We start from the raw sequence: 288,358 nt of genomic DNA, 5'->3' as shown, positions 1-288,358 counted from the left end.
AGGTTTCAAATAAAGTGCTTAACAAAGTTACCAACAATCTCAACATTCTTCTCCACTGACAAATGCAAGCATTCCTGTTTCAATAGATTACTCTCCTTGTTTCAGTACTTTGTATCTAACAGTAGCCAATGCTGAGGTATTTAAAGCATGAACAAGAAAATACAAAAAAAGTTTATCCCATGCAAACAATTACAATTACCAAATCAACAAAAAGTCCCAGGTCTGCACAGTCTGCGAGCAGAAGATTAAAACTCATGTGTTCAAGGCTGAGCAATATTGTACAATCACCTAAACAAATTGTAAAAAAATGTCTGCTTCAGGAATAAATTTTAATCACCTTCTGGAGAAGTATCCAAAATATGTTTACCTGCTGTCCTCACACAGTGGATGCAGGAATCATTTGACCATCCAACTTAAGATGCTCTACTGTAACTTCATTTTGATATGAAAAAGAAATTTACATTGAGAACAACAGTTCACTGGAAGAACCTCCCCAAGAACATGACAGAGTCCCCATCACTGGAGGTTTTCAAGATGCAATCTGACAGGTTATGCGATAATCTCATCTAAGATCCCTGTCCTAGGGTGACATTATGATGCTTGTATCCCCAGTCATCTGTTCTGTTTATGCTGGATATTATGTTCTGTGCCTTCAAGACAGGCTCTGAAAAGCAAAGTTTTGTTTTGTTATCAGCCTGCTCCCCCACAGTCTGCTGGACAAAGATGGCAGTACATAGTGCTGCCTTTGCTTTTTGCTTTTGCCTTTGCTTTTCCTCTTTGCTCTTGCTTCTGCTTGATTTTGCTTTTTGCTTGTTAGTTTAGCTGGGCAGTTCGAATTTTCCCTGGACTGTTTTTTCTTTCCCTTTTCTTGGAATCATTTGAACCTGCTCTGGACTGGGACCTGGGAAACACTGAGAGTTTTGCACTTTGTGCCCTGCAGCAGCCATTCCCAGTGCTGGAGTGACTGATAACAGAGCAACTACTCCCAGGAGAGACTTTCTGAATTTGTCATCTCTTCAGAGCGGTAAAAGAGTTTTGTCATCTGATGTTGTTCATTTTTTGTGCTGGGGAGTGCTTTGCCTGTTAAATAAACAGATCTTTTTCCACTTCTCTCCAAGGAAATTCTTCCCAAACCAAGTAGGGGGGAGGGGCCTTGGGGGTTTGCTTTCTGGGAGCTCCTTCTGGAGGTTTTCTCCCAAAATTGCCCTAAACTAGGACACTCCCCTTTTCTTGAAGTGTTGGAATACATACTCTTTCAAGGTCCCTTCCATTTGGTGCCATTCTATGTTTCTGTAGTTGTACCTGTGGTGTGTTGACCTTAGTCAGCTCTCCAGCACTTTTACAGTCACTCTTCTGAACAGGAAAGAGGCTGAAAATAAGGCAAAAAAGCTCATTAAGCATCAAAACAAAGACAGGGAGTTCTGCTATCAAGTACTGTCATGGACAAAACAGACTTGACTAGGGGAAGATTTAACATAAGGCTAATTTAATTGGATTTGGATATTGAGAAACAGAGATAATGTTAAAGCAGCCCTGAGCTCCACTGAGAAAAGAGTCTGATTCCATCTTACTACTCTTCATGCAGTTAACAAATTATAAGATATCCCCTGAGCCTGTGCTTACCCTCTCTTTGTAGATCAACGGTGCAGATACCTTCACCATGTTTGGGCCTTTTTTCTGGACTTTTTATATTTTTATATTTGAAGTTAGGCAAGGTGAATCCACTTATTTGACAGTTACAGAATATCATGTAATTCCAGAAAATCCATAGAGCTGTTGTTAGTGCTGTGTTCCTCTAGAGAAAAACATGGTGCCACAATCCCTCCTCTTTTTCTATCTTCAACTCACCTTCTGGGACCAGAAGGGAAAGAACTGTCAGAAAGCACCTAACTATTGTTTCTTTCATTTTGACTTCAGAGTTCAAGAGTCACCAAATGTTGTTTTATTATCATGAGATGAAATTTCATGTCAAAACTAACCTTAGTTATACATGTCTTTGACAAAGTAAAAAAAAGTCAGTACCAAAATTGCTTTTTCCCTTTCTATCTGAATTCCATTAAAAAAATTCTACACCAGGTTTATTTATTTCCAGGGATGTAATTCTGGACTATGTAATTCTGGACTATGTGAGTCTCTGAATCAATGAAAGCATAAGCCTGAAGTTAAAAAGCTGTAAGCTATTTATTCTTCTGTAAAGGTTCTGAGAGGGATACACTATTTTGACATATTGTGATTCACTCCAAAAGCTGAAGTATATTCATATAAATTGTTATTAATTGTCATTAATTATTCATTTCATGACTGTGCTATGAAGTGAAAATAAGTACCATCCAGCTACAAGAAATCCATCTCCAAATTTCAGTTATATTTCAAGCATTAATCTCTTTCCCCTGGGCTATAATTGTAGGACTTGAATAGCATTTTGATGGAAATCATCTGACTTCTTTCTCTTCCTCAGCTGACCAACAGCTTACTAGGGACACAGCCCATAAAGTCTTCTTAGTTTGCACATAATATCTCTAGCAGAGAATCAGCTTTTTACAGTTCTGTCTTCAGTTGAAAAATACCACTATTTAGTAGATCAGAAACTCAAGTTCAGACCCTAAAAAAAAATTTAAAAAATTTTAGGGATGAAAAGGAAGTACTAATGATTAATAGTTGCTTATTCTCTAAAACAAACAGTAAGGGTAGAAGGAAATTTGAGGTTTTCATCAATTTATTCTATCTTTAGTCACTACTGTCAATCAATAACTAGGTATAGTGGAGCTAGTATTTCTGTGTGCTCCAAGTATAACATGGTGACTGAAAATTGCTATATATTACAGGTCTCTCTCTTCCCTACCAGTAAGCACTGAGTTCTAATTCAACACAATTTCAGTATTATTCAGCCCCATACACAACAGGAATTGATGATCTGCTCTTTCACCTGTTCCTGTTCTTTGTGACAAATTGATCTGATAAACCAGAAAATTAAACTGTGTCTGGAGAAGCCAGACTGAACTCCACCAAAAATAGAAGAAATGGGATACATACTTATTTGGATCAGGCAAGCGTTTTGATGAAACTTTAACTATAAATCATAATGACTAATCAAATACAACAGTGTTAAGAATGATACACAGCACACTTTTAAGCTTTATGTCAGTCAGCCAACCTTTAAACACAGATGTGAAAAAAAAGTCAGCAAAAATTCAAATAGACATAAAAGCAGGAGTTATAAACTTGAAAAGAGTATGATTATCCTTTTAATTGTGTAACCTACTCCAAAATCTTCCATTGAATTAATGAGGCCACACTGTCATCTTAATCATACAATGAAGAAGAAAATAATAACCATAACAAAGCAGAAACTAGAAATCTTAACATTGACTTATGTGCTGAATTTCACACCTGAAATAACACACAGCAAAAAATGTGAGCAGTTTGAGAATATAGTATGTACTGCAAATAGTTTTATTTACTTATATACTTTGCAAATACTTAAACATAGGAGCAAAAAATGGATAAAATGTGTTAGATGTTGCAAAACCTCAATATAGAATTATTTATGCATTGTCAAAGCATAATTTTCTGAGCTAAATTAGGCTACTAATATCCCACAGAATTTATAATATTCCTGAAAAGAGTGGAAAATGCAGCACTTAGCTGGTTATTGAGAAGGAAAATATTTCCTGTTTCAAAAAATAACAGTTTGTCTTGAAGAATATTACTGTGTTTCTCTTCTGTTTCATATAGTAATAGAACTAAATAAATTAGTGACTCCTTTTAAAATGACTTCATTCTACTAAATGACATGAAGTAAATGTTTCACTCTACAATATTCTTCACTTAGGAAATTCCACTGACCTCAGAATTCAGCTCTGGATATATGCTAGAATGGCAACTTTTATTAATTTTTTCCTGATGGGCTTGCCCAAATAAAAATGGCACCCATCTTTTATATCAGGCTACAGAACACAAAAATCAGCACCTCAGAGCTGAGTTTTGACTACCTTACTTTCTAGTGTGAACAAGCAGTGTAATGAGTTTGCATTAAATGTGGACTTCATTAATTTAGGAAGAAAAAGTAAAGTTTTCACATCACTGAAGCTCTGAGTTACACTGCAGTAATTTCATTCTTAAACCATGTTTAGGAATCTGCATCACAGATGTAGCACTGGAAGTTTGGCTATATTATGATTCTCCTTACTGCTCATATGTCTTTAACTCTTAGACAGATATTATTCTCTTGGTATCAGAGACTTGAGAAACAAAACAAAGGGATAAGCCTTTAAAGGGTTCTAAAGAAAAAGGAAATGTCTGCATAATTGTGTTATGTTGCTTTAGGCCTTTATCCAAATCCCACTGAATGCAATGGATAGATTCCTAAATATTTCTAGAGGGTAAAGAACCTTATTTTCTGCCTGCATCTGGTGGTATAAAAACTGTGAGATAGGGTGAAGCAGAGTGGGTAGAGCTTTCCTGCTCTTCAAGCAGAAAGCAAGGAAACAGGATCTTCAGAATTATGCAACATCAAGTGTAATGAAACAAAAAGACAAGCACCCCACAAACCAACACATACCAAAAAAAAACCCAAAAAAAAAACCCCAAAAACCCAAACAAAACAAAACAAAACCAAAAACAGTTACAAAATGCAGCAATGCAGTTTTCATTGTCCCTAGGATAAGACAAGGGTATAGGTGTAAAGTAATCATCACTCAGAACATATAGTCATCCACAAAATTATCACAAATGAGGTTATTACATTGTTTTGAATCTTTCCTTCCAAGTAATCTGAAGAGACTAGAGAAAGCACAGAAATTCGGTACAAAAATTTCCTGAACTGGCATGTTGAAAACAATCAACCTCACCATCTCATTCCCCTTCATCACCTCTCAAGAAAAGCAGAGATTTACATGCAATTTGCAAAGAAGGTTTCTCCTCATTCTACTTATCTTTAAATCAAAATGCAAGGGGAAAAAAACCCAAACTGTAGTTTTTCCCTTTGTTCACAGCAAGAGAAACATTTTTCTCTAATCACCCACTGGTTGAATTTCTCAGAACATACTTGTTCATGGTTTTAAATAGCAAATAAGTAAAATGTATAGTCAATAGGAGAACTATAATTTGCTAGCATTATAATTTGGCAACATAAGTTTTATGTCAATCAGTCACCCTCTGCTACTTTGTACAAACATGTATTTTTTGGAAAGGCTTCAATACATCCTGGCACCTGAAGCTGAGAGAAGTATCCAAGTCACTCTACCACAGAGATGAAAGTGAACATTCATCTGTAACATAACAAATAGAAATAGATGAGCAAAGAAAACAAGACACACAACCAAGTGTTTTCCCTTATCTAGTATACACAAGCATTACATTCTGGTAACATTATATTCAATAGAAAAAGAAGGGAGTCTTTGTATTAAAATAAATCTGCAGGTTCAGAACTCAGATAACACCTGGATGAGGCAAGGTTCTGTATTTTTGTCCATAGAGTGCAGAAAGGCAAAGAAGATGATATAGGACTCTCTTAATTTCTGTTCTGAAAATATTAGTTTTACTTTTAATTTAATATGAAAATATAGTTCCTGGTAGTGTATTACAACATGTGCCATATTCATTGTTTATTGCAACTGGTATTGCAAAGGCCATTCAAATGGAATGGCTGTACTGGTTTTTCTATACACATTATTTTTGGTTTGGACGAGGTCAGAAATCAACAAGAGCAGTTGTGTGACTCACAAGATAGACAAAGTTAGCAAAAATTACAAAATTGTCATTTCAATTGGAATAAATGTGAATTTTTCTACTAAATGAAAAGGTTACAGATATTACAATAACAATGAGTCTTCAGATACTGTAGACAAAATATGGTTGCACCTTGTGCTTCCCTCACACAAGATTGGCTAAGTACGTGCCCTGAGACTCATGATGATCCTGTGTTAAAGCACATTAAAACTACAATTCTGTTCTACATTCTGTGATGACAGACACTCCAAACACAGTAATTTACAAAACTGCAAATCTTTACTCAGGTCTTCAAGCAAGTATCAGTAAGGCTCATAATAAACAGAACTTTAAATATAATTTGGGCAGGAAGGTCTCAGAAGGTAGCCAACAACATCTCAGGAAAACAGGAATGACAGAAGAATCTATGGGGATGTAAGCAGTTTTGTGTCATTATGGAACAGAGAACATAAAGGCCTTGTAGATGCTTATAAAGGCAACACTGACCAAAGCATTACACATCTCGATGAAAGTGCTGAGAAAAATGCATATTCATGAGACAATCTGCATACACTGCTTCCATTCCAACCTCATTGCAAACACCATGCTCTTTGCACAGAAACAGTAACTGCCTTGTTCCGAGGCAGGAAGCACTCACTTGTCAAATTAATGTGTTAAATCTTCAGTTTCCATATTTATAAGGATATTCCAGAATCAAGTTGGAGTGCCCGGCTGAAAAAACAGAAAATAAGACCTACAAATACAAAATATGTAAATACCCAGGATCCTCTTTGAAACTGAATGCTTTAAAAGTAGCTTGAATGAATTTCTATATATGCTGTAGGAAATAAAATTCAACAGTATAGGTTAAGCAAAAAGAAGATTTTTCATCCTTCTTGACCAAAAAGCCATGGAGTCTTGGAATCGGTTTAATCAGAATGAAGAGATAAATTTCTGGCTTAATCAGTAAATTTCTTGTACAATAAAAACATCAGTGTCCACTGCAGAATTCTATTCTGAAAAAAAAAAAAAAATCCAAAATAAGGATCCCCAAATACTTACATGGAATAATTTTAAGAAGTTCAGCACGGTGAAGTGCTGGAACCTTACTTAGGTCACAACAACCCCATGCGGAGCTACAGGCTTGACTGGAGTGGTGAACAACTGGAGAGAAATAAGGCAAAAGTTTCATTTATTCTCAGTACCTCTTGGTGAAGAGTCATTGTTGCTGCTGAATTGCTAGTAAAGTCCAGGGTAAAGAAGAAAAAAAGGCATTTACATGGTATCCACAGATATTTAATTCAGCCACACAGTGAGGTTTCAGCTTTCTCCCTCCCAAGGGGCTGCAGCTGACCCTGGTCTCGGGGCAGTACAAAGGACCAATCAGGGAATAGGGAGGGAGTGGCTCAGGGCCATAGGAACAGACATAGGAACAAGGAAAGGAGCCAACGGGGTCTAACAGCTTTTTGAGGGATGTTTCTTGTGTCTCCCCAACCCAGGGGGTGCCCCCAGGGTCTCAACAAGTCATGGATTGTTGAGGTGAGATTCACTCGATTCATAGGTTCCCTAGGTTTATCAGTCTATTCTATTGGATGTAATGAAAATGAATATGGAAAAATGGAAATGTAAAACTGGAAACTCAGCAGACTGTGTAAAGACTTGAAAACTGAAATGCTGAGACCTATTGAAGATGGAAAATCCATGATCTGCAAGATGACAGTTTAAAGATTTTAGGATGGGTTTGAAATTTTAATCAAAAGCACAGATACTGAGATGCTTTTAAGTTACTTGCATTAGTATAATGTAATAAAACTAAATTTTAATCAGTCATAAAAGGACACCTAAGTGTAGTTTTAGGTAGAGTCTGTCTCAACTGCATGCTACTCTGAATCCTGTCCCTTTTAGAGGCAATAGATAGTTTACAGACTTTTAAAATCATAAATCTATGCCTGAAATACACTACTTTGAATTAAAAAATCTGGAAGGTACATTTCATTTCCATCAGCATGATTTTTAGGCAGCTTTTCCTAGTCTAGGAACTGAGCGTTAACTGAGAGCAGTCCTTTGGCCTATGTCTGGTTGATATGATGCAGCAATTTAAGATCTGGAATACCACACTTAATCCTGTGTAGTCACATGCTTGCAGACAAATAAAAACTCTCAGAAGAGTAGCTTGAAGTCTACAACCTATGTGACAGTCAATCTTCACTTTCACTGAAGGCTCTGATGGGGGACTTTACCTAAAAGATCTTAGAATCATAGAATTGTTTAGGTAGGTAAAGACCTTCAAGATTATCAAGTCCAACCATTAACCCAGCATTGCAAAGCCCACCACTAAACCACGCACACCCCTAAGCACATCATCTACATGTCTTTTAAAAATCTCCGGGCATGGGGATTCAACCACTTTCCTGGGCAACCTGCTCCAAGGCTTGACAACAGCTTTAGTGAAGAAATTTTTCCTAACCTCCCCCAGAGCAACTTGAGTTCATTTCCTCACACTCTTATTTCTTGTTGCTTGGGAGAAACGACCAATGTTCACCTTGTTACAGCCTTCTTTCAGGTAGTTGTAGAGATTGATGAGGTTCCTTCTGAGCTTTCTCTTCTCCAGACTAAACAACGCCAGTTCAGCCACCTCTCAAAGACTTGTGCTCCAGACCCTTCACAGCTCCTTTCTGTTCTATCAGAAGCACAAGGACTCGGGCCAAAAGCAGGTCTGAAAACAAGGTTACAGAGTATATCTAAAGGTCCACCCTGGAGGCAGAGTTTAGGACAGGTGCACCTCCACCATACCTGAACTGAGATCCAAGCATCAGTCAGGATCCCGGGTGGGGCTGCTTAGGGCCATTATGACTTGGCACAACATCAGGGTGAAAAATTAGCATGTCATCAGAAGTTTTAGATTTTTTACAAAGAAAAAACTAGAATTAACATGATTTCTTAATTGCAGTGGTTTGGGGGCAAAAATGCATTTGTCATATTACACACAATTGGAAAAAATATTTACTTATTTAGATTCTTTTCAGTATAAACACAAATCTGTATTTACTTTCTTTTTAACTCTGAAATTATTTTCCTGGAATTACGTAAGGGGAGATAGAAAAAGATTGAATCCAATGTATAAGATTTTTTAATTATTATTATCTGGCATGTTTAATTACCTAACATAAATATTGTAATTTATTAACACTTTTAATAATGTGACCTTCAACTATTCATCAGGGAAAACATTATAGACAAAGACATTTGTTCTAAAATTACTCTAACTAGTGAAACATTTTCTGTTTAGGATGTACATACACTTTATTTCCAAAAGAAGCATATAAGGTTTTAATTTGATAAAGTTTTATGCACAACAAGTTATTCTTGTATTATGACTAACAAAAAAAAAAATCTATTTGACATTTATAATCCTCTTGCATTGTGAAAGGGAGAAATAAGGCAGCAGACTGAATTTCATATTCATACATGGTGATAAACAACAGTGCTTTGCACTTATATCCTATTTTTCATTTTTAAGATGCCAAAACTCTTTATAAAAACTCTCAAACTTATATTCTTATTTTATAGCTAGCATCCAAGGATATCTGAGGAAGACAGACAGAATTACACAAAGTCACACTGATGTTGACAAGAAATGTATTCAACTTTGTGAGAAGAAGAGCAGAAAATATTTGTTGTGTACACCTCCACCCTGTCCTAGTTGGAATGCAACCTTTCAGTATAAAATCAACAGAAAATTGCTAGGTTTTTCCAGTAGCAGGTGTTTCAAGCCCACAGAGGTGCAGATATTGACTAGAGCATAGTTTCAAATAATAGTATTGGATGTAGCATAGCAACCCAAAGTTCATGTTTAGTTTACTAAAGGAAATGTTGAAACAGGCAATTTTTACATCTTCTTTTGAATGGTCAGTTAATAAGAAACATTAAATAAAATCAAGTTCAGTTCAGATTAGTATCTTGGATTCTAAGATTACTATGCTACCAGAAACGTCAACAGACAGCACCACTGAGTAAGTTACAGTATTAAATAATTCACCTATCTATAACATTTTTCCAAGGTCAAACAGTGCTATCAATTCAAACTAGTCTAAACACCAGGTGAACCTGTGTTTACAGATAAAATGGTACATTATACATGCTTTGAGATGGTTACTCTTAAAATTGCACCCTGAAAAAGTCATAGTCTCACTAAAAGAGATAAATATCTGTATATGTATGTTATATGGCTGGACTATAACCAGAAAATTCATCCTACCCATGTCAATAAGTCAAACAGAGTGACTCAGTAAAAAAATTATAGTGATGACACATACTACTCAAAAGAGAGGACAGATAGGTTATTAGGCAGTGTGTTCATTCTACTTCCCCAGATTGTCTTTTAGTGCTTTGATTTTATATAAAAATTTAAAACTGAAATATTGTCCTTGGCTATTTTGATTTAATTTATTGTAAGAAGTAGAAGCCTTATTTACTTGCAAAAGTGGCAATGTTCCTCTAGTGGACCTACTCACTATGCCTAGATAAAGGGGATTGGATTATCATTTGCAAAGTCTATCAGATTTGTTTTCAGATTTAGAGTGTTATAAACAGTGGATATCATTCATTGTAGTATCATTATTTTGACAGATAACTCCTATTCCATTTGTATTAAGAAATAAGTTTTCTCTGACCTTTTTAAAGTGACTAGCATTGAGGTCCTTGTGTATTGTGTACTATTCCTAAAAATCTCATGCAAAGGCTAAAGAACACAGTTCAAACTTACTGTGTTACTTTCACTTTGGATAAGCATCCAGATAAACCTGTGATTTATCCAGGCCTATCTGCATGAGAAGTCAGTCAGAGAATCTTAAAAAAAAGTGTGTTCTTGGCGATATCCAGTATATCCAATTTTCAATGCACTTAATTAAAAAAAATCACAAATTGCTATGGTATAAGCTCACAGACATGAGATCTCAGAGCAACTCACTGACTTGAATTAACCCTATCATCCTTCTTTTGTGTCATGAAAATATTTTATTTCTATTTTGCAGAAAAAAATTAAGCATTTTGCCTATGTAAAAACAAGCATATAATGTAAAAGCTAGATATGTTTACTCACTTCTGAATTTTCATTAACAGTTAGAAAAAAGGCCTACTACAATGTGTCTGTCTGAAATTAGTCTTATATTTTTCTTTGACTAATTTGTAGACTTGTTTTAACCTTTGGTTTTGTTTTTCTAAATAATTTTTTCAAAAACTGAAAATATTGTGGTTATTGTAAATACACCTTGAGTAACAAATGGTGGGGAAAGACGCCGAATACAATAAACTTTTCTCTTGTAGCTTTCCTGCTAGAATCACCATCTCTATTTTTTCACGTTTATCAAAATCACCTTTAATTCTGCGGTATGAGTAGGTGTGGAATTGCCAGGTTGATGTCTGTAAACCATGATTCTGTCCTGCAGAAGGCAAAGAGATTTTTTCACTCTCTTCAGCATTGGAGCTTCAATCTTTATCTTTGGAGCCAATATGCTTTAGGCACCTAGACCTGTGACAGTTTGAGCCATCAATACCTTCCAGCTCTTGGCTCATGAGGCTGCAGCTGGCATGGCAGTGTCAGCTCTCTGCTGAGTCTGATCAGTGTTTTGGTCCAAAATGCTGGACTTACTAACAAGTGCTGATATTAAGGCAAAATTTCTCTTTTGCTGATTCTTTAGAAGGGCAGAATCTTCAACAGAAATATTTGTAAGGAATTGTCAGAGAAAGAATTTCACTGTAGAAGCATTAAGGTGTAGAAAAACCACTTGTTATTGAGCAAATTTACAGACGTTAGACAAGCTTTCTTTGATATTCCAGTTTATTTTAGGGAGAGTTTTATATTATTTTTCTTTCTCCCACATTTATCCAAATCTCACCAAGAATTTTGACCATTCCTAAATTTCATTAATAGAAAAAAAGTCAGGTAATAAATAATTAATAGAAGAAAAATATTCCCTGAATTCATGAGCTAAATTTTCTTCTCTTCTCTTTGCAAATTAAATTCAAGTCTTTACAGAGATTCTTGAATCTCTGAAAAAGGCTGTATTTTTGCCTTGCAAATATGACAGCAATTACATTAAGCCCCATAAATTTTCATAAATTTTTCATAATCCATTGCTCTTGACCATTATCATAATAAAAAAGAAAGAAGAAAAAAAATCTAAGGATATTTCTTAAGATTTAACATCAGGCTTAGGTAAATTTGCATACATCTAGGTTCTAAGTCTTTGCTGATTATGCAGACATTTTCTGTAGATTTTTCCTGGCCCTAAAATATATTGTACACATCACATCTCTGGAGAATTTAAAGCTAGATTAATGTTTTAATAGATTTATCTAAAATAGGTCAAAATGTAATAAGATCTAAACCAAGTGGTCCTTTGGCTATACCTGTAATGTTCTGGATAATCTCCTGCAGAGATCAGTAAAAGTAATCCTGTTAAAAAAAAAAAAAAAAAAAAAAAAAAAAAAAAAAAAGCCAGCAACTTTTGAAGCAGATACTCATTCACAGATATTCTCAGAGCCATGGGATTCTTACTGCTCATGAGCTGATAAGCACAACAGAGCTGATTACCAATGTAAGTGGGATACCCTCGCAGAGCACAGAACACTTTTGCTAATTCTGACACTAAAGCAATGGTCAACCATCAGATATCAAACCTGGTCTTATTTACAATAGAAATAGATATTGAGGAAAATACTAGAAAGTGATGTAGCATACTTTTTGACTTATTTTTATGGGTTTGTTTCCTTTTCCCCATGTATAATTGTAAATAATATTCTTTTTAAATATTGCTGTTTTGGCACTAGAAATTTCTACCAATCATTAATAAAAGCAAGAAACAAACCAAAACAAAAGCTGAAAAGGTGAGTTTGAGCTCTAATTCTCTCTTAATTTTTCAACTTATTTTGTAGACCTGGTGTAGTGAGTCTTGTTGGGATAGAGTTAACTTCCTTTGCCCTGATGATGCTGGTTTGGATTTTTGACTAAAGCAGTGTTCATAACACATCAGTGATTTGACTATTGCTGAGCAATAGTTGAACAATTGACAATTCCCTACTCTGTCCTTGCAGTGAGTAGGCTGAGGGTGGCCAAGATTTTGGGAATGGACACAATATGGGCAGCTGATGAGAATTGACCGAAGGAATATTCCACACCATATGGAATCACACTTAAAAATAAAAACCTTGGGGAAGTTATTTTTGTGAGGAGTACTAGTCATTGCTCAGAGACTGGATGGACTCTGGTCTATTTGAGGGAGGTGGCAAATGGCATAATCTTTTTTTTTTTTCCTCTTCCTTCCTTCCTCTTTCCTTTGCTTATTAAAATATCTTTATCTCAACCCATATGTTTTCCCACTTTTGTTCCTCCTATTCTCTTCCTCACTCTTCTCAGGATAAGGAGTGAGCAGGCAGCTGTGTGCTGCCTAGCTGCTGACCAGGGTAAATCCACCACAATTTACATTAGAGGGTTTTTAATTGTCTTTACATCAAAGAATCCATTTCTTACTATTGTAGTTCCTCCACATCCTGTGCATTGGTCTGTGCTCAGTATTCTTCCCTTTCTTGCTTAATCATCATTTTTATCCCTAGTGTATGCTGAAATTTGATACTAAATTCAACACATCCAGCAAATCTGAGTTCTGCAAAAACTGTCAGAAAGCAGAGAATACAAGGGTGAATCTAATTTTATAATTCTATTGCCATAGTCTAGCAATAGCTTGCAAACTTTGTCCATTTGTGATTTTCTGAGTGAAGTACTATTGCTGTAGAGTCAGTAACTTAATAGAAGAGGCATCAAAAGTCGTGACAAAATACCTCAGAAAAAAATGCTGTACACAATTTATATGATAACTAACCTTAAGGACAGTTTAGGGTTTCACTTTTAGACTAATTTTATCTTTCATTTAAAAGAGTACCAGAGAGTGCTGGATTGTCTCAAAACTTCCTGGTAAAAGTCACTTATTTCAGATGAGTGAAGGAAAACACGTGCACAAACACAGATAGAAAACAACTGGGTGAAAGCTGTAAGAGATTCAGCATAATTATTATAAATATACTAATTCACATTTCCCAAGCAGCTAGATTTCCTGCCAGTAACTAAATTAAAAATGTTTATAAAACACTCTGAGACATGTATATTTTTAAAAAATTAGGATGACATAGAATTTAGAATTGCAAAGACAAGCACGTTATTCCCCAGAGCCTTTCAAGATATGGTAACTTCCAGATTAACTTCTGTGCATTCAGACATTTTCATCCTCTACACCTACGTGAGTCTGGATGGATCCTTAGAATATGTGTTCATTTGCTTAAGTCCTAGGAAAAGCTTAACTTGCTAGGCTAGCACAAAACATTCACACCACACATCAGGCATGAACAGGGGATTGTTTTCTAGAAAGCTACAAAGATGTGCTTTTAAAACCTTTTAATACCTTTACTTCACTCTCTTGTGATGAGAGCAGCCCTTTGGAAAATGGTATTTGGGAATACTGATTCTCTGCACTAAAGCAGGACATGACAAAAGAGGTTGATCTATTAAGAATGCTAAGTTGCAGGATAATGAACAACGCAGGATAATTTCCCTACTATGTTAAAAAATAATTTTCTTTCATGTTAGGCTTTCTGACAAAAGATGTGTAACTTTGTGAATTTCCTGTTGATTACTCTAAGAAAATACAGAAATTTGTTTCTCTCAATAACTGAAATCTGGGAGGAAACACTTAGTTTAAGTTGAAAAAATTCATATGGTTATATATTTTACATGTTAATATTTTTCTACTTAAATTTTTTAGTCTCATGCAGCTAGAAACCCCCTTGCTTTTAACACTTTGGTTCAAGTAGTTTAACAAATCTTTAAAATGCTATTATTTTTCTATACTTTCTTTCTACTGCTTAGAATTAATAAAAAAGTTCAAACTATTTTTTTTAAAGAGCAATTATAATATTGAAGCACAGTATTTTAGTTAAAGAAAATATCTTATCCAACATGACATTAGAGTTGTTTTCAAGCAGAAAAAGCTATGCCATGCCTTCTACTTGAGAATCCCTGGTATGAGAAATTTCCATTACTTTGCTCTAAACCAATTTCTTAGTTTACTCGCATGAATGCTCATTACCAAATGTTCTACTTAGCAACTTCATGATAGACTCAATTATTTAAATGTAAAACTATGATTTTTACACTGACAGTTGTCTCAGGTCTATATTCTTAACAGCCTTCATGCATTTCCTGCAAGGTGATAAAATGCCAAATACAATACCTATACATAAATGGAAAGCACAAAAAACATCCAATATGAAGATAGAAGAACAAAGTTTATTTACCAGAAAGAATATTTCACAATTTTGTCAGAAACTGCATGATGCTGGTCCTCTCCTACCCACCATAAAGTTTTAAAGAACCATAACTGTTTTATTCAGCTTCTGGAAAACTTTAAAGTAACTTCCCAAATCATGAAATTTGTTTTTTTTAAAGAATCTACTCTCCCTGTATGTTTCCATATTTGAAATGGCTAATGGGAATCTTCTATTATTAGAAGTCTACTTTATTACTTATGCAGCACTATAAATGTACATGGCATTCACAGACTAATAAAACAGAGAAGGAGCTTACAGCTTAAGGGGAGAAGTTTTTTGACTTTACATCTTGTCCTAGCAACATCAGCTCAGTAGGTAGTCACAGGGAGGATAGTTCTTCCAGTTTCTGTGGGGAAAATTATCTTTTGCCATTTAACTACAGGTAAAGGCTCTTCCTCCATTGTTGTTGGATGAACTCTGCAGGCTGCCAATTTGTGGGCGGCATCAGCGTGCACAGTCCATTTATTCTCTTTATCCAACTGCAAAAAGGAAAGGGAAAGGGTAACCGTCAATGTCTTATTGTCATAATGAAGTATATATCACCTAAGGTTTTTATGTCCTCGGATTTCTCCCCATCTACATTTGTCTAGGAAAAAAAATCCCTATAATCTTGCTCCAATTCACTTAATTGTTGATTGTTCAGAACTTCTTGAATTCTTTAAAGAATGGAATGCTATTTTCATCTTCCCAATACAAGGCCCAAGCATAAAAATATCTTTTCAATCTCAGACAATAAATTATTCATGATCCCCCAGGCAATGCGCTCCATATCATGAAATAAATAACTGTATTTGATAACGTCATTATCAAAGAAAGCAGTTTTCTTGATGTGAACAGAGCCTTAGAAATAGACTTAACAGTGCTCTTTTCACATTACCAAGAGGGGACCCATATCTACAATCCTGTCTTGAGAAAATATTTCTGGGGGGAATTTTCAAAAGGAGAAAGAAAGAGTTGAAGATTGGAAGACCCATCATGATTCATGTTTCCTCCACAAGAAGTACTGCAGCCATTTCCATCAGGACCAAAAAAGGGATATTTTTTAGCACATAAAACTTTCATGGTTTAATGCACAAGAAGAGTTTGTTTTGGTGCAAATTTGATGGAACCAAGGCTGAAGATATGTGTGTAGGCACCCCATAGAGTGCATAATTAAGAATGTAAACCCAAGACCCTTTAGCTCTTAGAATTTTAGGGTCTGGAAACAGGTTCACACTTGACTGGCCACAGAGATGAGATGTGGAGGTACTGTTCTAGAGATGTTATAAAGTGCAGCAGGTGAGAAACTGAACCTTAGCTCACTGTATCAGCCACTAAGCCACTAATCAACATTTCAGTTATAATATTAACATTAAGGTGAAATTTTTATTCCTTTTCATTGTCTTTTAAAATGAAATCAGAACTGTTTCCTTTTAAAAAGAATTTTATTTTCTTTTTTGAAGTACAAAAGAAAGAGACTGGTGGGAAGGACATCCTTCACTTTTTACCAATCAAAGGGAATGAATCTTAGTTGAAAAAAAGAAGCATTTCTGAAGAATGGGGTATATTAATAACCTGATTAAATTCAGGTAATTTAGCATGTCTCTCTAGCCATAAATATATGTACACTTCAGTTTAACAGGTACTTAGACACTTACATCTAGAAAAAAATTACTGCTTTCCAAATAGGAATATATGTACAGATGAAAGATGAAAACTGGGTAGACAGAGTGACAACCAAGCTTAAAAATATTAAATTAATTCAAAGCTGTTTAAAATTTTTAAAAAGAGGGTTTACCTGACTTTTCATTTACACTTGATATACATTCAGTCCAAGAATAAGAAAAAGTAAAAAAATTACAATGTGATCATGGTCACACGGTCATTCTTTGTTTCTAAGATCTCATTATACTAGAGGATTTCCTTCCTGCATCCTGCTCAAAAAGACGGAAAACACTAGCAAAAGACTGGATCTTTAAATGCATATTCCATCATTTTACAGTTTGTCCATACAGAGTGCCTGCAGGATGCATTGAACTATTATGTTGATGTAATTTGTTTGCAATAACATTGTTAGTCTCAGCAGGTTCATCCCAACTCAAAACTTTTGAGTAACATCAAAAAGGCAACTAGTACAGATGTACAGCTGGGATATAAGTACAAATTTTGTACCTTTCCATAAATATGTGATTGAGTATTTAAAAAAATTAAATTTCATTGCAGTTGATTTTATTTATTCTGAATACTTGCACAGTAACTTTAATGCCTTCAGTTTGGAAATAAACTAACCCACACCTCTAAGCACAAGAAACTGATTCCTAGAGTACCAGAGTACTTGCAAACTCATTTAAGATCAAAAATGCCTGTTAATATTTATGATATCTTATAAGAAAAGTATTGCCTTTAAGGTAGACAAACTAATATCAACAAAAATTAATCACAAAGACTTTCATTATAAGGCGGAATTTGGAATTTAGAGGTTTAAATGAAAGTACTACAATCCTGACCAAAAAAACCCAAATGTGCTCTTGTCTGACTCAGAGGTACTGACTGTGCAGTGACTTCCCTGTTATTCTATAGTGTTAATGCATTTATCCAAAGACCACTAAAGGTAAAATGCATAAACAGCTGTTTGAAGAAAGTCCTGGACAAAGTACTGTTTCATTTAGACGAATGCCTAAACCACTGAGCTAGAGTGATACTTCCCTTGTGTTCACTTTTAATACATTATTCTTCAGCTTTGCATTGAGCATTCTCACAGTTTCAGTGAGAAAGGTTAAGATATGTCCTTGCCTAGAATAACTTTTCAGTTTAGTTAAAAGAAATTGTGGATTTAATAATACCAAAGCGGGAAATTAAGCCAGTTCTGTTCTCTCTGGTTGAATAACTTGATTGCATGAAAGATGGGGAGCTGTTGTGCCTTGAATTTTTTTATGGATCTAATCAATGCCATTAAACTACTTTCTCTTTAACTTTTTAATTGTGACTAGTAACAAAAAAGATCCAACAATCTCTGTGATTGCTTTTATTATCCTTAGCTAGTAACTATTTGTGCAGAGAAGTATCCTCCCAAAACAGAGGTATAATTACAAAAATAATGCCTGGAAAACAGAGAGGAGAGGAAAACCATGGAAGGCACTTGTTGCTGATAAGAAAACAGGTTGTTATGCAGCAAGTGCTTTGGCAAACCATGAAGACCACATGGGGTGTGTCAAAATATACCCAGCAGAAGAATTCTGTCTGCAAGCAGCCTGTACACAGGCAATTATATTACAGACATTGGCACCAAGGGACAAAATCAACCTCTGAGGAGTGAATCAAATAGAGCTCAAGACATGTTGAGAAATTGCTCCAAGGAATGGGCAAGCAGCCAATAAAGCATAAGGCAGCATGGTCAGAAATGAGTTGTGTCATGGCCTAACATATGTGATAAAGAAAAATCAGAAGAAGAAATTCCTTCCCTGTCTCAAAATCTTACACAAAGGATAAAGTTATGTCCTATCCACATCTTTCTCTAAGTGCCTAAGTATTTAGAATATACGTATCATAGAAATCATTCATCTCTCCATTGGAGTAACCCTGAGAGCACAGTGCTCCATAAATTCAGTTAATGCTTGTAGTAAGAATGTAGCTGGTTTAGATATATTGTCATACAAAATGTATGGAGAAACTGACCAAGTGGTAAACATCCTCTATTTGTTTATAGTAGCTGTTTAAATTTAATAGATGTGTTTCCTTGTTTTAGAACTTCAAGATATTTGATACTAGTTAATTCTTCAACAAATTTTGTAGTTTCAAATAGACAATATAAAAAGAAAAGGTTAAAAATTATGTACAAAGCCTACAGAATTCTTCACAGATTGTGTAAATACAGGCACTCTTTCAGTGACAGCTCTTTAATGAGAGTATGCAATGAAGACTAATTTCTTATCTGTTTGTTTTGTTGTTTTTCTTTTTCCCACATCTATATTAAAAAATCTCAGTCTGGAGAGATGAATGTTTTTATTTTATATCAAATATAACTTCAAATGTACCTTTTTTTGGTTTCACCCCTCAATTGCTTTACTGACTAATGGAAGAAGTATACTAGGCTTAGTAGGAATAATGATGCAACTGTTTAGTAAGGAGGGAAAATTCTGAAATGGAACAGCAAAAATAAAAAAACTTATGTTTACTATGTGTGGAGTTTTTGCTTAAATAGAATAGAAAGAAAAAACTCTCTTGTTATCCAAGTTGCAATAAAAAGGAGGACACTATTATTTAGTCTATGAGACAAAGGGCCAGTATCCAATTCAAAGTTCTCTGAAACAACTTTGATGCTACATGCTGCATACCTCTCTGAGTTTAAGGCTGCTTGTACTGATTCAACTGTCATTTTGTCATAAAGCAGAATTAAGAACAACATAACAGAAAACTTGTTTGCTTTTAGAATAACATTGTCAGGCAGTAAAGTTAAGGGAGGAAAAACAACAGAAGGGAACCACCCCTTCAGTATGGAAAAAGTGAAAACTTCCTTTAAAATTTCAAGGCAACCAATATCAAGAGCCAAAAGAGACAGTTTGTGCAAAGGCCAGATTTGCATGGATTCTGGCAGAAACAGCAATATTTCCACCTAATACCATGTGTGCCCTAGAAAGGGAATCATTGCTTGCAACAGTGGCTGTGTTCTGCATGCAAGCCATAGCACTCCTTTGTACAAGGTCAGTTCCTCCTACTTATTATTCTCAAAACAGCAGTCCAGCTCATTGATACAGTGAAGGAGCAATGTCAGATGATTGGCAAGTGTCTCACCAGCAGGAAGTTAGCTGATAAGCTTCTTAGGCAGTGAGCACTGGTAAGCAGGAAGCACTGGAGCCAGCTCAAGGAAGTTACCCTTAAAATTGCTTTCCTCAGACCTCAGCTTCAGCTGCCTAATTAGAAGTCGTTGAAAGGAAGAGTCTCTGGTGTGCATTTTTCTATAGACAAGACTCAGGAAACATGTTGCTTTGGTGGCAGTAAACAGGGAGATAAATGTTTAAAAGATACCATAAAAAACCATCAGTCAGTTCACAAGTGCAAGAGTGGAAAAAACAGACTAATACAAGTGTTCCCTGAAAGGTTTTGAAGCAGCCTGGGACAGGTCCCCCTGGAAAAGCAGCAGGCACACAGGCAAGCTATGCAAATGAGTATTGGGAATTTGAACATTTCCTATTTGTGGAACCCGATCAGGCCCAGTGAAGAGAATGCTGCATAATGAGGACTATCATGTTTCTCAACATGATCTGCCGTATAGGAAGAACACTGACAGACCTTTTATTTATAGTGGTTTAATCATATAGACAGGCATTCTCATTCTTTAAGGAAAAGACAAAGAATATTAATTTTGGAGCATTAGATTGAGATAATGATAGGATGTCTGTGTGAACAGAGAAGGGCTTAGAAATGTAAATGCACGGGCTGCTAAGGTTATTAAAATAACATTTGCCTGAGTCTTCTCTCTTCCTGAAGTAGTGACTCTCTACCCTGAATAGTGACTAGGACTGTATTGTCATAAAATGTTGAGATCTCTAAATTCAATATATTTTAAAAGCTCTCTCTGAATGAGTATGTGTGTGTGTGTGTGTGTGTGTGTGTATAGATATCAATATATATATATATAAAAATATATGACAGATTCTGATTATGATATAATATTCTATATGATTCAAAGAGGATTTTGTTACTTAGGGTTCCTCTTCCTTCACATTTACTTCCTGCCATGATACACTCCTTTCCCCATCAAGAAATCCCAAAGAGCAGTTCCTTGGGCACAAAAGTATCACCTGTCTGGGGCTGGTTTTAGAGCTGCCTGCTAATTCTGACAGATACAGCTTTGTTGTTAACACTGATGAAACATCATCACACGCCTAGTTAAACATCCAAAGCACACACCATTAAGTAGCTTGCTCCACTGTGCAAGCAGAAGGGTTCTAGCACCCACAGATGATACCAGACAGTCTCAATTGTGCATTTTTATCTCAAACCTAATTATCAGGGCAGTCAGATAAGTTCATCATAGATGCTACTGCCAGCACGTCTGTCATGTTATGGTCACTACCATTTCAGCTGCTCTTCAGTCCTTAGAAGAAACATGCAGCTGCCCCTCCCCAGCAGCTGCCAAGTCACCTTTTCATAAAAGCAAGGTGACAAGGGAGAGCACAACAGCCACCAGGACCATCTCCATTAACTCCATAGCACTGATATCCATGATCTTTGGGAAACCAGTTTTCAAACTCTTCAGGATCCTTCCTGCAATGGTGGGCATGGAAATAGGCACTTGACATATTTAGTGAGTGCTTGATGAGAATGCAGTTGCTCCCTGAGTGTTTGTGATAGATCAGCAGAGTTGGCAGCTTGCAGTTTAAGTATTAGTGCTCCCATATGCACCTCCCTTTTTACTCCCCTGCTGATGGCACAGACGCATTCTAAAGCCTTTCAAGGTTACTTAGCTTCAACACATAGGCACAGCAGGAGGAACTAAAGAGTGGAAATCATCTCTGAATTCCCACCCTGTTGGGGTGGATATCTAGAAGCTATAGACATATATATGTATCTAGAGACATGCAAATAAATAAATAAATAATGCAACTGAAAATATGGATCAGAAATGGAGTTTCACAAGACAGTCCTATACTGTAATTTGCGGAATATAAGTCACAGGCACAATAGAAAGTTAAAGCTTAGAGGCATTATGGACTGTCATGTCAAATCATACTTAGAGAGCTTTAATATGTGGATTACAGATACATTAAGCCATACTCTCCCCTGACTATTATGTCAATGGGACTTTGCATATTTAAATAATACTACAGTGTATAATCCTACTACTATGCCATGCATGCACAATAGGTCTGGGTATACCTGATATGAGTAGGAAAAGTCCAGGTTCTTTGCCAAAACGTTAGTTATTTTTAGTGTATAACCAGAGGGATAGATATGATTGTTTTATAAACTCTCTTTATAAAAAAAATTAGCAATCACAAGTCTTCATTTATGATAAAAAACTGGTGTGTTTTTCCATAAAATAAAAAAACACATTTTCCCCACCCTATTCTCCTTTATTTTCAGATCACTACTTCAGTGCATTCGAGCTGAACTGAAGATCTGAAAACAACTATGCTATCTTAACTACTTCTCTTTTCCTCTCTGCCCTCCAAATGGGTCCTTGCTGTTCCCAATTACTGAATTGTCCTTTCATCTTCTCAAGGGAGATTCAATCTTTTCACATCTCTACCTACCCATGCTCCCTTTTTCAAACTGAATTTCATCACCTCTCTTCCACCACAAATTTTAGCTCTCCACAAATTTAGATAGCACTTGTGCTTAACTTCCTTCACCTCAACTTACTGATTTGTTTCTTTCAATGTATAAAGAATAAGACATATACTGGGGGACTGCACATAAAAAAATCAGAAAGGATTTTTCATGAAAAACTTTATTCCTGTAAAACTGATCAAAGATAGTTATGGTTATTTTTGCATTAACAGTTTCTTTTAGGCAATAGGAACATATCTATTGAGTGAAACAGGTAATGCTGAAAACTGAAGTCCACAATATACACAGTTAGTTGGAGTTTTACTTCAGATTGTCTCCAGTCTTGCACCTTTTTCTGGCTTCCACATAGAAGTTAGAATTATTTTGATTAAGTCTATCCCAACCTAATCCGGTTTATGTACACTTAACTCCACATTGCAAACCAAAGTGGTTACAGTTGGAAAATGTGCTGTGAAGGTCTCCCTCACCTGAGTTAAATGGTAATTTAAATGCACACATATTAAACATGGTAATTTATTACCAAAATACCACAGCTAACTTCAGGCAATAACTGAAATATCAGAAGATTTCAAGTGTAGTTTTCAGAAATCCTTATCTTTTCCCAGCTGACAGCAACAGAGCTTTCCAGAGAAGAAATCACCACAGAGCCCAGTAGAGCATACTAAAATTTGGAATGATTTGATTCAAAGAACTTAAAATTTTTGAAGTATTAGAGGTTTATAAGAACAACATGAATATCTGGAGCACATGTGTGGAATAAAGCAAGACAAGCTTTAACCTTGAAACAATCCCTAACTTCTGGAAAATAGATGGGACTTGGAGAACTTATAAAAGGATTGGCTACTACACGTTCCTTGGATTTCTGTATCAAAAATATATACCCAGATGCTTCTGAAATAAAGAGAGGTCATGAATCTAATCTCATAGGAAAATTATAATCTACATGTGTCATTTATTTCTCTTTCCAGGTAGAAGATTATTCTTAGCCTGAATGTCAACCACAGCTATGCATCAAAACCTACCTTCAGAACAAAAAATTCCACCATCCCTTTTGTTTCCATCTGTCTCTATTCTGGTGTTTTGGCTTCATACCTTCCTTTGGCTTTTATATTCTTACAGTCTCCACAATCCTCTATTTCCTTCTACAACCCCATATTAGTATAAGCACCTGTTGAGGCCTCTATTTTTCTGTCATTTATCTCCCTTAGTCTCCTTCCCCACCTCATTCTAGATTTCCTTTTTGCCCTTTCCTAATCCTGAGACACTGTCAATCTATGACTAGTCTGTGGTTTATGCTATAACATTTTGTAAAGGAGAGACACACATCCAGAATGCTCACTTATTTTTGAAGCCATGAGACAACATCTACTCATGTAATTTTAGTGGTTTGCCTTTTTAGAGTCATACTTTTTTTCAACTAATTTTTAAAAAGACTCAACCTTTCTATTTAAAAGGACACAAGAACACTGCCTGTGATAGCAGTGCTCAAGTTCAGTGATTGTCTTTTTACAGCAAAAGACAGGGGATAGTTTCCATGCTGTATTGGAGGGGAACACAAATTTGAATTCTCTTTTCCTTCCACAAAAAAAACATCATCTTGTCTGTTCTTTCCTGCCCAGAAAATCAGTTAGCTCACTTCTGATGGAGGAAATTGAACAAAATGTTTATAAATTCAATGACAGCAAAGTTTAGGCTCAGGTTTTGAACATCATAGCAAAAAGGACATAGATGCAGAGTATCCGAAGAAACATAGTGTGCAAAACCAACCCACAAAGTAGTGAAGAATGGACCTTCACCTGATGTCAAAGCCCTTAAGGAGCTGCTGCAGAGGCTGAAATAAGGAGATTACAATGGAGAAACAAAATTATTTTTGGTACTGCATTGCCACTATATTCTCACTATAAACTGCTTGCCATCTTGAATGAGTATGTACAAATTGTCAACAAATCCTAAAGACTTTTTGACTAAGGAATTGTTTTAAATAGCAGTCCATGTCAAACTGATCTATTAATATATACCTCAGGTGACTGAATATGCTTTTGTGTACAGTATTACGCTTCACAATCTGCATTCTTGGCTCAGTAAAGTATAACCTCTTGTGTCCTGTTGTTTTGTTTAGTTGTATAAAGTTCTTTCTAATTATTAACCTGAGTTCTTTATTATTTTCTCTTTGCACCAAATGATTTAACGCAGCTTTCCTACCCTTCCAACCCCCTCTGACTGATGTAGAAATACAGTCTGAAGGAAAGCTGAGAGCTTAAGCTTTAATGTCTGAAAGCCTGTTTATTTTTTGATATTTGATTAGTCATTCGGTTACGTAAGGAACTTTGATGAATATTTTCTCTGTATTCTCTAACTGGGTAAATAATTTCAACATGGTAGTGTGGGTTGGTTTTTTGTTTTGTGCTTAGGGTTTTTTCATATATATATAAATATGGAGAAGAGAAGTATCCTAATAAATCAGCTTTTAAGATAGTTATGCTGTAAACTCCTTTTCCCCTCCTATGGAGATAAAGACTGGAAGAGTTTAAAGTACTCTGTCCAAAACTTGCACCCCCATGTATAATTTGAAGCCACTGAAAGGTACACGTGCCGAAGCTGTTGGGTCTTTTTTTTAACTTTGTCTTTGGTTTTGGCTATTTTCATAAATATTGTAATCTTTATAACCCTTTGAATTACAGTGCAGCAATGAAATGTTCAGACCTCAGGAGAAAACAGCTCCTGGGGAAAAAGCCAAACCTCTGTACTGTTATGTGATACCAGAGTATAATGAGTATGTAAAGTATCAAATTAAAAAAATGTTAGCAGTTTATTATAGCTGAGCAATCACTGAATGAGAAACAGGTTTCCCTTTCATTGAGCATTAAGGACATGACCTGAGGCTGATAAGCACACTGCTGCCTCAGATTCAACATTTGATTTAGGGCTGGAGTAGTTGCCAGCCAAAAATCATCCAAGGATTTGTTTGTTTGTTTAATCAATAATTTTCCAAGCTGCTTAAAGAAATATTGTAATTAATTAAGAAATTAACTAGGTTTAAGTTCTGCATTTACATTTATCATACTCAGTTTTTCTCCAAGCCACTGAAATACAAATCATCCTTTGAAGACAACTAGACCCTACACAACAATTCCTTATGGTTGTGTATATTTCACCACAGTTCTGCACACTTCTGGTGCCCATTTGTCTTCTCTGACACCTCCCCCTCAGTGGCTGCAATATTTGTTGTTGATGGAGAAATTACCACCGAATTAAGGGAAATGGATGTATTGCCCTTTAAATCTTCTGAGCTACCCAAGGCATCCTTGAGGTGTTTGCCAAGTTCTTTCCATGTCTCCCAGCTATTCCATTACTGTGATCACACGAGTTCAACTTTTTGCAAACATGTGTCCAGCACCAGGACATATTCCTGTGTGAAGGTCTCCGCCTAGTCCCATGCCTGCTGCAGGACCACAGTGGGTACAGCTGTCATCAGTGGTCACAGAAGCTTCCACACAGCCAAGTGTGCAGTGTAGAAAATATCAGGCTCCAGCATGGTGTGGATGAATGGAGGCAGAGATCTCTGAAGTTTGCTCTTGGGGAAAGAGGTTTATTGGGGGTGCAGAAGGTCCTGCCTTGTGCTCCCAGGCACAGCACGTGGCTGGGCCAGAGAGGGTGGGGAAGGGGAGAGACAAAGGATGCACTAGGAGAGGGGAAGCCCCAGGAGGGGAGGAGGTTCCAAGAGGGGAGGAAGTTCCAAGAGACCGCGTGGCCCCTCGAAGCCTCCTTATAAAGGGGCTTCAAGGTGTGTTGGAATAAGGCATGGCCAATGGGGTTACGGACACTTGATGTCCCAAGGGAGGGATAGAGGTGTGGGGTGAGCCATACATCTTTTGGGGGGTGGGATGGAACAGTCCATTTCACCCCAGGACCCATCCAAAGTCAGGGGTGTCATCCGGCCAGTTGGGAGAACTGTTCTCATCCTAGCTGTATTATTTATGAACAATATTATTTATTTATCATCCGCTACAGTGCAGGATAGAATTTTAACAACAAGGATAACTGGGATGAGAGACACGTGCCCAAGTCCAGCCTGATGGGATGTTGAGGTATGTGGAAGGTGTACTCCTGTATATAACCCTCAGAAGCAGTCACAGCTCCCCTAGCCTCAAACAGGACTCTTGGCATTAAACCCTGCAGTGCTGTTTGGTAGAACCTGAGGCACTCGGCCGCTCTGTGCAAACTCTTCTGCTCAGAAACAGTTCAGGATGTTCTTGGATCAGAGACAGGATCAGGCCAGGTGAAGGGAACAAGGGCCAAACAGAACCCTTGGTAGCTGGACAGAACCATGGGGACAGGGTCTGGACCTGCAGGGCAATTGAAGGCAGGGCTGAGAGGCAGCAGGGCTGAAGCTGGGCTGAAATGCAGCTGGCACCAGCTCCCAGGATGGGAACACAGGATGGGAGCACAGGATGGGAGCACAGGATGGGAGCACAGGATGCTACCGTGTGCCCGGAAGCCTGACCTCAAGATCGACAGTGAGAAGGGGCTGCACTCCACTGTCCCTGGCTGCGACAGCCAAGGCTCAAAACAGCAGGTCCACAGGACCCACAGCTGTTCCTGGGCAGCACGGATTCCTCTCCACCCTGCCTCCACAGGGTTTTTCTGCCATTCACATATTTCAGAGAAAGATTGTACACCATACAGCAAAGGCAATATTTTATACACAAATTTTTCAGCTGGTGAAGAATAACAAAGCATAAATAGAACTATAACAAAATCAAACAATCAAGCAGACGTTTTCCTTCCACACAGGTAATTTAAAGATTTTGTGAAAATTCAATTTGAATTCAGAATGACCAGGACAAAGCAGTCATATCATATTTTTCCTTCAATTAATTCATTCTTAATGCTAGGAATTTATGTTGTTTGTAATATAGTTTCTTTTTCTTCTTCTTGTCGCTAATGGAAATGTACTACACAATGAAGTAGAAGAGAACTAATATGAGATGCATCATTTGGAAAGGTAAATTTCTGAGAGAGACATTAGAAAGCTGGAAATACAGATTCTGAATAAAATTATCATCTCAGTCTTAATTACATTTATTGACACAATAGTAATATTCTTTCCATTTCTTAGGTTTCATCCCTGACTGCTGTGACCACAATGAGCCCACTGTACAGTCTGTTTGACTGCATTATATTGCATTTTACATGTAAGTAATCCCTGTTCTATTGCAATGTTGTTCTTAATGTACTTTAATAGAGAAGTAGAAATGCTAATACAGAGTAATGCAGCATGTGGGGGTAGTCTGTTGTCTTTTTTCTTGTGATTTTTGAACAATTCAGCCTTGCCATTTCCACATATTTTTTCTCTTTTTCTTCTATTCAAAAAATTCTGCTTTTTTGGTTTTATCTTACTTATTCTCCTGTTCAGTGCAGCTGTAGATGTATTGATTTATAAAGTAGAAGCATCCACAGACCAAGACAGAACATGTATCCTAGTGGTTGGGGTTATAAAAACCCATGAGGAAATGGTGTCTGCACTAAAAAAAAAAAAAAAGTGCCTAACCATTTTCTTGTTTTCCTCAAGAAACATTAAGTTTTTCCAACAAGAAAAGAAATTGTATTTGGGAATAAGACATCTTGGTAGCTCTTCTCTCTACACCTTTTCAGAGGAATTTGGCCTAAGTTAAAGCCTAAATTAAGGGAGTACAAATTCTTTTAACTTTATTTGCAATAACCATTCAACCATGTTGTAGGGGTTTTGTTTTTTTAAGTCAGAACTAAATGTGTTTTGGAAGAACACCAGTATTCTCCCTTCCCTGTCTCCAGCCAAATTTCCTCCCCAACTCCCTTTTCAGTCTGTTTGAACCTGGACTTTCATTACCCTGTATGTGGGATGTTGTACCCTGTCTTTGCAGCACACATGGGATAAGAGTGATATTTTGACTCATCCAAGTTCACACACTGTATCCTCAGACTGTGCTGGACCCTTTTGGTACTTTATATAAATGTACCACTAGTATACTGCAGGAAAAAGCACTGCTGTGGCCTCTCTTTTTCTTCTTTCCCATCTGTGTCAGCCACAGTGCAGCCCACTTGTTTCTCAGAAACTGCAGATAGTGTTTTGTTATGCTTGGGTCACTTTCAGAACAGTATTTTTCTTTCTTTGATGCTAGTCAGTAACTTTCTTATAATCAATGCATGTCATTCACATTGGCAGGTTATTTTCATTCATCTTTACCAGGAATTCATTAGTCACTGGAGTTCTCCATAAAACATCCTGATTAATAGCCTCTCTGTTTTCTGGTTGAGTAGAAAATTTCTGTTGTATTTGGGGAATTTCTCAGTCATTTAAGCACAGGACCTTAGAAATCACAGAGCTGAAGCCTTCTCCTTATCCTAGCTGCACACAGGCAAAATAAAAATTCTTATTGTTCTATCTGATAGACTGCATAAATGCATTTATTTTGACCTTTCTTTTTCTTCATATTCTTTTTTTCTGGATGCTTTATTACTTTTACTACTGCAACTTATCACAATCTTCTCTAAACCATGGTGTTGGACTCTGTTCTTGTCAAGGATCCACTAAAGCCAGGAAGAGCTAAAAAAAATATCTTCCTATGTCTTCTATACAACAGTGATCTTAATTCATTCAAGAATGAGATTTTCCTGTTTTGCAACAGGATCACATTAGTGGCTTCTATTCCTTTTGAGGTCTATGTTAAGCTTTTTATCTTTTTCATCCAACTGCACAGCTAATACCTTTTTCAAATGTATGTATCTTATTTCTCCTTTCTAAGTTCAATGCTTTGCACCTGTCTAAAATCAATCACACAAAATTCAAGGAATATCTCTTCTCAAATCCTCATTTTTGACCTCTGAAATGTGTTTGCCACCCTTCCCAGACTTAATTCTGCTATAAAGTTTGTATATATTACATGGATTATTCAAAGGCTCTTATATCAGAATAATGCATTGACTTTCAAGAAAGTAATTTAATCAGGTTTATACGATTAACTGGGTCTTCAATGATCTTTAGCCAAAAACTGCTGCTGCTGTGCAATGGTGTATTCACATAAGTTGTTTTCTCAATTGTCATTTCTACAGACTTCTCAAGTGCAAAGCCAATTATTGTTATGTTTGGGATTTTTAGCAGACTTTTTCAATTCAGTGTGGTGTATTGTGGAAGCAGACACCCCTGCTGTTCTATGTTCCCAGTGAAATGGAATGGGAAATACAATCTTATCAATGAGGGTTACATCTGTTGTTGCCCTTTCACCTGTTTCCAATCTTACTCCAGCAGCTGTTTCTCTCCAGACCCTCCTGTATTCCACCAATTATGTATTTGCTGATGTCTTCTGCAACCACCTTCCCAAGTGCTTTTCATATTTCAGTACATTAAACCACATCTTTGGTTTCTTGGTTATCTCACCAGTATCTTGATTCATCATACTTCCTATGGTGAATCAACCTTTGCACACATTATCGCTTTGCATCTGGCATTCATACCTTCAGTCTTCCAAAGCTTTGATTTTTTTCAGTTCAATGCAAATTTCAATCATACCAAGGATTTCTAATTGGATTTGGGATGCTTTCTGCAGATTAGTTTTCCTCTCTTCCACTTCCATCTTCATATTTGGCATAGTCATATCTAGCAGAAGGACTGACAGCATATAAATGCCAATTGTGTACTTCTACAGCCTATTGCAGCTTTTCACTCTGCCCAGGATACAGAAAGTCAAGTGCTGGAATTGCTCAAATAAGTCATTAATGTATATGTGCCAAAAAGATAAAGAACCAAGGTAGTGCAGCAGGGAATAGCTCCAGTTTACTACTTGATTTCCAGAAAGGGAAACAGAATGACTTCTGAAAAGAGATTGCATTGAATGAGTGAACAAATTAGAAATTGGAAAGATGATAAGGGAAAGATTTAGAAAGTCTAACAATGCTTTGAAATCCTCTTAGTGCTTCTGTCACTGCCATAACCAGCCTGCTGCTCTGCTACTTTGTTAAATCAGCCCTTCTAAATGCAGTATTTGTCAGTGACACTACTTGCAATTTGGTGCCAGTTCAATACTTAGTAGAATAGGCAAGGATAACAGAAAAGACATTTGCAGCAGGATCTTTTCTTTTCATACCAGCTGATGAAGTCCAAGGTCATCCATGGTGTATCAGTACATTGGTTAATTGTCAATAAAATGAGGCTAATGGTACAGTTCTTTACAAAGATACTATTTATCATGTTCAACATCCACATACTTTAATTCTACACCATGTAGCAGAGCTAAAATGAAGGGTCTCCCCAGTTATTTAACCTCTATTTCAGTTTCTATTTGCTTTCAGCTTTGTCATCCATTTCAATATCTATAGGCAAGGTACACCTACTTTGATTTAATATAATAGACCAACATAAGTGAAAAAGACAGTTTTCCGTAAAGCAAACAAATAGATTTTTGCACATTCTTGATTTAGAGAGTAATATAGGAGTAACCAATTTTTAAATTGACTTTCTGCCTATATTAAGGCTTCATTATGAGTTTATTGAGTAGAATCTGATTCTTAGTATTGAAGACCCACAAAACAGTAATTGCATTCATTTAAGGAAACATGTCCATAAATGTTTGATTATGAGCACATACCTATATTCTATTCAAGTCAATGTGACTTAAGTGTATGTTTAAAATTTTGCTAATTTACCAAGGACTTTCTTAACTCAAATGGGACCTAATAGAACTTACTAATGAGAAAATAAATCCTTAGTCAAGTTTTGTGCTTTGAAACATGTTTATACACAATATGATCATATGTAGTAAGTTCTTATAGAGTTACTGCATTACTTTATGATTTTGAACTTGGATACTGATTATCTACAATGCTGAAATCTGTACAGTGGTCAAATACTTTCTATAATCATCTGGAAAGGGGATTATATCTGTTTATGGATTTTTTACACAATTCAATTTATATATGAGCCTGTGCAACTGATATTGAGGAATATATGTGGTCCAGGTAGCTCTGCTGGCAAGATGCAGATTGAGCTCTGGGCAGGAGCCCAAGATAAGAGGCTGTGAACTGCCAACATTTGGTACACAAAACAGGATAAAGGTGAGTGACATCACTCAGTGGAATGGACACTGAGAGACAGGAGCCAGCAATTGCCAACATTTTGTTTAACAAAGGTGAAGACCCTTGGATGAGCTGGATGGACACAGAGAGGAAGAGGGAGACCTGCCTGCAGATGGACATGAGGCTGTAAAAGCCCAGGGGTTCCTTGGTTGGGATCCTCCTTGGGGGCACCAGCTTGGGCTGTTCCTGTGTTATTGTGCTGTGAATAAATGGCTTTATGGAATGAGACATCTGAGACTGCTGTGGGAAACCCAGGGCTGAGCTGGCAAGGAAACCTGGTCTGGATGTGGATGGGTGTGTGGGGAGCCAAGAAGGACACATCGATCATGGGAGCCGCATGCTGCGAAGGGGCTTTGACCCAGCAGTGTCAGTCTCTGGCCTTGGGATGTGACTGCCAGGGAGTCCTGTGGAGGGTCATACTGGGATGTTTCCTTAACACTGAATGATTTGAAAGAGCTGGTGCCGTGTTTGAAAGTAACACTGGTCAAATGGATGCGACAAAAGTACATAAAGAGTTTTGACCACCTTAGATTAAAAGTCAGTGACAATAGCAACAGCTTCTGTCACACACAGATGATCCCAATGTGCTTTATATTTTATGCATAGGAACAAGAACAATCCACCCACTAGTGGAACACAATTATCTCTGTGGGAGAAGTGTGGCATTCCATGATAGCAACCACATGCTCTGCCAAGGTAATTTGATGCAATTGCAACTTTAAACACATCCAGCAAGCATAAAAATATACTATATAATGTATAAAGAAATCTCTATAGAAACAAATGAATATATTAGGAAGATACATAAATATGTCAAGAAGGAGATGAGGGAAAAGGGTGTTTTAAAAATCTAGTCTACATTTAATTTTTCTTTTTAATTTTTTTCATAGAAACAAAATTAAAAAGTACAAAGAAAATCCATCCAGGTTTTGCATAACTATAGGTAAGCATAACTTCTAAAGCTTTCATTTTCACTTCTCTGCTCACGTTTGTGTTACTGTGATTTTACTCAATTAGTAAAAGAGCATCAACAGCTGCCAATAATTAGCATGTGTTCTTTCTTTTCCTCCTCCCTCCATAGTGATACAACAAAATAGTTAGTAGCTAAGGGACTGTATCTGATTGTATGAAATTATGAATTTTTTTCAGTATTAAAAGCATCAAGTCCTGCATATTTATCAATGGCATGGAAGTAAAAAAGAGTATCTTGAGTAGATCTCATTAAAATTGTCTTCGTCCTGTTTACTGCCATAGCCTTTGTCCCCAAAGGACTCTTGTGATATCAATCTATGTGACACATGACATAGATGGAGTAAAATTCTGATGTGTAGGCTGCAGAATTTGCATGTCATTCACACTTAGTCTTTCTTTTTGACCAAACGTATAGTTTGAAGGTGAGAAAAATTTTTTTGGTGACAAGACATGATTCTTTTCAATATTGATATATCAGACCACCAGTTGCCCAAAAAAAACCCTGGGGAATCTGTCTCATACCCTGTGATTCAATGATATAGTACTTTAGTTCCATTGATTTCAACCCTATTGTGTTGTTCTGTTGGAAATGACCCATTTATGGTTACACATATAAAAAGAAAATACAATTTTAAAATACTCTTTCTTAAAATTTCCTTCTCTGAAGTCCGTAAGTTATATGCACAGTTAAGTACTGCCTATACATATATTGTACGTGCCCACAAATATATGTTAAAAGAACTTATTAGGTTGAGTGCTCAATTGCTCAAAAATGTTGGAATTGAGATTCCTATTGCAATGTTAATTTTATCCCTCATACATATGCATTATGTTATAATCTTTAATTACACCATTACACAACATATTTTCCACAGGACCTCAGCCTCTCTATAGGCCCTGAATGTATGATACTCACTTAGTGATCAATATGATGATCAATATTTTCTTCTACTCTCATTATTCAGTGTGTGACCCAAGGCTTTACTTACTTCATACAACTCAAACCTTATTTCTGAATAGGAGCTATGATTAATCTCTTAGTGGCTTCTCTAAGAAGTTCATGAGGAGGGTATCCCAGTGCTTCATTAATGTGGAAGCACTTACTACAGCTAATTTCATGGGTAATATGGTGATATTACCCCCATTTTGAGTACAGGGAACTGAGGTGCAGAAGTCAAATCTGTGCACTAGCTGGTGATGAAATTCAGAATACAAAGCCTTACTGTCCTTCAGCCTTCAAAACTCGACTATTACAAGATTCCAATCCTTGGACATGTGTGGTTAAATTGTCCAAAATTACATGGAAGGTGTCATAAAGACAAGACTAGATATCAGCTGCTACAACGGTATTTAAGCACTAATGCTTTAATACCATTATATTTTTCCTCCTGGTAAGTAATTCACTGTATATATTTATTAGGGATTTTGACCTTTGCATCTTTGTAAGTGGACTTTTACAATTCCAAACATCTTTCAAGATAGAAAAATAATTTATTTTTCATATTATGAATAAACCTTGAGATTATCTCATCTGGTCAGACAATGGTGCTTGTAATGCCAAGGTTGTGGGTTTCATCAATGTATGGGCCATTCACTTAAGAGTTAGAGTTGATTATCCTTGTGGATCACTGTACCTATATATACACTATACCCTTCCAGCTCAGAGGATTCTGTGATTCTGTGGATCACTTTACCTGAAAATTACTGCCATATATCAAACATTCCAGAAGAGAATTTCATTTGTTCATCCAAAGATGAACAAATACACCTAAAAGACAGTGGTAGTTTAGGTTTTGGGTTCTTCTGTTGTTTTGATTTTTTAATCTTCTGAACAATTCAGCCTGCAAAAGCAATCTAAAATAACAAGCACATCATGATTGCAAGGCCAGAATATAAAAATCTATTCTCTACACATTACTCAAAAAGCTTGCAAAAGCCTTCAGCTGTATCTTCCAAGTTTTAGGTTCATTTCTATAAGTTCTCAGAAGTACTTTAGTAACTCAGTCTCTGTCTTTTTCTTAGATATCTAATATAAATTGGATTTCAAATCATAAACAGGTAGTAGTCATATTTTGGTAGATGAAAGACTGTTCTTAATACATTACACTGTTTTTCCAGTTTGGTGCACTGAGACATGGGCCTTTCTAGGTAGAAATCAACTTGGGTTTAATACAATTAGAAAATTTGCCAAACTACTTGTATTTTTAATAAATAATAATAATAATAATAATAATAATAATAATAATAATAATAATAATATCATTATGGAAGTATAAAGCTTTGGTCCACAGAGCTTCTGCATGGCTACAAGAGAAATCTTTTGGAGAAAATCTGTGGGGGCAGACTGTTAGAGTTACTTCTGAGACAAGGAGGAGTTCTAAATAACATCAGGCACATAAATGTACATCCATGAATTCATATATAGGTATGGTTACAAAAAATAGCATGGTTATAAAGGTTAAATAAACATGCATTTTTAATTTATAAAGGACTTAAAAATTTCTCAAGAGCACAGTTATATCAAATAAAAGAATCTTCTTTCTATTTTCTGTTGAGAACTAGTTGAAGGTCAGCTATTAATAGTTTTCACAAAACAGATTGTTTTAATTAAATCTGTTGTGCTGAAAGAGTCTGTTGTTTATTTGACACTTAGATTTATTTTCCTCTGTTATATAAGCAGAAATAACTCAATGACAGTAGTTATACAACTTAGTATCAGCTCTTAGTGTCAGCTTCAGGTTGATGAGATAGCTGACACTTATTCCTAAACAAAATGAGTTTTAAAAAATCTCGGAAAGTATTATTTGGGCAACTTACTCTGTAGAGGACTCCCTGTAGTATATGGCTCATTTCTGTGTATGCTGTGGCTGCTTTCATGGTTTTTGCCAAAAGCCAAATTAAAAACAAAAAAAAAAAAATCTAAAAACACAGAAAAGAGCACTTCTCTGTCAGAATAATATATAATGCAGAGGTGTGTGATGTTACTGGCAATAGCATCCAGCTGCATCCACTTTTATCATTAACCCTCCACACATTCATTTCCCTGAAAGAAGCATCACCACCACTAAGCCTGTTTCCCAGAAGAGCATCTCATAGAGTTTGGCACTCTTTATGTTTATTTTGCATAACTTCTTCCTTCCACCCTGTATTTCAGTTACTTAAACATCACAGCCTCAGCATGCTGCTGCAACAGAACAGCTTGACTGAGTTTCCAATCGTTGTGCCACAACTAAGTGTAATTCCAGTCCATATATTTGAACAGTGTTCCAGAATTTAGAGACCATCAGCTAGAATTCACATTCTGATGTGCAACTCATCACTCTGCAGATGAGGGAAAAGTAGGTTTTGAAGATTATTGCTTTTATAATAACGGCACTAGTGTTTTCTACATCTTGGATTTTGCATCAGGTTTTTAGCAAAGTCTCCATGTTAATAACATCAGTAGTTTGCAAATAAGCATATTTCTCCCATCAGCACTATTTGTCATCTTAAAATTTGTTCATCAGAAAGTACCCTTCAATGACTGAGACAGAAGTCATTTAACACTGAGGTAACAGAAACTAATATTCTTTCCCTTGGATAAGGAGGTAAAGATTCCCTGATGAATGAGCAAGTGCCTGTGGATGCCATCCAAAAAGTACTGAAGAAGAATCTGCACCTAGTAAATGGTTAAAGCCTGCTCCCAAAATGCTTGTGATATGCCTGTGCTTAACAGTTTGAGAGTAGCTTAGAAAAAAATTATGTACATAAAGGTGTGATGCTCATAAAAATAATCTATTTTAGGCAGAATTAATAAGGCTTAAAAATATTATCTTTGCATAGTCTTTCCAGTTTCAGTTTCCCATGCTTCCACAAGGTTTTTTTGTGTTGATCAAATGGCTTAGTGTAAGAAGCTCAGAGCATTTAGACCTACCTACATTGACTTCAGTGGAAGAGAGTTTCACATGCTTCTAGATTCTGGGCCTTCATCTCCTTACGTTACAAAAAGGAATTATAGCACAGAAGTGCCTGAACCACCTGTCAGCCAGTCACGTGGGCAAGAATGTGCCAGAAAGTGCTAGAAAGAGATACTAGCATGTGTCTGAGGGTGGTGCAGCAATTGTGATGTTGTAGGACCTGCCAGTCAACAAAAACAACCTCAGAAACGCCACTGTGCCAATACAGCTGTAACACTTTCCATTCTTTTGGCTAGTTCCAAGGTCTCTGTACTAGTTTCATCTTACAAGAGGGTTCAAAAGCAGCACAACTTGAAGCTTGCATTCATTAGCAGAAACATTCTATGACAGTATCCTGGAGGATTTGCCTTAATAAAAATATATTAACTTCTACATACCTAGTTAAATGTTCCTCTTTTCACAAGCAAAAAAAACAGATAATAATAAAAAAATCTTGACTTTCAGGTGTATTCTGATGTTCATGCCACCATCTGCTTGTAAAACTGTGTTATAGCTGGAAATATTTTGACAATGCTATAAAAGCTGATTTTCTGGCACTGCATTAGTTTGTTCCTGGAAGAACTGTCTTCCATGTTATGTTACTTAATATATCTCAGAAGAAAGATTTTCAAAACCCTTGTTCCATGGGCACAACTTAACCACTTGAGCATTCAGTTATTTTAAACTAGAAAGATATTTTTTAAGAACTTGCATATAATTCCACACATTCCTCTATTAAAAAAAAAAAAAAAAAAAAAAAAAAAAAAAGGAAGGGAACATGCAAAATTTTTGTTTTTCCACAGACAATTTCCTATTCACAATAACAATTCTAAGATAACTCAGAAATGCATTGATAATATCACCATGTAACCTCTTTCAGATGAAAAGTACAGTACACTTCTTCTCTACTATAAACCCAAGTTGCACAGTGCACATATTAAACATAAATAAATCAGCAAAACCCACTTCACTACACATATAATTCTCTTCCTATGGGAGAAGATGAGGGGAAGCATAGACCACATTTGAATTCATCATCACATTTCTTATTGGAAAAGCTCAAGATGAATGTGACATAAAAACCTGAATACATTACTGCAATAACTGTAGCTGTGTTCTGGTGGGAGCAGAATATTTAATTGCAATCAGGCACCAAGGAAGAGACAGATCAAGAAAATTCATAGTTGAATTGAGTTTTTAAATAAACCAAATTATTTTGGCTTATAGATCAGGCCATATCTAGAAAGTACATAGTTAAATCTTTTAGATATTTTATGCCCACTTTTTCCATGACTTAGGAGCATCTTCCACCAGTACCCACAATGGTTGAAATAGACATATGTTGCATCATACCTTATCTGTACCTATATCTGTCTAATACATGTGCTCTAAGGTAGCTTTCTTCAGAAGTATCTGCAGCATAGTTCATGTCAGTTCATGTAAAAAACAGTGAGATTTCTGATTTTAATAATTATGTCCATAAAACATTCAACTATGAGGCACTAAAGCTAACCTTGAATCCTGAATATTTGTTTGCCTGTGAGTGGTGCGTAATGGAAAAAGATGGTTATGAATAAAGTCACTTAAGCAGTAACAGAACTCTCTGTTTTAAATCAAGCTTCTATCACAGTATTCAGCAGGTTGTATACTCTTTCAGACAGAAAGCTGATAATGGAAATTAGTATTAATAACATGGCCTTGCTTATTTCTGAGAAATCATTTTAAAATCTTGGTTTCTAATCACAGGATGGACCAATGAAAAGGGAACCTTTAAATAATTTATTTTTAATTTTCTGGGTATTTTAGCCAGAATTCTATCAAGTAGTACTTGTCCTGAACACCTCCAGCTGATGTTTTGGAAATGCCTGAATTTATGCACACGATTGCATTCATGTTAATTCCTGATTGGCTGTGGTAGAGTTAATTTTCTTTGCAGTGGGCTGGGATGGGGCTGTGTTTCTGATTTGTGTTGAACACAGGGTTGATAATACAGACATGTTGTTGTTGAGCAGGGCTTACAAAGCCAAGCCCTTTTCTGCTTTTCATACTGCCATGCTGGCAAGGAAGTTAAGGGTGAACAATTGCCTGGGAAGAGACATAGTCGGGAGACGTGACCCAGACTGACCAAAGGGATATTCCAGACCATAAGACATCATGCTCAATATATAAAGTGGGGGGAAGAAGGAAGAAACAGAGACTTCTCTAGTGATTACATTTGTCTTCCCAAGTAACTTTTACCTGTTATGGGGCCCTGCTCTCCTGGAGATAGTTGAACACCTGCCTGCCCATGGGAAGTGGTGAACTAATTCTTTGTCTTGCTTTGCTTTGTCTGTGTGTGGCTTTTGCTTTGACTATTAAATTGTCTGTGTCACAACCCACAACTTTTCTAGATTTTACCTTTTCAGTTCTCTCCCTGATCCTGCTGGTGGGGAAGAGAACAAGTGTCTGTGTGTTTTGTTGCCAGCTGGGGTTAAATCACAACAGCACTCTTTCCTAAAACAAGTGCTCAGCAAATCCTTCTAAAAATGCAGTTTTAAATCTTAAGAAATTTCAGACATGCTTTTCTTTTGAGCATCACCATAGGTCTTTTCTTTAGGAGCTCCTATTCTTTTTTAAAATAATGAAAAATTAATATTAATATCTCTAGTTTCAGTAAAATTTTCCCAAAAGCAAACAAGGTCTACAAGACAAATTCTAAAATGCCTAATCCCAGCAGTCATCTGTTTCACTTCCATTCAAGTGAAGCTGTGCTTCAATACTCCACACAATTTGTATGGACTTTACTGTCACTACTAAAATGTTCTATTATGCATTGTGGCTCCCTGATGTGTCTAATTGTGTTACATTGTCAGCTTTATGAAATCTACTGTAAAAAGCACTTTATTCTTCTGTCTTTCCTGTGATGTTGTGCATTTATTTCTTGTATTAAGTGTTTGCTAGTTTTCTATTAAATGTTTTCTACTTTAATTAGATGTTTGAAAGTCTTCTGGCTTTAAGCTTTGTAGGCTATAATCAAGCTGCAATGCTTGATTTTGATTTTTTTTCCTGAAAAATATCAAGAATGTGCTTGAGTAATTTGAGGAGACTGTGTATAACTAAACTGTAGAAATGCTATATGATAATAGATTCCAAATGGAAATGCTCAATGCTCAAATGGTCATGAATTTAAAATGTTTTGTCCATATTTCTCTCTTTTTTGAAAATAATTATTCTCAAAGTTAATCTAAAGTAAATATGTAACAGTCTACTTTACAAACAGTGATTTGATAACTATATTTATGAATATAAATTTCCAAAGCTTAGATGGGTTTGTATTTATGCTTGTCTCTTTTTTTCAATTTCTCCACATTTAACAAACCTCCTTACATCCTAAGTTTAGGCATACTGTTTTTCTATTCTTTCAATGACTCAATCCTCTGATAATACTGAGATTTTTTTTCAGACTTTCCTAGACGTATTCTTTATACATCTTGAAGTATTTTTTAACTGCAACACAGAAAGTCAGAAAAAACCCTGACTATTCTCTATTTCTTTTCCTTTATAATAACCTTCATACCAACATGGACAAAATGCCATTTTAAATCAGAAAATAGCCATGGATTTAAAAAAAATATGAGAAGATAGTACACATTAAAATCAACATAAGACCATTGCTGCATTTGAAAAAGGTATTTTATTTTAAAGTTAATGTTTTATATAAAAGAACAAGCTAAGATAGTTTAAAGATATATGGAAGAAATATGTATAAGAAAACAGGAAGGAGAAGAAGACAATGGTGTTTAAAATATGAAATGCACTTTGGTACCAGCACACAGATTAACTGTGACAGGGACATCTAAATGCATCATGAAGAGCTGCATGTAAAGAGCTATACAGAGAGAATCACTAACAATGCATGAGGACATCTTCTGTTGATCCAACAAAAGCTATGAAGAATGCTTTAATGTATAGTCTTCTGTAATGTCTCAGAATTGTCGATGCATTAATTTTTTCTAGCTTTCATAATAGTATATGTTGCTGGTTTTTAAGCTTAAACTCCTTTTTGTCAGACTATAGTTTATAAAGGAACCTCAAATGTCTTGAAAAGTTTGTTATGTTTGGGTTTGTAAAGGAAAACAGTATGTGTATAGATTCTGAGTTTAAAATCAAAACAGAAAAGAAAGATCATCTTCAAATTAATACTATTTTGAACTTATTTTAATCTTTGAATGTCCAGAGATGGTAACATTTAAACTATTATTTTATCCGTTTACTAACTTACACTTTGGCACTCTCAATCTTTTGAAGAACTTTCTCACAAAACACAGTATCTGTGGAAATCTGACTCACTTCTAAGAATAAACAACCTTCTCAAATTATAGAAAGCAATTTAGGTTACACTGAAACTCTTAAAAATGGAAGCCAGTTTCAATCTAAAATTGTCAATTTAGATGCATAGTCAAATCCAGACAAAGGCAGCTACATATTGTCTCTGGTATGACTTTTCTTTCAGAATGAAACTATTAATTTTAAAGGCTTTGATACCTTTTAGTGGGATATTCTACATTTTTAAAATTTTCTGTAATGTTCTGGAAGTCCAAACATAAATTTAGTTTCTTCTACCACTCTCCTCAACTGGCTGCATCTTTATACCCTGTAGGTTTGTTTTTCAAAATTCCTTTGAGAGGCAAGCAGTGTTTCCACAGCATTTCGGAGAAGAATAGAAGCCTTTGTGACTCCCTACAAAAGATCACAGGGGAGCTGCTGTACACACAGATTTAAATCATCCAGAAGAAAGGGCAGATAGGCACACAGAATCTTTAATCAGTTAACATAAATCATCCATCTATTAGTTCTCACTCCAAAAAAAGGAGTGGAGGTGTAGAACCACTCCTCTGACTTCTGGGCAGTGACACAATGTGGGCTGTATGCCTTCCTTCCTCCTGGAGTTCACTGCAGGCAGAAGTCAGGAGAACATGCCCTAGCAACAGATTTGCAACAGGATTATAACTTCAGGCACCTACAAAAGAGATGTAGGGTAGCTGAAAGACTTGTCTTTTGCACATTCATGGCCTTTGATCTGAGAGACTCTGCCTGTGTTTGAATTTGAGTTGAGGAGACTATTACAACCCTAAACACAGTAGCACAAGAATGTTGTTTACTGAATTCCATGTTAATAACTGGTTATCCTAAAATATCTCTAAAATACATTTAGCAGTCTTGAAGTATCAAGCAGGAATCTTCCCTTTCTCAAACAAAACTCTTGCTAAATTCCAGAATATTCTGTCAGAATTGTCTCACAAAGATTTATTTCTTGTGTAAATCCTCTAAGACTTTTGGGCAGATGGATGCAGTTTGACAAAGAAGTATCAGTTTATCTTCAAAAAACATTTGAAAATAACTACATGCACATCAACATTTTTCAAAAAGCATCATTAGAGGTATCATTTAAATGTTTGCAAAAATACTACAGACACAAACCAGTTTTATGGAAAAGCTAATTCTATCTTTGACAATTTAATTTGAATCTAAATATTTTTTATTGCCTACCATACTCATTGTGCCAGTGATTCCTAAATACTTTGCCATATGTGATTTAAAATTATGCCTATAATTGATTTTCTCTTTTCTCCTTTTGTCAAAAAATAAAAATCAACAAAAATTAATGATATTTTTCAATCCTTGTAGAGAAATAAGAGAGAGAGGAGCCTACAGATGTTACTGACAGTTACTATGGTTACAAAATATGTTTTTTTTAATCTAGTTCATTGTACATTTTCTAGTGTAAGACAACAAGAGATTATTTTACTATATCTACAGTGTCCAAAGCTTGATAAAATAAGAAAGACAGTACATAATTAATAGCTTATGTTACACTCAGGACAGTAAAAAAATCAATTATATTCAAATGATTTCATGACATAGTCCAAATATTTAATATTCAGTATGATTATCCATCAAAAAATTTATGTCAGACTAAAATAAAATATCAGTATAGATAGCAGATGAAGTTCTAAAGATTAAGCACATGAAGAGAGGAGAGGAAACCAAACAAAGCAAAACCAATGCAGGAAGCAACAATCATACAAATCATCTCCAGCCAATAAACTTTCAGCTTCTTTATCAAACTCAGTCTGAGAAGCTGAGGAATTAGCTTCAGGAATAGCTTTGTGTCATCATCATTTACCAAATAAATATCTTTGCTTGAGAAAACACACTGCAAAATAACCAAATGAGATTCAAAAACTCAGAAATAAAAAATACATATGTAATCCATACTATATTAAGAAAAACAAAACTCCATTTAAAAAAATTACTTTTGGCCGGTTCCAGTAAAAATGTTACCAACTTAAACTGTTAAGAATGTTCTGCACTGATCTCTGCTGACCTTTATTATTATATTTTGCAGCTGCTTTCAGAAATATTTTTGTATCAAAATATTTTTATTCAGCTCTCAGCAGTAGATTAAACACTATGTCAAAAAAAAGTCACAAGAAGTTTATATAGTATTGCCTGTAATCAATCTAATTCCTTCATATGGACTTCAGATTCTCACTGAAATCTCAAGTGTCTGCTTGCAGCATTGTTTGTCACAATCTTTGTGCTTCACTGAAATGTCATTGTCACATTACAGACTCATCATTTCCATTTCTCTCTGCTGAGCATCTATCAGTATCCACATTTCTCTCTTCCTCCAATACTTCTACTTGCCTTTCAACTTTCATTAGCCTCATTAGAAACACATCCATATTTTTGCTTTCATCTTTTCTTTTATGGAGCTGAAAGATGACAAAATAGTTTTCAAAGGGAGCTGGGTCAGAAGAATAAGACATTTCTGATGAGATTTTTCTACCATGCAAAACACAGCCAAAAAGAAAACAAGAAGAGATAAACTAGACCTATGTAACATTAACTTTCCTTTCATAAAGAATTTTCTAAAAAAACCACAACTTTTTATGATCCCAAGTGAAGAGTTTGGGAAATATTTTGAAAATATGTATTTACAGTAACTCCATGGCTCCAGTGATAATTGCATTGATTAAAACATTTCTGGTTCAGAGACTGTATATTCCTATGTATCCCAATTAGCCAATTGGATAGTACTTAATTTCAGAGGGGTCTTGAAAAAATCTCACGAAAACGGAGTAATTTCTATTCCTATCAATAATGTAAACAATTTTGTTTCTTGTCAAAATGTGTTTGCAAAACTTGTCAATTTCTATCTCTCACTGTAGTGGAAATGAAAGAAGAAAAGAAATCCTGTGAAGACTGAGTACATGAAGAAAAAAATGTCTTTTTTCATGAGTTTTATATAAACATGTTTTGTCAACTATTTCGCCAATTACAGCAGAGCTGTAAATCTACCAGCATGTGCTAGCTTTGCGAATCTCTTAATTTTGCTCACAGCATCCAAGTGTGGAGCCAGAGATAATTCTTTCTTTCAATCACTTCTTATATCAAATAGTGTCTTTTCTATTTACAAAGTTAAAGAAATAATCTGCTTTTCTTCATAGAAATTAAAATATCGACTTTGTATACAATAAAATAAATATTTTAGAACTTTTTTTAAATGGAAAATCAATTGATTCAATCAAGAGCCTATAGAAAATATTTCCAAAGTCAAATGCACATAGCTGAGGTATATAAGAGTTTGTAAATAAGGTTTGTAAATCAGAAATGCTAACTACAAGACCTGTCCAAGAGTAGTTAAGGTATCTATAGCTCTAGGCCAAAGGTTGAGAAGCAAGTTTATGGACTTCAAATGTGGACTTTTGAATTTATGTACATTCCATTTTAGACACCCTTTTTTTCTTTCTCTATCTGCCCCCAAATAGAAAATAGCTCAGCACTCCTTTAGCTGCAGTGGAGTGAAGATTCTTCTTGATTTTAAAACACTGATAAGTACCTTAACATACAAAGCCTTAGTCAAAATACTGCAATTATTATATTATAGTAACTTCAGACACCTGCCAGTTCAGAGATTGTATTCAGTATTCAATATGCAAAGAAAAAAAAAATCTATACGGGATGTAATAAGTAACACATATAGGTTACATGTTTTATATGCAAAGGTAATTGCCTCAAAGAAAATTAATCCAATTCTTCAAGTCTCTTAGAGACATTTGAGTTTTAATTATAGTATGGATATTTATGGTATTGCCCCTAATTCTCCACCTAATGCAAGATTAAGTTATTGATTATTGACACAAAAAATTCTATACATTTGTGTCTTCAGTCATTTTTATGATGGCTGTTATCAAATATAGCCCAGCTATTACACAGTACACAGAAAAAAAAAAAAATGACATCACTTGAACAGATTTTCAAGTTAGTTAGATGGGAGAAAAAGTAAGTATAGTAAGAAAAAAAAGTATTGTAACTATATATAAATGGGCTGCATAAGAATGAAAGAACAGTCTTCCTGAGGTCATAACAATGGTCCATCTAATCTGTCTTGTGGCCAGGAAAGATGCCTATAGGAAACGATAAGAAAATGGGGCAATAATTAGGCAATACTTCTCTCCCATAAATTGTCAAAAATGACAGTAGCCCAACGTTTAGGAAGTTCCTAGGCAAAAGGTTGCATCTGCTTTGCAAATCTAATTGCTCCTGCAGAATTTTCCCAAGCTTTCTTTACTAACTCATATTCTGGAAAGCCAAACATCCTACGAAAATGAAATCTATGTTTTTAATTTAAGTTGTATGAAAACCTTTCACTTAATTGTGATTTTCCTGAACTCATGTGTCTGTATCATTCCTAACTTCAGTCAACTATTCTGCAATCTGAACACTTAAGGCTATCTTTTGCTGCCATTTTTTGACATATTTTCTGGGAAGAAGAAATCAGAAATGTGGAAGCATTCAAAAGAGAGATGTACTGTTGAATTAACTGGTGTTATAATTTGATTTTCTATTTCACTATTTACCCTCTTTTTGCAATTTCCAATTTTATTTTTGTTCTGCATTTCACAATCAGATACATAAAAAAATCTGCTTAAAAAAGCTTCATTTCTGAGACTTTATACCTGATTTAGTATCTGCTCTTATTTCTAAACTCAGAGTTTACTTTTCCCTTCATGTGCATTATTTGGCATTTTTGAATCTTGAATCTCACCTACCTTCTTATTGAGTACTCTGTGCTGTGAAATCTTACTGCAGATTCAGTCAATTTGTTTTTTTTCAAGCTTAAGAGGTATACAAAAGCATCAAATTTTAGGATCTTGCTATTCACCCCAATCCTGAGTTCCACAAGAATATTTAAGCAACTTCAAAAACCAAAATCTGTGGGATATCTACATTACCTTTCCTATTTTAGCAAGGAACCACTTAAGTATAAAGTATACCTTTTAATTTCTTTTACCTATTATTGATCATTAAATTGAATCCTAGTCATTGATAGTTTTCTTTCTGAGCCACAGTGAAGGATCTAGTTGATAGCTTCTTGAAATACATCGGGGGTTTCAAGCAGGTAACATATACATGTTTGTTAACATTTAAAGAGAAACCATACATCTACTCTATTTGTGAATCACAGACTTATTCAAATGTCCTATGTTTACTCATAGTCAAATCCTTTAGAGTATTTGTCTGAGGATGATGTTATTTAACATATTTCCTTCAACATTTGCCTGAAATAGCAGTCAGACATAAAAATCTTTAATTTCCCAGATTCTTTTGTTATCCTTTTGAAAATAGTCATTACATTAATTCATTCATCAGACACTAAAGCAAATTTAAGCAGTAAGCTATCAATAAGCAATCTCATATTTGATTTTCTTTGAAGCTCTAGGCCTAAAGTAATTTCATCCTGACAATACATAGGCATTCATTTATTATAAAACATCTTTGGGACAGTTCCTTAGAATTGACACCCATAAAGAAAAAACTTCTTTAATGGCCATCACTGTTAATACCAATGCAGAGAATTATTTTATCTTTTATGCAGGACCTTCTCATCTGCTGATATTCCTTTTACATTCAATATTATGTTAGTTATATGAATTTTTTGGCATGGTTTCTGCTTCTGACATATTAAAAAAATATTATTCATTTTTATGCTGTTAGCAAATAGCTCCACAAGATTTTTTTTGGCCTGTTTTATTGTCTACTTGAGTTTATGTTGCCAAAGTCTAGACTGCCTTCTTTCATCTTTCAGATACAGTTTCTGCTTTTCAATTCTAATGACTTCTTCAGCCTTCTTGAAATGAAACCATTGGCAGTGAGGAATGCAAGAGTCATAGGACCAGGAACCAAACAGACAAGAGGAGCTTGAACCTAGCTGAGCAGAAAGGGTAGAAAGTGAGCTTGTGATCTCTTATTCGAGAGGTCCTCTGCTTTTCTCTTATGATGATCTAATGTAAAATGCATACACTCTGGCAGAAGCAGAAGCAGAATCTAGGACCTCAGTCTGTCCTCACTCAGGGGAGGGCTTCTATTTTCTATATGGCTGTATGACTTAGCAAGGTGGCCATCACCTCTGTATTTCACAAATGTCTGGGACAATTATTGATTTCTGGCAGAGAGACTTAAGTGTCTCTGACAGAGACTGAGACTTCACTCAAAACTCACATTTCTCGTTTTGTCTAGGATAATATTCTTCATAGAAGTTTATATCCTGCTGTGTTTTGGATTTGTGACTAAAACAGTGTTGATAACACAGGACTGTTTTAGCTATTGTTGAGCAGGGCTTACACAGTCTCAAGACTTTTTCTGCTTCTCACTCCACCCCACCATCAAGGATTCTGGAGGTACACAAGGAGCTGGGAGGGGACACAGCTGGGACAGCTGATCCCAAAATCAAAATGGATATTTAATACTATATGACATGCTCATCAATATAAGCTGATGAACAAAGGTGGGGGGGTGGGGAAGAAGGGGGAGAAATGGGGGGATGAATGAGAAAAAGGGCATGTTTGGAGTGATGGCATTTGTCTTCCCAAGTCACTATTAGGCTCCCTGCTTGATGATGGAGCTCTGCTTTCCAGGAGATGTCTGAACACCTGTCTTGGGAAGCAGTGATTTAACTCCTTGGTTTGTTTTGCTTCTGTAGGCAGCTTTTGCTTTACTTAATAAACTGCCTTTTCCCTCAACCCACAAGTTTTACGATTGTCGCCCTTCCAATCTCTCCCCATCCCACCATGGAGAGAGTGCAGACTGAGCAGAATTAAACTTCAACATTCAACACAAGTTCTGTAAGCACAGGGCAAGCCCCAGTTTTAACCCAAATATAAAATTAGAGACAGGGACATCTCTAGATCAAAAGGCCGTTGTTTACTTTCCCATGGCAGCAGTGTCAGTGAAATGAAATTGCCTTAGTTCACCTTCCATTCCTCACTCTGATTTTTAGCCTTGCATCCTTTTGATTAATATCTTTTTATTTTCACCACTTTAAAAAATAAACTATGCAAAAGTCTTTCCTGACTTTTAAATCTGCCACTCTCCAGAGAGCTAAATGCTAGAATTAATATATAGTCAATCGTGCAGTAAACATTTGTGTTCCTGTATTGGTGTTTCAGTTTGAATCAAGAGTAATGTTTAAACAAATCTCCAATTGTTCTCACTAATCACACTTTGTATCACAGCATGCAGCAGTCTCAGCACACAGAAACCAAGTTCCTTTTACACTGAAAATAAACTGAGGCTTTCAATGGACTCCAGGTACAAATGAACCTTCTAATATTCATGCATCAGACTGGTCCGAGTTGGAAATTTTGTAAAATGTGTATTGAATAAGCATCATGTCTTCAGACTAAGTGTTTTGCTCTCCTTATCCTTGCCTTGTGGTACAGACTTTTTAGTCATGTAGATGGAATTGGAATTGGTACTAACATACCCCTTTGTAGCAAACTTTCCCTTCTGACAAATCAAGTCAAAAAGCTTAACCATGATAGACTCAGAAACATTGAAAAGATTAAGTAAAGTTTCATTACATAATTCTTCTTCTTAAAATGTATGTAAAAAATAAAGCTGTTGTGATATAATACACTGATTAGTCTATACAGGCATTGAATGATTATACCAACATTTTGTCTATGCTTGTTATGGCTCAATGTTGTATAACTCTGTATCCCCCTGGGCATCCAAATAAAAAAGAAAAATATAAAATCCCTAAATTCAAAATAACATGCTTGTACATTGTTCTGATATATGTACTCTTATGCCAAAGAAAGCAGTTTAATTTGTTTTCAATTACATTTTAGAATGTATATAAAATGAATTGACAGTAATATATAATATGTTCTAACACTTGAAACATCAATCAAACATATATCTCAGTATTTAAATTGTATAAAAAGCATGCAAATAATCTGGTCTTCTTTTTGTTATGGTTTTCAGTTATCTTTTACTGTTTGTAATTCTTTGACTTTTTAATAAACAGAACTTTATTGCTGCTTGCCATCAAAGTAGCTGAGATTTTCTAAGCTGTCCTTGTCAGAATCATGCAAGTTATGCAACCAAAAAAGCACATTTATCTATGCTGAGAATACCAGACTAAACATTTTTACATTTTATAAGGAATTGTTATTTTACAATAAAAGCTACTTGCCTAAAATTTTTTCAGAACATAAATAGTTCTAATATTTATCTTTCAAACCATGCAGTTTTCTAAACAGTTTTGTTCTTCTCCAATTACTACACATTCTGTCAAAAATCTGTGCTGTTTGTTAGCCTGGTACAACATCTGCACAGTTATCAGAACTCAGAAACACACAGGCTTCCCAAATATCATTTTATGACATAAAATAATACTTCCTGAAAATATTTCACACAGCCTACCAAGAAATTCAACTTACCTTCATAAAGTCTCCTTCATGGGAAAATCCTAAGCACAATACAAATAAAACCAAACAAGTAAGTATTTAAAAGGATAAATAAAACACCGAATTAAATCTGCCTTACAGCTGGATAGTGATTTTCATAGAATCAAAAACTATAGAATCATAGAATGGCTCGGTCTGGGACCAGCCCTAAAGATCATCTAGTTGCAACCCCCCTTCCAGGGGGAGGAACACTTTTCAATAGACCATCCAATCTGGCCTCCAGGCATTGGACATCCACAGCATTTCTGTGCAACCTGTTACAGTGCTTCACCACCCTTACAGTAAAGAATTTCTTCCTAATGCCTAATCTAATCTATCCTTTTTTTCAATCTGAAGCCATTCCCCATTGTCCTTTCACTACATGCTGTTGTAAGTAATCTCTCTCCATCTTTCTTGTAGGCTCCCTTCAAGTACTGGAAGGCCACAGTTAGATCACCCAGAAACCTTCTCTTTTCCAGGTGGAACAATCCCATTTGTCTCAGCCTTTCCTCACAGGACAGCTGTTCCACCTCTCTGATCATCTTGGTGTCCATCATCTGGACTCACTCTAACAGGTCCGTGTCCTTCCTGTTCTGCAGACCCCAGAGCTGGATGCAGTGTTCTGGGGGAATGTCACCAGAGGGGAGCAGAGGGGCACAATCCCTTCCTGGCCCTGCTGTCCACACTGCTTTTGCCCCAGGACGCATTTGGCTTTCTGAGCTGTGAGTGCACATGACTGGGTCATGTTCAGCTTCTCATCCAGCAGCACCCCCAAATCCTTCTCAGCAGGGCTGCTCTTGTTCTATTCATCCCCAGCCTTTATTAATACCCAGCCCAGGTGTAGCACCTTGCACTTGGTCTGGTCACATTTAATGAAATTCTCATGCACCCACCTCTTGAGCTTCTCCAGGTCCCTCTGGATAGCATCCCATCCTTCAGGTGTGTCAACAGCACTACTCCTCTTGGTGTCCTCCACAAATTTTCTGAGTGTGTACTCCATCTCTTCATCTATGTCATTAATGAAGATGTTAAATAACACTGGTCCTGGAGGCACAGCAGCCACTGATGTCTCTTGGACTCCAAGCCATTGACCCTCTGTATGGGACTGGATGAGATACATCCCTGAGTCCTGAGGATATTGGTGATGTAGTTACCAAGTCACTCCCTGTGATGTTTGAAAAGACATGGCAGACAGGAGACATTCCTGTTCACTTATAAAAGGAAAACATTGCATTATCTTTAAAAGAGTTAGAAATGAGGACCCTGGGAGCTATCAACCTGTCAGCTTCACCTCTGTGCCTGGGAAGATCATGGAACAGAATCTCCTAGAAGCTTTGCTAAGGCACATGGAGGAGAAGGAGGTGATTCAAGATAACCAGCACAGCTTCACCAAGGGTAAGTATTTCCTGATCAACCCAGTGCTCTTCTATGATGTGTGACCACCTCAGTGGACAAGGGAAGGGTTACAATTGTCATTTATCTGGTCTTCTGAAAAGGCTTTGACAGGATCCCTTCTAACATCCTTCTCTCTAAATTGGGTGGGTGGACTGCTAGACAGGTGCACTTAGATAACATTCATCTCAAACAGGAAAGAAAAATGAAAGCAATTTATCAATTACGATTTAAAATTTCTTATTTCTTGCTTTAGACTTGATCATAAAAAACCCCAGCTTTAATTTAATCCTGATTTTTTTTTTAACAGCTGGGACAGTAAAAACATGTTTAAAATTGTGCCATCAAGACTTCTAATAGAAGTTCAATATCAACAAGGTCATAGTCATTACCTGAAGAAGTTAAAAGAGCTGCCCCTTGCTGATATGAGCATGGATTATACCCAAGATATCTGTGTTAAAGAACCAATCAACAGCAACTCAGTTTTATCTTTCCTAAGTTCAAGAAATTTTGTTGACATGTGTGTTTGAACAGCACAAAAAATTCAACAAGTCATGAAGCAACATCCCAGGACTGTAAAGACTGGAACAAATGTTCCAGCGGCCTATCAGTACATGTATGACACACCAGGCCATGACAGTGAATGGAACCAGAACAAGCCAATACAAAGCAAAAGAGAATCCTGAGGAGATGGTGAGAGTTAGAGAGGAAGAACAGAAACTCCACAATTAAAAAAATTAATACAGATTAGTTGAAAATAATTCTTTAAAGCAACAACCTGACTTTTCCAGAAGGAAAATCTAAACCAGACCAAGAGAAGAAAGTAAAATTAAAATATTAAAACAAAAAGGGTTTTCTGTCAAAAAAAAAAATCTTACCTCAAAAGGAAATATGCGTTACATTGTCAATTCAGAAAAATATCAAGCTGATGAACATCTTGAACATTTAGATATAAATTTTAATTATTTAACAAATGGTTAAATAATTAAAATGCAGATATTCTACACAGATCTTCTTTTACATTGTAACAATCTGTGTTCATTTAAAGGCTTGAAGAATGAGGAAACCAGCTCTTCTGGATTTGTGTTAAATACTTGAATGTTGAAATTCTATGGCCTTCAGTATGGAGGTGACACTAGGCAATAATGGTTTCCCATCATTGGCTTTGAACTTGATGAATTAAAACTAAGATAGATGCACTGTGTAAAAAAATTACAAGAAATTCATAAACAATAAAGTTATTTTCTTCATGAAAATTTTCTAATTTCTACTGTAGCATACAGTTTTGTAAGCATCTGGCTTCCAGCAAATCAAATATTACAGTCCAGTCTTAGAACTAATAAGGAACTTAGAATTAACAGGATTTAGAACTTGTTCAGACCTTTCAAGTAGTGAGGATCTGGACTTCCTAAAAATCATTATCTTTCAGAAATGGTAGAAGAGTACCAGCAGATCTTCTCAGGATTGGTGTTTATAGAACTTTTATCTAAGGTTGCTGTGTGTAAGTATTATTCAGCTGTGTGATACCTTGCTTTATCCTGAGAGCCAGATCTGATGCTGACAGCGTCACCTTGTCTAGGACTACTATGGATATTGCCTCACCTTAAACACTTTACATAACATGAACTTCTTAGATTCATATAAACTTTACATGGCATTTTCTGGTGATATTCTTAAACCTTTTTCTTGCAGTGGTACCCTACATGAAAACCATTAAATACCTGAAGATAAATGGTCAAAGTTTTGGCTGCATCCAAAGAAAAGCTATGAAACTAGTGAAGGATTTAGAGCACACATTTTATGAGGAATGGCTGAGGGCCTTGCAGTTGTTTAACTTGCAGAAAAAAAGGCTGAGGGGAGATATTGCTCTCTACAACTACCTAAAAGGAGGACATTGTGGTCCTCTCTCTGAAGCAAAAAGTGATAAGACAAAAAGAAATTCCCTCAAGTTGTGCCAAGGGAGGATTAAATAGGATACAAGAAAAAAAATTGTTCCCTGAAAGGGCTATCCCCCGAAGGGTTATTAGTGGAACAGGTTTCTCAGGGAAGAGATTCAGTTACTGTCTGTAAGGAGTTAAAATGCAGGTTATGCAGCACTGTCATAAAGCACATACACACACAAAAGTAGTTAATGTTCTGAGGCTTATAATTAAAATATCAACATATTAAAGCAGAGTGAATATTAGTTTCCTGGGTACTGGCTCTAAAATAGGACAGAATTTTACATGACTGATACAGCAATATCAAAGCTGAATAATTCTTAGATAGTGATGACAGTCAAATATTAAAAAATAAAATTTTGAAAGAAGAGTGTTATCTTCTCCTATTTGCATTCTGATTAGAAATCTAATGTGTTCATTAGTCACAGATGTCTCTAATATTAGGAAATTCCAACATTAAAAATACATATTTTGGAGTCAATCCATCACTTCAATGCAACAATAGCAGTGAAAAAAAAATGTATCTTTTATATACAACTACTGCTGGAACATGGTTATTTTTTGTTTGGGTTTGTTTTTTTTTTTTTAAAGGAAAAGGGAGACCCATAGCCCTGAATTTGTTTGCCCACTGATTTCTTTTTGGACAAATATTCATGTGTATATGCTCTAAATAGTTTAACACATTTCCCCTCAATTAGAATGTTTTTATCTGCTATTTGATGATTCCCAAATTAAAAATTTAAACAAGCTAACATAGAAAATCCTTTCATGGTAAACAAGCACCATTGCTGCTGGCAAGCTGAGGCGCTTGAAGCATCCCCCTTGAAGCTGTGTATGCCTTGAAGGTGTCCATCTGGTTGCTCAATCTCTTCTTAAGGAAAGAATTCATGTCTTCTCCCTAGGGGAGCCCTGTTTGGTTGTTAACAGTTTTAGAATAATTTACTCATTAAGTCAGAGGGTAACCTGGTCAGGATCCCTTGCAGGCAATAACTGTTTGGTTAAAATTAAGGGAAATGTTTAGTTAATATCTTGGTAAATTGGGGTTGGATATCTGAACAGGAAACTGAATATTTCATTGCAAGGCCAGAAAATTCAAGATAGTTTTGATAAAAGACTCATTAGCCTCTAATAAGCTGTCAGTGATACTGCTGCATAATATTTTCAGTGTTTAAATTTGCACATGATGCAGAACAGAGCAGTTACCAATTCAGAAATTTGTCATATGATGATAGATTTAAGTAATCATCACACCATACTACTAAGAATAATATCCCAAGTGGATGTCAAATGCAAGTGGGATAGCAGAATATGGTAAAAAATAAAGAAAAAATAAAAAAATTAGATCCAGGGAGAATAGATGGGGAACAATTAGAGTTACTTCATGTTCTTTCCTCTAGTTGCAGTTCTCAAACCAGTCCCAGCAGGACTGACATTCCCTGAACAAGCTAATTTCTTGTCACTTTGGCACATTTGCCACAAAAGCCAAGGATGGAAGGAGTATGAATACAGAACTATCACGTTGCTAAAATGTCCCTTTGTACTAGCATGTAGGAAAGGATAGATGAGGGAAGGTTGTTGGCTATTGCTCATTCTCTACCTATGCTACTTCTATAATTTAAAAAGTGAGCTCTCATCTGCAAAGCTGTCCATCTGTTGCAGCATAGAATCATAAATTCAAAATGAAACATTAAAACACAAGAGGAAGGCAAGCACTGAGCCCCAAGGCAAAACAGCAGCAGTGCAATTCTTATGGACATGTCGGGTACAACATTTATTTGCCCTCAAAATGAGCCAGAACAAATCTTTATTCCAAAGGCTAATGCATGACTTGTGGGAGAAGAGAAATAAGACATGGAAAAACCACTAGCTGCCATTAAACACAGGCACTGAAGCCTCTGCATTTCTGTTTCACAAGGATTGAATTCAGAAGTGAAAAACAGATGTCCCCAAGATCTCTCTTATTTTTCTTCTGTGGCTTAGACCTGAAATAGTACTTATTTATCCTTTTTACAGGAGTGGAAAAAAAGAATGATTTGGTTAATTTCTGCAGCATACTAGTTAAATGTACACTATTTATAATTAAATAATAAAACAATTTTTGAAAAAGCAAAATAACTGTTCATAGGCATAGTAAGATTTATTACTTCACCTGTAGTTAGCAATATAAAATAAAAGTAATCTGTCCAAATCTCTGATCTGACATTGTGGAGCTCACTGCACTCTGACGTTTCTTTTCATAATACATTTACTGCATATTTGCAATGTTTTTTAAAATCCTTAATAGGAGATTATACTAAAAAATACAAAAGACAAAAGCAAACAAGCAAACAAAATAACCTTGCTAAAATCTGAAATGAAAGATAACCAAAGAACCTACTCTATATGTCTTTTTTCTCAATTACTGTTGCCTGTGGATTATGTAGTTGAACAGACAGTAGTTATTTTGAAAAGCAGAAAAGATGTTGTATGACAGTAATTTGAAATAAACAAATAGCAACTAAATTTGATACAATGAGATGTAATGCTTTTGAGAAAAAAATCATACAGATATTTTATAAAGAAAGGAAGTTTAATACAGTTGGGAATTTGAAAGCACCGAAATTCACAGGGAGGTTATTTATTCCCCAAATCTTGATAATGTTACGCAAGAAACTTTGCATCACTTCCCTAAATTCCTCCCGTGTCAAACTACAACATCAAATGAAGGTTATAGATAAATTTTATTTATTTCTGCAAAAGAGAAAGCCATGTAATAGAAGCATGGTTGGTTTTAAGCAGAACATCTAAAGAAGTGCTGTAAAGGCACCATCCCACTCAACTCCTTATAGATGAACCCCTGAAGCAAATAGACTTGTATGCAGTGAAGACTCTTTCAGATCCCAAAGGTAGTACTGATTTCACTTCCCTGAATGGAACTGTTTGGCATGAGTGTCTGAACTGCCAGCCAAAATCTTTACCTCAACCAAAAATAAAAAAACAACCAAAAATAAATAAAAGATAAAAAAGAATAAGATGACAGGATTCTGTAAGAACACTAGTCAGAAAAAGAAGACCAAATGCAAAGTTCTATACCTGGGTCAGGGCATGAGTATGTTAGAAGAAAGAATTCACTGAGACCAGTCCTGCAGAGAAGGACTTGGATGCTCTAGGGGATGAAAAGCTGGACATGAGCCAACAATATGTACTCACAGCCCAGCAGGTTGGCCTTTTCAGCCACCATCTGGGCTACATTCTGGCCAGAAGGTTGAGAGAGGTTCTGCCCTTGTTAGACCCCCCCTGGAGTGCTGCATCCAGCTCTGGGGTCTTCAGCACAAGAAAGACAAGGACCTGTTGGCTTGGGTCCAGAGGAGGGCAACAAAGATGATCAGATAGCTGGAGCATATCTCCTATGAAGTCAGGCTGAGTCAGCTGGGGTTGTTGTACTCTAGAGAAGAGAAGGCTTTGGGGAGATCTCACTGCAGCCTTTAGCCTTAAAGGGAGTTTATAAAAATGATGAAGCGTACAAGGGTAATAGTTTTAAACTAAAAGAGGAGAAATTTAAATTAGATGGTAGGGAGAAATTCATTACTGTGAGGGTAGTGAGCCACTAGAACAGGCTGCCCAGAGAAGATGTGAATGCCCCATATGTGGGAGCATTCAAAGCCAGTTTGGATCAGACCCTGGGTAACCTCATCTAGTGAGCTGCTTCCCTTGCCAGAGGGGTTGGTATTATGTGATCTTTAAGGTGCCTTCCAACCCAAACCATTCCATGATTCTATAAAAAACATTAAAAGCAACCTTCAAAGTATATATGCTCTATTCTCAAAATCAAATCAAAAGAAGAAACCATTTTTCTTTCTATTGACCATGAGGAGAGTGCGGGATTAATAAAAGTTCTAACTCATAAGTTTCTTCTTAAAAGTCTACCCCTCACGCTCATATGTCAGCTTAATCCTTTCTGCAGTTCTTGTTCCTTTCCAGCCCTGTTCACTCACATTAATAAAGAGAAGTAAAGATGTCCAATATACTGAGCAGTGAAAAAGTGACAAATAGAGAACAGAATAAGCTAGATTATTTTTTAACACGTCATAAATAATAACTGAAGCAGAATAGAGACTATAATGTCTGTTTCTCTGCATTTTGGATTATAAATTGTGTTGGATGTATCTAACAAGATCTACAGCACCTTAGGACACATACATGTCTTGCTAGCTCTAGACAGAAAATAAATTTGGACTATCTGCTCATTTATGTGGACTATTTTTATATCTATATGTCCTAATGGATCCAAGCCATATGAGGACTTCTACAGCACTCTAGGAACCTAGGTTTTAAAATCTGGCCTAAGTGGCATTTCAACATCTAATCCAAATCTGAGGCTAAATAGGGAAAAAATTTCTTCTGCCCAAAGTTCTGGGTAAGCAGTCAAGTCATCAAAACCTCTTCCAAGTTCCAAATACTTGTGCAACTATTTCTGTAATGAATTTTTGTTCTGCAACATGATTTTTTTGTAAAAGGGCAATGAACACTGTTCTTTGATCAAAGATACTTTGCAAAGCCCAGTCTATTCACTCTAGGCTTCAGGAAATCAACTTTCCCACCTCTAAGAAGTAGTTCTCTCTCATATCTTCCCTTAGGTGGTTTTATTTTGTCCTAATTTTGTACTGTAGCAAAAGTACAAAAAGGAAAAACAATTTATGAGTGGCAATTACTTAGACAGCAACATCTATATTTTCTTTTACCCTCTGGATTTTCTTATTCTTATAAGTTATATAGCAGACAGACAAGCAATAGAATTAAAATGAATAAATCTTTGGTTGATCTTCAGAAAAAAAATATAATGATTGTATCATTATGAAAATCGTGCTTCCTTTCAAAATGTCACACATAATTGTGCATAGCCAGACTCAAATGAACCAGTAAATGGATTGGCGTTAATAATGATATTGGATATGCATGCAGTTTCAAGTATTAACTAATAAAAATGATTGATAGATTTTAGATAATTGCATTTAAGAATATGAAAGAACTTTTAACAAAATGTGACTTGTAGCTTTTTAGAGAAGTTAATTAAATACTTGTTAAACATAATAATTTATTATATCACTGTTGTTTTATGAATAAAATAAAAAGGATAATCTGCATTTTTTTATAGTGATGGAGTGTCAGAGGCCTGTAAACATAATTTGCAAATCCTTATGATTGTTCTTGTCTTCAGTCCATGCTATCAATATGATTTTTAAAATTTTTTCTGGATTTGTATTCATTTAGCTACAGTGGCAGTTTTGCCCTTACCTCTTATCAAAGGCTTGTTAGTTAAAATCTAAAATAAAATAAAATAAAGTAAGGAAAAAAGTAAAAAAACCACAACAATCAGAAAGTGCTTTCAAGACTCCTGATCCTGAAGATTTACCTGAGATTTTCAGAAGATGATGTTGCTTTGCATCTTGCAACAAACAAAATCATTGGTTTTAACTTGATTTGTTATGAGTTATTAAGTGTTCATCTTAGCAATGTCAGGTACTGAGACAATTATTACATTAAGTAATGTTTGATTTTTCAGGGGCTATGGCATATTGCTAATAACACTGCTTTAGTAAAAGCGGGGAGGAAGTGGTCTTTATGGTTAATAGTTCACAATTCAGCTGAATATACAGAGATACACCCCAGTATCTCTTTGGAAACCACATTGGTCTATTGATATATATCTATAAAAAGATGCAGCAAGAGAGCCTTTTCCACAAGAAACTAGAAAAAAATAAGTGTTGCTTATTAGCTTTGGTTTGTTAGAGATTTAAAATACCACAACAGTGATCAATAGGAGGTAACGCTTGGGAATTTTCCCCATCAGAACCTGATATTGGTTGTCACAAATGAAAACTCTCTGGATTTCAGTTCAGTTATATGATTTACCTAAAACGTGGGGAATTCTTGACATGCTGTAACTTCCTAACATGAACTGTAACTAATATTGTACCTGGAGAAGCAGGATGTGGCCCAGCAATCAATTATCCCTACCTATCCTTGAATTTGCAATGTAGCAAGCAAAAAAATTAGCAAAAACCACACTTGTCAAGAAGCAGAATGAGGTATTCAGAAGTTAAGAAGTGCTGGAATCTTCATTCATCTATCTTCACACTGTACTTTTTGGTGCAGTTCATAATTATGTGATGAGATAATATTTTCACACAAGTTCATTCATCATTTCAAATAGAGAATGGAATGTGTTCTATAAATGAGAAATTGAGCAAAAAACTTTCACTAAGCTGTCTTTGGTTCCTTATCTTTGGTACTAGAGACTTACACAAGTGATAGGAGACCAAGACTTGGTTTCCACTCTTCTTAAACAGGCATTTGAAGACCTGACAGCCACCTCTAAGATCAGAGTCAGAACCAGCAAGCTGTGGAATATTTGGAAAGATTGAAAAAAGCTTTCAGAGTGTCTTCTTGACACAGGTCAATTCTGATAAGCAAGAAGAGAGAAGGGGCAAGAATTTCTGAGAACATCTTAACTATTTGCATAAAGACTGGTTCTCTCCCTTTGTATTTCAAAGAGCACTGAGTGATTTTAAGTGAGGAACACGAACTCCAAGCACTGAGCTGAAAATAACCTTGCTTTAAATATCCTACAAAACATAAAGCATTCAACAAGGAATATTTAAGTACTTAATGGTGTTTCTATTTGAGGAATGCAAGGATATTTGTTAATATCTTATTCCTCACATTCTTTAAATATTTTCTAATTAAAGAATAAGAGGAAAATATAAATATTTTCAGTTCTCAAGGATGATAGATGTGGTCCTTGCAACTCAGTTAATAAGATAGTTGGTAAGATATTATGTAATGAGGCACTTAGGTTTCAGTCTGCCCAGTGAAAGTTTGAATTTTGTATAGGAAAAAATAAAACTATCAAGCAATCAAATCTCTCCAGAAAAATATCAATGACAGAATTTAGGCAACAAAGCAATCTCTGCTGAGGATATTTAGCAGTGGAGCAAACTTCCAGAGGCAGCAAAGTAGTCCGTATATTTGACTATCTTCAAGAAATTTTTTTCTTTTTGCCTTTTTTGGGCATATCAGCACATGGAGAATAAGGCAATAGAACAGGAGAGATGGTGTCTACAGTTATTTTCCTACATGCTCTTCTAAGGGGAAAAAAAAATCTTTCTCTTCTCCTGAGCAAAATTCTCATCCTTTAAATTAATAAACCAAATATAACTCCAATAGATCACATATATATCATCACCATAGTTATTCTGTTCTGGAAATAGTTATAATGAAATCACATTAAATACAACCAAAACAAAAACAAGTAAAAGAGCAAGAGCCATAAATACGTATATATTTATAAAGTTGAAATATTTTAATTGTATTTTTCTTCAGAGTTAGCACTAAAGAGCATCCATACACATTTGTGGATGTTTGACAATAGCTATGCTCTTATTAGCAACAGGACACATGCATTACTGTTCAGAATACAGTAATCCTGCTGACCAATAGCTCAAATGCATACAACAGTTTTCCTCATCTTACCAAATGGGAAAAAAAGAATTGTTCAAAGATTTCCATTTCTTACCTGTCTTAGCAATGGATGAAATTTCATCCTTTTTCCAATAAAAAATTAGACAAATAGATCTTGCAATATTTTTGGATGACCATCAAATTTAGATTATTCTGGGAAGGAAATGTAAAGAAGAAATTCACAATTCTTAGGAGATACAGATATTTCTTCTTTGGTATTCTGTCTGTTCTACACTGTATGTCACCTAAGTTAAATACCTAAATGTGGCTTACAAACTTTTCAAAAGCCCCATTATCACCTACTGGCTTTTTTTTTTTCTTAGGGAAAGACTTAGCTCTTTAGTTAATGCTGTAATTTACATTTTGTCAAGCACATGACTAATATTACTGCTTTTATTATTAGATATACCCTTAATTTATAATAACTGATTACAGAATATATATTGCACAAATTATGGATATTTTAACAGAGTATTTATATTTCATCAGCCAACAACAAACACTTGCCATTGAAGTTAGGATGAGTATTTCAAATGTGCAAACTCAGAAGACTCAAAGCACTTCAAGAAGTTTAAGCATTAGATCTGTTCTTTCTTTTTTAATTGTATGAGTTGTGAACTCATGAGAGAGGGAGACATTTATACAGCACTTAAAATAGTCAGACTTTTAATTATTATACATATGCATAATCTAAATTGATCTGATCAGCTACCTTTGTAAAAATTTTCAAAGGTCAGTGAGAATTGCACCTGTTTGATAATATTACTTCTTTACTGACAATTTATCTACACAATTTACATTGTTGATTTTTTTCTATTTACAGTATATGACCACAGATTCTTTTTTGTCATGTGCTGGACAAAACATAAACAAAAAGAGTCAAATCTTTATTTTATGATAGCTTATATCTCAAGTAAGAACAATATTCTTTAGCAGAAATAGCTGTAAAGATTCTGTGAAGAGGTTATACCATATGGACAGAAGGGAAATTTGTTACTCTTGAAACAAAAAACAATGACAAGAAAACAGATTTATCATTTTGAAGTAAGATCAAGGACAGCTCCGTGGAGAATTTTTCAGTTAGCAATGTATAATGAAAAGGATTTGCATTTTGCAAGAACATAAAATATCTCTACAAATGTAAAGTGCAGATCTCTATAAAAGTTACCAAAAAAATGAAGGTTAAAAATATACTTTAAAACATTTGAGGCTTGAAACCACAAAAGGTATCTCACATTAGTATTTGCCAGCCTTTAGAAATTAGTCATTATGTAGTCCTGTAATCACCTTACCTGGAGATGTCATTCATCAGTGTTGACATGACCATATTTAAAATAGTCTTACCAATTTAAAATAGACATACTAATACTCAGGTTTTGCTTTTTTTTTTTTTTATTTTCTCACTTACCTTGATAAAGCATAAGAATAAAATGTTACCATGACTCTTGAAAGTTCAATTTCCACCTTGTATAATGTGTTTGGCTCAGAAATGACATATACTTGGCACTATTCTTCTTCATCACTGTTAATCATATTTTCTTTCAGCTTATCTTCAAAGATTTCATCTGTCTTATACATTCAGTACTTCTGGCTTCAAAGTAGTTTTTGATTTCCTTATCTATTTTTAAAGTCTTCATTGTTGGTTATTTATTTTTTTATAACATTGTTAAACAGGATTTTAAAAGGTATCTCCCAAAAGATATCTAATCTATAGAATATAGAGCTCACCTTCAAAGCATATTAGGTCACCCTGTATTTTTAGTTACAGAACATAAAAATGTAAAAGTAAAATGGCTAAATTATATTTTAATTAGTATTGCTGCTCTAAAGTCAAGAAAGTCCATCATTATTACCAGAGATACAGGTAGCAAAGCACTGAGGGAATCAGAAGCATAATTTTTTAGAGGATGAATATTTTGAAATACTGTACAACATCCAGTAGAGTTCACAACAATTTAGATCTCACCCAGGATTCTGTGGAACATAAATGCCTTTAATTTTATGATATGATGTATGATAGTCAGAAGTACACAGAAATTCTGAAATGTCAATGTATACAGCAATTTGTAAACATGAAACACAGCCAGGAAGTCTGATTTGTTTCTGGAGAAAATACCCAGGGTTAAAAGACTGAAAAGGGAGAGCTGCCATCTTCTGTCTGAATTGGAACTCTGAAGAAGGAATATTTGTAAGTATGACTTCATCAAATTTCAGATTTAAAGATGACTAGTCCTTATGAAATTTGAAAAAAATATATACAGGGACAGAGGTATGTTTTCTTCACATTAGAAAAATAACAAGTGTAACCAAAAGATACACATATACATATAATCAAAGCTGTATTTCAACAAGATATTCCAAACAATGATTTGGCATGAGTGTATCAGAAAGAAATGTTCCTCATTTTATTCCTATTCCAAATATGCTTTTATGCTTGCCACAGCTGCCCCAGGATGTCCTACTTTTCAGGAAAATACAGCTGATTTAGGAATAATGTACATCCTTTGTATTAATTATAGGGTTCAAAGAAAATAGATTAAATGAAGACTTCAACAGAATTGAAGTTCACCCAGACAAGGAGAAATCTATGCTTGTTACAAGTGTTTTGAACTGATTAAAAGAAGGATCATTATTTCCATCATAGAATCATAGAATGACTTCAGATAGGAGGAACCTTAAAGATCATCTAGTTCCAAGCCCCTGGCATGGCACGGCACGGCATGGCATGGCACAACATGGCATGGCATGGCATGGCATGGCATGGCACAGCACGGCACGGCATGGCATGGCATGGCATGGCATGGCATGGCACAGCACGGCACGGCATGGCATGGCATGGCATGGCATGGCATGGCATGGGGCACCTTCTTCTAGACCAGGTTGCTCAGAGCACCGTCCAACCTGCTCTTGACCAATGTTGTGGAAGATTTTAATGCTTATTCATTAACAAGTTATTACATAGTAATACACAATTAACTAGAATGCAGTAGGCATTCTAAATTTGAGGTGCAAACATCTTGCTAATATCCACCACGAAAACCAAAATTTTTGTGTGCAGTAGGTACAGATTGTACTTACTCTATCCTCCTCATCAGTCAGTGAAGAAACTGACACTTACAGGAAACAATTCAGACCATTTAATATATGAATCCACCAAAATATTTCAAAGATTTCATGAATCTCAAGTGATTACAGAGATTGCAAAAAAGGGTGACATTTTCCAACAAGACCTAACCCAGAAGGGACATTTTCAGCTATGAGGTTTTCATTTCCCAAGAACTACTTCAAACCAGCTATACTCCCTCCTTCCAAAGCAATGTCAGAATGTGATGTGAGTGCTGCAGCAAACATCACAGACTGTAAATGACATTAAGACATGCAATAGGTAGTTTATGAAGCATAAGTGAAGCTCTTTCTTAATTATTTTGGAGGAAAAAAAAAATTTTCTTGTCTTAGGAAGGAGGGAGAGACTGTGTTCATCCACTCATTTGTACAACATGGCACACTGGCCTTCCAAGACAATAGCAGTACTTCAATACTGCTGACACACTGGTAGATCTTGTCAGGACAAGGCACAAGGCAAAATTCAGCGGTAAGATTCTTAAAAGTGTTGAAAAACTTCTTAAAATAACCAAAATTACATCCTGTATAAGAAGTTAAAGTTTGTTCCGCAATCAAACAAGCTGCTTTGTGGCACTTCACCCATACACTATCCTTTCATATTGGAAAGGTAACCAGCATTGTGATGTGTGGTATTACAATCTAATACTTTGTCAACCCAGTCATAAAAAAAATAAAAATTCTTATGGTAGTCATATTTAAAATGTATGACATCCCAAAATGTAAGGAAAATACAAGGAGTCAGTTTAGGTCAGGCCAAAAATTAATCTTGCCCAGAATCTTGTCAATGAGATATATCTGTTATTTGTTGAATGCATGTTTAGTGCCTAGGGAAGAATGTAAGAAAGGGGATGATGTACAAGATCCCAGAACATACACTTATCATTTTCCCAGTTAACTTATTTCCTTGTGGAAAAGACCTGCTTTGTCTTGTATTTACACTTGAATTTTTTCTTGAACAAAATTCCTGAGGAAAATCATAGAAAGGACAAAACCTGCTATATTTCAGTTCATTAACAAAGATGTGTGAATTGAAATCTGAATTCTAGACTACATTTTTCTTCTTTTAAAAGAAAATACAAAGAAACAAAAAAACCAACAAAAAACCAAACAAAAACACATACACACACACAAAAAAAAGCCAAATACCATGAACATATAACAGTCTGCTTCACATTATTTACTATTTCTGAAAAGCAAAGACTACACAGTCCATTTTGCATTGCCTACATCTACCAGTGAAAGGAATGGAATGGAAAAGGTAAATCAAGGACAATAATGGCAGAATGTGATTTAAAGAAGTACTATGCTTTGTTCACTGTGATTTGTAGGATCTTAGTAATTATTCTGACAAATTGTAGGTACCTACAAAAATGCCCGTAAATCCCCAAGGTTTCATCTATTTCACAAAGAAATGTTGTGTAGCCAACAGCTCCTAGTGTTCCAATTGTAAATTTTAGCTAAAACCTGTTAGACAGGAATCTGGCAGGGCAAGTAATATTGTTTGACTTGTGTCAGTGTTCTCACTTATTTCTATTTTTCATACTTTTAATTAAAAAAATTATCATGGGTTTAATCACATCTCGCAGCCTTTGCATACAAAGGGTGATGAAATTATGGTCACAGATCCTAATTTTGTGTGAGTTTGTAGGCATAGAAGCAAAGTATGAATTATCAGGCAATCAGGATTTAAGATTAAATCTGAAGGAAGGAAACAGAGTCAAAAAAACCCTTCAACACCTGAGCATACAAAGGGCAATATTTTGCTACTAAAAGGCAGAGATGTTGAATCTTCTCACTATGGCATTCTACAATGCTGGTTGCCTTGGAGAAAAGTACATACCCCTAAACAGATAGGTTCACTTATTGATGCCATATCAAATATGGTAACGATACCCATAACATTGCTTTCATAATCCAAGAAGAAATAATCCAGTTCAGGGGGGTGATGTTTTACATGGAAAAAATATTCTTTCCGATGATTTTACTTGTGAGAAGTGCTCAGGTATGCTTAATGCTGTTGCTAAAATTCTTACAGGTAAAATTTCCAAGAATGTTCTAAAATAGTAATATTATTGTAAGGCTGAAGAAATTAAGATATCCACTACTCTTTTGTCATAATCACAGTGCTGATGTCTATTCTCTGACAGAAAAAGGATTATGATTTTATTAATATCAGGCAAAAAAAAGACTAGTTTTCAAAATATATATTTTATTCCCACAACATTTTCCAATTATAGAATGGGAGGGATCAGAATTATAGTGCAATCTGCCCAACTGTGCACTGTTTATACAGCAATCATATTTCTGTTTTCTATTGCATATGGCTGCATTATGCATCTTTACCCACAGGTCTGCAGGTATGTTCAGAATTTGGTAACTGACACTGGCCTTAGATGGATAATCCAGAATTTAAAAGACAATTTAATTTATATTCTGCTATGTTCCATTCAGATGAGTCATTATATCAGGTGAAGTCTACTGACTATCATGAAAAATCCAGACGCACACTGCCCAGACAAATAGAGATGTCATGATGAAAATTGAGTAATTAATGAAGTACCATTTGCATTAATAGCTCAATTTATATAGCATACCAGGCTGAGTTTATCGTGTTACTTCACTAATTCTCTTCTCTGATCTCATTTGGCAAAGTCCTTTTTTTTAATTTTGACATTTTTTTCTGTCATCAACTCTTTGTGCAGCAAAAAGAAAAATATCTGAATGTAGGTGATGGGCCCAAAGAAACTTTCTTTATAAAATAACTCTTTCCAATTACATGTATTGTTGATATTTTTCACCATCTTTATATTCTTTACAAGATATTCTATATTAAAATAATTCCAGAAGTGATTATGCTGATTTCCGCAGAGTCACACCTGGGATGAATTTGGCCCTTTGTGTTTTCCTCAATACTCAGTTGTCACTTTAACTCTGAGACACTTGTTGGATTAAAAGGGTCTTTTCTTGATCTCAAAGCTCATTTAATCCTGTATGTGACTTTTTTTTTTAGTTATGTGAAATGTAATCACATTCTATTGACTAATCATGTTCTCTGTGATGCATATTCGTTATGCTGTAAATCTATTAATTCCATGGTAATTTTGCATGTTATTGTAATTCCCTTAACCATTACTTCTTTCTTTGTAACAAATAAAAAAGTAAATGGTGCATATATGGATAATAATCAAATAGTTCAGCTTTGTTCTTCTCTAATCTGTATTTGACCAAAAATATCATCTTGAACTTCTTTGAAAATAACCAAGGAATTATTTCCCCAAAAGCCTATTCAAATGGACAACAATGACCAGGATTATAAAACAAGTTATATTGAACTAAAATTCAGAAACTTGTATTACAGTATTTCCATTTATGCTGAAAATTAGCAGGTTTCACTACAATTGTATCTTTTTGGGCAAATCCTTTCAAACCCAGCCATACAGGATGAAATTCTATGTCTATGAAGCAATGCTTCCTTGACCCTTTTTTTATTGTTTTATGTTGACTTTGAACACTTGCCAGCCATGCCTTTCCTGCTCTCTGAGATCTTTTTTTCCATCTCTGTCTCATAAGTTTCTGAAAGAAAAAGCGGAACCAATAAAAACATAGCTAAGCAGGGAAACAAACAGAAGATTACAGAGGACGAGGAGGAAGGGATCAGACAAATGTTCAGTAATAATCCTTCTTCTACCTGATCACGTGTATCATCAAAAAATATCTTGATATATCCTCCACAGTAAGGTGTTCTCACTGGATATTCAGGTCTTCATTGTATTCTTTCAAATACTGTTTTCCGACACATAAGATTTCTCACTTTCATATATTTTTCATAAGAAATTGTACTAGCCAAAAGTACCAAACTACATACGTTATGTTAGATCAAATCTACATTCTTTGAAGAATTAATTGTTATTTTGGAGGGCATAATCTGTGTCCCTCTACACAATACAAAAGAAAAAGAAAATGAAGGCCTAAAGTAATTTCTAATTGGTTATTTATAATGGACCATGTTTTTATTATTTTGCAAAGAATGACAGGATATTTATAACTTCTTTATCTGGAAGACATGAATCTCTCCTATATATTACTTTTCTTTCAGGGCAAAGTCTACCATGTTGCTCTGTAATATTTTAGACCTTTGCAGGGAAAGGGAATTTTCTAGTTTGACCTTTCCATGAATCAGTATGAACTTCTCAGGAAATTATAAGTAGCAAGGAAATATTACAGTAAGAAATCAGGAACCCCTTCTGTCCTGGAAAGCGGGGAAGAACAAAATATTTGCTCTACACCAGGAAGAATGTCCTACTCTTCACCTCATTAAGAGTTATATTCTAATCGTTAGAGAATACTGATTCTGAAATGTTAGGCAAAGGTCTTTAGTTATACATACTCTTCCTTTTGTATTTTTCATTATAGTTATTATTTATGCTTAGCAATAATTTAAATAAATCAAGACTATTATTTAGAATTAAACAGGTCATGAAAATCATCTTTATGTGATTAAATGTCTCCTAATAGTGGATTCAGTTGTCAAAAGGTCAAGGGAAGTAATTATTGCTATCGATTTAGCACGTGTAGTCCACATCTGGCTTTATCTTTTATCTTTATGCAATGTGCTACAGTTCCCTATGCATGTCAGCAAAAGTTGACAAAGCTGAATTTCTCTAGATTTAAATAGAAAAGGCTTAGGGAAGATCTAATTGCTCTCTTTAACTACATAATGGTGAGCAGCAGAGAACACCCTTCACAGGGAAGCTTCATGAAGAAGAAGAGACCATGATCCTAATTTGAAGCAAAAGCATCCTCACTAAATACAAGAAAAACAAATTTTATTTTAAGAATGCTTAAGCACAGGAATGAAATCAAGTTGCTGTGGGATATTTTTTAATGGCCATCTAGAGATCCTGAGCAGGCCCTGAGCTACTTCATATAATTACAAAACCAGCACCACTCTGAGGAGGAAGTTGGACTACAGGATGTACAAAGGTCCCTTCCAACCTAAAATATTCTATGCATCCATGAAGTATGAGGATCAACATACTGAACACCCAAAATGGACATTTTGCTAGCATTCTCATCAAAATGTATTCTTCCTTCAGCTGTATTACCTAAACATTTAGTTGCACTGTTCTCTAATTTTTTTACAATGCACTTCAGTACTGCAAAACTTTTTCAGATATAGATTGAAGCTTCTCTCCAGCTTCATCAGTTAATTTTGAAAATAGCATGATGATCTACACAGAAGGAATTGTCTCTTATTATTTCTTTATTAATTAAGTTCTCAGTAATGCAGTTTATGCACAGTCCCATAGCTGAGCCTGTGCTTCCTGGATCTCCATGCTCACAAGAGATATTTGGGTACTATTAGTTATTAATTTACATTTGCATTACACCTACAGCTTGAGGCTCAGTGATGCAAGATTCTGTCTGAACACACACCCTTGAGATCACCTGTCCCATCCTTAACAAGTTAAAAGTCACAGAAGAGAAGACGGGAAAAACTTATGAAAAGTAAAACTTTACAAACAGAAAAATGTATCTGAGAGTGCTGTTAAAAGACACAAGACGTCACATTTTGCAGGTCACATTTTGGATCCAAATAGATATTTATTGAGGATGTATCAGTGATTTAATCACAGGACCATGTCTTCCTTCCTTCTGCCCTTCTACATAGCTCTACCTATCCTGCACTCACAGTAACAGGCATGACTGCTCGCTTTGGTTATTTCTGAAATAAATTCCATCTACTGGAAAACGATGACAAATATCTTGTCTTTGTTTATTAATCAAGAATGTGGCAGAATGGTTTCTCCCTGCACAAGATACTTACCTATTTACATCTCTTCATTGGGATATTGGGAAAATAATACTTTTAGGAGGCAGTTATTCACAACTAATTTAAATATCTACATTAGAATAAGATAAATTGAATCCTTCTTTACATGCACTACAGAAACAGTTTCGTTAGAGTATCTAGCACAGAAATAGACTTTACAGGTGGATCTCATGTTCACAATTAGTGGATTACAAAGCTGGTTACAGATCTACCAGCCTAACATTCATAGGAAGTGGCTGGAAGGGATCTTTGCAGATCCTCTAGTCCAACATCCTCCTCAAAGTGGTGCTAGTTTTGTAATTATGGTAATTAGAAAAGGTCTGTCTATTGTCTCTTGCTTCTGGGACCCAAAACCTTCTCTTTACTGTTCCAGGTAGACTGCTCAGCCATTATTGATGTTGTCTGTTTGAAATGCTACCTCCTTTAAGATAAAATATCTCACCATACTCAAAAAATTTAACCATAAACTTTATTTAATATTAAGTCCATGGCATGGTGCATCATATATATATATATATATATAACTCTTTATGGTATTGATAAGCTTCAGACAATACAAATCATTTCCACTGTGACTTAAATCAAAATAATCATTTTCAATCACTTAACAATTCATTTTTATGCATCTATCATGCATTTTTACTGAGTTGATTATATTTTTTATCTACTCAACATCATTTAAGTTACTATCACTATATGAGTGACATATAGCTGCTCTTGTCCTATGTTATAAATGTTAGATGCAATTATTTCCATGTCATCCTCCTACAGTAACACAGGTTGTATGGATTTTGTTAGCCCAATGAATGGAAATCTTTTTTTTGTCTGTATTATCAAATAATCATCACTTCAGTGACACAGCTACACCAAGTAGGTTTTCTCATCTTTAGATCTTCAATCCAATTTAATTTTCAATCCAAAATAATATTATCAAGTTCAAAATAACAAAAAGCACTACAAGAAGAAGTGTATCAGACTTAGCTAATATTTGTAGGTGTTGCTGGAGATAAAAACTGGCTGGTTGTCTTATAAAAAACTTTGTGTTCTCCTCATTTATAATGTTGATAATAATGTTCAGAACAATTTTAGGAATCTATGTCCAAAACCTTGATTCAAAACATTCCACAATAAAGCAGGGACTCAACAGTAGTGTGCAGCCCACCAGTGGTCAAATATCTGTCAGTTATTCACCCTTTGATCATCATTAAGCCATCTAAATAAATAGATTCCAGGTTCATCAAAAAAAGAAAAGAAGGAGTTTAATACTGTTCTAGACACAGCGCCATGTGTGAAGAAGCAGTTAGTTCAGATAGCAATACAAGTACCCATGCACAGATTAGGCATTTTCCTACCTCTCTTACCTCCCCAGCCCAATTCAGTGAGCATTCTTAAGATTGGTTTATTCATAGGAATTCCTGCATAATAAGAATAAGAGGATACAACCTTGTGTTACAATGGGACAGTGACAAAAGATGCATGCGAAATGTAGACAAAACATATTAATTTTTCACTCTCTTTCCAGAAGAAAAAACAGTTGAGACATTCAGGGGTTTTGGGTTTTTTTAAGAGGTAATGTTTTTTCCATTGGAAAGAAATTCTGAATGGAAAGTCTGTTTTCAGTTTTCCTTTGTAGGTCATTCATAGTGAGCGACATGGTTGTGCCAGCAGAAGATAGCATTTTATGGGAATTAGAACAGAGTCTGAGTAGGAAATTCATCAGCTTTCACCCTATTCCCTAGCCCACATATCCCAACAGAATAGTTATAATTGTTGCCACCTAAAAACCTATTACCTGAAACTTCTGAAAACTTTTAAATTCCAAACTAATTGATAAGAAAAACTTTCACAAGATCATCTAATCTTGGAACAGCAATGGCTATCTGCCACTTAAAGCAGAATTTGACAAGAACATGCCATTACCAGAAAAACTCTTGAGACTGTTGAATGTTAGAGTAACAGATAAGTTTAATTACTTAGGTAACGTGAAATAGAGGAGGGAAAAAGAACTTCATTGTCTGAAAGACAAGTTCATAATGCACAGAATACAAAGTCAAGTTTAAAAGGATGACCTCTTCCATCTGCATTTCACTGACAGAGTGGGATGGCTTGATAATGGAGAAAAATAAAGCTCGGGTCAAATAATATTTTGCTTCACACTAGGCGAGTCTCATGTCCAGAGAAAGAAAAGAGTTATATAAAGTAGAATTATAAAATTAGCAGATGAAAGATATATGAATCTGTCATTATTCTAAGAAAGGAGGAATTCAAATGAAACAAGTATTTACCTCATGGGATAAAAAAGAACAAAGTAAATCACTGCCAACTGTTAAAAGGATTGCTGAAGAGTTGCTGCAGTATGACCCTGACCAAATTAGTCAGTCATGAAAGCATCCCCAGAGAAAAAAAATCTTATGAAAGGTAAATCTCATATGAAAAAGAGGAAATTATACAGAATGCAGGGAGCTGAGTGTTGTAGAAGTTATAGGTTCGTCACAGATACGGTATTATAAAAGCATCATTCTTGCATTTTAATAGAGTATTTCTGATGTTCAAAGTCATGACAAAAACCAGAACCACTGAAAGTGCTGTTGTTATGTTTCACAGCAGGACCTTGGGTGTCAGTAATGCCCAGGACTAACGGTGTCATCTAAGCCTGCCCTGAGAGTGCATTTGGCTGGTAGCCATTGAAATATCCTAACACATACACCTCTCACCCCATCTATTTTTCAGACAAAATAAATTTAGGTATTCAGAAAAAAAGAGGTTGTGTTTTTGAAACACTGCAGTTGCACAAAGTTTCAATTTTGGATTGTTGGGGGACCAGGACCCTGCAATGATAAAACACTAGTGCTACGAAGGTCAATTTACAGGCATTGAAACAATAGATCTCTCTGAAATCACTTGATCTCTGATGGAGTAGTTAAAAGCTGGGTTAAAGCTCCTGAAAAGGGAGATGAAAACAGAAAGGTTTAAAAGGTAACAAATCATTAAATTTCTGCAAGCCATGCTTACCCTAAGAAAAGAAGACAGAGGAAACTGCTGGCAACAGCTGGTCTTGAATCACTTAATGGTCATAGTGTTTTGCAGTTAATTCAGGTAGATGAGGCTCAGGCAGAATAGACAAACTGTAGAGATTTAATACAGAGATTTGAGAAGTGCTGCTCATTACATAAAAATGAAACACATCAGCAATGCATTTATAAGCAGAGAGCACAAAAAACCTGAAAACATAGACGTGCTCATGTGTGAAGAGCTAATGTAGCAATCCAGGGATAAACTGAATCCTTGATAATATTAGATCATTATTGGAATCTGGAACAGAACAGCCTAAAGAAGAAATTAATGTAAGACTCAGATTTAACTCTTGATCAGTTATCAGAATTTTGTCTAGCAAAGAGAGCTACAAAGAGCAGATAAAGCCATGGTCTGCAGACAGTCCTCTGAGAATTGCAGACATGACAGAGAATCCAGAATACTGCAAGAAAGAGCACCTGAGGCAGAAATGCATTCAGAGGTCAAAGTATGAATCTACTGAAGCCAAAACACAATGTTCCACATGCTGGGGTAAACAGCTGGAGTCAGCTGAAACAACTGAGCCCCAGGATATGGCAAAACCAGAACTAATACACTTACTCTTCTCTGACAGTAGTTATCCTTATTTCTCACAGGAAACACTGTCCCCACTCCTACATTGTCCTCAGCCTGCATGCAGGGCATATCTAAGATTAAATCACACATTCCTACTTAGCTGTAATTAGCAACTGGGTCATGGAGATTTTAAATTTTGCATTACGCTACATTATATGTTAACCACTCAGCTGCTGTTAAGTTCAGCTAGAAACAAAGAAAAGAGGATAATGTCTTTAAGTAACCCTGATATAAGCTATTTAAACTAGATGTAAATATAATCTAAATGTGCCAAAGGTTAAACAGTTACAGTTTACACACTGACAGATCCAGTTTTAACTGCCTAGCTCTGAGAGGTAATGCTTGACCCCCATACTGGCCCTGTTCAGCTAAATTGCTACAGCTGCAGATGACTAGACTAAACTAGTACTCACAATCTGAGGAAAAGTCTGTCTTTAAGATGTTGTTCCAGACATCCTCACTTGTTTCTGAGACCTGTACTTTTTGGTTAAGCTAAGGTCTGTGAAGAAAGGTGGAATGTGTGCGCACACCAAGAGATGAGACAGCCACAGATTGAGTGTATCATTCTCACAGATATCAGCATCTGACAGTTAAGGGCTACTTTGATCTGCAAAAGAGCTTGACAGGCACCAGATAAATTGTGAAAGAACAGGCAACACACGCACTGAGAAAAATTCCTTTAGATAGTCCAGGAGGACTGCGTCCATTCCTCATTTCAAAAGAAGAACACTTTTCTTAAGAAGTAATTTGGTGAAGGGTATCTTTGATGGTTGAAAAGGCCATATCTTCAGAGCATACATTTTCTTCTTTTTTCCACAACTGAGTTCTCTAAGTAGGTTTTAAAAGACATCATCAGAAAGTATCTTTGAAATAAAATAGGTACCTAAGTAAACTTAAACTTAGAAGTTTTAAAGACTTTCAAGAATGTATGCTTTCTTGAAGCTAGAGATCTGTCAAAATTTATATGGCATGATGAAGAATATCATGTAGCAAATGAGGCATTCTCAAATGAGAAATTAAACCAGATTAGGTATAAAGGCCTTCTTGAAACACACATAGCATTATAATCATCCTTAAGCTGAATAAGCCCACATATTCAATGTGTTTGTCTCTGATATTAGTGGTATACTTTGATATAATTTTTTTGTTATTTGCCATGATCCTCAATTCAGTTTTCAAGCCTACTCTTTCACAGTAATATTTTGAGAAAGAAGCAGCATTTAAAAAAAATATGACTGCTTAACCTTGATGCTCACCAACTTCAACAGAAGAGGAAGCCATTATCAGACTAGACCATAAAAGAAAAGTAAATATATCATCATGGTTATACATACCAAATATACAATGTATGAGGAAACTACATTCTCTATGCAAAAGAGACATTCTGCTCTATAATTTCAAACTGAATACTTTTTATCTTTCATTTTGGAGAGCTTTTATCATATTCACACTTTCCTACTTTGCTAGGGAATAATGAATTACTTCAAAAGGTTATATTTTAGTTGAAAAGGCTTTCATCTGAATTTTAATTAAAAAAAAAAAAAGCAAGAAAGAAAAAATTGAGGAACAGGGAAAATATAAAGCAAAGTTACAACACAACATCTCCTTCTCTCTCCATGTAAATACTTGTTTTCTAGCGTGGTGTAAATGGCAAAAGAATACAAAATCATTTTTGGTACCTGTGAAAACTATAGAAATATGGTTAACACCACATAAGAGAAAAAGAATCATGAGCAGTTAGATTTGTCGGCTAGCACAAAGAAGCAAAATAACACCTACTAGCTGTCTCAGTAGAGCAGATAGAACATGTCAAATGCTAAGAAGCAGTCTTCTCCACAATGCATTTTTAGACAGTTGAATCCAAAATGCTAAAACCAGCTTATAGTTTCTTCTAGTTTTGTTTCAATTATAGAAAGACCATTTTTTACACTGCCTCAGTCTCTCCTATAAATTATTCATAGAAACACTTACATGTGAGTAACTTTGTGTGAACTATTCTCTTAGTAAGTCTCTCTACATATGTACATAATTATTAGTGAGAACAAGCTACTGAACTGTGTGTAGAACACAGCAAACATTATCCTCTGGTCACAGACAGAAACAGAGTGCAATACTGAGAGCTAGAAGAGCTAGAATAGCTTGTCATTTGAGAAGAATAATGCCCCAAATCCATACACAATATAATGAAAATCCTCTTAATATTACTAAGCACAGTATATCTGCTTACATATTTACATATGTATTTGAAGCACTATGTATACAAAGCCCCTGAACACCTTTCAGATCCTAAGCAGCATAATACTGATCACAAGAGTGATTATTTACAGAACACCAGAGCTGGCAGTCAGCAATAGCTTACAGTGAATCATTATCGCCAATTCAAGATCTCAAAAGACATTGGTTAAAAGTGAAGTTAAAAATTAACAATGGTCTGAAATATTATTTTAAAGTGGATAGGCTATTCAGTCTCTTCAAAACAATTGAGTCTTAAAAACCAATTTTTTTTCAAATGAAATTTTCCCAATGAACAAGCTTGCCTACCATCTTAAATGTTTGCTGATTTATGGATTCCTGCAGTATAAGGATTTTGCTTGTGTAAAATAGAAGACCAAAAGCTGACTAATGCTCTGCAGAACTTTTGAATGAATCTAACAGTATGCCATGGTATAAAACAAACCAAGTGGAATTTTTGACTGGCTGAATTACATGCAGACAACCAGAAGAAAAACATAACAGGCACAAATCTGAATGAAGGACATGCAGTCAATGAATAAAATTGTGCTTCTTGATGAAGAAGTTAAAATACCATTACAATAAAGATGATACTCTAGGTCATAACAAATAGAACCAAATTGCATGCAGCTCTGCAAGTTTTCACATCACATCTTCCACTGAGTTAAAGAAACAACAATCTTGGGGTCAGAAGAATGTAACCAGGACATGATGTGGTCTACTGAGTTCAAGTAGAAAAATATTGCAGAGCAGTTGCTGTAAATTGTAACTGGTAATAAAAGCAGTAGATCTGTCTGGACTAGAGAAGAAATTACATATAAAAGACTGCTAAAATGTCTGGAGAACACAGGAGTACATTTTTCAAAGTAAAGAATGAATGAAATATAGGCACTATATCCTGCAAGGATCTTCTGGAATGTGTTTTGAATGACAAACCATTGCACTCTTTGGCATTTACTCATTTAATAAGAAATAACTAACAATTAATGAACATAAACAACTTAGGTTGTTTGTGAATTGTATCTCTCCACTGACTTCATAGTACCAAAAACTTCATCATAACACCAACTTGCCGCATCATTTAGTGGTGTTACTAGACTGTGGCCTTCTAGATAAATAACATTTGGACTAAAATTCTCCTTTTCTACTGATGACCTGTACAAGCTTACAAAAATGAGAACTTTATTAGCACTTTGGCTTCAAGCAAAGTAACTCTGTCATGAACTTCACCCCACAAGTGCCAAATTAAAAATAAGAGATTCTTTGCACTGTTTCCTCAAAATAAAACAAAAGTGTTAATTCATTAGCCTTGGACCCAAACTTATGTCATTATCTGCCAGACAACTCTATACAATAGCATAATTTTATAATCGTTGCTGTAATTAGTGATGTTTTCTTTTGTCTACTGCAGTATTCAATTAACACACGATGTACAGGAAACATTCCACTGTCATTTGCAAGGCATGTAATTTTTATACTTGATTAAAATTTTGGGTAATATGGGAATAAATCAATTTCTTTCCAGTTTCTATGTTAAGGATTGTTTTTAGTGGAGAAAAAATGTTTATTTGTTTAAATAAACACTTTATTTTGCATTTCCATAAGAAAAATATTATGGAATAAAACAATTAATATACCAAGAGAGACAAAAATGCGAGAAATAAACTCAGTGACAGCATCATACTGATAGGAAGATAGTTTGAGATATTGATAAAAATGTTGAGTCTGCATCTAAAGATAAATATTTATATTTATGATAAATGTATATCTGATTCACCCAGGGATACATTTCTCCCCAGGGAAAAACCCTCCTAAGGGTTTCACACCTTCAGTTAACAGACTTTAGGCTTTAATTCAATCTACATAATTCAAAATAGCAATACACACTGAGTAATTCCATTTCCATGTCCTGAGATAATAAACATTTTCTTCTACTCAAGGTGGATCAGAATTGCTGAAGCTGTTTATAACAACATAGAGGTTGATTGTATTAGTTATTTGTCTGGTGACTTTCTAGTTATGGCTGAAGTAAAAAAAAGCTAGAAGATGATGTGGTTTTAAGTCAAGAAATGTAGCTATTCCAAAATATCTCTCATTTCACAAAATGCTTTGAGAGATATTAGAACATACAATGCACAAATAAATAAATAAATCGGTGTTTGCTGCTTTATATGAACAATTCAGTAGAAGTAACATTCATTAAAGTTTGCAATTCTCAACAGTTTTGAGATTCAAAAGAGCTCAAGTGATATATTATAGAAAACAATACATTACATACCTGCAGGTCGTATTATAATATAATGCATTATATCTGTTATATATATATATATATATATATATATATATATATGTTTTAAAACTGCATAATGCTATTGTAGTATTACATATCTGAATTATTCTTCTGCTACAGTAATGATGTGACTTTTTATTGTGATCGTTATATATATGTGCATTTATACAACCACTTATATAAGTTCCTCCTGGAGCAAGTATATAACACTAAAAAGAATATTCAAAACGGAAAAGGGTTATCTATTCTTGTTAGGAAGAACTAGCCTGCTGCAGGTAATTTTTTGTAACACTGATATGTTAGAGGCATTTTACTGCTTTAGAGGAAGAAAGCATATCTTACTATTTGACCAATGACACAGCCAACCCTATTACATATCCTGTAGGACTTTCAGAAACATCTATTATAATTTTTGTTATCATCTGTCCCAAAGGCAAAAGCACCTGTGAAGGAAGTTGTGGTTTTTGGGGGTCACTCGCTGCTGTCCCCCATCCCTCCCCGGCCCCCCGGGACCCTCTGGCTAGCTGTCCCCTCCGGGGCCGGGGTTTTCCGCGGTCCCGCTGCCCTGGGCTCACCAGGCAGCGGCTGGGTTAGCACGGTCCGAGCTGCGGCGCTGCCTCAGTCGCCGCAAGGGTTCGAGATAAAGAGACCAAGAGAGACCAATGGTATGCTTGTCCAGAGAGATTGTATTGCCTGAACCATAGCAGGGACCAAAGGCTATTGCCCAGATACAGTTTTATACAGCAAAATTAAGAGATAAGGATTAAACAATAGAGACAGTGTCCAGCTAAGGCACATCAGAACCACCCCAGGGGCCAGGTCCAATGGGAACTGCTCAGGGGTGGGGAGAAGGGGGTCTACAGAGGAATGCTGAAGCGGGACTTTCCCGAAACAGTGGAGCATACATAAATATATCTTTTCCCTCAGTCTCTCATGTGGAGTTGCGTTATTTGTATGTTTTATTATCCCTGTATTATGTATTGGTTTATTCCTTTGCACCCCCGTGTGCAACTTGGTTTATCCCCAGTTTTCCCACCTTGTCCTCCCTTCCCGCCTTTCCAGTATCTATCCATCACCCTGAAAGAGGCATTTTACCCCCCCCGGGTGCCTTGTCTGTCACTCGGTGCCCCTTCCCATCCATCCAGAAGCTTCTACTCAGGGCACCGGGTGATTGGGCGAGGACCTGGGGCTCCCCCCATATCCTTCCCCCATTGGACCCCACCATATCCCCCCATCCCGGAGCCACCCCCTATCCCTATCCCCATTGGTCGTTAGATACCCCTCCCTTAGAGTTTATAAGCCAGTGCAAGCACCTTGTGCTTGTTCCTGTTGGCTGGCACCGTTCTAGGATATTTGGCCCCGTTGGGCTACAATAAACTCGGACTTAGCCCCCAGCAGGATCCGCTCTTCATTTACCACCGCGAGGCTTGCCAGCGCTGCCCGGGACCCATGAAGGCACTCTCCAAACCCTAGCTGGGAGCGGCGGAGGGTGCCTCCATCGCCCACCCTCGCCCCACAGGAGCTAGCCGGGGCTGAGAGAAAAGGGATTTGGGGCGGGAGCGCAGCAGCACTCTCATTCCCAAGGCCTTTCTAAAACAATGGGTCATACATGAATGTATCTTTTTCCTCAGTTTACCATTCCCAAGGCCTTTCTAAAACCTTCCTCCACACTACCATGACATCATGATAGCAACAGGAAGTCTTATGGCTTTTACCAAATTTAAAATAAAGTTAAACTCTGGAAATCAGTGAAAGAATCATTGCTCTAGCTGTTGAAAGGTAATGGGATTAGAATAATGATCATATATTTCTGTTTGGTAATTACTTTACTTCCCTGAGAAAACTGTTGTGCAAAGGTAATTGCACTGAAGGTTTTCAAAGTCATGCTTTTATTTCCACAGCTACTCTGTTTTACACAGTGCAGTTCTGATAATATCAATTAAATTTATTACAAAGAGATAAAGATATACTTTATAGAATATTGAATATATTTCAACATCTGACCTATGATCTGATCTTAGAAGGAAGATCTATGCACTGGGATCTTTCAATGGAAATGTTGAAAGAATGCATGCAATGTTCATTGGGACTATACTGTGTGGGTTCCACTTGTCCAAATAAGCCGTGGGTTTTGACTTGGGGACCCTACTGAGCCTTGTTTATGAGTCTGGTGCATAAGCAGCAGCACCCTCAGATGAGTGAGTGCCTGTAGACCCTGGACTTGCAGCTTCAAGAGTTACAATCTCACGGGCTTGACCAAGCTGGAGAAGTTTCCCTTCTACTGCCTTCCACCATAACACCAAGCAATGAAATTCCAAGTTAACCTATACAACTGAGGCTTTGAAAACCTGTCTGGAAAAACTTACACTCTAGCCTTAGGATGCCCAGTTTTTGACTTGTGAGTCAAACGGACCATTGGTCAGGCTCGGGCTAAGGTGCAGTCTATGTGTACTTTGGGACATGACAGTTCTGAATTCCCAGGCCTGGATGTTCTCTTGAGCTGTTCCCAGTACTCTGATGGCTTTAAAGCCCTACAGATCCTCACTTTCAATATACTACCCTTCACTGGCCTAAGAACCTCAAGTTCTCATTTTCACAGGACATGAAAAATGAGTGGAGAAATGGGACCTGTGGCAATATCTGACCAGCTGTATAATGTGGACCCTAAGTTACCCATTGTCTTGCATCCCAGTGCACTCCAGTTACTGGGGTCAGATTCCCAGTAGTGTCTTTGACTGGTAGTCAACTCAGTTGATCAAATGCAACTGAGGCTACAAGACATCCGTCACTTGTAAAACACCCATTGATCTGTTTGCTATTACCCAAAACCAACAGCTTAGAAGCCCTAGGAGCAAAGAGTATTTATGTATTGCTGATATTCACCTTTGGATATTCTCCTTATTTGTGTCAAATTCAGATTGCCTCCCTCTGTATGTACAAATTCAGGAACAGTATTTTCTTTCAAATATATTGAGGAGAACATTTAAACAATAGTAAAAAGAAGAGATACTGTTCTCCTAGGAATAGCTTCTGTCCTTTCTGTGGCTTGTTCCCTGTTAGATAAAATTGCTTTCTCAGTTGATGCTGGATGTAAATGTAGATAAACAAACAAACAAAAAATACTCAGTTTGGACTGTTCACTAATCTGCTGATGTTGCAGTTATATAAGAGTTTCAAAGTTTGTATCAAAGTCAACAAGAATATCTTGTACTATCAAAAAGTTGTTTTGGAATAGAAAGAAAAAGGATAAAATTATTTTTACTTTTTCTCTCAGTGCATATGATCCCTTGCTTAAGTATATTGTTAACAGGACATAGTAAACATCTTTGCAAATTCCAGTAACTTTGTGAATTTCAACCCATTATTTTCCAATGAATATTTTTATTTTAAATATTTTTTACTACTTTTGTTTTTTTTTTCAACTTTAAATGTACATTTCATCCCCTCAATGAATTTCAAATGACCAGGTATGTAACATGGATTGTATATTTTAATTACAGTTAGTAATACAGAGAAATATAGGTATCTTGACTGAACAGTGATATGATAAATTACTAGCTGTTGGAATAAATATGATTACTTGGATTTTCCTATTACATTAAGCATGCTGCAGTTTAGGTATTTATACCTATTTCCTTTTCTAGCTGATGAGAGGGAAACAGTCATTTAGCATACAGTACAACAGACCTGGTTTAGACATCTAACTCAAGAGAGCTCTTTGAACTTCTCCTTAGAAGCACTTATTTCTCCTGGATGATTCACTGTATATTGCACATTTCTGCATGCAATCAGTTGAATTTCACTGCCAGGCATTCCTCAAGCAGTGTCTCCAAAGCAAAGCAGCCATTAACTGTGAGGCAGACATCCCCAGAATATTCACCCTTTTCCCAAGTAGTACAGTAGCAAGCAATTTGCCCATAATTTCTCAGCATCAGGCTAATGGTTAGGCAAAACTAGATATGATTAGGGTGAACTAGGATGAACTATGACTGTTCACTGAGAATTTTAGAACTTTGTAATAACTCAGTTTTGTTTATTTATATATATATATATATATATTTACATGGCACAACTGGCAAACATTTGAACCTGTCAGACAAGAACCCATCAGGTTGGGATTTTTCATCATGCATTTCTATTTCTGCCTCCATACATCTTGAAACCAGTTCTGTATGACAGGGAGGGGATCTTTTTACACTAACTCTACATAAAAGTCTTTAGGGAAGGAGGAGAGTGTAAGTCTGTCTCCTTCCAGCTCAAAAACATGCCCTCTGTACCCAGAGAATTCCCAGTTTATAAATGTCAGTTAGACAATCCCACAAAATTAGGCAATTGTAGCACCTTTTTCATTGCTACCAGGGAGAATCTTGTCTCATTCTTTGAAGATGAGCTCTAAGTAAGCAACTTACCTTCTAGGCAGGGACAGTGTCAGGGATCACAAGTGGCTGGAGGTATCCTCCAATGAGCTCTCAGTCAGCCAGCAAGCTTCAGAGGTGGTCAGGTTGTTAGAGATACACTTGTCATCACTGATGCCTATGCTTATATCAAGGTAGGTCCTCAGGCAGCCTAGAGGTTTCCTGGATTCAGTGCTGAGCTGCTCAGCTCACTCTAGACCCTATGAAGGAAGAATGCATATATCTAACTCTAAACTCTGAATCCCACTTTGTCCCAAGACAAAGTTAACGCTGAAATTTATCATATCCTCATTTTTGATATGGCTCATTGTTGCAGAGGATAGATAGATATGATTGTTATCTTAGCTAGCCGAATGTCACTTCTGCCCTTGGATGAATCCTGGAGTGAAATGGACTGTTCCATCCCACCCCCCAAAAGATTGTGGCTCATCCCGCACCTCTGTATCTGCCCCTAAAACATCAATGTCTGTAACCCCATTGGCCCATGCCTTGTCCCAGCCCACCTGGGAGCCCCTGAAAAGGGGGCTCCGAGGGGCCATGCAGCCTCTTGGCCCTCTCCTCCTCTCTTGGACTTCCTCCCCATCTGGGGCTTCCCCTCTCCTAAACCCTCCGTTTCTCTCTCCCCTCCCCCATCCTCCTAAGCCCGACCGCGTGCTACGCCTGAGAGCACGAGGCTCGGGCATTCCTGAATCCTCCAATAAATCTCTCTCCCCAAGAGCAAGCTTCAGAGATCTCTGCCTCCCTACGCCCCCACCGTGCAGGAGAATAATCTTCTCACAGCTCATTCTTTTTCTTTCTGTGGCTCAATACTCTGTTAATTATTCTCTCCAATAGCCTCAACAGAAATTAATCATTCACAACAGCAACTGAGCCAAGTAAACACTTAGTTTCACCATATGAGAATATCTGGATGATTTGGGAATCCAGTCAGAAGATGCCTTTATTCCTGTTTAGTAAGGTCTTCTTAAAATTTTAATAATACAACAAATGCCCCATTGAAGGCTTTGTAAGGAGGGAGATGGAATATGGGGTTTTAGAATTGCCAAATGTTATCAACTATTTTTAGTGCACTGACATAAGTCAGATAGCTGGGCCAAAAGACAGCAGTTAGAAGTAGATAAGGAGGATAGACTTTTTCTTTAAATTTTTGGTAAAAGATGTGAAAGGCTACAGAAGTAAATAAATAATGAAACTGTATAGTATAGTTAAAATGCAGAAAGTACTGCTCTTAAGGAAACTGCTACAAGTAGAGAAAGAGGTATTCTAGAGTATATTTGCACTAACTGAATAAAACTGCTTTTTTACCTCAAAAGAAACTCTGAAAAGAAAAGGGTGGCTATTTGAGTTGAGGTAACAATGTGATTTTGGTGACCTCAGAAATTAAAGATCAGGAGCTAGATCCTAAATTCCAGAAGGATCTCAATAGAGCATCACAGATATATCCGTACTGTATAGCAAGTAAAAATAATGGTAGCAACAATTTTAATGAAATTTCTCTGTTATCATCCTGAACTTGAACACTTCCAGGGATTGGACATCAACAAATTCTCTGAGAGACCTGTTCCAGTATCTTACCACCTTAATCATCAAATAGTTCTTTCTTACATCTGCTTTGAATCTGCTCTCTTTCAGTTGAAACTTATTGACCACAGTCCTGTCACTACAGGTCCTGGTAAAAAGGTCTCTCTTAAGCTTTATTGTAAGGCCTTTTAACTACTGGAAGGTGCTGGAAAGTCTCCTTGGAACCTGCTCTTCTCCAGACTGAACAACCCCAAATCTCTCAGCATATCTTCATAGAAGAGGTGCTCAAGCCCACTATCCTTTTCATGCTCCCTCTCTTGACTGGTTGCAGCAGATCCATATCTTTCCTGTGCTGAGGACCCCTGAGCTGGAAGCAGTGCTCCAGCTAGGGTCTCATGAGCCTGGAGTTAAAAGGGAAGAATCACTTACTGGTCAGTCCTGATGCAGGCTAAGATATGTTTGGCTTTCCGGGCTGTATGGCCAGCTCATGGACAACTTCTCATCTACCAGTATCCCCACGCCCTTTTTTTTAGGGATGCTTCCCATACATGCACCTCCCACTATTTACAGGTACTAGGGATTGCCCCAGCACTGTTGTGGGACCTTGCACTCGACCTTGTCAACTTTCATGAGCTTGTCATGGGCCCACTTGTCAAACTGCAAAAAATCCTCTGGATGCCATCCTTGTACCTACAGAACTCACATTTAGATCTAATCTTTTTTATAGGTATTAAAAAAAATAATATGGTCAATATTAAAACATTTAATGTGCTTACAGAAAGAAAAAGAAGCCTGTCTAGATGCTCTTCGTTGCTAAATCTGTGTCTTCACGTGAACTTAAAAAAAAGAATTTTTGCTTTACTAATAGCAGTTGCTATACCCCCCACTTCCCCAAAAATCAACCAGTCATTTAATCCAGTAACTTCTACCAAATATTTAATAAGATGTAAAGAATACTTCCTAATGAGAACAGATGAAAACCAGATAAAAACATTTAAAACTGACTTTTGCAGAACATGAGATTTAGGATTGAATATATTGAAAGACAGGGAAGTGAAACACCAAGCACCTTGTGCTTTGTACATTTCACGTAGATGAATTTTATTGATAGCTCAACCCAGAAATCAAGTTTCATCTACCTAAAACACATCCACGTCCCTATGATCTTAGACACAAACAAAATAATATGAATACAACATGAAAAGAAATATTTCATTTTGATTTTCAAAGAAGAAAAAAAATAGCAAATCAAAATATTTTCAGCAAATTTTTCTTTTTTCTTTTATTTCAGCAGAAATTCTTGAGCTACGTGTTTTATATGTGACATATTTATGACATTTTGAAGCAAATGTGTGTGTTAATAAAACAGTAATGGATCATCAGAGTAGAAAGCTTTTATACTATACCTAGTATACAATGTTCTTGGCCAAAACATACAATTACATTCCAGTTTTAAAATTTATCTGCTATTTTAATTTTATATATTTAAGTTACTTTGATTTTCATAAAAAGAAGGAAATTGAAGGTGTTTGTAACTCTAATACTTTGCAAATGTGCTAAAGGGTATAAAATGACACAATATATGTTGCTTTCAGTATTTCCTACCCATACAAATTGGCCATGCAGTATTTTGACCTATCCAGATGCTCCCCAATTCTGAAATAATTCTAAGCAGACTTGCATAAGAATGGAAAAGAGTCAATGTAAATCATTTTTATTCCCAGTCTCACAATTTTTCTTTCTTATAATGTCCCATGCAGACTGAGGTCACACATATTAAGAAATTACTGCAACATCATAGCAGGTTATATTAGCTAATTTCTATCTTAATTCATAACTCATCATCTTGTGGGTTTTATTAGGGTAAACCTATAGATTTCTGATTAAGGAGAGGCTAGTGAAATCATAGAATCCTTAACTTTCTTCTGCCTTACAATAGAGTCCAGAAGTAACCAGTGATATTTATTCACATGGTGTGCAAAGCAATCTGGAGAGACAGAGAGTCCTCTGTCATCTTTGATAGGTTATGTTCTCCAAATTGAATATCAAACAGCCTGTTGGCATCATCAATCATGAAAAAGGTATCTTTTCTCCTCTATTTGGAGACTTAATTTCTTTGGAATAAGAAAAAAAAGTCCTCCTAGTATCCTTCCCTACAAATTCCGTCTTTTAGCTCATAAGTCTATATAGACTAAGCAGAGGGGATTTTGCTACTTTGGGATAAAGGTGAATTATTTGGCCTTGAAACATTACTTGGATTTTTGCTTTTTTTTCCCTTCCTTTTTCTTGTTTGTCTGCAGAGAGAATAGTATCACTTTGTGAAGACACTACAAAAGAAATAATTTCAGGAGTCATCTTGTCATTTACAAGAAGGATTCACAGATGTTTTAGCTGCAGGTCAGAGTGTCTTTTTTGAAACGACTAATCTACTAAACACAAAAGTAGCTCTCTCTATAAGCATCTCTTCAACATCAGCAGCAGTTAATCTGAAAACTTTTCTGCTTTTAAAATAATTTCCCAGATACTCAGTTTTAAAGGATAGTGACATATATGGTAACAATTGCTTTTACATTAGTGCAATTTTCCTTGAAGGCATCAGACATTGAAAGTGATTCATAGTATTTAGTACCATTGTTTCTTAAAACATTCCCATCAACAACCAGAGACCCTCAAATCCTGACTCTTATATTTTTATATTTGTTTTGGTTTTTTTAAAGGAACAGATGCAGTATTAAATTTATCAGTTTAAACAAATTGTCTTATGTTTTATGTTTGACAACATGACCATTTATATGTGCTTGCAGGAAAAAACTGTCAAAATTAAGATGCTTTTTCATATATAGAAGAGGTCTTAAATTAGGCAGAAAGGGGAATACTTTAGTAATGAAGTCATCTCCTGTCAGTTCTAATTAATCCTGGTCTATAGGCAGGTTTGTACAGAGCTGTTGTGAAATTAAGGGTTTCCTGGACAAGCCAGACTTTCTAGGAGGTAAGAACTGATACATGCCTCCCAAATATGAATGACCACTCTCTCTGCTTTGGCAGGGTTTATTTTATCTTCCTCTTACTGTTCATGTAAAGCTTCTGGTACAAATCCAGAAGTTTTACTAGGTTTTGCTTTCTGACACTGCATGCAATCTGTACTGCAGTTTCACCACAGTGCCTGGAATTATGAAATTTGTGAGCCACAGCTTTAAAAGAGAAAGCATAAATACTTGTTTTGTAAATTTATCTCCATCTCCAAATTTGAAGAGTGATAAAGACAGCAATCCTTATCTTTCCCCTAGGGAACAAGTGTACAGTCCCCTGCTCCAGCAATACTAATCATGACAGAAAAGCAGACAGAGTCATCCTAGTTTTTATCAAGCCCCAGCTTTATTGTTTCAATTCCTCCCAGTGCAAATAGCCAGAAAAGGATTATTTACACTCACACTCCTCACAAAACAGCAGGTTTGCTCACTGGGGTAAGAATCCACAAATGTATTTAGGTGCCTTGTACTCTTTGCACTACACATCACTGTCATTAGATCAAACAGAAACAAGGACAATTTATAAAAACAAGATGAAGATTTATGGTATATGGATAAAAAGACAGATCTTTTCATTTTTACCATGGCATCAAAGTGCACTTTTTTCAGTTCTCAAAATGTTTATTACACAGGTAAAAGAAAAGTGAGTCTGTCTGGATCTCTCCCAAATTTTTGTGTTAGAGCAGGAGAGGACTTACATTATCTACTCATACAGGAGTTTACAGACTCTTTCACTTGATCCCTGTGCTGAAAGACACCTTTATTCCCAGTCAATCTAGGACTCAAGCCAGGTCATAGGAATTACCTGTGTAGACAAATAACCCTACAAAAAGATCAAGCTGGGAAAGACTGAAGGAGGGGATGGGAAAAATTTCCACAAGAATTACTACTGAAGAAAATGAAGTTGCGGCTTAACAAAATCTCAAAACTTCTTCCAATTCCGTCCACAAAGTAAAAAACTGGTGTATAATTTTATATCTGCAAGACGAACTTGAAGAACACTAGACTGAAGCTATTCTTTTGTTGTCTACTTTTGCTGGGAATATGGCCAGAGAACTTGTATTGATATTAAAACAAATTCTAGTTTTTCAAGTGAGATGAAAAAAACCCTTCCTTAGAAAATACAGATGTGATATGAAAATACAAAAAGTACTGATGTAATTTCCAATTTTCCTAAGGGTTCCTATGATACGGGCTCTATATATCATGTCTATCTCTCAGCTAGAGCTGTCAGCATTTGGTCATTTTACTTGTGAGACTTTTGCCTCACTGTTAAAACAGCAAATCAAATTAAGAGACTGCCTTTCATCAACTTTGACTCCTTTATTATGCAGGCCCATATCCATTGATTTGAAGATTTTATTTTACACAGAGAATGAAAGTAAAACTGCAATATCTCGGTTTAAGCCTAAGTAAATGTGCTCTTTTGTTCTCTTTCCCTTATGACTATTTTATCTAATTTTTTGTTCCTTTCCCTTAGAAATGATACTTTCATGTCATTCTTAAAAGACTCCTACAACTCTTAGGCAGATAATTTAAAAATGCACTAGATTTTTTCCAAAATTCTTACTTTTTTTCCATGTTATATACTTCACATACATCTTACTGGGGGTCAACCTCTTTCTGCTTTGGTACACAAATAATTGCATTATCACTTTCTTATCAGGCAAATGAACAGCTAACAGTTTAAAGTTTAGGGTCAAGTGAAATCTATCTGTGGCTTTATGGGTAATTAGGCTAGGTTACAAGAGTCAAGTGAGTATTCATTAGTTACAGGATGAATACTCAGCATGTAGTAGTAATTTGCATTTCCCCATGCTTCCAAACCTAATTCATGACTAGTATTGACATAGCAATCACATTTCAAGCATTATTTCCTTCCAGACAAAGGAATAATTGATTTGTAATAACCCTTAAAGTATACCATCAAAATTTTCTAATTTTCCTTTAGAAATCTGATAAAATTAATGCTACTTTCTGCCTGTTATTGCTGACCTTTCTCTACAGTTTTTAAAGTGGACTTACATGAAATAGGGAAAGTTAAAATAATTGACATAATTTTATTAGCAACTTCATTCCATTTGGTACAGAGCCTGATTGACATATTAATGTCAGCAACATTTATATCTCACCAATGAGTTATAAGAATTTTAAAAGCCTGAAAAGGATTGCCCAGGACATTACATAATAAATGACTGGAGCTTAGATACATATGTTCTATCAAAAAATTCATTACATTTACTCTACCATCAGACATTCCTCATCACTTTTACCCATTATAGTTTTTACCAAATGCTTACGCAGATTTCAATAGTACAGCACCTGTGTTATATAGAAAAAATTCATTCCTATACATACTTATTTATTGAAAGAATTAAACAAGGAACAACCAAACAGTATGGGATGGCTACATAAAACTAATTTGTGATGATTGCGCATATGAAAGAATCTTCCCTTCTCAGGAGCTAAAAGTAGATTCATCAGCATCTGTAGTAGTTGCTGACTTTTGCATTGTGTTCCAGTCATTTCTATGGGCTCTCTAACTCTTTACATATACCAAGCAAAGTTAGTAAAGAGTTTTTAGTGCTGAATAGACAGGTAGAGGCTCTTTCTGTTCTTCTTACCAATCCATAAAATACAATCAAAAAGTCAATAAAGCCGGACATCTCTCCATTGCTTTGGGGGAGAACAAAATAGACCAGGTATGTTTGCTTCTTATTTTTAATAATGGAAATTTCCAATTTAGATATTATAACACTAAGTAGATAGCAAACTATTTCTAAATTCAAATGAACAGAGAGTCACTATACAGATGCAGTTTGAAAATTTTAAGTCACTGAAATCAATGATGGGCCAGTCATTTAATTTCATGAGACCATAATTTTGTCAATTACATTTTGCCATCAGTTTAACAGCAAAGGATTAATGAAAATCCATTAAATATGTAGGTCAAATTTCTTCAGAGATTTTTAAGTTGTCACATCTCTATTTAAGACACAGGTGCATATCTGTATATATTTTATTCCAAGATCCTTATATTTATCTTTTCAGAATTTTATTGCCAAGAGCATTAATTCCAGCACAAATATTTCTGAGAAAAGGTGTTGGGTTTTTTTTAATCTGGATGAAGATAATGGCCAGAAGTGTTCACTCAGCAACTTTGTTTCCATCTCCAAAAAGATCCATATGTCAGAAGCTATTTGACATACAAAGACAAAAGAGGACTGAGAAGGAAAGTTATTTTTTAAATTTTGCATATAAATTCCATTAACTGAGCACCTTGCATGAGCAATTGTGAGCAAAGGAGAGGGAAGGGCATCTTGAACTACAAAAAAAGGAGGCTCTTTCACTAAGAAAAATAGGTTTTTGCAAAATACATGGTTCACACACTCTGGAGAAAGATTTTAACTATATATCCCACTGGAATGTGGAATATAATTCATGTTGGTTTTGGAAACATACCCAGTTATGGACTGATTGTGTGTCCATTTGGCCTGTATCTAGACAAAAAAGTTAAAAACAAAGCACCTTGGCAATAGATTTAAGAAATTTCAGCAATTTGGCATCCACCAGCTGCTTGCAAAATACTCAAGGAAGCCATAATAGCTATTGTATTTTTTTGCTTTTCCATCAATGGGAAAGAACCCAGATCCTTTGCAAAACTGACTGAATGTAAATTTTCTCATGTAGAGGTAGTGAGGAAATTAAGCTACCTTATAGGTTAATTCCTTGGCCTCTTTATCAACTTAAAGATTTTTCATTGTCTCGTAAGATAATTTATCATTCCAATGTTTTTATTGTACTTTGCTTCTGAAAAACAGCTAATACACTGTACAACTTGCTGGTCAGTTGTGCAGCTCATTTGCATACTGAACATGCATATCAGTTCATGTAAACACCCATCACTATAGGATCTAAATACCCTAAAAGTAATTATTTATTCTCTGAAATTATCAAGCCAATCTATAGAAGTAATGCTCCTGTTATACTGACATACAGGACACAAATAGAAATTTCACAGAAAACCCACTCTGTGCTGGAGACAGAAGACATTTTGATGAACTTGGGTTTTTTTTGCCCTCAACTTTATTTTATTTCTGTTCCCCAAACACAGCTTGGAACAGGATGAGAAGTGTAGACACTTTTTGGTATCTGAACCAAGCTCCTCAAGAGTCCTTATTAAGAGGATGACTTCTTCTAAATAATCCACTTTCCATGTAGGAGCCTAACAAACAGTGTAGAAACCCTGTAGGAGAGGAAACTACTCAGCAGCTCCTCAGGCTTCCTACTGGGGTTAATAACTCAAGACAGCATGTGCAGCTGTTGTGAGAAAACTACACAGAGTGGATAGATAGTGAGGCATGAGAAATCTGGTATTGCCAAAGAAAGTGAAAGGCCTAGAGTGTGTTATTCCACTTATGGCCAACTAGAGCATTTTAAGGGGAGAAAACAGAGATTCAACACTAATTAAAATTTATTTATTTTAAGAAATGTTTGATCTTTCACAAACTTTTCTTTTATATCATATCTGATTTTGAAAAGCTTTTCCTTAAATTCTATTTTAATTTTACACTGGTGAAATATATAGGAACTTCTTTTGGTTTACATCAGTGTAGCTGATATCAGCATCAGACCCACTGTCTCCATTGTAAGCAAGTCATGAATGGCCATTCTTCATGGTGATATAAAATGATACAGAGGTCTCTTGGCACAATCATTACTTTTTCCATTTTCTTTAGACAAACAAACCCATAAAACAGAACTGACAGATGTTATAACCCAAGAAAATGAAAGAGAAAAACCCACAATACAGAAGAACTAAAGAAATTCTAAATAAAGTAAGACTATGACAACCATCTGGAATACACCTACTTGTATTTCAGGATTTGGAAAGCATAAAAGATACATTTTAAAAGTTACTAAAGTTGCTGTCCTTGCTAGATCACGGTGCAAGAAACAGCCAAAAGATCCCAAAACACTTGTTTGGGATGTGCAATACAAGTTTCTTTATATTTGTTATGCAACAGGTCTGTATAAATCTGTTCATTTTATTGTGGCTTACATTTAATTCTGATTTCTTTAAAAAAAAAAAAAAAAGTCTGATTTTGATTTTTGAAGTAACTTAGTATGTGTTTTACTTACATTCAACATCCAAAATTAAAATGTATACCTTTCCTCATACTGTATTGAGAAAATATTGTGATATAAATTAACAATTAATAGCTAATTAAAATTAATAATTTCAAGTAACCAAAGTTCTCAGACACTGAAAGCTTCATTCTCAGTTGAAACTATGATCTAAAATTCAACCTCAGTCACATCAGACTGTAGCTGGAAACTTCTGAAGTACCAGCTCTCAGGCTGAAGCCACCCTCAACATAGTGGGGAAAAAAAAAAAGGCACTTCTTTGAAAATATTTCTTTTCACATATAAATGCACAGGCTGGAGATTTAGCAGATTCTCTGATTTGAGAGTGGCTCCAAATGTAGCAATTTCAAGGATCTCAATAGATACCACGGCTCAGGCTGCAGTTGAAAGTGTTGGTTTCAACATTGCTGGAGGTTTTAGGAATATAGAAATCAATAATGGATTGCACTGAATAAAACACAAACAGGACATAAAAATCTTCACACTGACAAAGAGGTTTTTCCTACTTTTTCCCTATCCCGGGGCATATGGAGCTAAGGCAGACAAATGTAATGCCTATTACCACCAGTGAATTAGTGTTTCATAACAGCATCAAACCTCATCAGTAAAGCTGAAAGCTGGTTTTCAGTAGTTTAAACTTGGTTTTGCTCCAAGCTGTGCAGTTCTATAATATTCTGACTTTGGATTTCCTCAGACTCCAACATTGAATCTGATATATTTGAAGGGAAATATGCACATACGTAAACACATCCATTTCTATTTGCCTGTGTTTGTGGACATCTGTCTTTACCAGTCGTTCTGTCTACTTAGCTGTTTATTTGAGTAGTGACAGTAATTGGAAACCAGCATCATAAAACTATGACTGCAAACACAGAATTAACCAAGCAAGCTGTCTTGGTCCTTGTACAACTGCTCACTGAAGCATAAAGCAGACATAAAACCCTTACAAGTAAAATGCATTCAGAGTTATGGTAAGGTTCAATTAATGGTTTTTAAGTGGCTTAGGACACTGAATAAAATGAAGCTAAGCACAGGAGAAATGGTGCATATGTGTTTATATGTGTTTAAAATCGGTCTCTATAGCTTTTAGCTTTATATGTTCTGGATGCGTTGCACTAGTTGAGTAACACAAAGGAGCCATAAAACTGGCTTAACCAGCCAGTTAAAATACATTAACGGGTACTTTGTATCCTTGTTGTGGATGCCTTGGGTCATCAGATTAATTCAAAGCAGTTGGAGAAAAGGAGGGAAAGCAACCTTTGAAGTAGGTGAGATCCCTTAGAGCTTGATCCCCAGCCAATTGACATCAGTAGTAAGATTCCCATTTGTCTAAACTGCTGATCATAATTAGTCTAATTTAATGAATTGCATCAGCCATTTTCCCTGCACTCTAGTCTTGACCTGAAAAAGTGTTTGTTAGCCCTTTTTTATAAATAACAGCCAGGGACTTCAGTGTGGCTTAAAAGGCACAGCATTAGCTACAGTGAGCTTTTAAAGTGAATACAAAACTATGGTTGTGCTGTAGATAACATTTCTGCAATAAAAGTCTGAGTCATATTTGTGGTTGCTTTCAATGCCTGAATAATTCTCTACTACTGATGAAGCACCATGAATGATTTGGGTGTTGTGGTAGTTTCAATGATGAATGCCTAATCTCTTCACTCTAGTTGATGTTCTTTCTTACTCCCTCTCAGTCTCGTGGCTGCAACAACGTCCTTTGAACAGGCCTGCTAAAAGCTTAGTGAAGCTAACACTGCTCTTCTCTCCTTTTCCTCTTACCAATCACTAGAATCCAGAAAGCTTCTTCAGAATAGCATAAATATTGTAAGAGATAAGAAAGCAGAAATTATGAGATGCTTCTGGTCAAGTTTTCATAAACTTCAAAAATCCCACTGGTGGTTTCTGCTGGCGATTTTTATTGATAATACCCAGTCTCTAAAACCTTATGTCTAACACATTTCTCTCACGCACATCACCTCAGCCTTTTCACTTTCTCCCTGCTGCTTCGATATCACATATGTCTGCACTGAAATTGAAGCTGCCAAGGATGGTTTTCTAAAGCATTTGTTAACATGGTTATACCAGTTCTTACCTTTAAAATCTCATTAAAAAGCTAAACACATTCTTTGTAATATTGTTAATTTGAAAGGGTTTTTTTTAATATAAAATTAAAGATACAAGGCATTGTTGATGTCAATAAATACTACAGAAAAGCTAGATAACTGACTGGCCATGTTTGCTTTTTAAAAGAGTGGGGTTTTGGTTTCATTCTGGACATTTGCTCATCTGTCAATCAAAAATCTTGTTATACATGAATCTGATGTCAGATCAATATCTGACAAGACTTTTGACTGTCAGGACAAATTGTTAGACGCGGATGTAATGCCACATCCATGTATAACAAGGCCCATGTAGTACAGCTGCCAGTGATAGAATCCTGTCATTCATACATTATCAAAACAGTTAGAGCGCTTCCCTGAGATCTCATGTGTTAAGTAACTACATCAGAGCCTGAATTTCATCTGTAAAATATGAGAAAACTCAATAAAATTACAGTTTCAATTAAAGAAGACAAGAATCCATAACTGTTTGTGCTTTTTGATTCACAATTATAAAAATCTTGTGGGGGTTTCTTCTCGCCAATGGTCTCTTCAGTATAGTAACGATCATATTTTACTTTCCCCCTATCAAAGACATAAAAATGTGTGGAATTCATGTTAGTGTGCTTAATGAATGAAACATTCTACAAATTACACTGACAACCGATAGAATAGGAGGGTTGGTAGCAAGAACTGAAAGAAGGAGAAAAGCAATGCATGTACCTTACATCTCAATTCAAAGTAAGATCACCAAGAAAGCATATACGAAACATGTTTAAAGTTCATCAGCTGTACAAAATCATTGTTATGCCATATTTATTTGGAATACTAGTTTACTTTCTAGATTTGCCCTAACGGCACCAATTTGGTGGACCAATTTCTACAAAGAGCAGAATTCTGAGACATTATCTGGTAGTAATGTTCATAGCATATTAGGGTGGTGCAAAAGAGTTCAGAATCCTCAAAGTCTGCACAGAAATTGAAGTGTTTTAACTGAAAAGCAAGGGAAAATGCTGGAGGAAACACAACATTTCAGAAAGGCATTCACTGCGAAAAGAGAAGCTGAGTTATACAGAAGCAGGTACACATAAATTTGTAGAATAAAAGTAGTGAGGGAGTCTGACAGAATGATTAATTTGCCTAAATATAGGTTATTTCATATTATCTTAGTTAATCTAATGTACCTGAGGTCTAAATGTGGAGCTGAGAGCTACAATGCATGAGAATCCCATACCTTTCTGATGTAATAGCTGGAAATTAGGAGGAGTACCCTATATATCTAGGATGGCTTTCGATTATTCGAGTGAGTCAGGTGAATCCCACCCAGGCTCTGCTTTCATTTCTCTACCTGAGACATGTCTACTCTACCTATTACCATGACAACTTACCAAAGACTAATCCTTTCTCTGAGCACAGACCATAAAGGTTTAATACAGACTAAGCTGCTGGCATCTATATACTACTATTAATATTCAAAACCTAGAGTGACACTGTCTTCAAGGTAGATGCCTTTCTAATATGTGTGCATCATGTGTTCATCCCACAAACACACAACCATTTTCTATCCTTAGGTATTGTAGCTGTAAATTTCTAAGATTTAAATTAGGTATCCTTAAGTCTATAACCAAGGCAGGACTAGTTATTTCATGTTACACATATTTTGAAAACCCTATATAGAGCTAATTCTTGTGCTGGCGTGTGACTTTTTGGAAAAGGGGAAATCTTTACAAGCTCCAGCAATGCTGCAAACTGAGATTTGGAAGAGAAATTAAGTACAGCCCAAGCTGTATTGTGAAGCATCTTTAAGTGAATAAAAATTACTTTTATTGCTAGAAATAAAAGAATTCTTTAAATATAATATCTCTTATCTTATAAAGGGCAATTTGACCTTGCATTTCCCCATATTTTATGTCTTTGTACTTGGTTCAACACCAGATCTCATTTGTGCTTCACTGCATTTAGAAGACAACTGACTACACACTGTTTCTTGGTGCCAAGAGTTTTAATTAAAACTCAATTGGAATACAGTCTCTTTTTGGTAAACAGGATCAGTTTTTCTGGATGATCCTTGAAAAACCACTGATACAGTCAAACTTATGAACCTCCTCACTGTACAAACAAATATATCTATGGAATACCTAGACCAAAACTAACTAGATTAGAAGGGATAACTTGATCCATGGACATTTGATGATTGAACACTATGATAGGACTGGAGTGACAGTAGAGAATGAAAATGCTGTGATTCCATGAAGATGAAACACCGAGACATGTCAAGCCCTTCCTTTGTGGCATTCACCGTCAAGCCCAGATGCATTTGTTCTTGGATCTTGGATCTCTTTCTTTAAAAAAGAGCAGGGAGTTAACCTGGTGAACACAGCTTCACTTGTGAGACCTGAATTTCTTTGCAGGATTGCTTTGCAGTAGTAGCACGCTCTCAACTTTGCTTTATTCATATTTCTGAATACTATACAGTTTAACACATTCATTTTATTATTCTACTAAATTGTGGATGATACATTGACAAACCTGTTTTCAGTTACCATAGCTTGTACTTCTTCTGTTTGCTGACAGTATATTCTATTTTAGTAGTTGATTATAAATTGCCTTAAGTCATCTGAACTGCATGATCCAAAGATGTTAATATTTCTTTCCTTCCCTGATGGCAAAGAACTACTTTCCTTTCACAGTCTTTTTTAAAAAATTATAATTAGTCTACAGTCTTGCCTCTACACTCATTCATCATCCTCTTCTATTAGTCTTATCACTCTGTAGGGCTTGAGAGAATTGGCTAGTAAAATCATCAGTAGCTCAATTTTGAAATAAGGTTATCAAAACAGATAGGCTTAAAAGTCCAACTCCTTGGACAAGGTGTAATTGTAAAGAATGGGGCAAAGTAGTAATGAGAGGAAAACCTCCCACCTTTGGGACTCCTGCTGTACTTCTGCTACTTTTCCATACTTCTACAGGCAATTTTCTGTAGCTCAACAAGTAGAAGGCAAAACCAATGATAAAGAATTTCAGTTAATCATTTAATTAATGCTATGCTTGTCCTCTCTTGGTTATTATACTAAATATTCATATTACAATATTTTGAAATAAACATTGTTGTCTGGCATTAGGAATGGTATTCTCCAGTTTTAGTGCTCTTGCTGAAACCACATTTTCACTCTCTCACTCCCCTCTCCCCACTTATGGGTGGCAGGAGAATTGAAGGTACAAAAGGCAGAGATCACAGGTGGACATAAGAACAATTTACTGGAAAGAAGAAAATAAACAGTAATAGCAACAATATCAAAAATAGAATTGTACAAAAAAGAGTGATTCACATCATGCAAAAATTCTCACTGAAGAGCCCATTACCCAACTATGGCCATGCCATGCCAAACCACTTCCTCTGGCCGGGACCACAGCCATGCTCACTCAACTTCTCTTTTCCCTGAAAGAGAGTCCCTTTTCCCCATCCCCAGCAATGACATTGGATGGTATACAATAACCTTTGGGCTGCAGCCTTGCTCCATTTCAACTACTGCAAAAATCAACCCTTTCCTGGCCAGAACCAAAACATTTGTTTTATGGTCCTAAGTGGTGATACATGAAACTGATGACATTTAAGAGCCTCCTCCACAAATAAATTGTCACTGTCCATTTTGTTTTTCTCCTTAAAAGTTACTCTGTTGCCATGATCTGCAGCTTTTAATGTTAGGAAAGTAAATGGCAATAGGAATGGAGAGGTTAGAAACTTTTTCTCTCTCATCTGGTAGTTAAGAAAATACAAGAAGCTGCTTTTTGTGAATTATGGGTGCATTTAAGCAACAGAGGCTCTATTAATGAATATGATGAAAATTATAGAAACACAGATGTTTTCCAACAAGCTATTACTGAGTTAAGCTACAGCGTTGCACAGTTTTAGGAAGCCAACATTCATATCACAAAATAACCTCAGATCTTCTAAACTTTAGCAACTAAATCTAACAGGAAATCCTACTTTTAGTTGTGTGATTATGAGCAAATAAGAATCTGAACCATTCTTGAAGTCTGAAGGGATACCTATGGTTGCAAAAAATGAACATGTCAGCTTATCCAGCATGGTCAGAGCCTATATCTTCCAAAGAGCCACAAAAGATTCAGGAAATGGATTTTATTCTTTACATTTTAAGGTCACATTTTTAGGTATCTGTAACCATATTCAGAAAAAGGGACTGGAATTACTAAAAATATGCAGAATTTAAATGGTTAAATCTAAGGTAGATTTTCCTTAGAAATAGCAAAGAGAATTGTCATTGCTGAAGTGTGAATCTTCTGACCAAATGCAGACAAACTAAGATAAATGCACCTTGAAATTAATTCTCTCCACTGACTACAGAGATTCTAAGAAGACTGGCCAAGGTGAGGGGAGCACCACAATGCACTGAAAACTAAAAGCTTCATCTCCACAGGATCATAAGTAATGTTAGAATTAGGTACTTAGCTTGTAGTGCATGCTAAGAGAAAGACAGATCTCACAGTTATGCTGATCAGGACAACTGCCAGGAACAATCAGTTACAAACAAGTCATGTTTGAACACCTGCCCTTTTGAGGGATTCAAAAACCTCATTTTAACAACCTTTATGGTTGTTATACCTTTATGGGTTATACCTTCCTTCAAGATATAGACTTAAGGATTTTTTCCAGACTCTAACAAACATTCCTACATTTGCAATAGTTCATATTCAGCAGATTCATTCAGAGATTTCCCATACACACAATTAGAAATCTTTAATGGAGTGGAAATACAATCCTGAGGAGGTTTAGAACTCATGTTTCTTGCTCAGTGGTGACTGCCCCAGATATTTGTCTGATATGCAGAATTTAGGCAGAAGTAAGAAGTTGCTCCACTGCCAGCTTTGCTTTGAGAAACTGGACAATTGTAATTTCTTTGTATGCAATTCTTGTTTGTCCAGAAGACCCACTGCTAGAAATTTAGCAAGTTTAGGTATCTTCTTTAACAAAAAGAATGTATAACAGTAGACCTCAAAAGGAAGCTAAACCTGTTTCATTTAACAATGCACCTCTGTATGCATGGAAGTGACAGGTTAGTTCACATGGGTCATACCTATATTGGCCAACTAAATAAGGCCAGAACTGTTCTCTCACACTGGGTCCAACAAACATAGGAATACTAGATAATGTCCTTACTCTCCTGAAAGAGGATGCTTGACTCCAGCCTTACTTCTGTGGAAGGTACCCAGCCACTCTTAACTCCTAAACAAGCCTGTGAGTTGTATGGGAGAGTTTTAAAAATTAATAGTTAAATATTACTAAGTAATTTAAACAAATATTTTGTGCTCAAATGCTATTATCAACACAACCCAAGGGAAATCTTTGTTGTAAAATGAAGAAACATGGATTTCTGTGTAATTCAGTTGTTCCTAAAAGCAGTTTTATGAGCTGTTCTTTTGCATTTAAAAGTGGATTGTTTGAATCACTTTCCTGGATACCAAGCTGTTTCTTCTATAATTTGAAAAAAATCTTCAGGTTTTACCAGTAAACCTAGGTTTCTAAAATCATTTGACTCAGCCTCAAAAGGCATATTAAGGCACACTTATCAGTCAGAATGAGACTGAAGAATAGCCAAGAAGGACTTTTTAAAATATCTTTATGAGCTTGAGATGTACTGGAAGTCAATTGGTCTTAGATTGCTAAGTCATTCAATTTGGCAACAGAACAGATAAAAGTGGATTTTATCCCCACAGCTCTTTGAGGGAGAGAATGTAGAAAAAGGAAGGAGAAATCAGTGGGTGTAGATGAAGATGAATGAAGCTGTGAGATTAGAAGGTTTAGTATTATGCTAGAGTCTATCTGTGAAGTGTAGAGAGCCTTAATTAGCAAATCATCTGCAGCAGCCCATAAAGCACAGTTTTATAGGAGTATGAGATGGCTGGGCTAGTATTTATTACCTATTCTGTGTATCTCTCTTATTTACTTAGATGGCAAGATCTTTGGAGCTTACATTGTCTTTAGGCAAAACTATGAGAAATACAAACAACAATGTTTTCATAGATGAGCTTTCTAGACAATCAAATGGCATTGATATGATTAAATAGTAAGACTTTTAACAGGAGACTTTTTGTTAAGTAATCTGAATACCTGGACTTATTTTAGATCTCCCATCCATAATTTCCTGGGAGACTCTCAGACACAGGAAAAAACAAATTTAGTTCCCACTTGCGTGTCAGTTAAATTTACTGTCCTTTACACCCAAAAAAATGGATTATCATGGCTGGTATTGCTTCAAAGCTTCCTTATGCCAGGAGAGCTATCTAGGATTTTTTTTACCATGCAGAATTCTCAATATCCATCTGGGAAGGATCTCCAAGAATCTGAGCTATCACTCCTCAAAAACTGAAGAATTTGTGATAAGCTAGATACTTAAAAAATACATAAGTGGTATTGGAGGTCTTTTCAGACCTGAAGTACAAAAATATAACAATAACCTCAAATATTTTGTTTCTTCTTTCAGCCTTAGGCTGAGTATTTTAAGGAACTTTGTATAAACATTGCACTGAATTTTATCTGAAAACTGTGCAAAGATAAATATAAGGGGATTTTTTCTTATTCATATGAAATACAGTGTATAAAGTAAATCCTTATCAGAGTTATGTAAAACCTTGGAGAAAGTATGACAATGCCATCCTTCTTCCCTTATCTTCAGTGCTGTAAACATTTTTCAGAAATAAAATTACATATCTGACATGGGGAATAGCAACATATCCAACTGAAACGCACCCAAATCTACTCCATGAGGCTCTCATAAGAGCTTTAATGACCTCCACTTTTACAAATGGACTACTTAATGCAGAAAAAATTATTGCTACTCTGAATGAAAAGAAGCCTTAGACAGGCACAGTCATTCACAGATTTACCAAATGACTAATAAAAATCACCTTTGTATCTGCTTTCTTCTGTGAATTACTGACAGAAGACAAAGAATTAGCAGATTATGAGGAAAGAAAGTCAAGCTCTAAAAATAAATTAAGTTAGTCCTAATATCCTGCTGGACTCCAGTCTTGTCTATTTTTCTTGTGTAACAAGAAACTGTTGTCATCAACAGACTTGACATTAACTGTTTTCTTGAGTATTTTCTCCTTAGCTTTTTTCTTCAAATAGCCTTTATCAATAAGGCCTGAGCCATGTGTCAAGTAACTTCATTGGGGGTAAGAAGAAAATAAAATAGAGAAGAACAGAAAGGGGAGCATGCCTCCTAAGAAATTTACTTTTTTTATACTTTTTTTTCAAACTGTGTTTGGACATACAGTGGCCTATTAAGAGGAATGGGCATAAATGAAGAATGAGGGAGAGAATGAGAAGGAGAGGAGTGCTGAGTCAAAAAAAAGGTAAGAAAAGAAGGAAAGAAGGGCAGAAGGGAAAGGAAAAGAAACACAAAGTAAAAAGACATAGAAGGGAAAAACAAAAAATAATGAAAAAGAAAAGAGAAGAAAAAAATAGAGAGAAAAAGAAGAACTGTCAGACTTAGCACAAAATGATAGTGCAACTATAATGGCCCCAAGCGAACAAGATTTTTTATCAAGTTGAAAAAAATTGCAGTTAAACATGGAAAATTCAAATTAAATATTTAATGAAAGGAATATTACTTTGCTGACAGAAACAAACTAGACAGCACAGCTAAAAATCAAAGCTGTGTTGCCTACTTATGCTTTGTCATTGCCTTAAGACTACCCACAGAGAGTACCAATGAACTGAATTCCACAGGTTTTACCCTATCTGTGAATTTTCATACTTTGGTAATTGAAGGCCAGCCAATAGAGTTCTTTTGATGTTGCTTTCTAGGTGCATCTTTCTAAAGCCAAAGAATTTTAATGGAAGTATAATTCTATTTCTGCAGTAGAAACCAAAGTGTTGCAGATAGCACAGCAGCTTCTTAAGCAGGACCAAAACACGTGGAAAACAGTCAAACCTATGATCCACATACACCTGTCAAAACTCCTGAAGTAGGATAGAAGACAAACCAGAGCAGGTTACCCAACGAGGCTGAAGAACACAGGCATTCTTTTTTTTTTTTTTTTTTTTTTTTTTTTTTCTCTGACAAGTACTAACAGTAACTTCAGGGAGAAAAATAATAAACTGAATCTAAAGATTTATTAGCTTCCACTCAGCTGGATATTTAACCTGAGGCAACTTGTTGGTCGTGTGTTTTTGAACGAGGCTATGACTTGACATAAGAGTTGGAATTGTCCCATAACATCCCCTTTCTGATAAATTTCTTTTTTTTTTTTTTTTTTGTAGAACAACTGTCTTGACATATGAAACTAACAGCTTTTATTCTTTTATTCCAGGCAGCATTAATTCCTGCTATATCCTACACCAGTGAGACTGAAGACACTGCTCTGGGTTCAGAGAGCATCTAGCATAACTAAGACCAGTCTCATTGGAGACTAGGAATTTTTCTGTTCAAACAGTAAATGTGCATGCAACAAGTTGACATGCTGAAAGAGATTTACTCCTTAAATACTTGGATACATACAAACCTGCTAGAAATAACTACAAGAAAAGTGATTTTAATTGAAAATATTTGCATATCCAGAAACTGTGTACCTGGAATCTTTGTGATTAATTGAATGGGAGAGACTTTACTCTCCATTCTTTTTCTCATTCCTTTTTCTTTATTTTAATTAATTTAAATTTTAAGGGGTTTTAAACTATGCTCTTGTATCTTTTCTCTTCATCCTAGTCTTGGCCCTTGAGGTACAGCTTTATTATTTTTACCCCCAAAAAATGCGTTGGCTATGGGCAGTCTACTTACTGTTTTTAATGAGAAGAATTAAATGGAAAGGCATTTGAAAGGAGATTGAAATTATTTTAAATTTGAAATTATTACCAAAAATAAATGTTCAATAACTACAGTTTAAAACAATTAGGAGAAGTATACCCACATAATTGATTTTGATGCATCTGTTTATTTAGATTAAAATTATGTATTTCCTAAATATCTATTTCTTTAAAAAAAACAAACAAACAAAAAAAAAAACCTCCCTTACTAGTTATGCTGAATAGGAAGTTGTAAAAAACAGGGGGTTGTTGGTTATATCCCTTTTAGTAAGAAAAACTGTATCAGTGCAGATCATTTTATTCTTTAACTCTAAGCATCCTCCTGGCAATGCTGATTCTCCCAGTCACTGTTTAGGCAAAAGTCATGTCAGTAGTGGGTTTCTCTATGGATTTGCACAGGATCTCTGTTTTGCCTTGTAGATCTAATTAGCATAAGCAATACCTTGTCATTCAGTCCCCGCATTACTTACGAAGAGGCAATAGACGCTCCTGCACTGCCAAATGCAGTTACTGATCCCCTACTCTCCTATCATCTCCACTACACAAATGTTAATTCATCCCATCACCACTTTCCAAATCATCTAGTTCCCTTTGGATTGAGATGGGATCTGAAAGACTTCTAGGAGCATCTTCCTGAAAGTTTTGAATTGCTCCCCACCAAAGAGTCATCTGTCATGATGCTGGAAGGCTTATACCCTTAAATAATCTCATCTTTCATGTGCTATGTGATAGGGTATGCATAATTTTCATCAGTTTCATGATATAAAAACATGTTCTGCAAGCTGATGTGTCTCCACTATGCCTCCTGCTCACCTGTGCACACATATATACACGAGAAATTTTTATCTGAGGTTCAAAGAAGCCAAGGACCAAGTGCTTCATAGAAAAGGCACATCAATCTGCTCAAGAAAAGGTGAGGCATGAGCAGAGCAGATGCATTACTGAGCACCACTTAGTAGAGGAGAAGGGAATCACTCCCTGAGACTAATGGATTTAATATTTTCGTTGTAGGCCATGTCCCTTCTTGGGCTTCCTACTGTCACAGCGAGCAAGGATTCCTGGCAGCAGGTGGACTTTTGCCCCCTTTTTTCTGAGAATAAGTCTTATTTTATCAAAGCAATCTAAAAATTGTGTGTCAGAAGGAAATTAGTCTAATTCACTACTAGTCCAAATTCCAATCACACTCCTACCATGAATTGCTAAGTTATAAGCATGAAGAATAAACAAGTTCATGAAACTGATATTAATTTTTAGTTTTAGTAAGCAGAGAATTAGACTGGTGTTGGATATTTTTTAAATACTGTCAGGAAGATTGTGACCTATTATCAAAGTTTTGTGAATTGAACTTCTCACAGCTTTCCTAATTGAGAGCAGAATATGATGTGGTAGTATCTAATCCATCACCAGCTGCTTTATTGAGACAACAAGTAGTTTCTTAAACAGAAGGACTAAGGAACCCTGGCCTTTAATGAATTTGTGTCTTGATTCCCTTTTAAATTTTTAACTTCTACTACAGCTATAGGGCCTAAACCTGATCTTTGTTAGTCTTACAGACTTCTCTAGATAAACTTTGATCAAAAAGTGGATTTTTTGATGCTTATTAATACACAATCTTTGATTAACTAGTTTCCTATGGATTTGGACAGTTACAGTGTCTCTCTCCTTAGGCTAAATGTATTTTAAGGGAAGATGAAATCTTGTATTGCTTCAGTCAGGGACAGCCTAATTACAGGCTCTTTCCTAAATTCAGTTGCTTCTGAAAAAATTGCCTTTTCTTCTCCTAAAATCTGTCCAAAACATGCCAAGAGACTCATAAGGTTTTAGAATAAAATGGATACTACTTTCTTGTTCTGTCACTTCATTCCTCCCCCTTCCCTCATGTTAAAAGATTAATCCCACAAGGTTCAGTTAGGAAATACAGAAAAAAAAAAATCCATTCTTCTCTATTTCATGAATCCAAGCAAGAGTGCTGAAGATTTTCAAGAAAAAAGAAGTACAGATAGCATTTATAGACTCTGTTAGACACTTCAGAAAATAGTAAATATCAAGATAATATTAAAGTACCAGAGGTAATATAAAAGCATTTATCCAGTCTTTTGTAAACCACAAAATGTGTTTATATGTATGTATGTGTATATACATGTATATTCAAAATTTAATTATTTTAAGGGATATAGAATAATTCTTGAATGCTCAGACATGCACATGGGAATCCAGAGACTTGAACACTCTTGCAGTTCCCCTCTTCACAGAGGAACTTGGAAATGAAAATATAATCTTGGGAAAAATCAGATATTGTGGTGAAAGGAAGACTGTGGGGAATTAAAGCAACCTCTGCTTCACCTGAAATGCTAAAATGCATAAGCAAAGACTACCAGCCAATACATTTGGACCTGTATCCTACCTAAACTTCATCTTATAGGCCAGTCAATGTTCTTTACAGCCACATGTTTCCTTCTAAAAACTGTTCTAGAACAGAAGTTAAAACAATGAGAAAACAAACTCTTAATTATATTTTAAAACAGCAAAAAAATAAATTAAGCTAATCACATGCTACAACCAGTCCCACTGGTGAGCAATCTTTTTCAAGACTGTGAAATTCCATGCACCTCTGTGATACATATCAACAAGATTTACTTGGCTTGTGTCCATTGTCCCAAATCATTGTGGACAACAATGCTTTGCACTCCCCCATTCACATTTCCTGTTCAGTGTGTACCAGCTATGTAATTTCTTCCTTTCAGAGACTGTATGAGTCTCCAGAAAAACATTTTCTCTCATATCAAGAAGGGCTGCTGTCCCTCAGTATTTTTGCTTTTCTTTTTCTACCTTTTTACACATCCCTTTTCGCCTTCTTCATTGGTGAATTGTCTATATTTTATCTTTCTGTATTATGTTTGTGATTTCTTCTCTGCCTAGCTTGGTACCTTTCATTGTCTATTCTCAGCACTATCAGACATTTTAAATTCTTAGAATGTGCTTTGCATCATTTTCTTTGCATAAGAGTTTTCTATACTTGTCTCTATTTTGGGAGATACCCATCTGTTCAATTCTCCTGAGAAGCAGGTCAGAACAAAGGAAAAGGCTTTACTCAAACTGATGGGGAACTGAGTATCTGTGACCTTTGCTTAGGTTGCTTTCTTTTTTAATTGACGCATCATTTGGAGGCATTTGGTTCTGCCCACAAAGAGAAAAAGAAATATCAGCAATCTGAGAGGAAAGAATCCCTTTGCTTTCAGACCATAATAATACACTACAGGTGTGTTAAATAATTTGTCCAATCAAGCACTTAGTCTCTTGGACAGACCCTTCAAGCTCCATTATGATGGCTGGCACTTTTGCCAGTTTTGGAAAAGTGAGATCAAAAGAACTGAGACAAGTCAAGAGCAAGAAGAGATGGACAAAAACAACACAGTTAACAGAGTGTTAAACTACTTGGAAACCAAAAATAATTTTTAGCACTACTGATAACAATACATGTGAAAAAAATAGTAAAAATAGTGAATACACACAAAAAAAGTTTTGTCTAGATGCTTTGACAAAGTTAATATTAAGAATTATGGCACCTGTCTTGCCCTCATGCCTCTTTGTATTACTCTTCCTATATCTCCTTGGGTGCACTATACTAAAGGCATTAGCAAACTATATCACACATTATCTCTGCAAAGTAGCATTGCAGACCTAGAGAGGCAGAGAGGTAAGGCACAGCACAGAATACTGTTTTCCTCGTCCTTCAAGTTCCTGATAGCCACACATTTCTTCCCTCTCTTTCTTGAATGATCCTAATCAACATCATCATGTTATTTGATTTCTTTAAGACTGGGGACCAGGCTTAGGGCAATGAGGTTGCCATGAACTGGGAAAAATTAATGACAGAGGCAAGCAGTCTTATTACAGTGTTGGGTATTAAGACTGAGAACTGAACATACTGTAATAAGTATTCATATTCTGATTAGAAACTGTCTACAAGTACAAATGTGGCTGTACATTACATTGATACATTTAATTTTTCTTTACATTTTCTACATTCAGCATTGACGTCTAACTGTGGCCAGACAGTTCAGGGGACACTCAATCACTTGTCCCATGTGCCATCTGTGTTCTTCATCCCTTTTCTGAGCTCTGCATTATCACAGTTATCCCACTGGCAGCATGGGTGAGAGCAAGGCTGCAAAAAGGCTGATCTCTTCTGTATGAGTTGCTGTCACACTAGTGATCACATCCTGTAATCTTATTATCTTCACCATGTCAGCAGTGACTCCACACTGAGACAAAGCTCAGAACTGTTACACTGGTTCTCTTCTAAGTACAAGCCCTCCCTTGCCTAGAGAAATAGCAGGAAGGAAGGATTATGATAGCTCACAACATTCAATTTTTGCTAACAAAAAAAGGATCAAAAATATGCTGATTAATGTAACAAACATCAACATTCTTGCAACTTCAGTCAATGACAAATTAAATTCACGTGAAATTAAATAAATATCAGAATTAGGACCATCTTTTTAATGTTAAAAACAAACATAGAATCATATTGAAACATCAATACTCTGAGTCTGCTACCTCTAAGATTGTTCTTATCAGAGAAAAAGGGTTCATAGTGATACAAAGCAAGTGGCAGGCAACATGATAATGAACATTGCCACATGTTGCCTTCTAATAAAATTCAAAATACAAATTAGGCACCCTATACTGGAGTGAACAGAACAGAAACAAGAATTTATTCTATAAATACATAGGTCAGAAAAGAAAGGCCAAGAAGACTGTAGCCCTCTAATAAAAAAGTAAGAATTGGTGATATATGTGGAGAATGGTGAGGTACTCATCAAATTCTTTGCCTCAGTCTACACTGGCAGTCATGTTTCCCACACCTCTCAGTTTCCTGAAACTCCAGGTGAGCACTGGGAGAGAAGATTCCCACCCACTGTCAGCACAGAGCAGATTTGAGACAAACTGATTAAATTGAACAAGCACAGGTCTATGGGACCTGTTGACAAACATCCCAGGGTCCTGAAGGAGCTGACTGATGTATTTGCCAAGCCACACTCTATCATATTTGAAAAGTCATAGTGGTCAGGAGAAGCCATTGTCTTGAAAAATTGAAATGCCTCACTTTTTTAAAAAAGGGGAGAAAGGAAGCTATGAGGAACTACAAGCCTCACCTCTGTGTCTCGGAAGATCATGGAACAGATCCCTGTGGGAGCAAGGTTAAGGCACATATATGCACAACAAGAAGTGTAGCATCCCATGAACTCTCCCACCTTGGTCAATTCCCAAGTCCTTGGCCCTGGCAATGGTAGGAACTACTTACCATGGAGTCAGTCCTCCTGGGGGGAGAAACAGACTCCCAAACAGACTTCTGTGTCAACTTCCCCTGTATAACTTCCCCTGGTTTCACCTTTCCCTGTCCCCTCACTGGATTGGTATCCCTGGTGGCCATCCCCCTTCCCCTGGAGACCAAACCCCTCTGCCCAGCCCTTAGCTCCGCTCCCAGCCCTTCCTCTGCTTAAGCTGCCTTCTCTGCGTGTTTGGCCTCTTTTCTTTGCTGGGTCCCCTTCAGCCAGATGTGAGATACTTCGCTGGAATAAAACCCTGCAAAAAGAGCCTTTCTTGCCTCTATCGCTGAGCCAGCTGCAGTGAGTGTTGAGTGAGGGTCTGGCTGCGCTGCCTGAAGGTTAACTCAACTTGCTTTTCCACAGGAGAGTTTGGCTGGGGACAGATTATCGGCAGCAGCAACCACTACTCCAACACCTTCATTTTTAAAGAACATGATCCAAGAAAGCCAGTGTGACTTTGCTAAGGGGAAATTGTGCCTGACTAAGCAGGTGGCCTCTTATGATGGAGTGACAAGGGAAGATCAGCTGATGTCATCCATGTAAACTTCTTTAAGGCCTTCAACACAGTCACAAACAGGGATAGACTATTAAGTCTATTAAGATAAGAAATTGGATGGTGCATACATTCAGACAGTTATGGTCAAGGCCTCTCTGTCCAGATGGAGGCAAATTATGAGTGATGTCCCTCATGGTTCTGTCTTCAGACTGGTGCTCTTCAATGTCTTCATCAATGACACACACAGTGGGATCTAGTGCATCCTCAGCAGGTTTGCAGATGGCACCAAGCTGAGAAGTGCAGTTGATAAAACAGAAGGAAGGGATGCCATCCAGGAGGAACTGGATGAGAAGTATGTCCATGGGAATATTATGAGCTTCAACAAGTGCATGTGGGTCAGGGAAAGCTCAGACAGAAGTACAGACTGAGAAGTCATTGATAGCAGTCCTGCAGGAAAGGACTTAAGCATTTTCATGGATGAAAAGCTGGACATGAGCCAACACTGCATTTGCAGCCCAGAAAACATGAGACCATGGCCAGCAGGGTGAGGGAGGCGATTGTGCTACTCTACTCTGAGACAAAAAACCCTCATGAGACCCCACCTGGAGTATTCTGTCCAGATTTGGCATCTTCAGCACAAGAAAGATGTGCCATATCTTTCACAGGAGGGACACAAAGTTGATCAGAAGATGTCTCCTGTGAAGACATACTGAGAGAGTTTGGGTTGTGCAGCCTGGAGAAGACTCAGGGGAGACCTCATTGAGACCTTTTGATACTTAAAAGGCATTTATAGAACAGAGGAAGGTCATGAAGTTATATAACATGGTAAAATATTTTTAAACTAAGAGGAGAGATTTAGATGTTAGGAATAAATACTTTACTGTGAGAGTGATGAGTCACTGGAAAAGGTTGCCCAGAGAACTTGGGGATGGCCCATCCCTGGAAGTGTGTAAGGACAGGCTGGATGGAGCTAGGAGCAGCCTGGTCCAGGGGAAGGTGTCCCTAACCATGACAGGAGGGTTGGGATAGGTGACCTTTAAGATCCCTTCCTACTCAAACCATTCTATGAATCTATGAAACCCATGACCTGTAAGCACAGAAAAATTACTGGTTTTAAACAACATGAGAAGTGTATGCAAATCAAATCCATTTTCTGGAGTGTCAGTAACCAAGAAAGGGTCTGGAGAACACCCCTGTCTACTCATAATTTGTATTTTGGAATACTTGATTTGGTCATGCTATTTAAAACCAAGTAGACCAATGTAAGCAAAAGACAAAATACAATTGAAAGAGGCATCCACGGTAGCTTCTCTTTTCTACATAAAAGATTTTTAAAAACTGTGAGACTGGTAGTGTACCCTTTTTGGCTTTTCAGAGTACACATTGGTATCTTTTGCCTTTCCACAAGTTCACAGATTGCTTGCGGTGGGGAAATTAATTTTATGCTCTGATTATAGAAGCTGTTCTACAAAGAGGGTGTAACAGACTTCAGCCTATTATTAGTGCACTAAGCTGGGAGGAGAGTTCTGGGTTCTAATCCTTGCTCCCTGAACTGGGTCTGTATTTTAACCTATATGTATTTAATGCAGAAGGTACAACTGCAGCCAGTGCTGTGATTTGTAGCATTCATGCAGAGAGTATGAAATCTTTTAAAAACTATCCTTAATTATAAGAAGACTTCTGAATGACAGGGAGACTCTAACAAGGATTAAGTTCTGGTCTCCTTACTCTGCCATTTAACTGGGTGAAGACTAACAAAAAAGGAGTATAAAAGTTATAAGCATCCACTAAATTCTGAAGCAGAATAAAAACAATATATTTCAGAAAGGTAATGGATTCATAATTTCCAATACTAGATTTTTAATGCTTCACCCACCTCCTTTGGGGTTTTATCCTGGTAAATTTGTCATTGCATATAATTAGACATTAGAAAGAGCTGTCTATCACTCCTGGGTCAAATATTGCAACTTTATTGTCAGACCAATACAATACATTTATTTTTAAGAAATAGGCTGGAAAATTTCTGCTCCTAATTCTGTGGCTCTCCTCTCTTTCTCTCTCACAGAATTAGAATTAGAATCAGAATTAGAATCCTAGCTCTGTGGGTCTCATTCTTCTCTCTCAGAACTAGAATTTGTCTAAGAAATGTTGACATAATCATGAATAATTCCCACTGGAAGAATTACTGACACTCATTATGGTTTTCCATTCTGAGACTACTTACTTTTTAATGTTAAAAAACTGTACTTTTTTTGTCCCGAGAAAGACTAATCTAAATGGTGTATTCAAGAAAGGGTCACCAATAATTGCTCAAAGAAGCCCTAGTTTTCACGAATGAGCATTACCTGAGAGATTTCTATGTTATGTAAATGTGCAGCATGACATTGAATCTTATTTGTGATTGGATACTGCCAACTGTTATGAAATTTCTTTCTCAGTTTTTTGTTAAAATATCCCAGATGCTGCAGTTTCATAGGTTCAGTGGTAATGAATTTTGACAGATTTGTGAATGCAAAGAACTCAGATTCCCTTTTTTTTAAAGGGAGACTCTAAGGCATGAGGGACTCAGAAACCAACCTGTGCAAAATAATGATGGGGAATAGCAGAAATAGCTCATGCTATGATATAGAAGAAACCCTCCATAGCCAGAGCAACACAAATGCTTTCTGTTCATGCAGCTTTTCCTATTAGCAGTGTACTCATCACAAATCAGTGTTAATTTTTGTATGTATTTGTTTTTCTCCTCAATGTGCACAGGAAAAACCATTAGTAGTTTGGGTAACAGCCAAAGGACAGGCAAATACAAATAATCAAATTATTCCAATTTCAATGAATACAAAATGTTTCTATGGTACAGAAAAGCTGGAGATGAATTTCCAGAAAGCTTCAGAATCACAGAATCATAATATGGCTTGTTGACCACGCTCCTTTTAATGCAACCCAGGATACAATTGGTTTTCAGGGTTGCAAGTGCTCATTGCCATCTCATGTTGATCTTCTCTTCAGCCAACACTCACAAGTCTGTCTCAGGGCTGCTCTCAATCCATTCCCCATCCTGCCTATACTTGTAGTTGGGATTTCCCACACTCATTTGCAGGGCTCTGTACTTGGACTCCATGAACTTTATGAAGTTTGCACAGGCCCATCTCTCAAGCCTGTGTTGACCCCACAACAGAGCTTGGTGTCAAGAAGTGTGATAAGCTCAAAGATAGGTGTCTGATTTAGATATCGAAAATTAGGTAAGAGCAGTCTTAGATTAGTATTACTCCTGAGAATGAGTAGCATTTTGTGATATTGATCTACTTGTCACCACAGCTGAGTTTAGCCAAACTCAGAATCATGCCTAAAAAAGCAGAAAACATTACGAGCAACAGAATATCCACAGACACTCCATAAAGCAGGAGATGTCACTTTACAATCTGGGAGATGTAAAGAATGACACTGGGTTATACCCATTAGTGCTGACCTACCAATAGGTACCTTATAGTGCTGAGCGTGTGTCCTGGGTTGTAAGATAAGCTTGTATTCTATTTGCCATCTGTTGAAGGTAAACCTGTTGGGCAGGTTTTGTTATCTCTCTCAGAGACAATGTTTTGCCCCGTAGAGGCAATGGTTTGTTTATACACTATTGACTGACTCACTGCCAGGCTGGTAAATGTAACACCATCCTATTGTGAGGGGTCCCACCCAGAGGGGGAAGCCAAGCACTCTATTATTGTATAAAGGGGTAGCTTTTGGGGAGAGGGGCAGCTGGCTCTCTCTCTTCGCGGGATTCCCGGAGAAGCAGCTCTCTTCGGCGGCACTCACAGCGAAGCAGCCGGAGCGCGCTGAGCCGACGGCGGCGGAGCTCAGAGGCAACCCCAGCACAGAGGAAGACCGGCCCCACTGCCACCAGATCTTCAGAGGAAAACTATACCCTTCAAAAGATCACCACTGCAGCTGCAGTTCATCAACCACTGCAAGGGGAGCAATAGTCCCAGCAGGACTGATACTGGCACCCCGAATCCTCAGGTTCTGGACTTTTTTCACTGGTTTTGTTTGTACCGATTGCATTTGCCTTTTTAAATTGTTGTCTGATTTTCTCCTAGTAAAGAATTGTTACTCCCATTCCCATATCTTTGCCTGAGAGCCTTTTAATTTAAAGATCCTGGTAATTCAGAGGGAGGGGGGTTTGCCGTTCTCCATTGCACAGGAGGCTTTGCCCTCTTTCACAGACTCCTGTCTTGTCGAACCAAGACAGCGTGTCACTGCAAACTGCTGCTACTCTTAGAATCAATCTGCTAACACACAAAACAGCAAATCAAAACCAATGGATGAAAGGGGTTTCTGTCCTTTATTTTTTCCTAAAACATCTCTGGTGCTTCTTCCTTTATTTTGCATATGCTTTCTTCAGGTATAACCATAGATCTGCAATCCTATCCACTGTCTCTGAAAATCTGTTGATTTAAAAACTTGGTATAGAAAGGATAATATCATAATGTACTCCTTTGTCAAAACTATTAACTTCTCTAAGTGTAACAACATAATAAAAAATACTTCAGGAGGCAGTACTGGCACCATTAAACTAACTATTATAAGCTATCCCACTTTCAGTATGTAGTTACTCAGGGAAAAGAGAACAGAGCAAAGTTCCACTGACATATCGTACCAGAAGTGCAAACAAAGAGATGTGTGATGATAACACAAATCATGAAGTTAAACTAGCTCAACAGTTCTTTCTTAACTGCAAGTTGGACAGCCCAAAGCAGTTAGCATCATGACATTCAAACCTTAATTATTCACATTTTCACTCTGAAAACATTACCTGCTTAACTTCTTGTAGGAAATAAGAGTTTTTCATAATGCAACAAAGAGAAAATTTTATTCACCTTATGCCAGAAGTAGCTTGAAATACCTTTTTAGCTTAATAGAAATAATAGGAATGAAAAAAGTAGAGTTTTCAGTAGTGCAAAAGAATTGTATCATCCTATCTGGAGCTGATGAATTGCAAACATTCATTAAAATAACCAATGATGGATTTCAAATGAAATCCATCAGCCATAAAAATTGTAAGTCATTCACAACTGAGTATATAATATATCAGGTGTCAGAAGAGGGAAAGAGAGGTCTTATACCACAGATGTGCTGCAGGTATCCCTATTCCACTGGTATGAGACAGTCTTGCTGTCTTTTCTTTCCATTTCTTTCTTGCCACATGATGCTGCACAGAAGCACATTACGAGTAGGCATGCTGGACTATCCAGGTATCACTGCGGTCATGTAAACCAACTGACTGTCCACTGTTGGTTACCATGGCTATTATTTTGTTATAAAATGTTAGTGTCTCCTAAGAGACACTAACAAGACTTTTATTTTAAATAAAGCTATATTTATGCAATGACCAACTTTTCAGTCTTTTATACATGCTTTGAGAAAGCACCCAATGTTTAATCCCCCAGAGAGCTAGAAGGAAGAACAATAAACTTTTGATATCATCATTTGACATATTTGCTTAGATTCCCTCTACAGTTAATGAAGAGAAATAAACACTTCTCTGGCATGATTCATGTGTTCTGTTTGGCTCAGTATAGGTTAGGATGAGATAAACCCCACCCTAGAAATGCCTAGTTTATTCTACTCATCTAGCAAATCTAGCTGGCTCTGCACTAGAGATAAGTACATCTAATTGAACCCAAACTTTTTTATGCTTTCTAAATCCCATTCAGGTGGTACTGTGTATTATTAGGCACATGCAGAGGCAGGGACTCAGTGTCTACTCAGTATCAAATACAATAAAAAAACATGTATGCATAAAATTTACATGTCAAAAGTCCCAGGCAGTAGTTGACCATAGGTTGCCTGATTCTGGTTTCTGGTTTCTGGTTTTGGACAGTTTCTAGGTTCTGGTTTTGGACTAGTTTAATGAGTTTTCTCACTGAATTTTCTTCCAGATCTGGAATGCCATTACTATCCTGCCATACTCAAAATCCTAAGAGAAAGTCTTCAAAGGTTGGAAATGTTCTAATCTTCTCTATGGAGTACAAATGTTAAAGTAACTTCAAATCAACTCACAACTGAAGGTAATGCAGTGCTGAATAAATGAGCGAAACAGTACAGCACCTGATCACTGAGCCTTCAGCTAACAAGAATAACAGGAGACTATGGTTTATCCCTGTCACAAGCCTCTGCAAAAGAAAAAAGGATCTGACACATACTTATTAGTTTTTTACAGCAAACCAGAGGAGAATTGGAAGTACGGGCCTTAATCCAAGTGCCAAATGTAATCTTACATTACACTGTAACTCAAATCCCCATTCTACATCTATTGTACAAGACTGTCTGCTGGAAAAACAGCTTGTGTAGCAGAAGGAAAATGCAGTGACAGGCTACTTAGACAATTTTATTTAGCATAATCTGACTGTTTGTCTAGTATTACTTAATGTCCACGATGAAGTGATTTTAAATTTTATCTATCTGTTACTCTTAATTTAATTTTAACAACAAAACTCAGGATCATTTTTAATGTATTTAGAAAAATAGAATCTGACTGACACTTATAAAGAAAATGGAGTGTGAAGCACATATCCTTGGATCTCTGTTCTTCACCTGAGAACAAGAATACTGACAAAGAGGTAGTTTCTCCACAAAGCCAGGCAATTTTTAGATGAGAACTTCTATTTTTGTCATGCTGGACAAGCTTGCTTGACCATGTTGAGAATTCTCTATTATTGTGCATCTTTCACAGCACCTCAAAGGAATTCATTACTTTCCTCTTTTTTTTTTTTTCTCAGAGATTACTCTGGACAGCTAATTACAATATGTCACACTATGTCAATGATCCTTTGACTCCTAATTTAGAGCAGAATAAAAGATGATGGTATATCACAAAGGCCCTGTAGATAACACAATCAAGACCTCCTTTAAGAATTTTCTATTTCAGCAGATTGTACTTGTCTGTCCTGAACTAATGGAAAAAAAAGGGTTTGAGGAGGAGGGTTGAAGTTTTCTGTTGGTGTTTGTTGTTTTTTGGTATTTTTTTTATTTTATTATAAATAGCAAAGTCGAATCCACAAATGGACAAGAGTTAAACTAGCTGAAGTTTTAGAAATTAGATATAATTCTTGTCTTTGATGAGTCATAATTTTCAAGGGAATAGGGTGTTTGTAGCTGAAATGGACTAGCTCTTGGATTTATCCCATAGGCCATTTAATTTATGGCTTTCATCCCTTTTACAAACCCGAGGAAAAGTGATCTGACCTCTAAAAAGCAGGAAGGAATGCAGATTAAGAATGCAGTTCCAGCACCTTGCTCTTTAAAATGCTTTTAAAGCCTGTCTTACTCATTCATCTTTTAACAAAGATGAATGCACATGACAGGTCTTATCCTAGTTGGCCTAGTAAGGCAAAAAATAATGCTAAATCAATGCCAAAGTGATCAGGGATGAGACCAGGATCAAAGTTCTGATCAGCCCACAATGGGTTATTCTGTCTTAAATATTAAAAAGAAAATCAAAAAAAAAAAAAAAAAGTTAGAAAAATAGAAACATGTCCCTGAATCACCTAAGGTATCTCACTGCTACCATTAACTAAACTTTACTTATCAATGAAATGACATCTGAAGGAAAAAAAGCTAAACATAAACTTACTGGAGGATATGACCACTGTGGAATTAAAACAAAATTAGAGTTCTTGAATACAAAACAGTGCCTAAATAGTTCAGATATACATCAGAAATACAATGACGAGGGTGGAGGGAGGGGAGAAGAACAGTCTAATGAATATGTATAGTGTTAAGTGCAAACCTTTAAAGGCCTGTGAGTATTTTGCACTTGCTTATGGAAATAGCACAAAGATCTTCAGCCAGTCCTTCAGGCTTCAAATATCCCCTTGATTTCAATTGTTTTTCAACAACTTACAGTAGCTGTGCAACCATGCCTAGTGGGTATTTCATATCTATTTGAGAAATAAATAAGTAAAATTTTCAGAGAAAATGTGTATTTTCCATTAACTCTGTCACTAATGGTTCATGCACAAGGATTCCTTCTTCCTGCCTTGTATGAGAAAACCAGTACACAACACACAGATGGCTTTTTATGTAGCATGTAAACTCAACAGAATGCATAGGGTCTCTGTGAGCATGAAAATGTCTTCACATTTTTAAATATTCTATGCACTTGTGAATAACTCGTCTCCTCCTCCAGTGGAGTCAATCCCCAACAGAGAACATCTGGTCTTTAAATCCTACATTCTGAAGCTAATGAAGATACTGAAATGCTTAAAGACAAGGGAGTTACCAAGCTGAAGATCTTCTTTGCATCACCAGTACTGCTATCCTCCAGTACTCAGAAACAGTGTGTTAGCATATACAAATATTTATGTACTTGTGTAAGTGAAGAGATATATCCTCTGACTGACCATTTTCTCTTTTGTCACTCTATTCTCTCCTCTTGGGTTCTTAAATTTCATGAATCCGAAAGAAGAGAAGAACAGAATTGTTTAGGTTGGAAAAGACTTCTAACATCAAGTCCAACCTTAAAACTAACACTGTCAAGTCTATCAAAAAGCCATGTCCCATAAATTTACATATCTTTTAAATAAATACCTCCAGTGATAGTAACTCCACCACTTCCGTGGGTAACCTGTTCCAGTGCTTGACAACCCTTCCGGGTAACAAATTATTCCTAATAAAATCTAAACCTCCCCTGTAAAAGATGGTCCAAAGTTCCCCTCATTTTTGCCTCACGATCGTCACAACGGCAGAGACTAAGATTCTGAAGACCTCAATTGGAATTCTGGCCTGGGTGAGGTGGATGCTCACCAAGTGATGGTTTGCAGGTGTGTTTTCTGTGTCTGCACTGCACTGCTTTGAGCAGGGCCTGGCAAGGAGTGGCTTGTTCTATACGCTTACACCTGCTTCGCAATAACCGAACCCATGGATTTTACCACCTCTTGGCCAAATTAACTTTCTGGGGTAACTTTGGTGATCTACGGAAGATCCCCCTTCTGCCTCACAACCACCATGACGGACAGAGATTGAAGCTCCCTCCCAAGGCATGAGACCCCTATAATCCTAACACAGGGGCACTGGCCTGACTGAAGGAGGATGTTTGTCAAGAGGTGCCTGCAGATGAGTTCACTGGACCAGGAAAATAATGGTTCCTGCTCACTGCTGAAATTGATTTGCCCTGCTTTGGAACATGGATTATCTGTACCTGTTTTTCAACAGACTCATTTCTCCATTACCTGTTCGCCCACTCAGCAGAGGACTATAAAAGATCCCTAACTTAACCAAGACTTTGGTGAACCCCCACAGATGATGGTGAATCTATGTGGCTGGACCATCGAGGATTTTGTGTCTCTGGTAGCTGTATTCCCTCCCCCCTTTCTCTTTTTCTTTCTATCCTTCATCTCCTTTTCTGCTCCCACTCTCACATTTGCTGTTGACCCTTAATTAAAGGTGCATTTGTTGTGATTAAACTGATAGTCCCCTTCTGTTTGCCTTTTGCACTTTTGGGATCAGTAAAATGAACCATCACGACACCCCACTTGTCCTAGCAGATCGTGACACCCCCAGAGCAACTTATGGCCATTTCCTCTTTTCCTCTGGCTTGTTACCTGGGAGAAGAGACCAACTCCCCGCCTTTGTTTTCTTTTCCTTTTTAGAACATCTTGCATGCTTCTTCTCTCGCTAATAATCATAGAAGTCCCACTGCAACTAGCAATCTGTACAAGACAATTGGAATAGTAAGACCACATAGTTTGAAAAAATTGTAGAACATCTCCTGCTACAGGGTGATTATAGTTTATCTTTTTTTTTTTTTTTTTTTTGAGACTCTCTCACAATTCTAGACTGCGATCCTGGTATGACTCTCCCAAATAAATCCTGAACATGGATTGACATTTAACTCATTCTGAGGACTGTTCCCAGCAGACAGGCTGCATTCATTCTCCCTTCTGCAAGCTAAGACTGGTGGTGCCATTTCTTACCAGCTGATCTCAGTGCCCAGGAAAGTTCACAGTTATGTTTAACTTGTATTGATATGGTCAGTACATGCTCAAGGTGATGCATGTGCAGTGCTTGTTACTGTTACATTAATTTTGAGTTGTAGACCAATTAACGAATTATTCCAAATTGACTTGGGATATAATCAGAATATTGAAATGCTTCCAGTATACTTTGAAGTAAGATTTTTATGGATTTTAAAGGCTTTATTTGTATATGTTATATCAACAGGAGAACAATGAATTACCATATTCCTTGCACCATTTACCTGAATAATTCTTGCATAAATTCTGACACTGAAGGTCATTGTCAAGTATCAGAGATTCTCACATTTTTTAGATTTGTCAGTACAGATACCTAAGGAATATTAAACAGCCAGACCCTTCAATTAGCTTCTGCAATTACCTTTATTAAATAAAATCCTTATCAGCTGTATTGTTATTGCAAAAGAAATTACAAACACCAAGACATATTCATAGCAGTACCTGATTTCTGCAAAAGAGTATTAATCAAGAAGTTTTAACTTTATCAACTGCACAAATGAAAAGGCATTTTCAATTACTTATTGCACAAAGATCAGTGAGGTAAAGAATAACAAATCTTAAGCCTCCAGAGTTGAACTAATGTATTATTTCTCCAGCTTCACAATACTTTTGAAATACTTTACATTTCAAATCAAGGAACATACAGTTTAAAGGTGATTTACAAAATAAAACTAACATCTGCCTGACTTTTTAATTTCAACATCGTTTGTCTTAAAGCATAAATTGGTATGCTTATGAAAGTTTACATTTAGTTAATGATTATAAAGCTGTTGGAATCTATTAAAGTATTTTTTACAAGGAAAATGTGAGCACTTATTGTAGGACTAATGACCAAGATTTTCTTGAAATTATGCAGAGTGCAGTTAATGATTTAATAAATTTTTATAAAAGCAGCAATCAACAGGAAAAATACACTTGTGTAAGAGAAGATTTCAGCCTTACAGGTGAAACAAAAAAATTTAAACCAAATACCTGAGCTGATCTTCATTTGACATGATTTCTCCCAGATTAAAGAACTTGTAAAGAACTTGTAAATAACTAATGTTGCTAATGTAACATCAAATTTGTGACTCCTGCTTTTAGAGCATTTTTAAAGGCAAATTATAGCAATTCATGTTTTTAAACCAAAATATTAAAGAAGATTTCTAAATCAAATTACAGTTCAGAAAGTTTTATGCCAGACTGTTGTCTTACCTATTATGAGTACATATTTTATTTGCATAATATGCATGTAATATGGCAAAAGGCAAGTAATAAAATTACTTTTTCAATGTCTCAGAATACTTAACAAAATACTTTGACATTACTAGATGATGATGCAGCAAAATCCATATTCCAGCCGCATCTGGAGTACAGGAGCATAAAGTAGGTTTCATTAATATGTATATCATACTTTTTCTTGGTATTTTGTAGTTCTACCACAAGTTTTGAACATGCATTTTCTTCTTGAAAATAGTTTTTACATTTGATATTTAAACACCGAAGCAGGACAAAGAATGCAATAGCTTAGAAATCTGGGGTTCCACCAATCATAAATGATTATTCACTAGTAAGGAAAAAAACTAATTACTCTAAAATATAGTACGTCAAAGCTTCTCCTGATTTAGGCCTGCCTATGCTGATCTCCTTCACTAGTAAGAAAAAAAAAAATCCCATTGCTCTTCTTACAATCTTCTGAAACTTCCTAATACATATAGATCTACAAAGCAAACCCTTTTGTAAAACATCACTACTCACAAATACTTTCGATATGTTTAACACTGATATGTATAAAGATGCCTGGAGACAGGGTCAGTGATGGAGCCCTGGCTAATCTTCTGTGGTGCCTCTGGTTCCATGGTTAATTTGGAAAAGAGTAAATGTCCTTCCAAATTTCAGTCAAAATGATCTTGATATTTATCCCACTACCACAGGAGAAAAGAAGATAAAATTTGCCCACAATTCCTTACATCATAAGTAATCCCTTGTCTATCCAGAGAAAGAATTGGTAGCTGCAAAAGCAGAATACTTTAAAAATTGGCAATTTCTTTTAATAGTGTAATACAGGTTATTCCTAAAAAAGATACATTGCCAAAGGTGCTAACCTCAAGTATCTTCCAAGTCTCAGAAATGGGCAACTTTTGTGTCTTAGGCCTTGGACCCAAACTGATTCACAGCAGAGCATGAGTGGTTTTGAGTTAAGCACAGGGCTGCTAAACCCTGGAAGAAAAGGTAAAGCCAAAAAGACATTCCGTTCGTTCTAGAAAGGATCTAAGTGGTACCAAAAAAAAAAAAAAAAAAGATTATTTAATGTGTCTCATACAGCTAAGCTTTTAGAGTTTCTCATGATGGCAAAGAACAGTTGAGAAAATTCTTACATTATCTGGAGAAGTGGACAAAATGTAATGACAAGTGTGTCCACAGTAACTTCTCACTGGTACATAAATAAGCACTCGCTTAACAATATTGAAACCATAAGATCTGTGATTTCTCCTAAGACTGTGCTAACCTTGATTTCATAAGTCAGTGCAAAATAATCATTATACTTCCAGTTTTAGCAGTTCCTCTGGCTTGTTTTACAAAGGTTAATAATGCTTTCCACATGCCACTGGTTTTCTGATAGCACAGATTTAAGATAAATTACTATCCAAGAAAAGAAGCTACTTTAGGACTTTACTTAGAGGTAGTGTCTCTAAACCATGAAAGAATTCCAGTCTCCAAATACCACTTCACATGTTTGATGCTAACCTTACTTCATCTCCTGAGCCAGCACTAGAAGAATGAGTTGAATATAATGTCCTGTGCCATACTGCTTAGTTGATGACAAGCAAAATGTAGACAGTCTTTTATTCTGGCCCTAGATGTTGCTGTCAGGCTAGGGTAGATTAAACTTGATGGTCTTCAAGGTCCCTTCCAACCCAAGCCATTTTATGATTCTATGAATAAAGAAGTAAGAAGTACAATTATTCATGGCAACTCATTGTAACATTACTTCCACTTTACCTCTGTCCATTCTATTCTCTCTTCCTGATCTTTTCTTCATATGTTCTTCCACTTTCTTCTACCTGTTTTCCACCCAGACTCAGTTTTATCAATAACATTAACCCACTCTATTGTTTAATGTTTCTTTTTTCCCCATAAAATAATGAGCATTTATTATGATTCCCAGTAAGGTGGAAGAGAATTCATGATTTTGTCTCTGCTAGATAGAATTTCTTCCCAAAGCTTCATCTGCCAGAAAATTAAGTTGCTGTTTTCAGGGAAGGAGTGTTGAGCATTCAGATTTCATACTTTTTTTCATATTCAGGAAGTAAGAGAGTAGAAAAATGTTATGTGTATATCTTTATCTATATATATTTATATCAATCATTTTATAATATTTATAACAATTACTTGTTAAAGGAATTGCTGTACATTCATCAGAAAACAGTGAGTGTTCGGCTACAATGTGCTGTGCTGATTAAAGGACATTCAAGACACAGATCTAAGACACAGAAGTCTGGGAAAAGCAGTCAGAAATAAGAACTTCCTTTTTAAAAATGGAACTTCCATTCAGTAAAAATTGTTGAGATTCTGAAATAAAATCACAGTCAAAATGAGGACAAAACATTGAGATATCTTGGGAGTTAGTGGGTCAAATATATTTATTTTTTAAAACTTTCATTTCAATTCTATCTTTAATTCTCTTTAGGTAAAGTGAAATCTCTGCATTATGAAAAAATATAAGCTGACCTCATTCCTTGTCCAATAATTGACCTTTGAATTGACTCCTTTTCTCCATGATGTCTGTTGGAATTTCCAGCAATATTGCACTGTTTTATTACCAGCCCATAGCTGTTCTCAGCTCTTCTGCTTCAGAAAATTCAATACAAAACCACTCATTGGCACTAGAGATTGCTAACTCAGACTAAGTATTTTTTAAGTCTTTTTCCCAGTCATAATTCATAATGTTCTTGAGGTGGGATTTATTGACATATGACATAGCCAGAAAAAAAATGAAGTCAAAATAGTCAGTTTAAAAAAAAATTATTATTTGTCTCCTTGAAATACAATTCTTAATTTAATTGCACTGTTACACCTTAATGAAATTCCTTAAAAGATCAAAATGTGTTCACATGAATTGTTGACTTTTTAGATCAAGTAATTCAAAAAATGCACACTGGATCAAGGCCTCTGTATTGTACCTTGGGCAAAGACATCTGCAGGTAATCATGATGGAATCATAGAATGGTTTGTGTTGGAAGGAATTTTAAATATCATCTATTTCTAACAGTCAGGGACACCCTCTACTAGAGCAGGTTATTCAGAGCTACATCCAACCTGGCCTTGAACACAAGGACGAGGCATCCACAACTTCTCTGGGCAACCTGTTCCAGTGCCTCATCACCCTTACAGTATTCTGAATTTCTTCCTAATTTCTAATCTAAACCCACCCTCTTTCAGTTTAAAGCCATGCCTCCTTGTTTTAGCACTGTGTGACCTTGTCAAAAGTCCTTACCCTACTCTCTTGTAGCCCCTTTAGGTACTGAAAGATGCTGCAAGGTTTCCCAGCTGTTGCAGTCTCCAAGGAGCCTTCTCTTTTCCAGGTTGAATAACTCCAATTTTCCCAGCCTGTCCTTATAGAAGAGATGGTCCAACCCTGTGATCATCAGTAATAAAAATCATGGACATTATTGCTGGATGAAATTGAAAACCTGGGAAGAGGATTTCTTGTTTTCAAAGGCTAATTATGAACATCATCATGTTGCACAGATAAAACGCTATTAAAAAACAGGCAAGGAAAAATATAATAGCTCTGTAAAAAAAATTGTTTGTAAGATGAAATAGTTTTTCCATTTCTCTAATATAGCAATAAAACTACTGAGGTCTAGAGGAAGGCCTCCTTATGCACCTAAGAGTTCATAAAAGTCAAGAAAAGTTCCTTATCAAAGAAGCTTGAAAATGAAATAAATATGTCAAGCTATAGGTCCCCAAGTTCAGCAGCTTCTATGCTGTAGGGCACACTGCACAGCAAAACTGGCCTGCAGCAAGGGATCATTCATGGCCTAAGGTCTCTGAAGAAGCCCCAGAGTTAGAGCTTCCAGTGGAAATGTAACTGTTTTGATGGTGAAAGGTAAAGTATAAGAGTTTTAGTAAATATTCTAGATTTGCTGGACTGTCCAGTCTTAATAAAAAATCCATATAAAAGAAAGACTGCTGGCTAGCTCACCAAACTCTGTCAATTAATCCCCTGAAGGCGAAAATCAGTCATGACTTGGCTTACTTAGAGATAGATGGAAATGAGCAAGCAGCACAGCTGAAGACTTTTGTTAGACTAGTGTACTAGTCACAGTTTAATAATTTAATTTCCTTCTGGCTTTCTGTCTCAAAGGAACTGATGAGCTTTGACACTACTACTTTACCAGAATTGCAAAACTCTGTGCCCTAAAAGAAGAGTCAAGAGCTCCTTAAGTTCTCACTCACTTGAACATTTTCTTACCCATAATATATTTTTCAGCAGGAAGATATAACATTACTGTCATCGAATGCTATTAAGTCATTTACACAATTAAAAAGTAATTACAAATGAGAATTGTTGGATTAGATGAAAAAACCCTGTATCACTTGTCATGCATAATACAGCATAGCCCTGTTACATACAGAGTTTTGAAAGGTGAAATAAAATGCAATCATTTATGTAATTAAATGTAGACAGGAACACAAAACCAGAGTGCGGTGCCTATGGTTTGTGATAGTCAGTTTGTATGTCAGCAGAAAGAGTGAATTTAAGTTGAGTTTAATTACCAGATTTTGGAAATTCTCAATTGCTTTTCATACAAATTATTAGCACATCATATCTTACTAAATAGTATTTAATAATGTAATTTAAAAACATACTGTATTAAATATAATTTAAATATCCCTTGTAAAACTCAGCTATTAACTGACTACACACAGGGCACTAGGAAAAAAAAAAAAAAGAAAAAGGTTTTTACATTAATTGCAGTGCTTTGATTAAGAGTATTTTGAATTAAGGTAGTTGTTCTTCAGTCTCCATGTACAAAACCCTTTGAATTTAAAAAATTCTATAATGATTAGACTCCTTGCCTGCTCTGAAAGAGCTAAAGAACCAAGATTGACAGCTCAAGCTGGAGCTTCCAGAGGAAATGTCTAGAGCTACAGAGTAGGAGGAAAGAACAAAGGATTTGTAACCATGCATCAAGCCAGTAAATTAGGGGAGTAGAACACAGAGGGACAATGGGGTAGAAAAGCAATTTGGAAAATCACCTGCTTGGAAGTGGAAGTTGATATATCAAAAGCTGCATGAAAGGGAATTTTTTAAAAAGCAGGTAGACAAAATTCTGCCTTGGAATTCATGATATATCACATTGCTCTTTTGGTTTGCAGAGCTCTCCAGGCTTGCATCAAGCAGTTCACACATTAGAGAGGCTGCTAATCTCAAAAGCATGTCCCTTTTCAGTTCTGGAATCTCACCTACCTCTTTCCAGGTTGGCCCAAGGTCAGGTTTCTGGGATCCAGCTGGGATGTGGATGGATTGCAGGGGTCTGTCAAACAGCATAATAGTTTCCTGATGTGATCTGCAGAGTATTTTTCTACACTGCAATGTGACCACTGTTCTAACAGAACTCATTTTAAACAACATAGCCCAAAGAAAGTTCTGCAAGATGTGTAGCTCCAGCAAGGACAATGCTGTGCCTAAAATTGGAAGTACAGTGAAGCAGACTAATAAGATGCATCAGTTTCATCAACTCTTCCTTCTTCAGTAAGCCCTACATGTATTAATGGTACCAGCCCCTGCTTTCTTGCTACCCAGACTACTTCAAGAAGCCAACTGATAAGGCTGGTTTCATATTATACTCAATATCTACTGCATGAGGAGCTGCAGACTGTCAGGGCAAAAATGATCTCATTCTCAAAAGATCTAGCATTAGCACTTAAATTAAATAATGACTTATTCATTTATGTGAAATTTATTACATTGTATTTGAGATATAAGCACTGAATTTACTTAAGTAATGTTTTATTAATTTTAAAAAATTACGTGAAAGAGTAACAAATTTGACTTGCTACTTAAATAATTTAATTCTTTAACTGAGTAATTGTTTTACTTTACATTTCAAAAAGTATATGAAACACTGTTGTTTCATGCTGTGAAATAGCTTTTCGCTTTTTTTAAAAACCACCCATGGTTCAGAGATGTTTAAATGTTAAATGTTAAATCTTAAAGTCAGCTGTCATGAACTTCTCAAAGCAGAGAGTGATAACATATATATAAAAATACATATTACTCCATAAACCTCAAATGTTAATCATTGTTCAAGTATCAAATATTATTTTGTATAGTATCCTAATATTTAAATTACAGCTTATTTTACTACAGAAGGTAAAAACTAACATGGAAATATCAAATTACCTTGGATAGATATCCTTACCCTGGAAAAACAGAAAGTGGAACTCAACTTTGTATTCAGTCCAACTCTTTATAAGTTGAGCTCAATGATCTCAGAGGTCTTTTCCAAGCTAATTGATTCCTTGATTCTGTGAAGTGAGAATGTGTGAGAGCATCAGCCCTAAGAGCACCCAGGACTGAAGGTTGCCTACTGGCAAGAACAAAGTAAAAAGCTAGAAACTTTTTCTTCTTTCTGTGGGAAAGTTTGGTGCCTTGATTGTCACTTGGAGAACATGCCAGTCACAGCCCACATTCAGCCACCCTCTCCATGCACACTGCTGAGCTTCCACTGCTAAGGCAAGGTCCTGGGAAACCTAGAGTGAAAGGCAACAAGGATGATCAATGTCATCCTCTTTCTTCTTTGGACAAAATGAGGTAAATAGGTTTTTTCATCTTGGAAGATGGATTAATTTAGGGGGATATAAATGTTAATGAGGGATACAGTCATAGATGGCATGGAGGGCATGAATACTGAAGGGGTGGGGAGAGTGCAGAGACCTCTGTGAGAAGCACAGTTTGGGTTGTTCCATGATGAGCACAGCTGGTTCCAGCTGTCTCCAACTGACCCACAATAGGGTCCTACAGCCAAGGGCTGGTGCTTTGAGTTAAACATAAAACAGTGAAAACTGCTGCACAGTGAGTGTGAGAAGTTACAGACTAAGTCCTATGAATAACAGCTGACGGAGCTGGGACTGTTTAGCTCAGAGAGAAGGAGGCTCATGGACCTGAAAGTAAGTGGTAGCACAGTGAGGGTTGATCTCTTCTCCTAGGCAACAAATAACAAGACAAATAGACACAGCCTTAAGCTATGCCAAGGAAGGTTTAGGTTTGACATTAGGAGGAATTTTTTTCACAGAAAGTGTGATTAGACATTGTAATGGGCTACTTGGGCAGGTGGTGGACTCCTGAAGGTGTTTAAGAAAAAATTTAACATGGCAGAGGGAGCCATAGTTTAGTTGACAGGGTGGTGTTGGGTCATAGGTTGGACTTGGTGATGTCAGAGGTTTTTTTCCAACCTTATTGATCCTGTGATTCCTGGAAGTGAGAATATGTGAGTGCTTCAGCCCTGCAGAGACCCAGACTGGTGAAACAGCAGAAGGCGAAGGTGTTCCAGACACCTGAGCAGAGATTCCTCTGCAACCTGTAATGCAGACCTTGGTGAAGCAGAAGTCCCTCTGCAGCCCATGGAGGTCCATGGGTGAGCAGAGATCCACTTGCAGACCATGGAGGATCCCACACCATACCTATGAGCTCTTTCATCATTTTTCCTCCCCTGCCTTATTGAAGACGGGGAGTGAGAAGGCAATTGGGCAGGTGTCAGGCTGCTGGCCAAGGTCAAGCCATCAAACTCTCCTGAGGATTTTGACAAGTTCTCACAGGTAGAACTCATTTTCTTAAGAAGTAAATTGTGCACTGGTAAAATAAAAAAATACAGCACTGAAGAGCAGAATTAATAAAGCCAAATAATATAAAGTTTGCATTGTAAAGGTAGTTCAGGATGGTAATATCATACATACTCTCTTTGAAATTGCAGGTGCAGCTCCCCCTGAATGCAAGGAAGGACTTTAGTAAGGTCTAACTTACCAAGAAAGTACACATCATCTAAGGAGCTATGCCATGGAAGAATATGTGTTATATAATTTCCAGGGAAAATATTATATAAAATACAAAAAATGGGTAGATTCTGTCTTCCAGATGTTACAGCACCTGATCAGAAGAAAACCTTTTCATTCTGCAATATGATAGGAATTCAAAGGATTAATGCTAATACCATAACAACGGATATGCATGATGAATGTTTGCATTATCACTCTGCCTATTCCCTTCAATAAACTCCTAAAACTGCAGCTAGGAAAGCACCAGCTTGAAAAGAATAAATGGCATATATGCTGTGTTTCTGGCTGATAGCACAATGTTCAGGTAGTGAGAAAATGACAAATTCTAGCACATGCTGCTGAGAATGAATTGTACACGTTGAAGCCAATTAGGTCTAGAGTTCCAGCACTTTTTAGCAACCTTCAGATCTTGCATATGACAATTTTAATTGTGGACAGCTTTTGCCAGGAGCTCCTGGCAAAACCAAATGAATATGTGATATCACCTAACCCTCATCCCCCAAATAAATGTGACTCATCATGATTACAAAATCAAACAGTGTGTTGAATTTTAAGTCAGTTATTTCCAACTAAGCTCCAATTGCCTTTCCCGTATACATTTTCTAGTTTAGTTTGGTGAAGTATATAAAATTTAAAGACCTCTAGGAAAAAAAAAAATTAAGGAGCACTGAAGAGAAGTGTGGTTTATGTTAAAGTCATTCCTACGAACACCTGTGAAACTGTTGAGTTTAATTGGGCTACATCTGCTCCTGATTTTGCAAGTTCTGACTGATTATCTATCCTTATATTGTATTGAGTTGTCTCTTCCTTTTTGCTTTCTCTGTGTCTTTTGGGGTGCAGTTACACGGAATGATACACCTGAGAAATGAGCAATCTAAAAATCTGCAAGCTGTGTGGGGGGGGATTTGGTAGTTCTCAAAGACAGGCATTCAAAAGGCAGACAGATTTACAGGCTTACTTGGTATGGCTTCAAAAAGACTAACTCTGGCAGTGATGTGGCTTATACTGACCTCACAGAGCCCAGCAGATTTGGAGAATCAGCAGTAGAAATAGAAGGAGAAATTACAGTTTCCAGGTGGAATGTTTCTTCCGCATAGTGTAAAAACAGGACTGTAGCTTATATCTTCAGAAGAATTCCATGCACCATCACAGGAAACAGTGCAAGACCATATCATGTCCTGAAATGCACTTTATATCTGTTCATTTATGCAACATGGGTTATACTGATTCATTGTGGCAAAAATCCTACTGACTTCCTGGATTAGACTCTTAGTGCATCTTTATGAGTCAGAGCAGCAGTAAATCACTGTTATCTCAATGGATTTAGAAGCAGAGAAAAAGAGGAGAGAGAATATCGCAAGGTGGAACATAAGTAAGACGGGGGTAAGCATAAGACTTCAGTTCAACACCTCTATCCTGCTACTGCAGAATGCTAAATTAATGGTAATTCAGTTTGAATGAAAAGCTGTCTGAACTCATGGTTTTGCTTCTGCTCATCTCAGAACTGCCCCTTTCTGCCCTTCAATCGCATTACATATGTTTCATTCCTAATAGAGAACAAACCCAATCTGTATTCCCATAATTCACAAATATTTGGAGAAACAGCTTATGAAATGTTGCCAAATTTATTTAGAGAGAAAGATAAAGGTATATCTACATTTTCTTTTATAGTCTAGTAGATGGAACACTGTAGTAGGTGGAAAATTCAGGTTCATCATCCCACTCAGCATTAGGCAATTCAAACTGGATGTAACCAGGATCTATAAAAAGTGTCCTGATCAACAGGAATAGAGCTATAACAGACATTTTATCTCACATTCTTCTTGAAGCAATGTTAGAGACAGATACATCAAAATAATGTTATTCATTTAAACTCTAATAATTGATGATCTCCCCAGAGCAAGAACAGAATAATCTGTGGAATTCAGGAAAAGTTAAAAATTATATAATAAAAAAAAAAAAAGCAGAGGTTCATATTTATAATTAAGTTTGTTAGAATATCTATCCACTGAAATTGAGCGGAGTTTGACCACTGATAATTGATGGAGTATTGAATGTTAAAAAAAAAAAACCTATAATATCTGTTTATTTGAGGAACAACCCCTCAGGAAGATACAAAAATGCAGACTTTATACAAGATTAAAGGCACATAGGAAATAAGTGGCAAAAAAAGTTTTTCCATTTAAAATTACAGCAGACCTGCAGCCTGGAGAGAGTTCAATTTTCTCCTGTCAGGAGTTTGAGATTGAAGTAAAAATTAGTGCTTAAATGTGTAAAAAATTTTTCCTATCATTTTTTTTTGCAGTACATGAATGGCTTAAGTTTATCTGCAATACAGGAAAGCAAAAGCAGTGCATTCTTCCCTGGAAACTTTAAAAATATTGCTGTCCTTCAGAAGATTTCTGATCTGTCAACAAAAGCTAACCCTCTGCTTAAATAAACTCCATAGGTGTCTCTTTTTGATTTTTGAGAAAATTTTAATCTAAATTTGATCTTTAAATCTCTAGGTGACTCTATGTAACCCATAGCTGTTAAGAATAGCAAAAAGCTTTGAGAACAAATTTCCAGAGCAGGCAGAATAGAAGAAAAAAACCTGCAATGAATCTGAGGAAGAAAATGAGTTCTTTCACTTCATAATAACCCTTTTGTTTTAATAATTTAAATACGCTATTAAGATAATTTTGTAGTTTGTTAGTTCCAAGTTCATTAATATGATTAAAATCTGGGGGAAAAAACCTTCATTTCATGGTCAAGAAGACAGTGGACTAAATTATTTTTAAGAAATTCAAGCACATAAAAATACCCATGGTGAGATGGGGATTTTTTTACTCTGGAAGTCATTCACCTATCTCTTCCAAACAATTCATATGGCTTCATTATATCCTCCAGATGCCTTTCTGCTTTTATATTTTCTTTACCAAATTGAATCAAATTTCAATTTTATCTTCTTGCTACACACCTCAAAAGCTAACCTGCTGGAACAATCACTTGAAAAACTACAGTTTAAAACTATATGGATACTCTATAATGACTAGATATAAGTAATGCAATATTTCCTATTTCCATCTATAGACAATGATATAAAAATATTTATCCCTCTTTTCTTCATTGTATGCTTTACATTAACATATTTGTCATAACAATAGATTTTCCACAATACTGAGAAAAGAAATCACAACTTCCCATGGCTGGAAATTTCTCAAGTTAAATATGATGTGTTCTCAAATTTTAAAATAAAATTTTACATTTTCCCTTTAAGAATATAAAGATATTCAATTTAAGAAAATATTCATATTTAGGCTGGATACATTTTTAAAAGTCAAGAAAACTACCTTTTTCTTGAGTCGTGCACAAGGAAGATGCTGAAACACTAATTAGTAATTAATGCAACTCAATTTGCTGTCTTAATGCCCCAGAGACAAAAGGCTGTAAAATGTTGTTATTATTTGTGTAAGAGCAAAGATAGATACAAGTTTCCATTTCAGTCTCCCCTTGTGCTAGAAATTGCAAGCTATATAATAATTTAAAAAAAAAACACCCTAAATAATCTTATATTATAAAAGTAGATTTCAAATATTATATAAATAAAGCAATGGAAGGAACAGTACTCAGAGCAAAGCTGTGTTCTGGAACATTTTGCATGAAAATTGTTGTTCATGTAAACATTGAATCAACTAATATCTTCAGCCAGACCAGTGGTTAGGTTAATTATTCAAAGGTCCTATGGCTTGCTTCTCTTCAAACATTTTCAGTATTCCAGCAAGCAGAATCTGAAGCAAACATAAGCAGCATGCTGACTAATTTCAATCTGTCATAATAAATGACTGGATCTACTCAAATTCAACAGCTCATATAAAGGAAGTACTCCCAGCTGAATTGTGCAGATGAAAGAAAAGTCAGTTTTATTTATTTAGTATTCTGTTATTCAATTGTGTCCCTTCTTCCAGCCTAGGTTATCATCATACAAGTCATACTTTCTGGGGATATATTTTTAGAGCTGCTAGTAAAAGAATAACCCTTCTGCTTGAAAAGTTTCCAACAAATAAGGAATCCTGACAAATTTGACAATCTGCAGGAGACAAAGCTATGTGGCAGAAAACAATACCAAACTGAAAGAAAAACAAAAATAGCAAATGTGAGAAAAAAATTGCACAATGTTCCAACAGCTCTACACAGTAAATCTTTTGATGAAACAAGAATTTTATTATTTACAACAAAAATACTAATTCTATGGTATTATGAACCTAAATAGATGGCATTTAACTAGCAAATAGACTGTTAAATAAAACGAATTGAGAAAAGGAGTAGCATTTGAGATTGGAATGTGCCTTTGACTGATTCAGTATTATATATACTACCTTCTAAAATTATTTTAGCTAAGTGAGAATGTACAATCTACTAGAACTGTTTGGAGATTTTCTAAGTACAAAAAGGTGGAATTAATGTGCTGCCACCCTCCCAGTTAATAGGTTTTTCTTAAGACTTTTCTTAAGTACACATTTTCCTGACTAACTCTTTCAAAATAAACCTGAGCCACCTTCAAAGCATCTGGAAACCAGATCATCTTGCTCAGTCTCCCAAATTTGGACATAAAAAATGTTAAGGAGAGTTAAACATTCTAGACAAGGTGTGCTTCATTGCACTGTATTTTCAAGCATCAGCCAAGCCATCAAAAGGAACCACAAGATTATATCCTGCCCAGCCTACCCATATGAATTATAATCCTGAAGCACCAATATAGATTCAAATCATCAGCTCTACCCACCTGACCAATTAAATCATTCAATTTTTCCATTTTAACTTCTTTATTTTTTAATTTTTTCCTCTAGAAGTTATTCATCCATCTCTCCCAAAGTAGGATTTAAGAGAAAGAGGACAAAGAGAACACATTATCTTCATGAGATTTTCTCTGTTCTTTTTTTTCCTTTTGGAAAGAAAAGCAATTTATGTTTCCCTTCCATTTTCCAAAGTCAAGAGCTAAGGAAGAAAGTTTCTTCTCCTTCCCATCAAGGTGTGGAAGCAACCAAGAAGTACTGTACTTACCTCAAAACTGTAATTCCTCACAATGAACTGCTCTTTGCAATCTTAGAATGACTTCTATATGGAGAATTTCCTTTAGTATACAAGAAATGCCCTTCAAAATATCACCATAAAAACTTTCTGCCAAGTGAAGAATCAGATTTTAGAAGTCCCAGATACAACAGAAAATGCAATTAATCTTCGATTAACTAAACTAACTTCTCAGGCCTTTGGAGGTCTTTAAGCAAGACTTCCCCAGATGTTTTCCACAATCAGCATCTCCTCCTTTCATCAGGCTTGCAAACTGCCAATACCCCCTCACTTTCTTCTCACTTGAAAAACTTTGCCATGTCTTTTAGGGTCTCCACCCTTGGCTCTCCAGCATTGAATAACCAGCACATAAGACTGTTATCTTAGCTTTCACTCCTTTTCTTCTGATTAAGCCCTGAAAGGTTTCTGGTGCTCTCCTACCCCCAACAATTTTCCTATCCCTAAGCTCCTACCACATATTATGGGAAGTGTGCTGTTTGCCCAGCTATTATCATCTTTATCTCTACTAAGTCTATAAGCAAGTACCTCTGCTCATATTTTCACTTCTGCCCAGAAATCTTGCTGTATCCTGTATCTTAGCAGGGATTTCACTCCAGGCCTCATTGGGCTCCTTGGACAAACAGTTTACTCAGTGCAGTGAAGGTTTTTCATTACAGAAAGGGTAATTTAACAGAACTGGTGGTGAGAAAAAAAAATTATAACCCCAGTAAAATGGCCTTGGCTTAAGTGTGGACCTGTACTGGGCTTTGGAAAAGAAAATAATTTTATTATCATATCTTAATACAAAGCCAATTAGTGTAATAATAAACAGTTACAACAAAGTATTCTGGTAAAATGAATAAATTAGAGCAGAAAATAATGGTCATCATTAAAGGAAGCAGTTGAAGAGGAATTTTATTTTCAAGACGTAAAAAAAAAGTGGTGAAACATAATTTACGTCTATTTACTTCTGTTTGGTAGCATTTTATGCTAATAATAAGCAAAATAATAATCAGAATTAATAAAGAAAAAACTGTCCATTTGACACAAAACATGAAAACACTGCTTCATGTAATCTCTAAGATTATTATTGCTTCCTTTTATGTATTATTTATTATTTATTGCATTAGGTAGGGAAAAACACAGGAATCCATACTGTTGCTTCTCCTTTCTGAATCTGCACCATTTTTGCTGTGCTTCCACAAAAAAGGGACCCAAAATAAATCTATAACTTCAGAAGGGACATTTTGCACAGTTTGAAATAATTTTCTGGAGATAAACCCTGAAGTAGGTTCCTCTTATTATGATACTTGAATGATAGGAAAACCCGTCAATTCTGTTGAAACATTTATCCTTCTTTTTGGCCCCATACACAATAAAGTTTTCCTCTTTTGATTTTAAGCTCCTCAGGATTGGAATGATATTTTCTTGTACACTAGTAAATCCATTGCACAATGGAGTGGAAATATGGGGTTCCTGGGGAACAACAGTTCTTAAAACAATATTAGGGAAATTTCATTTTTTAGGACATGAAAGCCTACATGAAAAGCAGTTGTTTTTACTGCTCGTGGTTTCAAATGGGGATAGACTAAGAGACATCTTATATAAAATTAAAGAAAAATACTAATAGATACAATCAGCCAAATATCTCCGCAATAGGTAAATATTATAAATAATGCCAAATATTATTTATAGACACTTTACTTTCATCTGATCTGGCACACTAGTTAATAGCAACCAAAAAAATAATTATAGACTGATATGTTTGCAGATAGACAGTGACCTCATTAATTGCTGTGATGGAGATGCTGGTAGCTCCCTGCAGTGAGTCATTATAAAAGTGCATCAAATAACAAACAATGACAGCTAGCTCATAGTGAGTGAAGTCTGACAGATGGTCAATAAATTCAAAACTGACACTTTTTTGTAACTAAAAGGTAGGTTTGAAAGCTTTTGCGGTTCTAACAGTGCTTCTCCTGATCACCAACTCTGGGTCATAAAAGTTAATATCCAGTTCAAGACTTTCAAATATAAAGGAAAGAAGAAAAACCCAAATCCTCCAGTGAATAATCAAACTGCAGTAGGCTCAAGTTTCTAAATACCAGTGACATTTCCTCGTTCACTACTGCTAGGAATCCTGCATCATTTCTAGTCTGCCACTGCACCATGCTGTGCATCACCACAATGCATTTTATGCTAATGTGATGAGATGTCACGCAGTTTGATATGATGTGGAACAACACAGTGGTGAAAACTTATGGACCAACATAATTACTTTCAGATAAGAATTATTAACTCAGCTGGCAGAACTCAGATCTAAATGTGCATGATCTGAGGATAAATAAATAGATTAGATAGATTTACTAAAAACAATTTGCAAGAATGGATATTCTGTTGTGTCTGACTCTGCAAACAGTTCTATTTAAAGTGCTTCTCCCTATACAATAGTACACACTTCTATTCTTCTCCCTTTTGCCCTTTTCAAGACCGCCATCTTTTATTATTTACTTGTTTTCTGAGTTTTGCCCTTTATAATTAATTAAGACAAACATTTGGGGGGGGGCATTGGTTATTTTTTAAATAGCTGAATTAGCTAATATTGTTTTAATGAAATAACTCTCTTTGGTAGTAGCATTATTGGAGAAGTAATCACAAAACTGGTAATTAAGAATAGATGCCTAGATCCTCAGCAGGAATAAAGAGCTTTTGGACTTTGGAGCAGAGCCAGTTTCCTTTTCTGCAGCACTGTCCCTGGAGTCATCATGACCTGTTTATTGAGGGAGTTACACTAGACCAGGGACATACAGCAAAAGAAAACTTGCAAATCATGTTTGGAAATAACAACTCTTGGACAGTTGATTTTTTACTTGTAGTTGCTGGGCTTGTTTTCAGAAGCACTGAAGAGGGCATCACTTTATTTAAAATTCAAAACCCAAAAATGCAGACAAGAATTGGGTAGGCAGAAATCTACAAGTGAGTATATGAAAATAGGTACTGTGCTTTCAAAAACTGAGGAAAGGGAAAGTGAAGTGGAAAGGAAAAGGCTCATATCTGTGAAAAGGAGGACAAAGTAAACAATGAACAGCAGTAGTAGAAGACACAAGTGTATGGACTGAAGTGATTCCACCACAAGCTTTTAAGTGGGCCCAATATACTGGAAGGCCCTAAGGACCAAGGATGCATCTGACAGTTTTGCTGATTGCGTGGGCAATAGGTGCCGGGCAAGAATAGGTGATTTTTTGGTTATATTTAACTTGTAATACTTCACAATGCAGTGAGATAGTCTCTAAAAGCCTAAAGAATAGACCTGGCACTGAGACACATTTTATAAGAGACAAAGGCCACTGTACACACTTATGCTGCTAAGAATAGAGAGTAACTGGTGGCAGCATGGCACTAAGAGCAGAATATTCAGTCAAAGCCATCCTTCAGCTGCTATTCAAAAGTCATTTGATGTTTATAAGAGGTAGAAATGACACAGCAGCTTCCTAAATAGTATGGTTTTTCTCTTCAGCTACAGAATAAAGTAGGTGAAGAAAACACACATTTAGTTCAGCTTTCATGTTAGAAATATTCTTGCTGGGTATTTGAATGTGACAAAGGAGAATGAATTATTATACAGCCACTGATAAACCTGCTTATGAATTCCATAATATATTTTCTAAATATGGGATCCATAAAAAAGGTGTCTTGTGTTGGGCTAAGGGAAGTCACCAAAATATTTCTAATATCCTAAAGTATCCTATATCTCTATATGACCTTTATCTGTCATTCCCTATGCTCAAAGAACAATCTACTGTAACCAGAATCAAAACTGTGGGGTTCTGTTTTCAGGCACATTAGTTCAGAAAGCTTGTTGCATTCCAACAAGGACTAAAAAAATTATTATCTGACATAGATAGCCATCCATGCAACTGAAGGACAAAAATTACAAATAACTTATAATGAACTGTTTAGGAGCAATTGATAAGCAGCAGTTTGTCCAAGAAAATGATTCATTCACAAACATTAACTAATCAGTGAAAACTATGACTCAAACTAGGGCAATCCAAAATCAGATAAAAGAATAAATTCACTGAAACCATATTTACAAGTAGTGAACCAAAACCGGAACCAGGTCCCTGGCTTATTACCTATCGTCACTAGCCATTGCTGATGTTTGTAGCTGCTGCTATAAAAGAGAGGAACCTTTCAAAAGTGTTGGATTTTGAAAACTGCTTCCTTCCTTTTCATTGTATATTTTTTCTTTTTCCATTTGTTGCATTTTTGAAAGGATTAAAGAAGAACTATTTGATTTTAAAGGAAGCAATATTTCAAAGCTAGACTAGATCAATGAACAGAGAAAAAAATTATGTTGCTTATCTTTTTTTTGCTCATTAATGTTAGGCTTTTAGGCAGCTTATTAAAAGAGTTATTAAAAAAAAACACAGCAAAACTAATACAAAACATGTAATTTTTCCCTTCTTATTGCCTGTTCTAAGCTCAGTAATACTTTTATAGGCTGTATTGCAAAACAACTATAGATGATAGAGAGCTTACAGATTTCTTCAAGCAGATTGTTATGAAAATGAGTTGACCTCATCCCCTTTTGTCAATAAAATAGGATATTACCAAAAGGCAGCTTTTGCAATTACATGTGAATTGGTTTTCAAGCTCCACAGAAAGGTCGATTCAAACAGTGACAAACATCACCTTGGTAGGCACCACTGCCTACCTCCAATTTGGGAAAGCTTTTATTAGCTCACATTCATGCTGAGGGTCAGCTTTTCAGTGTTCTTTTCTGAGAGACTGAGGCATGAAAGCTATTGAAATCTCCATTTACTTAATGAAAATAATATTACTGAATGAATGATAATCAAGTGATGTTTTCATTACGCGAAGTAATTTTCTGCCAGTATTTCAATTCCCCTTAGCAACGTGTTTCTGTGAGGGTTGTAACCTATAGGCTCTTTATAGCAACTATCTCTCACTCCTGCAAAGGACATCTTGACCACAGGAGGGTTAGCCATTTGAACATACCAAAGTAGCTGTCTAGAGCTCTCTTTGCTGCTCCACTCCTAAACAGAAATTTCTTTGTAATTTTCTTTATTGCTACTTTTTTCTGCAAAGTATATGTCTTGATACAGTCATGTTAATTGATAGCAGCAACACAGAAGTAGGGTCTTGTAAAGTGAGACCCACTGTCAGAGAGACAGGAGTTGGGCTGTGCTCTGCCATGGATGGAGAGCTGGGAATCAGGAGTGGCAGCAAGGATGGCAGGGCAGGGACCCATCTGGCAAAGGACACAGACCCTGAATGAGGTGAACAGAGTAAGTCCCATGGCAGAAAGCTGGTTTAGCCAGCATCTAGGAGCAAGGCAAGTCTGTGGTGATGAGAAGAATTCAGGGTGAGGGCAGGAATTCAAGTCATCAGGTCAAGGTTAGGATCAGTGATGTGCATGGCAGGTACAAAATCTCATGGAAAGACTGAGGTTTAGGACCCCTCCTGAGCAAAGAGAAACTAGGACTCAGCTCTTTTCCCAACAGTCTGACTCAAGCTCAAAGCTGCACCAAATCACTCCTGGCTAGGAGCCTTCCTTTTAAATACCTTTGGAAAAATACCCATTATTTCTAACACTTAAATTTAATGGGTTAGGACCAAGTTGAGGTTATAAGGGATTCTAAGGATGGAAACAGGTGTTTGTGTCAAAGTTTCAAGAGGATGCACAGAGCCAGACAAAATAAAAGCAATGGAGAGGATTTATAGAGTAATGTCTATGACAGCTTATTGTTGAAAAAAAATCTGCAGACAAAACAAGACTTTTCATAATTTTTCATTGATTCTACTGAAAAGAAGTTGTGCATTTCATCTAGTGAAATCCTTTCTGCAGCTAAGGGCTTAATTTTATGAATAGGGCTTAATAAGTAGATTTGGTTGTAATCATAAGCATTTTATAACAACATCTAATTGTGAGGATGTTTTGTGTGAACAGAGATGTATCCAGGAAGAACGTAGAAATCTTTAATGAATTTAAATTGTATTTGACTAATACTTTTACACTTGAAAATGTAAGAAAATCTTTTTGGAAAGAAAAATCATTAAATTCTATCACATTTTTTACCTATTTTTTTTCTTATAATTATTAATCTAGAAGTGTTGCTAAGTATATCTCTTAAAATAAAAAGACAATTTTAAGAAAAAATAAAAGTTACTTAAGCCAACAGAAATCCCCTGTTCAGAGGGACATATTTTTTCAGACTTTTAACTCTGCAAACAGAGAGGATTATGTCATGCTTTTGTGTGGATTTTTATGTTCAGCTAAAAATCGGTTATTCATAAAGATCTAGTTAAGACATAAAGATATTTCATGAACACTATTAAATAAATTTCAACACCTATAAAGTCTTAACATCTTTCTGTTTCACAAAATGATTTGCAGTTCTATGTTTAAGAAACAAAAGCTTATGAAGTGTTAGGTATGATAGTAGACTAAGATTCCCCTGTGAATTTAAGACCTAATACAAGCTTTCTGACTTTTCTAGTAAGTTTCAGTTCTGGAAACAATTTGTGAATTATATTAGTGCTAATCCACTGTGAGATAACAGTATATAATAGAATATGAAGAGATCTAATTATGGTTTTCTGTGTATACTTCAATAATTTCAAAATGCAAGTGATTCTTTTTACAGACAGACATTCCTTACTCTCATCGATTTAGTGTTTATTATGAGCACAGATATGTGCCAGAACAGAGGTTATGTCACCATCAGTGATTGCACTGTACTTTAACTATCTACATATCAAAGAATTAATGTAAATTCATTAATTTTCTAATAAGCCAGGTTAGCCTATAAAGCAACTTTCAGCTATCTATAATATAATATAATTTATTAGAGCTTGCTTAGATATTGTTATGTAGCAGATACAGTATGACCATATTGACATAATGGGGCTGTTTGCCTGGGTTTATAAAAATTTTTAGATCACCTCAGGGTTGGATTACACCAATTTAGGTAAAGATACAGCAATTTAGTTATGTCAAAAAAGATTCAGTACAGTCTATGGAATTATCAGAAAAACTGTGGTGAAGCTCATTGTTTATTTTAGGTCAGGAGGTTAAGAATCATAACAAACACATACATTATTTGGAGTGCTGGTCCAAGTTTGGCAGGTTTTCCTGGTCCAGTCCACTCAATATTGTGAGACTCATGTTCAAAAAATTAAATATGCTACTTCTTCCAGAAATACTAGCAACTGGCCTGGGAGTCATAGGGTTAGAGTAACTAATATGACTGACAATATTAATGGGACACCTCAAATGAACTTTTTCAAAGATTTGGATTAATTAGTTAATGGATTAATTAGCTAATATTATACCCCAGGGAAGCATTATTAGCAGAAGCATAGGTGTTTTAGGGATATAGAACAATTAATAATAAAGGAAAGCTAGAGAAGCCCTTTGTAAGTGTAGAAAATAATAGCTGGCAGGAAAGGTATCTCCATGAAAATGCAGCATCACCAGCCATATTGCACCACGAGCAGCACCAGCCCTGTCAGCAAGTGCTCGATGCTGGGTGCCAGCCAGACCGTTCTGGCTGATCCCGACACATGGGAGTGCAGTGTAATTTGGGAACCACCATATGGCAATAAACATGGCTACACAGATACAGGGCAGCCCCTTCATCACAGTGTTATTAGGCACCAAGAACACTGTGTGACAAAAAGAGAGCAGACTGTCTGGGGCTGCCTCGCTGCTGCCTACATATATTAAATATGTTGGCATAATGTTTTGCTTTGCAACTTTGGAGAGATAAGTATCCTGTCTGATTTTTTTTTTGTCAGACAAAATATTTCATTACTGTAGTCAATTTTAAAATACAAATGCTTCCAGTTGCATGGTTAGAGAACTGATAGGAGTCTGAAGGATATTGCTGAAATACTTACAGCCTCCACAAAAGCTCAGTTTCTTGTGTGTTAAATTGGTCACATTTCCTTCCACAGATGAAACTTCTTACATTGTTCTCACTTGCAAATGTATTTGCGAATACTGAAGAACTTAGGTTGACACATTTTAAACAAAGATATTTGAAGATTGATAGACCCTGATGCATGTGCTATTCTTTTTTTCTTTTACCTTTTTAATTCTTTTTACTTTTCTGCCATGCACATCAGTCAGGATACTTCAGCATGCACCAAATAACATAAACTGGCTTCTGCTTTCTCTTGTTTTTTAGTATTAAGTCTAAAGTGTAGCTACCTGCTGAGACAATAAACATGACTTCCCATGACTTTTCAGTAAATGGAGCTCACTTCTGAGGCCCTGGGGCATATTCAATCTAAAATATAGATATGAGGGCTGGAATTAGAAATTTCATGATCAGCGAAGTGTACTTATAGCAGCTACATTTTGAAGGGGCATTCTTTCATCTATTAATTATATTCCACTTGCCACTCTAACCAATACTAGCGACTCATCATTTTACATATTTAATGGAACATGACTAAAAATACATCAGAAAATTAATCGGTCTTCATACTGTACTGAAAAATTTTCACACTTTCCGTTTATTTCTTTCAGGCAGGCTGCTAAGTCTTCGAAAATCTAGAAACAAAAGGAAAGGACTTACAAAAAAAATTATTATGACAAGATAGCTGCAGGATATAACAGAAAATCAGTGTTCACTGCATAGCATAGTTCAATATAGAAAGTAATTTCCCAATTTTTTCCTCTATCTTTCGCTGCCTACTTCCTTGCATGTCATATATCACCATACAGATTTTGCAAAGTAGATAGCATAGTGACACTACCAGCCTCCGTAGGCCTCATCTTTAAAGTTGAAAATATATAGGAATAGAGATGGAGAAGTACACTGATTTGTTTTAGCAATACTTTAATTTTGCTGATCCCTCAAAATAAAGCATACCAAAAAGTATACCCAAGCAAAAAGAGTATGCCATAAGAAAAACTTTTTCTTTTACTACAGTTTTCATGCTGGGTATATCAAAACTTTAGTATTTATTTTAAAATATATTTCCACCTCTTGTATCTGTGACAGAAAATTCTTTTAAATTATTCAGTTTTAAAATGTAAATACTAGTTAGCAAGACAAAACAAACAAACAGAGATTAAAAAAAAAAAAAGAAAATTCGCCCATATTCACCCATTTACCCATAAACAGTTTTTGATCCTTAGAGCATCACTCATCTGCTGTTAAAAAAGTAGGATTCTTTACTGCTTGTACTAGAATTAAGATTGAGGGAAATAGTTTGGGAATTAGCCCATGGTGGATTTTCTGGTTTAGACTATATCATTAAATGCCTGGGTATGTTCACCCTCCCCAAAAAGGCTCCCACTATGCATACTTCCAAATTAGAGACTGTAGAAAATACCAATTACTAAATATGGAGTACATATTGAAAATTGACTAAAAGTGAAAGATGCTTTTCTGTTTCTCTGAAAAAAACCCTATGGGATGAGAAAGGACAGGATGCCATTGGATAGGGATGGGATAGGGAAAGAAGGAAGACAATCTGCTTGACAAGAATACAGAAGTTGCATCATCTCTCTGACAGGTGGAAGGAGAGAAACCAGGAGAGATTTTGTGTGCCCAGGTGTGAGGGAAGAGGTCATATCTGATTTAATTTTAAAATCAATGCAAGATAAAGAAAGTGTGCAGAGAATGAAGATTTCTCTGGGTTAGTAAAAGTGCAGGATATTAAGATTTTCAGTCTAAAATTTTGACCCCAGTCCAACCAACTGATGACTGGCAAGAAAAGTTACTAATTAAAATGCAGGCAATGTAGGTTTTTGTTTTCCAAAATCTATGTATTTTCTGAAATATGGGTAAAAATATCTACCAGAAACCCTCTTAAGCCAGTCATTTTTTATGTTGTACCGAATGTTCATACCTTAAATCCTACCTTTTCTGTTCTTTTAATCTAGAGCAATAGATATTACACAAATACTAAAGCTTATTATGTGACCTGAAGATCAAAAATATCCCAAAGACCTAACCACATGGTGAACTATTATTTGGAGGAGAAATTAGGTTTTCACCTCTCTAAACACACTAATCCTGCCTGTAGTGCTATACAGCCACTCCCCTTTTCTTGCTCTAGACCTGTGAATCCTTAATTACTTTATGCAAAGTGGAAAAACTTTAAAAGCAGGACATGAGAGGAATCTTGCCAAAAAAAACCCTCATGAATTCAGTGATAAGAGTAGGCAAAAGTAGGCAAAATATCCTCAGACTCTCCTAGCCAAGGAAGGGCCAGAACTTGATTCAGCTGCATTTAGAAGAGTACCTTGGATACCTGTGGGGCTGTTGGATAAAAGAGAGAAGCAATCACACTTTGTATAGCACTATTTTAAAAGAATCTCCAGGTGCATTCTTCCAGAACAAACCCACGTTGGGTCAAAGTAAAAAAGTTATGTGCACTAGAAAATCATTACACACCCCTTTATAAAAAATAATTTTTAGGAAGTAAGTCCTCAGGAATAATTTCAGTTTTAATGGATCCATTTCCTAAAAGCACTTAAGAAATTCCAAACATTAGGCTGCTTCTAGACTTCATCTTGCAGTGCTTTACCTATAACAGAACACATGCAAAACCAGGCGAAATCATGGACTGAGATGGTAAAATGAATACAGGAGCTGACAAGTCTCTTGAAGTTTTTAAAGTGTTTGGAAAAGGCCACTATGACCATGTTGCAAAACGCAATCCACATTGGTAACCTCCAGGTCAGATAGAAGCCCAATAGGATCCATAGAAAAATATAGAACAATCTGTTTCTGGCAGCTAGGAGTAGCTTAACTTGGAAAATGACAGAGCTTTAACCTTCTATTCTAAGTGCTTGGTGGAAACAAGGATGCAAATAACACTTTAGGCTATGCTAATTCATACCCTTTCCAGGTTAAGCAGGTAAATTTTTTATTAAGATGATAGTAATATAATTCATATTGCCATTATTATTATTATTATTATTAGTAGTAGTAGTAGTAGTAGTAGTACAGGCCAAAATGACGTAGGCTTTTTATGTTTATGATATAAATTTTCACCCAAAAAGAAAGGTTTTTCTTTGTAGGAACACCAACACATTTCATTTATTGCTAGAATTTACTACAATAATATACCACAAGCTTGCATTTTAATAAGGATAATTAAACAAAATGTCAATCTAGTTACCTATTCCTAAATTGGTAGAGGATAATTGCTAGGAAAGTTCTATGTCTCTGCATTAGAGGATTTTACATACAAAACAAAGCAATACATTATAGAATATGATTTTCAGTTAGTCCCCTTAGCATGGAGCACGAACTCCACATTATCGTCACAAAATTGTTGAATGCATAAAAGAAAGATTTCAGCCCTAGAAGGTAGTGTCATAATTCAATTTACTATGTTTTTCTCCATTTACATCTAGTGGTTTGGATTTTTTTTCCTTTACTTTTTAACACTCAACAGCAATATGCCTTCTCCATAATCCTTCATATCTCTACATGCACTGGAAAACATACTGAAAACTAGTAACAAGAAACCTGATATAATGTTTCCAGCCTGACAAACATTTGCACTTTCCTTAATTTTGTATTAGTGCATGAAATTAATTCACCAGTAAATTTTATTGGAACAGATGAAAAGTTTGTGAAAACTGCAGGGATTTATATTCACTGGGGTTTTTTTTTATGTCTTTTGCTTTTGTACTAAAAATTTATGAGGGTTTTTAGACAATTTTTTTTTCATTTTTCCACAATATTAATTCAAATTGCTGACAAAACTTCCAAACTAGAGGTGACTATAGTCAGTTATTGACCTTAAAATATTAATTAATCTATGATTCCTCCAGGCTGATAAACAGGGTGTAAGATTTTTCTAAAATTATTACTATTATTGTTGTTGCTGAAATTTTTTCACTGGCCTTGATTTCAAAGTCTGGCATGTTGCCATCTCTGTATATTAAGAGAAAGGCAAAATAAATAATTGCTTGTCACTTCTGTACACTTTAAAAACTCGCTGTAATGTAAATCCCACATCACCTAAGTAGATGAGACACAGGTTAAGACTAAGGTGTTTTAGCACATTATATGGGAAGTTTGCACAGTGCTAACACTTGGCACTAGCTGAGATTTAACTGTGGCCTACCTGTATGAGTACTGGAATTTGCCAAACAATTTTGCATGATTATACGTTCATATTGCAATCTGCTTGTGTGAAAATATACGATTGAAAAAAAAAAAAAGAGTGAAAGATAAGAATCAGAAAGAAAAGTGATAAATAAAGCATCAGTTGAATATCCAATTACAGGTCAAAAATGAGCAATGCCCAGTTAAAGCAGCAAATTCTAATTTCCTGAAATAGAAGACCCAAACTGGAACTGCGCAGAGCTGGAGAAGTGAGAATCTTGCTGGGCAAGGTAAGCCAGCCTTTAAAATGTCTGGGTCTCAGTAGGTGTGAAACTAAAGGATAAGATCTAGGCTTTAAGGGAGAGTCCAAACAAATCTAACATGAAGTGACTATTTCCTGGGAAAGTTTCAACAGTTGAAGATATAAATATAAATTATATAGATGAAAAAAGAAGTAAAATAATAATTCTGGCAGTTCTTCCTACAAAGACAGGAAACATGGAAGTTTGAATAGTAAGCTATGAAGTGCAATGTTGATGTTTTAAGTAAACACAATGAAAATTAAGTCTCACAGCTTCATGCCCATTTTCATGGCACTGCCTGGAGTTGGAATTTGAAATGCTGTATTTGAAATGCTTTATTTTGAAATACCAAACAATTTAGTTGGTGCACCTACTTGATTAATTACTTTCAGTCATAATTTAGCACCAATAATGTAAATAAATAATAGGAATGATATTATACACACAGCCTTTGGCTAATATTCTCAAGGTCTCTGCTAAGACTGGAAGTCATGACCAGTGCCTGCTCTGCAGTTATGTGTGTATGAATCAGAGTTGCTTTTCACTTCACAAATTGCCATCCAAACGAGGCACACTTCTTTGCACAAAGGGAGGTTTCATGACTAGAGTTTTATTATGGCTATTTCTGATAAAATTTCATTTTGAAAACTGCTTTTAATACCATTTAAGTACCCATTAGCTCTCAGTGCAGTATATAAATTAGATAATTGCAGAAAACAGCCCAATGAAGGGTTTTCTATGGTCTTGGAAAGTGTCTGTTTCTAGTTAATCATCCAATGATATTGCATTGCCTACTTTGTGTAGCAGGTGAAGAAGAGAAAAAATGAAGCCATTAAGAGACCTCATTGACACACCCATGTTAATTACCCACCATTCTGAGTATTTATTTGCATAGATAATTTGCAATTCTTCATAAGACTTGCAAGTTACTTACGTTACTATATTTGATCATGTCTTTGAAGATTTACATTGATGATATTATCATTCCTAACCATTTTCCCAGTCTCAGAACAGAAATTCCTTGCAATTTCACTTTGCTTATATTGAAAAAATATTTAAAACACACTTTTATATCCTCTGTTGATAAAATTAATAGTTTTTGCAAATAATCTTATAAGGAAATGAGTATCAAATTGGCTTTAATTGTCAAGGTTGATCAAGATCATTTCTCTGAAGACTGGTTGTATTCAAATAACTGGGAAAATGAGAGAAGTTTCCATGAGGAAATGGAAAAGCACAACAAATAGCAGATGTTGTCAGCAAAATGACACAGATTTTGAAGACCAAGAAAAACTACTGCATTTAATGGACAGTAAGGGGGGTTGCAATGCTGTGTCTGTGTCATCAGCAACTGGATATTTTCTGCTTTGTAATCTTCAGTTTTTTGAATAAGTCTCTCTGGGTTTTCAGGTTTAAATCCTTTGGGAGCAAGAGATTTTAAATACTCCTCAGCCACTAGAGAATAACTATTCTGTAAGGTATATATGCTTTGGTGTTCAGAAGGAGGCCCATAGCAATTTTCCATGCAGCCAACCTCAATATAACAAAAGAGAGTCACATTCACTGTTACAGACAGCTGCAGAAACCTACATTTCCAGTTTCCAATGCCAAGCTATTACATCCTCAGGGATGCAGAATTTTGAGAAAATGAACATGTATTTCATGTCATCAGAAACAAAAGATGTTTCTCCAAGAGAAGATCTTGCCTTTCTGTAGCTATTGCATTTTTGCCAAGATTATAGACAAAATTAATGGATAAAAGAAAACACACTATATAATCAAAGACATCCTCCCTAGAGTTTTCTTATGCCTGGAGGATGAATTGCTCCAGTGGATGTCCTCCCTGCCTTTCATGATGAGGTCAAGAATCTTGCTGTCACTACCACTGTTGTGATTAATGATCTGACTAGTAGTGACAGTAATCAAACCATAGACTGTACAGCTAGTTCGTGCTAGTCTCTCAGTGGTTTGAGTCACTGCACTGGCAGGAGATCTATCTGCTTCTCCTGCAGACATCTCCTTGTGTCCTTCTTGAAGAAATTTTTCATAAAAATATGGGTGAAACCAAAACAAATTATGACAAAAAATTAAAACATTACATTATGTTTTTAAAAACCAAGTGATAAAAACTTTAGAACATTTTTAAAAGAGTGCATAATGAATAATTAAACTACTAATAATATAATCCTCTTAAAAGCATAGAACCACTGCTTGGGAAGATTAGGTGTCTAACAGCTCTCAGTACAATGAAAGTGGTATAAGAGAAGCTGAATTTCCTTCTCTCTCCATTTTTTGTAACAGTTTCAGTATATCCACTTTGATTATATTTTAATAAATGCTCTTTAGTTGAACATACAAAAATATCTGTATATACATATTAGTAGGCAAAAGGTTAGTATAAAAATATCACATTAGCTAAACAATGGTAAGGGTTAAAGGGTTAAATTTTGAAGCTGGTTTGATGGCAAAGTGCACTAAAACCTGAAGGTGAAGACAGAACACAGGAAAGGAGATGACAGCTGAAATGAAAGAGATAAAAAGGTTATATAAAAATAACAATGGAAAAATCTATTAAACCTACTCTATTCTCAGAAATAAATTTCAACTTCCATCTGGTTAAATGCTATCTAAATTAATTCTTTGAACCACACAGGAGATTGAGTACTAGAAATAGAAACTACTTATAATATTCTTGGATCTTGTTAACAAGTCAACTCCTATTCAGTTTCTCTACTAACTGAAGTTCTCTCTCCAGACCTATCCCATAACAGGATATTTAGCACATCATTAGGGAAACAATGAACATTCACATTGGCAAGTCAAAAAGGAGCACATTTATAAAATGAGATTGTATTTGGGAAGAGAGCAAGCGAGGAATCCCTGGAAACAGCCTAGTGGACTGTGGGCTTCCTCACAGTTCTGTTTTGCACGGCAACTTTGCTCTTTAACACATGGAGCAAGATAGAAATGCAAGTCTTAGCAGGTGAAGTTCTCAGCTGTATCATGGTTTGTTGTGAGGAGCTGAGAGAGCCAGACTGGGCAGGACAATGAGTTTTAATTACGTGGAAGACATCAGTCTTGTCTTTTTCTAACATATTGGACTTTTGAAAAAATGCTGCTATGAATGTGTGGTCTCTGTCTAGAGGAGTGCTCTGAATGAAGAAATACATTCTCCTGAAGAAATTCATTCTCATGAAGAAATACATAACTCCTGCTTCAGACAGCTGGTACCCTGATCCCTTGCCTTGACAGAACCAATTACCTGCCTATTATTGTATGTAGTATGCCTTATTTATGTATTTGTTTATCTATTTATTGTAAAAACTAAAACTAAAAAATGCAAAACAAAACAAAACACACCATTCTGACCACATTTTGGAGAGGGTAGAAAAGAACCAAAAGGTATGATATCTGTTGTCCTCTCATGATAATCCAGGCCCAATAGCCAGTCTAGGAAACAAAATTACAAACCTAAAAGTTAGATAAGCTTTGATAAGCTTGATAAGGCTTTGATAGCTTTTACAACCATGACAAAAAAAGCATGAGATAGGTAGATTTTGCTCTAATTTTAAGCTCTTTATTGTTGTTCAGAAAATAATTTTCCTTCTCATGGATTTTTACTTGAGCAATCATCTACCAGATAGGCATTGACTACCCTGTCACAGAATAGAATAATAGATGTTTCACTTTAAATTAATCTTATTAATAAAACATTCATGGAAAAGCACTGAAGTACATTTATTTGCTGCTAAACTCAGAGGGCTACATTTTAATCTCATCATAATATGACCTTCCAAAGTCTCTTCTGCTTAGTCCTTTTTGGGATGGAGAATTGGTTGCTTTCTTTTCTTCTTAACTGAATTTAAAGCATGAAAAAGACACATTTTGTATTTAGTTTGCCTAGGTAAAATGGGTATAGAGATCAGGAGGGAAAGGATGGCAAGAGCAAGAATAAGCTTGACTAAGAATATGAAAATAGCCTTTATAAAACAAGGATAAACAACATTGCAATCTAATTTACCCCCACATAAAATGCAAAATAGAACTCCGAGTGTAATAAAACATTAGTATCTTTATTGCCAGCTTAATCTTAACTAGTCTTTTCTTACATTACTTCAATAGCTAGAGTAATTCATCTGCATGAAATTTAAATGAATAAGGTTGCCTTGCAATGAAACTATGCGGATTCTTACCCTTCTATTCACAAAATACTTCATTAGTATTTGCATATGTTCCTAAGTCAGTTCCAGGCAGGATCAGCCTCCTCAGAATGTCAGCAGCCCTGAACAGTTTTCCTCTGAACATCCCCTTCCTTTGTAATACATAAATACAATCTTCTGGGGCTCTGTAATTATACAAAATGAGCTTTAATGTTGCAAATTACTTCAGCACCCCTATGATTTATCTGTTGTAAACACACTTTATAATATTTATATTCCTATTAGAACCTCCACTAATAATGAGCTGACAGAACATAAATATTTACATGATAGTACATGGACAAATGCGTGATACCCTCTTATTAGTTACGTTTCTGGTTCTCTCTATCACACTTGGAAAAAAAAATAAACCTCTGCAATTTTCTGTCTTCAGAAAAATATCTTTGAAAATGGCTCAGAACATTAACAGAGCTTCACATTTGCCACACTTTTCTTTAAAAGAATGGCATTTCTTCATACTTATGCAGTCTGGGTTATTGCTTCTTCACATTATGCATCATTACTCTGAGTAGGTGTCTTATCAGCAGCTCCAGTTGTTGTGGAGACGATTGGAATTAAGCACTGGAAGCTTTTTATTTATCTTACTTGCTTTATTCCTACAAGATTTTCAGCATATAAGCTTCTTTGTTCAGCTCAGAATTGGATACATTGCCAGGCATTGTAAAATTTACATCTTCCTTTTTTTATTATTTGTTCTTAAATTGGATTGAAAACAAAGTATGGTTTTAATTAAAGCTCTGCTTAACAATAGACAAATTTTCCATACAGTGGAATTTCTGAGCAGTTGTGAGGATTTTGCAAAGGCCTAATAGGTGACATTCACTGCTAAGCCCCAAGTAGAACTGCAATATACTTACCTGTGCTAAGTGTCTGCCTGACAATACTCACACAAAGAAAACTCTAATAATGCTGTCGAAATACTGACTTAGCCAACAAAACCCATGGAATGTAAAATGAAAGTTACCTTAAACTGGCTATGATATATAATAACTTACAAGTTCAAGGATAAATGTTGATGTTTAGAGAAGTAAAAGAAAAGAAAGGGCGGGCAGGGAGGGCAGGAGGGGCAAAAGGAGGGAGGGAGGGAGGGAGGAAGGGAGGGAGGGAGGGAGGGAGGGAGGAAGGAAGGAAGGAAGGAAGGCACAAAAAATATGGAATAGTGAATTAGAAATAAATTTCAGCCTTTCTATCAAGATTCATTCTACACTAGATATGCTGTAGATGACAAAAAGATGAAAAACAAAAACCAAACCAAACTTACTGGTCAGTCTGTTAAAGGCTGTTCAATAAACATTCCTATTCCAAAGACTGCTTGAGGCTTTTTTCTCTCCTTTCCTCAATATTTCACAACAGACATCTGCTGTTCAAACACAGATTTTTTCATTGCCTAATGAAACTGAAGATAGATGTTTTTTGGGATTCTTGCCAAAAATATTGTACTTATTGTAGAGGTCATAATGTGTAAGAAATGCATAGGCACTCCCCAGTCTGTGTTGAACAAAGGACCAATAATTATAACTTTCTAGGGAGTTGTCAAAAACATGTAGAGCACCTGTCCAGCACACTTCCCTTGTCACGTGCTTACATGTCAGTAGCCTGGAGGAGATGCTTTCAGGTGCTGAGAAGCAGGCTCTCCCTGTTTGGTAGTCTCCTGAGAGTAGGAGAAGATCAGCCAGGATTCCCTGCCTTGGTGAGAGAGAGAGAGAGCATGAAAAGTCACCCAACCAAGCAGTATTACAAATTGGTTAATTTCTAAGTACCCTGTAATGTAGTGTCATACCTGTCCAAAAAAATGTACCCTGAAGGTGTCTCAGCTTCCTACAAAGGCTGTTCCTATTGCTGAGTCATTCACATCTAAAATGGAAAATAATACAAAAAAATAAAAAAGGAAAAAGATGCTAAAGTAAAATCTCCCACATAAGGGAGTGAGATGATAGAGAAACTCATGAAAACAAAGTTCATTCTATTGCATGAAAAAAGTGCAAGGTAATTTTTAAAGCACTGAGTGTACTAACTGCCTGGTACTATGCTTTTTAGCTGAGTTATAATAAGAATCGATGTAGATGCTACAGTGAAAAAGCACATTATCATGAGGCTACGTCAAATGAACTGACTTTTTAACAGAGTCACAGTCCCACTTCAGAACAGGTCAGTGTTCAGAACACTGGGCTGCAGAGACCCCTGAAAATCTGAGAGACAGGATAACTTTTCTTTTTCACTATTTCCATGGAAGTTTCATGTATTTCATGTATTTCACTGCTTAGTCTGTGCTTTAACAAAAAAAAAATTTAAGAATTTTAACTTTTGCATGAGGAAAATTAACTGAGATATGGGGGGAAAAAAAGGAGCTTTGCTACAGTTTTTCAGTCCATAAAAGTCCCAGAAGCATTATAAAACAAGGCAATAATATAACTTGGGAAATTAATTTTTATTTAGCCACTCTACCAAAAAAAAAAAAAAAAAAAAAAATGCACCTCCAAAAAGTAGAAAGAACTTCTAAACAAACACAAAATATCTAATGTTATTTGCAGTATTTTAGACCATTAAAATGTGGGTATGCTGCTTTTGAAACTACTGCTTCATCACTTCTCCAATAATCTTAATTTGTCTAAAAGTCTGAGTGTTTGCCTCCTCTCTAAAGCTCTCCTTTCATCCATCTATTCTGCTACACTTAGCATAATTCCAAATACAGAAGAATAAATTTACAGGACACTTACAGGCATTGTGCTGTAAGATTCACATTTTGTTCAGACAAATCACCTTGTCTTTCTAGCGAGTATCTTTTGAGGTTGGTGTTGCTGAAGTACCTAAGCAATCAAGGTTTCTGAAACACATAAAAAATAAGAACTGCAGTATTAAATTAAACTCAGAGTTCAACTAGTCCTATATCTTTTCTTCCGACCTTCCCCAAAGCAAAAAAAAAAATCACACAGAAGGTGAATGTCATATAATCTATTCCTTCTATATCTCCTTGAATTTTAAAAAGCTAAAGATATTTTAAGTCTAGAAAGTGTGAATACAGTGGTCACCAGGCTCACATCAATACACAAAAACAAGCAAAAAGCAACATCTTTTTTTTTCTAACATGGATTTTCATTGGTTTCTCATGCACTGAGAAAATATATCCTATTACATTATAGATAAATCTGATGCCAAATGTAGTTTCTGAAAAGGAGAATATTTTTAGATTTTATGACAGAAAAAAAAATATGGCTTTAAAATGGGTAATCTTCTATTTCACTAAATGTGCTGCCTGACTGAGACCTTGTACGCCAAGCTTCAGCCTGAAGCAAATTGTTATAGTCGAGCTATTAACTTCTAAAAATAGGGGGATGTGATGGAAACATTAAGAAACCCACTACTGGGCACAACCACAATCCAGGGGAGGATGAAACAACACTCCTTTATTTTTCCTTCTTTACCTCATCACATTAGTGCAGTTTGTGGCACTGAACTGTGTCTGTGCTAAATGCATTTTGTTTAGCCACTTTCCTTCTCAACACCAGCTTATGATGGTAATATTTAATCTGTCTCTCCCTCTCTCTTGTTTTTGAAGAAACTTAATAGCAGCCAAATACTTCAGGTCAGGCACTTGCCATTTGTGACTTAGTACTTAAAGCAGGTGCAGCTTCCTGTGGGAGAAAGCAGACAGGCTGGAGGATTGCAAGAGTGATCTGAAATTAAAATGCTTTGCAACAGAAGTTGTTTGCATTTTCACTTGAAGCATTTTGAGAAACAGAAGAGTAGAGTTACATTTTGTAACAAAATGTGCAGCAGTGATTTGCTTTTCTGTCACGAACTGTGTATTCTCTTTGTTTTATTGTAGTGTACAAAATTTCTCATCATCTGCTATTTATTTTACATTCAGCACAGTAAAACCAAAGAACAACTGACTCATGAGTCAGCAGGTGGGTGCCCCTCTCCAGAGGCATTCCATGCTTTTTTGCCAAACCATTTAGCACATCTGCAGCCTTCACTAAATCATTTTTAAAAGTAATATCAGTAATAAGAGTCAGAGAGCCTTGAAAGGTATGTGTGGTATGTGTTCTGCAAACAGGCTCTCAACAAAAATCCCCAGAGCTAGGAACAACAGTAAAAATCATCTCAAAGGAGCAGTAGAGAGTGAAGAAAATGGATCTTGGTATAGAGGACATGCTATTTATGGAGGTCAATCTGCATCAGCGACATAACATTTCAGGGCTATTCAGCTATAAGCACATTCTCATCAGTCGTGCAGGGTTTTAAGGAAAAGATCAAAAGATGAGCACACACAACGAGTGTGTGTGAGTGCTTCTCACTAACAGACTGCTTTTCTACTTTGACCACAGAGAGGTGTGTTGCAATCAAGGCAAAGGCAAACTGGAAAACAGGCCTTAACACTCCACAAGGAAAAACTAAATCAATACACTTCAGTTCCAGAAAATGCCCTGCTTTGCAGGAATTTTTAGAAGTGTCAAGAAACTTAGAAGCCTGCTAGTGCCTGTGGTCCTGAGTCACCTGGACAGCCTAAAAGTCACTGTCCATGCGCTTCTGGACCAGCCCAAATTCTGCAAATGTTTCACTGCAGGTAGATACCAATTTGGATATAGACAGCCTGTAAAAATCAAGTTAAAGTCTCCTGGAGTGTGTATAGAACAAGAGATCTGTCCTTGTGCACAAACCTGCTCTTCAGAAATGCTTAGGTAAATAAGCAACTTGTTAAAGTATTTTGCCTGCTTATGGGGACAAGATATTATACTCTCAGAATACCACTTCTAAATGTATCTCAATCCCTTTGGTAACCCTTTGGTTATTTGACAAGCAGGGTAATAATTTGTCATGCCAGAGTCTTTTATGTGTTTTTCAGAAATCTTATTTACTTCTGAAATCATGTTTTTTGGATATTTTCTGGCTTCTGTGTCTGCTGTTCTTAAAGTGCTACCATACCATGCTTCCAATCATCTGGTCATCTCAGCAAAACTGCCTCATTTACTTGCCCAAGAGCATATGACATTGTAAATCACCTCCTATAAATTTCTGTCAATATAGTTTAGACAATACACAGAACAGTTCTCCCACAAAATTTTTTAATTTCTCTTCAATTTCAATAAGGTGAATATTTATCTGTCTCCACACCCTTTGTTGTTTTAGTCTGTATTGGCACCTGGAAGCTCCAGAGAACCTAATAGAAAACCAATTCTTTCATGTGACACAGATTTTGCAATGTTTGTCAAAATATTTATTACTTCTTATTTAAAGTAATACAGTCCAGGTCTTGAAATACTAAAACAGTTGTTCTGAATACTGAATTTCAGTAAGTATGGAGTGCTCCATGTTTCAAAAATATTATACTCTCCAGATAAAGGTACCTGACTTAGTATAGTTTCAAATGTTGAAATTACTTTTTTTTCTTTAGGATTTTATGGGCATTTTGTGGATTTCTGTGAGGTCCAAGAAACAAAGCAGAAGCAAGGAAGCAACTATGTTTTTTGGAGTGTTGAAATTTTATGTAGACCATAAAATAAAGCTGAAGATAAAATGTTGCCAAAAAAAAAAAAAAAAAAAGAGAATGAACATGAGGTAAAAAAAAAAAAAAACCACCAAAAAAAACAGGAATCCTGAAGGAACAGTAAAAAGAAGTAGAAAGGAAAATAAAGAAGCCATAGAATCTACAGAATTTTAATGTACAGGAAAGATTAAATTGATTTTTTAGTAGCTTTCAACTTGCAAACTTTCATGCAAATTAAGAAGTATGCCCCAGATTCACCAGTGACATAATTCCACAAGGACAATTATAACTGATAAGTGTAAATCATGTTCAGTTAATTGGAAGTAATGGATAGAACAAAGTAAACAGATAAGGTTATATATACATATATATATATAAACACAAAATAGAAAAAATATATATAAAAATGCAAAATATGTTTTTGCCGCAAAACACAACATGTGTTTTGATAATAACAGAATAACAGATAGTAATTGGTAAGTATGTTTTTAAGAGGTAAGGATGGGTAGAAATGAAAAAAAGGAAAAACAATAGACCACTTTGTAGATACACTCCCAAGCAGACCAAAACTGCCTGCTGTGTTTACACAAGAGAGCACAGCAGCTTTATGGAGGAGAGGCATTCACCAAGATGTCATGCCAGCATGCTGGTCCTGGTTAGTGCATACAGAATTCATGCCATGTCCTGTTCCTCCTTGCCTTCACTCCTGCAGCAGTGGCCAAAAAGATACAGGAGAGTGACAGTTGTGGGTTGTTGCTGTTCATGATTGTGAAAATAAAAGAGCTCACTTCCTGGCAGCTGATTCTGCTCTGCAGGCACAACGTAAAAATTTCTTAAAGGGAAGAAAGAAATGCTCTGAAGAGCATCCTGGAGCAATACAATAGTGAGATAAATAAAAGACCTTTGAGGCAAGAATGTTCATTCTATGGGTTTGAAGAGGAAGCAGTATTTTTATAAACATTTCTCTTGGAACAAGGAGAAGATGAGAAATGCAGAACCTTTCAGCCTTACCTGCAGCTGAACAGCTGGTACTGACAGTGATTTTACTGTATAGGACTGTGATGACTGTGTCAGACCTTATCAGAAGTTATTTCAAGTCTTCAGATTGTCCCTTAGAGCAGGAACTATTCTTCACTACAGCCTGACACTTTCATATTATTTGCTTTGGTTTTTAAACACATTTTATGTCTCTATAAAACCTTGCAACTTGCACCATCATTTACATCTCTACAGAGGGCTACACATACCAAAATAACCCCCAGATGATCTTGACAAGATATACTTTTTTTCCTTCACTGTCTCTATATGGGAAAGTTACCAGGCAAGTACAATCATCTCAGTGTCCGTGTGCATGTCAGCTACCTTCAGTGAATCCTGAAGGGAGATGCATCCCTCAAGTGTATTTGCAAACTGACCATGCTGAAAAGCAGCAGCCCAAGTATGAAATGAATGTGCTTCCCATTTGTAAGATACACAAGCACTTTAAGAGCATTTGGAACTACCTTTCCCTTTGCAGACAGTTGGCTGATTTGATCAGATTACGTTTTCAAAAAGTGACTCCAGAACAGAGTTGAATTGAATACCATTTAAACTTGTTTCTTTTCCACCTAGACTTATTGGAAACTCCTGATCCACCCAGATAAATTCATACAGAAATTTGAGCATCTAATTGTGACTTAATGTCTAATGTCTTAATGTCTAATCAGAGTGCCTAGAGTTACTGAACTACAGATTCAACACTCAGATACTCTCTTGTGTTGTAAATACCTCATATCTCTCTAGTATCTACATTTATGGTACAGTCACAGGGACACACTCTGCAGATCTTGCTGAGTGCTTCACAGCACTTGGTGTCTCCTACACTTAGGAAGACTTCTCATCAACTCCCTGGAGGAATAAGGTATTGAATCTAATGAATCAATTGGGCAGAAAATAGAAAAAAAATTATTGATTTTTCACTTGGTGGGTTAAGATCTCATATGGGATATGCAAAGTCAGATTCTTTTGTGCATTGTGGGGTTTGGTGTTTGGGGTGGTGTTTTTGTATATGCAATTATTTTTTTTTTGAGCTAGAGTAATGAAATTATTAATTCCTTCAGACTGTTGCTTTATGGCATTTTGGTTTTTTTAACTTGGGCTGTAGGAAACCTGGATTTATGTTTCTGTTCTAAGCTATGCCACTGGGACTGCAAGATGAGGCACAACCTTGTCCCAGTGACTACTGTCTTGACTATCCATAGATGTCAGGGAAGTCTTTGCCTGCCTCCCAGGAGAAGAGCTGGCCATAAGTACTTAATTCTACAAAGTTTATAACTGACAATCTGATATCAGAGGGATTTCCAGTGGGAAATCACTGCCTCCCTGTGTTCTGGAATATGATGTCTGACCATGTTCAACTCTTGGGGGTTAAGGCCTCCTCTCTATTTTCAGATTCTCAAAGTAACTAGTCTGCTCAAGCAGCTGACTCCTGCTTATGTATTTTTTTAATATTATCTCTTGTCATTGTAGGCAGAAAATGCCTGGGGATTTGCAGGAATGGGGAGGGTGAAGCATATTCTTCAAAAGAACCTATGGACCTATGTCTCTGTGCTTAACTATCATAAACAATTTATTTTCCAAAATAAATTCAGATAATCTAAATATCTCCCGTTTTGTTTCTCCTGATTGACAATCTTGCCCTCAAAGCACAAGGCCATATTTCAGTGTTATCAGTGAAATGTACTTTAACACTTTAAGTCAGCAATCTGTTTGAGAAGAGGGTTTTGCCTTTCCCAGAAGCACAGCAGGGAGGCTGTGGCCACCTCCCTCACTTCAAGTTTAAAGAACAAGCAGAAGCAGAACACTTCAATCACAAGGATGAACTTAAAAGGATATCCAGTTAGGTGTACAGTGCAGGTGTTTCATTTCCATGTAACAGAGACAAAGTGTTTCAAGAGTGACATTTCCTTGCCCAAGTGTGGGTTTCTCTGAGTAGCAAACCCTTAATGTGTGTCTCTCCCATAACCAGGCTCACCAGAACTGCACTGCAGCCAGCAAATAATTTCCTAATACATTCAGGTTCGTATTCAAATCCAAATCTTTTGTCTTTGATCAGAACAAAACAAACAAAACACCCCAAACAAACACAAACAAACAGAAACAATTGCTGCTGTTATTTCAGGTTGGGGTTAATAGTATTATCCAGTACCTTAACTTTTATAGATTAAAGAAAAAGAAATTGCATCATGCACCAGCATCGAATTCAGTACAGAATTTGTCTCATTAGAACTGCATTTAAAGGTTTAGTGAAGCTATTAGTGATTATTTTTCTGGTGCCTGTAAAAATATCTTTTTCTGTGGAAAAAAGCTAAAGTTGTATAGTTTTAATTATCATCTCCTCTAGCATAACAGCACCAAAGGAGGGAAATGTAACACTAAATGTAATGAAAAAGCAACAGTGTTTGGATAATATTGCAGAAGAAATCGAATATTGTGAAGCATGGAATTACATATCAGAAATCTCATATAAATTTAAATGAAATGTTATAATGGGAAGCCTTTTAATCTAATGAAAACATATGAATTTGCAAAGGACAATGTCTCTCATTTAAACTATCAAATTTTATAAAATGATCCCTGAAAGGTTTAGGTCTAATTATATTTAAGAAAAAAAACAGTTGACAGAGAAATGTAATAATCTTCTTGAAGAGAACTAACAGAAAAAATTAATTATACCAAAATGCTACAGCAGGGAAAATGAGGCTGATATGCCTTGTTTACCAGTGTAGAAACACATTCAGCAAACCAGCTATTGAAACATCAATTTTTTTAATCAGTATTTTTTCATCAGTATATCAAATGTTCAAGTGACTGTTGTTTGGAATATCCTTTCTTCAAGACTCATTGAGTGTGACTACCTACAATAAATCCAACACTTAACTATATAAACCAATGAACACTAAAGGACTTCCCTCAGATACACTTCTTACAGTGATGCTCATATTAGTTAATTAAATAATTAGACATTTTGGCAAGTAATCTGGCACTGTATCTCCTGTTAATGGCAGAGATAAATGAAACCTTTATGCTTGCATAGTTCTATATATTTCTATTCTAGGCTTTCTGGCAAGATGAAAAACCTGTTTCAAAATTGTTACTCTTTTTTTAGCCTGTCGTCTTAAATGAACCCAATAGGTGACAATGCCTGATGATACTTAAATTTTTATTATTTGGTTTGTTTCTAATCAATAAAAACTGGGAAAGTGGAGAGTTCTGTATTCATATTGTATGATTATGTGACTATCTCCCTTTCAAAAAATGTGAAATTATAATATTCCTTCAATAAAAAGAAAACAATACTCCCTTTTAAAATTATCATGTACTAGTTGGGTGCAGATTTTAGCACATATTTTTTATGCTAACTACACTACTTCCGAATATGATCAAATATATGTTGTCTGCCCCCAGTCTGGTATTATTTTTAAATGTGGAGGGAATGTTTCGGTGTCAACCAAATTTGAAAAAGCACAGGCTTTTTTCCTCTGCTGTTCTCTAAATCATCTTAGTGCTAATTTTGACTTCAAGCAGATTTATGATAAAAGTAACTATATAAGTTTTAAGTATCAAAAAATATTCTAGACTTATTCTGTTTGAATTATACTCCAGGTCTTGAAGAAAGTTTTAAAGGGCTTAGCTCATTGGAAGTCATTATGCTTTTCATAGGCAGTCAGAACAAATGTTATTAAAATGAATATCTCAGTAAGATTCAATTATTTATCACAGGTTTTGCTTATAATGATACCACTTTCCTATTTTTATCATCCTGACAAAAAAATTGTAGGAAATAATAGTTAGTCACAAACTAGTATTATTCAACCTCAGAAAAAAAAAAAAAAAAAAGAGTTTACTTTGCGTCGCAGATTTTTTCCTGAGAGGGCCACAGTCCCATTTCAGAGGAGGTGGAGGGTCAGTGGAGATCTTGCAAGCCACCTCCAATAAGATTATGGAATGACTTGGGACAAATTTAGGGGTGATAGAAGCAAAGTAATATTAAGTATTCTGTATGCTTTCCTGTAAAACAGAAGATGGATTAAAAAGTAAACCTCAAGGAAAGAATCTACCCTGCAAGGACAAGGGTCAGGAAGGAGATTTGTTTGCAATTTATATTTTAATTTTTAATTTCTAACAGATCTGACTTTTGCTATTAGCTCCCTCATACCTGTTTGTTTGTGTCATAATAAAACCCAGCTTTACAGAAACAAAGGTATAATAGTTTTTTGAATATTGCAGAAGTAGGGCTGAGGTCATGGTATGTCTGAGCTTCAGAAGCTTAAGCTCCTTACACCAGCCAAAATGTCACCTGTCCTCTGTTATGCATATCTCCAGGTTATTATAAATATTCTTCCATCATTTTTTCCCCATGTAGGTCTTGTCTCAACAAACTGACCAGTGGAGGGCACCCTAGAAACTTGGCAGGCTACATGTACCCTAAATATCATACTATTAAATAATAATTGTAAAGGACAATTTACACAGAGAGGAGACTGACAACCAGGTGCTATGTAGAGTGGGTGCTTCTATACCCTAACAGAGTAACTCTTAATAGCATAGTTTTAATATATTCACATGTAATCCCAGAGCTAAATTTAATTCCCTGGCAATCATCTATTAAGCAATGTAGAAATAATTATTAAATCTTAGAGATCCACCAGAGGTCTTTTGAAGAATTGGACAACTACAGCTAACCAGCATAAGTTTTTCCTTATTAAAAGCCAAATGTGATTAGCTTGGTTTCAAGAGAGATTTTTGTTGCAAAATTTTTGGAAACCTGTTTTAAACATTTCATTCACAAAAATTGATAAAATATTTGGCATTTCTTATTAAATGTTAATTTATCCATTAATTTGGAATCTTTCATGTAGGGAAGAATTGTATTTTATTTCCTTTATTTCTATTCACTTATTTTTCATCTGAATATTATTCTGTTATAGGTCAAGAGGGGCAGTGCAATACTGTTCACTACAGCATATTATTTCTTTAATATTCTCTTTGTCATTTTTAAAATATTAGGACAATTTTGTCCTAGAAAAAATCAAAACATCCCAATTTCTAGATGAATGCCCTCTTTCCTTGACAAGAAATGAATGTGTCCAAAGTCTACAGAAATGGGCAGAAGTCTTGCAGTTCCTATTGAGATGACTTGAACCAATCATAGAGAGCAGTGCTTCAAAAAATGAAATTTAGCACAGGAGAATTAATCTCCCAAGTCTCTTTCTGCAGCTAATGGAGAGATGGAAGCATCTCTACAGGCAATTCAGAAGAGGATTCAATAATCATCAGAGGAGGAATAATACTGAATCTGATTTTAGATTTTTCCTTGCCCTCCAGTGGAACCTATCTCTCCCTGTTGAACACCTTGAACTGGGGGACATTAGCACATTTACACCCCTAAGGCTGGACTGTTTCAAGATAACACAGACACAAGCTAATCTAAAGCATACACTCAAATAATGGCATCTGTAGGAGTTGTCTTGACTTATTTCTACATATAAATTTTTATAATCTGAAACATCAAGTATTTCTATTGTTTTGACCCCAGCCATCAGAAATAAACAATAAATAAAGTAATATTAATATGTCAAGATGCAGTTTTATAATAATGTTGTATATCTACACATATGCAATCTTTGATTTTTGGGAGGAAGAAAACCTTTTTAACAAGTTGTGTAAACTTGTCACTTGAAAGTGACTTTTACTTTTCCTTAGTCAAAGAGATTTAAAGAGAAATACTGGCTTCACCAAGGCAGGATTTGGTGGGTAGGTTCAAGAAAAGAAAAAATGCAAGTAATTCTGCTTTTACATGAATTCCCCTTTTGATTATTTCATGCTCCTCATGACACTGTGACAATTAATGAATATTGACAGCACCATAGCACTAACAACTGCACCTCAGCAGTCTCCATGAAAGAGACCTTAGTGTTGGAAATTAATTTCTTACAAGGTGAAAACTCCATTTTCTTTCCACTCCAGCAGATAAAAACTGAATGTTTGATTTAGGCTGTGTACAGCACATAGTACCATGAGCATTCTCTTCCAATTGCATTCCCACTGCTCTCTGCCAATGACAAAGCAAAAGGCAACCAATACAACAGTTCTTATGGAACATCCTAGTTAGATGTGAAAAAAATCAAGGAATATTCTAACCATTATTTGTATCAGTGGATCCAGCCTTGTTCCACAGGGTGCATTTTTAAGACTCCAGCTCCACGGCTGCAGACTCAGCCGTGCCCTGTGGCGGCTCAGCTGGGGATGTCTGGATCTGGCTGTGCCCAGTATGGGCCAGCCTTGGCCACTACCCACAAAGGCCACCCTGCAGCCCCCACTTCCACTGGGCACCTGCTCTGAGTGCAACCACTTGCCTTACAAGACTATAAAAAAAGATTTTTTTCCCTTGGTATTATATCTTAAACCCACTAACACCCATGACGAAACTTCAGTACTATTTTTATCCATTACATTTGGCTTTGTTTAGTCAAAACAATCTGGTTCAGCAAATTGGAAGTTCCTTTCTTTTAAACTTCCTTTCTGTTTTACCAAAGCCCTCATTGTTTCTGCACTTATAACTGTGACTGAAAGAATGCAAATCCTTGAAATGTTTATCCTTACTATCTCTTGTTTATTTCATTTTCCCTCAGCTTATAAAAAATAATTTTTATGAATCTAAATTTGTTAAGATTTAATGACATTTAATTTGGATGCTTTGTTAAAATCCAATTTCACCACAGCTAAACTGTGCATCTTTTGAGCAATTCCATACAAAATCTTTTTTTTTTCTAGCTAAGTAAATCCTTTCTATTTCAAGGAAGCCCATTGCTCTAGACTTTGGTTGGCATTTTTGATTTTGACTTTTCACAGTTTTAGCAGAAGTTCAAACTAAGAAGCAGAGATTCCAGAGTAAGGGGGTAGTTTCATGGCAGTAGTACTGGACGCCTTGGAGTCCAAAACCAGTAACCCCTGAGGAAAGGGCTGATAAGCACAGACAAGTGCAAAAGCATAGATGATAGAAATCATCAAGATTAAAAGGAAGAAGAAAAGAATTTTGAGCACTTCCTTGACCAAGCTAAAGAATAGGCTACTAGTGCCTTCAGTCAGTGAAACAGATGAAGGTGAAATTCATTTGGAAAAGATGAAGAAAAAAGTTGAAGGCTAGATTATTCATGTTTTGCACACAGCTAATTTCCCATGATAATGCAATTCCATTGGTAGACAGATAGACCAATACAATAGGAAATAAAATAAAGAACATTCTTTTACATTATGAATATGCCTAAGGCCTGTTAAAGCAAAGATGATGACAGAAATCTGTGAGGCTGTATTGGATAATGTTTAATTACTTGTATCAGGTCTGATTGTTCTACTGTCTTTTGTTTGAATAACTCTTCAATGAATATTTTTATGTGACTTAAAATAAGTGAGCGATGGTTACCATTGATAGAAAAATTGATTGAGAACAGAACAACTACTAGTCATTCTTTGGACTTCCCAGAGGACCTAATCTGGTAAAACGTATCATGGTTGCTCAAGTAGGGATTTCAGAGACAGATTTAAGGACTATTACACACAGGAGGCACTTTACCTTTAATGAACACACACGGCATTAACAACCTGTCATGTAACAGATGTAGAGCACACAACAAATACTTAGAGACACTATTCCAAGGAGAACAAGTCACCATATTTTTTGTCCTTTTGATATACAACTGTGATTAGATAAGCTACATTCATTTTATGTGACAAAGGCTGCATTGTGTTTGTATTTGTTCTGGGAACAGCATTCAAACTTTTGAGGGTATCATTCTGTGCTTTGTGTGTAAAAAACAATTTATATTTTTACTAATGAAACAAAGATGTGAGTTAAAGGCGATATGTAGTTTATTTTAAGTGACTAAAATGCTTTTTATGTGCTGAATTTCCCAAATAGTAAGGGTAATGGGAACAATCTTCACTTAAATTAATTCATTTCTTTTGTGTCTGTGCAGCACAGGCCACTTGAAAACCAGAATAATGTACTCATTTTGTGATGCACCAGCTTTCCTGCAATCTGCAGTCTAATATCACACCCAGGAAGGAACCTCAATTAGACACAATGAAATAATTTGGGTAAATAAAGGAATTTTATACTGGTCAAATTTAAGAGTCACATCTAGAGGATCTAGAATGAATGTTTTGTTAAAAAACGGTATGATTAAGATTTTATCTTAATGTGTGCTAAATTTTAAAATAATTTAGAATTAAACTTTTTTAGGTTTAGAAGGTTTTCTGCCTCCCACATATATTCAGATACTGAGACACATTTCCTTGTGTCAATAGCTAGGTTATCAGATCAATCAGACAGAACCTTCATGTCTAGTTGCTAATTATTCTTTATTACATTTCATATTATTTCTAATGTATATGAGCAGTTCTGAGGAGTTATAATCCCTTTTACTACACTACCATTATCATTTTATATACCCAGAAGATTTTATAATCGCAGGAGAAAAAAAAATAATTTAAATAACGAGAAATATCTCAAGAGTTTTCTTTCTAAAGACATGACTGCAGAAAAAAAAAATTTCCCAACCATAATATGACCTAGAAGACTTTTTTTTTGTGTGTGTTAAGAGATGTACAGCCCAGACAAGCTTACTCACCCTGAATTGAGGCTCTGGTATTTAAATACTACAGCTTAAGGACACAATTGGTTTAAACTCATGAAAGTCTTTGAGCAGTAACAGTTTGCAGGCACTTTACACAATGTACAGCAATTTGATTTTCAGCTTGGCACTTTGTCTCATTACCCTCTTGTCACTCTAAAATTTACAGCAGGTGACAAAAATTTTGCCTCATATAGAAAAAGTATGAATTCTGTATAACATAGATAATGCTGATTGATAGAATTTGTTACCTAATATTCAAGCAGATGGGTGAGGACTTTACTATCTTCCTTATCAAACTACATCACACCCATTGCTTTGTACCCTAGTTAAAACTATCCAGAGATTATCTTCATTATGCAGCCAATACTCAATAGCATTTGGTGTGGTTTGCTTTTCTAAGAGAAATGCTTCTGACAAAGAGAAAAAAATTACAAATCAGAGACAGCAAAGACCAATGTTGTCATGGCACCATGACAAAGTGCATGAAATGTAACACAGTAGTTTCCCAGCTGCTCCACTTCTGGGGTCACAGTCTTCCTTCCAGTGGCAAAAAAAACCTAGAGGGTTCTGTGCTAAGCTCTTCCAGGAACTAACTACACACAGTGTAGATTAAACATATTTTACCCAAAACAAGCACTGAACACTGGAACATAAACTCTCCTTATGTGTTGATAAGCTCTCTTTTAATGTCTTTTTTTAAAATTTTTTAATAAGCCATCATAGAGTCATTCTTAATCTTTCACTTTGTAAGATAAATAACCTTATTATCAGGAGCTTTTTGCTTTGCAGTGGCCTTTAGCTGTGTTTATGCAGACCAGTGGCACTTCCCTGATTCCTTTCTTTTTTATCATCAAGACTTTTGAGAGGACATTTGAGAATTGACTTACATAATAACAAGAAATTGCAGAGGTATTTTATCAATGGTAGTCTTGGTTTCTGCTTTATGCCATGAAGTATGAACTAACCAGACCACAGAGAACCATTTCAGATTTTTAATTTTTCCTGAATTTTATAAGTAGTTAATGATCCAGCTATCCATTTTACAGTGTAATTTGACAACCTGGAGTTTGTAAATTTGCTCTATCTGCATAACTGACTAGGAGCATGGATTTGTAGATGCTACTTTTTCCCAAGTTTACTAATATAAACACTGGATACCATTCTTCCTTTTTTTCCTCCCAAAGTTATTTCTAACTCAAAAAATGATAGAACTGTCTTTTGGGGTTTTATAAGAAAAAATGCTCCTCCCCTTACTATTTTGCCTAAATGATATTTCCTAAAAGATGCATAAATGGTGATTTTAAAATTCTAGTCATGTGAACCATCCCCTCAGGTTTCTGTTATACCAATGAGGTTGTGTTTATGCTCATAAATAAGCAATTCCAATTATGCTTGTTTATTACCCAAGCTCCTATCACTGGTGTATAGGCAATTAAAGATTAAAGAATTTCTTCTCTCATCGTCCTTTGGTGTCTTGATTAATTTTGTTCTCAGCATCACAATTCTGTACTGAAAGTTCATGTGTTTTCTCTTTTCACCCTTCTCTTTTATTTGATGCCATCCTAACCACTGCAGTATACTTCTTTGGTAGTTGCCTCAGTGATGTTTTCCTCGGAACGTTAAAAGGTTTCTAGGACTTCCTAATGCCTATGTTGAAATTAATTCTCAGAACTGATTGCCATTTTATTAGCAGAGTAATTCCTTAAAAGAAATGCATAGCTTATTGGCAGACAGCAATGTGATGCCTCTTTACTTTTTAAGGAAGCAAACAATCTACTTCAGCATTGTTCTTTTTGTGACACATTTCCCAGCTTTTCCATCAGGATAAGTTCTAGTATGACAAAATACTTACTAGTATCAAGCAATCCACTTGAAATTGTCATATATATTAACTTTTAACTGGAGTGCTGCTGGACCATTTCAGGGCAGACTGAATCAAATGTCACTTCATATAAGCAAAATCATGCTCAAACTCCTATCATATCAAAGCAAAATAAATTGTGGTGTGGTAGCATGAATTCCTTTTGCCAAGCTGTCATGCAAAAAAAATTGAACAATTCACAAAAACAATTACATTCATGGGCAGTCATTCTTAAGCGTGCCATTTCTTAAGAAAGTTTTATAATTCAAGTAGTGAGTTTAATTAGTGTTCAAATTATCAAAAAGAGAGCTCTGCTTAAATAATGATGTGATTTTACTAGCAACTGTTTTACCACAGGAAAATTATTGAAATAGAAAACTTCCTAAGACAACTAATCAAACTTGAACCAATACAGATGCCACTATATTTTTATGCAGGTAAACGTGATTGCTTTTGTCATGCAAGCAGAGTTTATAGCACATCTTTTGTGAGTACACAAGGATCTTAATAAATCTCAATTATGTTTTTCACAGGTAACAGATATTCTTAAGACTGACATGTATGTCCTTCTTCAACTTTCTTAAAAGTCAGCAAAATGTCTTGTGTTGCTAATATTTGGAAGAGGAAAAGTTCCATATCAATTATGCTCTTCCAGACTTCTGATAGGAGGTTATCATTAATATTTTGCAGCTATCATAACCACAGGGTTACGACAAAAAAAAAAATCCTCTTTCATGGAAATCAGTGAAAGTTTTTCTCCTGACTTCACACATTATCTCCATCCTAAAAAGGTGTGATTTGGTTGCCTAACTGGAGTTAAACAATATCACTTTTGGTATGCTTTCACAATGCACCAGATCATCTGTCACTCCAGAACAAAGGCTGAACCCCACTGTGTCAGATCTGTCAGCCCCACATGAATGTATGAGATACAGAAAACCTGAAACAGAACCACATGCTTTGTTAAGGCCACTGAATTGTACCCAAAGTAATTCTTTACTTGGGAGTTACATATAAGTGATGGGGAAGATGAAAAACAATTTAATTTTTATATACTTTTTCTAACATGACTTAAGCATTCTAAGATTCTGTGAACTTGTCATTCAACCAGGCTTCCTTTTAAGTAGCAATGCCTCAGCTAAAAAAAAACAGGAAATTGAAGAGCTGAAGGAAGATATACTAGCAGGTCTCAATTTTATTTTTCATGGAAATTAATTTATAATTTTTTTCTATGATTTTTACTTTAAAAAAATTAATTTGTTTTTGCCTGCCTCTAAATCATCTTTCTCTATTTTCCTGACTTCTTGGACTTCAACATGGTGAGTGGAAATGAAGGTGACAACTTTAGCATGAGATGAACACCGAGCTACTAGGCAGCTGAGCAGTCTTAGACACAGCCTGGAACAAAATCCTTATTTCAGCTGCTGACACAGAGGTGATTGGTTCCACTGAAACAACCAGAATGTCTGAGAGCTCATGCAAAGGCAGAATACACGACACTCAAAGCCTGTGCCTGCTGGAGGGCAAGTAAGGCACTATAAGGTGTCTCAGCTGGCCCTATAGAGTTTTGTTTAGGCAACTGAACTGGGCCTGTAGTGCCTTCCCAAGAAGCTGGAACTAAGAGTGTTGCCAGATCTTTCTAGGCAGAGCAGAATGAAGGCTAGTCTAGATTTTGGTCCCATGATTATTATGGTTGATGCTAAAGAAAACTCTCTACCTTCTGTCAGTCCAGTTGCCTCTCAATATATTATAAAAGTATGCAGCTGACAAACAAGATGCAAAGGAGTTTACACTGAAATTTTTATAACAGTGAAATTCTGAAAACATTGAAATGTCTCCTAATGGACTTACTGATGTTTATATTTACAGGGAAACAGGTTTCCAAAACACAGTAAAGCTTTTTTTTTTTTAATCAGTAAAAATATATTCTTGTGAATTGTAAAGATTCCTGCGAAGATTAATTTGGAGCAAGAAGTGATTATCAATAAGAGGATGGTAACCTCACTAAATGGATGAACTCAGAGTTATTCTCATGATGTACAAATGTTCAAAGCAAGAAGGGTTAGAAAGAAGCAGAGTTAGGAATTAAAAACAAATAAGCAACTGCTTATATTTCAGATACATCCAACTTCTTTTCATCACCATGTCTTGTAATATTGCAACAATGGGGGTGAGCCGAACATATGTGAATTGCAGGGTTTTCAGGGATTAGTTTTGTTAGTCCACCACATGCTGTTGGAAAACAGTTTTCTGTTACGTTGAGAAGCAAGATTCATTCTTCATGGGGACCCTAAGCTTATAGGAAAAAAAATCTAATATTTTTCAAGGTTCTTTTAAAGGACAAAGGAAGAGAGGTACATAAAAATTTTGACTTACCCGTTCTTTGTCTCACATTGTTGTTTCATGAGAAAGACTTACAGAGAAAGAAGAAAGTCACTTTGCAGTTCTCCTGGGATATAGAAATCGTGTATGAATCCATAATGTCTTCTCATCCATGCATCACTGGGGAAGGAAAATATAAGTGAGGTTTCTCTTCTAGCCCTGCAGTGTGCTTACTTTCTCTTTTTGCTGATTACATGTTGAAATAATATTGAAAACACATAATAAAAACAGTAACTATTTATTTTAAACCATGTTGTTTGCTTTAAACAACACGTATAGAAATGGTCATCTACCTCCCAAAATAAACTGGCAAACAAATTTAGCAACAACTACCATGAATTATAAGAGGGTTTTATATTTCCTTCAGCATAAAACAGGGAAAAATAAATCCCATCAGTAAGTAAATGAAGTGGATCTCAGCATAACCAATCTATGAGCTGAAAATTAGTTTAATTCCCATGGTAGGAAGTTTAAGAGATTCATAGACTAGAGGGCCAGAAGGGACTGTTGTGATCAAATTTATAAACTTATGAAGAGATTTTCAAAGGCACAGAAGACATTTGGATATGTAATTCCCACTGACTTACAAAAGAAGTTGGATTTTAATTGTGACTTCATTACAGAGCTCCCCTTTCAAAGAATCATAAATTGACCAATAACCTGAATCCTAAATCATGATGCATAATAGTCAATGTCACCTTTGATTCAATTACAAGTGTCTCAACATAGACAAAATGCAAAGAAGTTATAGTACCCTCAGTGGCCAGTATTTTTCTTCTGACATTGCCTGCAGAGGAGCTAAAAGAAATTTGATTGCTAGGCCTGTTAGAAGACCTGTGCAGCTACGGTAGTAGCAAAAGTACCTTTAGACTGAAATAGAAAATATAGACTATCCGAAGCAAGCAGAAGTACAGCAGTAGCATAAGCCTACATCTTGAGGGAAAACACATTTCTTGTTTATTTGACAAAATTATTCCTCCTTTATGGAAAATGTCCTGATGACATCAACAAATCATAATAAATTACAGTTTTTAATGTTTACTGAGGCAGAGTCAAGATTCAGCTTGGAAGGGATTAAATGCATTTTGGTCACCAAAATAACTCTTCTTGAACAGGAAAAGACATGTTCACAAAAAAAAAAAAAAAAAAAAAAAAAAGGATATTTGTTAATCTCTTATAACAGACTGTTGTTTCTCCATGGTCTACTTCCTGCATTTAAATACAGTTTATCTTAGTTTTAAAAATAGCATTTAAAAAAGGAACAGAGGAAGTGTTACACTGGATGAGACAGTGATCCATCTATTCCTAGCAGCCGGTCTCCAAAAGAGATTGCTAACACAAGTCCTTCTTTTGTCAGATATATCTGGTGTCTTCTAATGACAGCTTTAATACTCTGTTTGTATTTCTCTTCAATTAAGGGCTTTTTTTCTTTTAATGTTTATTTACTAATTTATTTATTTCACTAATACTATGCTTTCTCAAGTGCTGCCACAAATACAACTGCATACCTTTTTTATTCCAATTCTGTTCGCTCTGAACAGCCAGCAGTTGATGTGTTTCTCCAGCAGTCACTTTTTGAAAATTGCTGTTGGTCTCAAGCATTCTCTCTAGTTTCAGAGACAGAGAGAAATTTTATGGCAAGGAATAGTAGCAGATCTAAAGTTTTTCTTACCAGAAAGAAGGGTCTTTTCAGTGTATCTGCTGCTGCTTCCTTCCCAAGGTGGCTGACATGGAAGCTCTGACTGACAATATGCTGACTACGAAGAATAAAAAAACCAGAGAGCTCAGCAATGTTTGCCATCAAAACACCTGTGGTATCGGTACAATCTCAAAAACTGAAGAGATTATGGGAATTTTTTTATACATCAGTTAGGTCCATCTACATTCTGGGTTCTTTACTTCTACATATGTTAATGGACTTATGCTCTGAAATTATAATTTTGGCTCATTTTGGCCAACAACTACATTATGTACTAGATGGAAATAAAGAGAAATTGATCTGACTTATGGGGTTTTTTGTATGGGAAAAAGTAGAGCTCTCTTTTCAGAGACATCTTTTCCAATCAAGTACCCTATTGAGAAAAGTATACATCACTGGTTTCAACAAATCATATTTATGCCTATTTTGGAAGTTCAGGCATATGCAAAATAACAGGATACAAAGGATATATTTGAAAAGGCAATTAAATTATTGGAAAGAGATAGTGCACTTTTTTCTTTATCTTCTCCAAAGCCCAGCACCACCTTGTCTTTCCTTACTATTGCTAGCTGTAACGAAGATTAACTAAGCATACTGAAAAACTGAAAGAAACCTCTTTTCACAGACTTAGTTCTATATTTTCTGTAAAATATAGAGTCAGTTATCCATACAACATAGATCAGTTTTCACTTTAGCTAGTATATGGAAGACAGAAGTCTAAAGAAAATTTATAAACCTCTTCCTGACTCCATTTACTTATTGCTCTCGATCCTTCAATGCTGCTGTTACTCAAAGTCCTCCAGTTTGCCTCTGTTGAAACACAATCAGCTGTGTTCTTTCTCAGCTTCAAAATGTTTACAAACACCATGGTCTTTCCAAGAAAGCTACAATATCACCAAGTTTAGATTGAATATAGAAAGATTCAACTCTAAGAAGCCACTCATTTTATAACAACAATAACATTTGCAGGTTTAAGGCAGCATGAAGCATCACACATCACATGGATGATCTGGAAGAAGTCAGTAACCTGCTATCAGCAGGGATCTCTGTCTCTTCCTCTGTCTCTGTCTCTTCCTCTGTCTCTTCTTTCCTCCTCCCTCTTTCTCTGCCAATCAACTTTTTCTCTTCTATGAATCCGAAAACCTTGATGGCTGTTGTTGGGCCGAAATACCTGTTTCCATGCACACCTTGATTAAAATGCTACTGTGCTACCAGAATGTTGGTTTCATTACTTTGTACTGATGCTGAAACTTGATTTGTTAGGCCTTGTTTAAGCTCACCATGTAAGTAGTTTTCTTTTGATCAACTCACTGGTTTTCTTGAGAATCTTATTTTTTCTTGCTTGCTTCCTGTGGATGTAGAAGCTAATTTACCTCAAGGGTGACTGCTGTGCTTACTCAGCAAGGTAATATTGCCTTTGGAATTAATATCTAGAAAAGCCAAGAAAAATAACAGAATCTACAAATGTAAGGTTAAGAAGGAAATCCCACTATTTTTGGGGTTTGTTTTTTTTAAACTTTGGTTTCAAGGACAGAAATTTAGCATTTGTGGGAGACAGACACATAAAGACAAGTATATAACATGTTCTTTCCTGGCAAACTGGGAGAAGAGTCTATATTGATAGCAAATGCTGTAGTAGACTTCTTTCTTAATCTTGAAAGGTAGTAAAACACCACAGTAACAGCAATGAGCTAGAAAAATCTCTATAAAAGAAAAACAATTAGAGACATATGCATTAAAATACATTATGTTTCTCTTATTTTCATTTTATAGGAGTACAGAATACACAAGCTACAGTGGGAAAACAGCTGCAGCTCATTACAAACATGAAACATCAGGAATACTAAAAGATTCTTAATCTTTTAGCAAGGCCTTCATACAAAAGTAGTGTTTCTGAAAAATATGGTTCTTGACATTAGTTCACCACAATGAAATATTCTTCCATATACTTCCACTTTTATCGACCCATAATCCTCCTTTCTTGGTTTCAAAACAAGAAGAGGAGGAACACCAAACCACAAATTAGACAGGTTTTGGGCACTGCTTTTATAATGTAATTATATCATAATAAAATTTTGTAGTTTGTAAAGGTTTCAGTGTCTAAGAAAGAAAAAGGTATTTTAGATATTTGAGTTGAAATTATCTTGAAAAATATAATTTAGGAAAATATTAAGTTAATTTCTAAGATGTCTTTGGTATCAGTATGTTTCTTTATAAATGTTTTTTTTAAACTAACTTAATTTTTTTCATCTTATATCTTCTTATCAGAGACTACAAAGAATACATATCAATCTCACATTGTGTTTCAATGATATTTCTGTGTTTTGTATGCCTCAGCAAACTAGGAGTTTATCTGTTACTAGTCAGAAATTATGAAATCAGTAGCCTCAGTCTCCGGTTTCACACATTCCTTTTATTCCACAAGTCCCATGAAAATCAAAATTTTGACAATTTTTTATTGCAATATTTTTATTTGACAATATTTTATTAACACATTGGTCACATCTTAACTACTGTGTATGAGAGAACTGAATCCAGCAGGCAAAACCTGTAGAGAAGCCTTTTAACTTTCTAACAACATTAATGAAGCAGATTTTACAGAGCAGGATTAGAGTCATGATAAGGAGAATTAGACTGTGATTTGAATTAGAATCTCTGTTATTGTTTTTTCACATGTTTATGTGAATACTTATGGCCATTTTCAAATTCTATTCTATAGTGTGTTCATATAATACTTGATAATGGTATAAGGGAGAAAGGTAAAAGAGGAAAATTGCTAAAAAGATAAAATGAAGGAAAGTAATATTATGCCTGATTGTGGAGATGCAGCAAAAACCTGTAGTTTTCCCAATTAAAATGAAGTGGTTTGAATGATCATTTTAACTTTGAGATATAGCAGTCTCAGTTTTATTTAGGATCTCATAGGTAAGAAGATGGAGAACCGCCTCTCCCTTTTATGAAAGTATAAAGATCTTTTTTCTTTCACACACAAAGAGTTCTTTTTCCCTCCCAGATGATTTATTAAGAGTACAGAAATTTCAGTCTCCTGTGAAGTCTCCTAAATTGTTCGTCTTTAAGCATACACAAGGATGTGATAACCTAATATTTTTAATGCAAAAATATGCAGAAAACGCACTTTAAAATACCACAGGGACTCTTAATACAGCAAAAAGAAATTGGAAAGGCACATCTGCATTTTGTTTTTCTCTTACTTCAGCCCCCCTTGGAAATGGCAGGTTGGATATTACTCTCATGACATTCTGAACATTTTATACCTTGTTAGTGAAACTTGCTCATACATTTTACTCTGCATCCAATCTGACAGTACACAAGCCATCCTGAAAGAATCCCTTAAATATTTTTTTTTTTCCTACAGTGCTCTATTTTTTTATTATTAATGGCTTTCATAGCATGGGTTGTGAGCACCACTCTCACTACTTTTCTTGGACAGAACTACTACTCCTGGAGTTGTCAGCTCCAGCTGTGCCACGGAAGTCTAAAAATAAATGGATCTGCTGCAGCCTGGTGAGACTGTTAAACTCCCGTGGTGCTCATTCTTGCTCCTCGGTGAGCTATACTAGTTCATCGGGTCTAGACCAAAGAAGATCCTCCCTGCTCCCATGTAGTTGCAGAGAAAGGTTTTGAAGTAGTAGCCTATTTCTTGGGACTGGGCAGGAAACTTGTCTGTTCTTGTTAACCATGCAATAAAAAGCGCTGAAGGTCCTTTCAAGTCTGCAGCAGTTCTGTCATCGCATGGTGCCAGCACAGGATATTCCTACAAAGACCTAGCTTGTGAAGGAATATATAATCAATTCACCCCTACAAATCAGTGGAACAAAATTCATTCAGTGAAAAATACTGGTTTTCACCCAAACATACTCTCTTTTTTTCCCTTTGTATCCATCGGTGTGCACGTTGTATGCACGAGGCATAGCCAGTCTCTGAGTACAAATGGCTGATGTGTCATTTATGTAGCTCTTCTTCTTCTGAGCATCCTTCTGAAGGCATTTTTGCCATTTTTTCCAAACAATGTGGCATCAGTGTGGGTTTTCCCTATCAGAGGAAAGCAGCAACAGCTTGAAATAAAATCAAAGCCACAGTCTTATAAACTTATTTTCAGAAAGATAAAGCGACTATATTAGATGTGTCATCCCAGTAGTTTCAAAAATTAAAAAGGAGAGAGGGTCTTAAATAATTTCAGCAAAAGCCAACACAGTTAAAAGTAAGCACTAACTCACTGTTCTGGAAGAGAGAGACAGAGAAAGCAGATAGTACCAGCTGCCTTTATAAAAATAAATGTGTTAAGTCACTTGAAATAACCATCAGTAGCTATAGTTTAAAAAAAAAGTTACAACTAACATCAGTGCTAAAATTCAGAAAGTTGCTTCAGGCTTTTAAAATTTGGTAATAGAAGGTAATACATTTTATAAACTGTTAGCTCAGTGACTTGACTTCAGCTTTATCTACTGCAAGGCGAGAGGTCAGGGTTAAAGAACAGCCAGAAGCCTCCTGCTTTTGGGACCAGCAGAGATTAGAAGGATCTGTCCTTCTGGACTCAGGGGAGTGAGGAGGTGCAGCTCACTTCTCTCTGGAGCACTCCCCAAGTAGATGTCTTGTGTCAGCAATGACAATAGTAATTATAATCTAGAAAATGGCAGAATAGCTGAAACAGCATGGGACAGTATTAAAAAAAGGAACAATCCTCAGGAGCTTTTGAATTCCCTTTGGAAGGCTGAGTGTGCTTGCTTTAGAAGTTGTCCTGAACAGCGAATAGAAGGATTTAAGACAGCAGGTATAAAAGCATGCATTGTTGGAATCGAAGACAGGGGAAAGCAAAAACCATGAATCATCATTAGACATTATAAGGAAATAAAGTTATATGTTCTGAATTCAGATGAAGCCCTTGACAGAGGCAGCGATAGCTACTGAAAAGACAGCAGAGCTCTCAAATCTTCCTTATAATGATGGCACTACAATTGGATTTTACATGAAGCATAGTCTGCTTGCTCCTTAGTTGTCATTTCTGAATCAGCTAGGGGCTGGCACATTGCTGCTCCAACAAATAACTTATCATTGAGCTTACAAAAGGTTAAAGTTCTTTTTATTTATAGATCACAGACCAAACAAGCAGTGAGAGGCAGTATTCACATTTATTTCTTAAAATTTTACCCCTAAAAATTGAACTGTGAAACGGGCATTTAGCTAAGGATGTTGTTGGTATGCACATATTGTGGCAACTCTGCAAAGGTGTGCTGAACAGGTTCTCAGCTGCTCTGCTCCATGCAGAGGAGACAGAAGAACATTCTCTCCAGCTCAGGAGCAATCCCGTATATCTACAAAAGCCAAAGCAGACTTGCCTACAGGAGGCAAAAATGAAACAAACACCACCAACAGAATATAAACCAAACAAATCAAATGACAAATAAACAGTACACACAGACAAAAATCAAAAAAAGAAACCAAAAAAAAACAAATTCACCCAAAACCCCAAAATAAAACAAAAAAAAAAAAAAAAAAAAGCCCAGAAAACAAAAAAAAACCTCTTCAATACAAATAAGAAAACTACATAACAAATTTATTCTGAAGGTGCTCTTTATAGAGATCTGGTCCAGGTTTTCAGAAAACATTTTCATATTATTCCTTGCTAGACTATGCACTGACCCTTACCTCAGGTTTCAGCATGTAAATGAGACTGAAGAAAATTAGCTCCAAAGTTTCATCTATTGCCTAGTGTAGCAATCACAAATCTTTTCAGGTTGGTATCACTGCTCCCCACCTCCATCCCATCTGTCATCTTTTCCCCTCACTAATTTCTTCTCTTCCCCAACTTCTGCCTTCATAGAGAAATGAGAGAAGACTTCCTATCTTCCTTTGGAATCCAGCTAAGCTTCTGACCCTCTCAAGTCTCTCCATGACTCGCAGCACTTTCTGTCTTTTTCCACAAGCAAATAAAAAAAAAAAAAAAAAAAGATATTTTTAACTCTTGCACGACAGTGACAGGAACTGACATCTCTTGTCAAGACACTTCAATGTGCAGGATGCAAATTGTGTGGGTAATAATCACAGCATAAAACCAGAAGACATCATTGGATTATTTTGTCTGATATCTCATGTACCATAAAACGTTCTAACTTAGACCATTACATTTTGTCTTGTTTATGCCTTTACAAAAGTCAGTAAATTGCATTTGATTAAACCAAATATTCTCAAAAGGTATCTGGAAAAAATATAGAAATGTAGAATTTTTCATTTATTTTGGTAGTTTATTCCAACAGTTAAATGCCCATTAAAATCACTACTAAATCCAAATGTTTATTTCCAGAATTGTTGTTTTTTTTTCCCTAACTACAGCATCTTGCTATTGGTTCTTGTCACAACTACGGTTATTTTTTTTTCTTTTTTAAAAATTAAATTTAAAAGCCCTTAACTATACAGGGTGTTCTTACAAAACAATATTTAAATACTGTAACCAAACTGCATGTACATATTCCTTTTAACAGATAAAACTGTGAGAACATACTAATGAAGTACATCTCTCTATGCTCCTTAAATTTTTCCTGTGACTTCTTTCTGTTCCACTCTAACTTTTTCACATCTTCTTCAAAATGCAATAAACTGAATCCTTCTCCAGAATCAGATGCCCTACTACAATATTGAGGAATAGTATAAATCCTATAGGACATAGAGGAATTACAGGCAATGACTTCAAGGGTGTTAGGAAAGAGTCAATGTTATTTGGCCTTTAAAGTGCAATACAGGAATTCAAATGTCTGGAGTTTAGTTTCCATCATACTGAAAACTGTTATGTAAATTTGAATAACTATTTTCCAGAATTTTCACATTTTGTTAAACTAGATGTAATAACTGCAAGTAGGACCTTCTCTTAGATGTTGTAACATTTAATTTTTTATTGGTTCTATGTTCTTTGGGATCCCCATCTGGAAATCATCATTACAATTAACTTTCACATACCTCACCACATAAATACAGATATTCTAGAAACCACTGCTAAAATCTCTATAGTTTATATGCTATAAAATACTTTCTTGAGGCATAAAAAAATAATCAGTTAAGTTGAAAATACGTAACAGTGGTTCTCTGATTGCATGGCTGAAAACTAAAGGCTTGAAAGTTAGAAAGAATTCTTAAGAGGAGACTCCATCTTCCACTTTAAAAACAAAGTCCAATTTATTTATGCATCTCCACTTATTGAATATAATTCTTCTATGTACACAAACAGAAATACATATTTATGTGCAAATTTTAATTCCAAGGTTGGGAGGCATAATGGAGCCTAATTTTATTATACTAGATAATTTTCCTAGAGGTGCATATTGATTTCACACTGTCAAACAAACTGCAAAATACATTATAACAAAACAATTAAAACTGCTGATAATTATTACAATTAACTCGCTGCTTCATACTAATGGAATGTTCAAGCATCCGAGAATTCCTGATTATCAGAAACTAATGGATGTTCAGAAAAGGATGTCATTTTCTGTAGCAATTTGTTCTTGGCCAATTTAATGTTCCCTCAAAACAGTTTTCCATTCCCAAATGTCTCATTTGTGGCTTTATAAAAAAAAGAATCATGACAGTATTGTTTCAGTCCTTATTTTGTCTTCAGAAGTCTCAAGTCTGTTCATTTTGCTGTTTTTTCAGGAGCATATAATCCAAAATAAAAGAATCATAGAGTCATTTTATACATTAATTTGTTAAAAAGAGCTGGATATTCTCATTTGAAGCAGTCTTAAATGTGAACTAATTCAACTGAAGTGTAAGAGTTTTGGCTGAAAGAACACTGATCCACTTTATCTAGCTGTATTTCTCTGTCATGTGTGCTTCTTTGGCTGTGTGAAGCCTCCTTATTATACAGCTCTTGATCCCCGTTGTGCTGCTGTAATGCTTGTGATGCTGTTCCAGTTCCTGAACATGATGCTTTTCTATCAAGCACCTAAGTGGAATTTTGCTATTCAAATCTGACCAGTTACTGCAGTAGTCCTTTGATAGAAAGAGTAAGCTGGGAACAGCAAAACAATCCCTTAAAGCTTACTTATGTTCACATGCATTTTTTGCACTTATGGTGCCAGATGCACATCAATTGAATGTTGCCCTGAAGTGGAATACTTTCTGCACGGACTCACAAAGCTGTTTTGGCAACCACTTTATTGTGCCAGTGTTAAAACTCATGATGCAATAATTTGCTTTATGAAATACCTTTATGTGCTTTTCAATAGGGAGCACTGTGATCAAGGGTGGCATCAATTGTATAGGACACCTCTTTAACAGAATATAACTTTTCCAATTACTAATATAATGGGAAAATACATATCTCCAAAGCTACGGTTTCTAAAAAAAACATGAGACCATTAGATTATTTTCTGAGATTTGTATTTCCAGTGTCTTCATTTTGTTATTCAGACATAAAGTAATTAACAGGGACAAGCAAGTATTATTAATCATTTCTTCAACATCACCCACATAGTTTTGTGTATTGAACTTACTGGAGAACATCTTGTGATGTAAAGGTCTCACTGTCTCTTAGAAATAAACAATACAATTAAAACAAATAAGTCATCCCAGCCTTATGAACTTTCCCATAGAAAACAAAAAAAATGAGTGAGAAAAGTTTTATATTCCTTCATTAGAAGTGTTTAAGATATGATACATTCTGAAGAATAACAGTCTCTCTTTGATTTTTTAAATAAAATTTCCAATAAACTGGGGCAGAATTTCCAAGGATTACTTTAAGACCTTTAATCTTTTTTTAAAGTAGGAAATATATTAGTGTTTTGCTGATTTTTAAAGCAGGAAATACCCTACTGCTTTGCTGAATCAGGGCCTAAAAGAGCAATCCAGTCACACTCGGGGACAAAAATATCACAGTGTGTAAAATATCCATAATGTGATTAAGAAGAAAAAGGTCATTTTGAAGCTTAAAAATATTTAAGCATTGAAACTTTAAAATGTTTTCACACCCAGAGCAAAAAATATATACCTTCACTAATACAGTCACCTAGTCACAGCTTAGCTAATTGCACAGCTTGAACAAACCCCTTTGTGTCACTGGGGAAAGAAGTAAGGAGCACTTAAGTCCATTTCGGATTTTAATGGCTGAGCAATATTTCTTACAAAACACCTCAGCTAACAGAGACTAAAGGTAGAAGTCCCCATCACACCAGATTTATTTTACACATATCTGGAGAAGGAACCAAGCATCTCAGCAGTTATGTGATGGGGATTGTTTGGTGAGACAGCACAGAGTGGGGAAAGGTTTGCCAGCAACTGAGCAAAGAAACTGCCAGTTGTTGTACCTGACTGTTCTACATTGAAAAACAAACTTTTTTGTAAATAATAAGGATGGCAAAAAAATAAATACCTGTCTCTCAGGAACTTCTCCTCTTAATGGGAAGATCATATCATCCTGAATATGGAGATATTTTTATGTGTTGGAATCACATATTTGTGCCAAAAGGCATGAACACATAATTATTGTCCCTACCTCTGCTATATTAGAGTTCAGTGTGTCAAATGAAATCACCACCTGGTTGCATATTTCCACTGAATTGCCTAATAGATCTATGATTTTGACTACAGGGTTTAGGTGCTGTCACAGAATAATTTTTTTTTCCTCTTTCATCTTAATTTTAAAATGAAGAATTAAAAATTCAGTAAAAAATTAGAAAAGGCCATAATGCTTTTTAAGGAGTACTCTGGGCTAGGATACCAAAACCTTTTTAGCTTCCTCATCTCAGAACAAATGTGGGCTCACATGTTTAGCAAATATCTGAGAACAGCTGAATCGTACTACAATTTCTAGCACAGTGTTCTTTTATGTATTTTTTTTACTATGGAGTCTTCCCACTCCACAGCCAGGCTGTCATAAAGAGCTCCTTAGAATTATTCACATTTTAACAGTACCATGGATATGTAAAACATGATTAGACTTACTAAAAGAAATAGAATCAGAATGCAAAGCAGAGAAAGTACTTTTTTAAGGATCTATGAGGTTTGCTGTCACCTCTGAATACAATTCAGCCCTTGGGCTTACTACTTCACAGAAATTGCACAAGGTACCAGACAGAGCAAATAGATGCCACACTGTCATCTTTCTCTGCTGCATTCAATTAAACATATCCTAGGTTCAAGAGTTTGACTTGCTCAGACAACTTATTTGTGTTTGCAAAACATTAATTTTTTAATTTCTATTTTCCCTAAGAGGTTTTCCCATATATTCCCATTAATCAGATGTCAGATGTAACGCATCACATCTTGGTTCTGACATTTCAGTACTCTTTTTAAACCTGAAGGCCATTATCATATTCAAGGATCTGAAATGCACATAACGCACATTTTAATTCTGGCTATATGACAGACCAAACTAGGAATGAAAACATGAAGACGTGTCATCACAGATCCCTGGAAGAACAGCAGAAGGCATTGAAGGTAAACACAGTAACAACATGTCCCAGCCCAAGATTTCAGGTGGAAATAAGAAAATGAGCCCAAAGATAATCCAAGTCCCAGCAGACCCATATGACACTATTAAACACAGAGAAAACCTTTATTTCCTAATATCAAGACCATCAAAATCAGCTTCAATATATGAGTTTTTAATTTTTCTATGTTCACATAAGAATGCCCCTCCCTAAAATACAAAGCAAAACCAAATCAAAAATTCCTGAGACAGTTGGCAGGCTAAGCTAAAAAGATTACTAACTGTTGGTAAGTGGAAAAAACTCTTTTAATTTGGTCATTTTATGAAGGACAAAATTAAGTAAGATAATTGAATGACTTTTTTACCTCCTGTGTTGAATTTTAAACATCCAGAAAAATAAAACTTGTCATCACCTCAAGCACTTTGTGGTCAGCCTTGTAGATGGGCTGAAGCATGTACTCTGAGAGTGTAGGACAAAGACAGAGTCAGATTCAAGTTTTTGGTTTCCCCATTGAACAGAGGCTCATTTAGGTCATGGAGGGGAATCACACAGAGCTTTTGATAAAGTATTTGAACAGGGGGTGATGAGAACCGTATTTTCCATTGTTCACATCACTTCTGGAGGGACACAGAAAAATTATTTATGTCTCCAGTGGGAAAAGACTTGCCTTTTTACCATAGGAGTGTTCATCTGCAGGTTTTTTTCATGGCCAAAATATTGATGACTCACTTCAGGAAAAATGTGGTGGATACAAGAGTAATCAAGAAGTGAGTGAACCTGATGAATGCATTTCACATCTGAGGCTTGTTTCCCTTTCCCTGTCCCAGGCTGAAAGAACTGTGAATTATTTTAATTAATCTGCCATAGAATGCCATAGCCTAAATTAGTTCAAAAGATTTCAATACAATCCATAGCACATCACAAATACTACCTTCTACAGTCATTTCTGTAGTCTCAAATCTGAGACACATGTAGATAAGATGACAGATGCAGCATAAAAGAATAAAATACAGTAGAAATCAATTATAGTCAAGTAATTTTTCTTCCTTAAGCCAGATTTTTATAAAAGAGAAATTACTATAACAAAAGTGACTGTAATTTCCTTAATGACTGAAAGATCTACGTATTTTCCCTAAAAACTAAATTTCATTCTTTCAGTGTAAATTAGAAATAAATTATCTAGTTTTCCATGATTGCTGTAGTTCATCACATTGAAAATTGTGCCACCTGCACTGAGAGAGATGCATTCAGTAACTCATGTCCTAAACAATCAGATGTATTTAATATGATAGTCACAATTAATATGATGTTTTCATATCTAAGATGAAACAGGCAGATGGGGACAAGAGTCTCACATGCATCTGGTATAACATAATAGGAGCCCAGCAAAGATTATTTTTCTAGTCTTCCTATTTACATATTTGATTAAGTAAAATCATAGAATCATAGACTTGTTTAAGTTGAAAAAGAATTCTAAGATCATCAAGTCCAACCATAAATATAACACTGCACTGTTCATCACTAAACCATGTCCCTAAGTCATGTCTCATATCTAGACATCTTTTAATTATCTCCAAGGGTAATTACTCAACCTCTTCCCTGGGCAGCCTTCTGCAATGCTTAACCACCCTTTCACCCTTTTTCTTCATATCCAACCTAAACACCTCCTGGAGCAACTTGATGCCATTTCCTCTTGCCCTACTACTTGTTTTCTGAGAGGAGTCTGACCCCCATTTTGCTACAACCTCCTTTCAAGCAGTTGTAGAGAGTGATAAGGTCTCCCCAGAGCCTGCTTTTTCTCCAAGATAAATAATCCCAGCTTCCTTTGCCAGTCTTCATCAGACTTGTGATCCAGATCCTTCACTAGCTTTGCTATCCTTCTCTGAACGTGCTCCAGCACCTCAATGCCTTTCTTGCAGTGAGTGGCCCAGAACTGAGCGCAGGACTTGATGTGCAACCTCACCAGTGCTGAGTACAGGGGGACAATCACTGCCCTGGTCTTGCTGGCCACACTATTGCTGATACAGGCCAGGATGCCACCGGCCTTTTTGACCACCTCTGCACATAGTTTTGGGTTCAGCCAGCTGCTGACCAGCACCCCCAGATCCTTCTCTGCTGGGCAGTTTTCCAGACAGTCTTCCCCCAGCCTGTAACTCTGTGGGGATTGTTGTGACCCAAGTTCAACTTGGCCTTGTTGAACTTCATACTTCATGGCCTTGGTCCATTAATTCTGCCTGTCCACAGCCCTTTGCAGAGCCTTGCTACCCTCCAGCAGATCAACATTCCCTCCCAACCTGATGTTGTCTACACACTGCCTGAGGATGAACTTGATCAGCTTGTCCAGATCACTGATAAAGATATTAAACAGGACTGGCCCCAGAACTGAGTCCTGGGGAGCCCCACTGTGACTGGCCATTACTAGATATAACTCCTTTCACCACCACTCTCTGGGACTGGCCATCCAGCAGCTGCCAGGAGAATGTTTTGGGAAGCAGTGTTGAAGGCTTTGCTACAGTCCAGATAGAAAACAACCACAACCACAACCTTCCCTTTATTCACTGGGCAGATGACTCTGCCATCAGAGGACTTGGGGCTGCTCAAGTAGGACGTGCTTCTCATAAACCCATGCTGGCCAGGCAAAAATGCCTTCATTGTCCTGTACATTGCATAATGACACTCAAGATTATCTACTCCATGACCTCTCCCAGCACCAAAGTCTGACTGCCCTGTAGTTCCCTGTATCTTCCTTCTGATCCTTCTTGTAGATTTTCTAACTTCCAGTCAACTGGAATCACTAGAATATCAGTTCCCCCAGAAAAACTCTGTGGGACTTATATTTTCAAATTGAGAAACACTCATAAATACACTAATTGCCTGTGTATCATTTATTAATTGAATTTCTACTACTATGAGGGATTCTTATTGCTATTGATGTAGATTATTGTATTGCTAAGAATGGTGTTTTTACATGATGTGAAAAAGCAGATTGACATTTTAACATTGAAAAATTGTGGGCTCTATGATTTCTATTTTTTTATATTTGAAACAAGAAGATTGCCTCTAGAATACTCCTATCGTTTCTGAGAGAAGCTTTCATGAACTCCTTCAGTAAAAATTGTATGTCTAAATAAGGTATTCAGCAGCATGACTCCATCCTGCTGTTACATTTCCAAGTCCTTTTTACCTTGCAAAATTCAGCCAGTGGAGAAGGAAATATCTCTACACTTTTAATAACGGGTCAATTTTTTGTGCTTTCGTTATATATGAAAGTTACATTTTGTAAATCCATCTCCTGCAAATATTTCATGTCTCTCTTTCATGTTGAACTTGCTCCACTTTTTTATGGAATAATTGTCATTGGGTTTAGCAGCACCCAGAATGACCCTTCACTTCTGTCAGATTTGAAACAGAGGATTCAAGATAAGATCTGATCCTAGATACTAAGTAATTCAGTATCAGAATAATTCTTCTTTCATGGACATTTTCTTTATTTTTATAATTGTGTTATTTTCATCTAAATATTACATTGGACCATAATAAAATACATGCTATTTTTTTTGTGCTAATCTGCCCGGACAATTGAGGTAATGTAGAAGCAGTAATCAGTTCTCTTCAATATTACGTGTCTGTTTTACTTCAGCTATTGTATTGTCCCAAACCTAACAGTGCTTATTTCCTGTGGGGGTTCATTTGGGTTTCTTTTGGGGTTTTCTTGGTTGCTATTTGGTTTTTTCACCAGTACTTTCTACAAACAGGAAATAGATCGGTTTTGCATTAGGGGTAGAAATGCATCCTGGCCAAAGTTATTCCTATATATAAAAGTATATACTGACTATTTCAGATAAATTCATGTGAATTGGTATGAATTTTATTTCCTAATAAGAATTCTATGGGACTAGAGACTCATATGAGGCACTAAAATTAAAAACTCTTTATCAAGTTGATTTTAGTGGTGTAACTCTGGATCAAGTGGTTGTGAGTGACTCAGCTGAAATGAAGGTGAACCAAATAAAAGCAATTCCATGATAAAGGTTTTAAATTCAGAAGAGAAAACTGGTGGGAATTGAATTGAATATACCACAGATTTAGAATCTCCCTAAGCCATAAGCATGAGAATTTTCTTTGATTTTTCAATACAAAGTAGAAGAAACATGGAGAAAAAGGGCCTCAAATCTAAATGAATGAAAATAGTGTCTTCAAAAGTGAGAAAAACTGCAAGAAAGGAAAAATGGGTTTAATCAGTAGTAAAAGTTATGTGTTACAGGTCAATATGTTTAGAGAAGAAGTGAGAATTGCAAAAGTCAAGATAAATTAGATCTTGCAAAGGATATTAAACAAATACTGAAAAGTTTCTTATCCACATAATTAAAAATAGATCAAGGAAAAAGATTAAATATAATCTAGATATGGCCCCAAAACTTGAATTAATATTTTGCCTCCGTTTTAAGTTGATGGCATTAAGCATATTAGAAGAGGCAAGCTGCCTTATAGAAATCAAGGTCTACAAATGTAAATTACTATAAGTAGGGTGCAAAAAAATCTCAGTAGATACGCAATGACTCAGGTCTAAGGACATTATAATCCTTATCAGGAAGATTATATGATCTCTTGGCCAATTCTTTCAGATGAGTATAGATTCTGGGTTTAGTCCATATAGTATTACTGCAGTTTTGAAAATAAAATTATTATTCGGGCAGGTATTGTTACCTAATTACTTAAAAGTAATTTGAAGGAAAGAATGATTTAAGACTTAAAAGTAAATAGAAAATAAGATAAAAAAACCCTACAAGGCCAAAAAAAATGTATTGGCCAGGATAATTGACTGCCTAAATGTTCTTCAGATATGATTTTAAATTAATCACAGGTAAATTAAATGAGACAGACCTCAATGAAGAATTTGTTACCCTAAATCATACAAAAAAATATTATATGGCAGAAAGTCTTGCAATTTGAGAGTAACAACACTTTTAGCTATCAACTAGGATTCTATCATTTTGAAATTATGAAAATGGAAAAACTTAATTCATTTGACAGCAGGATAACTATGGGCCATGGAAGTGAAATTGTTGCAAAACAGGGATAAGGGAGTAAGGGAAGTAAGGGGAAGACACCTTTTTTATCAGATTCATACATGAACTCTTTCACTGGGACAAATCTGTCTCTGTCAGTTGAACGGTTTACCTTTGGATTTTTATGGCACATACTCCTAACATACACTAATTTAAAGTGACATTTATAAAACTACATATTTCTTATCAAATGGAAAAGTAGAATAATAGATACACTTTGTTAAAAATAATATTAATGATACAGATTTTTCAAGTACATACATACTGTTCCACAATTGTACTACAGATACCATAATAATGACACCAAAAATAATACAATGACTAAAACATATGCACAGAAATCAAAAAATATTTTGGCAATATTTGATTGTATATGTGTCTGGGATTGATGTCAGTTTTTCTTCTGAGTAGGCTTGATTCGTTATTTCCCATAAATTATTATTTCTATAGAATATGAAACATGGCAACACACTATAAATAATAATTTGATTAGCCTTATCCCTTCAGTTTGGATTTCTGGAAAAAAAAACAAAAGCTGGCCATGAAGACATAACCTCTGAAGCAAAGTTTTCAACTCAAGATTCAATTTAAAATTTACAGAAGTGTGTTTTGCAGAGAAATGGCGTCAAGACTGAACAGATAAAGAAAATACATTCACTATTGTCAAATCTGTTTGCCTTATGTTTCTTTCCCAAGACAAAATATGCCACACATATCTTATGTACTTATACTTTCACATTCCATGTCTGATTCTATATTTCAAGAGAATTAGGGAAGAAATTAATTTTTAGAGCTTACAGAATTCTAAACAGGGTTTAACAGCACTTGAATGACCAAAAGGGAGACACAGTCTACCAAAATCCAGATAAACCATTTATCCAGAGGGAGTTTTAGTGCAACTATCTGCTGAGAAATAATTCACAAGTTAACATTTTTCACTGACTATTTCTCTCAGGTGCAACTCAATAAGGAGCATTCTGTTAAAACTTATACCCAAAAGCCTTTTCAATTTCTGAATACAAAGATGAAAAAAAATGCTAAAGCTTCCAAATTTTTTCATCTCTTAGGCTTTTGCTTGTAGTTTCTTGATGCCAAGGGCACACTTGAATATATCATTTTATTGGCTGGAAATAACTTTCTTTGGTAAAACTTTTAAAAGGAAAGATTATTTGGTATTCTGCACAGATTATTATAAAACCTTAGAAGAAACAGTTGAAAAAACATGGAAATGCTGTGTGAAGTTTCCTTTCAGGAAAATCAGGCCTGCTTAATGGTGTTTCACCACCGTACCTTTCAATCCTTCCCTAAACACTACTTAGGATAACTGCTTTGTCAGGTGAACAGTTGTTTTCCAGCCACCAAGACACAGCTCCGTATTCACAATCTAATTCAAAACTTTTACATCCCCAAATATTTTAAGAGCAGACATGAATCTGATATGATAAATATAAGCCTTGTACAGAATTTTATAGTATTTCAAAGAAAAATGAATAGTATATTTTCTGTTGTTCTTGATGTTCCTTTATTCAAAACAATTTTTTAATGTATTTGAATAAAAGTAGTTTATGCCTCTCAAGAAGAGTTCCTACAGCTTTTATAGGCTTCCATGGATTAATAACATGGTAGCTCTATTTTGTAGCAAGGTTTACTGAAAATTAAAGTGATCTACGGAGTCTCTCACAGCAGTAATTTGACAAACAAGGATATCAGCAGTACTCATATAAATGAATATAAGCATAATATCAGCACTGGTTAGAGACAACATGCTATTTCTAACTCTAAATTGCAGAATGATAATATATGCCCTAACGACATGATAAATGAACACACCTTCAAATTCTTATACTAAAATTATCAGAGTAAATTAAATAATTCTCTTGTGTTATCTTTACCTATGCCTTTATTTTATGAATTTTTCTGTTAAATAGTTATTTTGGTGAATCAAATGAAATAAATTCCTGGAATAAAGCACTATTCTGACATTATGAACTATTCACTGTACTTTCATTCTTCCTGTTACAAGCTCCAAAGCTGGTACTGTAAGAATGGCAAGGATTTTTCTTGTTTGATTTGGCAGAAGTAAACTCCTTAAGAATAGTATTTTTTCCAAGATGTTATTTTCTCTGCAAGTTCTCTGAGACTATTGACAGAATGCTCTAAAGTGAAGATCAATGTGAGTTGCAGCAGTTTTAAAAGAAAGGCCAAAAATATCCTAAAAATTGCAAACCATGGTACTTCTTTCCTGCCAAAACATTGTAACTTTATCTCTGTTTTTCCTGTAGCTAAGACTGGGTGTGAGTTACTAAAAGTACAGTTTATTCACAACTAAGCAATGGTCTGGGTCAGAGAACACCTAGGCAATCTTGACATCCTCATGTCCATGGGCCTTGAGAAAATGCATCCATGAGTGCTGAGAGAGCTGGCAGACACCATAGTAAGGCCACTCACAATCATCTCTGAAAGGTCATGGTGATCAGTTCAGGTGCTTGAGGGCTGGAAGAAAGCAAATATCACCCCAGTCTTTCTGAAAGGGCAAGAAGGAGGACCCAGGGAACTACTAGCCAGTCAGCCTCACCTCAATGCCCAGAAAAGTGATGTAGCACCTCATTCTGGAGGCCATCTCTATTCCCATGGATGACAAGAAGGTGGTCAGGACAGTCAGCATAGATTGACAAAAAGCAAATCCTGCTTAGATAACCAAATAACCTTGTATGATGAAACAGCTACCTGGATGGACGAGGGGAGAGAGCAGTGGGTATTGTCTACCTCAACTTCAGCAGAGCTTTCAACACTGTCTCTCACAGCATCCTCATAGACAAACTGAGGAAGGACAGTGAGTGGATTGAGAACAGGCTGAACAGCAGATCCCAGAGGGCTGCAATCAGTGGCACAGGGATGGATGTTGGATGACTGTCTCTAGTGGTATCCCCAAAATTCAATACTGGGCCCAGAATTGTTCCAACATATCCATCAATTACTTGGATGAAGGGGCAGATGCCTTTTCAGCAATTCCAATAATAACACAAAGTTGGGAAGAGCAGTTAATATCCCAAAGGGTTGTGCAGCCCTTCAGAATGACCTCAACTTGTTGGAGAGGCAGGCAGAGAAGAACCATCCAAAATTCAACAGAGTCATATGCAGAGTCCTGCCCCTGGGTAAGAATATCCCACCAGCACAGCCTGGGGGCTGACCTGCTGGAAAGCAGCTCTGTGGAGAAGGACCTGCGGGTCCTAGTGGACAACAAGCAGTCTGTGAGCCAGCAGTGCTCTCTGGCCAAGAAGGCCAAAGGCAGCCTGGGCTGCATTAGGAAGATCATTGCCAGCAGGACGAGTGAGATCATCCTGCCCCTCTGAATCATCCCAATCTGAAAAGACACACATCAACTACTGCAAAACAAAAAAAAAATATTTATAAAGTAACCTCCTGTGATCATGATTCCAAGACACTCAGTGGGAATTTTATCTTTGTTTTCAATGGTGTCAGGATCTCACCCATAATAAATAGTGCTGGTAGGGGAGGCATAAGAAATTCTGCCAGGTGACTTAATAGCACTTTGCTGCCTACTTGCTGTAAAGTAGCATCCTTCAGGCAAGAAAACTAATTTTATAAGATGACATGAACACAGGTTATAGAGATTATGCATTTTTTTTTTCACATATATAATACTTCTCACTTTTCTTTTATTGGAGTAAAGGTCTGATTATCCCCAGAGATATCTCAATGCATTTCTTTAGACCACACTTTAATCCCTCTGCTGATCCATCACTTCTCACTTGACAAGGCCTTGACCAAAGCCATACTCCAAAATTCTCTAATAAGGAGCTTGTAATTTATTGCTCACAAACAACTCTAAGACCTATGCTCTCACCTATGAACCATAGGTCATGAATCTTGGCATTATATTAGAGCTTGATTGCAGCCAAAAATTCTCAGATTATTTTCAGATCAACACATAGGCAGACACACTACTTATACTGCATACACTTAGTCCATCTGTTAAATAAAATCCATCTGACCTTGATTGTGTGTCAGTTGAAGTATGCACACAGCACTGTCATGGTTTGACACTGGCACAATGCCAGTGCCCCCATGAAAATGTGATCCCTACCTTGAATGCTGTGAAGTGGAATCTAGAATAGAGCAAAGCAGGCCCAAGCTTAATAACAGGAAAAAAACTTTATTAAACTACCACTACAAAAGAAAAGAGAAAACTAAAGAAGGAAAAAAAAACCACACAAAGATCAAATGAAAACCTTGCAAAACATTCCTCCCCCCACCACCCAACTCCAACAAACCACAGTGAGACACAATCTGGACCCCAATCAGGTTTCCACCCTCCAAACAATCGATACTCAGTCCATCGAGGGAACAGAGTCTCTCCTGTGCCACAGACCCCCCAAGAAACACAGCTCCACATCCTGTGTTTCCATGTCACACATGGCACCGCCCGGAGAAAAAGTTTGCCATGGTGACCCTTCTCCTTTCCATGCACAGTGCTCTCACCACCAATGCATGGATGGTCACTGCCTTTAGGATTTTTCCTTTCAAGGATGCCCTGCCAAGAGGGGAGAAAACAACAGTTCAGTTTTTCATTTTTTGGGACCAGAGTCCCCCCCATTTTCCCCTGGGGCTGAGGGCTCAAGAACAGAGATCTTCTTCTCTTCTCTTTCCTTTCCAGGGCAAGGGGGTGCCACCACAAACCCCCTAACCTTTTCTCTGTTCACTCCACTTTTGTCTTTTTCTCAGCTGAAGCAGGTCTCTTGACTCACTGGCATCCTCCCAAAACACAGTCCCTCTTGAAGGAGAAGATTTGGTTCAGGTTGTGGCTAACATAGAAAAGTCCAGCCAAAAGCCACTCCTTGTCCCCCTCCCATCCAGAATTCCTCCTTCCAACATCCCATCCCAGGGTCCAAGGTGTCCCTCTTCTTCTCTTTCAAACCGAGGAGGGGAAAGGAAAATTCACAAAGCTTTCATTTCTCAAGGAAGGGTTAAAAGTCCGAACTCCCAGGATGGCTCGATGCCCGGACATCCAGCAACTCCCACACAACTGGGCACCTTGCAGCAGCTCCCCCCGCTCCTCCTTCCTTGCGGCTTTCTCTCTCCCTCTCGGGAGAGGAACTCTGGGGGGGGAAATGGAGACATCCCAGATTTCTTCCACCCTTCCATCTGCAGGGGCCAGCCCGGTTCCAGTCCTTCCACCACCCTTGGGGCTTTCGGCCTACCTTTCTCAGGCCATGGGGGCTTCCCCTCCCCCACCCAGCTCGTGGCTGGGCAGGGGAAGGTCTGCACTGCACGCTGACCGGAACCAAAGAGAGCGAGTTCCCCTGGGAATTCTGCTTTCAACCCTTCTGTGTTCTCAGAGGCGTGTCTACTTTCAATTGGTCAATATCTAAATTGACCTCTTCCTTCCGGGAAAAATTATCTTTCCGTGTCAAACCACGACAAGCACGAACATGGAAACAATGAGCATAAACTCATTATTGTCTTTGAGATAATAGATTTATTTCATTATTCTGGGTAAAATGTGTTCATACAGAAAAGCAAAGGAGAAATCCCAAAAGGTAGCCTTTTCCTTACTATGAAGAGCAGCATTCCTGGTCCTCTCCCACAGAGCACTTCTGGTGCTTTTTTGGTCAAGAATGCTATTAGATGCAGGAATAAATCTAACAGTATAAAAATAAATCTTTAAAATAAATGCAACCTTTAAGATCACCTTCTGGCTGCACGCTGAAAATCTTCATTGTGGATTTCAATTTTCCTTTTTCACTTCCAGTTTTTCCCACTCTTCTATGGATTTTGCCAAATTTCCTCTTTTAAAGTCATCCATATCTATTGTAAAGTAGATTTGAAAGACCCGATAGCAGGAAGAAGAAAAATTATTTAAACATAAATCTATCTGGTCTTGAGATGCATACTGTGTTTGAGGCTTTTTTTAAAAACTAATAGTTGGTGTGATATTACAAAAGTGTATGCTATTAATTTACATATGGTCATACAAAAAGATACATTTTCAAATGTAGGACTGAGCATTCACTGAATTGTTAAGTATTTTCCTCTAGTAGCTATACTTTAATTCTCTTTCATCTTAAATTTTTCCTGAGTAATATCTTTGTGAAATGACATGCTTGTCATTTAGTATGTAGTGCACCTTCAACATGTATTGCTTGATAAATACAGAATTAACTTATTTAAAAAACACACACTATGCATAACTCATTACTGGAAATCCAAATTGTGTTTATATTGCTTTACGTCTTCTGGTGGCTCATAATCCCTGCAACCACAGTACACACAATTTAGAGGTTGAATTAAGTTTAATATTTAGGGTTTATTTTTCATTAAGTACTACAACAAGGGTAAAACATTTACTGGAAAAATGCAAGATTTTTTTTTGTTCTACAGTTCTGTCACAATTCATTTCCCTGACATCAAGAATAAAAGAAGGTCACTTTAAAACAAAACAAACTAACTGAGTAACTAAGCAAAAAAACAACAAAAAAAGGCAACCAATGAAAAAAAATCAGGTAAAATGATAATAATCTGATGGCATTGTAACTGATTTTACATTTCTACATGAATTAAGCTGCTTTGATTTTCTCTCTTTCTGTATCACAATTACCTTCCCTGTTTTAATGTCATTGTACCACTGCTTATTTTTACCCCCTCCTTCATTGTTTTCACTTGTTAATGTCAACTTCCTTCTTTCGTCACATTTTGAGGAAGATGCCAAATGAAGGCATCATTAGCACATACATAAGTCTTCAAAGACTGTGTTCCCATCACTGGGAAAATTAAGGCACTGATATTTAAATACAAAATTCTTTATTTGACAAAGCCAATCTGGCAGTTCTTTACCTTCCAGGATAACTGAATTCCCAGTATAACACATAAATGAGCCTGTTGGATTGCTGGGGGTTAAACCAAGCTGCTAGGAAAGCCAGAGAGACAATCTGACTCCCAGTTGCCTCTGCTAGAGAAATTAATCCTGGAATTTAGCATCTGGATCCTTCAACTGCCAAGCTTGCCCCAGTTGTGTGTTTCATTGCTGGGTTAGATTAAAAAAGAATGATGAGCAGGAGCAGGTTCTGCTCCATCAGTAACAAAATAAAAGGAGAAAAAATATCACAAAAACAAAACCCAAAAATCTAGGAACAAAAAATACTTAAATCAAGTGTGTCTTGACATTGCATGTGTATGCTAATCCACACTGAAACAATGCCCTGCTTTAAAACTATGTCAAGAAAAGTCAGCCGTGTCTGTCAGTTTGTTTTTGAAAACAGTGTGAAAGTTAGAGGTGGCAAATTTGTGCAGGTTCAAACTCCTATTAGGGTGCCACCTGTCAAGTTTTTCTTTGAGAATGCAGGTTTATAAAATGCATTTTGTTTCAGGGTGAGGGCAACCCTCATCAAGCATTCCACTCTCACACACACCCTGTACACTCATGGTAATGTGATTTCAAAATGCAGATGTGCTCCACCTGCTAAACTAAAATCCAGATATGGTCATAGTTCCCCTTACAAAGTTCATACAAGATATTCTAGGGATTTGAGCTAGTCCCATCATAGTTTGGAGTCCATCTGCAAAGCTGGAAGTGTATTCAGATTCTGAAATCTCTACTTTGTAATTCATGTCAAGAGCTTCTTCTTTTTATCTGCATAAATGTAGGATGCTAAGGAGCACATTTTGACATCTTGCCTATCCATATGTTTTAACTGCAATATTTTGGATTCTAGCCTTACCCAAAACTCTATAAAATTGTCCTTTGCTTTTCCCTTCCTCAAAACAAACTTTGAGAGCTTCAATCATAGCATTAGAAGTCAAAAAAATCTGGACAAAACATCACTGATCCACCATATTTATGGCAAAGATGGAGTGAATCAGCAAGGTGAGGTATATAAAACTTGTTTTTAGAGAAATCTCTCAAAGATAATAACCTCTCTGGTGAGGTGTGTCTGATTTAGAGGGAGGAAAAGTTAATCTAGGTCCATAGTTTCTGTAAAGAGTTTCCAGCTGTAGTTTTATGCAGCAAGATTACTGTGTGTATGTTGCATCTAAGGGTGATGCTGTCTTGATGGCAGAAAATGTATCTCCTTGAACAGCTACAATCTGCCATAGATAATGATAATTTATTTATCTGCATTATAGAGAGCTAGGACACATAGAAGTTGGTGATAAGAAGAAATTAACCCTGGGAGAAGTAACAGGATGAGAAGTCTATAAATGCTATTCAGCTTTTCTTGTTGATGCTGAAAGTCTGTAAATACATATAGATCAGAAACTGTGCTACAATGCTCAGATTAGCAGATACCCTGGTTTCCCTAGATAAATCACAGAGTAGAACACACTACTCAGTCATTTTCACTGAAAATCTATAATGCAGCCATTTTTCTTCAATATAAGGTGATAATGCCTACTGGCTTAATATCAACATTGTGTCATGGCTGGGTGGCTAGACTATATCCACAACACTCTCTTAGTGTTATGCTAGGGCTGGTATATTTGAAAATATAAGCTCAGGGGGGAAAAAAACAGAAAATTGCTTCAGCAACTAGTATAGACAAAAGAAATTAATTTTTTAAATTTGCCCCTTACTCCATGGTTTGGTCAACATGGCTAAGACTTTTGAAAGTTACAGTTTCTGCTACATGACATTGTCCTTTAGATTATGCATTTTAAAGAAATACCATTTCTGAGAAGATTGGAGTAAAGCTGTTTTAGACATTCAGTTTTCATTTTCTTTTGTAGGAAAGAAGATATCCAAATAGATACTCATTTTGAAAATTCAGGTAACTGGAGACTAGGGGAGGAAGTTTTCCTTCATGCCTTGCAGCACTGTAGATAAGTCTCTGCTGCTCTGTTGACCTCCATGAGCTCCAGGGGTACAACCTGACTAACCATCATCTTCACCATGGCCTGCAGGTGAATCTCAGCTCCAGTACATGGAGCACCTCCTCTACCTCCCTCTCCACTGACCTGGGTGTCTGAAGAGTTGTTCCTCTCACATGTACTCATGCTACTCTTCTCTGGCCCAATTACATCTGCACAATAACTTTATGTCACTTCTTAAATATGTTTTCATAGAGACATTACCATCATTCCTGATTGATTTGACTTTGATGGGTCCGTCCTAGAAATGGTTGTCATTGGCTCTCGTGGACATGGGAGAAGGTTCTGGTAGCTTCTCACAGAGGACACACCCATAGCTCCCCCACAATCAGAACCTGGCCATGCAATTCCAATACAACAGTGAAACAGAGAGAAAAGCAGAAAATTGGTGATTCTAAATATAAATAGATCCAAGAGACTTAGAAGAAAACAAGGAATGAACTTACAGTGAAGGTAAATGAGTAGGATCCATACTGAACAGAAACTGCTCAATTTATATTTTGCTGGCTGAAAAGCAAGACCCTTTTATCTAGTGTGATTTCTTTTTAGTGGTTTTAGCTTGTTCTATTTCTGACAAAACCCAGCTTCAAACATTGAAGGATATAAGGATAGAGTATGCTATGTTTAGTATCCTCTTAAGAAAGAATAGACCAGTTGCACTCCATGGCCTTGGCTGCCTGGCATGGCACTAGCACTTTTGTAAGCTCTTTGTCCAGATACTTAAAGCAAAAGAAACTTTGGCATAATTATGCAATTTGATTGTAGTCTTAAAAAACTTATAAAAAGTACATAAATTATCCACCAAAGATAGAAAATTGTACTTTCTCACAAGGATGTAGAGTAAGTCAATAATATGGGACAACTCAAAGATACAAAGTAAATAGAACAAACTATAACTGGTACTAATTCTAGAAATTTGATGGGGAGATCATAAATATTTATATGTCTTCTTGAATCATGCAATTTAATCAAGAAATGAAATTTATTAGCTGATGAGAAATGTTGAAGAGGTGGCAGAATATCTCTCAGAATAGAACCTGTGTCCTAATCAGATCAAAAACACATATTCCATCAAGGAGATGAGTCAAAATGCAGTTCAATAACTTCAAAAACATGAGCTAGATATTATGAATCACCCTTGCAAAACAAGAGGGCATTGTCCACCTCCACAAAACATTGTGAGGACAATCCTTTCCATACTGCTTCTTGTGTGTCATAAGCCATTGAGGACCAGATGCAATAACAATGCCTAACTAACCTAGATACCTTATAACAGGTAAATTTAGGCCTGGTTCCCAGAATGAAATTTTAATCTTAGAACTAGGTAAACAAATATAACCTATATAGGAGGAATGAAAATCATCTCAGAAGGATAATGAAAATAAACTCCTATGATGAACAAGAAGCCAAAAATAAGACCGGAGGAAGTGCTGATCACTAAACTTGCCTGGAATTAAATGCTGTGTCTGGACTTGAGACTCATAAACCTAGGCACCCTTCTTCAATTTGGATTCATGTCTGAATTAATTCCTGGATCTAGACTGCAATTGCTTTTTTTCAAAGAATGAGATATCTTGGATAGGGCTTAAGGTATATTTATACTTTGGAAGAAGGAACAGTGCTTGTTGTGAAAAAAACAAAAGGTTATACCTTTCTACCCTAAGGAATTATTTTTCCTTCATTCAGAATTTTTTGTATGTTTTCCCAATGACTATTCCACTGTGCAGCTTTTGACCAGGAGAGAGTCTCTGAGCAGGGCTTACACAGAGCCAAGACCTTTTCTGCCACACTGGCAAGGGAGGCTAGGAGGTAACAGCTGACCCCAGCTGACCTGAGGGATATTCCAGACCATAGGACATGCTCAGTACATAAAGCTGAGGCAAGCAAAAGGAGGAAATAGAGGACATTTGGAGTGATGGTGTTTGTCTTCCCAAGTCACAGTTATGTGTGATGGGTCCCTGTTCTCCTGGAGATGACTGAACATCTCCCTGCCCATGGGAAGAGGTGATATTTCCTTGTTTCACTTAGCTTGTGTGTGCTGCTCTTGCTTTCCCTATAAAACTGTCTTTATCTCAGCCTACAAGTTTTCTATCTTTTATTTTTCCAATTTCCTCCACCATCCCATTGGTGGGGGAGTGAGCAAGAGGACTTGGCTGTTGGCTGGGGTTAAACCACCTCCACACATACACAAAAACTATCAGAAGAGAATATATTATGATCCCCTAGTAGGAGAAGACTTCAATAACTGTAGTATGGAGTTACTCTTCCCTAGAATGATCTTCCTGATCCTGCACAACATCTACAGTTCTGCAGTGTTACAGTGGTACAGTATCAAAAGGAGCATGGATCTGTCTCCACACAACTCCACCTGACTCACTCTTTGTTGCACACTCTATAAATTGAGGTTTTAAGTGGCCCTCCTGGCAAACGACAGTGATAGGATTCATATCCTTTGTACTAAACAAGTCAGAAGGACTAAGATCTTCTGTTTCTGTAAGTGATTTCCCTTCCTACCAGAGGAGGGAAAAGTGAGGAGGGAAGGAAAAAAAATATTCCAGTCAGATTTTAAAAAGAAAGAATAATCATCAGCATTTTATTACATGCCTAATTAAACATTGTTCAGTTCCTATGTCCTAGATCCCAAGAAGGTGTAGGTCAATGATCTTAGCCTGAACAGTCCTGAGTATGTACAAAAAGAAGAAATGATAACAACAAGGAATTTTAGGCTGGACTAGAAGATTGAATTTTCAACATTTTTACATATAGTGAACACTAAGCAACAATTTCTTTACATAATAATACTGGTTGTAGTGTACATTTGCAGTGTTCAGCAGAAAGAGGGTTCCCAGGAAGAGAATGTATGTTCCTTGGCAAGCATTCCATAGAGTTTAAATCCATTACACTCTATATGACTTGAAATGAATCCTAAAATACCTATTGATCAGTTCTGTATGTATCAGAACCACATTCAGCATCTGTTATCCATCTCTACAAAATAGTCCAAATTATCTGCTTCATACTCCATATGGCATCACCCCAAGGACCTTTTGGAATATATATATATATATATATATATACATATATATATATATACATATATATATATATATATAAGACAGACTCAAAACTGACAAATTCAGGACCATGACATCACTTTCTAGTGCATTTCAAAATCACTCAAATATGGCCCCTTGCCATTTGGAAAAGTACCTGGACCTACGCTTAAAACTATACACCATTTTTTTACACTACCTAAGTCTTTTTTCTGGTAACTAGTACCCCTTGAAACTAAATTTTGAGGACAAATTTTGAAAGGTTCTTACATGCAAAATAATTCTGTAGCTCAACAACCATTTAGAATCTCCAACTACATATAAGCCACAATAGATTCTTAAGTTCATACACAAATAGCATTGAAGCATTGCTTGAAAAAGCCAAATAAAATTAAAATATTATTTTTCTTATATTTAGGTGAAACCAGCAAAATTGATCTATTGGTAACTGGATAAAAAAGGCTAAATCATGAAATTACATACTATTCAACATGTAACAAATTTACACAGAGCAACAGAAAGGACTAAAAAAATTAAATTAAACAAACACAGCATAAGCAGGTCCACATCTGAATGGTAAGATGTATGTATCATTCAGAAGAATAAACATTATTGACATTACTAAAACAGGTAAAAATAAATTATCATGATAAACTAAAGGAGATATGGAGGATTTTAAGTTACATTCTGGATTTCCTATTATAAATAAAATATATTTTAAAATACCATTACAAAATAATCAGAAACATAGTGAAAGTGCATTTAATGAAACATTGTTAATAGTCATCTAGAATTTGCCTGTGGACATGAAATCTATTAATATAGGAGACCTGTGTCTGCTGAATCTCATCCTTGGTGGTCAACTGCACTCCTCAGAAATAATCTGTTCTGATAGTAGTTTATCCCTTTTCTGTATGATTTTGACTATCATTTCTGTCAAACATAAGGAATTGGGTCTTGTACCCTCAGCTACTGGTTAAAATCCTTTTTCATTCAAATGAATCTATTAGTTAGATTCAGGAACTGAATAATATCAAAATAAATCTTTTGACTACATCACTACAATAACAAGATTTTGATGACAGCTGAAGCCCCATTTTACATAAAAAGAAAATGATAGTTTTATAAGCTATAATGAGAAGCAAGAGGGATGATTCATTCTGGCATCCTTAGGAAGAAATGAAAAAAATTATATCTCAACAGACAAGGGAATTGCCCACCTCCATGAAGTTACTAGATAAAAAAAAGAGAGAAGAGTAGGAAAAAATATTTTGGACAGAGAAATACCCATGCAAAGAAAAATTTTAGATCACTGAGTCTTAAGGAATGATTCTGAAAAATCTGCCAAAGTATTATTTGGCAAAATAGAATCATAAATAGCATCATTGATAGAAATTAGGAAATAAACTTTGACTTTAATTACATACATGTGTGTCTATATAAAGTCAAGATACATCAAAAAACATAGCTCTGACTAGCTTATTCCTTAGTCAATTGAAAAAAATCAAAATAGGTGAGTAAATCCAACTATGTTACATAAACTATTACCTATCTCATTTGTCAGGAACTAAACAGAAATGGTCTTCTACAGCAGTAGTAGCAAGCCAAACTGTGTGTTTAATGTTGAAGCAATCAGATGAGCAACCCACTGAATGAGCCCTGGGAGTCTCAAAACTCACAAGCAATGTTCCAGAAGGATTAATGCACTACTGCTTTATAAAACAGAAGAGGTAAATATGGAATAGAAGGGACTATTCCTACATGCATAGGGATCAACAATCATTTTAGAAACCATTTTGAACTGCACTGATTAGTCTCATCTGTGCTTTAAACTGGGGTAGGTTTGTTAATTCCATTCACTTATTTAATTTACATTGTGCAGGCATCAAAATTAAGAAAACTAGCAACAAGTCAGGCAACTATTTCCAAAATTCTTCACGGAGGTCACATATCTATTTACTCCTCTTTCTGTTCCCCCTACTGACACATGGAATAGTTTGATTTGGAGGAGACCTTAAAGATCATCTTGTCCCAACCCTCCACTATGGACAGGCACACCTTCCTCTAGAGAAGGTTGTTAGATGCCCATCCAGCCTGGCCTTGAAAAATTCCAGGGACATGACATCTACATCAGTGCTTCACCACCTTCATAGCAGAGATTTTCTTCCCAATACCTCATGTAAACCTACCATCTGTCAGTTTAAAGCCATTGCACATCATCCTTTTGCTACAGTCCTTTGTAGAAAGTCTCAATTTCTTGTAGGATCCCCCTAGTTACCTGGAAGGCTGCTATAAGGTGTCCCTGAACCCCAACTCTTTGAACGTGTCTGCACAGGAGAGGTGCTCCATCTCTGTGATCAACTTAGTGGCCCTCCTCTGGACCTGCTCTGACAGGTCCATATTCACTTATGCAGGCCTCCTGGTAGTTAGCCCAATTCTTTACTTTTAGGATGCATCTCTCATGAGCTTGGAGAAGGTGACAGGAGTATATTAGCCAGCTTTCTTGGGTTTCTCTTTCCTCTAAGGCTTTATCCAGGGTAGATCAAGCAGATCACTGGAGACCAAAGTCTGCTCTCTTGAAGTCCAGGGCAGTGAGCTTCCTGCACACTCTTTTCACTGCCCAAAGGATCTTAAACTACACTACTTCATGATCATTGCAGCCCAGACTGCCATCAAGATTCATATTTCCCATCAGCCCCTATTTTTTGGAAAGAACAAGGTCCAGCATAACACCTCTCCTCACTGTATTCTCTGTCACATGGCAAAGAAAGTTATCATCAATGCATTCCACTAACCCCATGGGTTTCTTACACCTGGCTATGTTATTCCTTCAACAGATACCAGGGTGGCTGAAGCCCCCATGAGAACCAGGAACCGTGAACATGAGGCTGGTCCTATTTGTCCATTAAAAGTCTCATCTACTCAGTCTTCCTTATAGGACAGCCTGTAGCAAATCCTCACTATAATGTCACCTGTCCCTGCCTTCCCTTTATTCTCTACCCATAAGCTCTCAGTCAGCTCCTCATCCATCCTCAGGTGGAGCTCCATGCACTCCAGCTGGTTGTTGATACAGGGGACAGCTCCCCTTGTGCTCCTGCCTTCTTTGCTCCTGCCTCTCTCCTAAAGAGACTCCAAGTTATAGAAGCCATGCTACTTTTGTAGCACGTGCAGGTGTGCGCATATTCTTCACTCCTTTTGCTTATTCCCCATGCTCCATGCACATTTTTTTGGAGGCTTTTAAATTGCATTCTGATGAAGATGACTCACTGGCTGGAGTGGCTGGAATTACTATTTGCTACTCTCATTTGCTCTCCTGCAGACCTGTGATTCCTCTCCAGGCTCTGGGCATCTTTTGCTGGGCCTGGGATCAAACTGGTATGAGTGGGATAGATTGACATTCTCATCCCACAGCAATTCTAGTTTGAAGTTGTCATCACCAGCTTGACAAATTTATGACTGAAGATGTTGTTTGCTGACAAATGGAACCCATCTGTCCCCCATATACCCATTTCTGAGACGGAGTCTCATGGTCATCTTTGTCTGAAGTCTTCTCTTTTTCTAGTTTTTTGGGTTTTTACTTTTTGCAATAGCATATAATTGTGTTCTCTGCCTCGATTAGAAAATCTCTTTATTGCTGCTGTATTTCACTAACACTCCATAACATTTATATTATTTAATTATGTGAAGAGTTCTGGGAAATAGTATAATGAAAGGCATTATACAAAGCAAACGTACATTGTATTGTAATTTGGTTTGGTTACTTTAGTGTGTTTATATGCTTCAAGACTTTCTTTCCTAATAGTTAAATTCATTTATGTCACAGATGTTTGGTTATTGGTCTCCTGCCTCTTCTTAGAGATACTATAATTGAGCACCTGCGTGTGGGGACAGAGGGAATTGGGGGTTCTTGATTAATTTTCTCCAGCTATAAATTATTTATTGTCTTGTACCAATCTCTTGTCATCCTCTTTGGGACTCCTTTAAACTGTCAGAGATACCTATTTACTTTTAATTGATTGCTACTGTGCTCATTGAGGTTTCCTAGATGACAAACACAGAAGAAATATTAAAACTACTCATATCTAACTACAATAGGAAAAGGTGTCGAAGTACAAATTATTACTAACACTGGAGTCTAATCTTTTGAAGTACTGAATTGCAGATAGGAAGATCTAATTAGCCTCAAAGAATGGCAAGTGAGTTTAAACTTCTTGGGAAAACTTCTGCAGCTGACCCAAACTGAGCGTGGGGATGGACCATCTGATCTCCAGAGGTCCCTTCCCACCTCAGAAATTCTGTGATTGTGTGACAGATCTAGTTAAGCATCAAGCCATCTTTTTCATGGGAAATTAGGAAAGTGAATTGGGCTCCTTAAAATATGCAAAAAATCGGGCAGTTCCACTACTTATCCAATCTGTTTCTCAGCACTGATTCTCTGAGCCTAATAGTACTTGCCTTTTTCATACAGGCATTAGCATATATGTTTAAAAAAACTAAATTCTTACTACATTTTATATTAATGTCATATTATAACTGTCTCTGTTTTAACATATTATGTCTCTGGAATCTGCCAAGCATTTATCTCACAAGATTAATGAGACATTGAAAAAAATACCAGCTCTTCAGACGTTAATTTTGTCAATCTCACTCACAAAAAGCCCTTGAATAAAAGGAGAAAATTTTTTTTCACCACAGGAAAATACTGTTCACACAGTCATGTGGAAAAACACTACCTGAAAATATCCAGAGAAAAGGAGTAACTGCTGCCTCACAAGAGTAGAATCATTAGAATACACCAAATCAATGGGAGGTCAAAGGTGTGGTACTAGAAAGGTCAGGAAAATGATAACAGCATTTGGAGGAGCCAGTGGAACTGTTAGCAACATAACATCTGGCTGAAGGCTCGATACACTTATAAATGGATTACTGTGAGCCATCATTTGTGGAAAACATCAGGATACAGACAACTTGTATTGTGACTAGCTACTTAAGTGACTTTAAAAAATATTGTAGAGACGCATGGCAGAATTTATAACAACCTACAGTAATATATTAGATGTCTTAAGAGTGTAATTTTTTTAAAGTACTTGAATATAGCTAAAATTTACAATATTGAAATTAGCAGAGGTAAGGAAAACATTCCAATTCACCATATAATCTCTACCAGAAACCCTGGACCTGAAAAAATGTTCTGGCTAAAGAAAGGAAATTTTTGAAATGAGGGCACGCATATCTGCCTTCAAAATATTTATTTATATAGGCCAGAAGGACAACACACTCAAAATACACATTGTCATACAGGATGCATACAAGGCCTTATCAGCAGAGATCAAAAGCTATACCATCCCATTAGGTTTTAGTGGGGAAAAAAACGATGATACATAGTATATTGCTATATCTAAAGCTCTTGTCACAGTGCTGCTGGCATGTTGTTGCTCAGCATTGATCAAATTACTTTACACCCATATTTTACACATGTGATGGGAGATCCACAAGAAGATAATTGAACTCCTCTTCCCTGGACAGTCAAATTAATCCTTGCACTCCCTTTTCAGTCACTACCTGAATACATTTCAAATGGTTTACTGCAGCCAAATGCAGCCACTGGAAAGTAAACTGTGTAGTCCCTTGTCTATATTAGTACCGCATGCCATTAACATCCTTTTCTGAAACTGATAGGTGAAGAACATGCAATGGAACACAATATCTGCAACAAATATCTTAGATTACTTATCCAGATTTTCTTTTAAAATAATCTATTCAGCTCTGGGCATAATTAGCTCCCTTTAAAAATAATTAATATACTTATTAGAAAATTCTTTTGCATGTTCTTTATCATAGGCATTTGTATTTACACTTGAATTTAAAAAAGATATTTGCAGTGGTATTTGCTCTCCTCAATGTATATTCACTCTCCTCTCAGAAAAAAACTCTTTCAAAGAGGGATGGCACTTAATCCAAACCATATTTCTATGTTCAAAGACAGTTGCACCAAAAATAAAATCATCATACCACAGTACCTACGTATACATTGCAATTCTTTAAAGGAAGAATAAGAAGATTCATTCATTTAAATACAATGCATGAAGAACTGGGGGTTTCGTTTCCTAACCAAGTATATTGATAGTATTTTAAATAAGCCATTATCTTTATTGCACCTCTACAAAGACCTTATCATAAACCAGCAGTGCTTAAGGCATACTAAAATTGTAAGGATTTTCTTTCTCAAAGAATTAGCACAATGTCCCTCTGGCACTGTTTAGAAATTCTTCATTTGCTCCACAAACATTAAAGAGATGGAAGAGCATATGTGTAAAGAGGGAACACCAAAATAAGCATTATTTAACTGCATTCAAAATCACCCTAATTTTTAAAAATTATTTCTTGAAGATTATTATCATGTAAGACAACTAATAATACAAAGGACAGGAAGTTTTCAAAATTCAAACCTAAGTGGCAAAATTTGTAAACATTAGTGCTTCTGCACCATGGGATTACTTTTCATTAGCAATTAAATCAGCCTTTTAAAGCAATTACAATTTCTGTGGATCAGCCCTGTCATTTTTCTCTCTTTCATTTCTCTATTAGTCTGTTGTAGGTAGACAAGTGGTCTTATACCAAGATAGTGTTGGAGTCAATGACAAGATATGTCTATTTTCTTCTTATTCAAAACAGTTTTAGTAATTTCACACCCCTCCATATAAAGCAGATTTCAGCTTCTTCAGAAACTTGACCAAAGGGTGTTGAGCTCTTGTTCCAGCTGACTCCCGATTAATGAAGATCGCTAGTTTCAACAGGGATAAGGAGAGCGTACCAGATCTAGAATGGATCACAAAGGGACAACATTTTGTATAGATGAGAACAAGAAAATCTGGATCAGCTATTCGAGCTCAAAGAAGACCTCAGCCTGGTTGGAGCTCCTTAGGATGGACGCTGCTCTGCAGAACTGGGCCCATGCTTTTCATAAAAAAATTTCTTCCTTGTGTCCAATTTAAATCTACCCTCTTCCCTCTGGACCCACTCTAAGAGATCCATGTCTTCCATTTTGTTAGGACTCCAGATCTGTATGTAGCTCTCCAAGTGGAATTTCACAAGAGCAGGATCAGAGGGGCAGAATCCTCTTCCTTGCCCTGATAGCCACACTGCTTTTGATGGAGTCCAGGACAGGGTTGGTTCTCTGGGCTGTAAGTGCAGACTGCCAACTCATAAGCAATTTTTCATCCACCACTCCTCCTCAGGACTGCTCTCAATCCATTCATCCCCAGTTCATGCTGGTAATGGGGATTACCCTGACCCAGACACAAGACCTTTCATTTGGCCTTGTTGAGCTCCATGAGAATTGCCTGGGCCCAGTCCTCAATATTGTCGAGGTCCCTCTAGATGGCATTCCTCAGGTATCAGCTTCACCACTCACTGTCATCTGTAAACTTGCTGAGGTTTCACTTGACTCCATTATATATGTTGTTGATGAAGATATTAAATGGGTTTTGTCCCAGTACAGACTCTTGAGGGAGACCAAGAGTCTGGTTTTCACTTGGACATTGAACATGTGACTGCAACTCTTTGCATGTGACCATCCAGCCAATTCCTTATGCATATGACAGTTCATCTATCAAACCCTTATCTTCAATTTAGTGGCAAGAATATTGTGGGAGACCATATCAAAGGTCTTACAAATGTTCAGATAGATAACACCTGTTAATGACTTCCCCTATCTACAAAAGCAGTTACTTCATTTTAGAAGACCACTAGATTCATCAGGCACAGTTTGCCCTTGATGAAACCATACTGGCTGTTTCTAATTACTTCATCTTCCATATGTTTTGACATAGCTTCCAGGAGATTCTGTTCTATTATTTTATTACATATTGAGATGACATGACAAGTCAGTAATTCCCAGTATCCTCCTTTTAACCCTTTTTAAAAATGGGTTTGATATTTCCTTTTTTCCAATCACTGAGGCCTTGTTTTTGTAGGAAACAAATACTGAGGAAGCTGATGTCATTGTGATGCCAATCTCAATTACTTTTGAAGGTTCATGATGATTAGTGTAGGTTCCTTAGGGGCTGGAAAAGCAAAGGTCATCCCTACCTTCAAGAAAGGTAGGTAGGGTTCAGAGAATTACAATTCAGCTGCATCTAAGTCTTGGAGAATACAATGGAGCAAATAGCCCTGGAAACCTTCTCCAAATGTGTTAAAGGAAAGAAAGTTATAGGATTGGTCAGCATGGATATACGACAGGGAAGTCAAGCCTGATCAACCTTGTAGCCTTCACAACAAAAGGACTAGCTCAGCTCAGGGGGGAAAAGGGGGAGCAGGAGGCAATGAGAGAAGTGGCTGTTGCTTATTCCAACTTTAGTAAGGTTTTCAAGACTGTCTCCCATATCCCTTTCATAGACAAAATGAGGAAGTGTGGAAAAGATAAGTGGAAAGTAGTGTGCACTGAAAACTGGTGGAACCACTAGTGTCTGAGGGCTGTGGTCAGTGCCATGAAGACAAGCTGTAAATCATTCTGCAGTGTGTCCCTAGCTCAGTGAAATTTGTATGCATGAGACTGGCACATTTATGATAAAGTAATTTCTAATCATAAGTGTTTTAAACACAAGTGTCTCTAAGATTCCTTCAGAAAGAAAAATACTAGTGCCAAGCAAACATTCATTAAAAACAATGTAGATCTTTATCTATGGTATTTCTCAGACATTCCTTCCAGCCTTTTTTTTTCCAGTTACAACTGTCTTTCTAATAGTATGTGAAAATGAAACTTACCCATAGGGACAGACACCAGGCTCAGACTTTAGATTTTCTGTAATTCAGTTTGAAAATAAATGTCATTAGAGAGTATGCTTTAATGTTATCTATTTATGTTTTATCACAAATTGCAGAATCCCAAAATAAGTTTTATGAGCATTATGCTACCCACAACAGTGTAAATACATGGTTAGTTACACCTACACTTGGCTTTTATACATCCTTAAGACTTCAAAGTAAAATAAAGTTTAATTTTGAAATACAGAGGGTCAAAGATAGAGCTCTGAGTAACCTGGTCAATTGAAAAATTGCCCTGTCCACAGAAGGGAGGTTGGAACTAGATGATCTTTAGGTTTCTTCCAACCCAGGCTATTCTATTAATATGATTCTGTGAAATAAAAGCAACTATCTGGGCAACATACAAGAAAAACAAAGAAGAGTTCATGCTGATGCAAAGAAACTGTAAAACATAGTTCATTTAAGCATTTTCTTTTTTAAGATATGAGTAAAAAAAAAAATATCCAAACAGAATGGTAAAGGAAATGCAATGCAATGAACAAGAAGGGTAATACAGCTGAGATGCTAAGTGGATCAAATCATAAAGATTAGTGGAAAGGAGGGAGAAAGACAGAAAAAGAAAAGGGAAGATGATCTGCATAGGGATTCCATGGACCAATTGTGTAGAACAGCAAATCTAGCAGTTCTGGGCCACCATCTCTGAGCTCAGCTCTGTCATTCTTCATTAATGGATTCTAAGGCCAAGTTTCTCCTGAAATTAATTGCTATGTATTTCCAAAATTAGAACAACCAGTGCTAATTCTCTCTGTGGTGAAGGTAGCTTTTGCCCTTGAGCATGGAATGATCTGGGAAATGAGTTATCATTCAAATGCTCCGAAGAGGAGATATGATGCTAGTAGAGAAACAGACACTGGCATGTGCAGCAGTCATGAGTAATGCTTCATTTACTTCAATAGCTGTCTTTTTCCCTCTCTCTCCTTCCAAACTCCTTCCCAGTTACTGATTATTGCTGCACTGAGGTGAATTAGTGATGCTTTAAAAAGAAGAGGAAAACAGCATAGTAAAACATCTAGAATGCAAAATATGAAACATACAGCGTTGAAAAGTAAAATTGCTAAATTAATAAATTAAAAGCATATTACCACTTACTCTTCCACTTCATCTGACTTAACACTATATGCATACATACAAAGAGATGTAGAGAAAAATTTAAAAAAATATTTTTAAAATTGTTTAACATAGCCCAGTTAAAGTTTAAATTTATAAAATGCTTCTGTATCGGGTGGCATCTTTGCCCTCAGCATGGGGGTGGAAAATAAAAAAATTTAAAGTTCCTTCCAGACCATCATCCTATGAGTCTGTAAATGTTTGCATTTATGTAATACCTATTATGTACTTAATATTTTATTTGGGATAGAATAGACACATGGGGAAAAATCAAATATTAAATATAAATTCATTGAAGTTGGAGTTATAACTAGACACACCTTGTGGTATATGAACAACATATATTTTTATTAATTTATTAAGCAATTATTCTATTGCCACTTGTTCTAGAGCAAAATATGCAATTCAGCTCAAAGTAGCTTCAGTCACTGCAAAGTTGATTTCTTTAACAGAAATCTAAATAAAAATGGTGGCTTGATGTATGCATCAAATGTACCCTCATGTCACGACCAAGAAAAGGATGTGACACAGTGATTGGTCCTTTTGACTGCTTTGAGCCATACACAGAGGAGATATGTTCAGTTAAAGAAATAATGTTAAATCCTGTGTAGAGCTAAAACTCCAGACTTCAAGTATGGCAGACATAAATGCCAACATGTCCTGCTTTGATCTGCTGATCCTTCCCTACTGGATTGAATTATTTACTGATGTAAATTTAGCCCATAATTTCTGGTACTTTACATTCAAATTCCTGCCATTGATGGGTTTTATATAACAAGGACTGTTTCCATTAAAATTTTTACTATTGCACAAATTACCCTGATTTTTTCTGCCCCCAAATCAACTGTTTAACATCTCAGATCCACTCTGTAATTTCTCTCTGAAGAAACACATTTCTCCATCTTTTTATGTCAGCAGGAGCTGAACTTCTTGTGATCCTCTGGATTATACAATGTTCAACTCAATGTATCTTCATTGGTCCCAACTGGTTTTCATCAGCCTCATCTCTCAGTATGTTCTAGAAGATATATGCATTTTCATACTAAATGAAACTGAATTCATTCATTAATTTTGACACAACATTCTTGAGAGCAGATCCCCTCAGTGTGGGACAGAATCAGAGAAGCTGTGCAGTAGGAGCCAGAACATGGCAGAGGAATACTGCCCCCAGTTTTTACATCTTTGTTAGACTAAACTTTTATTTCCTTGCTCTATTAAATCTCCTACAACTATCAAGCTGGATTTGCTGTGTCTGTATACTTCTTCCTAATCTTCTTTGACACAATTCTCTTTCTCTTCATATCTATTCACTGTTATTCCCCATCCTTGCTCATATTGTCACCAACAGGTGGACAAATCAAGTAAACCTTGGAAACATGTTCACTGCAGCAGAAAACAAAAGCATCCACATCAAAAAAAGAAAAGCAGAAAAGAAAAAAAATGTACATTGAATTGCAGTTTCATTAATGCACTCAGCCTTTATCTGAGATTTTGTGAGGTAAATGGCCCAAATCAGGGTACAAAGACATTTGAAAATGCATATATATCTTAAGGGTCTGTATGGTATTTGGCTTTAGAACAATTATTGGAGAATTCAATTAATTTTGCAGAGTACTTTATGCTGATCTGTACATGTCATAAAAGAGAACTTCAGGCAAAAATAATGCTGTCTTTTGGCATGAACATTGCAAAGCAAAGCAATGTCTCCTGCGACAATCTCTCCTGCTAGCATTTCCTCTAGCACCTTGGGGGATTGGAGGGGAGGCAAAGGTGGGAGGGATTGTGTTGCTAGCACTGAATACCTTTCAACTCCACAATTACCTTTGAGTAATGGCTCTTGAGTAACCATTTTGGAATGGGATCCTTCAGCACAAAGGCAGCCTGTATATGGTCAATCTGAAAAAAACAAAGAACTGTGTGGGTGCACTGACAAGTTAAAGCAAATTAAGTTGTCATCAACATTTCGCAATTCAATATTGTAATGTTCTGAATTAGACAAAATAAAATAACTTCATGTAAAATTCCTTTCTGCATGATCTTAGGAAAAGCTCTGAACAACACAGTGCTATTCAAATGATCTGAAGAGAGCGATAACCTAAAAAAGCAAGACTGGTATTTCTAAATGACTAGTTTGGTCCAGTGAATGTAATGAAGGGGCAGGAGAGCTGAAATCTCAGAATAGAGATATTCTAAAACCTCACTCATACTAACTGAGTAAAATAGAAAGAAGTCCAAGTGCATCAATAAATCTGCCTTAAAAAATCTGTTCTGCATCTGGATGAAGCCATGTCATGGCAAACTACCAGAACCCAATAATGTCTCTAAATTAAATTAACAACTTGCTTTTCATAAAAAAAAAAAAAAAAAAACAAAAAAAAAAAAAACACTAACACTACAAAGTGCTAATGAGCAAAAAGATCAGGCTCAATGTTTTTGCCTCCTTCTATAAACCTTCATTTCAGTGCAAGGACACAGGAGAAAGGAACATTTTGCTGCACAGTTATCAGCATCTCTAATATATGCCTTCACCCACTCAATTTAGGATTTTGGGAAGAATTCAGTTGCCTAAACATTAGTGTTTAATGACTTTTGAGGCACTCCAAAGAAGTAAAGATGTTTCCATAAGGACAACAGATACAACACTGGACTTTAAGAGGGAACTGTACCTTTCAGTAACAACTGGGAGCCAGGCAGTACAGCCTACAGCCTCATGAGCAAAAGCTTAGATACAGAACTCAAGTGCATAAAGCTATCAAGGTACTTAGGTCTAGCCTGACTCTGTCAGACACACACAGCATAATGACAGGTCTGATGAGTAGGTCTGAAGGACAGTAAGCATGAAATCATCTCAAAGAAGGAATTTCCTTCCCATCCTCCTTTCTCCTTCAGCAATGGGCTGTTGGCACTGTTAAATTTTGTTGATATTTAATAAAAGCTAACATCTGTGCCTTGCTTGCCTGCAATTACAGAGCTTCATCCTAGGGCCACTTTGGAGCTTCTTACAAGCACTGATGCTTGAAGCAAAGCTATAACAAAGGGATAGATTGACAGTGTTTTTCTGCCTCTAGCTACCTTCATTTGCTCTTTTTTATTTTTATCTGCCTCATATTTGCCTTATATTTTTGTTGGCCACCCTAAATGACCAGCCTGCAGCAATGGTAGCCCTGTAGGAGACCATTTGATCAATTCTCTTTTTATGCAAGGCTTCCCAGGAGCAAAAAATATCAGTGAAGAATGTTTCCATGCCCCAATTACATGCAAAAACACATCACCACAGCTACAACACTGTCAGATCTGCTGAATTGGCTGGAGAGAATTATAGGGATACTTTGTCTGTAAGCCATGGTAGATAATGCAAAAGTACAGCTTAGAATTGTTAACAATGAACTCATTATAAGAAGGTTATCTCAGAATTTCTCTATAAAGCTTCTTTAGGGTTAAAATTCACTTCAGATCATGTTCAACATCTGTCAGCAAGAAGCAAAAACTGGAGAAAAAAAAATCTATCCAATTTTATCCATTCTTACTTCTCTAAGAGTCTTGTGGAACTGCTAGATGACTAAGAATAACTGATTTAGAACCTCACATTTAGAAAAAAGACAATATGAAATAAGATAATAGAGGACAGAAGAGAAAACGTAAAAGGAAACTAAAACAGCTCAACTGACATCTGAGTTTTATTGAACCAGGCATTCTTTCACTATCTAGCAAGCATTTCCTACTCACTTAAATTCAAATGTTTCTTGATTTTTCTGGCTCTAATTATTCCAGTTTTTCTGCAATTCAAATGTTGGCCTTTCCTGAGTCATCATTGTTAGTGATGATCATTTTTATAGATCATTATTAAATTAGATTTCATGTAAACAAAATATTGAAGCCTATTTTGCTACATAATCAACTATAGATATAACATGGATTTTTTTAAAAACTGCTGTACATTAAAGCAGTTGATATATGCGTCTCCTTCTACACCTTTTACGTGCAATTTTTTAACATGACTATATATTCACTATATATACTATGCTTTTGTTTCACAGACATTTTATAGGAAATGGTGAAGGTGGTGTAAATTAAAATGAACTTTGGTAGATAAGTTTCTGAAGTTATGTTGGACTGTATTAATATAAACTAAAGAACTTGGTTTTCGCCATTTTGTCCCACAGTCATCCATGACATGATGGTCATAATGCTGTGAAAATTCATATTTTAAAAACAAGGTCTTTCCAAAGTATCCAGGCAGAAAACAGTAGTGCATTTGACAATTCTGAATTTTTTTTTAAATTCTATTCCATAAACTGGCATGTACAATAACAAGAAGCATTATTGATCCAGCTCAGAAATGTATATATAATTTTCTGTGCAAACAGACAGATAACTGCTATTTTTTTCCTGCTGTACTGCAAAATGTTACTCTGGGGAGATGTCTGATATTCCCATCACACTAGTCAAAGCCAGGCTTAATGTAAGTTATTGCAAGCAAGAGAAATATACTACTTGCATGCCAAGAATTCAAGTTAGATCCAACACTCTCTGAAACACAGCAGATTTTTCCCCGTTTCCCCTAAGGACCTCCAGGTTATTCAGCAAATGGAGCTGAACCACTCTACCATTTTTCAGTCAGTGTGAAATAGGCCCTAAATGGAAAAGCAGTCAGGCTGTGACACACAACTTCAGACACTGATTTGTCATCCAGCTCAATGAAATGCTTTACTGAAGAGCACTGAGAAAGTAAATTTCTTTTTATATTCATATCTGCAATTAATTACATATTCAGCCTCACCACCAAAAAAACCCCGGAACAGACAATCACTGCTGATGAGCACTGGGTCAAAGAAAAACTGAGAACACACTACATCTGAATTATTCTCTTTAATTGAACTTACTTCTTAATAGCAACAAATAAAATCTCCTTTCTCTGCTCATAAAATGCATTTATGTCTGCATCTTCAAACCCTAGTTTCACTCAGGACTATATAAGTAGGTCCATTTTTTGTAAATATGAAGTAGATTAAATATAATTTATAAGTATTTTTCAGTAATTAATATCATTTTTATGACCTAGACACCCTCTTATAAACATCAGAACTACAGAATACCTGTAAAGAACCAGCAGGGACTTTTCTTATTATGTTTAATTAACTACAACACCAAGTCACTCATTCTAACCCTTCTTGAATCAGTAATTCTTCCTCAGAAAACTAGCTTCCTAATACACAGGATGAGCTGGACTCCAAAAACTTTTTTATATTTAAAATGTCAAAAGGTAGGTCCATTTCTTTGAATAGTTTTAAGACTAGAAATTATAGCTCTATGCCACTGGAAATGATCAGTTTCCCAGTTTCTAACTTTGGAGCATCCCAAGATACTGGATGTTAATGTCATGACATTTTAGATATAGAGAAACTCTTTTAAGCTATATTTAGATATTTCAAAGTCTCCTTCTGTAACCTTCACACAAGTGGACCCACAGTAAACAGGGAATCTAACTTTACCATAATAATATGAGATAATCCATAAACATACTTTAATGCTTTGATATACACCTAAAATAATTTATTTCAAACATATGTGGCATGTACTGAAAACATGGTTGTATGATTATACATTAAAGGTTTCAGCACCATAAATGTAGGTCATCCAGAACAAATAAAACAGATAGCAAAAATTTTCAGAAAAGGTAACCTAAAATGAACATTTTCAGTCCAGACTTAGAGTCCTCAAGAAGTCAGCTTTTTTTAATTTATTTGGGGTTTTTTTCGTTTGTTTACCACAGAGCTAATATTTCTCTTTACAGTTGGAGATTTTGCATCGTAGACAGCTATAGAGACTATATGTCATTTGTCTCCACCCTCCATTAAACTTTTGTGGTCCTTACTTCAGCACCAGTGGTTCTACACAAAAAAACCTCAAAACTACAGATGAAGAAACATAGGAGTTTGTATAACATTTTGTATTGTCTTCTGCTGTATAGCTGTGTGTTTCTTCAACAGTATATCTTAAACTAAATTGAGAAATGCACATGATTTTAGAAGGTGGATAGACAGGACCTTTGGGCCATTTAATTTATAAATTTATTTTTAAAGTCCACTAGTGTTTGATTCTATTTGATAGATAATTTTCATCATCTTCACCCAAATTATATGGTACCTCTCACTTAATTATAAAACATGTTCTATCCACAAATAATGAAATTTAACAAAATAAGAATAGCCTAATAGTTATTTTGGTTACCAATATTTTTAAGGGGTTACATTTAGGTCAGAATCTCCTGTATTCTTCTCCTTATTCCTGGGAACAATCCTTTATTTATTTTCAGGCTAGAAAGAAAAAAATACTACCATACATATTTCCATTAGACTAGTATTATTTCTATGTGAAAAATTCCCACCACAAATCTCTTAAGATTTGGTTCTTTATGAATTAAAGAATAAACCATGGTCAAAACCCCCACTCTGTTCTCTCTGATGAAATCATATGCAAAGCAGCAATGAATTTTCATTAGTTTGAAAGAACAAATCAAGCATGTTTTATTTCTTCCTTTTCCTCTACAAATATTATAGAGTCATCAATATGCAGGCCTATCATAAGATACATGTTACAATATAAATGCTATTACTCAGCAAAGTGCTTAAAATTTAGGAAGCAGACCTCCCAGAAATTCAGCAGTTTAGACATTGTCTTGAAAAGCACTGCAAAAGTAGATGTTCACGCACAACTAGTTTTCCCATAAATGAGGTTAATTTGTGTTAGCAAACTGTCAAAGAACCTGTCATATTCCATTGTCTTTCCAAGTATAAAAAATTTAAAAAGATTACAAGACTGAAATAATACCCAAAAGGAATCCTGGGCAACAAAGAAAATCAGCTGGTTTTTAACTTCATAATTTTAAATTACACTTACATCTGATTTTAAGGAGTAACTTTTTTCCTTATTGTACATATTGAAGAACCATTTTCTGTATTTTTATTTCTATAATATTCTCTTTAAATCTGCTTTAATAATAACAATAGTTCTGTAGAATTATTTGACCCTGTACGAATGCAAGGTCAAATGTTTCACTCCAGTACAAACTTGAACTAGTAATTTGATGCTTTTTGTTCTGTACATTTTTAATGTGAAAAAAAAACCCACATAGAATTTCACACATTTGTGAAAAAAATACATTGTGCAACCAGTAATAAGTGTTGGTTATACTCAAATCTTTAGAAAACCAATATGTACTGGAGGTATTCAGGAAAGAATGTGTATGTACTGTAGGTACCACAGGGCTAATACAATTATTGATACTACTTTTTTGATTTTAAAAGTTTAAAGTATAGACTGTATTTCTAACAAATTTTAGAAGATGGTAATTGAAATATATATTCTAGAGAAATAAGAATTAAAAGTAATCTGATGCATTAACATAGGAGAACAGTTAAAAAGTGCTTAAAGCCCACATTCATAATTTACTAGGAAGTGCCATATTTGGTGTGATAACATGGAATTCATTGTATCCTAATATGAGATTAATTATGGCTCCACACTGCTTTCCACATGTTTTTCAGAATAATTGCTTTGATTTCCTAGAACTTGAGTGAGCACAGAGACAGACAGCAAATACAATATATGTACCTGTTCTCTCAAAGTTTAACAAAAATATTCAACAAACAGGTTAAATTTTATAACTGTGGTGCCTTATTGCAGATATATTTGCTATCCCAAGTATAAGAAATAGAGACTTTATGCTATTTTTCTACCTTTTTCATTAAAAATAGTGTTCAATTAAATGCTTCATATTATTATAACATGCTGTATAAATACTTGTGCACTTTTCCACTAAAACACACATCACAATTTCTTTTTTGTAAGTAACCCCTGAACGCACCTAATGCATGCTAAAATCATTTATATTTGTTTTTGCATCACTGAAAGCAAGCAGATATCTTTACTGTGTAAAATTATTGATTCCAAGTAATGAGGCTCCAGTACATGGGAGGAGATATAGGGGAAAATAACACTGAATTCAGATATTACCACAGGGAATAAATTGTCTAATCATGCCTTTGGACTACATTTTTCTCTGACAGCTACATTAACCAATAGTTTAGCTTAGTTCTAATTTTCCAAAGAAGCATTTGAAAAGCTTAATAAGTACAGTCCTTTCAAGACTGAGTCTTCTCATGCATCAAGCATCAGGAAAATCTTCAAAAATCACTGTCTACTGGTTAGCATTCATTAGTGACATTTACAATTTCACATGCCCAGGCCTGATTCTTATAATTTCCTACAAAGTTCAAATAACTTGAACTCTTATTGATCACAGACCATTCAGCATTTTTCAAGTCAGACAGGGACACAAACATGAAACCACATGAACCATTTATCTAGATAAAGAATCTGAACCAGTGCAAACTGTGATTTTAAAATATTGTAGTTATGTCTACATAACTCTGTTTTTCTGAATAAAATGTGTTTATACATCTGCAAACATACACACAGACACACACACACCAAAAAAAAAAAAAAAAATAGCAATATCTAGATAGTTTGGAATGGGATTAGGATCTGGAATAGGAGACTTCACACAAGTCAGCTTACTCTGCCACTATTATTAGAGCAATATATCTAGAAATACTTAAATGAAAACTGATTTTTATGATGAAGTAATATTTCTGGAATATTTCTAAAGGGTGGAGATGACACTTACATTAAAAATATGCAATACATTATTCCTTTTGTGTCATTTTTTATTGAAAAATATAGCCTCTGAAATAAAGTTTTAAGACTGATTTACAGATAAAAAAATGTAATGGAGGAACAAACTCAAATGTATATTTTATTGAGCTTATTTTGGGACATATCCTTTCCTTTTTCCAAAGTAATTCCATCTATTTACAAACAAAAAGCTGGAACAAATGTATCCTTTTCTGTGTACATAAATGCATACTGTCCACAAACAGATACAGATTTTCCTCTAGAAAATATTTTCTCTAAAGTATATTTCTTTTTATTTATTGCATTAAGAGTAAAAGCAAAAGTATTTAAAGATCCATTTTTTGGTTTCCTTCATTATTGTTTTGCAAACTGCTAATTAAAACAGATACTTCATACAAATGATTAGCTTTTATATCTGCTTTAACACTTGAAAGGTTACTGCAATAGGAAAAGGAAGAGCTTTAATTAAAGAATGAATTATTGAATACTACATTTTAATTGATATAGCCTTCTGCTATTATTTTGTGTGTTTATAGATATTTTTATGTGATTCTGTAATCAAGATCATACACGAAAAGAAGTCTTTAACTACTAAGGCTAAAGAATGAAGGGTGCTGATCACATTCAGCCATTTAAGTTCAAGAATCATGTGAAGCATGGTTTCCATGACAACAAGTCACTAATTGCTAACAGAAAATAAAATAAAAATCAACCCTGACAGAATTTGGCAGTGACATGGCAGGTGAAAACCTTCCAAATAATTATGGCAATTTCCATGTATGATGAAGAAATGCAGGCAACACCACCTTCTGAGATATGGTGAAAACACTTAGAGTTCCAGGGTTATTTTGGATTTGGCAGAGCTGGCTGCATACAGTAGTCATTGTACATTACACTTGGTAGTCAACACCTATCTTCAGTAACAGATAAGAAGAGATGTTTGTCATGAGGTGATGAAGGATTTTTGCATCCTTGGGCTACATATCAACACAGGAAAATGCTGTGGAAAATGTATCAAGTAAAGAAATGACACAAACAACAAATTTTAGCATAAATTCACAGGGTAAGGAGAAAAACATTAAAGGAGAGCAGAGGGGGAAGAAAGGAGCTATAGTCACATACACCAGCCATGCTAACTTACTAGTGTTTCAGACACCTCCAGCTTGCAGACAGAAAGAGTCTTTTGAGACTAGGGAAAACTACTTGGGAAGTACAATGATGCTATTCAAAATTTACTGACTTATGAACTGCTGCATATCATTTGTAAAAATTGCTTCAGTCTGAGTTACCTTTCACCAGCTCTGTAAGTCGACTCATGGGGTCACTAGGAGTGAACAAGAACATTTTGATAAATTCAGTTTCCATGACAATGAATTAGCCATGGAAAGGGGGAGGTGTTGAAAGATCTGTGTTCTGTAGAATACTCTTCAAATGTTTGCCTGTTTTCATTTTTAGCCATTTAGTTCACATGGCTCTGTTCCAGGACTCTAATTCACTAGTAGCTGGTTTTCCTTCACAGATTAGAAGAGTAATTCATCAGTGAATGTTTCACTCAGTGGCCTCATCTAATGTAAGAGAATATATAAATGAATTTTTCCAATTATGTTTTTGTTTGTTTTGAAAGAATGCAGCAGTCTCTTGTTGTTCCACTCTAACCCAGATACAGAATACTTAATCTTTGCTACTTATTGCCCACTACTGTATTTAGGCCTGCAGCTGTAACTTGCAAGATATTGGGAGTTTGTTCTAAATAGCCATGAGCCCCCCAAACAAAGCAAAACAAAAAAGTGCTTTGGAGTTTGCTTTAAAATAAACAAGCCAATAAAAATATGTCATATTCCAAAGCCTGCTATAGCCTACATCAATGGGAACCTCTGAGAATAAGAACTCTAAAAACAAATTGTATTTATTTTTGATAGAAGTGCTTAAAGTTATTTTTCATTTGTCTGCCTTTTGAAAGGCTAAGCCAGTGGGACATTTGTTAGTGTAAGAACTAAAATCTACTCAAATTCGGGAATGTCATTCAGCTGTTTGCAGTGGGTGTTGCATGAGAGCCTTATACTAATGAGATTAAGAGTGAAGTTGTTTAACCATTCATGAAACAGTCGTATATTTCAGAACACGGAGTAGCAGGGGATCAGAAAACCTGTTTCCATGGCTATTGGGATAGATGGGCTTCCATCCAGAGACAATTGAGACAAATTTGACTCTTTCAGAAAGTAAACCTGTTCTTAGTACCTCCAGCAATACACTCCCCATTGCCATAAATAAAAGCTGAAAGGACTGCACACCTTGCTTCCACTGTCTCTGCTGAACAGCATTGTTTCATGTGCTCCACAAGAAATGGAAGGGTTTTTCAACAAGCTGTTAGTGTCAGTGACAGCCCAGCATGGGCTAAAATATCTGAATGATTTTCAAAAGAAAGAAAATGTAACTAGCAGAAAAAAAAAAAAAATTAAAGAACAACCAAACAGTAAAATAACAACCAAAAATCCCAAACCAAACAAAAAAAAAAGGGCAAAATAAAAACACAACAAAGCAAGCCACTAAACAGAAAATATTAAAATAAAAAAAGAAGAAGGGAAAAAAAAGAGAGAAGAAAAAAGGAGAGGAGAGGAGAGGAGAGGAGAGGAGAGGAGAGGAGAGGAGAGGAGAGGAGAGGAGAGGAGAGGAGAGGAGAGGAGAGGAGAGGAGAGGAGAGGAGAGGAGAGGAGAGGAGAGGAGAGGAGAGGAGAGGAGAGGAGAGGAGAGGAGAGGAGAGGAGAGGAGAGGAGAGGAGAGGAGAGGAGAGGAGAGGAGAGGAGAGGAGAGGAGAGGAGAGGAGAGGAGAGGAGAGGAGAGGAGAGGAGAGGAGAGGAGAGGAGAGGAGAGGAGAGGAGAGGAGAGGAGAGGAGAGGAGAGGAGAGGAGAGGAGAGGAGAGGAGAGGAGAGGAGAGGAGAGGAGAGGAGAGGAGAGGAGAGGAGAGGAGAGGAGAGGAGAGGAGAGGAGAGGAGAGGAGAGGAGAGGAGAGGAGAGGAGAGGAGGAGGAGAGGAGAGGAGGGGAGAGGAGAGGAGGGGAGGGGAGGGGAGGGGAGGGGAGGGGAGGGGAGGGGAGGGGAGGGGAGGGGAGGGGAGGGGAGGGGAGGGGAGGGGAGGGGAGGGGAGGGGAGGGGAGGGGAGGGGAGGGGAGGAGCCTGGTGTATTGAGTGGCATGCCTGTCTATGGCAGTGTTACATGAGAGTTATCTATTCCATCCTAAAAAACTTCTAATTGAAATGGTATGACCATTTTCCAAAACACAAATGCCATTTATACTATATTATAATGAATATCTTGCAGTGTGGAAATCAAAATAAATATTTTACTCAATGTGATCTAGTTGTTCTGAAGCAGAAAAATAAGAGAAGATCAGTCCATGTTGATTGGTACTCAGGAGCCTTGAATCTCAGTCTTGATTTAAAATAGTGGGAGGCAGCTGCCATCAGGCACTAGAGTGCATGTGGACAAGAATAAGCCTAATGACTTCTTTGGTTTATCTGCCATGTGGAACTGTTTCAACACTCATAATTCAGATGTGAATGAGGTGTGTTAATAGCTGCACACTTCCACTCCTGGAGCCAAGGAACGTGAGCCGGTAGCAGGCATTCAGGACCCATTGATATTAATGGTGAGAAATCGCTCAGCCTGCTGTTCTCAGTGAAGCACAGTGCAAAGCCCACTGCGAGAGACAGATGTCAGGGGCTTGTTCACTCCATCCATGACCTTCAGCTGGCACCAGACACTGTGACACGTCTCGTCTTGTTAACATTTTAACAGGTGAGAGATGGATAAACAACAGTTCTCTCAGACCTGTAGATTGGTAATAAGTGTCACAAAATACACACTAGAGCTCAGGTGCAGATCATTAAAAAGGAAGCAGGAATGTGAGGAATAATGACACGTCAATCTACCTCAAATCAAGTCTGACACCCCCGTGATACTAGTTAGCACCATGCTCAGGGAGTTTTGCCTTCTGTTCTTTCAAACTTGAACCAGGAGCACAGCACTGGAACTTATTTCCAGATGCTTTTGCTTAAACTTTGAGCCCCTGCTCAAATTAACGAAGAAAAGAAGAACATTCAAAATTTCATTTTTTTTCCTAATAAAGATTTAAGTGATCTAGTCAAGCACCGTGAACTTTAACTAATAGTTTCATGCTACAGTAATGGCACCTATTATTTGAATTCATTTCCCATACTGACAGCACAACTCAGGCATACTCCAGACTATGACATTTTAAGTGACTGGTGATTTTCAGTTGTGCTTTTTACAGTACACTTGTATGAACTCAAGACTGAAATACATATACATCTCTGTAGAATACAGTTCTTTTGCTGCTATATAGAAAAATATCTATTTTTAAAAGTGAAATATGCTCAGGATATGTGTGTTTTCCCATGCTAAATTGAATCAAAAGGAGGAAATACTTGAGATATAAGACAAACCTCTTAAAAGTTTTCATTGCCTCAGTGTCATGGTTTGACACTGGCACAATGCCAGTGCCCCCATGAAAATGTGATCCTTCCCTTGAATGCTGTGAAGTGGAATCTAGAACAGAGCAAAGCAGGCCCAAGCTTAATAACAGGGGAAAAAAAACCACACAAAGATCAAATGAAAACCTTGCAAAGCATTCCTCCCCCCACCACCCAACTCCAACAAACCACAGTGAGACACAATCTGGACCCCAATCAGGTTTCCACCCTCCAAACAACCAATACTCGATCCATCGAGGGAACAGAGTCTCTCCTGTGCCACAGACCCCCCAAGAAACACAGCTCCACATCCTGTGTTTCCATGTCACACATGGCACCGCCTGGAGAAAAGTTTGCCATGGTGACCCTTCTCCTTTCCATGCACAGTGCTCTCACCACCAATGCATGGATGGACAGACTGCTTTTAGGATTTTTCCTTTCAAGGATGCCCTGCCAAGAGGGGAGAAAACAACAGTTCAGTTTTTCATTGTTTGGGACCACAGTCCCCCCCATTTTCCCCTGGGGCCAAGGACTCAAGAACAGAGATCTTCTTCTCTTCTCTTTCCTTTCCAGGACAGGGGCACCACCACAAACCCCCTAACCTTTTCTCCGTTCACTCCACTTCTGTCTTTTCCCAGCTGAAGCAGGTCTCTTGACTCACTGGCATCCTCCCAAAACACAGTCCCTCTTGAAGGAGAAGATTGGTTCAGGTTGTGGCTAACATGGAAAAGTCCAGCCAAAAGCCACTCCTTGTCCCCCTCCCATCCAGAATTCCTCCTTCTAACATCCTAGGGTCCAAGGTGTCCCTCTTCCTCTCTTTCAAACTGAGGAGGGGAAGGAAAAAATTCACAAGCTTTCATTTCTCAAGGAAGGGTTAAAAGTCCAAACTCCCCAGGGATGGCTCAATGCCCGGACATTCAGCAACTCCCACGCACTGGGCACCTTGGAGCTCCCCCTGCTCCTCCTTCCTCGCTGTGGAATTGCTGACAGAGCTGCCGCTGTCTCTTTCTCTCTCCCTCTCGGGAGAGAAACTTTGGGGGGGGGAATGGAGACATCCCAGATTTCTTCCACCCTTCCATCTGCAGGGGCCAGCCCGGTTCCAGTCCCTCCACCCTTGTGGCCTACCTTTCAGGCCATGGGGCTTCCCCTCCCCCACCCAGCTCGTGGCTGGGCAGGGGAAGGTCTGCACTGCACGCTGACCGGAACCAAAGAGAGCGAGTTCCCCTGGGAATTCTGCTCTTAACTCCTCTGTGTTCTCAGAGGCGTGTCCACCTTCAATTGGTCAATATCTAAATTGACCTCTTCCTTCCGGAAAACATTCTCTTTCCGTGTCAAACCACAACACTCAGTCAAGCCCATGCTGTTCTAGTCTTTATCACTATCACTGAATTTTGTAATCTTACAATATAAAGCACAGAAAGTAGGAAATGTAAACCCAGTACATATCAGAAAATTAGTCAAACATATATTTTTCAAGCATCACCCATGTCTCATAGCTAACACATGCTTAGTCACTCAATTTGTATGTTTATATTTTATACATAAAAATATTTTATACATGAAAAATATTTTATACATGAAAAACTAGACACCAGCTTTCCCCTCCAATGCACTACAAGCAGACATAAAACCACAATTTGGAAAGCTGTACCTATGAATGGGAAGAGACTTATTCTTTGCCACTGCTTATTCAGTGCAACTTGAGGTGAATAAAATCACAAGTTCCTCATAGGCAAGTAGCAGAAAAATGTGGCAGGAAATAAGTCATGCCTCTTCACTCATTTCAACTCACAAATCCTTTGTTGGAAACTTCATTTCAAACTAGGTTAGGAAAAGAAGTCCAAAATTTTCCTGGGTTCTCCACATGCCTTAAGATTCCAGTACTGCATAAGGCAAAACTTGGCTCCAATATACGTTATTCTGATGCTTCATTATGCCTTGGCAAGACCATTTCACCATGATGTGTTCACTTCAAGTTAATTTCACTTAAGGGATGAAACCTGCAAATGAAAAGTTGACAGTTTGTTTCTCCTGAACTTAAGATACAGAATTGTGTTAATATTCAAGTGTTACCACTGAACTGAAGCTGACCTAGAAACCAAACCATAGACATAATTTATCATCACAGAACAGAGACGAAAGTAGCTCTTTGGAATGACCAATCTATGTATTCTGCAATCAGCCTCTTTTCTTTTTAATGAGTTTTGGGAAAAATAAAATTCAGACATTTTTAAAACAGAATATTTTATTTTAAAATCCACATTTGTAGACAGATAATATTCGTAATATCTCCATGCATCAGGAGGTGAATTACTATTATTCATCTGTACTATTTCTAGTAATGTTATGGAAATAAATTAGAAAATGTGAATAAATTTTCCCCTTTTCTATAATGTCTATTACAAAATCCTGTGTATACTCTTCAACTTTTGTGGGTGAGATTTTTATTTTAATTTGTGTGGTTAGTTGGTGGGTTGATTGGTTTTGTTGTTGGTATTGTTGCTGTTGTTATTGCTGTTATTTTTAGAATTAGGGGAATTACCTGAGAAATACAAATGAAACCTTTACTAGATCTATCTTTACAGAAATCTTGCCAGTGTTCAGAATCAGTAAAAGCTAAATCAAATAAATGGTATTAGGTTCACAATAGTGCTAAGGTCAATAGCTGCTCTTGTGCTGTATGTTAAGCACTGCTGCAGGCCTATACTAGTCTTGAGCATGGGATCAAAGAGATAAAAGCAGAGTGACAGCATCTCTTTCACTTTATATTCCACCACTCTAAGGATCTTTCCACCAGTTCGATACCCAGTGACATTTTGTCATTGATTTTTTTAACATATCTTTTGCATCAATGTTTTTTCAGGAACCTCCTCCAAGGAAGATGACATCAGAATGAGTTAAGAGCATGTGTGTCTAATGAATGAAAGACTGTGGGGCATTTACCCACCAACTCTACTAAAGATTTGTAATCATTGTGCTGGAAGAAAGATCTCAGTATCCCACTGACTGAATATTTCTCCATCATCAAGTATTAAACAAGATTTTTTTTCAATTCAAGTATAGTAAAACAGTATTAATCAAGGTACAATCCTCAGCCAGGTGAATTCAGTGGCAAAACTAACACATTACAACATTGATCTAACCAAATGGAGTAAATGTCTACCACAACATATTAAAAGCCATATTTTGATGTGAGTGGGTGACTCTCATTGCAACTTTTTGTCCAGAGCTGCAAGATGTATATAATTTTTTTTTTCCAAAGCTCAGCATATTCACTGCTGAACTCTTCAGAAATCTGGCTATTTTTTTGGTGAGATAAATAAAAGATGAATTCACATTAAAATGCACTTCTTATATACCATAATAAAAACAGTATCAGAACTTGTGCTTTTCATTGCTTCCAATCTTATGTAGAAGGCTAGGAAACTAAGTAACAGTACAGAACTCAATATAAACTGTTGACAAGCCTAAAAAATAAGTTTTTATGAAAAATGCTGATGTTCAACTAGTTATTTTTTGCTGTGCTTTAGAAAGGAACTGGAACTTAAAAAAAAAATCAGTCACAAAATATACAGAAAAGTGGCTGGAATGCTGCCCAGAAAAAAAGAACCTGGGGGTGCTGGTCAACACTCAGTTGGACATGAGCCAGAAGTATGCCCAGGTGGCAAAGAAGGACAATGGCATCCAGGCCTATAGCAGCAATAGTGTGGCCAGCAGGACCAGGGCAGTGACTGTCCCCCTGTCCTTGGCACTGATGATGCCACCACTCAAATCCTGTGCTCAGTTCCGGACCCTCAATTCAGGAAGGACATTGAGGTGCTGGAGCAAGTCCAGAGAAGGGACATGAAGCTGGTAAAGGGTCTAGAGAGGGATTCCCATGAGGAGTAGCTGAGGGAGCTGGGATTGTTTAGCCTGGAGAAAATGAGACCTTATCAGGGGAGACCTTATCTCTTTCTCTCTACAACTGCCTGAAAGGAGACTGGGTCAGTCTCTTCTCCCAGGAAAGCAGTGGCAGGAGGAGAGGACATAGCCTCAAGCTGCACCAGGGGTGACCTAGGCTGGACATTAGGAAGAATTTCTTCACAGAAAGAGTAATTAGATAATAAAATGGGCTACCCTGGGAGATGGTAGAGGCACAGTCCCTGGAGGTGTTTAAGGAAAGACTGGATGTGGCACTTAGTGCCATGGTCTAGTTGACAAGTTGCTATTAGGTCATAGGTTGGGTTTGATGACCTCAAACTTCTTTTCCAACCTGATTCATTCTGTGATTCTGCAATATGAAATCCTCTGCTGCCAGGTTGAACATTCATAAATACATTCAGCTTATTTTTATGTAAGCACAAATCCATCCTACCTATCTAGCTACTCAATAATGATCAGATGATTTCCAGAAAGAAATTTGAACATTTAGAGAACTGAATATTCTGTAGTACAGAATATTACATTAAAAAAATCAAATATTACATCAAAATTAAAAAAAAAAATGAAAACAAAGGAGTACTAAATAACCACTAAATAAGAAATTGGTGGTGTAGACATTTTGGTCAAGCACCTAAAATCAAGAACAAATGAAATCTGGACCAGACTGGTTCCCAGAACACTTCCTTACCCACACAAACAATATTTGCAGGAGAAGCCAAGTCTGGCAACAGACTTAGTCTGCAGCTGACTCTTCCGTAGTTCAAGTGAAATCCACAGGCACCAAACTGCAGACCATTCAGGAAATTCTCTCCCATAGAATAAATTTTTCCTCATATCCTCTAAATTTTAAAAGTAAAATAATTTAAAACTACCTACTTTCACACAAGCTACTTTCACAATTTGCAGCTAAACAAGATCCTGAAATCACTTCCAGTTGAAGATACATTGTTAAAAAAATCCTGACACCTCTTTTCTTCATTAGATATGCAGCAACTCCAGATAATCAGACCTTGTTATAAAGCTACAGCCAGCAGCCTCATGACTGAAAAAAGGGGATAAAGCTGACACTCTCTAGGAGGAATAAAGTCAGTTAAATATCAGAACCGGGTGCCTCAATTGCTGTGCTTACCATGTGCTTCTATTGCAAGTTTGTCTGCACAGAGCTCTCATTCAGATTGGAAAAAGTAATTTTCTCATCACTTATTTTTATTATAGAATAAATGTATTTGTTGTAATTAAATCCAGAAAAGTCCTATTTCTTATGGAGAGATAATATACCAACATGTCTCTACAGAAAAATACAAGTCTTCTTTACCTCACAAGCCATTTTCTATTTATTAATTTGAGTTTGTCCTGTACTACTATTTGTATGGTAGTGATATCTCACAATTTTCTGCACCAATAGAAGGCACTTTTGGCATACAATCCACTATTTTCTTTCAGAAGACTAGCAGAAATATGAATCAATATAATAATATAATTTTTTTTCTATAAACAAAACATTGGCAATATAACCACACTGATATATATGCAGCCTGCTGTGTAAGCAGACAGCAGAAGTAGCTTCAGTAGATCCCACAAAATCTTTTTATATGCCTTATTTACAATAAAATTATAAGCAACAGTATTTTGGCTATGATGGTTTCAGGATCATGGTTTCAGAGACACAAGGGTTGGGATTAATATTTTTTAACATACAGAATGTAAAAATATAAGTCTTTAGCCAGGTTTCTTACCAGTTAAAGGTAAAAATGTCCTCCAGAAGTAATTCCTCTGACCTACCCAAAAAGTCTCCCTAATTCCCCTCTGGATTTGTTTACTTTTACAAATGCAATTAAGGAGGCTAATGCAGATATGGCACTCTAACTAAAAAATCCTTATCAGAAAAGAAAGAATTCTTCAAAAAGTCTGATATGAAGAAGTGTCCTGGTTTGTAAGATAAGCTTGTATTCTATTTGCCATCTGTTGGAGGTTGGGCAAGTTTGTTATCTCTTCCAAGAACAATGGTTTGCTCCGAAGAGGTAATGGTTTGTTAATGGTCCATTGACTGGCTCACTGCAGGGCTGGTAAGGTAACACCATCCCATTGCGAGGTGCTCCACCCAGAGGGGGAAGCCAAGCACTCTTTTACTGGATAAAGCGGTACCTTTTGGGGGACAGAGCAGCTCTCTCTTTGCGGGATTCCCAGAGAGACAGCTCTTTTTTTTTCTCTCTGCTGGATTCCCAGAGGAAGACGGGCCCAACTGCTACCAGATCTTCAGAGAAAACTATACCCTTCTAAAGATCACCACTTCAGCTGCAATTCATTAGCCACTGCAAGAGGAGCAGCTGTCATTTCAACCGGACTGCTACCAACACCCCGAATCCTCAGAGTGTCAGGTTGTGGACTTTATCACTAGTTTTGTTTGTACCAATTGCATTTGCCTTTTTAAATTGTTATTTAGTTTCTCCTAGTAAAGAATTGTTACTCCCATTCCCATATCTTTGCCTGAGAGCCTTTTAATTTAAAAATCCTGGTAATTCGGAGGGAGGGGGTTTACCTTCTCCATTGCACAGGAGGCTTATGTCCTCCTTCACAGACTCCTGTCTTGTCAAACCAAGACAAGAAGCCATATATCTCATATGTTCCAGTGAAGTTGGGAAAAGCATATCTAACCCAGTAAGTGGACTTTGTGTCCTGAAGTCTACCTATGTTGTTTTTCACCACTGGACTGAGAAGAGATCCCCCTTTACATATGTTGTACCTTTACAGACCTTGATGTTATCTGACAGGATTTCAGTTTCAGAATGCTTTAAGTTTTCACTGGGTTCCTGCGTTCCTCAGTGTGTTGTCTAGGTGACAGGGTTATGGCTTTGAATCTCCATATGCAGATTATGGTGTGTCAGAGTTTTCCTATTAAGCTTAAAGCCTACTTTCTTTGCAGAAATTTGCTTCCTTTCAGATACATTGTTTTGCAATGAATAGGACTTTATGATTTTATATCTTATATTTGCTTGTCTTTCCTACCCAAGGAGATAATTCCAGCACAGCTTAGGCACATTTTACTGAAGGATCCAAGAGCATTTATTCTGGATCAGTTCAGATTTAATATTCTTCAGTAATTTTTCTTTTTCTGACTCAACAGAACCAACAGCTCCATTGTACATTTGCACCAAATGCAAATGGGGGGATGGGAGGAGAGAACTGAAAATAATTTTCCAGTCCCTTGGATACGTGTGGTTAATACTGCCCTGTGGCAGCCCCTGACAGAAAAGGACACGTGTCAAACCACACTCTGCTTGCCAAATCTAATCCTTTCTCACTAGCTTGTTGTGTTCCAGCACAGCCATCAATGAGATCCAGGTACACAAAGACCTGGAACCAGTTTTCTTGCCATCTGCAGAGCAGCAACTGCTCACTCTTATCACAATGAGGCCTGGATGCCAGAAGAATAAATAAAATTTATGATCCTTTTCTGACATATTTGTAGCCTCAAACAATAAGGAAAATGAAAAATATTAGAGTTAAAGAAGCAAAGCCATACAGTGTTAAGATAAAGTCCTTGGAAAAAGTTTTACTTAAAGTGTGCGTCCTGACATAGTGTCCAAGGAACATTTTTCACCAAGTGAAAGCATGCAAAATTATGCTGGTAGTGTCTTCTCTTCCATGTGGATGCTGACAGATGTTTGGAAAAGAAAATCTTCCTTTCTGCTTGACCTTAAAAGCTGTTTATGGTATATTTATAATGTAAAGCAGTAAAACAGTACAACAAAAAGTGTTCTTCTGTGATAGAAACAAGTCACTTTTGCTTTGTTACTTAAATTATATAGAAAAATGTTTAAACTGTTTTTCCTAATAATATTAATAATAATAATAATAACTATCACTTTCAATGAATAACTAGACTGAAAAAAAAATCCATTTATTGCAATGTGCTTTGCCATACACACAATTCTGCAATGGAACCAGAATTCTGCAAACAGGTTGTGGTAAAAATGTGTCTATTTCCTTTTATTTTTCCCAAATAGCTCTGTAAAATGCATACATTTCTAATAGGGGTAATATTCTCTCAGGGTTAAGATGAGTGACAAACACTAGTGATAATTTACATGAAAGTGATTCATGTAATAGGAAAAGCTGGAAGAAGTGGGTGTGGGTAAGAGAAGGGATGGAACAATGGAAGACAAGAAATAGTGCAGGATACAAACTGCTTTTTTAAAGACTTGTAATGACTGGTTGTTTTTGCACTAGGGTAATTGTCTTAAAGAGGAAGCGTGATTAAGTTTTAAACAGTGACTGACAAAAAAATACAAGTAGCCTCAACAGGAAGAATAGCACCCTGCAATGAAAGACAAATGCCTCTGGATTATGGCCATGGGGAGTTTCATGTCTTGGAGTTGCCGGAGAAGTAAACAGTACTTTTCTGTAGTTTTTCAAGTTCAAGTGGAAAACTGGACTTTTATACATTTTAGGAGAAAATCAGAGAGATTTGACTTTTTTCACATTTCTCTAATACATATTACACAGGCAACACAAGCTTGGATGACAACTACAATGAGTAACATAAACATAAATAACCAGTAGTGAGCTCAGGAAAAGTGGGGCTACAGGGTCTGTGGAGTTTTTCACAATTAAAACACAGATAATTTCCACCAAAAATATTTTATTTTTGCTTGTTTTTTATCTAAATTTCAAGGAAAAAATAGCTTCTTTATTTTGCCAATATTCACACCTTTATTAGGAGGGAATAACTTTTTGGATTTAAGCAGGGTGGAAAGTCATTTCCTCTGAAGCATGCTTAAATAATCTAATTGTATTACAACCAAACAGGGTAGAATAATTGCATCAAAGTGTTTTTATTCCATTTGTCTTGTAGCAAATATTTGATATGGAGGTCAGTAAGTATTACACTTAGAAGTTAAACTGTTAACAAGGAATGTACTACTGATGTAAGCACTGACTAGTAAATTTTGGGAAATTTTGCCCTAGATATTAAGCCAGAAATGAAAGGAAGAAATATTGATGAAGGAGGAATGAGAAAGCAAAGATCTCTGAAGTTGGGCACTGAGTTTTTAAACATGACAGGTTTCATTATATCTAATTAATTAATTAAAATTTTATGGCATAAAATGTTGCAGCTACTGAAGATTTTCTTTTATTATGTTTTCAAAGCCCAAATTTTAGTAGGAAATTAAAATTTGTATTTTTTTCCTTCCTCCTAATAGCAATATTCAACAGACTAGAATGATTAACTAGCCTACATAAATAAAAACTGTCATCTTTAAAAATTACCTTGGGTGTTTCATGTATATCTGTCTTTTTAATTAAAGAACTTGGAATTTGTTGTGATACTTTGAATAGAAACCAAATACTAGAATAAAATATAATTTGCTTAAAAATGTAAACAGAATTTAGCACTGAAAATTATCATCTGGGTGAAACAGGGAACTTTGCTTCATGCAACCCTCATTTTAAAAAAAGGTAGGCTACAATTGAGTCAGTCTAAATCCTCCCTCCCTGTTCCTGTTCTCCAGCTGCCAGCAGCTTACTGAGCTGCTACCCAAGAAATATCACTGCCACAGAGCAGTGCTGGAAAAGTTGCTAATGTATTACCATGGCCAGCCAGAATAGCTCTCTAGAATTTTCACAGTTAATGAATTAGCAATACTTGGAAAGGTTTACATGTTTTTCACAAGAAAAGAAAAAAAAAAAAAGAAAAAAGTTTTCATTATACCAAGGTATACTTGTATCTTTGACAACATTCTTGGCAACTGTTGTAAAAGCTATGTCTTTGAAAAAACATTTTAAATTTTGTAAATCATAAGGCCTGCCTGCAAATGCAGAGCGCTGCAAGCACTGCAGCTGATTTAGTTGGCTTAGAAACTCTGCTGTTAGGACATTTAAAGAGGTCCATAGTTTAAGTTCCCCAGTAAATTATGCACAGAAGAAACAGACACAGCATCTCACACAGAATTTTCTCCTGTTAAATCCTGGACTGTGTTGCAGCATTGAGAGTCTCCAACACTATACAGTTGTTGGGCTAGAGTGTATACAGTGATATACTACTTTCCATAGCCTTGGTCAGTCCAGGCAGCCAAAGGTTACTGTGCTTTTTACTGAATCCAGTGATAAAGACAGAAGGTAATAAAGTGGACTAGGAGCAAAGCTGTTGCAATGCCAATGAAGGGGCCCAAGCTCCTGTTATGGGCCTTCTTTTCTTACATTATAAATTACTTAAAATGCTATCTAAATCAGCCTTGTGTGGTCCCTATCACCTGCAAATATGTCTGCAAATGCTCTAGCTGCTCTTCCTTAGCACCGGATCCAACTCTACAAATACACCACCTTGTCTGCTCAGTTTCCACAATACTGAAACACAGGGTAATTACTGGAGACATTGTGACAGCAAAGCAAACTTTAACTGAAGACAAAGGAAACATTACTTCTCTGTTTTTCCGACAATGTTAAAGGTCAGAATGCAATAACTGGGATATAATTAACATAGTTACACATTCTCTTTTGATGAGTGCCCAGCTAGATGCGTGTCAGGTAGCAGCCTGGAACAAAAGAACGCTAAATCAACTGTAGTGTGATACAGGAGTTTTTTGATTTACAGTTTTTAACAAACTGCTTTCTCCCTCTCCCTCTGCTCTGAGTTATAGTGCCTTGTGTTGAAGTACAGTGTGATTAGAAACTGGCTGAGGCTGTGGCCTTTTGTGAACAATGGAGGCAAATATGTCACTCAAAGATGTTTGGTTTACATCAGCTCAGCAGCTCTCTTGGAGCTTAGGTCTCTAATATCTAACTCGGATTTTTTTCTATAATAGCTGATACAGGACTCAAGATATTTACATTTAGCATTGTGCAGGCTGTCCTTTCATATTTAGGTTAAAAACTGAAATATTAATCTTCAATATTTTGAGTAAATAAATTAAAATCTGGCTACATGCGGAAAAATGTAAATCACTGTATACCAGCTGTCACCAGGGGGAACTATTAATTCATGCAGCAACTTTCAAGGCTGAACTATTATGGACTGGCACACCATAGAAATACACAAATGTTTAGAAGACAGAGAACTGGCACCTGTGTAATGACTAACCACAGGTTTAAAGACTGGTATATGACACAAATTCAGCTACCATAGTAATTAAAACTGTATAATATATAAAATAAACACTGAATAGCATATTTACCATATATGACCCTGATATGTTTAAGATATTACCTTTGTTGAAAATAAATAAAAGGTGATTCAATAAAGACAAGTCCACTGTAGGATGGTATCAATGACCCTTAAGAGATTTGCACCAAAAAAAACCCAATCTAAAACAACATTGTTTTGATGTCTCTTTCTTAGTCTTACATTTCTTTGCAGAAAGCCTGCTGCTGGTCAAGAAAAAAAAAAAAAAAAGACAAAGACATTTCTGTCAAAGCATCTTACAGTCATGGAATTTGTTAAGAAAAATCAAGGAATTGTTAGCTCTTTAGCAGAGACGTTTGAAAGAAGAACATGATAATGGATTTAAAAGCAGACACCACAACTCAGTAACATGCTAGTAAAACAGTAGTAATTCAACAAATTTCACCAAACATCTCTTTTCCACCCACTCTAAGTGCCTTGTAGTCCACTCAAATCTGAATGGACCCTACCCACCTTAATTTACAAGACTTACTCTAATTCAGATTAGTCAGAGAAAGCAAGCAGTAACAAGAAAGTAACAGTAATAAGGATAAGTGAAGCATATTTACCAAGTCAGTGGGTATGAAAACTAATAGCATGTTAGCAAGAAAAATGCTACATGAAAAGTATTGGCTTTGTTGTAAATTAAAGACTAAATACAATCACAAGAGCACACTTTAACAAAGAAAAGTTTTATATTGTATTGTGATAATAGACATCATATATGAAACAAGCAACGTAATTATTTTGGTTTTTTTATAGAGTCATAGAATCATAGAATGGCTTTGGTTGGAAGGAACCTCAAAGATCATCTAGTTCCAGTCCCCTCTGCCATGGGCGGGGACACTTACCACTAGGCCAGGTTGCTCATAGCACCATCCAACCTGGCCTTGGACACTGCCAGGCATGGTGCACCCACAACTTCTCCAGGCTACCTGTTCCTGTGCCTTACCACCCTCACAATAAAGAATATCTTCCTTATATCTGATCTAAACCTACTTAGTTTCTGTTTGAAGCCATTCCCCATTGCCCTGTCACTACATGCTCTTGTAAATAGTCTCCATCTTTTTCATAGTCTCCCTTCAGATGCTAGAAGCCTGCAATTAGGTCACCCCAAAACCTTCTCTTCTCCAGGTGGACAAAATCAATTCCCTCAGTCTTTCCCCATAAGAAAGCTGCTCCATTCCTCTGATCAACTTGGTGGACCTCCATTAGACTCACTCCAACAGGTCCTTCCTGTGCTGGAGACCCCAGAGCTGGATGCAGTGTTCCAGGTGGGGTTTCACCAGAGGGGAGCAGAGGGGCACAACCCCCTCCCTCTCCCTGCTGTCCACACTGCTTTGGATGCATCCCAGAACAGGTTTGGCTTTCTGGGCTGAGTGAGTGCTCATGGCTGGGTCATGTCCATGTCCAGCCTCTCATGCAGCAGCACCCCCAAGTCCTTCTCAGCAGGACTGAACTCCATACATACATCCCCCAGCCTGTGTTGACACTGATGGTTAAATCCCATGAGATTCCTTTTGCCCCTGTTCTTGAGCTTGTCCAGGTCCCTCTGGATAGCATCCTGTCCTTCAGGTGTGTCAACTTCACTGCTCAGTTTGGTGTCATCTGCAAATCTGCTGAGGTGTACCTTGTCCCTTCATCTGTGTCATTAATGAAGTTATTAAGTAACACTGGTCTCTGAGAGATACCACTCATCACTGATGTCATTAGGACTCTGAGTTGTTAACTGCTATCCCCCGGATGCTACCAATAGTAGATGACATGGCTCTGGTTAACCACTCTGGATAACAACATTCCATCAAACAGTCCACCCAGCAAATCAATCTCTTCCAATTTAGAGAGAAGGATATTCTTAGGGACTCTGTCAAAGGCTTTACAGAAGACCAGATAAATGACATTTGTAGCCCCCTTCCCTTGTCCACTGATGCAGTGACCCCATCATAGAAGGTCACTGAGTTAGTCAGGGAGGACTTGACCTGCTGGCTGGCTATCCTAAATCACCTCCCTGTCCTCCCTGTGCCTCAGCAAAGCTTCTAGGAGAATCTGTCCCATGCCCTTCCCAGAGGCAGCTGGGAAGCTGACTGGTCAGTAGTTCCTAGAGTCCTCATTTCAATCCTTTTTAAAGATAGGTAAAATATTTACCTTTATCCAGTCACCTGGACTTCACCTGACTACCATAACTTTTAAAATATCACAGGATGCAGGTTGGCAACAACATCAGCCAATTCGCTCAGAGCTCTGGAACTCATTTCATTGGGTTCCATAAACTTATTCAGGTTCTCCAGGCTGCCATGAACATGACCTTTATTTACAGTGGGAAGGCCTGTGCTCCCCTAGTTGAGTTCCTCAGCCTTCTCTTCATCTGTTATTCCCTGTTCACTGACAAAAACTGTTTATCAGGGGCAGTACACTTTCTTTGATCTTCCCTTTCTGGCTCATATACTGTTGGAAGCCCTTCTAGTTTTTCTTTGTTCCCTTGTTGGGTTCAGTTCCAGTTTCACCTTGGCCTTCCTCACCCCATCCCGACCCAAACAAATTTCATCTCTATACTCTTCTTCTTTCCAGGTTACCTGTCTTTGTTTCCACTGCCTGTGCATTTGTTCTTTTCCTTTAGTTTGACCTGCAGTTCCCTACCCGGACATGCCAGTCTCTCGCCTTCCTTACCTGATTTATTGTTCCTGGGGATTGCTGGGGATTGCAGTTTTCTTGACACTGATTAAGCCTCTGTTGGGTTACTGTGTTTAGTTTTGGGCACAACATTTTCAAAAAGGCAGACAAATTGGAAAGAATTCAGAGGAGAGCAACAAAAAAGATAAAATAAGATCTGTGGGAAAAGGTTAAGTGAACTAGGCATGTTCAGACTAAACAAAAGAACACTGAAGGGAGGCATGACATCTACAAATACATTGAGTTACTATGAAGAGGATAGGGACAAATTATTCTTCTTAGTCAATGAGGACAGAACTAACAGGCTCATGCTGCAGCAGAGAACATCCAGGTTAAGCGTAGAGGAAAAACTTTAACTAATAGAAATAGTTAAAAATACAACATGCTGCCAAAGCAGCCTGGAAAACTCCCTCTGAGGCTTAGGTTTTAGTTTGCTCTTGCTTTGTATCTGGTAGAGGAAGGATCACACTGATGGAGTGAGGATCACACTGGTAGAGGTTAGGGCTCTAGACAGCTTCCTTCTACACTGCAGATTTATTATGTGACCTTGGGAAAGCTGGTTAGCAGCACATTTCAGCTCTCTAGCTGTAAAACAGTGAGAAAAGCAATTCCCTAGCTCTCAGAGATGCTGTTAGGATAAATAGTTAAGGCTTCTCAGACTCACTATGAGCCAACTAAGCAACTATACAAATTAAACATTGAAACCTTCTACAGTGCAAAGGCACCAACCCCCCGATATACCTGTAAGTGCCTTCCCATCCAGAGGGCTTCCGTGAGTGCTGCAATAGGCTTCAGACAACACATCCAGTCTAGGATTCATTTGGATGACCCAAACCAAGCTGCATCTGAGAAAAGAAAAAGTACAGAGTAATAATAAATCAGTGGCTGATATGGCAGGCCACTAGCAGCTCAGCCTAACTAAGCTGACCTGAAGTCAATGGACTCTACTTAGTAGAGTCTTAGTAGAAGATGCATGAAGACTCAGTACCAGTCATCAAGGATGAAAAGAGACCAGTTATCAGGATTCTCTCACACCTGTCTGCAAAAATTGTAACACAGTGATGTTGCTGAGATTAACCCTGAAAAGTAGATTAAAACCAAGTTAGAAAGGCAGACAACATTAAAAGCAAAAATATAAGATGTGAATATAAGAGGAACAGACTTATTTTGTCATATATTTAGGCAAAAGTTTATTCTTATTTGTTGCTTATTTTCATGAGGGTAGTTTTGATGGCTAGAAAGGAGCTGCATTTCCTATCTAAAATTAATTATCAATAATAAATCCTTTGAAAAGCTCAAAGTAAAGCAGCAGTAGCAACATCCCACTTAAAGAATCGAGGTCTTGTGATATTATAAGTTGAGGAGAATGTGAAAGAAAATATTGTAAATAAATGTAGTCAGTTTAAATCTGTGATTTTTTTACTCAGCATAGGCTTTGTAAAGAATTTAATTACATCCTTTATTATTATTATTATTGCTGTTGTTGCTGCTGCTGTTGATGCTATTGTTATTATAATATTCCTGTATAAAACTAATGCAGTTTCATCTTACTTGATTTGCTTTACAGATGGACAGAACACACATTTCCTTGGCTCTCAGTACAGTGAGACTCAAAATAAAAAAATGCTGTATTTTCCAAGCTATTTTGTCCCATACCTTATTCAGCCTATTTCACATTCCCCAGCCTGCTCCCTATCAGCTCAGCTGATACATCAGACTGGGGTTACGTATAGCAAGTGCAGGTGCAATAATTACTTTTCCAAACACATCTCACAATCCAGGCTTTACTCTAGTAGAAACATTCACTTTGAAGAATTTGTACTTAAACTACAAGAGTAAAAAAAGTTAAGCATCCTCTAACTCTTCCATTGCATTAGAAACCCTGAATAAACATCTGAATAAAAGAAAGCTATGTGAAAGAACTGATTTGCTATTAGCATGTAGAACCCAAGAGACAAAAAATAAATAATGAAACACTAGCACCTAAAACATTTACATAAAAATAAACAGAAACCATGTCATATTTTTGGTGCTGAAGCATAAAATGAGACACATTTCAATAAAGGAATAAATGTGTCTCCTCATGGGCACAAGTGGTTTCATTTACTAGCAGCTATGCAGAAAAAAAAGGAGTAATGTAAATGACAGAATAACTGGAAAGTAAGTCATGAGCCCAGGTGGAGAAAATGAAAAGCATGACACAAGATCTCAGAAGACCTTGACAGCACACAAGCACAATGAGCTACATTAGCCCAAATGCTATTGGCATTCATCTGAGAAGTCAAATGTTTACTGCATGAATTATGTGCTATATGCTTATTCATATGCATCTCTACAATCACTACAAAAGCCTTTCAAGTAGATTTGTGTGAACTGTGGATGTTTTTGTTTTGTTTTTTTTTTTAAAATTCAGTTGAGAAACCAACAACAAAAATTCAGCTTAATATTTGGCTTTATTTTCAAGTTATTTCAGCCATCCTCTAATCCTCTGGGGGGGAAATGTACAGCAAAATGTAAAATGAAAAAGTTTGTTTGAAATTAAGAGCTTCATTTCAAAAAATAAAAAGTAGAAACAAGAAAAAGACTGGTAAGGAAGAAAAAATCTCCAAAGGGAAAATAGAGATGCAATACTAACTTTGAACTTAGACACTTCCCACATAGTAATCAAGTGACTTGCTAGCTAACCACACATGTATACCAGAGAAACAAGTGAGAATGAGACTGTGGGGAGTGTGGTAGCAGTTCTGCACTCACAGTATTTTCTTTCATCTCATAGTACATATATTTGTGCAGCTGATACATTTACCTGTTGTATTTTTTACATGTTGCAGACAACAGTTTACCAATAGGTTGTAGATAGTGCTTTGCTGAAAAAAAAAAACCAAAACACCAAAACAAAAACCACAACCACAGTAATTAAAGGTTTTAATAATGTAGAAGCAGTTTTTGTACATGCACTACACAGAAGATGATCTGTGAAGGCTTCATGTGTGTACTCCTTAGTGACTCAGTTTTAGACAATTTTTTAGTTTTAGATCAAAAAGGAGTAATTAAATCTTTTATTCTCCTTTTGAAATGCTCTGGAAAGGTTGTTTATCTTAGTTCCTATGGAAATAACACAGATATTCTGCTTCAGATTTCAAGGAGCACTGGACATCATTCAAGAAAATAGAATTTTGCCAAGTATTTCCTGGCATTACTTAGTTCTGAATAATATTGCAATACATAGAATCACAGAATCATAGAAATTTTTAGGTTGGAAAAGACCTTTAAGATCTTCAGTTTCAACCATAAACCTAATACTGCCAAGTCCACCACCAAATCATGTCCCTAAGTGGCACATCTACATATCTTTTAAATATCTTCAGGGATTCTTGATGTAACGAGCTTCCTAGAAAGTTTGTTCCAGTGTTTGACATCCCTTTCAGTGAAAAAATGTTTTTCTTAATATCCAATCTAAACCTCCTCTGGAGCAACTTGAGGCCTTTTCCTCTTGTCCTCTCACTTTTTACCTGGGAGAAGAGACCTACTCCCACCTTGCTACAATCTCTTTTCAGATATTTGTAGGGAGCCATAAGGCCTCCCTTCTTCTCCGGGCTAAACACCTTCAGCTTCCTCAGCTGCTCCTTCTAGGACTTGTGTTCCAGACCCTTCCCCAGCTGCATTGCCCTACTCTGGACTCACTCCAGCTCCTGGATGCCTTTTTTGTAGTCAGGAGCCAAAAACAGAGCATGGGACTCAAGGTGTGGACTCGCCACTGCTGAGTATAGGGGGACAGTCACTGCCCTGGTCCTGCTGGTCCTGTTTCTGATACAATCTAGGATGTCACTGGCATTCTTGGCCTCCTGGGCACACTGCTGGCTCAAATTCAGCTGGCACGTTAGGCTAAAGCCGTAATTAAATATTTCAGTAGTTTCATGTATTTATTTTCCTTCAAGCTTTATGATTTGAATGATGCCAGTAATAGAGGGGAAACATGTTTGTCTTTCTGAACTGTCACAGATGACACAGATAAGTAAAACGGATGTAGGTGTTTCTGTTTTGTTTCTTACTAATGAGGCTTTTCAAGTTTCAATAATGAAGACTTTGACATTCAAAATCTTTGCATCTATTGCCCTCATCAAGGTATATCATGAGGAAGAATGCCCAATTTTTGTGCTGATAAGAAGCACAGGGATAATCTAAAAAAAAAAAAAGACAACAGCAGCTAGGGAAAAAAAAAACAACAAATGTAATCCCTCAGGTTTATTGCAGTAAAACACATGTGGAGGATCACTTTGACCTACAAAAATATATTGCCACCAGTGCAACCAGTGAGTGGTTAGACAGTGAAATGACAGTAGAGCCCACAGGCCTCTCAAGTGCAAAAATGACAGAAGAGAGAGGCAAAAATTCAGCATTTGCTGAAAACTACTGTTTTCATCTGTGCATTTAGGCCAATGCCAACTATTCTACTCCCCTGCGTACCATTAGATTATTTGACTTGACCAATTAATCTAATTTTACACTACTTTGGGGACGAGAAAAATCAACTAGAGGAACATATTGATGTTTCAGATATATTTGACTCAACCTACTCTATCTACAACAAATTGGACATACTGGTTTTCTTGAGCTCAACTGGAATTAGACAAGGCTTGCTACGTGCCTCCAGCTCTTGGTAGATGTGTGAATCAACAAACACAGGTAACCAAAGGCAACCATCAAACCCCAGCGGAAATACAAAGAGCAGATTTATTTCATTACCTCTCTGACAACTCCAGCAGCAGAGACACACGGGGACACACAGGCTCGGTTAGGCTCAGCTCATCCTGGAGGGCAGCAGAGGGGGAAGAGGGGCACTCTGCACCTCACTATAACAAAAGCTTTGTTCATGGCTTCACTCTCATGTCTGTGAGTGTGTTCTCTCTCCGCAGGAATTCTACTTGTCAAAATAGGGAGAGGCTGGACAAGATAAGGCATAAAAAATAGGGTTTTCCCACAGTGACATTTTTAGCATCCGCAGCTGCAAGGTCACTGAGTAAAACTATTCCCTCCGCTTTGACAAATTTTCCAGTTTTAACCCTCTCTTCCCAATGTTGGGTAACATTCGCCTTCAAAAATAACCCATTCAGACTTTATTTTGTTATCCAGCTACTGAAAACATCCTTTTCCTTCTATGCTGGCCTGTTTCTTTCCTCCTTTCTCTGAGCTTTTGCTTCTCTGTCACAAGGTCCCATACCCTTAAAAACACAAAACCTGAGAAAATACCTCCACACTGGAATGTATTTCAAATGTCCTGCTGGTGACTGCTATTGTTTCAGTTGTCTGGTTCCACTGGGGTATTTTCACAGGTCCCCACCTTTATCCCAAGTAATACAATGCTGTTTGCATTCCTGAATGAAAAGAGAAGGCATAACCAACTTTGAACATTTCATGAACAAGTGCTGTGCACTGGGAATCCTGATCAAAAAAGCACAGCCACAAGCTAAACTACAAGAAGAGGACTGGTTAGAAATAGAGTCTTAAATAATAAATCAGAAGATCACTTTTGCTAGGAATGGAAAAGAAATCTGGCATATGAAGACATGGAAAGGTCCTGTCAGGAATAACATTGCATAGATTTGCAACCCTCTAACCATATTAACCATTGTCTTTAAAAGGTAAGAAAATTTTTTAAGTGTTGGCTTGTAACCCTTTTGATAAGAAAAATATAAAAGTAGTACAAGGAGAACTGATTTAAAAATTAAAATAAATCCTAGCTCAGCTTTACTCTCCCTTATTGCTCCAAACTTACTTGAGTTTTAGTACAATGTGGTTAGAACGTAAAAATTACCTCTTTTTAAGTGGAGAGCCAAAGACAAAAAAGAAACTATTCTCATAAAAATTTGTTTAGCTGACATGCATTTGTTCTATCAGAAACTGGATGATAAATATGTAATGAGTTGTGTTTGTTCTCTTGCTTTATCACTGCGCAATACTGATATTCCTTCCTGAACCCCAATGAAAGGGAGATGCAGTGACTCCTCTAAAAAATCCAAGCACTGGAAAGCAGACTGCGACTTGCAAGGAGCAGCATTCCCTATGACAGAGATTGATCTTGTATCAGCAGCACTCATGGAAATTAATACTATATAAGAGAGTAGATAACAAAATGTTATCACTTCCTTTCAGATGCCTCTATTACTTTTAGACTCCTGCTATTACACACATCCCTTTCTGTTGTTCCCTCTTGTCACCTTTTGCAGTCAATAGGGAGGAAGAGGCACTTTTAAGGTGTTTCTTCTGACCCATTTAAAATGTTTGCATTAGGATGAGATAAACTGTATTCAGTACCGTCTTACTTTCTTTAGGATGAGCCATAGGAGTTCAGGCACAGACATCTATGTTTCACACCCTCACTGTAGACATCTGTAATTTGTCCTATAAATCCCAGACAAAAGAGAAAACAAGACCAAGAGAGAAAAAGAGGAGAAAAGACAAAGAGAACAAATAATGCCAGAGGTCCTAGTATGTGATATAACTAAAATTTAAAAGCTAAGTAACAAATTTAAAGTTAAAAAAAAAAAAAAGATAGAAAAGATAAAAAGTCAAACAGCATCTCAAAAAGAACTCAAAGTGGGTCAGAAGAAGCATGTTACCTTTTTCCCTTAATTTTAGACTAAAAGGTCATCCAAACCACCACCACTGCAAGTTTTTTCTGTGCAGTATGTCTGTTAGTGTCCTCATAAAAAATAAATTTCAAAATATATGAACTTGAGAAATGTTGCTTTATTCTAAAGGAAAAACTGAAACCACTTGTAAATGCATCTTCAGAGGTTCCTTTATTTTTTAAATTACTGTGAGCATTCTTTTTCCTAGTTTGGCTCCATTTCCTTCTGACTTGTTCTAAACAATTCTATTTGTTTTCACGCATGTTAAAGGACACATTCAGACTAATTCTGGACAAAAGAAAAGGGGTTAAAATTTTATGCACTACTGGTATAGCTGTACTCAAAGCCATCAACTCAGCAAGGGTTAAAGTGCAATTAGCAGATTTACAGATGAATTACAATTACTTCAGGGTTTTTTTTTTTTTTTCATTTTCAAATTACCATGTCATAGAAACTCAACAATTTGAAAAAAATTATTTTTCTTTTTTTTTTTTTTTGTCAGAATAGGAAGGAATTCAAACAACAGAGAGTGGAAAAGAATATTAAGAAAATAAACAATGCAGAAAATTTTCACTGTGTTAGCAAAAGAGACTACTTTTCTCCTTTCAGGTTTTGTCTCTTTCAGACTTGATACATTTTGGTACTTCTAGTGTTGCTAAATACTTTCTTTCTCTAAGAGTTTTAGTATTCAGTTATGCAATATTGCATTTGAGGTAATCTTATTTGTAAATGAATCTGTAGGATTGATGTTAATATGTAGTTTGATTTGTTAGGCACAATCTTGAAAAGTCGTAAACTCACTTTGCATCCTTATATACTCATATATTAAAGAGTTATAATTTATAGTAAACATCTGCTTTATAATACTGATGTGACAGAAGGGATTAGACAAGGAAAAAGGGCTTTGGGTGTGATAGCCCAAGCACAAATATGCACATGTATAAGCAAACCTTCAAATTGTAACTGAGCTTATGCCAGTCCAAGGATTATTAATGCACATGTCAATGTCAAATTTAATAAAGCTGTTGCATTAATTGTAACTATTGTGTCTTGTACTAACACCTGTCAAGGTGTTTCTGGTGCAGAAAATCTTTGTAATGAATGAGCTAGATAACATAAATTATAAGTGAGCTAGCCTTCTACCTCAGGAGATCTAAATTCAAAAACTGTTTTTAGTCTCAAATGAGTTGTTTATCACACCCCGCTGAACCTCCAAATATGGCACAGTTCTGCATGGGTGGAAATCTGGACTCAGGAGATGTGAAAGATTGGAATATTAGGCTGTATCACTAATCGAGATTGTGGTGTATTGGCAGAGACAAGTAGGGAAGTGTATACGTGTGTACAGCAAAATCCAACTCCTTCCCTCACAAACCAGAACCATTCATATCTTAAATTCTATAAGCAGGATGTTTGTTAGCAAATTTTGGACAGAAAAATAAATTTTGGTGCAGAAAAATAAGATACTGTTACTAATGACAGCTTTTGCAAATCAACCACATACAGCTGTTGATGATATTCTCCCATCAGAAGCAATGGTATCCATGTGAACACCAGTCAGTGCTACTTATCTCTGAAAATGCTGAATATCATTGTTGAAGCCTGAATGCAAAGATCTATGAAGACTGCAATCCTATAAGTTTCAGTTTTCTACATAACTGCTCTCATGCAAAATAAATTATAGAGAAGCATCTCATTCATGACAAAAAAATGGAAAAATTCACAGTGGAAAGTCAATAAAAATATTTTTATGCCAACAATAACATATATTAATATCTCTTTACAGGAATTGCATTCATTTAAATTCAATTAATCCAATTTTCACTGGAGGTAAGACACCACAGTGCTAGGTCTGTGCAGAATCACAACTTACATTCGTTTTTACAAACATACAAAGCCAGCTAAAATAAGCTCCTTCCATGTTCTTGCACACCACATACAGCACCATGGGAGGATTGCCCTATTTTCATCAGTGAGCAGAAGAGTGAAGAGAAGGGTGCTGGGAGCATCCACACAAATTTTAGTGGTGGCTGTGCCAAAGCCACATTCCAACTTGAAGGTCTCGTCATTGCACGTTCTTCTTCTATACAATGGGCTTCACTTTTCCAACTGGGCTTCAGCAATACATCTTTAAGGATCTCTAGGTTGAAAGTGGAGGTGCAAACCTTCAGCTTAACAGTAAAATGTTTATCTTTTTAGGGCAAAGCAAGGAAAATCCTTATTAGCACAGGGCAAATTTTTCACTTTTCAAAGCTCCAAGTTAAGTTTCAGCATCCCAAACAAAGGTCTGCTAAGAAAGTAAGAAGGAAACATCACACCCTCAGCATACAAAAGGCAAGATGTGGAGGGTGGATATAAGTCAGAGGGTGACTGTTCAAACATACCACAATAAATCTCAAGTCCTCTATTAGCAAACATTAAATATTTGTCTCTGCAACTTTACTAGAACTGTCTGCTGTAAGATAACAAACAGGAGGGGAGAACCATTTTACTGTTCCTGTCTTCCTAAGGGAAACATCCCAGCTGAATAGACTAAGTTGCCCAGAACTAAGAAAGATGACAAGAGCCTACTCAGCAGGTGGATTTTTACTATGAGGTTTTAATGCAGTAAAGAAACCCCATGGGATAAATAGGAAGGGTATAAATCTGAGTTTTGCAATATTCAGATACCAACGAAGAAACCTAGATGGCAAAATTTTGTTTTTCTTCATCAATAAAAAACTGCCTCATTTTGCTGTTAAGTAGGTACTTAATTATATTAATGTACACTGGACTTTGGTTTAATACAGAAATTTTCAAATATCAGTGTTAAATGAAAAAGACTACTGATATTACAAAAACTTTTTAGAATTGCAGAATTGCATGTTATTCAAGAGCTACGTTATGAATTAGCAGTCCAGTAAGTAATATATTTTTCATAAAAGTCCTAATAAATATTTAAACAAGTAGACAATTAATGCTTCAGAAGGTAAATTTGTATTCAGCTATTTATTTAAAAAGTAATCCAATTTCAATCTCCTTTAAAAGAATAAAAATAATTTCTGCACAAACTTATACAGAAATGAATATGAAAACCAATTCAAAGGTCACAACTCCTTAATAATAAGCTATAAGTAAAATTCAAAATGAAGACCAAATGCTATGCTTACTTATGTTTATTAAGGAAAAGGATTGTATAAGAAAAATAAGTTGTCATAATTCACATGCTTCTGTCTGTGTTTTGTAGTTGGCACATTCTTCTGCAACAGCACAGACCAATAACCAATGTTTTGACACACTGATTTTGTAATGGCCTAAGAAACAGAAAGTGAATAAGTAATGTGTAATCGGCAAATAAAAAGCACAGAGACTTAGGGAATACAGATCACTCCATTCAGACTAAGTTTTCTGATGTTTATTTATTTATGTTTATATTTACATTTATAAAATCATCATTAGAAGGCTAGACATACACACATATGTACACATATATTTGTGTCTGCCTTCTACCGAAACAAGAAGATGTAACTATGATTTCTATCTCAAAGAGAAACTGGTAATAGAGTCAGATTTTTCTTTGATAATCTTGTTTTTTGTGAAAATGTTCAGAAGCCTGTTTTTCATAACAAAGTATGGAAATTAGTAAGAAATAAAGAAATTTAAAATTTATTAAACATTGGTTTTGGACACAGTTGTTAGTGCTATTTTCAATCAGGATTTTTCTCAAAAGCTTTTAATCTTACCTTTTCTTCAAGCTGCACTCTCAGGATTTGTTCAAAATACATCTGATCCTTGCTTACAGCCTTGCCTCTCTGCTTCTCTGGAGTTGCATCTCTCTCACAGAGATAATATCTTCAAAAACAGTATTTAGCAAAGATTCTTCATCTGTATGGGCACATGCATGTGTTCTCAGCACTTTGGATAGTGACAGGTGGCTGAATTTGGGGTAGGGGAAAGCTATTTTTTCCACTATCTGGTTCCATAAAAGGTCATAACTATTGATTATAATTATCTTAAATGAACTGAAAGTGGATTTTGGCTAATGAATAAAAGATGCAGATATAAAAGTAGACTTTAAAACAATTAATGCAGAACTCTAACATGGCAATACTGCATTTATTGGAGGCAGGAGAGACCAAAACAATTCTAGAAATTTGACATTCTCTTTCAAGGAACAACAAAAAGATGAGATTTAATAAAGGTCAATCAAGAATGAATCCAACTCATTGTTCTACAGTCATACAGTCACTAGAATGGCCACTGAGTGAGTACACTCAGTGGTCATTAAAGAGAAAAAGATGTCACAAGTTTTTACTGAAATATAGCTAAAAAGAACTACATGAGTCTTTTAGAAAAGCAAAGAGAAAACAATACTGAAGTATTCAGACAACCCAATAATTATTTTATTATATATTTCAAAATATTTCTGGTAGATATTTTTAAGGGAAAAGCCTACATTAGTTCATTTACTGTCTTTTGATTCTAGTGTCACAGAATGTTCTAAGAGTCAGAAAGTTCATGTTTTGAGAAAAAACATGAGATTCTGCTTTTATGAGAAAAAAAAAAAGCAGAAGAATATCACCTATATCTCTGGAAAGCTTTAGAGAAAAACAGAGCAACAGATTTCAAATTAAACAATCAAGCATGCAGATTCCTGGGACTAATGAACATGGAAAACATTGCAAGTGATAAAAGGTTATGAGTTTGTTTTTGAAGTGATTAAGTCTGTGATCATCATGCCAGACCAAAATGACAAGGAAGAAATACAAGGAGTCCTTGAAATGGTAAAGTATGAAAGAATATTTTTAATAAGAACAGGAGTACTTCTTTGGAAAGAATATAAAAGACAGATATTTGCAAACCTTCGTAAATGCTTTCAGTGATCTTAAGAAAAAGAGTCCCTAGTCCAAAGGTGCTTTGGCAGTGAAAAGGAAATTAAGTTGTCTCCAGATTCACATCCAGTCCAATAAGAGCAGTCTAGTCCCAGTCGCCTAATGAGCCATAATCGTTAATGAAACCTGCGTGTCAGTACGGTCAAGCACACAAGGAGACTCTGTGTAGACTTAGTAACTGGATATGTCATGGCTCACGTCCTTAATTGCAAGACACCAACCACATTTGAAAACAAATTGTTTGTTTTGACATGTATTGTTAAAACCTAGGCATGTGAAACTCCAGCAGACAGGATCTCCCCCTGGAGGTGTTGACAAACATCTACTGCCTTTTAGTCACTTTAGAGAAGTGAAGTGTGCATTTTTAGACTTGTTCACTAGCTGCTAAAATGCAGTTGTCAGTAATGTTACTAAGCTGTAACAAGTGTATCCCATTCCCTAAAAGTAAAAAATTGTTTATTTTATTATGGTGAACAGATCTGCAAATCAAACACAAGTCTAAGAAAGATTTAAGGGTTGTGGACGCTCTTTCCAGAACAGTTGACAGGAGTGAGGTAGTACTGATTAAAGTGTACTGGTACATAAAACTGAATTTATAACAAGTACCCTAGAAAGTATGGAGATTGTGATCCTCAGAATAATTGCTCAGGAGGGGGAGCTGGAAAAAGTGGTCCTAACTCTTAAGATTGGAATGGTTATAACCTGTCACTAGTCTAATCTGAAGCCAGACCTCTCAGTTTCCTGTGAAGCTCTTTAAAGATACCACACATGGTGAATTCCAGCATAACATGGGAAAAAAATGTTGAAAAAGATGTGGTAAGACCATTTAGGCCTACCAAAACAAATGACAATGTTTGTAAACAATATCTGTAATGTAAATATTAGTGTTTACCTCATGCAACAAGAACAAAAGCCCTGCTAGAAAAATAACTTATCTTTTTGACAGGAGGAAGGGCACGTGGAAGAGAAATTAGACACAGATTTGTTTATTTTAACTGAAGAAATTCGTTGCTCTTACGCTTATAGTCTCATTTCCTTGGGCCAGCTTTGCAAATGGATATTACAGATTACTCCATGGTTATGTGTATTGCACCCACTCCCGCCAAACATACTATGCTTAACAAAACTATATCTAAATATGGATGGAAGGATTTTGGTTACAGACAACAAAAAGTCTTGCAGAGGAATTAGATGTACCCATACACATGAGGGTAAGCAATTTTCAGCATCTAGATCTAAAGGTGTTATTTCCTGTTTTTTGACTGTCTTTATTTTTAAAAGGTTAGACTAGAGTTGTTTGAGTGGTAGTTGGAAAATATCTGAAAATATAGCTCAAATTTAAAAAGCTTATGAAATCAGTCTCTGATCATCTTATAATTAAGTTGAAGGATAACATAAGTGAAGCATTACATCTTAACAATTTATTTTTTATGAGAATTAATTATAAAAAAATGAAAACAAAACTGTCTTTCATGTAAGAAACTTATAGTAAAAAAATTTGCATAAGGATGCAAGGGCAAATTTAAATAAAGAAGCGATAAGAATGGCAAGCTGCCAACAATTAATGTAAAAGTTAAATGAATCTTGCACATAACATCTCTTGTACCTAAATAGTTTTCCAATTAATTGTTGTTCATCAGACAGGATGATAGAATGGGTGAAACTTTCTCAATTTTTCTAAGAAGGAATAAGGAATAGGGAATGCTGCCTGCCATCTTGTCTTAGATGCTTTCAGCAAGGGAACAATTTCATCAAAATAAGTCAAATAAGAAATCATGCTATCTATATGAACAGGATAACTGGGTTTTGCCAACAGCACTTTCATATCTCCATAGAAACTTGCAAGTACAAATTATGACTGAGCAAACCCTGAAAGGCAAAAAAATTAGGATGAAAATTGAAGTTACAAGCAAATTTAAACTACACAAGTATTACTCAATTGAATATGTTGAATTTAGAAAAACTAAGATACTTGAGTGTATTTTTCAATTTGAAATTAAAATTGCAATGAAAAATGTTAAGTTGAACTTGTAAAACATAGATATCTAGAAAAGGGAAATACCTTTATCTTCAGCATATAAATCTGTTTTTTTCTTTTTCTAAAAAGAAATTTTCAGAACCATTATTTTACTCAGACCAAAACTAAAACATTCTACTTATAATGAAGCAGAACACAACTTTTACAATGTTGTGATTTAGCCGCAAAACTAAAAGAAAAAAAGCAGTGTGAAGTTTTCATACTCACCCTTTTTTTGTTTAAATGGGAAATGCTTTTGCACTTTTCAGGTGCTTACAACAAATAATGAAAGTTACATTACTCAAGATGAAGTAATACAGTCATAACTTTTTACTATGACATGAGTGAAGAAACTCTTCTGACCATCGTGTTTTAAGACATCAAGTATGTACTTGATGATTATCTCAGCACTAACACTCTGCAGACAATGTTTCCAGGTATTCCAGTATTTCATCAAAAATATTAGCAGAATATTAACTGTTTCATCATGGAAGGAAAATTTAGAAGCCATTGGTCAACAGCATGAGAGAGCTAATGAAAGACTTTCTAAGTCCCTCCCCAGTGCTAGAATAAGGAGGCTGCTTTTTTGTGGAATATTTCACCTTGAATTTCAGAGCTTTAAAAGCAAAGAGGAGAAATTGATAGATGGGCACAGTGTTTGAGTGTGTTGTCAGCAATATGCAATGGATAACTGCAGGATCATTGGTGGGATTATATGTGGCACAAAAGTCATGCCTCACCTACATGCTAAGATTTTACAAGTAGTATCACTGAAGTTCTTTTAATAATATGTAGCCTTCTTCACAGAATTTATCAACACATGGGAATACAATAGCATTTTTTTATACAGCCTACAGAATGTAGAATGACTTGTCCTCAGGAGCTGAGCCAAAGGTATAAATCAATAGATCCCTGCTAGTGTGATCAAGAGCCTATCTTTCAAAAATACCAGGAAAGAAAAGACATCCATACACAGAAGCAGTATTTGCAGCTCTCCATCAGTGTTGCAGACACTGCTCCCCAAGGCTCCATCAGGTTTTAAACAAAAAGAAAGGCAGATCAATAACACAATGATCAAAAAAATTTGAAAGGTTTCCTCTCTACAAAAATAAACCTCAACATATTATTGCTATTGTTGCTGCTATTTCAGCTGTTATTAAAGATTGTGGATAATGCTTTTATAATGATTCTGAAGGGTTAACACAGAAAGATCTTACCTATTCTATCACCAAACAATGGGTACAATTGAGGCCTTAATGAAAGCCTGTTTTCATTTCCCCAATAGTTTAATTTCCAGTTGTGTCAAACCTTAAAATAAGTATTAATGGACTTGGGGGAGGGTAACATTACTGTAATGAGAATTTGGTCAGTGTACTTTCATGCATGCAAGCCTATGCCTCACACAGGTTACACGTCGTCACATATTTAGGACAGAAGTGCACCTATCTAAATAGAAACAATATTTACCTATGTTTGTGACACTCTCAAGGTACCAGTTATCCCAACAAATAGCAAAAGTAAAAAAAAGCCCAGGTGGTATTTTACACTGAAACATTAAATAACTTACTCTGGTCAGTATGAAAATACAGACCAGTCTAATGAAGCAGTCAATAGCAAATCAGGATATTTCAGGCATGGCTCCAACAAGCAATGGAGTGTGATATGAAAACCCTGGAATAGACTCATCACTGAGGCTATCTCCTAGCAAGAAGGGGTACAGAACTATCAACAGAGCACACTTTAAACCTATCTAGCTCTGCTGAGAAGCTGGGACTGCTGGCTCAGACACAGCTGTCACTTCCAGCATTGTTTTGGATATCTGAGCTCATTCCTTGGCACAACTTGCTCTGCAGGATGACACACCAACTACATGAGCTCCATTCAAGGGGTATGTCTAAAGCCAACATGTGGAAATGTTTTCTGCTTTTATAATTGACCCTAGAGAAATCTTGTGTGCTCTCCCAATCACTATTATGTGCCACACCATGCAATAGTTTCCTTGTGCTTTTTCCTCAAGACAACTACACACATTATCCCAAACCAGTGTATAGCAGTGTATAGCTCTTGGCAGACTACATCTTTAACTGGTATCCTTTCCATACAAAACACAATTGCTGATTTCTCTGAAAGATATCATGCCTATAGAACAAAGATAAAAATATATGCTTAGATTTTTTTCTTGCTTGCTTTATAGATTTAGTTGTGAAAACACACAATATCTACATGCCTGAACTTTAGAAACAGGGATGCATTCATCATCCCTTTCTTTCATGTTTCTTTATGGATTGCCTCTAGACAGCACCTGTACACTATGCTATTTACTGTGAATGCATTCTGCAAGTGTTTGTCTCTTCCTGCACATCGCAGAGTGTGGATGCCTTAGAGAATCCTGGACTGAATCCAGGGTCTGAGGCATAAAAGTTAGGCATTGTAAAGCTCAAAATTATGTGGGGTTTTTTTGTTTTGGATTGAGCTTTCTAGCCCCAGGCATGTTCAGACTGCATCAACACCTAACATTTAAGCCATTGCAGCACCTCACACAAGACCCTTAGAGCATTTCCCCTCCACAACTTTTATTTCTTGCCCATAGTATTCCTATTCTGTAACCGCATCACATAACCCTACACAGGGTATTGTCTGACCTCAGCCACCAAGAATTCAACAGAACATTAGCACTCCACTCTGCAACACCCTCTTGACTTATTTCTTATGCTTTTGAAAGATACAAGATAGCAGATGATTAGCATAAAGTGGAAAAAAAAAAATCTGTGAGGCATTTTTTTCCTCTAAGGTTTCATCGAGAATGGGTCAAAATTTTACCTTGCACTTCTGAAATTGCTGTTGCTTGCACTAAAAGAATTATGTGTGGGTATGTCATTACCAAAGCTCTGTGTCGCTGTTGTTTCCCAAGACTGAAATCAATACATACTTTCTGAAGCAATAGTTTTGAAACTTAAAATGTGAATTTCTTAGTTTATATTTTTCCCAGGTTTCAGTTATTCTTTTGCTTGTGCTTCCCCATTCTCTATGTTGTTAAACAGAAAAAAAGAATCTTCAGATTGTTGAGAACAATAGATCATAATAATTCTAATCTGCTGTTATTCAGGAGAAACTACAGGAATTTTAATATACATTGTATCAATATTATACATCAAAATACCTCCTTCAAAGCAGTTGCATTCTATCATCACAAAAAAAATCTACAAACAATATCATACACCATGCACAGGTAAAAAATTTGAATATTAGAGCTTTTATAATGTAGTCACATTGTATGCAAGACAGCTGCTTGATAGTTCTCAGTATCCAATGCATTTACTTTTCCAATAAAAATATTTATACATTCATCCTATGGTCTAGTACAGAGAACACTATGTCTTAAAACAAAAGTCTGAGGTGTAAAACTACATTAAAAGAAACATGTTTACTTCATTACAGCTTCTGTACACATTTCAGACAAGCATATTAATCCTATTTACAAGCACTAATGAAAACTTTCAGCATTTCTGTAACACAGTAAGATAAATTACAATTAATACATAGGCAGGGACTGTGAACTACAAGACTAGAAACCAATAGTAGATCTTAAACTTTTATTGTAGTATTACTATTATTATTGTTATTATTATTATTATTGTTATTATTATTATTATTATTATTATTATTATTATTACTTCTGTTATCATCATCATTATCACCATCACCACTAAATACAGATTCCAGTTGATCCAGATATTTGTATTATTGCTACAGCTAAATTCAGATCTTGGATTCATATTTCTTTTTGCAAAGATAAATAGCATCCTGACAGGGTGGCCCTATACTGTGATCAGTAGGATCTTACAGCATTCTTGCTCCAGGAGGTCATTGGTAGTAAACAATAGCTGGAATAAAGGAAGAAATAAGATCTGGAGGCACTGCTGGCTTTCCGCTCTTCTCCTCTCTTCACTCCCACCCCCTGTTTGTTTCTCTCTCCCCTCTTTGATCGCTTTGTATGAGAAATTGATTCCTATAGAAATGTGCAATCAGAAACAAAAAGAAGCAGGAAAAAAAGAGAGAAAAAAAAAAAAAAAAGGAACTAAGAAAAGAAAATGCCACAATTCAGGCCCATAAGGAGATAAGCACAAGAACATTCCCTAAGTGATCTTTCCCATACAGGAAAAACTGAAAAGTAATAGATTTTAAAAGAATGCAAACTAAAAATATTTCAAGATTGGAGGCCAAGATTGTGCCTCCTTCATCCTTTCCCTTGACTGCTCAAGCTCGAAAACAAAACTGAAGCACATCATGATCCTCCCTCAAATTCAGATTTATTTCATACAAGAACAAGGGTGGGAAGAAGACGCACAGAAAATGCTACTCCAAAGTTGGAATGACAGTGCAGAAGACAGATTTATCAGAGTATGAGTGTGAGAAGCACTATTATACTCCTCAGTGCAGAAAAGACCAAAATTATGTTCCATAAGTTGCAATGCATGGTCTAAGCTTTAATGGAATGTATGCATCTCAGAAAAAATCCTAAATAATAAAACAAGTCCTCTGAAATTTTTTATATATATAGAAAAATGCTACATGAGTTTTAGCAATAATTTAAAATTAAGACCAATAAAATAAAAAAATATATCATTAAATTTCACAGAATGGCTGGTGTGTAATTCAGAAATTTTAGGTCTGGTAGGAATGCAGTTCATTTTCTTCACAGCAGCCCATACAGTTCTGTGTTTTTGATTTGTGACAAAAACAGTGTTGATAGAACAGCAATGTTTCACCTGTTGGTCAAAAGTGCTTGCACAATGTCAAGATCTTCACTGCTTCTCACTCTGACCTATGCAGCAGGTGAGGCGAGGTGTGGGCAAGAAGCTGGAAGGGCTCAGAGCTGACCCAAATGGACCAAGGACATATCACAAACCGTACAAAGTCTTGTTCAGCAATAAAACTGTGGGAGAGAGTTCTTCCAGTGCAGGCATTGCTGAGACTAACTGGGCATCAAATTCCTGGTGGGAGGCAGTCAATGATTGCCTTTGCACCACCTCATGTTTCCCTTGGTGTTTTTCCCTTCATGTATTAAACCATCTTTACCTTGACTCACAAGGTTTTCTCACATTTGCCCTCTGTTTCTTGCCCCCATTCTACTAAGGATGGGGGTGAGTGAACGACTGGGTGAATGCCAGCTGAGATCAGCTCAACACAAGAAGATAACCTGTGATAAACCAGCAATAGAGATGAAAGAGCAGCTGAAATGTAAATGCCCAGGCGTCCCAAAGAAGATCTACAGAAAGCAACAGGTACGTGTCGTCCAAAAGGCTAAGCACAACAAAGTGCAGAGAAGGCTGCAAGGAAGACTTGAGAGCTCAATCGAGGAAAAGCTTTCCATATGATGATATATAGAATTGTTACATTAAAGAGAAATCAGACTGCTAAGTCAAAAAAAACTAAGTATTGATAAAGGGAGTTTATTTGCATATATATCACAGCAATGCAGTGGAAATTAGCAAAAATAAATTATTTATATAGTGTGGACTATCATCAACTGCAAAGACACGATCATAGAAAATATGGGCAATTTAAGGGCAGATAACAAGTTCACTAAATGAAGATTTCCTTAGCATTACATGAGCAACAGAGCCTGCAGTTAGGCTAACCTGTTTTAAAATCATATGATATTTTCAATAACAACTGCAAGCACAAAACCAAAGAAATTGGTTGGAATTTCAAGTTCTTTATTTAGCACAGGAATAACATTTTCAGATAAAAGAAGTTACTTTTAAAAATTTAGTAGAGTCAGGCTGAGAGCAGTGATTCAGTGTAATCAAAATTTAAAAACATAGAAACCCCAAACACACAGAGCAGGCAAACCCCCAGTAATACTTGTTTGCCAAAGGTTAGCATGTTTTAGAAAACCTGAAATAGTTTCTTCTACATTACACATGAAGATAGCTGAAGCAGTGTTGCTGGAAGAGCACCATTTTTTTTTCAAAATTAGAAGAAAAAGAGTATAAAAAGAAGAGGAGCCAATAAGAATGGGATAGATAAAGATGTCTTTGTGAAAGTTGGAGAATACACGTTGGCTATGTAGTGTGGTAGATAGTGAAATGTCAGGCAAAAGCCACATTTGAATAGACTCAGGCTATTTGAATAAAACACAAAATTTGCTCACTGCCAAATGTCTAGAGTAATGAAATATTGCCTAGGCAAAAGCAAAAATTAAAAATTACAGGGAAAAGACCTGGTGCCAAATTCCAAAATTCAAAAGACAGATATTGGCAAGTATTCCTGAGTAGCAAAAGTGTTAACCTCACCACATTCTCCTGATGTTCCCTGGAATGAAAATTAATCCAACTACACCACAGCTGATATTGGAAAGACACAGTATTGTAGATGGTACAGCAGACCCCAGTTTTAAGTTCTTTTGCATGATACAAGAATCAGGGACATCAGTCAAAAACTGCATACTGCATAAGTACAAGATAACTTCATGGTGAGCCATACTCACTGCAGTATAGATCACATAGAACAGTCTTTTTCCTCCAACACCTCAAATCTAAAAATGTAAATACAAAATGAGTAATGTCTATACCTGAGATACTAAGTACTCAAAGACTACTAGTAATTACAAAATTAATTTATAGGGAGAGGGAAACAACCTGTGTGTGCAAATCTTTGAACCTACTGCTGAAAGAAGATGTCTTATCACAAATAGTTCAATAAAACATACCAATTAAACATATCAAGACACATATGTGAGCAAAGAAACTGTTGTCCCTGTGATGCTAGTGAGATGGGACATAGGGCAATACTCATACAGAAGAAGAAGAGAGTTGTCAAGCCCAGGATTAGTAGCATCACCCAAATCCAAAAAAGTCAAAATAGAAAAGAAATTTCTTGTAGCAGTGTTTGCATGCAAAAAAATTTAAACAATATAGTCCAAGACAGATAAAATATTCCAGTAGGAAGTGTCCATAAATCACTTGGGAGTGTTTTTTAAAAAACACTGTCAGGCACAGAAAGCCTTTAGACTATGCTACTGAGACTGCAAAGTGTAAGCATGAAAGAGACTGACAAATACATTGCTGATTTCTTATCCAGAGCAGCCTTGCAGTGCACAACCACAGTAACTTAACAAGAATGTGAAATCTCTAGCCTGATATTAATGCAGAAAATGCAGAGAGACAGAAGCATCAGCTAAGTCTGCAATGTGCCATTTCAAGGTAGGGGCTACAACATATCTAAGAACAAATGATACAAGACATAGATTTACAAGTACTTGCATTTATCATTCTGTCACACTCTGTCAGGACAGCCAGACGCTGTAGGAGAAGCCTTGTCTGCTTCTCAAGAATATTGGAACTGCCCAGATGAGCTGAGAATCCAACACAGCATCATATATAAAATCAACTAAATCATAAACCCAAGGTCAGTAACAATAAATTCTCTCAGGTGCACACTGAAGTCCTACAGGAATAGCATCCCGCTCCTCCATAATGCAGTGACACTGCATGCTCTGCAGCAGTGCTGTGCTAAGCCAAGGCATTGGAGATCTCAGAAGTGGTTTTGTCATGTGATGAAACAGAAGCAAGCCTACAGGACACTATGCTTGCTAAAGGTTTTTATTCTAATGGTGATATTGGACAAAAGACAATGAAGTCACACAGCATCTCAGCAGGCTTTGGAACAGACCACAGCCATGGCTATAACTTGGCATTTAGTTTGCAACTCAATACAGACTATTTCGTCATTGAAACACACTATTTGGACATGAGTGACAAAATTCAGATACTTTCAGCTCATGTTTCATGTTTAAAAAGGTAGGCAACTACATGTAATGTAGAAGCACAAAATCTTATTACAATCACTGGAAACATAACTGATGCAGCCAAGGAAGTCCTTAAGACTGTTCATCTGAAGAGCTAGATCTGCCTGTGTTACAGCAGATAGATATTCTTCAGTCTCCAGACTGGTGTGCTGACAGGCTGCTACCAACTACAGTGGATGTTTAGATAGCTGGTGCACATATAGGTGCATAGACACTTTACACATAATTTAGGATTTTTAACCTTTAACTGAAGCACACACCAGTGGCATATTCACATAACTTAATTTCAGTTATCTAGAGTTTGGTATGCAGCCAAAGCATGTTGCCAACTTCTTTCCATAGTCAGCAGAAGCTTGAGAACTGAACCATTCCAGAGGCTGATTCATCAAATCTACTAAGACACCTCTCCCAAGATCACATGTGCCTATTCAGAGATGTTTATTTCTCTGAAAGAGCCTAGGAAGAACTAATGTGAAGTGTGACAAATGCCTCCCCAAAACAATCCTATAATCACTCTCAGTGCTGTAGTGTATTTTAGCAGGCATTTTATCTTGTATAATACCTAAATACATTAGAGAAGGAGGAAAACAATTTTGGTTCTCTACCATCCTCTGCACACAAATGTTTTCAGGTGGGATATGAGGGCTTTCCCCCATGAATTGCACCTTTCTATGCAGCAGAAAGAAGAGTACTGTTAAGAAGATCCTAGGAAAGAAAACTTAAAGCACAAGGAGAGGAGAGTGTGTTATTGAGCCTTGATGGCATGAATTGTCAAGTTCACTAGGGAGATAGGTGAAGAGAAAAAATTTCAGGGAAACCACATCAAAGAGAATCTAACATTCCATGCTGGAAATCAGACACTTAGAATTCACTAATTGAAACATTCTTTCATTCATTAGAAATGAGTAAATGGTTTGCAAAGGATTATTAACTAAAATGGTTAGTCATTTTTTAAAGATTCAAACAGAATAGTAGGGAGCTATCTATCAATAGTAACTTCTAATGAGCAGATTATTGTCATCTATAGAGTATTTATTAATAGTTTACCAGTATATTATGGACATTAGTACCATCTGCTGTAGATAATTATAACCATGCTGATAGGTGTTTGAACTGATTATACAAAACATACAATTCAGTTAGACTTCATTATAGATTATTAACCAATTTAAAGAATAATTTTGTAAACTCAGTACAAACTATTCATAAATGTATTTTTATTTAAAGGATCACAAGCTTCTACTCTTTTTCAGGATCAGATGATATACATTTAAATGTATGTTTTGCAGTTAAGAAAGGCTACCAGCTTAAGTGATTTGCATTTTAAAAATACGTTAGGGTGACAAAATTAATAAAAATTGTCACAAATACAAATAAAAAGACTGAATTACGGAATAGCTTTTCATGATATGTACAATCTGGTATGCTGCTCATTTAAGTGATTGCCATGATTAATTTATGCTTACATTTAGCTTTTTCTGGCATTCAGAAAAATATGCCATCAAAATTATACAAATCAAGGGAATAAAAAAGTGTCTAGGTTGATACTATTTATGCCAAGCTTTGCTCTGAATTGAAAAAAAAATAGATTCTTTAGATAAATTACATCATAAAATCAGTAAGAAAATTGGGTTTTTTGATAAAAACACTAACAATGAGCAGCACTGGAATATCCATGTCTTTGGAAGAAAATGAATAGTACATGCTGGTACTACAGACAGGCACGGCTTAGCTGAGACATTCTCGGTGCTTTAGCTGTTTACTTAGGCAGCAACAGAGTTCTAAGAAATAGTTGCTATGCCAACCCATCATAGGACTATATATATATATATATACATTCATGACCAGGGCTTATTTTGAGAGCTCTGTTACCCTTTCTTCCAAAAGTTTAAATATGCTGCTGCTTACGGTTTCCATTAAGGCAAACTCTGTTGTCTGTGAACTACAATGCACAACCCTGATTTTTTCAAAGATAGGGCGTAGAGTATCTAGAGTAACATGAAGACATTTCAAATAAGAAGCATGCCTTTGACGTCACATTTCTACAATCACTGAACAGACTGTTCTATTTGCAAGCCTCAAAAGATTTGGTGTTCAGATGATAAAGGGCACTGCTTTTTATAATCTGTTATTAACTGTCATGTGTGTATTACTGCAGGAGTTCTCTGAAGAGAAAGCAAAGCGTGGTTTTCTGGTACGATGATGAAGTGCTTTTTTGTACTATTTACTAGAACAATTTTCCAAATTAACTCCATCCAGCCAGTCTTCTTTTTGAAATACAGAAACAACTCATGGTAACCTACCTCTGGAGCTTAGAAGTGATATCTTCAGATAAATATGCATTTTAAAAGAATTAAAAATCATAGAGGGAGCTCCTTAATTACCTTATTCTGTTTATGTCACTTTAGGGGCTTTTTTTTTCAAATGCATTTGAAGGTTCAGTCTATTCATTTTGTAATTATTGGATGACTACATGCAGCACTGCCATTTCAATTAGATTTTGATGGCTGATAAAACCATTGTTGACAGCAAGTACACAAACGAATGAAGGGAAACCAGATTAGCAATGTTTGTGTCATTGCATTTAAATAAAACTAAATGTTCTGGCAGAAATATGATCAAATCCAAAGAGAAAAGAAAAACAGTAAATGGCGTGGTAGGGATGGGATCATGTCAGAGATAATAATCTTTCTTTAGACATCTGGATTTCCTAAAGGAGAGTTATTTCCTTTGGAGACTTAATTTTAATTCCCAGAGAGTGTAGCCATTTCTTTTTCAGATTAAAAACCCAAAAACATTTATATATGTCTTCGAACAAGAGTTTTGTAACAAGACAGACTTCTTGAAATGTGAGAAAAGCAAGAAGATAGGAAAGGTCTCCATGCAGATACAAAACTCAGCCCACTAGAATTGATAAGGCAAGAAAAGCCACTGTGATAAATTCCAAAGGTTAAAACATTCTGTCTATTCTAAAGATCAATGTAAAGGGGAAAGGAGAGGATGAGTGTGATAACACCATTTAAGAATGATGATATGCTTGCCTGATGAGAATCTGCATCAGAGAGTTGTTCTTTTAAAAAGAGAGGAGCATTGAAGCAGCTGTCTCTTGTGTCTCTCTGATTGAAATGAATGACATATTTTTTTATTCATTCAAATGTCTATAGAGAAAATACCTGAAACTAGTGGACAAGAAAGAAAATTATACATTAATGCTCTGAATTAAATTACATACAGCAGTGCTGCCACAGGCTGAATGCAGTTCTCTGCTCAGTCTCAAAGCCTGATTCAGGTCAGTGGGGTTTTTTGTTGATACAGTATTAGGTATTTTAGTGTTTCTCTAGGAAGCAACAGATTAAGCACATTTTTCAGTGAAATAACTTCATTTTAAGCATTTTCATGTTTTGTTTTTTTGAGAAATCTTACATTTCTTGGTGAAAATATATATCAAAATCTGCAAATTATTAACTCATTTCCTTTGTTTATGTTTCACACAATTTCATTAATTCCTTGGCTTTTTTATTTTATTCTTCACACATTTTCTGCACATCATTATCCTTTTTCTTGCTCTCCTTCCATGAGACAACATAGGCTTTATAATTCACATCCAGAAGAGATCTTACTCTTTGTCTTATCTGGGTCCTGAAATATTGTATTCCACAGATCAAGACAAAATCAGTTCACAGTTACAATCTGTAGATGTGCCTCCTCACTTAGAAATCACTGTAACACAACTTTGGGGAGCATTAAAGAGAAAATATACTGACTTATGTCTCTCACTAACACAAAGTGTGAGCTTATTGCACGATAAAAGGTCCAAGACTCTTGAAATTGCTCCACCCCAAAATTCAGTCTTCAATTGCAAACCCTAGATGCAGTCTTCTAAGTGCAAGTAGGAAGGACCATCGAAGCCTTCCAGTTGAAAATCAACATGCTAGGTCTATTGCAGCTGCAGATGTTCCAACAGTATCAATACAGAGACAGAACAGCTAACTCAAGGACCACATCACACCTCTTGTCAGGACTGCTAGAGGAGGTTCAGACTGTGCCACAGTAATCAGACATCCTCTAAACATGCTAAAAACATTTGGCTGTCAACAGCATCATGGTACTACAGTTCAGAGCAGAGCAGGCAGTGATAATTTCTATTGCAGAAGTATTACATGTCTTTGAGGTAAGGAAGAGACAGTGTAGTTACTGAATTAGTGGAGAGGGATAAAGTGGTTTTGATTAGCTTTGACCTTGAGAATCTTAAAGTCTGGATGGCTTCAACGGTAACTGCAGAGCAAGAGTAGAAGAGAGGGAGCAGTTCTGAAGGACATCTCACTCCACTTTACAAGATAACAGTCAAATAGACAATCACAATTCAGCCAAGATCATCAAAGTGTCTATATCCACCCTTAGTTTCTCCTTGACCTTTGAAACTGCTATTAAAGGCAAAATTCTAAATCAGTTTTGAAATTTCAAATGTGATCCTAAAGGAGTTGTAATTTTTAGGTTTACCACTACTAACCTAATCTCTATTAGATTAAAAAGTAATGAAAATTTTTATAATTTTTGTATTGTTCTTTTAAACACAAAGGAAAATCCTCCCTTACAGTATATTCCATCAAATGGTCAAATTTTAAACAGCATATGGGACTCAGCCTAAAGCTAGAATATAGTAAATCAACAATGGAGCAGAATTATTGTAACAGAGCGACTGGGATTTTTTTCCACCTTTTTAAATTTAATATAACAGACTTTCCTAAATGATTTATGGGTCTGGGAGTCCTGCCTCTCTTATCCTTTCAACAACAATCACAGTAGGCTGGAATGGTTTGAAAGGCTGAGCTAAGGGAGAATCTGCATCCTTATCCCTCTAACACTGGTGCTCACTGAACTGTTTCCACAGACTTCTATTTGCAACAAAAATGCTGATCTCAAAACAGCTGCATTATTTCTGTTTTAGTGCTCAATCTGTAAAGAGAGAAAAACATGAGAGATTAATGAGATCTTTTTCTTCTCATGTTACTCCGTTTATCTCATAAAATCTATTTTTCAAGGCTTTCTTTCCAGATCTGCCTGATATTTCTCTGTATCCTCCAGCAGCCCTCTTCAATTTCTCATTTTCTTTTCCAGTGCTTCATCACCAGCTTCTTAAATTACCATGTTAAGGGAGAAAAGGTAATAATTAGTTTCACTTTTCTTGATAGATTCCTCATAGTCACAAATATCCAATCACAAACTAAAGATGAAGTAAAAAATAAAATATTCTTTTGGCAATAAGTAAATTCTTACAGTTAACCCCATTCTATGCCAGTAAATTGGCAGTTTTTAGTTAGTCATGAAAACAGTGTAATACAATGTAGTTAAATATGAAAGTATCTTCAAAAACTCTTAGATATATAAAGGACATTACAACATGAACCTAAAAGTTAAAAAAAATAGTAATATACAGTAATTATATTCTCTTTTTTATTATTATTCTGTTATACTGACAATTGATAGCACTGCTGAATTCTGCTAGCCAGTGTGATTATCCATAGTTCATATATTCCTCTGAGGTAAATACCAATGAATCTTAGTGCATTATTCCACAGTGAAATTCGTATGCTGCTGTAAATAAGGAAACAGTACTTGAAAACAACACACACACACACTGAACAAAAACAGAGCCAAACCAACCATCAAAGCAGCAGCTCTAGTCTGGAACACAGTATGTTTGTATAAAGCTGTCTGTGGTCCCCTCTCAAAGCAGAGAAGAAATTCACAGATTCTGTGATCATTACATTAATTTCAGTGGCTGACATTTCAAATTCAGTAAAAATTCACTTGATCTTATTTTCAATCACAAATATCAATGGTACCTCAGTCATGAATTATACAAGTACACACATCTTCCTAGGTCAAAAAACTTTAGATAATTTTCCACTTGAAAGAAAAGAGTGAAAATAAGATGTGAAAAATGCTAGTCACACCAATTAATGATCTTCTGGGATATATTCATATATTGCCTAGGTGAGGGCTGTATCAGAACCTGGGTAGAATAGAGAAAAAATCAGTGTGAGTAATTAAACAAAACCAGATTTCCCTGCTGCAGTTTTTTTTCAATTAGATACAATAATCTTCTCTACTCTCCATTATGCATTTTTTCTAGTGGTGCTCACTGTTTGGTATTTACTGAATTTATAATACATATATGAATATGTGTCTCTCCTTTTTCAGGCTATTTTATATGTTCATTTTATGACATATATTTTTAACCTTTATGTATGAAAAGTGGGGTGATACATGTAAGTCATTATCATTCTATCTATCTTTAGAATGCCTAAAAGTAAAAACAGTTTGAGATATGTCTGTGTAGATTTCCTTGGAAAGCTGAGAAATTGTGCAAGTTATTTAGCTGTCACAAATTGCATCCTATCTTCCATCTCTTTACAGTTCAGAGGCCATTTTGGTAAATTAAAACTAGCTTACAATGATGTAAGAGGTTCAATCCATACAATCCAAGAAAGGCTTTGATTTTAAGTACAGTACTGCAAATCAAAAACTTTTTTTGCTTGTTTGTTGGCAGAGGAATTCTAGATTTTAAGTGAGATAGCTTCACTATGGTTACATCTCCTCTCTGCTTTTCCACCCAAATATGTGTCAGTGCTGGTTTATTTCCAACAGTCAAATGAAATTACTCTTGTGCTTCAGCTGCACATCTAAAATTGCTGCTGTGAAGTCTTCCCTCAAAAGAAAATTAAGGAGAGTGTGAGGTGTGAGAAAACCTCAGTTGCCACTATTTGAGTTTCATACAATTAGTGTATTTCATTTATTTCATTCACTGAAACAAAATGCTTTTTTTCTTTGATGTCACTCAGAAGCCTGGAATTCAATTGTAAGGAAACACTGAGATAGAAACTGTATTAGCCTGCTCTAAAATATTTACTGAAGATACTTCTTTCGTAAGCTATGTTTATGTCAACAAAAAAAAAATGATGCACTAGAGATCACACACACAGCAACAGCAACAGAAGAAGGATGGAAACCTGTGGTTCAGCTGTCCCCCTAGGTGAGTAAAATTTTATTACAGATATCTCACACAGCAACTGTACAGCTTGCCCCAGTTGGCACCAGCAAAATCTTGGCTTGTAAGGCATAAAATTCCTGTCTTCTACAGAAGCATGTGCAGCTTCAGCAGCCTATGAAGCCTTTGAATGTCAACACAAAAGCTTCTGGGAGTTTCTTTTGATAGCTGATTAGGAGACAAGTAAAATGAAAATCTTTATTTTATTACTAAGTGTGATGCTTAAAAATATATAAACTCGGGGGAGATATTTTTTAGGTATATATATTTTTTTTTTTCTCCTTCTCTATTTGAGCATGCTAACTTAATCGTTGTAGGTTTTCTTCTAAACATGACAAGTATTATATATTTATATATTTATATGTTTATATATTTTATATATATATTTATATATTTATATATTTATATATTTATATATTTATATATTTATATATTTATATAAATATATATATTTATTATATATTTATTTATATATTTATATATTTGTATATTTATATATTTATATATATATATATAAATTAAACATTGTTTCCATGCGAAAAAGTAGAAAGAATAGTCTTGTGTGTTTACCTCTCTTATGATGGATGGCAAGGGAGCCTGTGGTAGCAGGGCTGGTCATCTTGATGAGGTGAGCTTTAAACAGACCCCAGGGAGGGGTCCAAACTGGCAACTCCATTCCAAGCAACTGGGGAACAAACCAGGACAGTCAAAACAGAACAAACATTCCTTAGCTGTGTTTCAACATGAGAAAAATAAGAAAAAACATCTTTAGATGGTGAGTCTCTTTTACAAGGAGTCATGTGGAAAAGGTGAATTGTAATGGGTACAAGTTCCTCTTGGAGAGATTCCAACTGAAAAAAAAAGGAATTTTTTTCTCAATTAAAACAATCAGCTATTGACATTTACTTTCAATGGGAGTGGTGGATTCTCCAACAGTGGACACTTTTAAGATTCAGCTGGACAGGGTGCTGGGTCATCGTGTTTGGACAATGCTTTTGCCAAGAAGACTTGGACCAGATGACCCTTGGTGTGACTTTTAATCTGGTAATCTATGGCTCTCTGAGGATCCCACAGAAATAAACACCAATCAGATTTGTTAGATGTATGGAATGTCCCTTCTTTGCTCTCCCAGGAGCCCCAGGGCTCCTAAAGAAAGAGATATGAAGAAGATTGGGATATACCGAACTGCTGCCACAAAAACGAATCCTATCTCAATGAAGGCAACAGTCACTTTCAAAGATGTTGCAGTTCTGACCATATATGTTCTATGCATACACTGAAAATTTTGAAGAGTTTTGCAGAAAAACTTCAATAATTTCTCCTGAGGTAGTGTGGGTCAGGGTTTGTATTTTTTTTTTTTCAGAGTGACATTAGCAGAAATTACACAGAGGTAAAAGTAAATTGATGGGAACATGGGAGGAAAGAATTTTATCTTCCTTTTGAAGAAAATGCCTTTGGCACTATACAATAATTAGTCCAAATTTGCTACATTGCCAAAAAATGTCCTGACTCAAATTTTGAAGCTTTGGTATATTTTGCTTGTGTCTTCATTTTCATGCTATTTTCTTCAGAACAGGGAAATGTAAGTAAGATTATAAAGATAAATTTAAATAATATAGAATATATACTGTGGCCCTTGTTTTTCATGCTCAGACAGGATGTTTATTAAAGGAATGAATAAGTGACTCCCTAGTATTAGTCCACCAGCAGTACTAGACAAGCAGAAGATGGTCTGACACAGTAAAGGCAGAAGTTCTGCTAGCAGCACTCAATCTTACCCAGTGTGATATCAAGTTTATTACTGAAAGAAAAATACAGCTTACTGTCTTTTTCTAATATTTTTTTGCAGTACTTTCAATGGTACCCTAGAATCTCCCTGGACAAGGAATAGGACTCTAAGGTGCTGCAAGGTGCTCCTTAGCTTCTGTCTCTCGTTGATAACTCTGAGGAATTTTTTTTCCTGTGGCAATTATAACACTGATTGAAAATATCCTGACTGGGAAATTATGAGGAATCTTACTCAGGCCAATATTGATACTTTATGGTAGATACATGTTTACAGTCAAATTCGTCCTAAGCAATGGGATTTCTGACATAAATGTAACCACCTAAGAAACATACATTTAACTGAAGCTTGATTTCAGAGTTAAAGAAGAGAAATAATCCTTATTAAATAGATTAAACTCTCCATTAAAATTACATTCAGAACAAAAGGACTAAACCTTTTGGATGGAAAAAGACACTTTGGAGATCAAGTGTGTTGGCTCCATGGGGTAGCACCTAGCTCAGACCAAATATATAACTTTTCCTTATCTAAAGTATGTGACATGAGTTGAAAGACTTTTGATCTTTGTATCTGTAGAACGTTGAGTTAGAAGGCCTAAGCAGGTTTAAGTGAACTGTAGCGAGGCTGAAGATCACAGAAAGATTTGAAAATATAATTATTTTCAATTTCTGAGTATATGAATCTTGGGGCTGAATTTACTTTCATAGGAGCCAATTAAAGCCCTTTTGCTTTCAAAAAAAAATCACAATTGTGACAATAACACCCATTTTATAAAATTATATAGGAGAAGTAAAACTGTTTTTGAAAGACAACCCAGAAAAAATTGGATGAAAAAAGTTACAAAGAATAGTTATTGGATTAGGACTGTTAACTATATGGACACGTGTCCAGGCAAGTTTACAGGACTGCTGGAGCACCAAGACCATAGTGCTGTTACAGTGGGATGGGTGCATGCATTTACACAATTCTTACACTATTGCATTATTGATCTGATGGATAGTTCTAAGAAAAAATTCATGTGTCTATTTTAAAAAAGCATTTCTTAATTAATTTGGCATCTTACTTCTCATTCTTACCTTTTAGGAAACTTCAGTCATCATTAGCACCCCATGATAACAATGCTGTTTTCTGCTTTTTGGTTTTTGATCCATTCTTGATCACTAAAGAATCCTATTTTGACTGTACCACACTGGAAGAAATAAAAACAAATAAACAAAAACCAAATATTTTTAAAAGCCTAGGGACCCTGTGATGGTAGCAGTGATCTTGTCATATATCCCTGCAGGCTTTTAGCAAATTAATTGACATCTATCTTCATAATCTTCATATCTTCATAAAATAAGAAGAAAATAACTTTCTTCTTATTTTCTGCTATTTTTTTCTTTCTCCATCCATGTATCATCCGTCATGATGAAAGCATCCATCATGGTTTCTCCTAAGAGGAAAGGTCAGATTAAAAAATAAATAAATAAATAAATAAATAAATAAATAAAGCAAAGGAACAGCCAATTTAAATTCATTATTATTTTCTTTAAAATGGGAGTCAAATAATCCCATTTTTTTCCTAAGCATGTACTAGACAGAATTTATATGTACTAAGCCAAAGCAGTATAGTGAATACTTATTCATTTCTTATGTCATCAATATGATATGAATAATAATTTTAATATTAAATATAATTTTCATTTGATAAAAAGTCAAGGCATATCAGTGCTACTTGATACAGACCACTAATAATCAACAAACAGAAGGAATTTTAGAGGCAAATACATGGAAAATCCTCTGTACTATTAGAAACTATTTCTCTGAGAGGTTTATCAACAGATAGAGTATGACATTTTCATTAACTGAATGATCACTCGGTCAGTCCAAATCTGCTGAGGTTTATGGAAATAGCTCAGTTACAAGAAGTTGGCTTAGAGCTTAATGCAAGTCACAGCACAATGACTCCTACATTATCATTGCATCATTTCATTTACACAGTCACTCTAATTGACTTTAATAGGTTTTGGATCAGAGCAAACACACAGACAAAAAGATTGATTATACAAAACCAGAATGTTTTTATTAAACTTGCCTCAAGAATATACAATCTCAAAAAAATCACTATATCAGCAGCTAGAGGCTTTAGGAATTTGTGGCAGATAGTGCAGAGACATTTTGTCAGCTTCAATTTAATTTTTAAAAGATAGGGTTTCCAGAAACTTCTTTTCAGAACGTGTTCAAAGATTGAATCTGTCTCATGGACCACCCTCTGTTCACATTGACCACTAACAACTAACTAATTATTAGACACAGTAGCCACCATTTTCATCAGACCATAATGTTAGGAAATTGATATGTCAAATCTTTTTTTTTTTTTTTAGGATGATTTATAAGGAGAAAATAAAAACAAGAGGGCTGGATTATGTCAGCAGCAGCAATCTATATAGGAAAAGCAAGACTTTTCTGCAAGTCATAGGCAGACTACAGGCTACAGTTTAGGAAATTTTTCAAACTTCATTCTACAAAGCATCATTGCATTGCTTCATCAGAGGAAGTCAATGTAAATCACAAAAAAGGCACTGCAGTCTGTTCTGTGAAAGGAAAACAGAACAAAAAAAATCCATTAAAAAAAAAAAAAACAACAACAATTAAAACCCCACACCCCCACACACAAAACCCCACACCAAATAAAATTTTGCAGCCACACTGAAAATCAAAAATCGCCAGTGTGTGCCATGAAATAAATCTGTGAGGAAGTTTAGGTATTCATTGTCTCATTTTCAAATTATTCTCTTTTGTCTAAAAAACATATATAGACACTTGTCTAGATGCTTTTGTAACATCAGCTCTATGGAGGTCCAAGGACTAAATTTGCATGCAGACATCCATATATGTGGATATGTTTTACAGATGGAAATTCTAACTCCGAGAACTCTCATTGTTACCTTTTATATGTCAGGCAAAAGCAGTCATTCTGCAATTATGAGAGTACAAAATCTGAGATGCATGACTGATTGCTACACCAAAAACTTCCGTCAAAGTCTTCCACATGCTATAAAGTAGGACTACAGTCTATATAATATAACCCTTTTTTGTCTACCATGCAATTTTATTGTTCTTGTACTTTTAATAGATAAGCAGAGAAGAAAAATGCACTCATAGAATTGATTTTTTGACTAATAAATAGGTTCTTGTTTGTTGACCTTGTACACATGACAGTAGCTGATCTTAGAACAATCACTCCAGGTTGGATTTTGACATCAATATTTTTAGGCCTATTCTGCTAGTGCAAACTCAAGTCATGTATTGATAAACTCAGAATACATTCCTCTCTTTCTCTGCTCCACCTTTTCCCTCCTCTTTCCATAACTGTTTTCAGTCTGTCAAGGATTTTTACTCCTATTTCTTAAGATTTCCTTTTTTTTTTCTTTTTCATTGTGCTTTCAACTTCTCTGATTTTTAAAGACAAGAGAAATTAAATGAGATATATAATCAAGGCAGTTTTCACTTCACTTGTTTGTCTAAGAGACATTTTAAAAGAGATTTTGATGAAGGGGAAAAACAGCCCTACTATGTAATGATCTTTTCTATGGCAATCCACCCACAGGGCATTTTAACATGTAAATGACATTATTGTCTCACACATGACAATCTGATGGATTTTAAATTCTTCATTTGTTAAAATATAATGAACAGCACTTTTGCTGTTTTTATTAATGCAATAGCACTTTGTTCACCCTAAAATGGTATAGTTGTTCCAAGCTACATAAGGTGATACTATTATTGAATCATTTGAGACCTGACAAATATAAATATAGTAAGGAGCTTATTTTCACAGATATCCACCCTAATGCCATGCTGGTAGCAAAGAGGTGCAGAAACATGTTCATGTTGACAAGCAGGTGTCCTCTGGCCAGCCCAGGCAAAATAATTCCCTTACTAAAAGATACACAGATAAGTAAATATGTACAAATACATATATTCTCATTGTACAATGATTTTTAGAAACAAAAAAAAAATAAATTCAAAACTAGACAAAGCTTTATGGACTGATGAATAGACATCAAACTGTGACAACAGCAACTCCTCTTATTACAAACTTCTTTTCCTTAACAACTCATATGTGTATAGAAGCAGACACAGAGAATTAATCTAAAGAGATAAAAAAACCCCTAGAGCATGTTTTTGAAGTATCTTGCAAATATACTTGGCATGCATTTATTTGGGTGGCATTTTCTTTGCCCTCTTTGTGTCTTTTGGAGAGTATACAGCATATTATTTTTTTTTAATGTAAACATGAAAAACACAGCCCTCAGAAATTTTGTGCATGCTATACTGTGCTCTTAAAAATCCAGCTCTATTTACTATAAAGGGCAGAAGTCTCAATACTGCTCATATCAGCAGAAATGAAGGGGTACAGAGTCAGAACAAGTCCCTTATTGACCTTATATTGTCTAAACCTTCAAACACTAGCAAACAAAGCAAAACAAAACAAAATAAAACAAAACAAAATCCTTCCACCAGATCACTGAAACTGTGAAACTTATTTTGAAAATATCAAGAGCATTTAAAGATCATAAATAAAGGTCACTTCTTTGTACTGTCACCACCTTTTCATACACTACAACTGACCTACAAAAGATCCTTTAAATGGTTTCTAAAGCTACAGCATTTATTTTAGGTTCCTTTGCAAGCAGTTAGGATTTGGCTAGAAGAGAATGGAATAAGAATTCACTACTTTGTTTTTCACTCTCATTTTGGATACATAGGAGTGTGAGTATTTCTGCAAGCAAATTGAAAATGTACATAGCCACTTTTTCAAATTACTTTAAAAAATCATAATGCATTTAACATGAAACAGGTATCCTAATAAAGTCAAACTCTGAAGAATTTTAATGGAAGGCAAAAAATACCTTCCTCAGAGGGATTATCAAATCTTTTTCATCTCTGTTTTACAGCAAAAGGGAAAAAACCCACTAAATAACTGTGGAGAAACAGTGAATTACTAGCATTATAACTTTGCCATAAATGTTAGGGAAAAGGGCACAAAATATCATCTTATTGTGCTTTTAAGAAGCATCTAACTAAACAGAATCAGTCAACACCAGAGAAGTACTGTAAAAATGTTAAATTAAGAAATTGGCATTTATCACAAGAGTTGGATGACACATAAAGAGAAACAAATTTAAGATTACTACCTACAATAATGTAATGTACTAAGGTATGATTCTCTAATATTTCTAACTACTGCATCACCACTAAAGCTTAAATTTCCACTGGATGCCACACTTGTCCTCGAGCTGTTTATTTGAAGATGCTACGCATTTTATTACTTAATCACAGCTCTGTATGAATGGGCATATTAAAGAGAGGGGGAAATGTCATGCCAGGAGCAGCCAAAACTTGGCAACTGTGAATTTATTTGTACCCTAATAGACAATTTTCCAAGTTATTTCCTAATCATATATCACACATACAGCAACCTTTCCATGCCAGAAAATGCCTTCTGGTTTTCCCCATGCTTGCAATTACTGAGACAAAGAAAGCTCTGTTTCTTATAGATGCCATATTTTCAGATAGGCTTCATCTAGGATAGTAGTAGTGCCAGTTGTGCTCTATGGCTTTAGGATATCACACTAAATATTCCCTACAGGCTGGACAGAGTGAATTGACTTTTTTTTCCCCCTCTGGGAAACTAAGCAATTTTCACATTGCCTTGTTGTCCAGGATACTATAAATAAATGGAAAGACCTTAGGTGGGATTCTCTTGAGTAAATGCAGACAATCTGCTAAGTAAACATTTATGTGTAGGCCAAAGTAAGAAAACAAGTCCTGACCCCCAAGACTAATTGACATTGTCCAGCTCCTATTCCATCCTGTACTGTTCTGCCTCTCTGGCAAGAGAGACCTGATTGGAATACAGAGCCAAGAACCTAGATAGCACTAATTCCTGTTCAAAAGTTTGCTCCTTGAATCATTTTTGCTGAGAAACGTACAGCTGCCTTATTACCAAGATTGGCATATTAAGTTTTTTTCCAATGAATGAGAAGGCACTTCTCAGGACTGATTAATCTACAGGAATTTAATATTTAATTTGTAATGCCTTAAAACATCTATTTCTCACTACTGATTACAACTGATAGCAACTAATTGTGCTATGGAAAACTGCAGTGATGACCTAAGTTAGCTGAGATAAATCTGACCTCTGTGGCCACTAGACCACAGAAGAAAAGATGGTCTTTGAGGATTCTATTTGCTCACATTCATCTATGTAAAGCTGCTACAAGGAGAAAATAGGGAAGAGGTAAAAATTTCAAGCATATTTCCTATAAAAGCAAAGAAACAGGAATAACCTGCCAACTGTGTATGCAAGTTCAAACAATTTCAGAAAGAGCACTATGTGTGAGAGAGAGAGAGATGCAAGTTCTACATTTAGTTTTTAGTGAAATAGGGCAACACGCCTTTGTACCAGGGGTTTTAGAGAATGATTAATATAATATTATCCAACATAATAATTTGAAATGTTATTGTTTTAATTAGTAATTTTAAAATATACTGTAGCCCAACAGAAAAATGTTTGATGTACTGGGGTATAAACTTCTATGGCAAGTGAGAAATGATAATGCAACTTCATCCTCATAAAAGTGTTTTTCAGATTAATAATTTCATTGAAATAATTATGGGAAATATACTTTTCATCTCATTTTAGACACCTATGTTGCATGAATCACTTGAGTCATTCAACTGAAATTCCATTTTTAGTCAAAGAAAAAAAAATTGGCATTTGAAGGCACAAATCTTTTGACCTATTTTAGAAACAGATGATTTATGCCTTGAAAATGCCTATTTCTCTTCATAAAGGGATATGACTTACCTGGATGTAGTCCTTCATATTCTACACCTACATTCAGTGAACTGGATCTCATTTCTCAAAGTCTTTCTGAAAAATTTCATTATGTTTTCTTAGTCTGGAGAATTAGAGAAGATCTGAAAATTAAGTATTGTGAGTTTGGTTACATATCACTAACAGATGAGAGGGACTGTTTCCATATTTTAGGTGGGGGAAGGGGCCACGGAGGAAAATGGTAAAATGATTAGTCTATACCTATATATATATATATATATATATATATATATATAATTGCAAAGATGATTTGGATTTTAATTTTACATGGACTTAATTTCCTTCTCAGATGGTTTGAGCATAATGCTTCTCAGAACCTTTTAAATGCTTTTAATTCTTCCAGCCTTCCAAGTATGGTATGTCAGATTCCTTCCACTTGTAAACGGTTTTCTGATCTCCTAAACAGCACTGCATCACACTTTTTTCTTCAGATAAAAGGAAAACTTCAAAAAAGTCCCATTGCTGATTTTCGTGTGCAATTTTTAAAAGGAAATCTTTACATTTTAAGTGCTGATAAAAGTTAACTTGCAATTCTGCACCATAAAATGAACCTAGATATTTATATTCTCTGTAATGATAAACCCAGTAAGCCTAACTATGTTCTTTACCAATCAAAATCATCTAGACTTCTCATCTTTCTAAAACTAACCTCATTTGCATAGTCATTCTTCAGTGCAAACAGATAGGGAATGCAGCGTGACGTATAAATTTAGGTAGAAATTAATTTTTAACTATAAAAAGGAGAGTAGACCACACTGCAGACTGAGAAAATGGCTATAACAAAACATGCAAACACTTTATCATTAAATGTTATGTTAAATCATTAGGTTAAATTTCAGGTTTTGTATTAAATCAAATTGAAACAAACTGACTATTTCTCTGGTAAAGAAAAAAAATCTATCTTTTAGATAGATCATCTTAGGTACCTTTAGCATAATACATTCGTATTGGTATGGTCACATACATCACAGGATCTGTGACCTTTCTCTGATAAGTACACTCCACAGCATTTTATTTTTTGATACCAGTTTTATATCAGGTGTTTTATCCCTCACAAACCCCCACTTCTCCTGAAATTTGTTTAAATTTTCACAAAAAAAAATTGGGTCATGTATTTTTTGTCATTCCTTTTATACACCAGGTTGCATATTATTCAGAATTGATAATTTCTACATGGTTATATTTCACAAACTTAGTTTGTCTAACTTTTTTGGCCTCTGATTTTGTGGATACCATATTGTCATTTGGCAAATCAGTTCTCTTCTGACTTGACAAATTTTCTCTTTTTCATTTTTTAATGTGAAATGTTTTAGGTTCAGTTACAAAGAAATATTCAGTAACATTTCCCCCTATAAATATGCATTCACTCCACCATGAAAGAACAGTACCATATTCTCAGCAAAAATCCTAGACCACTAAATGCTTTATCAGGATTACTACTGATGAAAAGAGGAAAAGAAATACATTTAGAATCGATTTTTGGTCCTTCTGTTTTGTATTCTCAAAACCATGAGCACTATATTAGACTTGGTACAGACTGCTACTAAGTACTGGAGACGCACCAAGTGTAGTAGTCTATATTAAATAAATACCATTCCTTACTTCCCCACAGACAAGGAATTTAAAATCCATCAATTCCTCACAAGTGAAGCAGATTGTGATTTACATGTTAAAGTGCTCCTGTGACTTGATTTGCATAAGAAAGACTTCTGGCACAATGAAAGGAAGGATTAGTGAGCATGAAAAGAGTGCTATTAGTGTAGAGAGTACAGACTGCAACACACCTTTCAAACAATGTATTTTCATTCAAATCAAAAATATATAGATCTTGGTGGGTTTCCCAGCCAGGAATGAAACAAAGATCTTGTCTAAAGAATAGTAAGACTAAAGTTATAATCAGTGGATGAGCCTGTAAGCAGAGTCAGACAGAGGGATCTGCAAACAGGCCTTCCTTATACCACACTCAGGTGGACTTCTGAGTTTGCTTCAAGTGGTAAGACATAAATATTCACATCTGAGCTAATCAGCTAGATTTCCTTTTATTGACAGTATATGGAAATAGAATGGCATGTTACATCTTATCTTAAGGCACACCTCTACAATAATCAGAATTTCCTCATACTACAATGGCTTTTTTTAATTCACTTTTTTTTTTGTAATATGAAACAACTATAGAGTTATTAACTCTATATAGCTATAGAGTTAACTATATAGTTACCAAAGCTCTAATTACAGACAATGCAAAACCCTTTAACACAGTCACTGGACACTTTTCAGCAGTTCATTCTAAGACAATTCATCACAGTTTCTCTGCTGCTTCTTCCTCCTCAGAGGAAGGACTCCACACACCCTTCTCCAGTGTGGAGTCCCTCCCACAGGAGAGAGTCCTCCATGAACTTCTCAGATGTGAGTCCTTCCCATGGGCTGCAGTTCTTTACAAACTGCCCTACCACTGGTCCCTTCCAGGGTACAGCCCTTCAGGAATAGTCTGCTCCAGTGGGTCCCCCATGAATTCACAAGTTCTGCCAGTAAATGTGCTCCACAGTGGGCTCCTCTCTCCACGAGCCCACAGATCCTGCCAGGAACAGGCGCAGGCTTCCCATGGAGATACAGCCTCCTTCAGTGTGGGGTCCTCCATGGGCTACAGGTGGACATCTTCTCCAATTGAACTCCACGGCCTTCAGGGGCACATCCTGACCCACCACACTCTGCACCACAGGCTGCAGGGAAATCTCAGCTCCAGGCCCTGGAGCACCTCCTGCCTCTCCTTCACTGGCCTGGGTGTCTGCAAGGCTGCTCTTCTCATATGTCCTCTGGCTGTATTTCTGCAGCTTTTCCCCCCATTGTTATTCCACAGGTGCTACAACCATGGTTGATGGGCTCAGCCTTGGCCAGTAAATGGGTCCTTCATGGACCCAGCTGGCACTGGCTTTGTTGGATGTAGGAGGAAGCTTCCTGCAACTTTTCACAGAATCCATCCCCATAGCCCTCCACTACCAAAATTCTGCTGGCCTGAAAAGCCTTTCTAGGTCAAGTGTTTAAAATTGAAAATTATTTCTGAGGAATTCAACAGCATAATGAGTGCTGTCCTTCAATAAGTAATGCACCACAACAGAGTAAATAAAATCCAAAGCTATAGCCAAGATATCCAAATTATGACACTTAAGGAGGAGACTGTGTAAAGTATTCACACAGTCCATCTTGTACATTATCAAAAGTGGCCTGTGTAGGCTTTGTTTACAGCCATTTAAAAGAGTGATTCCTTCTGTAGTTGATTCAGAATAAAAATCTAATTTTAGATGGTTGCAATCAGCCTTATCAAACTGCTCCCCTCCACCGTCTCTAAAGGCAGCCTTGACAAAATACTCCCACTAAGCTGAATCTAGCATTTGGAAATATTTCCATTTTACTTGCTTCTGATTACTTGAATCATTATATGTAAGTGATAATGAACACCTATGGCAAAACATGTGTAACTCAATCCTGCTAGACCAGACCACTTCCAGTTCTGGAATGTCACCTGCAAACTCTAGTTTCAACTTTTACTGCTGTGGTCCAGTATGTGATAGGCTTCCATTCAAACCCTAGGGCTAGAAATAGGGTACAGCTGCAGTAAAGGAGTCTCAGTTGTGCCCCTGCCTTGGTAACTTAGCCTAGTGATCTCTACTGGGTCACTCACATCTACAAGAGAGTTATCCTATTACTCCTCTCTGTCAGAGTGAAATGGTTGGTAAGCACAGGACTGTGCAGGAGTGGGGAAGACACTGGGCTGTTACACATTTCTTTTGAGGAACATGTTGCCAGAGAAAAGTAATTTTCAGGCTGTGGGCTACCAGTTGTGAGGAGGCAGAAATTAATTGAGGGTCTTTGTATATTTTCATGCTATGCTGATTAAAAGTTCATTCTGGACTTTACCTAACCCAGCTTCTGCTGTTTCCCCTCCAGGAGGTTTGAGTATTAAATGGCATTGATTCTTCCTATGGAGATAAAAGACTGCAAATAAATTAGCATTAAAAGGGATATGCCCTTGAGAAAGCCAAAACACTGAGCTAAAAAACATCAACTTTAAAAGATTTGGCTGAGGTTAGTGTTCTTGATGTCTTAGTAGTGTGGTACTGACTGCAATAGTGAAATTCTTTGTCTTCTGCAATGTATTGCCCAAGGCACTAACACTACCAGGATTAGAACAAAAGTATCCTTATAACACAGGCACCATCCTGCTAAAGTCAGGTTATTTCAGTGTTAGATCCCTGTTTTCTTTTAAATGATGCTGCATATCCTTGCATAGTGCTATTGTTCTCTTTAACTACAAAATAAATTTTAAAAAATTAGTGTGGTTTTCTATTGGACATTTACAGATGCTTAACAGCAAACCTTTTTACTCCTGAAGATTATGACATTGAATGTGCAAAATAAATTGAGGAAAAACTTAATATTCATAAAGTTTTATAAATTGTCTGTTGTGTATGGAAGATTTTTAGCATACTTATTTTTATTTTGCAACGATAAAAAGCCGGTTCTCTATTGCTTTTCCTCTACATAGAACACAAATTAATTGAGGTCATGGTTCCGTTAAGGGAACACAGTCATTTTTCTAGCAAAAACACCATGAAAATTTAATCTGTCTGAGAGACTTTTGACCTTTCAAACTTGCAGGGTATTTATTATTCCCCTTTATTTTATGTTGGGAGTCCTCACATTCGTCTGTTGTCTTTAAATATTTACATTGTAACTTCTCGGGGTAAAGTACCACATGTTTAGCTTATACATAATGGTCTTTATTTGTGCTGCTGCTCTCTTTGATGATTTTCCATTTTGTCAAAGGGTCTTTCTAAATTGCAAGGAAAAAAAAATCATATTGACTGCTGTTTCTTAATTACATATTATAAATTATCTTTAATAATTACTTCAATGAAGTATGAAAAGTAAATTATTGAATGCAATTGCAACCTTTCATTTCTAACATATTAGTCTCACCTTCACACTTTCCCCTCTTTTCCCTGTGTGATCATTCACTTTCCTCTTTCTTAGGAAATAAATCTAAGTCTTCCAACCTCATTTATACTTTATATTTCATATTTTATTTATAATTTTTGTTTCAATTGCCTTTACTGGTAATTTATTCTACTTATTCATTATCTTTTTTGAAATACATTAATTCTGTCCAAGTTTATTAATTTTCCTGATTTGTTTATTATGTCTCCTCATATCATCCAGATTTTAACCCCTTCCTAGTGTAAAGACATGTGTCCGTGTTATAATTTTTTTCTCTTTTTTTTCCTATTTTCAATGTTGTATTTCTATTTTACTGTTCTGCATTTAATATTAAGGATTTTCCAAAGCTTACTAGATAACACTGATCAAGAGTCCTGCAGTGTAACAGAAAGGTCAAGTTACATTGAGTATGTAGGAGATGATCTGAGCAGATTTCTTACCAATAACTTTTAAAATACTTAAAGTTCTAGACCAGAACATTGTTCAAGGTCTGATTAATAAAGTGTACATCTCATCTTTAAAGCACAGAAATAATATTTACAGTAAAGTTACTAACATGATCCATATTCTAGATTTTTTTGAAATTCAATTAATAAAATCATTATATGAGTTTTCCTTCATTTGTTTTCTCTTGCTACATATTATTTTATTCTATTCTAGATTTCCTGACTGACCCAAGACAGAGTGTATTGTAAGAGGGCGTCACATCAGTTTGTCTAAAAGATTTTTCTTCTCCTTTTTGAGGTCCTGTGTGGATGTTTTGTGACAAGTATAAAATAACACCTGAAGAAAATGTTTTGAACACAATAAGCATCTATAGGAATTATATCTACCTCCTCTGGATTCAGCCGTCTATAGGCAAGTGATCCTGACAGGTCATCTTTACTCCTTTTTTAATTACAGTAGAAAGACATGAATTTTCACACAGAGAGAGGTGTTCACACTGGGGACTGATGTGTGCCAACAGGGTAAGAAATGCACAGAATCCCTCTCAGACAAGACCATTGGTGGTGTTTACTCAGACTTTACCTGGCACGATTTTAGGCAATGCAAATTCCCACATTTTGAAAGAGCTCCTGGACACAATCTGAGAGCTAGAATGTACTAGAGACTATTCACAATAGGTGTGTCACATATAGCCACATGATTTTGGTCCCAAAGCAGTGGCGAACAGCCTGCCTTTCCTTGTCAGTCCCAATGAGTCATGACAAATGCATCTGGATGTATAAACTTCAGATTACTTGGGAAAAGTATTATCTCATGAGCATGTTTTGCAGTAACACAGAATCCCTTTTGCATGAAAGAAATTGCTCAAGTGACAGCAGGACTTTATTTTAAATGTCTGCATTTTCTTTAATAAAATTTAATAAATGAAAAAGGGAGCTAAGACTCAGATTTGTCATGTCTGGCTGCACTTATTAACTGGCCAGCCAGGCCAGAAGATGAATCTCTACAGCTAACAGGAAAAGGTGTTCTGAGTTATTTTTAGTGACTGCAATCATCTTTAGCCCACAGACCATAATTTCAAAATATTTATAATATGGCAGTTTTATTTTCAATTTTAAATAAATTAACAAATGGAAAAAATGGACCAAGAACAAGTTCTTCCCTTTGGGGACATTTTAGAGCTGTCTGTAATGTCCTTTTGTCATTTAATAATTGGCAGTAATATTCAAATGGCAAGAAATCCTCTTCCACTTTCTTGTTTTGTTAAATTGGAGAAAATGTCATCAGCTCTGGAAAGCACATGGATCAAAATTCTTTACTAGCTTTTTCTTTGTATTATACTATAGAAAGATGATAATTTACAGCAAAACCTGAAATACGTGGCAAGACATATTTAACTTAAATAACAGTGATTCTTGCCTGTCTGTATACTTTTCCAGGCTCTTTTTGCTGTGTCTCACTAATGGCCCAAAGATTTTTGTGGTGTTTTTTTACCAATACAAATGTCACAATAATGTATTTTTGAAGGGGGGAGGGGGGTTAGGAGGTGTAGGGTGTTGGGGAAAACACCTTTTAAGATGGAATTAAATTACACTTTTCATAATACACAAATAAGAAAAATTACACAAAAATTCAGGCAAAGGGACAGACTTTCAAGACATTCAATACAGGGCAGGTCAACCTGAGAAAAAGCTTTCTGAAAATTCACTTATTGAGGTGTTGTAGTAGGAGATGCCAGATTTGAAGCATTTTGAGACTCTGGGCATTATTTATGCTTACTGTAAAAACATGAGACATGCCCTAGCAGCAGAGGCTCACTCGGACTCTCTCTGGCTGTGGCTAACAGAGCTGCTTAGTGACTAATGACAGAAACAGCATATATGTGATGAATGACCTCACCTTAGCTAGGTCTTCCTAAATGTCAGTGACTGAAGGCACTTCAGATAAGGATGCTATTCCCTAGGCTCTGTAGCATGAGCCAAAGCCCATCTATACAGACAATATCTCAGATATATCGATACAATTGTTTTCAAAGACAAAGCACTTTGTCCTGCAGCAGTAGAAAAGGAGGATTCTAAAGAAAAATACGGTATTGGTGTTGGCTGTAAGTGCACAGATATATAGATTAACTGCACTGTTACGTGGAAATCACATGGGTTTTGCGGCCTTTTCCCTGTTTTGATTCACCTTACTAGTTATTATATCGAGCTTGCCTTCACACTTTATAAATTTTATATAGTTCCAAATCTTACTTCTCTTTTTCTTTATTCCACTGAAATATTTATTAAACAAATTCTATGTATTTTTTAGACAAGGAAAGAAATGAGAATAAATTAATTCATCCCAAATTAATTAATGCAAGATAGAAAAGATTCTTCTGCACAGTGAGGGAGATTATGAGGTAATTGCCTTTTCAGGCAACTATTGCCAAACCTTTGCAAAAATAAGGGGAAATACAGAGGGAAGTTAAGGGTGTATGCATGAAAATATGGACAAATTGACAATATTCTTTTAAAAAGCAGGAAAACAAATTTATGCACTCCAAGCACAGCTCCCTGTGCTCTTCAAAGGGAGTGACTTTCTTTTCCTTTTACTACCTCCTCTGGGGTACTTTATGGACCAGTTCTCTCATCTCAAGTGTCTGATCCCAAGACATAAATTAATTTTAGATGCAATTTTTATTCTTTGTGGCTGCTAAAGCAATATTCACTGTTTGTTTTGGTTACCATGGAGATAATTGACTTCCTGTGGTGGCAAGAGTCTCTTTTGGGGTATTAAAGGGACTTGGATCTAGGGATTCTCTAATTTTCATGCAGTGAAGAAAGTAATTTCATCAAGAGAATCTTTGTAAGATTTCTCTCCCTCATAATTTGAGTCATTCTTGTTATAATCTTGTGAGTATTTGGGTGTTTTTTTCTTTCCCACATTCCTTTTGTAGCTCAGCCTGCACACTCTACGATGCTGGCTCAAACCACAGGAAGCACAGATAGTCTATTTATTAATGTTGTACTTTGGTCAGGCACAAGCTCCCAACAGCATATTATCTGATAGAACATCAGAAGACACAAAGATAATAAAACATTTGATTATAACTTAGCCTTCAAAATGGATTGGTTCTGACTCAGAGAAAGGTATTTCTGACAAAAAATCCTGTACTGAGGTTGTCAATATAGAACAAAAATCAAAAGCCATTCAGTTTATATTAGCTTTGTCTCTTATAGAGCTCTAAAATTTGGACAGCTCATACTAAGCCTTTACCTTGACAAAATAGTCTCACTAAGTTGAATATTCAGCAGCTGTATACTCAAAAAAGGAAAAAGGAATGTTCCAAAAGTATAGATAACCAAAAAATTATCAAAAGTACCTTCTAAGGAATTCCAAAAGTAAAGATGGTGTGAACCTTGAACCAAAACTTGTGAGGCCTTGAACCAAACACTTCCAACCATAAAGCAAGGGAAGTGATTTTGCGCAACACTCAACTGAGCTTGGGAGGGTTTTTTTTTATATTTGAAAAAGCATACTTCAGCAAATCAGCTCTGGCCAAGAAGGTACAAAATTATTTGAATAGTTAACTTTTGTGAAATTATTGCACTCACTCTCCATCCCTTTCCTCATGCCATTCACCGAAGCCATTCACAATATTCCCCTCTTCAAAATTCAGGGATTATCATGTTCATTATCATTAACCATGAACAAAAACCTTAAATGAGCCAAGAGATAGTGGGACTAATGCCCACTGTCCTGTGTAAATAGCCCTGAGCCTACATATGCCTACTCAGGATTTCTACACTCTTCAGAGAAAGCTGGTGCTGATCAGCATAACTCTGTAACAATGGCCAGGATTCAGGAGGGAATGGCAGGATGGAGCTGGTGGCAAGCACTGCCCTCCACATCCATGCTCACAGCAATGGTCCTTCTGTGTCAGGACGGACTGCAGCATCGTGTGATGTACCAGCAGATGTGCTCCCACAACGCCTCTCTTGAACCTTAGGTGGTAGGGCAAGTCTGTCTGGAATAATACCTCTAAGTCCTCCAGATGCAATGGTAAGCTTATGCATTTCCCAAGCATGAGGCTTTCACTGAAAACACAATAAAGCTTTTGGACAAATCTTCATTAATAACAAGAATTAAAAGGGGATTTGTCTTGTTTCCACACTAACAGTGGATAAAAGCATATAAACACAGGAGGGATTATAAATAAAATCTACATTAATCCCACGATTAGCTCTCTGTCCTCTAGTCTCCACCTCCTATATTGAGGGTCATGCCCTTTAAAGCACAAAATCTGTTACAGTTAACAAAAAAACACACAGAATAGTAATTGTATTTCTTTTCTAATGCACTGGAGTTTTTAGTATAGTTTGTTTTGAATTTGATGTACAACACCAAAATGCTCACAGGTATTCCATACAGGATTATACTTTTGCTCCATGAAAATATGTCTTTTGTTCCTACAGCATTTCACAGCAAAGAAAAGAATTAGAATCAATAATAAAAATAGAAATGTTTGAGAACAAGTAATAGTAAAGCAAAACTCTAGAAATGTCCTTTTAAATGTACAACACAAAATCAATTTGCCATGACCCTGAGAGTCAGTTGTTCTTGCCCTTGTGACAGAAGACGAAGAAAAAGGAAAAGAAAAAAATTAAAGCAGTACCTAAAAGCCTTTTGCTTCCCAAAACTTCGGAGTGTTTTTGATGTAGAAGGATGCTTAAAACAAGCTCTCAAAATTTTAGCAATACTATCTCAAAATTTCTATTTTAGTGTTTAGCATAGATTTAGCCTTCTTGTGTATCAGTCATTTATTTCTTCTTTTTTGTACATGAAAATTGTTCCTTAGGTAATCTGCAATCTGAGAACCACATCTGCTTTGCAGTGTCCTCAACTCCTGTGTTTAGGATCTATCCATCTAATCCATTATTGTTTACTATGAGTTCTCTTTTACATTCATCAAAATCTGAATGTGAATAACAACCCAATATTTCCACTGGAAGACATCTAGGGAATATTAAAATACTTAGGCTGTACAGGAGGATTTATCATACTAGAGCACCATACTGGATTTTTTTCAAAAAATAGCAATGCAGTCTTCTGCAGTCATGGAAAAACAATTTTTAAGCAACTTTCTCAAGGTTTCTGGGCTGCCTTTGTGTTCAGCTGAAATTTCTATTAATCTTTCCTTAAATTAACTGCACTGAAGCACTCAGGAGTTCCTTCACAAAATGTTCGCTCCTCTGCAATATTTCTAAAGGAACAGCCTAATACAATGTAGCTGTGAGAGATATGACGAGAAGACAGAAATAGGAGTACTTAATTTGGATTTTATAAAAGAAATACTTAAATACAACTTTTTTCCTAGCACTGCAAATGCAGTTAATGTAAGAGGCATTTAAAACATTATGATGGGATTTTTTTCTTCCCACATCTGCCCTGATACTGCATTTAGAAATCCTGAATAGAAAAATCCCATTATAAGGTCAAGTTACATCAAGTTCTTGCTAGTAAAACAACATCTTTACATGCTATTGGAATGTTAATATACCTAAAACTTCTGAGACTCAGTATTGAGTTCTTTCATTATAAAATCCAGATCCAGATCTCCAGATAAAACTCCTGTGCAGCTCCAGCAGCACTTTAAAACACAAGATTTAACTAAGGAGAAAAGATTTTCAAGCTAAAGTAAGCACTTGAAAACTTTCAATGTAATGTCACTGAGTTTAGAGAACTGTGCTCTAAGAATCCAGTGTGCAGAGAGTGTTCAAACATAGTATCAGATGTGGTAAACATGAACTTGCATCATACTATGGTTCAAGAGCACAGTACAGATTTTATGATTGTAAATAAAGTACAACAAAATGATTGTAAATTGTAAATTTTAAAAATACATTGTGTTTAAAGTACCAAACAAAAGAAATATGTTTTTAAAATAAAGTTTGTAAATAAAGTACCAAACAAAAAAAATCATTAGTCTCTAGCCCTTTTTTCATTCCTGACCACATTATATTTATTTGTCATCTCCTCTGAACTGTGAACATAAAAATCAGGTTTTCAAACTACAAGCAGAATTCCAATAAAGCTAGGGGAGTCCTTTTTTTTTTTTTTTTAACCAGAAAAAAATATGTGCATAATTTTTGCACTGTAAGATTAAATTCCGCTTCCAACAATGTAAAGCTGGAGACTGGTAAAGGACTAAACTGGAAGCAGTAGCAGGTGTTTACTCTCCTGAGTTTGTTAACACTTAGGGCTAATGACCAAGCATGGCAAATCCTTTAAAAAACCTACAGTCATTCAAAATTAAAGATTTCCAGTTCTGCACTGAAATATTTTGAAGAAATACACTGAAATATTTTGAAGAAATATATCGTTCAAATATCAAAAATAAATCATTTTAGGTTTACAATATAAACACAGTGAACTGGACACTTTTCTGATTAACATGACACTATAGCTTTGTGGATTTTGGAAAATTTGTGACTTTTTTTTCCTAAAGTAAACCTAATTTGTTAACAACCTTAATTACACATCACTTTGCAAAATTACTGAGTTAAGGTCTGCTACTTCTCTCATTCTATTTCATTAAAATCTTTATTATGTCATTATAGATGTTGGAATAAATTCTTTAAGATTGTTTGAAAGTGACTTCTACTCTAGGAAGTGCTGTATTGCCACACAGAGCCATGGTAAAGTATCCACATGATGGAATAAAATCTTGGTAGTCAATGATACGTTGGGGCTTTTAGTGTCAGAATTTTATATTTAGTTTTAAATCTATGTCTGAAGTATATATTGTCAGACACAAACACCAAAATCATGATTCCCCTATTTTCCTTTCTATGCATTCAAATAATAATACTGAGCCCCAGAACAGGAAATTCTCTCTTAGCCATAAATAACATGTTTAGGGGCCAATATCTTATAACCACACAAGGCTATAAATGTGAGCTTCACACTATTGAAGAGGTGCCTCAGCTTCTCATAATGGAAGGTCAGGCAACATCAGGCCATAAAATAGTGACATTATAATATATAGAAAAGCTATTTTACAGAAGGTAATTTTTAGAGGTTTCAAAAATTTATTAGCTACCATTTCCCTCTCCTTATGTATCTCGTGATCTGGAGGGCATGGCAAAGAAGCCATACTGACTCAAAGTAGAAGGGCATGAAAAATAGTAATAATAAAAAAAGAAATGAGCTAAAATATTTCTAAAACTTTCTTCCTTTTTTTTATATTCTCTCAAATACACAGCATAAGCAATGTGTATAACCATATAGTTTGGTCTGTAGGATTTATGGCATATGATAATAGAGTAATAAGAACAAATAAATCCCCAGCTGATAAAAATAGTTGCAACCATTAGAGCCAAGCTATACATAACAACTTAGGAACTTTCTCCCTTTTTATCTTACCCCAGATATTCAAAATCATGTTACTGTATGCTAAACCTCTAATAAACATAGATTAAGTAACATTAGTTATTTATGTCCTTGTACATACAGATTTTTGTTTTATTGTTATTAAACTCCTACATCATTCAATTAACCAGAAGGACACAGAGAATTGGCTGAATAAATACTTACAAAGATCCAAAATGTGACTTCTCCTGGACATGGGATTTAGCTCTAAACTCATAACTACTGAATGCCATTTTTATTTGACTCCTTATGTATGTATCCCCAAAACAAATTTATCATGCATGAGTCCCTTTAATCTTCTTTTGGACATTGTCCTTGTGTTTCAGAAATTTCAAATAACATTCTCCAAAATGAAAATTTTGCTATTGTTCAGCTTCACCACTAAGCGCAAATGAGATTTTCAACTTGCCAGCACATATCCTACACTGCACTACTGGGAATATCACCTTTTGCAGAGACTCTTGAGATGATGCCAGTCCAAGCCAATGAGTGCTCATGTTAATGAAGTGTATGAAGGCTTGAAATTGGAAAGACTTCTCTTTTTGCCTGCCAGTTTCCAGAACTAAGCTGATACATTCACACGGCACACAACAACTCAATGTGCTACATATGGAACATCTGGAAGTAGGTTTTCTTTGATCAAAAGGCAGCTTCTTTCAAGTTCACTTGAAATCTATAGCTATTAGGATCTCTCCAGTAATTTTCAAGATGGAGAACACAGAGGTCAAGCAACCTGGTCTAGTGCCTGTAGCAGGGGTGTTGGAACTAGACGATCTTCAAGGTCCCTTCCAATTCAAGCCAGTCGACAGTTCTATGACTCTTTTAGGTAGTCCCAACAATATCTAATTTTGTAAAAAATGAAGCAGGGGAACAACCCGAAAAATATAATGTGGTCTCACAACAAAAGGGGATACAGAAAGAGAGGCAGATTCAAAATTGCTTAGGGACCTTAAATAATGCATTTGATAATTTACGTGCTTGACTTTGCAGTGCTAATATTCTGGCAGTTTAATAACATAAAAAATGTAAAAACAGCTCTGCATGATATGAATTTCAAATCCACAATCTCCATTTTTTAGCAGAATCAAATTAAAAGTTCTATTTTCCACTACAGAGAAATGCACAGACCACTCAGAGGAGCCATTGGGAGAGGGGGAATCTGTATCTTTGCAGTGTAGGTCTTTGCCCCTCAACCTAATGGACTAACCCCAGAGGCTGCCCCACACAGCCATTCTTTCTTTGGGACACATTTCTGAAGGGAAGGAAGTTCTTATTTGGCGTGCTTTCATACAACTTCCGTGGGGTTTAACAGAAATGGCTGACGTAACAATATCATAAATAATTTAAAGAGGAAAGTCTCTTTAGAAAATTATTTACTGTTCACACAAATAAAAACCATATATTACAGTCTTTTATCAGACAAAACTGAAGTCAATAGGTTTCAACCTGACAGAGAAATTCATGATGAGGCATTAATGGCACACTGTAAGGAAATACATGAAGAGACCTGCTCAAGATTGGGATGCTCAAGATTGATGCATAAAATGGGATTTTTCACTGGTCTATCTCAATAACCCTTTGTCACCAGCTTGCCATGATTAAAAATATTTGTATTTATAGAGGTTATTTACCCTAAAACCAACATAAGACTAATGTACTCTGTCCAGATAAAGCTTTTCATGAGATTAAAGCTTTTACATATGTCTGCATATTTCCTTACTGAAAAATGTGTTTTTATTCCTGAAAAAAAATATATAATCTTTCAAACACTGTTAATATGTTTTATTACGCTGTTTTTCCATGCACAGTTTAAACCAATGTTAACTGTACATGATGTCCAAAATATTTGGAAGTATGTTTGTGCTAAGGTTTCTTCATTTTTTTAGGTGAAAAATTTTTACTAAACAAACTGACAAGAACATAATTAAAATTTCTTCACTTTTTAAGACATTACATGATTTTTAAACATGTTAGTTGCAATTCATTCAAAACAAAAAATCACAAATGTCTTCAGTACAATTTCATGAAGAATGACCATCTGTCTGCTGTCATTATTTTTAATAAAACCTATATAATGCTTGTTGCCAAAATAAAATGCATCACCAAGCCTCAAACCAGCTGACTTAACAAGTTATCCAGAAATTTTCCTGCATGCATTGTCCACCTTCTCAGGCTTTTTCAAGAAACATAGCCAGAACACTTTTAGACTGACACTGCACCCCACTAGTATAGTGTTTCCTCAGGGCTTTCAGAAACTGTTTTGCAGGACTGGTCTGAGGCCTCAAAGCATTTACAAATATACACACATAGAAATCTGAGATGGGATTAATTTCTTAGTATATTTTTTAGTATGGAATTTTTGGCATGAAGAATTGACACTTCAAAAGTGATTAGATAATAAAAATATTGGTAAACTATGAACATGGCTGATTAAGATTGTTAGAAAGTAGAAAATGGTTAACCCAGCCATGCATAAATGCTAGCCAAAGGACCGATAGTAGAGGTTGATCAATATTTGTCATATTATAAAGCACAGACCTTCAAATGAATAATAAATAATTTCTTTAGCTGGGAACACATGAAGACGACTTGAACCTCTGAATTTATTCTCAGGCAAATTATGGTTCCTCCAGAAGATTTTATTAAAGATCTCTTTTACATATTCTTTTGCTATGTACTGTAAAATTCTTCCACATACCAATAAGTAAAACAAAACTGTAAATATACTTAGACTCTATTATATAAACTTTATTATACAGTTGCAATGCATCTGCCTAACATTAGCACTGAGCTAAACACAGACTCTGGGGTATTCCCTTGGGTTTCTATATGCTGGACCAGAGTAGATCTTCTATCTCTTTTGATCCAAATCTCCCAGCCTCAGTTATCTACCAAATATCCTAAAAAATTCTGAAAGGCACTCAACAATTAAGTTTAGGCAACTGAACAGTCACTAATGAGACAAAGTAGTGGAATTCAACTTACAGGTTGAGAAGACCAGAGTTAGCTGTCTATCACCAGGGATATGAACATGTGAACTAGCTCAACTATACTCTATAGAAATCTATGGCTTCATTCAACAACACATAGATAAGGACCAGTGTCATCTAAGTTTCTCTATTATTTTTTTCCTGGCCTTTTTAGAAGGACACATGTCAACCATAGGTCTTACATCATATCAGTCCCCCTAGGCAACCTCAAATATGGAGGTATTTATCCTGTTCTCATCAGTACACTCAGAGGAGTCTGGAGAACTATCCAGATGAGAAAATACACACCAACAGGTGTAGGTGAAACTTGTGTGTCAAGAGACAACTGCAGACTGAAGTCTTTCACCAGAAATACCCATTAAGAGTCAAGTACAGCTATATATATATTATTAGTGGAAACCATGGTCCTAAGAACAGCAGAAGTTTGGTCCTCTTTGTGAGCTATATACCTTCACTTGTGAAGATTATGTATAAAGGGCTTTCGTTCCACTGAGGGGTACTCCTTCCTCCCTCTGCAGCAGATCTCAGCATACTGACACTACTGACATCTACTCCTTTCACCCTTTGACACTAGGAAGAGAGACTAGCTTGGTCAGTGTAAGCATAAATGCTCCTTTTCACAAAAGATGATCTTTGCTATCTTTTAAAGTCAGGAAATGCAGTTTGCAGATGTCCTAGTGAAGTGGAAAATCCATTTCTATAGGTCCTGTAGAATGAAATACAGTTATAAAAATTTCTCTACAAAGATAAGAAATTTAACAAGAAATTAGATTCTTTCTGTTCAAGATTTAATCCAGTCTATAGAATTTAATAGAGAATATATATCCTTGGTATAGAGAAGCTTAAAGTTCCTGGAAAAGATGATTATTCTCTATTTAATTCTACAGATCTTTTTGTATAATGGTAATTTCAGATTCATTCAACTGTTATACTTCTTCTGCCACCTTGGAAATCATCACACTTTCACAAATTTGGTATGGTTCCATCAACAGAACCAGAAACATGAAATTTCTGTTCATAATATAAATGTGCAATACTATACTGTTTCATAACTTTCCACTTGATAATTCATACATAGTATCTTTTGTTGGATTTAGACTGTAATTTCTAAGTTATATGCAGAGAAAGGGCTAAAATTATTTGGAAAAAAGTCATGCTGAAGCTCCAGTATTTCAGTTTGCAGTACTGCTATGCCAGTATCTTACTTTATTCAGCAAAGGAACAGTCCATTTTAGCCACAATTTAGTCTTCCAAAATACATGAGGCATGTAATCTCTTACACAGCAAATG

The 288,358-nt window shown here is 36.1% G+C and overlaps 1 long non-coding RNA gene across 1 annotated transcript; it reads right to left on the bottom strand.

Moving 5' to 3' along the window:
- Positions 1-131,074: 131,074 nt before the first annotated feature.
- Positions 131,075-245,016, bottom strand: LOC110470852 (uncharacterized). The gene is made up of 11 exons (XR_014954387.1): positions 238,911-245,016; positions 234,906-235,009; positions 221,537-222,411; positions 220,385-221,098; positions 209,045-209,119; positions 206,057-206,093; positions 169,814-204,109; positions 168,136-168,261; positions 150,514-151,557; positions 150,319-150,419; positions 131,075-148,858 (listed from the first exon to the last, which is right to left on the bottom strand). It is a non-coding gene; the product is annotated as an uncharacterized LOC110470852 (long non-coding RNA).
- Positions 245,017-288,358: the final 43,342 nt, after the last annotated feature.

The sequence above is a fragment of the Lonchura striata genome, chromosome 1 (assembly GCF_050655825.1).
Source record: "Lonchura striata isolate lonStrDom1 chromosome 1, ASM5065582v1, whole genome shotgun sequence".
NCBI classification, from domain to species: Eukaryota; Metazoa; Chordata; class Aves; order Passeriformes; family Estrildidae; genus Lonchura; species Lonchura striata.
Note: the sequence above shows the minus strand (reverse complement) of the source record. Positions and strands in the feature narration are given on the sequence as shown.